We start from the raw sequence: 202,040 nt of genomic DNA on the forward strand, positions 1-202,040 counted from the left end.
AAATTCGTCCTCACTTTGTCCCTGTGATTAGGTCAAAGGCCCCACTCTGCCTTGGAAGTGCAGACGATCACTTCTGGGCTGCCTAACCCCTCACCCTCTACTATGTTTCCCTGTGTATCTTTCAAGCTGTCCCTCGGGCAGAAGAGGGTGAGACGTCTTTGCCGAGAGGTGGTCCCCCTTTACTGGGGAGAGTGAGGTGAGCTGTGTCCCCCCGGCCTACGGCCTCGGGCCTTGAGTCTGGAGAGCGCTCATGGCGGTCCCACAGGTGACGGTCGGAGGACATGGTACGTGCTGCCGGGCCCGCTGTGCAGGAGGGGCTCTGTGATTCTCTGTGATTCTAAGGTCAGATTCTACTTTCTTGTTGTTGGTAAGATGGAGGAGAAGATGCCAGAGAATTGATAAAAAGAAAATCCACACCAGTCCTGTGAATGACAGACACAGGGGATCCGTGTCCCACCTGCGTGTGGTGCCTGGCAGGCTCTGGAATAATTTTCACTTCCTCCCCGGACATTCCTCTATGGCTTAAGGAAGGGGAGAGGCATGTCGTGGCCATGATCTGTACTTGTCCTCACAGGGCCCTGTGATCTACATGCCCACACTACACTTCTGCTCCTTGGAGATGAGGTGTCAGGTTTAGGAAACTGGGCACTGCTGAGGGCATAGCTGCCAGAACCGTGCTACACCAAGGCTGGCTCCGTTCACCTCACCTGTCACCTCCTGTTGAGTCCTAAGGCGTCATTCAAGGTAGGTGCATCGGTGCAATGAAAGCAGGGACCTCCTTCACCCCCTGGACAGACTGGTGGGTGATCAGTGGAAGCCTGGAGCCCTGCCCCAGCCCCACGCCAGTGCCTCCTATTTTGTCATAGGAGGCACTGGTGACATTTTTGCTCAGCAACTGCTTGGCTCTGATTCTGCAGAGCCAACAGAGAATGCCAGCTTGTTTTTGCCTTTTGAAGTCTGCCCTTGGGATTTGGCGGAGTAGCTGGATGTGTGCTTAGCCCATAGTGGTTGACACTGTCACCATTGTTTACCCAGAACCTCGTGTACCAGGCATGGCTGCCGGCATCAAAATACAGCAGCGCATTAAACCTCCCTCCTGGTGGGTCTGTCTGTTCTGGTACCATAAGGGCTCAGCCAGCATCTGAACGTCAGTGAGATAACGTGGCCAATGAGCTCGGGTCAAGCACGTTCTCCTCCAGTGACTTTTACTCCATTGTTGCTTTTACTCTTACACAGTCATTAATTTTTTAAACAATGCTTTGGTTCAGGAGCAGAACCTAATTCTCCCCTGTTCCTCTTGGTGGGAGTGAGTAAAGTTGTCCAGCTTGAAATGCGACCACATTTTGTAGCTCAAAAGCTGTCTACACGCATCTAGGTGAAGTTTTGGTTTGGGGCGCTGACCACGTTGGGGTCCCCCGGCAGCATCGCTCCCCTCAGGCCCCTGCCTTCCCTGGATCAGGAGGTGAGGGTGGGTCTCACCGTCCCTGCGTCCCTGTCCTCATCACACTGACGTAATTTCTTGTAAATGCTGTCAAAGTCATTTTTGTTCTCGTGTGTTTCTAATTTTGGCTGTTCCTCTATTCCTTTTTCTATTTTCCTTTTTCCCTTATACCACCCCGTGAGCATGTTGTTGGGTCTGAAAATGTGGGCTGTGCACACCCTGCATTGGAATAGCCAGATCGCCCTCTGTGCCGTCTCCATCGCTATAAAAAGCAAAAACTTAACAGTTGCCATGATTCGTATATTATCCTAGTCATCTTATTTTCTACTTTTTTGGAATTTTTGCTATGTTAGCACATCACCCACTGGAGTTTGATATATGTTAAAGTCCTTGCTTTGAGGAACCTGTTAGTTCGTCCTTATATTTGGTAACAAATGCTCTCTTACTAATTTTGTTTATTTGTTTTGAAGAAGTGAGATGCGAATTGATTTAGGCGGCTGCTGAGGGATTTTTTTCATGGAGTATTTAAACTTGGAAAGTCAAATTCTGCAGCACCTTGCTTGATTCTGGCTTTTACACAAACGTGCTCGGCACGAGGTTCCTGGCTGTCGCTGTGTGACGTGCGTGACGGCGCTTCCTGGCCGGCGGTCACTGGTGAGGAAGTGGCCGGCTCGGGGGTGAGCAGCTGCAGGGGACGCTGTTGGAGGAAGCAGTCACCGGTTTTTTGTTTTTTGGTTTTTTTTTTGCATTCACCTTCCCAGTGCCATTTACTTTACTTTGCATTCAAAGAGGGGCAGGAGCGGGCCTAAAACCATGCCACTCTTTTGTTCCCTTTATGAGGCTGGTTTTTCTAAGTATCAGGAAAACATTGCCTTGTCCTAAGTAACTGGTTCACTTGGATCTGGTGGACACAGGGACCGCTAAAGGGGACCGTAGCTTCCTCTCTGCTTCAGCCAGTGGGCATTCAGAGCCAGGTCTGTGGTTTGCCTCAGCAGCCGTGCAGGCCTCCCTGCACCGGCCTTTACTTTTACCCCTTTTTGGCAGTAAATAGCTGACTCTGTGTCTGTTGCAGCTGATGTCCACCACTGACGGCCGTGTGGTTATTTTGCGGTAGTGAGTCTCCAACACCCCTGTCAGCCGTGAAGGGACCTTGCATTCTCACCCCGACCCTGGTTCATCTCACCCAGGGAAAGGGCTTGGCCACCACCGTCATGCTGGACATGAGGCCTTGTTTCTCCTTTCATGCTCTGGTCCAAATGTGGACACTTCATCCTTCACTGACTTGGTCTCGCTTGAGACAGTCCAGACTTTCTGAAAGAGTCCATCACATTCTGGGGGGGAACAGAACAGAAGTAAGAGTCGCAAGTAGGAGTCTAGGCTGTCTGGGTTGGCAAATGCAGGCTGGGATCTGTGATGGCCGGTCTGTGCCCTGGAAACTGGCCTTTCCCGTGGCTCCCGAGAGAAAAGGGGTCGGAGCGAGAACAGACTTGCCTGGGTTCCTACCATCCTCATCTGCTCACTGACAGGAGTGTCAGCTAACTAGGAGCTCCCCTAGACCTCGGGCCCTTCAAACCTCAGATCACGGGAGATCCTTGGGTCCTTTTTCTGGTCCTTCTTTGTGAGAATCCAGTGCCTTCTGAGGTGACTGGCAGCAGGAGATGCCTCCCCCTCCAGGGAAATCCCTTCGGAGGACTGTGACTCAGTGCACCTTGCTGTGAGCTTGTGGGTTTCCATCGTGCTCCCTGCAGAACCAGACTTGAGACTGGCTTAGCGACAGAAATAACAAGACTGATTCCAGGGCAGGGCCAGGTGGAGGGAACAGTGGAAATTGAATGTGACCTCAAACACCTAGGTGGGTGCTGGGGCTGTTACTAAAATGGGGAGCCTGGGAGGTACCTGCCAGGAATCGAAGTCTAGAGTAAATGGTGGACATAAGGCCTTTTTTTTTGACATATGGCATTTTTAAGATGCCATTTGTCATCCAAGTTAGGACTTCCAAGAGGCACTCGTGTCTATGAGCCTGGGGCTCAGGTGAAGGAGCCGGACTAGAGATACACATTGGGATTCGTCATTCTTAGCTGGTGTTCACAGCCGTGCAAGTGGATCAGCTCATCTCAAGAGGTGCAGACTGTGTCTGAGGGGGGGCAGGGCTGTGCCTGGTTTGGAGGAAAGCCCGGACCATGCAGCTTTGGTGTGTCAGTCAGCGGCGTTTGTGATTTTCAGAGCAATGGCATTTATCCTTAAGGTTCTGGGGGGTGGGCAGGGCCACCCAGGAAGAAATCTGAAGAGAGGGTTTTGGCCACGTGTGCGCGTCTTGGGACAATCCAGAAGCTGCAGGGTCCAGAAGGGGAAACTCCTCAGAAGCTGGAGTCGGAGTGGGGAGTTGGGAGAATGTAGTCACACTCTCCTGTGATGAAGGGAGGGAGGCCTAGGGAGTCCGCACCCTAGCGGACTCTCTTTCCCACGAACAAAAGGCAATCAGACAGAAGATTTGAGGTAAGAAGGGATGGGCGTTGGGAGAGGAGCCAACCTGGAGAACGGTGGTTGAACAATTCTTGAATAGTCTCCCTGAAACATAGAGTTAAAAAAACCCAGACTCTTAAGAATATTGATAGTGACTGGGGAGGAGGCAGTTGTTTTTCTGACCTCCTAAGGGTAAGGTATGTATCCGGGGATATACAGAAGAATCGGGCAGTCTGTTCCTGGGGCTTCACCCTTACCAGGGGGAACAGTGCAAGTTTAAAGGGGGAGAAGGGCAGCGGAGGGAAACTAGCCAGACCCCGTGTCACGTACCAGTCGGCCACCCTACTTGCGTGTTGCATTCACATCCATGCCTCCCAAGTGGGCGGTGGCAGCCCCGTTTTGAAGATTGGGAAGCCTCCTCAGAGGTTTAAGGAATTGGTTCATTTAGCAGCTAGTAAATGCTGTAGCAGGATTCCAGCAGGGCCTTGTCAGACTTCAAGGGCATGTTCTCTCTACTAATTCCGGTTGTACCTGAAATGGTGAAGTGAGTCAGTTTCGGAGCCTTTCAGAGAAAGTACGCTTTAAGTGCCTCAGGACTGTTGCACAAAGCTCAGTGTTCTTTCATGGTTCGGAACCACCGCAGTGCTTTTTGCCCCACAGATGTAAGGTCTTACTCCTTTGACGATGGCGTGGTTGTAAATGACATACAGGTGCAAAACCACACTTAGCAGCTTCTGAAGGGAAACTCTCCTGTTCTCCCTTGATCGGCTTTCTTCCACGGGATGTAACTGTGCTGCAGCTAAGGCCTGACCTTTCCGTATGGAGTGAGGGTTTGATATCCAAATTTAGCATAAAACAGTCAGATGGAGAAAATCGAAGATGACAATATATTTTGGGGTTTCATTAGACAAGACATACTATCTGTTAATGGCTCATAAAGCTAATGAAATTGAGTACAGAACATTGCATTTCTTACTTTCTACTGAGAGCTGTCTTCCAACATAAGGTTCTCTGCTTTGGAACTTCAGCTCAGCCACTAGGGCGCCTGTCATTGTGTTGGTGTGATTGCATTTACACAGTGCATGTAATCTGGGCTTCCTTAGCCCCAAACACTCCAGTGCAGAATCATAGGCTGTAGCCATCACTTAGTTATACAAATACTTCTAAAACTATATGATACCAAAAAAAATAAATAAATAAAAATAAAGAGAGAGAGGGAGATTGCCTTTATCAAAGTTCCTTTGGATTTTAACTGCAAAGTGTTGTTGAGCAGCTCTGGTTTCCTTTGGATATGAATATATACATTTCTTTGCATGTAACTTGGATTTCAGGCTTGAACACCAAGCTCTTGTTTTCCATGAGCCACAAAAATCATAGCCAAATGACACACGTATGAAACAGTTTATTCTTTTTATCTGAGACAGAATCCTTGAATTTGGGACTTGAGCTGCGACTTTCCTGTTTGCTCTTCCCACCCCTCTTGTCACCTCACTCCTTTTTCCCACGTGGCCTCCAAGAGGTCATGGTCCCATAGGAGCAGGTGGACAAATACCAGTTGGTCGCCAAGCAGTGCTGCTGTAGATGGAGCCAGCCAAGAGCTAAAGGACATCATCAGGGAGGACTTCCTGGAAGAAATTGGCTCTACATTCAGTTCTGAGGACAGAGTAAGAGTCAGCCAGGGGAAGGAATCAAGAGGGTGACTCAGGTGGCAGGAGCAGCCTGGGTAGAGGCCTGGAGGCTTGTGGGGTGAGGACTCGGGGAGACTGCCCTGTGTGGTCCAGGGTGGTGGGTGACCCTGCTTTGAAGGACACTGGAGAGGGCCTAGGGGTGGAGGGCTTTGGAGGAGCTTGGTTTTTACTAGAACTGACACAGAAGAGGCAGTGAAGGGTGTCAGCAGGAAGTGACCCTTAGGAGAGCAGCTCTGCCTGTCCTTTTGAGTCCCACCCCTTCATTCTTTTATTCACAAAACACGCAATTCTGAGTGTCTAGGGGAGAGGGGGTGGACCCACAGTAGTAAGCAAAATGTACTTGCTTCTTGAGAGCTTAGCAGTGTCAGAAGTTGACTTAGATTAAAATGTTTTATTAACACAGCAGGGCACCTAATCCAAAGTGCGGAGGTTGGAGGGAAGGAAGACTTCCTTGACAAACAGTTAAAATGAGCCTGGAGGCTAGTGGGAAGTAGCAGCAGGTCACGGGGCCCCTGAGGTCACTGGGGACCTGGTACTGAGGTGAGGATGGACAAGCAGGGTCGGGGGTGGGGCTAGAACTCTACCAGGGAGCCTCTGATGGGTTTGAAGTGGGGGAGATGTAATCAAATTTGTGCTTTGGGAAGGCTGCCTTGGCTGTGTGTGTGTGTGTGTGTGTGTGTAGCGGGGAAGAGGGGGAGGGTGTCACCAACTGGGAGGGTCATTAGAAGACCATTCACAGGCTCGGAGGCCACCAGTGGGAGAGGGGCGTCGGGACTGCTTGGGGACCGCAGGGGCAGAGTGGATGCCGGGTTTCCTTGTGTGGAGGGCTTGTTAGCGGGGTCGCTCTAGCGACACCTTGTGGCTGGAAGTAAACAGATGGAGGCCGCCAGGTGGACTTACCTGTTCTCTCCTTCCCTGCCTTGTGTGATGATCTTAGCTCTGCCAACATATGGAACAGAAGAGCTAAGTTCCAGAGTAGCCCAGGACTTTGCTGGGCTCGTTCAAGTGAGAGCAGATAGGATTTAGGCTTGTGTTGAGATCTGTAAGTTAACTTAGCTAGAAACGTCCTGTCTTTTGGATTTTCATAGGGGTAGTAATTCTTGATAAAGATTGCTGTCTTGGTGAGAGGAAATTTAATACAACTGATGTCTTTCTCAAAAAATATCTTATCTTTTAAGAAATTTAATATTCAAAATAATAGGAATATTTTAAAATGATAAACTAAGGCTTTCGTGTAGTTTCTTTGGTTTCTGAGTTGATGTGTAGGTAGACCCTTTGCATTACATAATAGCACATCTTTGACAGTATTTAAAGAGCTGTTAGTGAGCGCCCCCAATTTGAAAGCATCATTAAAGCTTGCTCTGAAATAGTGAAGTCATATAGGTCTTGTTTGCAGAAGCCAGATATTTGGTTTATAATCTGCAGCATAGCTCCCTTTATAAAATAATAATAGATTCAAAATTAACAAAGTGGAAAATAATTGATTTTTTTTAAAAAATGAAACATAAACTTTCTTGTGCTATTGTTGCAACTGGAAATTTTGAAAAGAAAAATCCTATTGTAATATCATCTAAGTGAAATACATATATGTCTGTCACATTTGAATAGTAACTGCACAGTGGTTTTTGAAGTCAGGATCATTCCAGCTCAGATACTGGCAGTGATGGTTGCTGGTTTTCAATGGAAGAGCCTAAATTTGCTTTCTTAGCTTTATTCTTTTCTTTTCTTATATTTTCTTTTCTTTTCTTTTCTTCTCTTTTCTTTTTTTTTCTCTCTCTCTCTTTTTTTTTGGGGGGGGGGTAGTGCGAGGGTTGAGTAGTGCTGTGCCAGCATGATTTGGGGGCAATTTGTGGGCAGATGTCGTGCAGCAGCAGTGAGATATTTCCATGCATTTTACTTTCCGGACATCACCAGGGAACATGTGTGGTTTGTGCCTGCAGGATGGGATGCTGCAGGACTCCCTGGTCCATCAATGTTATGTCTTGGAGCTGCTCCGGTCAGTGAATGATTTTCTGTGGCTTGGAGCTAATGTGGTCTGATGCAGATGATCAGATGTGTAACTAAAGTACTGTTACTTGAAATAAGAGAAAAGCTAGCAAAAATGTCTCTAAAATACAGGATGAGGGAGGAGAATTGGCTGAGCTGCTTGCAGTGGGGATATTCTTAGGTGACTCCCTCACTGTGTCTCCTGTCACTATCCCCCACAGCCCTGCATGGCAGTCCTACTGAAGCAACCATGCACTTTCTCAGAAACGCGCTGAATTTCCTTGTGCCTCTGATTGTTCACTTTTTTTTTTGAAAGCACATCTTGCCCTTTGCTTAAATGCCATCCCTGCTAGCCACCACTTACACTCATTCTTCTGGACCTCATCCATATATAGCTGCTGAATGAAAGAACAAAATGTAGTATCTCCATTTAGTGGAATATTATTCAGACATAAGAGTGAATAAAAAAGAAAAAATAAATAAAGGGGAATATGAAAAAAGCCATCTGCTCTGGGTAGTCCACCCTGACTGCTCAACCCGGCCTTTTCCCTTTGAAACCCCATCCCTTATACCCCACTCTACTATTTTTGATAGTATTTACCACCTTCTAATAAAGTTTAACATTTTCAAAAAAAAAGAGACATGCTGATACCACTTCAACATGGGAAAGCCTTGATAACAGCACGTTAACTGAAAGGAACCAGACACAAACAGCCACATATTGTTGATTTCAGTGATCTTAGAAATGCCCAGAATTGGCTCATGCAGTGGCAGAGAGCAGATGATGGTTGCAAGGGGCTGGGTGGAGGGGGGTTGTGGAGTGACTGCTAGTGACAGGGGTGTTCTATTGGGGTGATGAAGTGTTCTGGAAATAGATGGTGGTGAGGGCTGCACAACCGTGAGTGTGCAGAAGACTGCTGAGCGCTGTCTCTGGGTGTGCTTGTTGTTGGGGCGGCTTTATTTTGTTCTCATCCTGTAATGTGAAGGGTCATCTTGTGCTGAGACCATTCAACTCCTGTGAGTGGTAAGGCTAAGAGACTTTGCAGAGTCATGTTTCTTTTTTCCCCCTTGCTGAGTGTAGGCAAAAATGGTTTAAGCCTGAGAAAGTGCTCCATATGCAGAAATGTCTTTCAGTTTTGGCTGGTGTAAAAATCTTGTGAGCTTTTTAATCATTTAGGACAGTCTGTAGGGGGAAACAGCCTGTGAAGCCTGGGTGAGACTTGGAAGAGCCGCGCTACCCTCCCAGACACGGGTGGGGATTTCACCCCCATTCAGGCAGTGAAGGGCCAAGACCCGTGAGAGGAGTTGACAGTCATGAATATTTATGTGTATCCGCTGCTTCATCTTGGATATTAATTTCTAGCTGAGTCATTTTGTGGCGGCAGCCTCATCCTACATCAGGAATTTATAGTATCTGCTCTTTGAGGTGAAGAGCTGACAGACTTGATTATTTAACAGTCTATCTTGTATTGATATCTCAGATTCCTTTGTCAATCGCAAAACAGCAGAAATACAGACGTCCTTTAATGCCGATGTGACCTGGAGCAGGTTTAGTTTCTGTACCTCAGTGACCTTATCTGCGTGTGGGGAAGATGATAACAGTGCTTCCCTCAGAGGGGCTGGTGAGAGGAGACTGAGAAGCATAAATGGAAGACTTACACGAGATGCTCATGAATGACAAAATTTAGTGCTCTCAGCCTGGTGAGGCCTCAGGGGCAGAGATGTCAGAACAGAGCAGTCCTAGCCAGAGTTCGATCCGCATTGTCAGGTTTTATGATCACTATCACCACTGTGGGTTATCAGGTAGTTTTAAGACTTGGTAATATGAATTCATGAATAATGTTAAAGACTAGACAACTCAGATCCGGTTTACATAGTTCTCAAGATTTCCTGTGAGAAATGGATATTTTTTCCCCATCTTAAATCTGAGTGGATTCTCTAAAAAAATTCTGTAGTCCTCCATCTTTTTCCTTTAATTCTCCTTTTCTTTAAATAAAAGTTTTTAAATGGAGTTACTGGGGACTGAACTGAGGGCCTCATGCGTGCTGAGCACATACTCTCTCAACTGAGGTATACTCTCCCCCATAATTTTTTTAAACTTTACTTTCTTAGTATTCAGAGGTTAGAGGCCTCTAATTCTTTTTTTGGAGACTTGTCCATAAACCGGTAAATCTAAAATTAATGGACAAAATTTGGTTTATTAAAAAATCATTAGAACTTTTATCAATCCATTCAAAAGGAAATGCTTATTGAGTTAAAATGTTTCTCCTTTATGGTGATTTCTAATTTTTGGTCTAGCTTAACTTATTAAAAGTAATCCTCATCATCATAATGACCAAGCTTGCTGTGAGTGGACACCTACCAAAGGCTAAACTGTTTTTCTCATGTTTTACTTCAAAGCAGGTGTTTGACGGTAGGTATCAATGTCTCCTTTTTGCAGCTGAGGGATTGAGAGGTGGGCAGCTTGTCCCAAATCAAACGCAGCTGGCGGTGCCTAGCTCGGTGCTGGAACCCAGGCTGCACAGGATGCATTCTCAATTTCTCCTCTGATCAGCCTCCCGTTGAGTGGTTTCCCGAACTCCTGTGAGTCCATAAATGACCGATTTTGGCGATCTCAGCCTGATGAGGCCTTCAAAGGAGAGACACCAGTGAGAATGTGAGACAGAGTGGCATAAATTAAAATTGTACATTTTCACAAATGTTGCATTCTCAGGTAATGACTTAAATAGTTTATGTTTTCTTTATATTAGTGCTATGTAAGCACTAAAAACAAAACTTTAAAAATGATTATAGTGCAAAATAGGAGTGGGCTTTGAAAGTCCAATCATTGCTAATGATGTTGCTTGTTTTTCTCTAGTGGTGCTTATTGACAGAATAATTTACAATGACTGAATTTGTTTTATGTATGTAGTCTTAGTATGGAGGAAAAGTTTGTCAGTGCATATTGAAAGTAAACTCTTTACTCTTTTCTTTCCTGATGATAAATATGTACGTTGTTTCCATGGCTTAAGTATATTTCCTCATTTGTGAAATTTGAGTGATGCCGTTTACCATGTCTGACTGTGAGAGGTAGACGCCTTGTATACAAAGCATCCAAGAGCTGCTAAGTAAAAATGTGCTGTCACAATGACAGATAGTTTAGAAGGATCAACTGTGAATACTAAAGAGGGTGGCTTGTTTCTGATGCATATTCAATATGGATATATATGAATATGGCTTAAAGTAACAAGGATTCAGGGTTTTGTGTGTGTGTGTGCGTGCAGTATGAAGTTTTAATGAAATCTGTATCATTCTATTGAGACAGGGACTAGTTAAATTGACTTAAGCAGACGACCTTGAAGATTATTTACACAGAATGTGTATTGTTACAACTCAGTGTTCATGCTGCCGTGTAACTATACACTCAGACATTTAAATTCGTAGGACTCTGACCAGAAGCATTAAGTTTAGAAAAATCCACATTGATCATTTTCAGGGAATAAGCTTCTCTCTTTTGTGATTAAAGAAAATTTTGATTTATTTTTCTGCACTCTTAATAGGTTTTAAAATATCAAAACATTGATTTGACATGTCAGCTTTTTTAATAGAAAAAAGCTCATGCTGTTTTAATATGTAAATAAATGTTTTTGTATTTCAATACACTTCTATGATTTCCTGGCTCTTTGAGAAGTATTTTGCAAGATACTTAGATTACCTCCTGTTGGAAAAATACAGACATGACTTTTATGAATATAGGCCTAGTACAGGTCTGTTGGTTTTTGCTACAGTGCAAGACATGAAGACTAGGAGAGCAGTATGTACTATATAAGCTTTTAGTTATCTGATTCTTGTTTCTGATCCACAGGCAATTTTTGTGTTGCACCTTTCCAGGCAACCAGGAAGGCCTTTTAAGCCATAGGTGGCGCTGTTGCACCTTCTTACAGTCTTAACTTTCCTGTTTGTAAAGGAAGTCTTAAACGTTTTTTTTTTTTTTTTGATTCCTTTGCTTAATGCTTCAGGGTAGCACAATGTCCATTATGTCTGACTACCTGGAAATATTATTCTGCTTATGTCTTAGTTTTATTCTATCATCTCGCTGTGAACATTTCAGACTTCCTGTGCAAACAGTTGCAACATCGGACTTTTCTTGCAGTGTTAGAAACCAGTGAGCCGGGATTTTATAAAAGAGCTAGAAGCGGCCTCTGGAGCACCTTAAAGCTGAAAAGTGTACTGAGTTCCCTAAGTATTATCCCCACCGCTGTGTGTCAATGGGTGGTAGGAGATTTGGTACATATACAAAGGGGTGTGGTGTTTTGACTTGGGTTTGTGTGCACGCGCTGCCACTGAGCTACGTGATCCTGAGTCAGTTCGTTCTGAGTTTTTCCCTCGTCTGTGAGATGGGGACACTCATTTCTGCTTTGTAGAATTGTGAGAATTAGAAATTATGTAAAGTGTTTAGCACAGTGTGTATGACAAGAGGGCTCATAATCTTAACTGCTATTTGGTGTGAAGCCATCATTTGATAGTCTTTGGCAATTACTGAGAAACAGGAAAATAAGAAAAGCTGGTTTTATGATGAAAGATATTTGAGGAGGTTCCATAGTTCCTATACACATAATTTAGCATCAGCAGAGTCAGGACAGTTACACAGTCGCCCTGAACCAATGTTAAGCCACAGAATTTTTGTTACTTCATATATGTTGGGGCTTAAGGGGACCCAATACTTATACACATGTTGTGTCCAGCAGCCAACTGAGAGATGACAAAGAAGAACAGGCAGGCGATAAGTGTCTCCTTTATTACTGATGAAGCCACGTTCTCCATGAAATTCAGGGCTGTGGGAGAGTGAGTGTCATGACACTATGTCCCAGAATTAGAGACTTACGCAGTCCCAGGTAACTCTGGTCCACAGCGAGCATTCCCTTGAGAGATTCTGACCCATAATGCACAGGACTGTCTTGCCATGGAACTGAGCATCCCGGCTGCTTCCTAAGGGTGGCCAACACTGGAGGGGAAGGAAAGCTTTCATATGCCCTGCTTGTCTCCCCGGACTCACACCTCAATCTGTTAGTGTGAGGAGGGCTAGCCGTGGGCCAGTGGTCAGGAGTGTGAAGGGAGAAGCAGTCTCCCATGGACCAGAGGAGTGGGGAGGAGGGAATCCCCCCTCAGTTTAAACAGGTGGTGGCTTGAAACAGAAGGGTGCTCCTCAAGAGTTTATAAGAGGGGAAATAAGGATTTCCTTTGGGACTCAGAATAGTCATGAAACACAGAAGATGATTAGATGGGAGACTTGTAAATCACTTTCTTATTAAATTGAAATTTGTTGGGCACCAAAAATGTGCTACATTCTTTTCTGAGAGTTTTACAGAAATGAATCCTCCAATTTTCACAACAAGTGAGTAAGAAAGATTTGATTGTTATCCCAGGTTTACAGTGTGGAAATTGAGGCACACAGAGGGTAAGTAATTTGGCCAAGGTAACAGAGCTAGTAAGTGGCAGAGCTGGGATTTAAATCCTGGCTATCTGGTTTCCAGGCTCCCAGGGATGGGCTTTGGGTGTTTACAGGTATCTGCATCCCTGGATCTCTGTACCTCTGCATCAGTTAGACCAGAAAGGACAGGGAAAGTGGAGTTATACAGGTGCTCACAGTCGTGTCTCAGCCACTGTCCATGGAGTGTGCCCCGTGATTGGCATTAATTGTTTTCCAGGCAGTAGATCTGTTCTTATAACAGAAATTTAGTCCATTGAGTTAATCTAGAAACCCTTCCTGCTCTGCTTCTGTCCACGCTTGCCATGTGACTGCCTGCCCGAGATTGGGCCGTGGAGGAGAATCTGTACTCATGGTTGAACTCTGATATTTCAATCTGGTTTGTAGTTTCACATCTCCTGTTACATTAATAAATTAAATTTCTGGTTTTCTTGCATCAGTGTGTCATAAGTTTGCTTAATGTGAAACCAGTCCATGGGAGCCCAGGGGTGCTGACGGTATAATTTCTGAGCATGTGGCATTTCTACCCGTGCAGAAATGGCTGGAGGATGTCCACCTTCCTCACTGATTTCTCCCAGCAGCAGGGTCCTCTCCCACCCCCGGATGTGAGGATGGGATCTCTCTGAGTAGGCCATTCAGAGGCCGAGTCCACCAATCCGAAAATGATGAAGTACCTGGAAGTGGGTTTAATAGAAGACAAGGGCTTCCAGGTTGTCAGATGTGCTGTTCGAGTCCATTTGGTGAAAAGCTGTCCACTGTCTGTGGTTGAGCTGCTTCTTTGCTGTTTAAAAGTCTGTATTACATGAAGGGATTTTAAAAAGCAGAAAGGTGTGATTTCAGGTGGTACATCCGCACCGGTGAGTAGTGCTGGATGACCGCCTGTGTGAGGAATAGACAGAGTCTTACAAACTTCATAAAACAGCTTTTAAAGCTCTTCCATCTGAGTGCACTTCGTATGGGGTCCAGTTCATGACTGGTCGCGCTGAGAGGGCACGTAACTGATGATGGCAGAAAGGACACGGAGGCATCAAAAAGGTCCCAGACATGTTCTGTGTTTAGAGGATGGGGCACAGAGTAATATATTTGAGATGGTTTTTCATTGAACACTTTTGAGTATTTTCTAGGACTCCCCAATCCCCCATGGTTCCATGCAGCTGGGTGTCCCCTCAGTGCAGCTCTGTCAGCGCTTGCCCTGGGCTGATGCGGTGTCACGGGGAGCAGGACGGTCAGTGTCCCCGGCTCCTCCGAGCTCCGTCTCCTCATCCGCAGAGCCGGGTTTCTCATCCGTGTCTACTTAGTAGGATTGCTGAGAATCACACGTGATGGTTGTCAGGTGTGATTTGTGGTTGTCTCTGTGATTGGCGTATAGTCAATATTTGATAGAAACACTTGTTTTTTATTATAATTGTGGCTCCTAGATTGCAGTGGTTTTTAGTCTGCATTTATTTTTTTATATAAATTTATTCTTATTTTTAAGTAAGCACTTGTATTTATTTATTTTCATGAAGGTACTGGGGATTGAAGCCAGGAACATGTGCGTGCACAACAGGTGCTCTACAATGGAGTAATACCCACCCTCCTTGTCTGCACTTAAAAATAAATATTTCAATACACAAAATATTTCTTAAACACCATCATGGGTCCTATTTTCTGCATAGACAATTGAATACATATGCCATCTCAATAAGAATAAATGTCATAGGGACATACCTTTCTAAATCTGTTTACATGTTTTAAAACGATCATAGCTAGTGAAAAACACGAGTCTTGGATCCACTACTTCTTAGGGTCTGCTTTGCCATCATGGGGAATTACATTCTACAGAGAAGGCTAATTGGATCTCATTGATATTTGGATGATTTTGCAATGTTCAAGGCTTTCAAAAGCTGACCGTTTTGTATTTTAAACTAACTACAAAGTTATCTTCTAGAAGTTGTAAGTCCTTAGCTTGTGAAGTGCCCAGTAATTCAGTTTGTATATGTCTGTGTCTCTGTGAACGTGTATGTGTGTGATTTCAGGAATGTAGCAATAAGTTCCATATAGCCTTCTGAAATCTTTCTCCTCCAGTTCAAGGTGTAGGTATATATTTACACAAATAAATTGATACTCTTTTGTGATTTGGCATATTGGTGGGAATAAGAGGTTCTCATAATTGTTTCAGAAGGGTTGGGGAGCATGAGCTTAGAAAATGGGAGGAGATAGAGGCAGGGAGGTTCTTTAAACTTTGTGCAAGATGAGAAACAGTAGCTTTTCTTTTTTCTTCTAAAGCAAACTGGCACTGAATTGTAACATACTAATACTCAGAATTGCTTTTCTGATCAGAGACAAGTGCCTCAGATTTTTCAAGGCAACATGAATGATGAAATGTGTTTTAGCAGTTATCTTTAAAAGTAGTTTTATTTTTCAAGTATAAGTCTATAGACTGTTCTTTTTTTCCAGCTGTACAAGAATTTCTCATTGATCCAGGTACGTGATCAATGTGTTTAGTTTCTTTGGGTTATTTATTTTTTTTAAGTGCTTGATTCATTCTGGTGTGAATGAATGTTTAAAATTTCTGGATTTTGATCTTTAAAACTTGCTGATTTATCAGAACTGCAAAAAACCTGATGTTTGTTCCTTGTTTGGTGGGGCAACCTATTGATTTATGTTGTCTGTTATAGAGGGAAATTCTTCCTCTAGCCTGTAGATAATTAAGTGAATGGTTTGCAGTGTGCCTTAAAAATTATTTGAATGCATTGAGCATGTTTGTCCAGTGAATTTTGGATTGAGTCATAATAATGACTTTGCTTTGATTCTGTGGCTTTTGTCCTCTCCACAAGAATTTGAATTCTGTTGCATTTTGTATTCGTGTTCTTAACAGGGGAAGGAATTTTGCATTTTTTACAGAGGTGGGTTTTCCTATCCCCTCTGAATTCCTTCTGTAATTGATACAGCGAAAATCTGTTATTGCAGTGCTTAATTATTTCATAAAAAATTTTTTGGCTTAATCAGAAACAATGACAAAGAATGATAATAAAAAATACGAAAACCTTCCTTCCTTTGAAGAATAGAAATGAGGTGGTCAGGCTCACGCATGCTTTGTACCTGACACACTTACTCTCATGTCATTGTGTATCATGAGTCGGAGATGGAGTTGCTTCAGGTTTATAGATTTTTGTTTTAACATTTGTGTTGAATTCATTCTCTAGGCATGATGATTCCTGTTGCCTTTGTGGAAAGTGTAGATGAAGGGAAACAAATGCTTTGTTTTGTTTTCAGGAGGCCTGAGATGCTGATGAGAAAAGAGTAGAGGGTGGGCTGAGGAAAATAGTGATAGACCCTCACCTCCAGGCTGAAATTGATGAACAAAGAAATCAATTAAGTGTATTGCTATTTGACTAATAGAAGTCAGACAGCCCAGACTGTCTAGTTATGCCCAAAGGAAAGTACTGAATTCACCTGCAGAATTAGGTGCTTTACCATGTAGAAGCAGCTTAGAGCAATCAGAAAAATCAGTCTTATGATGAGATATAAAAAGAATATAATATCTTTTATTTCTGAAACTTTTCTTCATTAAGTTGTGTAGAGCTAAAATTAAGTTTCAAGCACCAGGAGTTAAGAGTTTAGGTGGTTCTGTGGGATCGTTATTCAGGGATGTGTCTAGACCCTGCTGGAGTGGCCGAAGCTGGCAGGAAAAGATCCAGAGCCAGGATTTGTCATCCTAGGATGTCCTCCATAATGGTTCCATGTGGGAGCCCATGATTGAGTTAACAAGTTGTAACACATCGCAGCCGCCTGTCAACTTTAAGAAAAAAAATGTGCTTATTAACTGCTTTAAAGCAAACACCTGTGCATCCTCACTCCTGTCTCCTTGCCATAAAAAGCAGAGACAATGCCTTGCTTGCATATTTGAGGTTATAGATAGCACACTGCTTATTGCACAGCAATGACCCAGGCCCTCAGCTATAAACGCCAGGCCTGCGTGGTGTTAGATAGTCTATTATCCCCAAAACAGGGACCAGGCTGGTCTGGTGGTCTGCTTTGTAATGAACATGTCTAAAAAATGTATCTTGTTCCCCTCAGCCCATGACTTCCCTAAAGGTAAACTAAGCCTTAGTACTCATGGTGGAGTCTACAATCTCTGTCTCATCCCTTCTTTCCCCAAGTTCCTGCCTACTATCTCACAACTGTTATTGACTTTTTACTTTGATTATACACAATAAATATGGGAGCATTTGAGAGACTCGTGGATTTGGCTCCCTAATCCCTCTCGCTTTCTTTCCTTTTTCCGCAGTCTTGAGAAATTCATTCCGTGTCGGTAAGACTTCCGCCAGCCAGAACCCACAGTTCCAGGTGAGAAGGATGCAGGCTTTATCCCTCCTACCCGAGGGAGAGAGAGGAGATAATTGAGATATGCTCCCCTGTGGTCCCTTCCTGCCCCAGGGCCACTCCAGTTCACCTGCAGCCTTCTGGCCTCTGCTCACAGGGCCTCTGTCCCAGGATTGACCGCAGCCTTTTATTCCCTTGTCAACATTCCCTGTGCCTTTCAGAGGTTGCTCTCTTCTCTGCAATTCAACCCTGGCACGTGTGATGGTGGTCAGCGTGCTGATGGGCAGTTACTTGGGGACTCCCAGGAGCCATGCTGATTCTCCTGAGTCATTCGGGGTTACAGAACTGTCAAGCACTGCAGGAAGCCCATTCACGTGAGTTCAACACAGCATTACATCACTTTCATTTTATTTTTGAATTTTCAGTGGAGAAATTATTTGTAGCACACTGTTCCAGATTTTAGGCCGCCTGCTTTCCTCACCACCATTTCCTTGTTGGCTCTGGTGCTTGTTTTAAGAACCAGGTTTCTTCTCTGGTCATTTGTAGCAGCTGGGCTTGCCGAATCCTTGATTTGCATTTGAAGCAGAATGCTTCTTCGTGATGTCAAACTGATTTTCCTTGTCATGTCTGAATATTTCTTGTACACTCAGCAACAGTTTCAAGTGAAATGCTCTTGTCCAATTTCGGTTAACTAATATTTGCTGATCTCCTGCTTTCATGCTGAGGGCAGTTTCTTCTTCCTGTAATAAATGTTAGCAATTTGCATTTACTATGGAAGGTACTAATCCGAGGTGCTTTTGTTCTTAACAGTTTTAATACAAATCACCCATTAAAATGTACAGCGGATTTTACTCTATGCCCAGAAATGTGCATCCCAGTCAATCTTAGAATATTTTCTTCCCCCCAAGAGGAAACCCAGTACGCATAAGCAGACATTATCAACTTCCCCATCCTCCCCAAGCCCCAGGGAGCCACTCTTCTGTCTCTGTGGATTTGCCTGTGCTGAACATTTCATGCAATTCGAGTCACTTCATGTAAGTGGAACCGTCTATTTTGACTGACTTCTTTCACACTGAGTAACGTTTTCAATGTTTGTCCATGTTGTGGCCTGAGTCAGTACTCTATGCTTTGCTATTGCTGAATAATATTTCACTGTATGGCTGGGCCCCTTTATTTACCCATTCATCACGTGATAGTCATTTGGGTTGTTTCTGTTTTTTGGCTCTGAAAATTAATGGCGAAAAGTAATGGTGAATATTCCTGTAGGAGTTTCTATGTTAACATTTGTTTTCAGTTCTCTTACTTGTGTGCCCAGGAAGCAGAATTGCTGGATCATTCAGAAGCCAAATGTTCAACTCTCTGAGGACGTGCCAGGATGTTTTCCAAAGTGGTCACGCTGTGTTACATCCTCACCAGCAATGGCTGCGGGCTCTGCTTCCTCTGTGTCCTCATTAGTGCTTGTTAATCTTTTTTTGATTTTAACCTATTGTAGTGAATGTGAAGCGGTTTCTCCTAGTTGTTTTGACTTGATTTCCTTTAGAGCTAATTTTATTGAACACCGTTTCATTGTGCTTATTGGCCATTTGTATATTTTCCTTGAAAAATATCTTTTCAGATTCTTTTTTCATTTTTTAATTGAGTTGCCTTTTTATTGTTGAGCTGTGGAATTTTTTTTTTGATACACAAATTCCTTATCAGATAAATGATTTGAAAAAATTTTCTCCTGAGTGTTGTTTTTTCACTTTCTGGATGGTGTCTTTTGAAGCAAAGTTTTAAAGTTTAATGAACTCCAATTTATCTCTGTTTTCATTTTTCCTTGTGCTTTTGGGGTAATATTTAATATCTGATGTATTTTATTAAAACTTGTATATATAAAATAACTAAATTCTTAGGACCGTTCTAGGAGATGGGTGCGGTTGTTGTCCCCAGTCTATGCATCGGAGACTGAGATGCAGAGAATTTGACTGACATATTAGTGTCAAAGCTACCCAGTGCTGTGGGAATTCAGACCCTCATGTTTTTCCCTAGCATCTGAGCTCAACACCACCATGCTCCAATCTTTCCAGGAAACGTTAATGAAACAATCTTTACTTTTTTGATTTCTTGTTAGATTTTTTTCTTATTGGGGACCTCAAATTCTCATTTTCTTTTCGGATATCAGTGTCGATTTATTTTAGGTCTCATGTAGGGAGAAGCATTGCTATCAGTTAACTTCTTTATTACTCACTCTCCAGTGATGATTGTTGCTAGTTGACCTAACCAAGTCATGCTTAAGTCTTTCCTGCTCATGACACTAACAGCAGAGTCATGACTTATAGAATGCTCAAAGAAGAAAGTACTTGATTGATTTTATTTTGCCAACCAATCAAACCAATCAGATAAAACCCTGGTGTTGACACAGACTATAAGCCCTCCAGAATAGGGTCACTGTCTTCATTGTGTTTCATTTGTTGGGTCACAGTGTCTGGATAGTGCCTTGCTGTCCAGCAGTTTTGTGAGGATACGGTGCTCGTGAATCATTGTAAGGACAGAATTTTGACAACAGACTGTGTTGTTCATTTCACGACGGGAAAGGTAATATAGAATTACTGTTCAGATCTGTTTTAAAATTAAGCTTTGAATTTTGAGAATAGTTCAAGAAGCCATACAAAGCTCTTTTTCACTAATTTTAGATCTATCTTAGACACATTATGTTTACATAGCAGAGTAACTTATCAAGTAGATTTGACAAAAGGAGTGTTATATTGATTATTTGTTTTAGTTGAAATATTCTACCAGGGATAAAGTCATAAGTGCCCATAAATGAACAAATATATTTGTATTTAAATGCAACATGGGAGCAGACTACATATGTTTCTATATAATATATATGACTGTGTGTTTTAATCTGTCTGTCAGTGTTTTTATAGTTTTTCAGCAATTTTGTAACTTTAGAATTCTTCTATGGAAATCACCCCCAATTCTAGTGCAGTTTGTACTGTGTATCCTGTCTTATGCATGGGATTCCACTGTCCCCTCAGTGAGGAATTTCCTCTCCTATTGTGTTAGGAGCAGAGTTAAAGGAACTGTGATTTCTAGGCCTTTGCTCTCCATGTGTTTGCAGTTGGCTCTCAGTCACGATTTTCCCTTTCCAGAGTTTTTATTGTTAAATTAGAATTTCTGAAAATAACTATTAATATGTTGCATTGGTCTCCCTAGAAACTTGACGTCTTTGTGCTTTTCAGTTTTCAATTTATGAAAAATGCAAATGCACTCTTGTTTTTAAGTTGTCCTTTTTCAATAGATATTTATCTCTTAATTGATAGAATAATTTTTTCCCAATGAATGAATCGGTGTGCATGTTTTAAAGGATAACTTACTTTTTATTTTTCTTATTGTAACAGTAATATTCATTGTAGAGAATTTAGTAAATAAGGATTAACACAGTAATAACTTCACAATGGCCTCTAATCTCACCTGGAGATACAGTTGTAAGGTTTGAAATTGAGAATTACAAGTCCTCTCAAATTTTTCTTTTTCAAGTACGTATTGGTTACTGAGATCCTCGAATTCCCATATGAATTGTAGCAGCAGATAGTCAGTTTCTGCAGAGGAGCCCGCTGGGATTGTGATCGAGACCACGTTGAATATACGGATCACTCTGGGGAGCACTGCCATTCCAAGAGCACTTTCTTTTGATAGGGGAATGTGTGTGGAGTGTCTGTCCTGGTATTTAGGTCTTCTTTAACTTTTTTTTTTCAACAATGCTTTGAGTTTACAGAGTATTATTTTACTTTAATTATCTTTGCCTTTATATTGAGGACAAGTGTGCAAGGTACCGGGATCAGAAGTGTATTTGAGCCCCGCAACTTGCTGCCACCATGGACGCTGCGCTCTTGCTTCACCCGCTGTACAATCTTGCACAGAATACGACCTCAGTAACTCTCTCTTGAATGAATGATTATATGATTGTTGGATGATGCTTGAGAGTCCTTGTGATGATTTTTTTCCCCAGCCTTTCCCCAGTTCTTAACTATGCCCTTTCTCTTCCTAAACTCCAGCCTGGGTTTCAGCCTGCCTGTGGCATTGATTTTCCTTGTCTGTGGACTCTTCCTTTCACTGGTTCCCGATAATGTTACATGTGGGCTGTGGAAACTTGCTAGATGTCAAGAAAGAGCTAATCCATTGTAGGCCAGTATTTTTAGAGTTTGTTATTGTTTTATTGATTGAAATTAAATGAGGCTGCCCCCTGAGCCCTCCCGTGAGCACTTTTGACCTTCCTACAGCTGATACTGCTCTAGTTGCTGCATGTGCCCTTTCCCCAGCCTTGATTTTGTAATTGAATAAGTCACCATCACTGGAGCCCTCTCTTTAAAAGATAAAGAGAACATTTGCTCCTTTTCCCTGTTTGGAGACTTCGATGAGATGAGATCCCAGATAAAGAATGGAGCCCCACCTCTTTCTGACCCCCGCTGTTTCCGTTCCTTTCTTCAGGGGAAAAGAGTACAATTCAACAGTATAAAGATTGATTGTGAGCTAATGAGATAGACAAGACAACCGATCATTTATTAAGTAACCTTTCATGATAGAAACAAATGTATTATACACACAAACAGCACACAAAGCACTGTAGTACCATGGTTACAATCGTGGGTCCGAGTTCGTGTCCTGCTCTGGAGAGACCAGTCCTGTGAGATGGAGAACTGGTAAGTCGGCTTAGCCTCTCCAGAACTGGTTTTCTGTCCTGCAGAGACGGGGCTCGCTAGGCGTCCCCCCCGTAGAGGTGCTGTGGGGTGTAAATGATGCGCATGGGCAGCCTGAGCACAGCTGCTCATTCCTCGTAAGTGCAGGGTAGCATAGCTTTTGCGGTGATGGCTTTATGACCGCCCCATGTAGACTGTCAGTGCTCTGAAGGGATGCCTTGTGGTTTGGAGATGGGATTCTCACTTCTGTAAATACCCAAGTGTAGTGTTATTGGGCCCTGCTGATTTCAGTCTATTCTTTAGAAAGTACATATTGTAGATATATTTTTCAAGCATGCGTGCTTTTTTTCTTTTACTATTTAAAGTTCTACCCTCTCATCTCTTGGTATTACTTTTCATGGAATCCAGGAAACAGTCCTAAGCTACCTGCCTCTTCACACTTTTCCGTGGTGGTTTCCTTCCCTGATTAGAAGAGGGTTTTGCATAGGAAATTTTATTTGTTCCCCTTTTCTTGGAGTCTCTCTCTCTGTCTGCCCATCTCTCACCTCTCAATCTGTCCATTTCTCAACCCACTGCTTCTTCTGACATGTTCCAAAACGCATTTCAGGTAGCTTACAGAAGAACAGATACCAAATAAACAGGTGAGAAAATGGGGCCCAGTTCAGACAGTGAGGCTAGGAGGCGAGCCTGTGTGAGGATTGCAGGCGTGAGACACATGTCTCTGCCATGTGACTTATAAGATCGACAGCAGCAGTGTGCTTCAAGCTCCCAGCAGACACAGGGAAGCAGGATTTGAGGGAGATGCTTACTGGCTGTGAAATAAATAAGTGACTTAGGAGAAGCCCAGCCTTTCCAGCTACTAAGGCTTAGGAGAATATTTTGAGTGTCTTCCAAAATCAGAGTATGGCATCTTTTCTTTTTCAGAGTTCTATGTATAGTTGGTTACATTCTATACCTGGAAATTTCTCCAAAACTGCTTCCCACGTGAGTCCCATGGCTCGGGGATTGGGTGGTTCTGCTCATTGATGGGGGTTGGCCAGAAACAGAAAATGAGAGCCTCAAAGGGGCCTGGGATTTGTCAGTTATGTTTTGTCAGTGCTGTAGGGTTCAAGAAATGCTTTCACCGTTTCTCTCCATCTGAGGCGGCAGCGTAATCTCTTACCAGCATCAGGAGCTCAGGGCCACGGGATGGTGGGGGCTGACTGCACTGCCGTCAAGACAGCTGAGCTAGTCACTGCAGGTGTGGTTCTTTTACATACTGCATTTCATGTTCTTTACTAGAATGTTTCAACAGGGAGTTAATTAACTGAGTTAATTAACATTTAATAAATATGATCTTTGTTGAAAAGACAGTTATAGGCAGAATATAAGCTGTGAAGTCTTTAAAAACGGTTTCATTACTGAAATTTCATTTGGGGAGATACACGGTTTATCTTATATATGGCTCTCTTTTAAAGTAACAAAGAAACAAGACAGAAAAGGCAGAGGATGATTTCTGTTCTTCCTCTCGGCTTGCAGGTGCCCTCACCCCCAGTAGCATCAATCAAGACACCAGCACTGACACTGGCCGTGCTCAGAACTGCCTCAGCCCTGAAGACACTGCTGACAAATAGAAGGGGGCCACGCCCTGTTACAGCAGGTGCTCTCACTTTGTGGGTCCTTATGTAACTGCGTGGTGTTAATCAGGATCGCCCGTCCTACATTGTGTGATGCTGCTGCTTTGTCTCCTAGTTACTTGTTTCTCTAAGTATTCTTGTATTATTCTCCAATGCATAGTACTACACTCCCAAAAATGCTTTTTTCAGATGAAAAAGAATGTGCATTTAAAATAATAACTCTGAAAAAGGGGGCAAAAGAGGCTATCCTTGTCCCGCTATTCAAAGATAATAATTAAGACGTTAACGTATATTTTCATCAGTGTGGATCACCTCTGTCATAAAAAACCAGAGAGCACTCTGTGACTGTTTACTGTGTGGACACCTCCATTTTCCATTTGGCTTTTTATATGTTTTTCTACAATATTCTATCTCCTCTGGCATGATTTTTGATGACCAGTATAGCATTCTGTCTTGTGGAGGCATTGTCCATTTTACTTCGGACTTAAATAAACTTTTAAATTCCAAGTATACTTAACTGAAATACTGAAAAGAGAACTGTGGTGGTACAGGAAGGCCCTACCTCCCTTCCCCTTATTTCCGAAGAGTAAAAACTGTTGAAAATTTGATATATATGTTTCATGACCTTTATGCCTATGACATACATATATACACACATATGAGAATTCCATGTATACGTGTGTGTATATATGCTTTATTTAAAAATGAGACCATACTATATGTTTTTCTGCAGCTCGCTTTAATCACTCAGGTGTATATCATAGACGTCCTCCCACTCCAGACTCACCCGGTCCTTTCAGATAGAGTGGAGGGGTCTCCTGATTTGCGGGTGTGGTCTCTTTCCCACGCACACCTTTGGTGAGAGAATGCTGTGGACAAGGCCCTGGACCACGGCGAAACGCTGGCTCCCTCATTGCTCGCAGCTCGTCGTGATTTACCGCATCATTGTCTTGATGGTGGACAGTTAAATTTTCTCCATTTTCCACTGTCAGAAAGGATATTTGACTGGCATCCTTCTTGTACAGACATTCCTGTGATCTTTTATGAGTATTCCCTTAGTTAAGGCTTCTGGAAATTTAGTCCCTGGATGTGACATTTACATTCATCACAGACTCCATTCAAGTAACTCTAGAAATTCCTTCCATAGGGGAATGAAAAGATGCACAATTACTTATGTAACCAATTCTCTATTGCTGGATATGATTTCACTTCAGTTTTTCTTCCCACCATTGTAAACAGTGCTGTGTAAATGCCCTGATGGGTACATCTTTTTGGACCTAATTTGTTTTTTCCTAAAGGAAACGATTCCTAGAAGTGGTGTTGAGTCATTGTGTACGTACGTTTTTCAGAGTTTACATATCCATTGACATGTCGTCCTCTGAAAATGTCGCTCATGGTTTCTTCTCCCACAGATGGACACTAGATAGAATATCTTTTAAAAATATTTGCCAATATGATGAGCAAAAGTGCTTTTTCATTGTTTTAGTTTGCATTTGATGACCAGTGAGGTATTGAGCATTTTTCACTCATTAGCCATTTGACTTTTTTAAAATGAATGATTCCTTTTATCCTTTGCACACATTTAAGTGGGGGAGCTTCTTGTTGGTTTGTGACAGCTCTTTGTATGTTATGAACATTAACTTCTTGTCTTCAACAACATGTATCACAGAGCTTTTTCTTGTCATTTCTTTCCTTTCATTTTGTTTAGGAGGATTTTTATTTTGGTAGTGTCTCAAAATATTCTTATGATAATAAATGTATTCCTTATGTGTTTTATCTTTGAAATTATTCTTAAAAATAATTTCTTATACTGGAATAAATCTCCTCTGTAGGTTTTTTTTAATCTCTAAGATGGAGATGATAATAGTACTTGTTAATGTAAGGGTAAGTTGAGTTAATAAGAGCAAAGTGTTGTATTTGCTGTTATTAGTACTTTTTTATATTTACATCACTGTCTGTAAATTATCTTGTGGTCCTTATGAGAGGAATAGTATTTATTCTTTCTAGGTGATTGTCTGATTGTCTCAGGACAATTACTGAAGACATACTTTTCTCTTTGATTTGAAATCCCACCTTTACAAAATACTTGTGTACACTAGAGTCTCTTTTTGAGCTCATGGTTCCCTTCTGTCAATCTGCCTTTCTTACTCCAGCACCATAACTTACATATTGTAAAAATTTATTTAATAATTGGCAGTCTGAATTTTTTTCATTCTTTTCTTCCATCCCAAATTTTCTTGTCTAGTATTATGATTTTATTATTCCTGAAGAATTCCAAAATATTTTGTTCAAGTTAAAAAAAATCAGATTGGAGTTGTCATGGGAGTTTTCAGTAAGTTTTGAATTATTCTGATGAGAACTTACATCTTTACAAAACTGCTTTCCTCCATGCAATTTGTTGATGTCTCTACATTCTCACCTCTTACTTTACCCCTCAGTACAGCCCTGAAGTTTCTCCATTTAGAACATGGGCATTATTTTTTAACTTATTCCAGATTATTGTTTATGTTTTTGTGAATTTTGTAAGTGAAAATTTTTTGCTATTATATTTTTAAACGCTTAAAACTGAAATTTAGAAAGGAAGATTCGGTTTGTAAATACTCACTTTGTATTTTGTCATTTAAAATTGTAAGTATTAAGTAGTTGTTCCAGAATCCTTTCTTTTTTGTTTTTAAAAATTTGTGTCGAAGATTCTCAAAATGTTTATAGCTAAGTAGTATAGGTGGGGAGACAGATGGAGAGAGGTAGTGTGGCTCATGTACAAACTGTGAGCAGTTTCATGGCTGCCTTTAGGCTGGAGAAACCACAGAAGAGCCCAGGTTAGACAAGGAATGGCTTTGTATGCACTTGAAAGCCAGCTTTCCTGCCTGTATGGTGAAGCCTGGTGGGCGTGGCAGGTAGATGATCAAGGTCTGATCAAGGTCATTTGCTGCACAGAGCGCTGTGTCTGTGAGAAATGGTGACCATTGCCATGGCAAATGCTTGGTGCCAGGAACAATGCAGGGGAGCTGGGGAGCCTGTGTTAAGGATTTTCCAGTCCTGGGAGTGGGAAGATCAGACTCTGCATTCAGGTCTGAGTTTGAATTAATCCTCTTTAGTTTACTGGACCTCTGACTTTTGTCAAGTTATGCATCCTGTTTGAACTCCTGCTTTGTTGTCTCTCAAAACAGAAGAATTACAGCCTGCTGCTAGAGTGTTTGATCAGGGTAAATGATTTGTGTCTATAAGATGCCACGTACAGTCTCAAGCTCAGTGAGCAATGAGCTGTCCCCTCTTCTCCTGCAAATCAGTGCTCTATAAGTCATCAGCAGAAAGCGAGTCCCTAATTTGTATGTGGTGCAAGGAAGAACAAAACTAACGTCTTGCCTTTCCCTGGCAGTATTCTTAGTTCTTTGCTTCATGTACCTCTTTCCTCCTTCACTCTCCCCTTTCACCTCCTCCACCAAGAGCCTGAGACTCTCTCAGAACACTAGATTCAAATTATTTAAATGGTGGCTCATTCCCATGAAATGACAGTGACTTAAAAAAACTGTACACATCCCAGAATTCATTGTATTTGATTTACACACACACACACACGTGCACACACACACACACACACATCAGGCTACCTCCCATTTGCTGAGGGAGAAGGGCCACTTTTTCTGAGTTTTCATTTACTCAGCGTGAGAGCAGTCTCTTAAGCAGAATTTCACCTGGCTTCGTGCATGGTTTTTTAAATTGGATTTCTGCTTTTTGTCCATAAAAATATTCTCCTATTAGAAGACAGGAAGTGGAGACATAGATATTCTGCTGAGATATTGGTGTTATCATATTTGAGTTTTAATGGACTTAAGGCGGCATAGAGTCATACATTATTATGGATGAGAATCCATGATGATGTAACTTAGACAAGAATCTGGGTCTCCTGCCATCGTGTCCACGCAGGTGAAGAGGCAACTGGGTGGGGGATGGCAGGGAACCTTCTTGCTTGAGTTCCAGGTTCTTGTTAGTTTTCATTGCCCAGCTGCCTTTAGTTTATGTCCATGAGGCCTCTCATGGGAAGGTCACTATGTCCTGAGAGACTGAGTTACTAATCAGCAGAAAGCTCTGGACCCACTCATATTTTCCAGAGTTTTTCTGCTGACCTGCTGACACTTTATATAAATGAGACCTAACAAACTACTGGATATAAAATCCTTATTGTTATCATTTGCCCTCGAGTTCCATAGGAATGGGGTGCTGTCTCAGGCTGTCTAAGGCTAGATCTGAACAAAGATAGGGTGATAGGCTCTGCTGCTGGACCCTCCCCAGTCAAATGGGATTTCCACCTTAGTTTTTAGAATCAGGCAGATGAGTTCAAATCTTGTCTTTACCAGTTATTAGCTTTGTGACCTTGGGGAAATAACTACTTTTTTGGTTCCAATTTTCTTTATCTGTAAATAAGTTCAGTATTTATTTTAGGGTTTTTGTTTTAGAATTGAATGTGCTAATTCCCTAATTTATTCCTAAAATACTGATCACATGGTTCTATGCTGGTGCCTTAGTAGTTGATTGCTAAGGGACTCAACAGTGAGAATGGGGGTGGAGCCCCCTGGATCATATAGCTTATATTCCAGGATATGCTTGTAAAAGACAAGATTGCAGTGGATTTTTAGTAAATGTCCATTCCTTTCCTAATCCCCATTGATTGTGTATATATCTTTATACTAATATATGAACAATTTTTTGCAGTTTAAATCTCTTTGTAGTATTTAAAGAATGTAGCTATAACAAAAATACGTGAAATAAAATGACTTGACTTTTATTTTCCTTTCAATAAGCAAAACAAAATAAAATAGAAAAGAAAAGAAAAAGTATTGAAGGAGTAGAAATAATTTTATTTCCGTGGAATCAACTCCCTATGTTAGGTTTTTCCATTGTGTTGTTCAACATCATATAAAATTGACAGGTTGTGACTTCAGTGTTGATAGCTAGGTGAGTATAGTTTCTTTTTGTGGTTGTCTTTGATGAATTATTTGCACTAGATCATAAATGATGTGCATGTTACTTATTGGAAATGAGGAAACATTGGAGACATACTACCTCCAATGCAGTCATTTTGTTACTGAGTCCAAACTCGTTCTGCTCGCCACATGACAGGCCAATAAACCGGGAGATGAGGTGTTGGAGCAAGGAATAGTGACTTCACTTGCAATGCTGGCAGACCCAGAAGACGGCAGACTGATGTCCTGGAGAACTATCTTCCCCAAGTAAGAATTCAGTCTCCTTTTATACTAAAAAGGGGCGGGGTTGTGGTTGGTTGTTGCATACTTCTTGCTTTATGAATTGTTTGTCCTTTGAATCCGCTGTTCTTGCAGCTGTCCATGTGGATCAAATCATGGTACCCCTGTAAAACCTCCAAAAAAACAAAGGCTATTCTCTATTATGCAACTTGCCATCTCTACAGAAGTGCAGATGAGCTAACATTTTTAAAGATCAGGGCCAGGAGAATAGGCTTTCCTGCAGATTTCAGGCTAAAGGCAACTTTCTTTTTCAAATGGTGCAGAGCTACCAAGTCTGAGCCTAGGAAACAGGGCACAGGTTTAAACTCAAAGGAACAGATTTAACATAGGGTAAAAACTGTACATTTTATTACAATTCCGTTTCCAGCTTCATAGATAATATTAGTAAGAAATACGAGCAATTTTGTATTTTTGCTTCTTAATAACCGATAAGTGTACCAACTATATTTTGTGAGCAGGGATGCTGTGCAGGCATTGGGGTGACAGCAAACTCTTGTAGGGGGTGGCCGACCCTGCAACATCTCTGATGCCCCGTGAGTGTTGGTGAGGGTCCCCGTAGCCAGGGGCTCTCTTCAGGAACCAGCATATGGGCATTGACTTCTGGAGACCTCTTTTTCGGCCGCAGGAAATTTTTTCAGATATTGAGATTGAAAAATCATTCCAGCTGGGAATAATTAGGGAAAAAAACAAAAGGAAAAGGGTTTGGAGTAGAGTAGAAGAGTAGGACATAAGATCACGGAGCCTGAGTGCTTGACAGCGGGGCCTTGGGAGAGAGGGGAGCAGAGGTGGGGAGGGGCCTGGCTCCAGAACCAGCTCCTGTAATTGCCCCCGCACGCAAGCCACATAGCTTTAAATTGGCCTGGGCCACCTCTCTGGGCTGGATATCACCCTGGGCAGAACCGTGGTATCTGTAAAGTAAAATGACTTCACAACTATTGCACAGAGCTGCAGGTGTAAGAGAGCCTAAGCCTGTCTCAGAGTGCAGGGGACAAGCGGAAAGGAATGGCAAAATTTCCACTGATAATTGAAATTTTGTTAAATAGACTGCTACAGTTGTTTGCATCACTTGAATGAATGCAGGCATATTTCTGTGGGCATTTATAGGTTCACTGAACCCTACCAGCCCCTCTTGCCCCCATCGGAGATGGGCTTTCTCAAGCACAGTGCCCCTCCTGCTTGGGTGGAAAACGCTGCTGGTCCTTGCCTGGGGCCGGGCTGCTGCAGGGCACTGAATCCCCGAGGCACGGCCTGTGAGACACGACAGGAATATCTCTGCTCTTGACTGGGTGCCTCCGTTTCCCCTGCAGTGTAAAAATGCCGATGACTGAGTTAGAAGCATGCTTCCAAGCTGTCCATGTCCTTGGCATCCAGAAGCGGAGCCTGGAAGCTTTCGAATTTATCCAGAATGCGGTTTACATTCACCTTCAGCAGGTGAGTGTATGTCCTTACACAAGTGGAGGAATTACTGCAGTTTTCCTGGAACTTTCTCACTACAAGTCCATTTGATTTTTCTGTGCTAGGATTCAGTATGGCCTGCTAAAAACTCTGGAGTGAGATCTTGAAACCCTGATGAAGAGCATTATTTATTTCATTTCTCTATATGATACTCTTTTACTTTTAAAATTCAGAATTTTTGGTTGTTTCAAAAATTTTTGGGGGGGTTGGAGAATCATGTTTGCTCTTACCATCTTTGCAACCTGTTGCTTTGTGCCTCTCACCTGTCTTCTGTCACTTGTGAGGCGGTTCCATTTGTGACCCTGTCCGGGTTGTTCATGTTATAAAACATAAAGCCTGTAAAAGTACAGTCCCTTTTCCTCCGAAGACATTCCACAAATACTCCTTTAACCTGGGTGTGGTTTTAAGAAGACAGAATCTTTAGAACATGTCCTTGCAGGTTGCTAGTGCAAAATCCCAAAATCAATAGTCTAGCTCAACATCTAAAATCTTTCTAATTTACCTTGGAATTGTATGGATAATTGAAGCAGTTTGCTAAGAACTCAGACCAGGTTTAGAATACAGGCTGGTGTAGCTCAGCAGGTCCTCCCAAGCTGATGCTCTGCCAGAGGGCGGGGCCGAGGGGAGAGGGCGGGTCCGAGGGGAGAGGGCGGGTCCTGCCCTCCCTGAGGTGACAATTTCATGGCAAAGACTTTCACCTGGTGAAGAACTTGGAGTTTCTTCTAAGAAGAGTGGGTCTGAAAAGAGTCCAAAAAGCGCGGGAGTGACAAAGTCCCATTTGTCTCAAGTAGGGGAGAGTGGCTGTGGGGCCACGTAGGAGACTCATGTGTCCAGGTGGGCAGTGTTGGTGGCTTCCACTTGAGCGGTGGGACGGTCAGTGTTTAAAAGCGAACATATTGAAGGCATGTTTAGATGGTAAAAAGGAAAGGATGAAGGCTGTCTGTGAATGTAGGATGGAGTAAGGCCCAGGTTTCTGGGTGGATTAATGAGGTAAATGATGGTCCTTCTGTGCTCTGAGGAGGGAAAGCTGCAGAGGGAGTTCTGCGGAAATCTGATGAGTTCAGCTGTGGGTAAAGTGAAAGGTTGTTAGATGTGTGGTCTGGGAGCTCAGGTGAGAGCCAGTAGTGAGTAGGGGGAGGTGAGAGGGACTTTCAAATAATTTTGTATTGTGAACATACAAATAAGTATGAGTAATGACACATTTAACACCTCTATATTCTGGATTTAAAGCCCAGTAACATTTTGCTATACTGACTGCAGAGGTTCTTAATATTTTTTAATAGAAATAAGTAGAAACAAAATAGTGGAGTTAGTGAGCATCTTAGAGTAGATGTGTGTCCTTGTATGTATTTTTATACCTCATCTGTTTATAACCATAATCTACAAAAAGTTATCTTGCTTAGCATAAGAGTTAAACACAGGGACGTGACACACATTGTTGGGGGTTGAAGCTGATCTTCTCGGGCAAATTACGGACCCTCTCTTTGCCTTAGTTGCATCGTCTGTGACTGCCCCAGGGCCCCTCATCACAGCTGATTTCCTAGAGTAGATGTTGGGAGGGAGGCTGCTGAAGGGAGTAAGAGGTGGCAACTGCTAGGGATATTGAAGAGAGACAAAAACAGATTAAAGCCGATAAACTGAGTACAAATACCCTCTAAATAGAAGGAATCCCGCAGTGTTTTGAGCCGCTTATCATAAGGGAAAGAAAATCACGTGGATCCAAAGCTCTTGAGCATATGAATATTGTGGGTGGGAGGGTGTCATTATAAAAGTGTTGAGAAAAGGCCTCTTTGTTTTCCTTGACATTACCAGTAAGGATGGGGAGCAGAAGCGAAACCCTCTGCTTCACAGTTGAAGGTGCTGTTTTGTGCGAAACTGACCAAAGTTTGGAAACCAGTCATCAGCGATGCTGGCAAATGAAGAGGCTTCTGGATTGGGTGGGGCACTTGCTGTGACTTCCAGGTGACCTTCTGGCTGGGGATTGTGTGGCGGGCAGTAGTTTTGCAGGGTAGCCCGGGCATAATCCCTGGCTCTGATGCTGCTGGTCTGATTAACAGACCTGGGCGCACACTGTCCTAATGCGGCAGCTCGGGATGTGGCCCTGCCGTGCTGAGAGCGAGAAGAGGGCTCCCCTGAGGAGGTGTCCCTGCGGAGAGTGGAAATGTACTCCTGCAGGGGAGAAAGAGCCTCTGAGCAGCGGGCCGGATGCACAGGCAAGACCAGCATGAGCACTGATGTTTCCGGGAGCCGGAAGTCATACAGTGGCCCAAACGGCCTTGTTCCTGAGAGACTGGAGGGAATAGATGCTGAAAAGGCAGGCTAGGGTCAGACCCTGTGGTGGGTTATGAGTGACAGGAGAGGATTGTTCAGGCAGGCATGAGACAACCCTGTGGGCGTCCCAGCTGGGGCGTCACGCCGAAGGGAAGAGCAGAGTTATAGACTTTGCCACTTATTAGCTGTGTGACTTTAAGCAATATCACCCCACCTCTCTCTATATATATCTTCATCTGTAAAGTGACACAGTGACAAGGTCGTGTCATCAGAAGTATTAGCTTAGCTCTGATCCTCTTTGTCGACTCCTGTCAGTGCTTCCCTGCAAGGTTCTGCAACGGCTGCTTTTACTCTGAGACAGGAGGGCGTAGAGGGACACTGTAATACCCGAGGGCAGGAAGGGGTTGCTTTAAAAGCAGACATGTAACAGCCTGCAGCTGCAGACCTGCAGGCAGTTTGGTTGACGGTCCTTGAGAGGACTTTGGAGGCCTTAGCGTCGTCTTAAGTCTTGTTTCCCCTTGGGGACCAGATTTGCCTTTGGGGATTGATGTTGAAGATTTGAGCTTCTGCAAAGCTGTTTTCAGAGATGGGTATATACGTAAAATATCATATAAAATAAAATGATTTATTTAACGAGTGCGAATTTGTAGCTGTTAGGAACAGCTCTGTTGGCCTGGTCTCCACGGGGGACACCAAGGGTCAGCAGAGCGTGCAGGAGGGCAGGCAGCCTGCAGTGCTTCTGCGGGGTGTTCTCCCCAGCAGGGCACTCTGCTGAGTTGAGTCTTCTACGAGTTTTGTTGCCAGAGGAGCAGACAGCAAATTAATGAGTTCTAGAGGGATTGTATAATGACAGGAAGAAATAGGAACCCGGAGATTTTCCGGACTAAAACACGCTTTGGTTCCTGATTCAGTGTGTTCCATTACAGAATTGATGAGTTGTGTCTATTCTGGAACGTCATTGAAATAAACGTTCAGCCTATATGTTAAGGGCTTTGTTTTATTTGGCTGGAGGACTCGAGCCGGGATGACAGCCTCTCAGATCACTCTGAGGGACTGCTCCCAAGAGGTAGGGGAGGAGCTAGGATATATAGAAGCTTACAACAAAGACCAGGTAATTGGAACAATAAAACATTGCTTGTTATCTAAAGAAAACCAGATATCTCAAGTTCAAGTATTTACTGCTTTTCTATGTATGGTGAGAAGCAAACATTTGGGTCATTGAATTCATTCCTTTGGCAAGCCCCTGGCTATCTAGGGCCAGTATCCTGTCCTTTCTTACTCTGAGTCTGCTCAGAGGGCACCACTGTGAGTGGCTGAGAGGCCGGGCTGTAGGCATGTACTCGCTGGGGGTTGGCAGCAGCCGCTGATGACTCGGATTCAGCATTCTTTGTTTACTGTCATGGTTGCAGTATTTTCATGCACATTGTAGTATTTTCATTCACAGTGCTCCCACTTGGTCCTAAATTCGACCAATATTTTGAGAGAAATTTCATGACCAATTTTGTCCCACGGTGCTAGGATGGCTCATTCCTAGTTCAGGTGAAGAATCTTCTGAGTTGCCATTCAAGGTGTTAGTTTTTTTTGTCAGGCCCTGTTGATACTAAAAGTTCTCTGGATCACCTGTCTTACTAGTCTATTATGATACAGAAAGTGTTTACCCATCTTTGCTCATTCCCATACCTAGAATCACACTATTATATTTATTTTATTCAGGGTTATAAATTTTATCTGTTTCTTCAAGATGTTTAGCCATCATCAATCTTGTGGGCCTAGTTACACATTGGGAATTGTAACAGACAACAATTTTATAAAATAGACAGGATATAAGTAATACAGCTAGTAACGTTAATAAAGTCACGAGTAAGAATTTAATAGTCGAGAAGTTGTATTTTTGGGTTAAAATTTTGCTTGTGTTTCTGAGTTTGATCCTATGAGAAAGTTCATATTTATGGTCAGGGTCAGAGCAGGTATTAATTGGCCAGTTGAAATCTCCCACCTTGTAAGATCAACAGTGGCCTAAACAGAACTATAAATTCTTTTTAGAATAACGTTTCTGAGGGCTATCTAGTTAGAGCCTTGGAGTAGGGAAACCCACCAAGGTAACACAGAAGTACTAGACATAGGTAATTTATCATAAACTTAACAAGTGGAGTAGTTCATAATCAAAGGTTGGAGAAATTATCAAAGTAATTGGTATACAGTCCTGGTCCGGTGTCTTGGGTCAGCAGTCTAGCTCAGATGTCGTCTTCTTCTCATCCTGGTCTGGTAGCTTTTTCTCCATTTGGGCATTGTTTTCAGGGGAGCAGCACTCGATAGGCCAGTGCAGTGCAGGGGATGTTTCAGATAGGAAATGAATCGGAGACTCCGTTTCCTTCAGCTTTGGTGTGTATGGTCTGGTAAAGAGTACCTGAAAAAGGGTCCTTCCATTCAGGTTGGAGACAGTTCTTTAAGTCATGCCTGTTGCAGTATGTATAACCCCTGGCTGCAGGTCATGGGGCATTGGAACTTTACCCAAGGATAGATTTCTGAGCTTCAGAAACAATCCTAGAGTATCTTTTTCATAATTCAATTAAACCGTACAGTAATGTGACATAACAGCAAGGAATGATCTGGGAAGTGTCTTAGTAAATATGGACCTCAATTAACAAAACTAGAATTTAATATCCACTAAAATATAATTTATTTTCTCTCTTAAGTTACCCTCAGTTTTCTCAAATATAGCCAAATCAAGATTAATTTTTTACAAGTTAAGTCTGATTATTTGATCATATAGGCTTTTTTAAATTGGCTGTGTTGGAAGTTTTAATACGGAGTCTCAGGGTAGAATGTTAAGGTTTGCTAAGGCCAAGAAAGCCACGTCAAGGCTTTTCATGGGTTTCTGCCTTACAGATTTAGATAAATTCTTTTCTCTTTAAAATCCTTAAAATATCTTTATACTTCTATATCTGTTAGGAGATGATCTCCCTAATTTGTTTGATAGAGCCACTGGGGACCTAAGTGTTTTTAGTCTCTTGAGGGATCAGATAGAGAGAAAAGATAAGTGTTCCAAGTGTGATTACATAGGTATAATTTATCAAATTGCTGTGAACCATAACTAGCTTAAGGAGAAGAGATTCTTTACGTCTGGGAAACAGGTTAAAAGCCAGTAGTATTTCAAACAATATCAAAAATTATAACCATATTCAACAGGTTAATCAGTCCCATGTAACTAATTCTTTTAATGAGAGTTTTCATTAGAACTTTGAAATTTCTTACCCAGTTTAGTTCAGTGCTGTAGTTTGAAATTTATTAGAAATCAGTAAATCTCCTTGAAGAGAAAGCATTTTGCAAAACCATCAGAAGAAAACAATTAACTGTCTATAAATGACAAAAGATTTAAAAGCATGGTTAAACACCGTTACACTATAATCAATAAAGAAACCTGTTCACTATACCCATAATTATCACTGGTAACATTTCAGATATGCCAGAATTTTAGGGAGTCCATGTAATTTCTACAATACCTATATTAATAATATTTCTCATTCAATATAACCTTAGAAGTTTTATGATTCATTTGACAATTCCATGTTATTTAAAATGCCAAATGAAACTTTATAGTTAAAAATCTCTCTTTGGGATGTTTCAGGGGCCTTCTGTAGCATCCCAAACTTAACTGGAGATTAAAAGAATTTTAATTAATTAAATTAATTTTTATTTAATTAATTAGAATTTTATATTTGGGGAGCTTTTTGAAAGATTTCAGAACACTTGATCAGATAAACATATAGATCACTGTAAAGTAGTACTAATTCATTAACAAGAAAATATGTCAAATGTAAAGGCAGAACAGATCAGCTAAGTGGTATAAGAAGTTTTACAATCTGTTACTGAAGGTGGATTAATATTTTAAGAAAATTTTTTCCTCTTAACAGAGAGAAAACCAAATCTAATCTTGTTCCAGCTAACTTCTAAGATTCATTTACGTTGCCCAATTTGATTCTAAACTTAGCCAATTCTGACCACGTACAAAACTTTCCTCAGGGTTCCTTTTCCACAAGCCTTCCACAGCTTTCTATACTTATATTAGTGTGTCCCTTATTTTGTCTTCCATTCAGAGGTAACCAGCTTCAGGAGAAAGTCACTATTTTTCATTAACAAAGTATTATTCCATTCTTACATCTTCCTTTACGCATTTATATTACTTTCCTAGGATACTGAGATCATTCCCTTACTAATAGAGACTATTTCAGTGTGGCACCAACCATTTATTAATATTTCTATATACCTTTAGTTTCACTGTAAGAGGAAGTCAAATGTTAAGTAATTCGTATTTCAATGTTATTTTATCTGAAAATGGCATAGCTATTTAATAAAATCTTGTCATTTAACTTAATTTAGCACACCACTAGAATTTAAAGATACCAAACACTTAGAGATTATCTTAAACATACATTTTAAAAATATATTTTAAATATTTACCCAAAGCTCTCATCTCATTTGCATTTAATTTAATTAAAATTTTACCACAGCACATTACTTTTATTTTTTTTTTGACAAATCTGCAACAGATATAACAGGATCTTATTTGACTTTCATTAAACCTAGGTACAGTAAAGGTATTATACATAATATTGATGACTTTAAAGATGTCTATATTAATTAGAACATACTTAAACTAAACAATATCAAATATTATCTTAATATTGAATATTTTCCATTTCACATGACGCTGAAAGTCAATTTGTTCAGTTGTTATTTTAAAAATACTTAATGTTTAAGCTCTTATATTTTTACGTCATTTAAGCAGAGCTCTATGACTTTGAATTTTTTTTCTTTAGCAGTAGAAATATCTCACTTCTATAATGTGTACACAGGCTTATAATCAGAAAAATGCTAGAGATCTCATAGCTTCACTTTAAAACTTACTTATAAGATAGGTATAATAATAGTTGGAGTAAGCTGAATTTGCTTGCTCAAATCACTAAGGCTTACTATTTATGAAACAGACAGTTAAAATTTCTTCACAAAGGCTGAAGGACCCTTCAGAGTTCTGAGTTCTAATATGCCAAAAATTTCTTGGCCTTAAGGTTTATTTCGTTGAGCTAATTAGACTCAGTCCTAGGTCACTGTTTGTTGTATTTATATTTCTGATGTGCAAGACAAAGACACTGTCTTCCAGGTCCCCAGAGAACTGCTCTCTCACCCATGCCGTATTTTATCTCCTTAAATGGCATTTTTGTATCAGTGAGAAGAGCTGTAAACAAAGAATTCCATGTTTTAAAACATTAAGGCTTACTTAAATATGTCTTCCAAAACTTGCATAAGGCATTTAGTAAGATCTCTTTTCCTTGTGTTATAAGTTAAACCCAGGGTAAACCTGTATTTTTTTATTAGCCACTCAAATTAGTTTTTAGTTTTACATTATATTGGACGGCTTATGTAACTATATTGGTTTATTTTAATTTGTTCAATTAATATTTTCAGAGGGACAGATATGTGCCTAGCCTTATAATACCAAGAAGGGGAAGTGTTTTTCCTCTTAAACATATGTATCCCACAACATAAGCAAAAGTTTTGTATAAAGACCATTTAAATATACCAATTTCACAAATTTTTATCTCAATTTTATTAAATCTTATACCTTTAATTTTTATATTTATTAAGTTTAATCAATAATTCTTATTTCTAGAAGGAGTGCCAGAAACCTTTTTTTGTGTGTGTGTGCATTGTATATAATTTTATAGTAGTCTCTAGGATGCCCAAGTTTCAGCCAAAGAGCTTAGGCACTTCTCAGTTTTTAATTTCATTAATTGGTCTGTTATCCCAATTATTGATCAAGTATTTCAGTCTATATATACATATATTTCAAACTGTGGTAAGTAAAATGGGCTTGTTTGAACTTTAGTCTTGGGGGGGAGTAGGTGAACTCTTTGGCCCTTTTTTTTTTAACTTTACGTTGTGTAGTATCAAAACCCTGTATGTAAATCCAAAAATGTCCATTTTATTTATTTGATTCAAAATAACCATATAAAAATATTTATCCTTTTGGGATAAGCCACTTAATTTTTTTTTCGACATTTTTACAATCATTTTTCCAGTTATTCAACCTAATTAACATTAATAATTTTAAGTTTTTATTAGCATATCTAGAAACATTTATTAGAAAGGAAAAACACAAACGTAGCTTTTCAAACCAGTTTTATTTTTTTAACTAAGTTCTTAGGTTAACCATTAGATATATTTTTCTACATTTAAACTTGATTTTAATAGAAACCATAAAACAACTGTTTATAATGAGATCTCTTTAAACTTTCACCAATTAAAAAGTTTTCCAAATTAAAAAATCCATCATATGGCCGTCAATTTATATACAAATATAATATATATATAGTGATTTTAAACCAATAAGATGAAGAGGCCCTTCCACATGAGAGTCGGGGTGTTGCCTAAATAAAATTCAAAGGTTTACTCTCCAAAAGCTAAAAGCCTTTGTGGTCCAGGCTGATGCAACAAAGTTTAAGATGGCAAAATATCTGAAAATTGGTACAATCAAAGAATTGCTTAGAATCCCAATTTATTTGCGTGGCCACCATATGTACACAATACTTGAAACTTTTGTATGGTGGAGTCCAAGGTTTCCTTTAAAAAATAAACTAAATATACATATACATACATACACACACTTAAAACACCCAGAGAAAGATAAAACATTTACATTTCAAGGACACAGGAAGAGAAATCCAAGTTACCCCTAAAGGGGATTTTGTTTTTATAAGTTCAGAATGCCAAAAAATGTTTTTATCAGGCTTGGTTAGTTATTTTCAGAGTGAGTTTTTTTTTTCTTATTCCCAATTAATGTTGTAAATTTTGTATGTACATAAACCTGGCTGGGGTAATAGTTGGAGACTGGCAATCTGTCATTTCTTTTTCTTTTCTTTTCTGTTCTTTATTTTTTTTTTGAAAGTTCTATTCCCCATTGTAAGGTCGGGTTCTCAGAATAAATCTGCTAGTAAGATTTCCCACAGGGACAACCCTGTGTCATGAAGTCTTTGTGTCTACCACTCCTGGAAGATTCTCTGTCACCCGAGAAAGCTGTTACCAGCCAGGAGGATGGTCCGAATTTTGGAGTTGAAAGTTTCCTCATAAGAGTTTTACTTTTATCCTGAAAAATTCAATGGAGGTAACCAAATTGAGGAAAATATTAGACCAGCCTCTTACCTAACCACTCAGTCCTGAACCCAGTGTCTTTCAACTTGGACTCACTCAGGATGTCTCCACTGGGTGAGTATTTTCCTCATATGTTTCCACCAGCCCCACTTTGGACATATCCTCAAGGTGGATATTTCCTGTTATCTTTCAACCAGGCCCCACCCAATATGTCTCCACTGGGTGGGTAATTCACCTCAGGTTCTTTCAACTGGAGGGCCACGTACCTGGATACACCGCCAGATAAACTTAGGATCATCAACCAATATGTGAGATCCGAGAACCAAGAGAGACTCACCCAAATTCATCTGGACTCCCCGAGGAGGTGGATGGGCACAAAGGGCCACTGCTGGTACCAAGGCTCCGGTTACTTGGAGAGTTCAGGTGGAGAGAAATCTGCTCTGGTGCTTCATGGTGTCCAAAACTGTTGACTGAAATACATGTGCAGCCTAAAAGTTAAGAGTTATGTTTCATTTGGCGGGAGGACTCGAGCCGGGATGACAGCCTGTCAGAACTCTCTGAGGGACTGCTCCCAAGAGGTTGAGGCAGAGCTAGGATATATTACAACAAAGACCAGGTTGTTGGAACAATAAAAGATTGCTTGTTATCTAAAGAAAGCCAGGTATCTCAAGTTCAAGAATTTAGTACTTTTGTATGTGTGAGAGGAAGCAAATATTTGGACTCACTGAATTCATTTTTTAGACAAGCACCTAGCTATCTCGGGCCAGTAGCCTGTCCTTTCTTATTCTGAGTCTGCTCAGACGACACCATTGTGAGTTGCTGTAGCAGCTGGGCTGCAGGCCTGTCCTAGCTGGGGGGTGGCGGCAGCCTTTAATGACTTGGTTTCAGTATTCTTTGTTTACTGACATGGTTGCAGTATTCTCATTCACATTGTAGTATTTTCGTTCACAGACTGATTATGGATAATCTGCAACCTTGGAAAGCAACCGAGATGGAATTACTGCAGGTACCTTCTGCTTTAATAAGCCGTGTGCAAACATAAACAGGGAGGAAGCATACACTTGGATTTGGAGGTGTAGGAATGGGATCCTGCCCATTGCAGGAGAACGCAATGCAGAATTCCTTAAGTCCACCTTTCTTTACTGTAGTGGTTTCTGAGAACAGTTTATGGTAATTAACCAACATTGACAAACTGCACAAATTGCATTTAAGAGCTGGCCGGCTGAAACTTGTGTATTGGAGAGGTGGAATTCAAAGGCAAGTGGTCAGGTGGATTGGAGAGAGATGGAGCCAAGGCCTGGGCCCAGATTCCGGTTTAAATTGCCATTTATTCACCATAGGGCCTTGAAATAGAATTCAAAATCTCTTAACCTGTTGGTGAATCTGTGAAATGGGCATAACATTCGTTTCACCCTGGGATTGTTGTAAGATCTAAAGAGTATTATAGCACACATGAAGCACTTAACCCACTGGCACTTAGCAGTGTTCACTGTGTGGGGCCGCCCCGCTTAGCATGTGTCAGAGCCGTAAAGGCAGCATTTGTCTGTTGAGGATGCACTTGTAGCCCCTTGGCTAGGTTATGAATTTGGTGATTTCCTATAATCCTTGTAATTCTATGTGCCATGGACAGTTATTTTCATGGACAGATGAGGAATCTCATGGTAAAAAGACTGTATAATTTGCCCAAAATCAGACCATAATTTTGGGTGCAGAGGCCTCGGTTCAGCATGGGCCCCTGGGCCTTCTGCCCTCTCTGTTCAGCACCAGAGCCAGATATGGAGTCGGCTGTTTCCCTGCCCAGAATATCCGGCAGGCCGCAAGACACATCTGGCCCTGTGCTGCTTGAGCAAAAACTCCGAAGGAGAGACAGTTACAAAAGGGATAAACATAAAAACAGACGACAGCAAATTGTGATCAGCTCTGAGAAGGAAAGGAACACGTCTCGCCGTGCAGAGCTGGGAGCTTTCCCGTCGAGGCTGCTCTGGGGGTGTTCATCTCAGCTAAACAATTTCTGCTGCTGCACCAAGGCAGGAAGGCAGGGCGCGTGTGGCCAGGTAGACAGGGCCTCGTTGATCGTACTCATTCCCCATTAAGCGGCAGCTTTCACGGGCACTTACCTAGTAAACAGATGTTGGCCATAATCATCACGCACTTTGCTTGGTAGTTTTCTTGGCCCCAGCATTGAGATGAGGTCATTGAAGTTGGGGAGTTTGCTGCATGCCCGTGATTACCTTGCAAATACCCCGACTGTTCTTTCAATCTAGACTGGTGTGGCTGTCATGTCCCAGCCCTGTGAATGGCATCGTGTAGCTTCTCCCAAGTGGCCCAAATGACTGACATTGATATGCTTAATTCGTTGGAAATAGTATGTGACAATAATAGAAAAAGGTAGTAAGAAATTGTTTGGAAAACTGGAAAAAACCTTTTCTTCCCCAGCTGGGGGAGCGTAACCCGTATCACTCACCCTACTCACTGCCTGTCACCTCCTCCCCGCCGACTCCGTGTTCATAAGCCACACTGAGCCTTGGGAGAACATTTTGCCTCATGACACTTTTGACTAGGACCTGCAACTTCTTTGTCCCTAGTTAACTCTCTCTTCAAAGCCATTCAACTTTTTGCAGGCTCCTCCACTCAGATGTAAGAATAGCCTCTTTAAACTTCTTGATACAGCTCCTTAATGAAGATCTTGTGATGGAAACCTAGCCAAAACTGGGATGTATGCATATAGTGACTGCAACCTCAGCACTTTGTTAGTTCAGAATCAGAGGGGTGAGTGACTCAGGAAATGCTTTTTTAAGGTAACAAGGGGAAAGTGAAAGGACGCAGGCTGTGTGAGAAAGAAACATCTCAATCACAGCCAGTAAGGCACCTGTGTTCAGGATGGGGTGTGGCGAGTGCAGAGTTCTCACAAAAAATAGTGGTGTGATGGGAGCGAGGACAGTTGGGTACTTTATTGGGGAGGAAAAAAAGTGGGCTGAACATTTCCTTGTTGAACAAGAGGATTGTGACATGATGTGCTTGTATTTTGGAGAGAAGGGTTTTGTGGGGACAAGCCTAGGAGTACGCTGTATGTCTGGGGAGTCAGCACAACAGAGAAACACAGAGAACCAGGCAGACCCCAAGACCCATGCTGGGGGAGAGACTGCCCACCAATTGGAGCCCTGGAGGCTGCTTCTGTCCCTTAGCTGTGGCCTCAGACCTCCCTTCACAGCCCAGTCCTGTTGATACAAGAATAAAAAACGTTGGGCATGAGAAGGGCTGTGTCCCAGGCTTTCATTGAGCCCCTGGGATGTGCCCCACCAGATTTTGTTCCTTAACTTCATGCAGTAAAGAATTCAAGAGCAAGCCAGTGTTGAGTAAAGGTAGATTTATTCAGAGAGATACATTGAAATGCAAGAGAAAAGTCACGAGGTGTGGGGGTTTGATGCTCATATTAGAAGTAGGTACACACTCCACAGATTGAGGGCCTTCCCCAAAGAGGGAGAGAGAGTGGTGACCGCGAGGTGGCACTGTGTTGCTTGTTTTCTTGGGCTTGGTGGTTTCATATGCTAATAAGTAGAAGGACCAGCCTTAGGGTAAGGCGCTGGGATTCCCAGGGAGTTGGCCATTTCCCACCCTTTGACCTTTTGTGGCTATCATTGGGACTGCCATGTTGCCTGGGGCATGTTATTGACCAAGTTACTAATACAATGGATGTTTACTGAAGCTCAAGATCTGCTAGAAGTTAAATCTCTTCATCCTGAGCCTCAAGGCCTATTGGGGGTTGAATCCTTTAACATTTTGATGTTAATTGCTGTGGCCTTCCTTGAATGGCTGTGCTCTTCCCCCTTCCATCCTGTCTCACTGTGATGACACAGAGACAGCAAAGGTCTGGCCCTACCTGTGCTCTTGCATTTAACTGCGGGAGGTGTGAGGTGGGCTTATGATGACCCTGAATGGTGAGAAAAATGTTTCAGATTTTCCTACGTGAGACATGGGGACCTGACAGCAACCTCCGCAGATTTATCTCACGGGCATTATCGCTTGTGTTGTTATAGAAACAACAGGCAAGCCAAGAAACAAGTATAACTCACAGGGTTGTAGTACTGAGATTTATTATGCTGGCACGCTCAGAGGGGCTTCTTTTCCAAAGCTCTGAGCACCTCCAAGACGTGCACATGAGGTTTTATAGGGTTAATTACAAGTATGGGGCTATTAGCCAATAAGGCTCAAACAACAAAAAGCAAGGAATCAGTACACTGAAGCTTATCAATTTGGAACAGATCCCGTTACTGACAACTGTTGACCTTGGATTTACGTGTTAGCTTATTAGCCCATTAAACTGACACTAAACTTCAGGTTTACCAAGTAGCTCAGCAAAACTTAGATCAGTAAACCGACATTATCACACTTAGATTTGTGACTTAGCTTGTTAGCCCAGCTGGGGTTTTCCTTCACAGTGTCACTTATCTTTTTTATTTTTCTTTTTATCTGTTTTTAAGTATTTAACCCAAATTTAATATCAGGGTTTTTTGGGAAAGAAATTTCTCTTTATCTTTTCTTTGGGGTTCTTTTGGTGGGAAGGTAATTAGATGTATTTATCTGTTAGTGGAGGCCCTGTGGCTTGAACCCAGGACCCCGTGCACGCTAAGCACATGCTCTACCACCCGCCCCTTCATCATTTTCTTTTTGCTTTAGCTGCCAAGAATCTTACAGCTGAATTTGTAGTCGGCCTTTAACACTTGCCCTGACTTCATGGAATCCATTTTTATGAGTTTATCTCCCCCTGGTTTCATTTAAGTATTGAATCTCCATTTTCTCTTCACTCTCCGTTTTGCCTTTTTGTTGTTATGGTTGTTAAGCTGTGTTTAAAAAAATTGTTTAAATTCTGTTTTAGCAAGAGGCTGAATGTAAATATGCAAACAAACAGCACAATTAAATGCTTTTATATATTCTAAGCTGTTTAGTATTTACTTAAAAACCGATTTGAATATTAAAGTGATAACATTTTAAAAATATTTTTTAATTTTTTATAGAGATATAGCTGATTTAAAATATGATATTAGTTTCAGGTGTACAATAGATGCTCCATTTATAGTTACTGTAAAACATTGTCTGTATTCCCTGTGTTGTAAGATACATCCCTCTAGCGTGTTTACATTACATGTTGCAGTTTGTATAAGAAAGTTGTGTAACGCAGAGTCTGGAACGTGGCTGTGTATGACTCAGGTTCACGCTCACCCTGCCTGTCAGAGCTCAGGCCTTCACTCCTTTCTGCAGGGGAGCGAGTGGAGGCAGCTCTCATCAGCGCTGGCACCACCCTCTGAGTGGCAGTGACAGCAGTGACTGTGTGTGGACGTGCAAATTGTTTTTCCAAGAGCTTTATATGCGTTTCTGCATTTAATAATCAAAGCCCTCCTGTGAGGAAGCGTTTTAAGTTTTTAATGCATAATACATTTTATTTTGATATTGATAGATTTCAAACCTCTGGAAAATTTACAGGAGTAGTACAATAAACGCTTAGATACAGTTCACCTTAAAGGGCACTATTTGGCTTTCTGTGTCTGGCTTATTTTAGCATAAAATTTCAAGGTTCTTCCATATTGTAGCCTGAATCAGTACTTTATTCTTTTTGTTTGATAATATCCTTTTCCATTTTTTTTGGTTTTAGTCTATTTAAAAATATTTTCATTGAAGTCTAGTCAGTTTATAATGTTGTGTCAGTTTCTTGTCTACAGCACAAGACTTCAGTTAAAAAGGAACATACCGGCATTCATTTTCATACTGTTTTTAAACATAAGTTACTATAAGATATTAAATATATTCTCCTGTGCTATACAGTATAAACTTGCTGTTTATTCTTTACATACTCAGTAACTGCAAATCTTGAACTCCCAATTTATTCCTTCCCACACCCTCCCCCCTCTGGTAACCACAGTTTGGTTCCTGTGACTCTGTCTGTTTCTGTTCTGTAGAGAAATTTATCTTTTTGTTTCTTTCTTTTTTTTTTTTTTTTGATTCCACATGTCAGCAATCTCATGTGGTATTTTCCTTTCTCTTTCTGGCTTACTTCACTTAGAATGACATTCTCCAGGTCCATTGATGTTGCTGCAAATGGCATTATTTTATTATTATTTTATGGCTGAATAGTAGTCTATTGGACAAATATGCTACAACCTCTTTATCCAGCCATCTGTCAGTGGACATTTCGGTTGTTTCCATGTCTTGCTATTGTAAATAGTGCTGCTGTGAACATTGGGGTGTAGGTGTCTTTTTTAATTAGGGTTCCTTCTGGATATATGCCCAGGAGTGGGATTGCTGGGTCATCTGGGAGGTCAAGGTTTTGTCTTTGATGAACCTCTATAATTTTTCCACAATGGCTCCACCAAACTGCATTCCCACCACAGTGTAGGAGGGTTCCCAATTCTCCGCAGCCTCTCCAGTATTTATTGTCTGTGAACTTCTGAATGATGGCTATTCTGACTGGTGAGAGGTGATATTTGATTGCAGTTTTGATTTGCATTTCTCTGATAATGATATTGAACATTTTTTCATGTGCCTACTGGCCATTTGTGCGTCTTCATTGGAGAAATGTTTCTTTAGGACTTCTGCCAATTTTTGAATTGAATTGTTTGTTTTTCTTTCTTATTAAGTGTAAAAGCTGTTTACATATTCTGGGAATTAAGCCCCTAGCAGTTTCATTTATTGCAAATATTTTCTCCCATTCCATAGGTTGGTTGTCTTTTTGTTTTGCTTACTGTTTCCATAGCTGTGCAAATGTTTGTAAGTTTAATTAGAGCCCTCTTGTATATTTTTGGTTGTTTTTCTATTGCTTGAGTAGACTGCTCTAGGAAAACATTGCTGAGATGTATGTCACATGTTTTGCCTATGGTTGCTTCTAAGAGGTTTATAGTGTCTTGTCTACATGTTTAATTCTTTAACACATTTTGAATTCATTTTTGTGTATGCTGTGAGGGAGTAGTCTAACTTCATTGATTTACATGCAGCTGTGCAGTTTTCCCTGCACCATTTGCTGAAGAGGCTGTCTTTACTCCATTGTATGTTCTCACCTCCTTTGTCAAAGTTTCAATGACCAAAAGTTTGTGGGCCTATTCTTGGTAAATGTGTTTATCCGTTCATTGATGGATGGATATTGTTAGTAACTTTTGGCTACTCTGAATGATACTGCTATGAATATTGATGTGAAATTTTTATGAGAATATGTTTTGATTCTGTTGGCTGTACAGTTGGCCCTCTATATCTGTAGTTTCCACTACATGGATCCAGATGGCTGATTGTAAAGGGACTCGAACATCCTTGGATTATGGTATCCAGGGTGTGGGGTTCCTGAAACCAACCACCCAAGGGTATTGAGGGATGACTCTACATATAGGAGTGGAATTGCTGAGCCATATAACTCTAAGCTTTTGAGGAAATACCAGACTTCTCCAAAGAAGTTGCACAATTGTCCCTTTCCCCTGGCCGCATATGAGGTTTCTCTGCCTCCTGAATGACATTTGTTATTGTCCATGATTTGGTAATAACCATCCTAGTGGGTGTAAAATGAGATCTCATTTTGATTTTGATTTGTCTAGTGATGTTGAGCATCTTTTCATATGCTTATTGGCCATTTGTATATGTATCTAAATTCGTGGTAAATTTAAAAATTGGGTCTGTTTTATTGTATTGTTCAGTTGTAAGAATTCGTTATATATCCTGGATGCTACTCTCTTATTAGATAAATGTTTTGCAAAATTGTTCTTCTATTCTACACATTGTCTTTCACTTTATTTTTTTTAAACATTAAAACAATTTCTTTACAGGGGAGGTAGTTAGATGTAATGATTTATTTTATTTTTCTTGCTAAGCACGCACTCTCTGACTTGAGATACCCATTTCCCCTGTCATTTCACTTTCTTGATGATGTCTTTTGTAAGAAAAGGGTTTTAATTTTGATGAAGTCCAGTTTATCTGCTTTTTTCTTCTATCACTTGTGCTCTTGGTATTGTATCCAGGAAACCAAAGCCTATCCTAGGACCACAAAGATTTATACTGTGTCTTCTTTTAGAAAGTTTATAGGTTTAATTTTTACATTTCTGTCTGTGATCTACTTTGTTTTAATTTTTATTTGTTATATAAAATATGGGTGTTCAGATTCCAGATTGATTCTTTTGCCTGCAGATACCCAGCTGTCCCTCCACAATTTGTTGAATAGACTATTCTTTCAATGGGGTGTTTTTGGCCCCGTAGTGGAAAACTGTCTGTAAATGTAAGTTTTTCCCCGTGGGTTTTTATTGTGTCTCATAGATTTATTTATCCAAACTTATGCCAGCATCATACTGACTTATTACTATAGCATTTTAGTACCTTTTAAAGTGAGTCCTCCAACTTTACTCTTCTTTTGCAAGGTTGTTTTGCCTATCCTGGGCCCCTTGCACGTCCATATTAATTTTGGGATCAGTTTTTCAATTTTTGCAAAGAAGTCAGCTGGAATTTTGATAGGGATTCCACTGTATATGTAGATCATTTTGAGGAGTCTTAATATTTTTAATAATACTGTCTATCATTCCATGGAAATGGGATGTCTTCCATATATGTAGATCTTTTAAAATTTATTTTGGTGATACTTCAAAAAGTTCAATGTACAAATCTTGTAAACTTTTGTTAAATGTATCCCTCATTTTATTTTTAATGCTGCTGTAATTGGACATGCTGAGTTTCTTATGGGTGGGACTATATATCAATCTTCTTATTTCTAGAATTCCTTAACAGCAATTACCCTAGTTATATATTTGCTACTTAAATCTATCCACAACTATTCCCCGCCCCGTGTTATAAGAAACCAAGACCCAAGTTAAGCTACCTGAACACCTATGTGGAAATGTGAAATGAGACCCTTGGGTGGGGCTTTGTGCAGATGATACTGGAGCTTATTCAGGATGGCTTCATCGTAATTTCTTTTAAACAAACCTTCCGGTGTATTTAGTCAGATACATTAAGAACATGCCCTTTTGATGTGCGGAGTAGCTAAGACTATGATTTTCAAATAATTTCTAGTGAGAGTGTTGTTCTTGAAACCTAATTTGCATCAATCTTTGAAGATTTATGTTTCAGGTGCTTTGACTAAAGAACCCCCACCTGTCTTTAATCAATAACGACAACTAAATGCTCAAGCAACATGTAAGAGCTTGAGCAAACTGCCCCCACCCCATAGTGCTGGGTGGCTGCAGCTGCAACTGGAGTCAGCGCTTACCTATCCCAGTACGCTTGTGCTGATCTGCTCAAAGTGGTTCGTCCAACAGTTTGTCAGTAGTCTGTTGGACAAAGTCATTAAAAATTGATTGAAGGTTGCTGGAATGCAATATATTCTTATTAATATTAATTAAGCACATATTGAGTGCTTATTGTATGATGGAATTGTCCCTCAGCCTCACATGAATATTATTTCTCATAAAACCTCACATATTTCCTTGTTAATCTCACTTTACAGATAAGGAGACTGACAATTAGGTCTTCTCTCTTTCGGGGGAGCTCATTATCAATGATGGGAAGTTATAAGGAAAAAGATATTTATTCATCATGAGAAAACATTTTTCTGAGGGTCAGCAAAGAAGAAGATGAACACTGAAGAAGGTGATCATTGTTCAAGTGAGACAAGCCCTGGGTTGTGCGGAGTCTGCATCCCTGTCCTAGAGAAGGCACGTGTAGAGCTGCGTACTGGGTGAGGCGGCGTGGCCGCGCAGGGAACGCGGATGCTGGGCCATTGGGCTGTGCTCAGGCCTGGTGGGGCTTTCTCCTAAGGGCAGCAGACCATCATTGACAGATTTTATGTTGGAGAGTGCGGTGCTCTCGTAGTTCACTTTTGTCTTGTAGAATGCTTGGAAACATTTAGAAGGCTTGGCAGGAGGTGATGTGATGAGTCAGAGTAGGGTGGCTGCGAGGTGTAGCAGTGTTCAATTTTCAAGTGGTTTTCAGGCCCAGGCTTGTGGCTCAGTAGCCGTGTCAGTTTGAATGACGCACTCAAGGAAGTGAAACAATTTATCTAATCAATTGAAGCAGCGATGTACCCAATTCCCAGGACTGTTGTGGAGATCCAGTGAGATAACGTTTGCAGTGTGCAGCATGGTCCCAGCACAGAGTCAGTGCTGAGTGAGTGCCAGTGAGTATCTGGTAGGTCAGGTGTGGGTGGTGGGACTCGGTGTCTGAGGATATCTGGGCCCTGAAGGAGGGGTCCATTCACATCTGTGAGTGATGGGTCTGAGTTGGGAGAGGCACGGAGAACTTAGCCCCGGACCAGAGGCCCTGGGCAGGACGGCTATTGGAGGAGCACCGTGAAGTCAGCTCTTTGCAGGTGGAGTTGGAGGTGCCCTTGTGACATCTAAGTGCAGTGTCACGAGCTGAAAGTTGAGGTCTGCGCCCAGGCTGTGCATTTTCGAATAATGTCAACTCCTGAGGACACCGAAGTATTGATCACTGAACGGAAGTCATACTTTAGAGGACAAATGAATAGTAGTATCACCTCTGTCATCAAAGCTCACGTCTATTTATTCATCACTCAGTTTGCTAATTGGGTACTTACAGAGCTCACTTCACCGTCCTCCCGTGGGCTCAGGCTCCACAGAAAAGAGCTGGTGTGTCTTCCTCTTTTCCAGAAGAAGACACATTTAGCTTGTAGCCTTCTGTACCTCGCCAGACTTAGGATATTAGTTTGTTGGTTTAATTGTATTTTCTGTTGGCCATGTCCTGACAGGAGAGAAATTTTACCTCATGGTCATGTTTCAATTAGCTGTTACTGAGAATTGCTGATCTGATACATAGTGTATGTATTATATTAACTTTGTAGGGTAGTTATCATTTTTCTGTCTTTGCCCTTTAATTTTGATTGCCCCTTCAGTGTTCTATCCTTTTTGGGGCCTTATTTTTTTTTAATTAAAAAATGTCTGTTAACAGTTAAGAAAACAAAAACAAAGAAAAAATGCACATGGGAGCTAAATTTAGAAAATGTCTAGTGTGTTTTCTATCTCGGCAATGGAGGGTTCTAGAAACTCGTGAAAACTTTCATTACACAAGTTCCTTAAAATGCTGATTAAGAAATAAAACCTTCCTTCCTCATCTTTCAAGCTGCACAACTAATTGTCAAGAAAGTGAGGGAAAATTCTCAGAAGCCAAGACAAATGAGAAAGCAGGGTTTCTGGGAGATATGCGAGCCTTAGAATCCCTGGGGTGCTGGTTTGATCCTGAACTGATTTTCAGTTGCCTTGACAGGAGGGCAGGATGTGAGCCCCAGGCCTCTGACACTAGGAGTTGGATGGGGGATCATATTATGGGCCAAGCCCATCCTGAGGATCTTGGTTTACTAAAGGGTGAAATAGGAAAAAAAAAATTCCTCAAGGCAAGAAATTAAGGAAAGTCAATTTTGTTGGAAGAGGGGAAAAATAACAAATCCAAAGTAAGGATATAATTTAAAGTTGTTCTGGCATTAGAGTGACCACAAACACCTGGCAGAAAAGCACAGATACTCCTTGATTGATAAGTTGTGTTTTGAATGAATCAGTGAACAGCCATTCTGAAAAAGGCCTCCAGAGTCTTGTGGATCAAGATACTGGACAGCAAACACCTCCCTTCCAAGGTCTCATTCAAATAACCAGAAAGGTTTTAAAGGAAAGAAGCCATAATCATAGATCTATTTATTAACAGTTCTATATGCTACGAATTCAGAGGTGACTATGTAGTTGTCTCCTCTATTATGGACCTTACTTTCTCTTTGGGGAGACAAAATGACATAGTTGGTAATCTTGGTGGAGGGAGGTGTTAGTCTGTTGCACTTAGCCAGGAGAGGAGATTAAGAAAACAGTGAAGGGTGGGTGAAATTTTTAGCTGAGGACAGTCTTGTTCACTTGGCTTTTAATTGCAGGCTCAATGAACTGTCACTGGAGGGAATAGATCTTACGGAGGATGGACATAGCTCAGGCCTCATTGGAATGGACAAATGAACCTGGAGAAAGACAGTCAAATCTGTGCAGACATTAAAGTTCACTTGAACGTGCTGCATCCCTGAGCCAAAGATAGGACAAATATGCAGCAATTCTTGAGGACAGAAGAGTGGTTTTTAAGGTTCTCCAAGAATGAATCCCATGGAACCGAGATGGCCAGTTGTCAAACTGAGACTTTGTTCTTTGGACGGTGTACCCAGCAAGGGTATTGGCCTTTTATATGTTTCCATTTGTCTTTAATACATGTCTGTTGATGAGGACGTGGGCACAAATGTTTGACACCTTGTCGAGGCGATTTTGGATACCTGCCTAGAAGCACGGGCACAGTTGCGGCTGCTTCATACATCTTGCAACCCATCCCTTTCCCCGGCTCCGTGATCACGGCAGAGTGGTTCCTTGTTGACCTGTCCGTTTCCTCTGTGACATCATAACCCATGAAAAGACCGGAGCATATTAACTTGGCTTTGTTAAAGTCAAAGAAACAGATCAAATGTGGAGTCAGATTTGTTCTTTCCTATTTCAGTAGTACCATGGAGATGGCAGTTTGGGCAGCTTTTTGTAGTGTCCTTGAGGCTTTCTCTCTCAGCTTCTTTGCGCCTCAATTGAAAACCCTTCATTGCTGTCTGGCCTGCTGGTAATGCACACTGCCTGTTTTGCCCTGAAGATGTGTTCTGTTTATAAACTCATCTCTACTCCTTGGAAAACAACACAAGAAAAACTCAGTTGGTTTTCCACCAGTCATGGACAGGGGTGAGGTATACCGTGTTATTATTTCATAAAATAATTGTAATAATAGTAATAGTAATAGTACTAGAAATAATAATAGTATAATAATAATAATAATAATAATAATAATTATTATTATTATTATTATTATTATAATAAAAGAAGTCTTAAAACAGGACTGAGCACATTGGAGAGAGTCAATAAATGCTTTCTGGCTTAAATCAAAAGTGATGACTTAGTGATTCCATGGCTGCTGTATTTGCTAAGCTAGTTACTCCTTTGCTCCATTACACATTATTTTAACTGAAAAAGAAATGCAAGCAAAAGGTTAAAAAAAAAAACTCAAACAGAGCACAAAAATACACAAGTGAAAGAAGTTTTCCCTCATCCTCTGTTCTTTCAGCCCTGTCTGGAGATGCCACTGTTTACTATCTTTTGGGTGCTTTTCCAGATATGCTTTGCACATTCCCACCTATGTATGTAAATTCCTTTAAAATTTTAGTTATTTTTAACTTAAAGAGATTTAAATCCTCAAGTGGCTTCTGCCCGGGTAATAGAACAGAACAAATCTGACTCCATATTAGATCTGTTCCTTTGAATTTAACCCTATGCTCTGTCTCCTAGGCTTCATCTTGCTTGTAAAAAATTGTTGCCTAGAGCCTGAAATACACAGGAGAGCTTATTCTGAAGCTCTGACCTTTAAGGATATTTAACATTTTTTCATTCATTAAAAGATAGCAAATTGCAGAATAGAAAATAACGTTTGTTTTGTTGGAGATTTACAGGGATCTGACCCACGCAGATAGCTGTAAGAACAAAGGATTCTAACAAGAAGGAATTCCTACACTAAGAAGTTTGCAACAACCAAGCGCGTAGGAAAGCAGCCTGAATTGTGACTTGGGGAGATGGTTTTCCAGAACATTAGTTTGCCAACTAGGTCTACAGAAACTTGCTATTCCAAGCCCCAACATCTGGTTTCCAAACTTATTGGCCTGTCCTGCACTGAGGAGAATGAATTTGGACTTGGTAACACTCCTATCTACCTAGAAAGCAGGGCACTGGAGCTGAGTGTTATGGAAACAGGCCAGCCAAGAAACAAGCACCAATCGGAGTGCTGGAGTACTCAGAATTATTATGCCGGCGGGCTCAGAGGGGCTTCTGCTCCGAATTTCTGAGCACCTCCAAGACGTGCACATGAGGTTTTAAAGACTTCAATACAAGTAAGGGGATATTAGCCAATAAGACTCAAAGAACAAAATGCAAGGAATCAGTACACTGGAGCTTATCAATTTGTAATAGTTCACATTACTGACACTTGTTGAGCTTGGAATTACGAGTTAGGTTGTTAGCCCAATAAACTGACACTAAACTTCAGATTTACGAGATAGCCCAGCAGAACTTAGATCAGTAAACCGACACTTATCACACTTAGATTTGTGACTTAGCTTGTTAGCCCAGCTGGACTTTTCCTTCACATGAGGACAGCTCTCCCACCCCCAGGAAACCACTGTGAGCCCTTGATGTTTCCACTAGGTTGGGGTATGGTTTACCCAGGAGGGATGGGGACTATGCACCAACACTCAGGCAGTCTGCTCTGTCTGGGGCTCTGATCTTGTACCACACCTCTCCCCGCCAGCCCAACACCTGGGACAGTGGAGCTAAGGCAGTGATCCTTCCTGCCTGTTTCCCAGCGTGTAAAAGGGGAATATGTACTCTTCCCAAGGAAGTTCTGAGCGACAACACCTGCGGGTGCTTGGTTCTCAGAGCAACAGAAAACCCAGCTCCGCATGGGGGCAACGGGTGTGATCCCCGTAGTGTTTCTGCAGAAGCATCTGATGGAGGGCTGGATCAGGGAGGTAAAACATGAGCTGCGGGACTTGAACGGTTACAGAAGGGTACAGAGGTAGGTCTGCCATCTCAGGGTGCCCTAGAGGTAAAGCTTTTTCTCTCCAACTCCGCTACGACACTCCCCTATCCAGACCCATCCCTTCTCTGCTCTTCCTGTCCATCTGTATCCCTCCACTTTTCCCCTCTTCTCCACCCGCTCCCATCTTCTCCCTCCCTCGCTGTCCCACCTTCTCTCGCAGAATCCAGAGAGGATCCATGTCCCTCCTGCGCATGCGCTGTCGGTGCCTGGTGGTCCCCTGGTTCGAAGCTCCATGTCCGAGCCGGGGATTGGCCCCAAATGCTTCTCAACTCTGTCGCCCGTTAGGCCTTTGGTTCCTGCCTGGGGCCGGGGCTTCTGGCTGTGGAAGTGCAAGGTGGGGGGCTCCAGGGAAAGGGTTCAGGCGGCTTCGGGAGGGTGATCCGCCTTTCACAGCCCCCAAGGGCGCCAGTCAGCCCGTGTTCAGCTGAATTTCTCTGGCCAGACCCTTCTGACAGCACCACCTGCCCCGGCGCCCCGGCCACAGCTGTCCAGGTCCAGGTGTGCGCCTGCCACCTCTCACGCAGCCGGGATCCCCTCAGTCCACGGCTGGCGTCCCCTTCCCCTCTCCCGCCCGCGAGTCCTCTCCTCCCGGGCTTCCTCTCCTCGGCCGCCTGCCCGTCCCCACCAATGGGCGGGCTGTTTCCCGGGTGGGCGTGGTCTGCGGACCTGGACGGGAGCGGGCGGCTTATGCTGGTGCTGGGGCTGGCCTCCGAGCGGGGCTGCAGCCCGCACCCCCCCTTTCCCTCCCCCCTAGGGCTGCCCTCCTTTCCCTTTCACCCTCCCTCAGGACCAGCTCAGTGGCGTGTGTGCTGCTCCCCGGACTGAGAGCCTCTGGCTGTAGCGCCCAGCTTCACCTGGTGGAGTCGGGAAAAGGGAGCATCAGTGCTGAGCAAGCTTCTGTCTCCTCCCTCAGTGTTTCTGCCGCAGGTAAGTATCTTGAACACTTTCAGGTGTTATGATGGCGGTGCTTGTTGATGTCACGTGTTTTTATAGTGAGAGGGATTAACAGTGGTGAAAGCAGGGCTTGGTTCTGTTAAAAATGAGCTGAAGGCATGAAGCTGTGATATCCTCCTTCCTTCCCTCTCCAAGGGTGAAACGTGTGACAGTCAATTTTAAAAAGATAGTTACAGTCCCTAGCTAGCCCAGCCCAGCTAGTGTGTGTTAACAGGAACAGCATCACCAGAGGCCTTGGAGACCCAGGGATATTGCAGTCCTAAAGAACTCCTGGCACAGTTTTGTTTGTATTGGTTTTTTTTTTTTCTTAAGCGCTTTTCTTCTGGTGGTCTTTATGTGGTTTGCACACGTGGTAATAGAGATCTTTATTTGGGAGAACTCCAGGTCTCGTGTAGTCCCTGGTACAGAATGCCCACTGAATTGATGATTGAACTGGGAAAAAAGCACAGTAAATGCTGGAATTTCCACTATGGTTGAGAATTCCAGGTTTCAATAACCTGTTTAGACAACCTTACTATTGGCTGCACCCATACTGGGTAATTTGGTGGAAATTCATGGTATGGTGGTGTAGAGACTGGACCTTATATTCTTCTTCTCTTTCTATTTTCTAACACTCATTTTCCTGGGCCTTCCAGATCCTCCCCCAGAAGTGCCCAGGGCTGGCTTAGTGCTGCGCTGAGGCAATATTTGTTAATAACGCCCTTTCCTCTTCTCCTCTGAGCCTCCGTTTCTTTCTGTGCACAATGAGCGCTTAGACTAGATAAATACTTTTCAGTTTCTTTTAAAGCCATGTTTCCTTTGAGAAACAGAAAATGCAAATATCTCCTCTCAACCCAACCCTTTAGATTTTGGTATGTCCTCCAAGGAGTGACATAGCTCTTTGTGAAAAATTGATGTGATTTTGATTGCAGGTGACACAGAAAAGACTCTTCAGAGATTTATTGCAGGGAGAGGGCAGGAAAGAGGCAGTATGTGACACTTTCTAGTGTGAGCAACGGAGCAGGGACTTGGATTTAAATACGGTGTCTGACGTGGCCTCTCTCTAATCTTGTAGAATGTGATAAACTTCTCTACCTCAGTTTCTTGATGTGTCAAGTTGGGGTGATAATATTTTAAGGCTTCTGTGAAACATTATACAAATAAGATATTTGTGTCTCGGTAGAAACAAGATCTGCTAGGGATTCAGGGATTTGTTTAAAAAAAATTCTTGTCCATAGCACTCTGTCTGTGTGTATTTAGAAGTTCCTGGAGGGTGAGGGTGAGTCTAAAGTCCATTGTGGGACAGGTGGCCCATATTTCTCCGTGTCCCAGTTTACCCCCTACTCCCCAGTCCTCTTCCTCAGTCCAGGATGAAGTTCCCTAGTAGATTTACACAGAGGTCTTGTGGAAATGGCTTTTCATTTTATTGTTTCACCAAGAAGGGCTGCCATCATGATCTCTGTGGTCAGGTTTTGAAGGGCTGCCATCATGATATCTGGTAAGAATTCTATGCAATTTGGAGTTCCAATTTAATGAAAAGAAAAAAATTACAAATAGAAAATTAGAACAAGGGTGGTGACAGGGGCTCTTTTAAGTGGACACCATTAGCTTTGTTAGCTTCAGGTGCTGTGGCCTGTTGCCACGAGGACCCATCCTCTTGCTCTGAAGTTGGAGGGACTAGTGGGCTCAGTGGGAATGTTAACTGAGTGTATCTCATGGGCTGGGCATTGTCCTATTTGTACTGTGTGTTCCTTATTTGAGACAGTGAGCTCACCTAACCTCGATAACCTCTTTAAAATATTAGACTTTTAATTTTGAGATGTAATGTAGATTCCCATGTGGTAGTAAGAGATTATATGGAGAGGGCCTATGGACCCTTTGCCCAGTTTTCTTAATGGTTCCATCATGCAGTGTTGGGGTACAATTCATTACTGACTCACTAACAATTTGAGGTTTGTGTTATTGCCCTTATTTCTATTCACGATTAAACTGGGGCTTCGTGAAGCACGCAGGCCTGTCCAGGTCACCCACATTGTTAATGCAGAGTCGGGTGAACGTGGGCTTGGGATTTCCAGGCAGTACCATTATGATGGTTTGTGGCAGGGAGCAGCATTCACTTTGCTTGTTTATTCATTCATTCAACAAACATTTATTGAGTAAACTCTGTGGGTCAGATGCTTTCATAGAGTTATCTGATTCTTCAGCAGTACTGAGAATCAGGTAATGTTTATATTTTTTAATCTGAGAAAATTAGCTCTGAGAGGTTATAACCTCCCCAAAGGAAGTATAACTCATAAAGGAGGGATAGAACATGTGTACAGTCACCTCCTTTTATGCAGGTGGTACCCTATGCATTTTACATTTTCAAACATCCGTAATCCAGATATATTCTTGTAAGGCAAGGCTTTTTTTTTAATTGAAGTATAGTCAAGTTTACAATGTTGTGTCAATTGCAAGGTGTTTTTTGACTTTTGAATTAAAAAATACTTTTTCAGGAGGGAAATTAGGTGTATTTATTTGTTTGATTTTTTAAAATGAGGTACTGGGGTTTGAACCCAGGACCTCGTACATGCTAAGCATGTGCTCCACCAATGAACAGTACCCTCTACCCCAAGGCAAGTTTTCTTATCCATTATTATGAAGCTTAGGAGTTCAAATAAATTGAATAGGAATCCAGATCTTTTGATCCTACTGTGGTCCTTCTCTTTATATTCTGCTGAAGGGGGTTGGGGAAGCATTTCCTTTGTTCATTTCTTTATTCAGCATTTTTGAGCAGTGACTTTGCATCAGGGCCTTGCTAGGTGCTTGGAAATAGAAAATAAGAAATGACCTTTCTCTGCAGAGGCAGGAAGCCTAGACCAAAAGCTGGGTAATGTGATCCGAGCTACAGTAGCCATATGCAGACTCTGAGGACAAACTGTACCCTTGGATTTGCTTTGGCTTCCCTTGTCTTCTGGCTGGTACACACCAGGTCACCGCAACCCAGATGGGCCCGTAGCACACAGCAGAGAATGTACCTCGATCTCCTCTCCCCTCTCGGCAGGGCCTGCAACATGAGCATCCCTGACTACGTGCAGTGTGCTGAGGACCACCAGACTCGTCCCGTTGTGGTCCAATCCATAGAGATCATCTCAGAGGAGAATTTCTTTTGCATCTATCAGCTACTCACCTCGGTTAGCCATATCAGCCCTTGTGGCTCCCAGTGGACACTCTGTATCCACTACAGGCACCGCTATGTGCCCGAGAATCGGTGGAGCGTCTTCCAGAAACACCCCAAGGTCGTGGGCCTTGTCACCATTACCGAATGTCTCTCTGCCAAGGCCTTCGAGAAGCTCCACATGCAGAGGAGCTGTATGGCGCATCGCTTAATGACTCTCAGCTTTTTGTCTTTGTGCAGCATGGGGAGGTAGCCGAGCAGACGCGCACCGACGTTGCCTTCAATCTAAGAGTACTGCAGGGTGGTGGAGAAGAGGATCGAGGACTTCACTGAGTCACTCTTCATCTTGCTCAAGTCCAAGTGGCTGGATGGTGGCCCCAAGAATTCTGGGGACAAGATCCCCCTCCCCTGCATCCCGTTTGAGAAGGAGGACTTCATGGGACTGGACACAGACAGCAGGTAAGTTTACCTGGAATCCAGTCCACCTTGGCTGTGTGCTGGATTGCTTCCCTACATCCAGAAAGGAATCAGCAAGGAAGAAGTCAATCTTGTAGCCAAGGGGGGAGGGAGGTGCAGCCCGCCGGTTTCCAGACATTTCAAAGTGAATCCGCCTTTATTTCAGAGAGATCCTTTTAGGGTTAGTGTGGACACTTACTCCCGCTTTACAGCCAGGAACATGGTGGGACCCCTGGAGTTGCTGTCCAATAAAGTAACCAAAGCCACTGATGCTAGGAGCACTGGGGAGGAGGCTGGACTCAGCTGAGATGTACTGTAGGTCAAATGCACATCAGACGCTGAGGCTTGTCTAGTAAAAGTACATAAACTATCTCTCTACTTCCTATATTGATTACATGTCAAAATAATAGTATTTTACATACAGTAGATTAAGTAAGATCTGTTCTTAAAATCACATTCTAGTATTTGTTTTTTGTTTGTTGGTTTGTTTCTTTGTTTCAAATTTGAAACGTGGCAACTGGGAAACTTTCTTTACATGGCTCTCATTTCATTTCTGTTGCGCAGCCTGTCCTGGTACATGCTCATCCCTTTGCTTATAGATGAGATGCTGAGCCCCGAGAGGCAGAACGAGGCGCTGGTTGAGCTGCGGCTGGAGCCGCTGTCACCTGCCTCCCAGGCCCAGCACCTTTTCAGCTCAGGCCGTCTCTTCCTGCCCGACAGCCACCATGCCAAGTTAGGACATCAGAAACACCGCCAGGGACTTCCGAATGAACTCCTTATGCAGGGAAAGGCGTATCACGGTGTATGGGACAGAGCAGGGAAATGTTCATTCCCACTTTGTCCCTGTGATTAAGTCAATGGCCCCACTTTGCCTCGGAAGTACAGATGAGCTCTTCTGGGCTGCCTACCCCCCACCTTCTGCTCTGTTTCCCCGTACATCTATCATGTTTTCCCTCGGGCTGAAGAGGGTGAGATGCCTTTGCCGAGACGTGGTCCCCCTTTGCTGGGGTGAGTGAGGGAAGCTGTGTCCCCCCGGCCTACGGCCTCGGTCCTTGAGTCTGGAGAGGGCTCATGGTGGTCCCACAGGTGGCGGTCAGAAGACCTGGCATGTGCTACCGGGCCCGCTTTGGAGGTGGTGCTCTGTGATTCTTGAACTTACCTAAGATCAGATCCTACTTTCTGGTTGTTGGTAAGTTGGAGGAGAAGATGCTAGGGAATTAATAAAAAGAATGTCTAGACCAGCCCTGTGAGTGAGAAGCACAGGGGACACTAGTCCCACCTGCGAGAGCCCACCTAGCAGGCTCTGGATGAATTTTCTGTTCCTCCCCGGAAATACCTCTATGGCTTAAGGAAGAGGAGAGGCATGTCGTGGCCATGATCTGTACTTGTCCTCACAGGGCCCTGTGATCTACATGCCCGCACTCCCCATCTGCTTCTTGGAGATGAGCTGGCATGTTTAGGAGCCTGGGCACTGCTGAGGGCATAGCTCCCAGCACCGTGCTACACAGAGTCTCGCTCCGTTCACCTCATCTGTCAACTCCTGCTGAGGCCCCAGACATTAGTCAAGTAGGTGCATCAGCGAAACCTAAGCAGGGACCACCTTCTCCCCCTGGACAGACTGGTGAGTGAGCAGTGGAAGCCTGGAGCCCTGCCCCAGCCCCCACGCCAGTGCCACTTCTTTTGTCATAGGAGGCACTGGTGACATTTTTGCTCAACAAATGCTTCTCTCTGAGTCTGCAGACCCACCAGAGAATGCCAGCTTGTTTTTGCCTTTTGAAGTCTGCCCTTGGGACTTGGCGGAGTAGCCGGATGTGTACTTAGCCCACAGTGGTTCAGCACATTAAACCTGCCTCCTTGTGGGTCTGTCTATTCTGGTACCATAAGGGCTCAGCCAGCATCTGAACGTCATTGAGATAACGCGGCCAGTGAGCTCGGGTCAAGCACATTCTCCTCCAGTCACTTTTACTCCATTGTTTCTTTTACTATTCCACAGTCATTAATTTTTTAAACAATGCTTTGGTGCAGGAGCAGAGCCTCATTCTCTCCTGCTACTCTTGGTGGAAGTGAGTAAAACGGTCCAGACTGAAATGCGACAATAATTTGTAGCTCAAAAGCTGCCTAGTCGCTTGTAGGTCGAATTTTGGTTAGGGGAGCTGAACACGTTGTGGTCCCCCGGCAGCGCCGCTCCCCTCAGGCCCCTGCTTTCCCTTGAGCAGGAGGTGAGGTTGGGCCTCACCATCCCCGCGTCCCTGGCCTCACACACTCACATAAATTCTTGTACATGCAGTCAAAATTATTTTTGTTCTTGTGTGATTCTAATTTTCTCTTGTTCCTCTTTTCCTTTTTCTTTACTCCTTTTTCACTTGTACTGCCCAGTGAGCATGTTGTTGCTTCTGAAAATGTGGGCTGTGCACACCCTGCATTTGAAATAGCCAGATTGCCCTCCGTACAGTCTCCATCGCTTTAAAAAGCAACAACTTAACAGCTGTTTTGATCCATCTATTATCTTAGTCATTTTTTATTTTCTAATTTTTTGGAATATTTGCTTTGTTAGCTCATCACCCACTGGTGTTTGATACCTGTTGAAATCCTTGCTTTTGAGGAACATGTTTGGTCCTCCTTTTATTTGGTGACAAATGCGCCCTTATTAAATTTGTTTGATTGTTTTGAAGAAGTAAGATGTGAATTGATTTAGTCGGCTGCTCAGGGATTCTTTTCATGGAGTATTTAAACTTGTAAGGTCAAACTCTGCAGCATTTTGCTCGATTCCTGCTTTTACACAAACGTGCTCAGCACGCGGTTCCTGGCTGTCGCTGTGTGACGTGCGTGACGTCGCTTCCTGGCCGGCGGTCACTGGTGAGGATGTGGCCGCCACGGAGGTGACAGCTGCAGGGGACGCTGTTGGAGGAAGCGGTCACCGTTTGATTCTTTAATTTTTTTTTTTGCATTCAACTTCCCCGTGCCATTTACTTTACTTTGCCTTCATAAATGGGCAGAATTGGGTCTAAAATCCATGCCACTATTTTTTCCCTTTACGAGGCTGGTTTTTCTGAGTATCAGGACAACATGGCCTTCTCCTAAGTAGCTGGCTTACCTGGATCTGTTGGGCAAAGGGACTGCTAAAAGGGCCGTAGCTTCCTCTCTGCTCCAGCCAGTGGGCATTCAGAGCTGGGTCTGTGGTTTGCCTCAGCAGCCGTGCAGACCTTCCTGCCTCGGCCTTTACTTTTAACCCATGTTGGCAGTAAAGAGCTGAATCCGTTTCTGTTGCAGCTGACGCCCACCACGTGGGCCCCCTAACGTGTCGTTAGTTTGTGGTAGTCAGTCCCCAACACCCCAGTCAACAATGAAGGAAGATGATTTGTCCAACCCAGGACCTTGGATTCTCAACCCTACCCTGGTTCATCTCACCTGGTGGAATTGTCTGGCCACCACCATCATGCTGACCATGAGGCCTTGTTTCTCCTTTCATGCTCTGGTCCAAATGTGGACACTTCATTTTTCATTGAATTTGTCTCGCTTGAGACAGGCCAGAATATCTGAATGAGTCCATCACATTCTGGGTGGGGAACAGAACAGAAGTAAGTGTCGCAAGTAGATGGAGTCTAGGCTGTCCGGGTTGGCAAATGCAGGCTGGGATCTGTGATGGCTGGGCTGTACACTGGACACAGGCCTTTCCCATGGCTCCTGAGAGCCCATGAGTTGAAGTGATAACAGCCTTGCGTGGGTTCCCCCATCCTCATCTGCTCATTGGCAAGTGTGTCTGCTAATTAGGAGCTCCCCCAGACCTCGGGCCCTTCAAAGCTCAGACCATGGGAGAACCTTGAGTCCCTTCTCCTGGGCCTCCTGTGTGAGAATCCACTGCCTTCTGAGGTGAACAGCGGCAGGAGATGCCTCCCCATCCAGGGAGCACCCTACGGAGGACTGTTAGTGCACCATGCTGTGAGCTTGTGTGTTTCCGGCCATGGTCCCTACAGAACTACACTTGAGATGGGCTTATTGATGGAGATAACAGGACTGATTCCAGGGCAGGGCCTGGGGGAGGGAACAGTGGAAATTGAATGTGACCTCAGACACCTCGGTGGGTGCTGGGGCTGTTACTAAAATGGGGAGTCTGGGAGATACCTGACAGGAATGGAATTCCAGAGTAAATGGTGGACATGAGGCATTTTTAAGATGCCATTTGTCATCCAAATTAGGACTTCAAAGAGGCACTCGGGTCGATGAGCCTGGGGCTCAGGTGAAGGAGCCGGACTAGAGATACACGTTGGGAGTCGTCATTCTTAGCTGGTGTTCACAGCCTTGCATGTGAATTAGATCATCTCGAGAGCTGCAGACTGAGACTGAGGGGGGCAGGGCTGTGTCTTGGTTGGAGGAAAGCCCAGACCATACAGCTCTGGTGTGTCAGTCAGTGGCGTTTGCCATTTTCAAAGCAATGCCAGTTATCCTTAAGGGGCCAGGGGCTGGGCAGGGCCAGCCAGGAAGAAATCTGAAGGGAGGGTCGTGGCCACGTGTGCGTCTTGGGAAGGTGCAGAGGCTGCAGGGTACGGGAGGGTAGACTCCTCAGAAGCTAGAGTTGCAGTGAGGAGTGGGGAGAAGTTAGTCACAATCACCTGTGAGGGAGGGAGGGAGGCCTAGGGAGCCCCACCTTACCGGACTCGCTTTCCCATGAACAGAAGGCAGTCAGACAGAGGATCTGAGGTGAGAAGGGATGGGCACTGGGAGGGGAGCCAACCTGGAGAATGGTGCTTGCAAAATTCTGGAATAGTCTCCCTGAAAAATAGAGTTAAAAATACCCAGACTCTTAAGAACATTGTTAGTGACTTGGGAGGAGGCAGTTGTTTTTCTGGCCTCCTAAGGGTAAGGCATGTATCCAGGGATACACAGAAGATACGGGCAGTCTGTTCCGGGGGCTTGATCGTTACCGGGGGATCAGTGCAAGTTTAAAGGGGGAGAAGGGCAGCGGAGGGAAACTAGCCAGGCCCCGTGTCAGGTACCAGTCGGCCGCCCCACTTGCGTGTTTCATTCACATCCATGCCTCCCAGGTGGGCGGTGGCAGCCCCCTTTAGGGGATTGGGAAGCCTTCTCAGAGGGGTTAAAGAATTGGTCCATTTAGCGACTAGTAAATGCTGTAGCAGGATTCAAGCAGAGCCTTGTCAGAATTCAAGGGCATGTTCTCTCTACTGTTTCCAGTACTTCCCTGTTATACCTGGAATGGTGAAGTGGGTCAGTTTTGGAGCCTTTCAGAAAAAGTATGATTTAAGCGCCTCTGGACTGTTTCACAAAGCTCAGCATTCTTTGATGGTTCTGAAGCACGCAGTGATTTTCGTCCCAGAGAGGTAACGTCTAACTCCTTTGATGATGACGTGGTTGCAAATGGTGTACAGGTGCAAAACCAGACTTTGCAGCTTCTGAAGGGAAACTCTCCAGTTCTCCCTTGGTCGGCTTTCTTCCACGGGATGTAACTGTGCTGCAGCGTAGGCCTGAGCTTTCCATATGGAGTGAGAGTTTAATATCCGATGTTAGCATAAAACGGTCAGATGAAGAAAATCGAAGTTGACAATTTATTTTTGGGTTTCATTAGTCAAGATATACTATCAGTTAATGGCCCATATAGCAAATGAAATTGAGTACAGGACATTGCATTTCTTACTTTCTATTTAGAGTTCTCTTACAGAATAATGTTGCCTGCTTTGGAACATCAGCTCCACCACTCACGGCACCTATCAGTGTGTTGGTGTGATTGCATTTACAGAGTGAATGTAATCTGGGCTTCCTCAGCCCCAAACACTTCAGTGCAGAATCACGGGCTGTAGCCGTCTGTTAGTCACGCAAATACTTCTAAAATTATATGATTCCAGAAAAGAAAGCAGAGAGAGAGAGAGATTGCCTTTATCAAATTTCCTTTCAGTTCTAAATGAAAACTGTTGTTGAGCAGCTCTGGTTTCCTTTGGATAAGAATATATACATTTCTTTGCATGTAACCTGGGTTTTGGGCTAGAACACCAAGTTCTTGCTGTCCACAAGCCACAAAAATAGTAGCCAAATGGCACACGTGTGAAATAGTTTATACTTTTTTCTGAGAAAGTATCCTTGAATTTGGGACTTGGGCTGTGATTTCTGCTTTTTGATTCCCCCACCTGTCTTGTAATCTCTCACTCCTTCCCACGTGGTTCCCAAGTGTTCGTGGTCTCAAAGGAGCGGGCAAACACCCAGTTGGTCACCATGTACTGCTGCTATAGATAGAGCCCAGACAAGACCTAAAGGACATTATCAGAGAGGACTTCCTGGAAGAAATGGGCTGTACATTCAGTTGTGAGGACAGAGTAAGAGTCAGCCAAGAGAAGGAGTCAAGAATGTGGCTCAGGTCGCAGGTGCAGCCCGGGCAGAGGCCTGGAGGCTTTTGGCGTGGGGACCCGGGGAGAGTGCCCTGTGCGGTCCAGGGTGGAGGGAGCCCCTGCTGGGGAGGACACTGGAGAGAGTCCGGGGTGTAGGGCTTTGGAAGAAGTTGAGTTTTACTAGAACTGACACAGTAGGCAGTGAAGGGTGTCAACAGAAGTGACCCTCAGGGAAGGTACTTCTGGTTTTGCTTCTGATATACTACAGACAAAAGGGTCGGGACGGGTGAGAGCAGGTATGTCTGTCCCTTTGAGATCCAACCCGTCATTCATTTATTCATAACACGTGCACTTCAGTGAGTCTAGGGGAGAGAGAGTGTAGCCACATAAATAAGCAAAATGTATTTGCTTCTTGAGAGCTTAGCGTTGTCAGTTAGCCTAGAATGTTCTAGGAAGAGAGGAACAAATTGTGGAGGTTGGAGGGAGGGAAGGCTTCCTTGGGAAACAGTCAAAATGAACCTGGAGGCAAGTGGGAAGTAGGAGCAGGTCAGGGGGCTCCTGAGGTCACTGGGGACCTATGTACTGAGATGAGGCTGGGCGAGCAGGGTCTGGGGTGGGGCTAGAACTCTACCAGGGAGCCTCTGAACTGTTTGAAGTGGGGTTGATGTAATCAAATTTGTGCTTTGGGAAGGCTGTCGTGGCTTTGTGTGTGTGTGTAGCGGGGAAGAGGTGGAGGGTGCCACCAACTGGGGGATCATTTGAAGACCATTCACAGGCTGGGATATGGGCTTCGGGGCTACTTGGGGACGGCAGGGGCAGTGTGGATGCCGGCTTTTCTTATGGGGGACTTGTTAGCGGGGCTGCCCTAGAGGCACCTTGTGGCTGGAAGAAAACTGATGGAGGCTGCCAGGTGGACATTCCTCTTCTCTCTTTCCATGCCTAGTGTGATTATCTTAGCTCAGCCAACATTTGGAACAAAAGAGCTAATCTCCAGGGTTGCCCAGGCCTTTGTAGAGCTCCTTCGAGTGAGATCTGATAGGATTTAGGTTTGTGTTCAGATCTGGATGTTCACTTAGCTAGAAACGTCCTGTCATTTCGATTTCCATAGGGGTTTTTATTCCTGATAAAGATTGCTTTCTTGGTGAGAGGAAAATTATTACAGCTGTTGTCTTTTTCAAAAAAAATCATATGTTTTAAGAGCTTTAATATTCAAAAGAATAGGAATATATAAAATATTTAAGGAAGTCTTTGGTGTGGTTTCTTTGCTTTCTGAGCTAATGTGGACTTAGAGCCTTTGTATTACTTAATAGCACATCCTTGTCAGTATTTAAAGAGCTGTTAGTGAGCACCCCAGGCCCCACCTCTCAAAGAATCGTTAAAGTTTGCTCTGAAATAGTGAGGTCATAAACGTCTTGTTTTCAGAAATCAAAAGGTTTTAAATACGCACCATAGCTCCATTTATAAAATAATAATAAGTTCAAAATTAAGAAAATGGAGGATAATTGACTTTTTTTAAAGCCTAAACATAAACTTTCTTGTGCTAATTTTGCAACTGGAAATTTTGAAAAGAAAAATCCTACTGCAATATCATCTACGTGGTATATATATATGAGTTTCACGTTTGAAAAGTAACTGCGCAGTGGTTTTCAAAGTCAGGAGCATTCCAGCTCAAATACTGGCAGTGGTGGCTGCTGGTTTTCAATGGAAGAGCCTAAATTTGCCTTCTTAGCTTTTTTTTTTTTTTGTACTGAGAAGGTTGAGTAGTGCTTTGCCAGCATGATTTTCGGGCAATTTGAGGGCAGATGTCGTGTTCCAGCAGTGAGATATTTCCATGCATTTTATTTTCTGGACATCACCAGGGCACATGTGGGGTTTGTGCCTGCAGGCTGGAATGCTGCAGGACTCCCTAATCCATCACCATTATGTCCTGGTGCTGCTCCGGTCAGTGAATGATTTTCTGTGACTTGGAGGTAATGTGGTCTGATGGTGATGATCAGACGTGCAGTTAAATGCTATTAATTGAAATAAGAGTAACCTAGAAACATTGCTCTAACAATACAGGATGAGGGAGGAGGATTGGCTGAGCTGCTTGCAGTGGGATGTCTTCTCAGGTGACTCCCTCACCGTGATTCCTGCCAATATCCGCCCCAGCCCTGCACGGTAGTCCTGCCGAAGCAAGCAAGCACTTTGCTCAGAAACGCACTGAATTTCCTTGCGCCTCTGTTTGTTGGCTTTTTTTTGAAAACACATTATGCCCTTTGCTTAAATGCCATCCATGCTAGTCACCCCTTACACTCATTCTTCCGGACCTCGTCCATACATAGCTGCTGAATGGATGAACAGAATGTAGTATCTCCATGTAGTGGAACATTATTCACACGTAAGAGTGAATAAAAAAGAAAAAAAAAAGAGGAAAATGAAAAATGCCACCTGTTTTGGGAAGTCCACCCTGACTGTTCAACCCACACTTTTCCCTTTGAAACACAATCACTTATGCTCCACTCTACTCTTTTTGATAGTACTTACCACCTTCTAATAATCTTTAACGTTTCCAAAAAAAATAAAAAATAAAGAGATGCTGATGCCACTTCAAAATATACAAGCCTTGCTAACAGCATGTTAATTGAAAGGAAGCAGACACAAACGGCCAGATATTGTTGATTTCAGTGATCTGAAAAGCCCAGAAAAGGCACATGCAGAGGCAGAGAGCAGGTGATGGTTGGAAGGGGCTGGGTGGAGGGGGATTACGGAGTGAATGCTAGTGATAGGGGGATTCTTTTGGGCTGATGAAGTGTTCTGGAAATAGAAGGTGTTGAGGGCTGCACAACTGTGATTGTGCAGAAGACTGCTGAGCGCTGTGTCTGGGAGTGCCTGTTGTTGGGGCATCTTTATTTTGTTCACATCCTGCAATGTGAAGGGCCATCTTCTGCTGTGGTCATTCTACTCCTGTGAGTGGTGAGGGTCAGGACTTTGTAGAGTCCTGTTTCTTTTCTCCCTCTGGCTGAGTGTAGGCAAAAAAATTTAAGCCTGAGAAAGTGCTCCATCTACAGAAATGTCTTTCAGTTTTGCCTGGTGTAAAAATCTTGAGAGCTTTTAACCGTTGAGGCTAGTCTGTGGGGGTAAATAGCCTATGAAGCCTGGGTGAGCCCGGGAAGAGCCGCGCTTCCCTCCCAGACACGGGTGGGGATTTCACCCCCTTTCAGGCAGTGAAGGGCCCAGACCCGTGGGCAGACTTGACAATCGTGAATATTTACGTGTATCCGCTGCTTCATCTTGGATATTAATTTCAAGCTGAGTCAGTTTGTGACGGCAGCCTCATCCTACATCAGGAATTTATAGTATCTGCTCTTTGAGGTGAAGACCTGACAGACTTGATTATTTAACAGTCTGCTTTGAATTGATATCTCAGATTCCTTTGTCAAAAGCAAAACAGCAGAAATACAGACGTCCTTTAATTCCAATGTGGCCTGGAACGGGTTTAGTGTCTGTGCCTCAGTGGCCTTATCTGCGGGTGGGGAAGATGATAACAGTGCTTCCCTCAGAGGAGCTGGTGAGGGGAGAGTGAGAAGCACAAATGGAGGACTTACACGAGATGCTCATAAATGACCGAATTTAGTGCTCTCCGCCTGGTGAGGCCTTAGGGGTAGAGATGTCAGAACAGAGCAGTCCTAGCCGGAGCTCGATACGTGATGGTAGCTGTTATGATCAGTATCACCACTGTGGGTTATCAGGTAGTTTTAAGACTTGGTAATATGATTTCATGAATAATGTTAAAAGACTAGACATCTCAGATCCAGTTTACATAGTCCTCAAGATTTCTTCTGAGAATTGGATGGTTTCTTCCCTATCTTAAATCTGAGATGAGTCTCTAAAAATTTCCGTATTCCTCCATCCTTTTGCTTTAATTCTCTATTTCTTAAAAAACAAAGTTTTTAGATGGAGTTACTGGGGACTGAATTGAGGGCCTCATGCATGCTAAGCACATACTCTCCCAAATGAGGTATAATCTCTTCCCTGATTTTTTTTTAAATTTACATCTTAATTTTCAGAGGTTAGAGGCCTCTAATTATTTTTCTGGAGACTTGTCCATGAACCTGTAAATCTACAATTAATGGACAAAATTTGGTTTATTAAAAAAAAATCTATAGAATATTCTACAGTCCACCCAAAAGGAAATACTCTACTCATGGACTTAAAATGTTTCTCCTTTAAGGTGATTTCTCCTGTTTGGTCGAGCTTAATTTGTTAACAGCCATCCTCATCATCATAATGACCAAACTCGCTGTGAGTGGACGCCTAACTGAGGCTAAAATGCTTTGCTCATATTTTACTTCATAGCAAGTGTTTGATTGTAGGTATCAGTGTCTCCTTTTTTGTAGCTGAGGGATTGAGAGATGGGTCAGCTTGCCCCAAATGACACGCAGCTGGCGGTGGCTAGCTCGATGCTGGAATCCAGGCTGCACAGGATGAATTCTCAATTGCTCCTCTAATCAGCTTCCCGTTGAGTGTTTTCCCGAACTCCTGTGAGCCCATAAATGACCGATTTTAGCTATCTCAGCCTGATGAGGTCTTCAAAGGAGAGACACCAGTGAGAATGAGAGGCAGAGTGGCATAAATTAAAATTGTACATTTTCACAAATGTTTTATTCTCAGGTAATGACTGTAAAGGAAATAGTTTTTTAATTTAGTGCTTTGTGAGAACTAAAAACAAAACATTTAAAATAACTATTGTGCAAGAGAGAAGTGGTCTTTGAAAGTCCAACTGTTGCTAATGATGTTACTTGTTTTTTCTAGTGGTGCTTATTTACTGAAAAATTTCCAAACACTGAATTTGTTTTATGTAGTCTTAGTATGAAAGAAAACTTTGTCAGTGAGTATTGTAAGTAAAATCCTTACTCTTTTCTTTCCTGATGATGAATATCTTAGTTGTTTACATGGCTTAAGTATATTTCGTCATTTGTGAAATTTGAGTAATATGGTTTACCTTGTCTGACTGTGAGAGCTGGACGCCTTGTATACAAAGCACCGTAGAGGTGCTTAATAAAAATGCGCTTTCACAGTGACTGATAGTTTAGAAGTATCAACTCTGAATACTAAAAAGGGTAGCTTATTTCTGATGCATATTCAATATGTGTATATATGATATACATTAATATGGCTTAAAGTAACTAGGATTGTTTTTTTTAAGTGCAGTATGAAGCTTTAATGAAATCTGTGTCATTCTAGTGAGACAGGGACTACTTAAATTGCCTTAAGCAGACGACCTTGAAGATTATTTACACAGAATGTAAGCTCAGAATTCATGTTGCCGTGTAACCATCCATCAGACATTTAATTTCTCGGGATTCTGACCAGAACCATTAAGTTTAGAAAAATCCACATTGATTATTATCAGGGAATAAGCTTCTCTCTTTTGTGACTAAAGAAAATTTTGATTTTTTTCTGCACTCTTTTCAGGTTTTAAAATTTCAAAATTTTGATTTGACATGTCACTTTTTTAATAGAGAGAATAAAGCTCATGCTGTTTTAATATGTAAATAAATGTTTTTGTATTTCAATACCCTTCTATGATTTCCTGGCTCTTTGAGAAGTATTTTGCAAGATACTTAGATTACCTACTGTTGGAAAAATACAGACGTGACTTTTATGAATATAGGCGTAGTACAGTTCTGTTGGTTTTTACTACAGTGCAAGACATGAGACCTAGGAGAGCTTTGCTGCTGATTGCCAGGAGGACAGATCTCAGGTCTCAGTCTCCCCTCGTGTAAAATGAAGTGGCTGGACTGGATTCTTTCCTCTTCTAAGATGAGCTTCCATGAGCCTATGTCTTTTGTTTATATTTAGGAGTATTAGCAATATCAGATTAAATACTGAATACCCCTCCATCCCCCCGAAGCAAAGTGCAGTATATGCTACATAAGCTTCTAGTTATCTGATTCTCGTTTCTCATCTTACAGTCAATTTTTGTGTTGCATGTTTCCCGGCAACCTGGAAGGTCTTTTTAGCCATAGGTGGCGCTGTTGCAACTTTTTACAGTCTTAATTTTTCTGTTTGTAAAATAAGGCTTAAACAATGTGATTTTATTTTGATTCCTTTGCTTAATGCTTCAGAATAGCACAACGTCCATTATGTCTTTCTACCTGGAAAATTTTTTCTGCTTATATCATAGTTTTATTCTTTTATCTCGCTGTGAACATTTCAGACTTGCTGTGCAAACAATGGCAAAATCGGGCTTTTCTTCTAGTGTTAGAAACCAGTGAGCCGGGATATTATAAAACAGCTAGAAGCTGCCTCTGGAGCACCATAAAGCTGAAAGGTGTGTTGAGTTCCCTGAGTATTGACCCCGCCGCTGTGTGTTAATTGGTGGGAGTTGATTTGGTACATATATGATGGGGTGTAGTTTCTTGACTTGGGTTTGCCTGCACGTGCTGACACTGAACCATGTGATCCTGAGTCAGCTCGTTCTGAGTTTTCCCCTCGTCTGTGAGAAGGGGACACTCATATCTGCTTTGTAGAATTGTGAGAATTAGTAATTATGTAACATGTTTACCACAGTGGGTATGTCAAGAGAGCTCATAAACTTTAGCTGCTGTTTTGTGTGCAGCCATCATTTTATAGTCTTTGGTAATTACAAAGAAACAAGAAAATAAGAAAAGCTGATTTTATGATGAAAGATATTTGAGGACGTTCCATAATTCCTACACCCATAATTTAGCATCAGCAGAGTCAGAACTGTTACACAGTCGCCCTGGACCAACGTTAAGCCACAGAAATTTTTGTTACTTCATATATGTTGGGGCCTAAGGGGAACCAATACTTATACACATGTTGTCTCCAGCAGCCAACTGAGAGATGACACAAAAGAGTAGGCAGGCGATAAATGTCTTCTTTGTTACTGATGAAGCCACGTTCTCCATGAACTTCAGGGCTGTGGATAAATGAGTGTCATGATACTGTGTCCCAGAAGTAGAGACTCACCCTGTCCCAGGTATCTCTGGGCCACAGCAAGCCTTCCCTTGAGAGAATGAGCCCCATCATGCACAGGGCTGTTCTGCAATGGAGCTGAGCATCCAGGGTGCTTCCCTAGGGTAGTCAACACTGGAGGGAAAGGAAGGGTTTCACATGCCCTGCTTGTCTCCCCGGAATCACAACTCAATCTGTTAATGTGAGGAGGGCTAGCTGTGGGCCAGGGGTCAGGGCTGTGAAGGGAGTAGCGCTCTGCATGGCCCAGAGGAGTGGGGAGGAGGTATCCCTTCCATCAGTTTAAACAGGTGGTGGGATGGAACAGAAGGGTTCATCCCATGAGTTTATAAAAGGAGAAATAAGAATTTCCTTTGGGTATTAGTCTAGCCAGGAAACACAGAAGATGATTAGGAAGGAGACTTGTAAACCACTGTAATATTAATTTGACATTTGTTGAGCACCCAAAATGTGCTACATTCTTTTCTGAGCGTTTTACAGAAATGAATCCTTCAATCTTCTCAACAAGCGAGTAAGGAAGGTTTGATTGTTATCCCAGTTTCACAGTGTGGAAATTGAGGCACACAGAGGGTAAGTTGACCAAGGTCACAGAACTAGTAAGTGGCAGAGCAAGTATTTTAACCCTGGCTGTATGGTATTGTGGTTCCCAGAATGGGCTTTGGGTGTTTAGATGTATCTGCATCCCTCGATTTCTGTACGTCTGTGCATCAATTAGCCCAGAAAGGACAGGGAAAGGAGAGTTACACAGGTGCTCACAGTCGTGTCTCGGCAACTGTCCACGAAGAGTGCACCGTGATTAGAATTAATTGTTTTCCAGGCAGCAGATCTGTTGGTATAACAGAAATTTAGTCCATTGAATTCATCTAGAAATCCTTCCTGCTCTGCTTCTGTCCACACTTGCCATGTGACTGCCTGCCCGTGTTTGGGCCGTGGAGGAGAACATATACTCATGGTTGAACTCTGATATTGCAGTCTGGTTCATAGTTTCACATCTTCTGTTACATTAATAAGTTAAATTTCTGGTTTTCTTGCATCAGTGTCTCATGAGTTTGGTTAATGTGAAACCAGTCCATGGGAGCCCAGGGGTTATGATGGTATAAATTTTTAGCACGTTGTGGCACTTCTAGCCATGCAGACATGACTGGGGGATGTACGCCTTTCTCACTGATTTCTCCCAACAGCAGGGTCCTCTCACGGATGTGAGGCTGGGAGCTCTCTGAGTAGCTCAGTCAGAGGCCAAGTCCACCAATCCGAAAATGATGAAGTACCTGGAAGTGGGTTTAATAAAAGTAAAGGGCTTCCAGGTAGTCCGATGGGCTGTTCAAGAAATTTGGTGAAAAGCTGTCCACTGTCTGTGGTTTAGCTGCTTCTTTGCTATTGAAAAGTCTGGAGTAGATGAAGGGATTTTAAAAAGCAGAAAGGAGTGATTTCAGGTGGTACATCCACACCGGTGAGAAGTGATGGATGACCGCCTGTGTGAGGCACAGACAGAGTCTTACAAACTTCATAAAACAGCTTCAAATGCTCTGCCATCTGAGTGCGCTTCATATGGGGTCCAGTTCATCACTGGTCACGCTGTGAGGGCAAGTAACTGACGATGGCAGAAAGGACACGGAGGCATCAAAAAGGTCTCACTCATGTTCCCTGTTTAAAGAATGTGGCACAGTGTATTATATTTGAGCTGGTTTTTCACTGAACAGTTTTTAGTGTTTTCTGGGACTCCCCAGTGCCCCAAGGTTCCATGCAGCTGGGTGTCCCCTCATTGCAGCTCCGTCAGCGCTTGCCCTGGGCTGATGTGGTGTCACGGGAAGCAGGACGGTCAGCGTCCCCGGCTCCTCTGAGCTCCGTCTCCTCACCTGCAGAGCCTGGTTTCCCATCCGTGTCTACTTAGTAGGGTTGCTGAGAATCACACGTGATGGTTGTCTCTGCGATTGGCAAATAGCCAATAATTGATAGAAACTCTTGTTTTTTTTTATTGTAATTGTGTCTCCTAGATTGCAGTGGTTTTTAGTCTGCATTTTTTTATAACTTTACTCATTTTTAAATATGCCCTTATTTTATTTATTTTTTTTTTGAGGTACTGGGGACTGAAGCCAGGACATTGTGCATGCTATGCAGGTGCTCTACAACTGAGTAATACCCACCCTCCTTTTCTGCACTTAAAAATAAATATTGCAATACACAAAATAGCTCTTAAACTCCATCATGGGACCTGGTCTCTGTATAGGCAAATGAACACGTATACTATTTCAATAAGAATAAATGCTGTTGAGACATAAGTTTCTGAATCTGTTAATGTGCTTAAAAACGATCATAGCTAGTGATAAACACGAGACTTAGATCCAGGACTTTTTAGGGTATGTTTTGCCATCATGGGAAATTACATTCTACCGAGAAGGCTAATTGGGTCTCTTTGATATTTGGATGGTTTAGCAGGTGATCAAGGCTTTCCAAAGCTGACAGTTTTGTATTTTAAACTAACTACAAAGTTATCTTCTAGAAGATGGAAATCCTAAGCTTGTGAATTTCCCAGTAATCCAGGGGGTATGTGTCTGTGTCTGTGTCTGTGTGAACGTTTGTGTGTGTGATTTCAGGAATGTAGAAATAAGTTCCATATAGACTTCTGATATCTTTCTCTTCCAGTTCAAGGTTTAAGCATATACTTACACAAATAAATTGATTTTCTTTTGTCATTTGGCATATTGGCGGGAATAAGAGGTTCTCATACTTGTTTCAGAAGGGTTGGGAAGCATGAGCTTAGAAAACGGGAGGAGAAAGAGGCAGGGAGACACTTCACACTTTGTGCAGTATATGAGAAACGGTAGCTTTTCTTTTCTCTTTTCTTCTAAAGCAAACTGGCTCTGAATTGTAACACACTATTACTCAGAATTGCTTTTCTAATCAGATACAAGTGCCTCAGATTTTTCAAGGCAACATGAATGATGAAATGTGTTTTAGCATTTATCTTTAAAAGTAGTTTTATTTCTCAAGTAAAAGACTATAGCCTGTTTCTTCCAGCGTCTCAAGAAATTCTCATTGATCTATGTACATGTTCTATGTGCTTATTTTCTTTTCTTTTTTTTTAAGTGCTTGTTTCATTGTGGTGTGAATCAATGTTTAAAATTTCTGGATTTTGATCTTTAGAAAATGCTGATATATCAGAACTGTTAAAAACCTGATTGTTCTTTGGTCCTTGTTTGGTGGGGCACCCCATTGATTACTCTTGTCTGTTAAAGAGAGAAATTCTTCCTCTAGCCTGCAGATCATTAAGTGTATGGTTTGCAGTATGCCTTTAAATTTCATTGAATGCATTGAACATGATTGTCCAGTGAATTTTGAGTTGACTCATAGTAATGACTTTGCTTTGATTCTGTGGCTTTTGCTCCTCTCCACAAGAGCTTGAATTCTCTGTTGCATTTTGTATACGTGTTCTTCACAGTGGAAGAAATTTTGCATTTTTTACAGAGGTGGTTTTTCCTAACACCTCTGAATGCCTTCTGTAATTGATACAACAAAAATCTGTTATTTCAATGCTTAATTATTTCATAAACTAGTTTTTGGCTTAATCAGAAACAATGACAGAGTGATAATAAAAAATAGGAAAACTTTCCTTCCTTTGAAGAATAGAAATCAGGTGGTCAGGCTCACCCATGCTTTGGGCCTGACACACTTAATCTCATGTCATTGTGTATCATGATTCGGAGATGGAGTTGCTTCAGGTTTATTGATTTTTGTTTTAACATTTGTGTTGAATTCTTTCTCCAGGCTTATGTATCCTGTTGGGTTTGTTGAAACTGTAGAAGGGAAACAAAAGCTTTTTTTGGTTTCCGGAGGCCTGAGTTGCTGATGATAAGGGTTGAGGGTGGGCTGAGGAACAGAGTGACACTCCCTCTGCTCCCAGCTGAAAGTGATGAACAATGAAATCAATTAAGTGTATCGGTATTTGACCAATAGAAGTTAGCGAGCCCAAACTGGCTAGTTATGCCCAAAGAAAGTACTGAATTCACCTGCAGAATTAGGTGCTTTACCAAGAAGAAGCAGCTTAGAGCAATCAGAAAAATCAGTCCTATGATGAGATATAAAGTAAATATAATATCTTTTATTTCTGAAACTTTTCTACGTTAAGTTGTGTAGAGCTAAAATTAAGTTTCAAGCACCAGGAGTTAACAGTGTGGGTGGTTCTGTATGATCATTATTCAGGAATGTGCCTAGACTCTGCTAGAGTGGCTGAAGCTGGCAGGAAAAGACCCAGAGCCAGGATTTGTCACCTTAGGGTGTCCTCCATAATGGTTCCATGTGGGAGCCCATGATTGGGTTAACAAATTGTAACAGACCCCAGCCGCCTGTCAAATTTAAGAAGAAAACGTATGCTTAGTAACTGCTTTGCAAGCAAGTGCCTGTGCATCCTCACTCCTGTCTCCTTGCCTTAAAAAGCAGAGATAATGCTTTGCTTGCGTAGATGATGTTTTAGATAGCACTCTGCTCATCGCAAAGCAATGACCCAGGCCCACAGCTATAAAGGCTGCGCTTGTGTGCAGTTAGATACTCTATTATCCCCCAAGCAAGGACCTAGCTGGTCTGGTGGTCTGCTTTGTAATTCACATGTCTAAAGAATGTATCTTATTCCCCTCACCCCATGACTTACCTAAAGATACACTAAGCCTTTGTACTCATGGTGGATTCTACAATCTCTGTCTCATCCTTCTTTCCCCAAGTTCCTGCTTACTATCACACAACTGTTAATGACGTTTTCCTTTGATTATACACAATAAATATGGGATCATTTGAGAGGCTCGTGGAGTTGGGTCCCTACGCCCTCTCTCTTTCGTGACTTTTTCCACAGAGTCTTGAGTATTCATTCCCTGTACGTAAGACTTCTGCCAGCCAGAACCCACAGTTCCAGGTGAGAAGGATGCAGGCTTTATCTCTCCTACCTCTAGGGAGAGAGAGTAGAAAATTGAGATCTGCTCTTCCGTGGTCCCTTCCTGCCCCAGGTCTGCTCCAGTTCACCTGCAGCCTTCTGGCCTCTGCTCACACTGCCTCTGTCCCAGGACTGACAGCAGCCTTTTCTTCCCTGGTAAACATTTCCTGTGCCTTTTAGAAGTTGGTCTCTTCTCTGCAATACAACCCTGGCAGATGTGATGGTGGTAAACGTGCTGGAGGGCAGTCACTTGGGGACTGCCAGGAGCCATGCTGATTCTCCTGAGTCTCTCATTCGGGGTTACAGAACTGTCGAGCAGCAGAGGAAGCCCTTTAACGTGAGGCCAGCTCAGCATTGCATCACTTTCATTTTATTTTTGAATTTTCAGTGGAGAAATTATTTGTAGCAAACTGTTCCAGATTTTTGGCTGCCTGCTTTCCTCACCACCATTTCCTTGTTGGCTCTGGTGCTTGTTGTAAGAACCAGGTTTCTTCTCTGGTTATTTCTAGCAGCTGGGCTTGCCGAATCCTTGATCTGCATTTGAAGCAGAATGCTTCTTCGTGATGTCAAGCTGATTTTCCTATTTCTGAATATTTCGTGTACACTCAGCAACTCTTTCAAGTGAAATGCTCTTGTCCAATTCTGTTAACCCATATTTGCCGATCTCCTGCTTTCATGCTGAGGGCAGTTTCTTCTTCCTGTAATAAAAGTTAGCAATTTGCATTTACTATTTGAAGGTTCTGGCCCTAGGTGCTTTTGTCCTTAACAGTTTTAATACAATTCACCCATTAAAATGTGCAGCGGTTTTTACTCAAAGCCCAGAATTGTGCATCGCAGTCAATCTTAGAATATTTTCATCCCCCAACAGGAAGCCCTGTATGCACAAGCAGTCATTCCCATCTTCCTCATCCTCCCCCAGCCCCAGGCAGCCATTGTTCTCTCTCTATGGATTTGCCTGTGCTGGACATTTCATGTAAAACAAGTTATTTCATGTAAATGGAACTGTCTATTGTGACTGACTTCTTTCACACTGAGTAACTTTTTCAATGTATTTCCAGGTTGTGGCCTGGGTCAGTACTCTATGCTTTGCTATTGCTGAATTATATTCTACTGTATATCTGGGCCCTACTGTTTACCCATTCATCAGGTGATAGTCGTTTGTGTTGTGTCTGCTTTTTGTTTGTGAAGAGTAATGGCGCCGTGAATACTCCTGTAGGAATTTTTATGTGGACATTTGTTTTCAGTTCTCTTACTTGTGTGACCAGAGAGCAGAAATGCTGGGTCATTCATAAACCAAATGTTCAACTCTCTGAGGACCTGCCAGGCTGTTTTCTAAAGTGGCCACCCTGTGTTACATCCTCAAAAGCAAGGGCTGCGCGCTCCGCTTCCTCTGTGTCTTCATTAGTGCTTGTTACACATTTTTTTTATTATAACCTATTGTAGTAAGTGTGAAGCGGTTTCTCCTAGTGGTTTTGACTTGATTTCTTTTACAGCTAATGATATTGAACATCGTTTGATTGTGCTTATTGGCCATTTGTATATTTTCTTTGAAAAATACATTTTCAGATACTTTATACACATTTTAATTGAGTTCTCTTTTTCTTGTTGAGTTGTAGGAGTTTTTTCTTTTATTTGAAGATACAAATACTTAATCAGATAAATAATTTGAAAAAATTTTCTCCTCTCTGATGTTTTTTCACCTTCTGGATGGTGTCCTTTGAAGCAAATTTTTAACATTTGATGAACTCCAATTTATCACTGTTTTCTTTGTTCCTTGAGCTTTTGGGGTAATATTTAAAATCTGAGGTATTTTATTTAAACTTTTATATAAAAAATAACTTAATTCTTAAGACTGTTCTAGGAGATGGGTGCTGTGGCTGTCCCCAGTCTATGGATAGGAGACTGAGGTGCAGAAAATTTCACTGAAATATCAGTGTCACAGCTACCCAGTGCTGTGGGATTTCAGACCCTCATGTTTGTCCCCAGCATTTGTGATCTTCACCACCATGCTCCACTACTGCCTGGAATCATTAATGAAAAAGTTTTCCTTTTTTGATTTCTTGATTGTTTGTTTTCTCATTGGGGAACTCACCTCTTCATTTTCCTTGCAGAGATCTGTGTAGGTTTATTTTAGATCTCATGTACTTATTTATTACACAGGCTCCAGCGATGATTGTGCCTAGTTGATCTAATCAATTCATACTCAAGTCTTTCCTGCTCATGACACTAAAAAGAGAGTCATGATTTACATAATGCTCAAAGAAGAATGTACTTGAGTGATTTTATTTTTCTAACCAATCAAACAAATCAAATAAAAACCCGGTGTTGGAACAGATTATAAGCCCTGCAGAATAGGGTCACTGTCTTCCTTGTGTTTCATTTGATTTGTCACAGTGTCTGGATAGTGCCTTGCTGTCCAGCAGTTTTGTGAGTATACGGTGCTCGTGAATCATTGTAAGGAAAGAATTTTGACAACAGACTGTGTTGTTCATTTCACAAGGGAAAAGATCATATAGAAATACTGCTCAGATTTATTTTAAAATTAAGCTTGGTGTTTTGAGAAGGGTTCAAGAAACCATACAAAAATCTTTTTCACTAATTTTAAATCTATCTTAGACACATTATGCATACATAGCAGAGTAACTTATCAACTAGTTTTGACAAGAGGAGTGTATTATTGATTATCTATTTTAGTTGAAATATTCTACCTGGGATAAAGTAATCAGTGCCCATAAATGAACAAATATGTTTGTATTTCTATGCAACATGGGGGCAGACTTCATATGTTTTTATATAATATATATGACTGTGTGTTTTAATCTGTCTGTCAGTGTTTTTATAGTTTTTCATCAATGTTGTAACTTTAGAATTCTTCTATGGAAATCACCCCCAATTCTAGTGCAGTTTGTACTGTGTATCCTGTCTTATGCATGGGATTCCACTGTCCCCTCACTGAGGAATTTCCTCTCCTATTGAGTTAGTAGCAGAGTTAAAGGAACTGTGATTTCTAGGCCTTTGCTCTCCATGTGTTTGCAGTTGGCTGTCAATCAAGATTTTCTCTTTCTTGAGTTTTCATTGTTCAATTAGAATTTTGGAAATAACAATTAATATGTTGCAACACTCTCCCTAGAAACTTGATGTGTTTGTGCTTTCCAGTTTCCAATTTACAAAAAATGTAAATGCACTCTTGTTTTTAAATAGTCCTTTTTCACTAGATATTTGTTTACTTCTTTATAGTCAAAATATTTTTTTCCCAATGAATGAATAGGTTTGCATGTTTTAAAAGATACCTTACTTTTTAAATTTCTTATTCTAACAGGTATATTCGTTGTACAGAATTTAGAAAATAAGGATAAACACAATTATAACTTAAAAATGGCCTCTAATCTCACCTGGAGATACAGTTGTAAGGTTTGAAATTGAGAATTACAAGTCCTCTCAAACTGTTCTTCTATTTCAAGTACGGTTTGGTTACTGAGATCCTCGAATTCCCATATGAATTGTAGCAGCAGATAGTCAGTTTCTGCAGAGGAACCCACTGGGATTGTGATCGAGTCCACGTTGAATATATGGATCGCTCTGGGGAGCACTGCCATCCCAAGAATGCTGTCATTTGATTCAGGAATGTGCGTGGTGTGTCTGTCCAGGTATTTAGGTATTCTTTAATTTTTTTCAGCATTGCATAGAGTTTACATTGGATTATTTTACTATATATTTTGCCTTTATACTGAGGACAAGTGTGCAAGGTACCGGGATCAGAAGTGTATTGGAGCTCCGCAGCTTGCTGCCACCATGGACGCTGTGCTCTTGCTTCGCCCACTGTACAATGTTGCACAAAATAGGACCTAAGTAACTCTCTCTTGAAAGAATGATTATATGATTGCTGGATGATGCTTGAGAGTCCTTGTGATGATGTCTTTTTCCCAGAATTTCCCCTCTTCTTTACTATGCCCTTTCCCTTCCTTTCCTCCAGCCTGTGTTTCAGCCTGCCTGTGGCATTGATTTTCCTTGTCTGTGGACTCTTCCTTTCACTAGTTCGTGATAATGTTACATGTGAGATGTGGAAACTTGCTAGATGTCAAGAAAGAGGAAATCCATTGCATTCTAGTTTTTTTAGAGTGTGCTATTGTATTATCGATTGAAATGAAATCAGGCTGACCCATTGAGCCATCCCCTGAGCTCTTTTTGCCTTCCTACAGGTGATACTGCTCTCGTTGCTGCATGTGCCCTTCCCCCAGACTTGGTTTTGGGGTTGAGTAAGTCACCGTCACTGGAGCCCTCTCTTTAAATGATGAAGAGAACATTTGCTCTTTCTCCCTGTTTGGGGACTTGGATGAGATGAGGCAACAGATAAAGAATGGAGCCCCACCTCATTCTGACCCCCGCTCTTTCCGTTCCTTTCTCCAGGGGAAGAGTACAATTCAAAAATATAAAGATTGTGAACTAATGAGATAGACAAGACAACCGATCATTTATTAAATACCCTTTCATGCCAGAAACAAATGTATTATACACACAAAAAGCACATAAAATACGGTAGTACTGTGGTTACAAACGTGGGTCCGAGTTCGAGTCCTGGTCTGGAGTGACAAGTCCTGTGAGATGGAGAATTGGTAGGTCGGCTTAGCCTCTCTTGGACTTGTTTTCTGTCCTGCAGAGATGGGGCTCGCTAGGCGTCCCTCCCCCGTAGAGGTGCTGAGGGGTGTAAAAGACACGTGTAGGCAGACCGAGCACAGCTGCTCTTTCCTCGTAAGTGCAGGATAGCATCGCTTTTGCGGTGATGGCTTTATGACTGCACCGTGTAGACTCTCAGTGCTCCAAAGGGATGCCTTGCAGATTGGAGATGGGATTCTCACTTCTGTATATACCCAAGGATTGTGTTATTGGGCCTTGCTAATTTGACTCTATTCTTTAGAAAGTACATAATGTAGATATATTTTTCAAACATGCATGATTTTTTCTTTTATTATTTATAGTTCTACCCTCTCATCTCTTGGTGTGACTTTTCATGGAATCCAGGAAACAGTCCTAAGCAACCTGCCTCTTCACACTTCTCCGTGGTGGTTTCCTTCCCTGACTAGAAGAGGGTTTTGCATAGGTAATTTTGATTGCTCCCCTTCTCTTGGAGACTCTCTGTTTTTCTGCCCATCTCTCACCTGTCCATCTGTCCATTTCTCTACCCACTCATTCTTCTGACTTGTTTCAATAAGCATTTCAGGCAGCTTACAGAAGAACAGGTACCAAATAAACAGGTGAGAAAATGGGGCCAAGTTCATACAGTGAGGCTAGGAGTTGAGCCTGTGTGAGAGTTGCCAGCGTGAGACACACGCCTCTGCCTTGTGACTTATAAGATAGACAACATCAATGTGCCTGAAGCTCCCAGCAGACACAGGGAAACAGGGTTTGTGGGAGATGCTCATTGGCTGTGAAATAAATAAGTGGCTCAGTAGAAGCCCAGCCTTTCCAAGTACTAAGGCTTAGGAGAATATTTTAGTGTCTTCCAAAATCAGATTATTGCATCTTTTCTTTTTCAGAGTTTTATGTATAGTTGGTTTACATTCTATACCTGGAAATTTCTCCAAAACTTCTGCCCACGTGAGTCCCATGACTCGGGAATGGGGTGGTTCTGCTCATTGACGGGTGTTGGCCAGAAACGGAAAATGACAGCCTCAAAGGAGCCTGGGATTTATCAGTTATGTTTTGTCAGTGCTGTAGATTTCAGAAAATGCTTTCACCTTTTCTTTCCATCTGAGGCAGCAGCGCGCTCTCTTACCAGCATCAGGAGCTCAGGGCCACGGGATGGTGGGGGCTGACTGCACTGCCGTCAAGACAGCTGAGCTAGTCACTGCAGGTGTGGTTCTTTTACATACTGCAGTTCATGCTCTTTACTAGAATGTTTCAACAGGGAGTTAATTAACTGAGTTAATTAACATTTTATAAATATGATGCTTTGTTGTAAAGACAGTCATAGGCAGAATATAAGTTGTGATCACTTTAAAAATGGTTTCATTACTGAAATTTCAGTAGGAAAGATCCAGTTTATCTTATTTCCGCCTCTCTTTAAAAGTAACAAGGAAACAAGACAGAAAAAGCAGAGGATGATTTCTGTTCTTCCTCTCGGCTTGCAGGTGCCCTCACCTCCAGTGGCATCCATCCAGACACCAGCACTGACACTGGCCGTGCTCAGAACTGCCTCAGCCCTGAAGACACATCTGACAAATGGAAGGGGGCCGCGCCCTGTTACAGCAGGTGCTCTCACTTTGTGGGTCCTTATGTAACTGCGCGGTGTTATTCAGGATCGCCCTTTCTACACTTTGTGACGCTGCTGCGGTGTCTCCTAGTTATTTGTTTCTGTAAGTACTCGTGTAATTTTCCAATGTGTGGTACTAGACATCTAAAAATGCATTTTTCAGATGAAAAATAGTGTGTATTTAATATAAATGTATGAAAAAAGGTTCAAATGGATCTATCCTGGTGCCAGTACTCAGAGATAATAATTAACACATTAACATCTATTTTCTGTTCTTTTCATCAGTGTGTATTACCTCTGTCATAAAAACCAGCGAGCAATGTGTGCCTGTATACTGTGTGGAGACCTCCATTTTCCATTCGGCTTATTACACATTTTTCTACAATATTCTATCTCCCCTGGCATGATTTTTAATGACTAGTATAGCATTCTGTCTTGTGGAGTCCTCGTCCATTTTACTTTGGACTTAAATAAACTTTTAAATTCCAAGTATACTTAACTGAAATTCTGAAAAGAGATCTGTTGTGGTACCGAAAGTCCCCTACATCCCTTCCCCTTTTTTCCTGAGAGTAAAAACTGCTGACAATGTGGAGTATATATTTCATGACCTTTATGCCTATGTCATATAAATAAACACATACATACACGTATATGAGAAATCTATGTCTATGTGTGTGTATATATGCTTTATTGAAAAATAAGGCCATACTATATGTTTTCTGCAGCTCGGTTTATTCACTCAGGTATATATCACAGACGTCCTCTCTCTCCAGACTCACCCGGTCCTTTCAGATAGAGTAGAGGGTTTTCCTGATATGCAGGTTTGGTCTCTTGTGTAAGGACACCTTTCGTGGGAGCGTACTGTGGACAAGGCCTTGGACCACGCCGAAACACCGGAACTTTAGTGCCCACAGCTCACCGTGATTTACCGCATCATTGTCTTGATGGTGGACACTTAAGTTTTCTCCATTTTCCACTGTCAGAAAGGGTGTTTGACTGGCATACTTCTTATACAAACATTCCTGTGATCTTGTATGAGTATTATTTTCGTTAAGTTTTCTGGAAATTTAGTCCTTGGATGTGACAACTACATAAATCACAGGCTCCTTTCAAGTGAATCAAGAAATTCCTTCTCCTGTGGGGCATGAAAAGATGTAGAATAACTTATGTAACCAATTCTCTATCGCTGGATATGATTTCACTTCAGCTTTTCTTCTCACCATTGTAAACAGTGCTGTGTAAATGCTCTGATAAGTACATCTTTTTGAACTGAATTTTTCTAAATGAAACGATTCCAAAATGTGGAGTTCAGCCTGTGTGTACACACGTTTTTCAGAGTTTACATATCCATTGACATGTCATCCTCCAAAAGATCGCTCACAGTTTGTTCTCTCAAAGATGGACACTAGCTAGAATATCTTTTAAAAATATGTGCCAATATGATGAGCAAAAGTACTTTTTCATTGTTTTAATTTGCACTTGATGACCAGTGAGGTATTGAGCATTTTTCACTCATTAGCCATCTGACTTTTAAAAAGTGAATGATCTCTTTTGTCCTTTGCACACATTTAAGTGAGGCAGCTTCTTGTTGCTTTGTGACAGCTCTATGTATATTATGAACATTAACCCCTTGTCTTCATCAACATGTATCAGAGAGCTTTTCCTTGTCATATTTTGCCTTTCATTTTGTTCAGTAGGTTCATTTTTGTTGTGGCCCAAAATAATCTTAAGATTGTAAATGTCTTCTTTTTGGGTTTAATTCCTGATATTATTCTTAGAAATACTTTCTTATAATGGTATAAATTTCTTCTGTAGGTTTTTTTAATCTCTAAGATGGAGATGATGATGGTACTTGTTATAGTGAAGAGAAGTTGAATTAATATGAGCAAAGAATTATATTCGCTGTTATTAGTACTTTCTAATATTCACATCACATTCTGTAATTTTTCTTGCGGTCATTATGACTGGAATAGAATTTGTTTTTTCCAGGGGATTCTCTGATTGTCCCAAGACAATTATTGAATTCCTACTTTGCTTTTTAACTTGAAATCCCACCTGTAAAGAATACTTATGTACACTAGAGTCTCTTTTTGAGCTCATGGTTTATTTTTATCAATCTTACTTTCTTACACTAGCACTATATCTTACATATTGTAAACATTTATTTAATATCTGACAGTGCGATTTTTTGATTCTCTTTTCGATCCCAAATTTTCTTGGTTAGTATTATGACTTTATTATTCCTGAAGAATTCTAATATAATTTTTCAAGTTAAAAAAAAAAAGAAGTGCTCTCGTGGGATTTTTTAGTACTTTTGAATTATCTTTAGGAGAACGTACATTTTTACAAAACTGCTTTCCTCCATACAAAGTGTTGATGTCTCTACTTTCACACCTCTTACTTTACCCCACAGTACAGTCCTGTACTTCCACCATGTACAACATGGGCATTATTTTTGAGTTTATTCCAGATTATTGTTGATGTTTTTGTTAATTATTTAAGTCAGAATTTTTTGCTATTGTATATTTTAACTGTTAAAACTGACACCTAGGAAGGCAGATTCGGTTTGTAAATACTCACTTTGTAACTTCTCATTTAAAATTGTAAGTATTAAGTACTTGTTACAGAATCCTTTCTTTTCTGTTTTTAAAAATTTGTTTCCAAGATTCTCAAAATGGTCATAGCAAAGTAGTATAGGTGGGGACAGAGATGGAGAGAGGTAGTGTGGCTCATGTACAAACTGTGAGCACTTTCATGGCTGTGTTTACGCTGGAAAAGCCGCTGAAGAGTCCAGGATAAAACAGGGGTGGCTTTGTATGCAGTTGAAAGCCAGCTTTCTTGCCTGGTGAAGCCTGGTGGGCGTGACAGGTAGATGATCAAGGTCGAATGGAGGTTATTGGCTGCACAGAGCGCTGTGTCTGAGAACTGGAGAATATCGCCATGGGAAATGCTTGGTGCCAGGAACAAAGCAGAGGAGCTGGGGACCCTGTGTGTTAAGGAATTTCCAGCCCTCGGAGTGGGAAGATCAGACTCTGCATTCAGATCTGAGTTTGAATTCATCCTCTTTAGTTTACTTGTCCTCTGACTTTGGTCAAGCTATATACCCTATTTCACTTCCTGTTTTCTTATCTCTCAAAATAGGAGAATTACAGCCTGCTGCCAGATTGTTTGATCAGGTTAAATAATTAGTGTCTATAAGATGCCACGTACAGTCACAAGCTCAGTGAGAAATGGGCTGTCACCTGTTCTTCTGCAACTCAGTGCTTGACAAGACATGTGGGAAAGCCAGTCCCTAATTTGTGTGTGATGCAAGTAGGAACAAAATTAATGTCTTGCCTTTCCCTAGCAGTATACTTACAGCTTTGCTTCATTTACTTCTTTCCTCCTTTCCTTTCCCCTTTCCCATCCTCCACCAAAAGATCCTGAGACTCTCTCAGAATAGTAGATTCAAATTACTTTAAAGGTTGGCTCATCCTCATGAAATGAGAGTAACATAAAAAAAATCTGTGCACATCCCAGAATACATTGTATTTGATTTACACACACACGTGTGCACACATACACACACACAATCAGGCTACCTTCCACTTGCAGAGGGATAAGGACCACTTTTTCTGAGTTTTCACTCACTGAGCTTGAGAACAATGTCTCTTACACAGACTTTCACCAGGCTTCGTGCATGGTGTTTTTAATTGAATTTCGGCTTTGTGGCCATAGATATAGTCTCCTAATAGAAGAGAGAAAGTGGAGACATAGACATTCCGCTGAGATATTGGTGTCATCATATTTTAGTTGGAAAGGACTTAAGACAGCATAGAGTCGTAATATTATATGGGTGAGAATCCATGATGTTGTAACTTGGACAAGAACATGGACCTTCTGCCGTCTTGTCCACAAAGGTGAAGAGGCAACTGGGCAGGGGATGGTAGGGATCCTTCTTGCTTGAGTTCCATGTTCTTGCTAGTTTTCATTGCTCAGTTGCCTTTAGTTTAGGTCCATGAGGCCTCTCATGGGAAGGTCACTCTGTCCTGATAGATTGAGTTTCTTATCAGCAAAAAGCTCTGGACCCACTCATATTTCCCAGAGTTTTCTGCTGACCTGCTGACACTTTATATAATTGAGACCTAAGAAACTACTGAATATAAAATCCTTATTGTTATTGTTTGCCCTCGAGTTCCATAGGAAGGGGTGCTGTCTCAGGCTGTCTAAAGCCAGATCTGAACAAAGATAGGGTGACAGGCTGTGCTGCTGGTCCTCCACAGTTGAAGGGGATTTCCAACTTAGCTTTATATTCAAGGCAGATGAGTTCAAATCTTGCCTTTACCAGTTATTATCTTTGTGAATTTGGGGAGAAACTGTACTTTTTTGTGTCCAAATTTGTTTATCTGTAAGTAAGTTCAGTATTTATTTTAAGGTTTCTGTTTTAGAATTGAATGAGCTAATACTCTCATTTATACCTAAAATAGTGATCTCATGGTTCTATGCTGGTGCCTTGGTAGTTGATTACTAAGGGACTCCACAGTGAGATTGGGGGTGGGGGACCCTGGATAATAGAGCTTATATTCCAGGATATGCTTGTAAAAGACTGGATGTGCAGTGGATTTTTAGTAAATATCTACTCCTTTCCTAATCTGCATTGATTGTGTATATATCTTTATACTAATATATGAACAATTTTTATTGCAATTTAAATATCTTTGTAGTATTTACAATATCTAGTTATAAAAATACGTGAAATAAAAAGATTTGAATTTATTTTCTTTTCAATAAGCAAAACAAAATAAAATAGAAAAGAAAAAAGTTTTGAAGGAGTAGAAATAATTTTATTTCTGTGGAATCAATTCCTTGTAATAGGTTTTTTGTTCATGTTGTTAAAAAGCATATAAAATTGATAGGTGGTGAAATACTGGAAATGAGGAAACAGTGGAGACATACTACCTCTAAGGCAGTCAATTTGTTACCAAGTCCAAACTCGTTCTGCTTGCTGCATGACAGGCCGATTAATCGGGAGATGAGATGTTGGAGTAAGGAAAAGAGACTTTATTTGTAAAGCTGGCAGACCCAGAAAATGGCATATTGTTATCCAGTAGAACTCTCTTCCCCAGGGCAGAATTCAGTCTCCTTTTATACTAAAAAGCGGCGGGGATGTGGCTGGTTGTTGCAAACTTCTTGCTGTATGAATTGTTTGTCCTTGAAATCCTTTGTTCCTGCAGCTGTCCATGTGGGTCAAATTATGGTGCCCCTGTAAAACCTCCAAAAAAAAAGAAAGGTTATTCACTATTTTACAACTTGCCATCTATACATAAGTGTAGAAGAGCAAATATCCTTAAAGATCAGAGCCCGGAGAATAGGCCCTCCTGGATATTTCAGGCTAAAGGCAACTTTCTTTTACAAAAGGTGCAGAGATAGCAAGTCTGAGCCTAGAAAACAAGGTACAGGATTAAAGCCAAATGAACACATCTAACATGGAGTGAAATTTGTTCGTTCTATTACAATTTCTTTTTCTCCCTCATAAATAATTTTAGTAAGAAACATGAGCAATTTTTTTATTTTTGCTTCTTAATAAAGGACTACAACTACAATTTAGTGAGCAGGGATGCTGTGCGTGCCTTGGTGTCACAGCAAACTCTTGTTGGTGGTGGTCGACCCTGCAACATGCCTGATGCCCTGTGAGTGTTGGTGAGGGTCCCCCTAACCAGGGGCTCTATTCAGGAACCACCATATGCGCGTTGACCTCTGGCACCTCTTTTTCAGCTGCAGGAAATTTTTTCAGATTCTATGATAGAAAAATCACTCCAGCTAGGGATAATCAGGGAGTAAAGGAAGAGGAAAAGGGCTTGAAGTAGAGTAGAAGAGAAAGACAGAAGCTCAGGGAGCCTGGGGGCTTGGCAGTGCTGCCTCGGGAGAGAGAGGAGCAGAGGTGTGGATGGGACCGGCTACAGAACCAGCTCCTGCAGCTTTCCCTGCACCCAAGCCACACAGCTTTTAATAGGGCCCAGGACTCTCTCCTGGCTGGATGTCACCCTGGGCAGAACCTTGAGAATCGAAGGTAAGGGGTGGGCAGCACTCACCTAGGGGGTCACTGAGGACTTTGGTCAAGTCCACATTGACTTTTCCAGTCATGTGCCTTCACCTGTTCTTTATCTCAGGATCTGAGAAGCAGGAGCAAGGAACTCAGGGAGAGATGCAGGAAGATATCTGACTGTGTTAAGAGACGACAGTCACAGTGACACTGGGAGCGAAGACACTTGCAGCAAAGTAAAATAACTTCACAACCATTGCATCAGAGCTGCATGTGTGAGAGAGCCTAAGCCTGTCTCAGAGTGCAGGGGACAAGCGGAATGGAATGGTAAAATTAACACTGACAATTGAAATTTTGTTAAATAGCCTGCTACTTTTAATTTTATCACTTCAATGTATGCAGGTGTATTTCTATGAGCATTTATAGGTTCACACAACCCCACCAGCCCCTCTTGCCCCCATGGGGGATGGGATTTCTCAAGCACAGTGCCCCTCCTGCTTGCTTGGGCCACGCTGCGGGTCCTCACCTGGGGCCGGACTGCTACAGTACACTGAGTCCCCGAGGCACGGCCTGGGATACATGACAGGAACAACTGTGCTCTTGGCTGAGGGCCTCCATTTCCCCCTGCAGTGTAAGAATGCCGGTGACTCAGTTAGAAGCATGCATCCAAGCCGTCCTTCCGTGTCATCACCATCTAGAAGCGGTGCCTGAATCTTCTGAATTTCTGCAGAATGTGGTTTACAATCACCTTGAACAAGTGAGTGTGTGTCCTCTTTCAAGTGGAGGAGTTACTGCCATTTTCCTGGAACTTACTCACCACTAGTCCATCTGATTTTTCTGTGCTAGGATTCAGTATGGCCTGCTAATAACTCTGCAGTCAGATCTAGAAACCCTGATGAAGAGGATTATTTATTTTCTTTCTTTATATGATAGTATTTTACTTTCAAATTTCTGAGTTTTCAGTTCTTGGAGGAATGTTTTGGGGGTTGGAGAAACAATTTTGCTCTTACCATCTTTGTGACCTGTTGCTATATGCGTCTCACCTGTCTTCTGTCACTTGTGAGGCGGTTCTATTTTTGACCCTGTCCGGGTTGTTCATATTTTAAAACATAAAATCTGTAAAAGTACAGTCCCTTTTACTCTGAAGACATTCCACAAATACTCCTTTAATCTGGGTATGGTTTTAAGAAGACACAATAATTGGAATATATACTTGCAGGTTGCCAGTGCAAAATCCCCAAATTAATAGTCGAGCTCAACATCTAAAATCTTTCTCATCTACCATGGATTTGTATGGATAAGTGAAGTAGTTTGCTAAGAACTCAATCCTCCCAAGCTGATGCTCTGCCAGATGGTGGAGCCGAGGGACGAGGGTGTGTCCTGCCCTTACTGAGCTGACAGTTTCATGGCAAGGACCTTCACCAGGTGAAGAAATTGAAGTTTCTTCTAAGAACAGTGGGTCTGAAATGAGTCCAAAAGCGTGGGAGAGACACAATCACATTTGTCTCAAGTAGGGGAGAGTGGCTGTGGGGCCACCTGGGAGACTCATGAGTCCAGGTGGGCAGTGTTGTTGGCTTCCAATTGAGCGGTGGGACGGTCAGTGGGTAAAACCGAACAGATTGAAGGCATGTTTAGATGGTAAAGAGGAAAGGATCAATGCTGTCTGTGAAGGTAGGATGGAGTAAGGCCCAGGTTTCTGGGTGGATTAATGAGTTAAATAATGGTCCTGCTGTGTTCTGAGGAGGGAAAGCAGCAGAGGGAGTTCTGGGGGAAAACTGATGAGTTCAGCTGTGGGTAAAGTGAAAGGCTGTTAGATGTGTGGTCTGGGAGCTCTGGTGAGAGCCAGTAGTGAGTAGGGGGCGGGGAGAGAGACTTTCAAATCATTTTGTCTTGTGAAAATACATACAAGAATGAGTAATGACACAACCCCTGTATATTCTGGATTTAAAACCCAGTAACATTTTGCTATATTGACTGCAGGGGTTCTTAATTTTTTAATAGAAATAAAATAAATAGAAACAAAATAGTGGAGTTAATGAATATCTTAGAGTTGATGTGTGTCCTTGTATGTATTTTCATACCTCATCTGTTTATAAACATAATCTACAAAAAGTTAACTTGCTTAGCATTAGAGTTAAACAGAGGGACGTGACACACTCTGTTGGTGGTTCAAGGTGATTTCTTGGGCAAATTATGTAGCCTCTCTGTGCCTTAGTTGCATCTTCTGTGACTGCCCCCGTGCCCCTCATCACAGCTGATTTCCTAGACTTGAAGTTGGGAGGGAGGCTGCTGAAGGGAGTAAGAGGTGGCAACTGCTAGGGTCACTGAAGAGAGAGACAAAAACAGATTAAAGCCGAGAAACTGAGTGCTAATAACCTCAAAGGAGAAAGAATCCCTTAGTTTTTTGAGCCACTTAGCCTAAGAGAACGAAAATCATGTGGATCCAAAGCTCTTGAGCATATGAGTATTGTGGGTGGGAGGGTTTCATCAGAAAAGGGTTGAGAAAAGGCCTTTTGGTTTCCTTTTACGTTTCCAGTAAGGATGAGGCGCAGAAGAAAAACCACCCGTTTCACTGTAGAAGGTGCTGTTTTGTGCGAAACTGTCCGAAGGTTGGAAACCATTCATCAGTGGTGCTGGCAAAAGAAGAGACTTCTGGATTGGGTGGGGCACTTGCTGTGACTTCCAGGTGACCTGCTGGCTGGGGGCTGTGAGGCGGGCAGTAGGTTTGCAGTGTGACCTGGGTATAATCCCTGGCAGTGAGGCTGCTGATCTGACTAGCAGAGCTGGGCAGACACCGTCCTAATGGGGCTGCTCGGGATGAGGCCTGGGACACCTGCCATGCTGAGGGTGAGAGGAGAGCTCCCCTGAGGTTGTGTCCCTGTGAAGATTAGAAACGTCCTCCTGCAGGGGAGGAAGAGCCTCTGAGCAGCGGGCCGGATGCACAGGCAAGACCAGCCTGAGCACGGAGATTTCAGGAAGCCGGAATTCATACAGGCCCGAACAGCCTTGTTCCTGAGAAACTGGAGGGAAAAGATGCTGCAAATGCAGGCTAAGTTCAGACACTATTGTGTGTCATGAGTGATAGGAAAAGACTGTTCAGGCAGCCACGAGAGAACCCTGTGGTTGTCCCAGTTGGGCGTCACACAGGAGGGAGGAGCAGAGTTATATACTTTGCCACTTATTAGCTGTGTGACTTTGAGCAATATCACCCCACTTCTCTCTCTATATATCTACATCTGTAAAGAGACACAGTGACAAGCTCGTGTCATCAGAATGCTTTGTTTAACTCTGATCCCCTTTGTCCAGTCCTGTCAGTGCTGCCCTGCAAGGTTCTGCAGCGGCTGCTCTTGCCCTGTGATGGGAGGGCATAAAAGGGCATTGTAGCACCCGAGGGCAGAAAGGGGTTGCTTTAAAAGCAGACATGTAGCCTCCTGCAGCTGCACACCTGCAGGCAGTTTGGTTCATGGTCGTGGAGAGGACTTTGGAGGCCTTAGCGTCGTCTTAAGACTTGTTTTCCCTTGGGGACCTGATTTGCCTTTGCAGATTAATGTTGAAGATTTGGGCTTCTGGCAAAGCTGTTTTCAGAGATGGGTATATACGTAAAATATCATATAAAATAAAATGATTTATTTAACGTGTGCGACTTTGCAGCTGTTGGGAAGAGCTGTGTTGGCCTGGTCTCCACGGGGGACACCAAGGGTCAGCAGAGCGTGCGGGAGGGAAGGCAGCCTGCAGTGCTTCTGCGGGGTGTTCTCCCCAGCAGGGCGCTCTGCTGAGTTGTCTCTTCTCTGAGTTTGGTTGCCAGAGGAGCAGACAGCAAAGTAATGAGTTCTGGAGGGATTGTATAATGACAGGAAGAAATAGGAACCTGGAGATTTTCTGGACTAAAACACGCTTTTGGTTCCTGATTCAGTGTGTTCCATTACAGAATTGATGAGTTGTGTCTATTCTGGAACGTCATTGAAATAAACGTTCAGCCTAAATGTTAAGGGCTTTGATTTATTTGGCTGGAGGACTCGAGCCGGGATGACAGCCTCTCAGATCACTCTGAGGGACTGCTCCCAAGAGGTAGTGGAGGAGCTAGGATAAATAGAATCTTTACAACAAATATCAGGTAATTGGAACAATAAAATATTGCTTGTTATCTAAAGAAAACCAGATATCTCAAGTTCAAGTATTTAGTGGTTTTCTATGTATGGTGGGAAGCAAACATTTGGGTCATTGAATTCATTCCTTTGGCAAGCACCTGGCTATCTAGGGCCAGTATCCTGTCCTTTCTTGCACTGAGTCTGCTCAGAGGGCACCACTGTGAGTGGCTGAGAGGCCGGGCTGTAGGCATGAACTCGCTGGGGGTTGGCAGCAGCCGCTGATGATTTGGATTCAGCATTCTTTGTTTACTGACATGGTTGCAGTATTTTCATGCACATTGTAGTATTTTCATTCACAGTGTTCCCCCTTGGTCCTAAATTCGACCAATATTTTGAGAGACATTTCATGACCAATTTTGTCCCACGGTGCTAGGATGGCTCATTCCTAGTTCAGGTGAAGAATCTTCTGAGTTGCCATTCAAGGTGTTAGTTTTTTTATCAGGCCCTGTTGATACTAAAAGTTCTCTGGATCACCTGTCTTACTACTCTATTATGATCCAGGAAGTGTTTACCCATCTTTGCTCATTCCCATACCTAGAATCACACTATTATATTTATTTTATTCAGGGTTATAAATTTTATCTGTTTCTTCAAGATGTTTAGCCATCATCCATCTTGTGGGCCTAGTTACACATTGGGAAATGTAACAGACAACAATTTTATAAAATAGACAGGATATAAGTAATACAGCTAGTAACGTTAATAAAGTCACGAGTAAGAATTTAATAGTCGAGAAGTTGTATTTTTGGGTTAAAATTTTGCTTGTGTTTCTGAGTTTGATCCTATGAGAAAGTTCATATTTATGGTCAGGGTCAGAGCAGGTATTAATTGGCCAGTTGAAATCTCCCACCTTGTAAGATCAACAGTGGCCTAAACAGAACTATAAATTCTTTTTAGAATAACGTTTCTGAGGGCTATCTAGTTAGAGCCTTGGAGTAGGGAAACCCACCAAGGTAACACAGAAGTACTAGACATAGGTAATTTATCATAAACTTAACAATTGGAGTAGTTCATAATCAAAGGTTGGAGAAATTATCAAAGTAATTGGTATACAGTCCTGGTCCGGTGTCTTGGGTCAGCAGTCTAGCTCAGATGTCGTCTTCTTCTCATCCTGGTATGGAAGCTTTTTCTCCATTTGGGCATTGTTTTAAGGTGAGCAGCGCTCTATAGGCCAGTGCACTGCAGGGGCTGTTTCAGATAGGAAATGAATCCGAGACTCCGTTTCCTTCAGCTTTGGTGTGTATGGTCTAGTTAAGAGTATCTGAAAAAGGGTCCTTCCATTCAGGTTGGAGACAGTTCTTTAAGTCATGCCTGTTGCAGTATGTATAATCCCCTGGCTGCAGGTCATGGGGCATTGGAATTTTACCCAAGGATAGATTACTGAGCTTCAGAATCAAACCTAGAGTATTCTTTTCATAATTCAATTAAACTGTAGAGCAGTGTGACATAACAGCAAGGAATGATCTGGGAAGTGTCTTAGTAAATATGGACCTCAATTAACAAAACTAGAATTTAATATCGACTAAAATATAATTTTTTTCTCTCTAAAGTTACCCTCAGTTTTCTCAAATATAGCCAAATCAAGATTAATTTCTTTACAAATTAAATCTGATTATTTGATCATATAGGCTTTTTAAATTGACTGTGTTGGAAGTTTTAATACGGAGTCTCAGGGTAGAATGTTAATAAGGTTTTCTAAGGCCAAGAAAGCCACGTCAAGGCTTTTCATGGATTTTTGCCTTACAGATTTAGGTAAATTCTTTTCTCTTTAAAATCCTTAAAATACCTTTATATAGGAGATGATCTCCCCAATTTGTCTGATAGAGCCACTGGGGACCTAAGTATTTTTAGTCTTTTGAGGGATCAGATAGAGAGAAAAGATAACTGTTCCAAGTCTGTATACATAGTTATAATTTATCAAATTGCTGTGAACCATAACTAGCTTAAGGAGAAGAGATTCTTTATGTCTGGGAAACAGGTTAAAAGGCAGTAGTATTTCAAACAATATCAAAAATTATAACCATATTCAGCTGGTTAATCAGTCCCATGTAACTAATTCTTTTAATGAGAGTTTTCATTAGAACTTTAAAATGTCTTACCCAGTTTAGTTCAGTGCTGTAGTTTGAAATTTATTAGAAATCAGTAAATCTCCTTGAAGAGAAAGCATTTTGCAAAACCATCAGAAGAAAACAATTAACTGTCTATAAATGACAAAAGATTTAAAAGCATGGTTAAACACCGTTACACTATAATCAATAAAGAAACCTGTTCACTATACCCATAATTATCACTGGTAACATTTCAGATAAACCAGAATTTTAGGGAGTCCATATAATTTCTACAATACCTATATTAATAATATTTCTCATTCAATATAACCTTAGAAGTTTTATGATTCATTTGACAATTCCATGTTATTTAAAATGCCAAATGAAACTTTATAGTTAAAAATCTCTCTTTGGGATGTTTCAGGGGCCTTCTGTAGCATCCCAAACTTAACTGGAGATTAAAAGAATTTTAATTAATTAAATTAATTTTTATTTAATTAATTAGAATTTTATATTTGGGGAGCTTTGTGAAAGATTTCAGAACACTTGATCAGATAAACATATAGATCACTGTAAAGTAGTACTAATTCATTAACAAGAGAATATGTCAAATGTAAAGGCAGAACAGATCAGCTAAGTGGTATAAGAAGTTTTACAATCTGTTACTGAAGGTGGATTAATATTTTAAGAAAATTTTTTCCTCTTAACAGAGAGAAAACCAAATCTAATCTTGTTCCAGCTAACTTCTAAGATTCATTTACGTTGCCCAATTTGATTCTAAACTTAGCCAATTCTGACCACGTACAAAACTTTCCTCAGGGTTCCTTTTCCACAAGCCTTCCACAGCTTTCTATACTTATATTAGTGTGTCCCTTATTTTGTCTTCCATTCAGAGGTAACCAGCTTCAGGAGAAAGTCACTATTTTTCATTAACAAAGTATTATTCCATTCTTACATCTTCCTTTACGCATTTATATTACTTTCCTAGGATACTGAGATCATTCCCTTACTAATAGAGACTATTTCTGTGTGACACCAACCATTTATTGATATTTCTAAACACCTTTAGTTTCACTGTAAGAGGAAGTTAAATGTTAAGTAATTCATATTTCAATCTTATTTTATCTGAAAATGGCATAGCTATTTAATAAAATCTTGTCATTTAACTTAATTTAGCACAACTCTAGAATTTAAAGATATCAAACATTTAGAGATTATTTTAAGCATACATTTTAAAAATATATTTTAAATATTTACCCAAAGCTCTCATCTTATTTGCATTTAATTTACTTAAAATTTTACCACAGCACATTAGTGTTATTTTTTTTTTTGACAAATCTGCAACAGATATAACAGGATCTTATTTGACTTTCATTAAACCTAGGTACAGTAAAGGTATTATAGTTAAGATGGATGATTTTAAAGATGTCTATATTTATTAGAACATACTTAAACTAAACAATATCAAATATTACCTTAATATTGAATATTTTCCAATTCACATGACACTGAAAGTCAATTTGTTAAGTTTTTATTTTAAAAATACTTAATTTTTAAGCTCTTATATTTTTACATCAATTAAGCAGAGCTCTTTGACTTCGAAATTTTTTTTTTTTAGCAGTAGAAATATCTCACTTCTATAATCTGTATGCAGGCTTATAAACAGACAAAAGCTAGAGATCTCATAGCTTCACTTTAAAACTTACTTATATTTATAATAATAGTTGGAGTAAGCTGAATTTGCTTGCTCAAATCACTAAGGCTTACTATTTATGAAACAGATAATTAAGATTTCCTCACAAAGTCTGAAGGACCCGTCAGAGTTCTGAGTTCTAAAATGCCAAAAATTTCATGGCCTCAAGTTTTATTTCGTTGAGCTAATTAGGCTCAGTCCTAGGTCACTGTTTGTTGTATTTATATTTCTGATCTGCAAGACAAAGACACTCTCTTCCAGGTCCCCAGATAAATGCTCTGTCACCCAGACCCAATTTTATCTCCTTAATTGGCATTTTTGTATCAGTGAGAAGAGCTGTAAACAAAGAATTCCATGTTTTAAAACTAAGGTTTTCTTTATTTTGTCTTCCAAAGCTTGCATAAGACATTTATTAAGGTCTCTTTTCCTTGAGTTATAAGTTAAACCCAGGGTAAACCTATATTTTTTTTTTTAGCTACTCAAATTACTTTTTAGATTTACGTTATATTGGACGTCTCAAGTAACTATATTGGTTTCCTTTAATTTGTTCAATTAATATTTTCAGAGGGATAGACATGTGCCCAGCCTTATAATACCAAGAAGGGGAAGCGTTTTTCCACTGAAACATATCTATCCCACAACATAAGCAAAAGGTTTATATAAAGACCATCTAAATATACCAATTTCACAAACTTTTATCTCAATTTTATTAAATCTTATACCTTTAATTTTTATATTTATTAAGTTTAATCAATAATTCTTATTTCTAGAAGGAGTGACAGAAACCTTTTTTTTGTGGGTGTACATTGTATATAATTTTATAGAAGTCTCTAGGTTGCCCAAGTTTCAGCCAAAGAGCTTAGGCCCTTCTCGATTTTTAATTTCATTAATTGGTCTGTTGTCCCAATCCTTGATCAAGTATTTCAGTCTACATATAAATATATTTTAAACTGTGGTAAATAAAACGGACTTGTTTGAACTTTAATGTTGGGATGGAGTAGGTGAACTCTTTGGCCCATTTTTTTTAACTTTACGTAGTGTAGTATCAAAACCCTGTATGTAAATCCAAAAATGTCCATTTTATTTATCTCATTCAAAATAACCATATAAAAATATTTATCCTTTTGGGATAAGCCACTTATCTGTTTTTTTGACATTTTTACAATCCTTTTTCCAGTTATTCAACCTAATTAACATTAATTATACTAAGTTTTTATTAGCATCTCTAAAACATTTATCAGAAAGGAAAAACAAAAATGTAGCTTTTCAAACCAGTTATATTTTTATATCTGAGTTCTTAGGTTAACCATTAGATATATTTTTCTGCATTTAAACTTTATTTTAATAGGTACCAATAAAACAGCCGTTTATAATGAGATCTCTTTAAACTTTCACCAATTAAAAAGTTTTTCCAAATTAAAAAATCCATCATATGGCCATCAATTTATATATATATAAATAAATATATATATATATATATATATATATATATATATATATATATATATATATATATATATAGTGATTTTAAACCAATAAGATGAAGAGGCCCTTCCACATGAGAGTCGGGGTGTTGCCTAAATAAAATTCAAAGGTTTACTCTCCAAAAGCTTAAAGCCTTCGTGGTCCAGGCTGATGCAACAAAGTTTAAGATGGCAAAATATCTGAAAATTGGTACAATCAAAGAATTGCTTAGAATCCCAATTTATTTGCGTGGCCACCGTATGTACACAATACTTGAACTTTTGTATGGCAGAGTCCAAGGTTTCCTTTAAAAACTAAACTAAACATATATATACTTACATGCACACACTTAAAACATCCAGAGAAAGATAAAACGTTTACATTTCAAGGACACAGGAAGAGAAATCCAAGTTCCCACTAAAGGGGATTTTGTTTTTATAAGTTCAGAATGCCAAAAAATGTTTTTATCAGGCCTGGTTATTTCCAGAGTGAGTTTTTTTTTTTCTTATTCCCGATTAATGTTGTAAGTTTTGTATGTACATAAATCTGGCTGGGGTTTTACTTGGAGACTGGCAATCTGTCATTTCTTTTTCTTTTCTTTTCTGTTCTTTATTTTTTTTTTGAAAGTTCTATTCCCCATTGTAAGGTCGGGTTCTCAGAATAAATTTGCTAGTAAGATTTCCCACAGGGACAACTCTGTGGCATGAAGTCTTTGTGTCTACCACTCCTGGAAGATTCCCTGTCACCCGAGAATGCTGTTACCAGCCAGGAGGATGGTCCAAAATTTGGAGTTGAAAGTTTCCTCATAAGAGTTTTACTTTTATCCTGAAAAATTCAATGGAGGTAACCAAATTGAGGAAAACATTAGACCAGCCTCTTACCTAACCACTCAGTCCTGAACCCAGTGTCTTTCAACTTGGACCCACTCGGGATGTCTCCACTGGGTGGGTAATTCACCTCAGTTTCTTTCAACTGGAGGGCCACGTACCTGGATACACCGCCAGATAAAACTTAGGATCATCAACCAATATGTGAGATCTGAGAACCAGGAGAGACTCAGCCAAATTCATCTGGACCCCCCGAGGAGGCGGATGAGCACAAAGGGCCACTGCTGGTACCAAGGCTCTGGTTACTTGGAGAGTTCAGGTGGAGAGAAATCTGCTGTGGTGCTTCATGGTGTCCAAAACTGTTGACTGAAATAAACGTGCAGCCTAAAAGTTAAGAGTTATGTTTCATTTGGCGGGAGGACTCGAGCCAGGATGACCGTCTCTCAGAACTCTCTGAGGGACTGCTCCCAAGAGGTTGAGGAAGAGCTAGGATATATAGGAGCTTTACAACAAAGACCAGGTTGTTGGAACAATAAAAGATTACTTGTTATCTAAAGAAAGCCAGGTATCTCAAGTTCAAGAATTTAGTGATTTTGTATGAATGGGAGGAAGCAAATATTAGGACTCACTGAATTCATTTTTTAGACAAGCACCTAGCTATCTCAGGCCAGTAGCCCGTCCTTTCTTATTCTGAGTCTGCTCAGAGGGCACCATTGTGAGTTGCTGCAGTGGCTGGGCTGCAGGCCTGTCCTCGCCGGGGAGTGGCGGAAGCCTTTAATGACTTGGTATCAGTATTCTTTGTTTACTGACATGGTTGCAGTATTCTCATTCACATTGTAGTATTTTCGTTCACAGACCGAATATGGATAATCTGCAAACTTGGAAAGCAACCGAGATGGAATTACTGCAGATACCTTCTGCTTTAATAAGCCGTGTGCAAACATAAACACGGAGGAAGCATACACTTAGATTTGGAGGTGTAGGAAAGGGATCCTGCACATTGCAGGAGAACGCAATGCAGAATTCCTTAAGTCCAACTTTCTTTACTGTAGTGGTTTCTGAGAACAGTTTATGGTAATTAAACAACATTGACAAACGGTGGCACACATTGCTTTTAAGAGATGGCCGGCTGCAAACTTTTATATTGGACAGGTGGAATTCATAGGCAAGTGGTCAGGTGGATGGGAGAGAGATGGAGCCAAGGCCTGGGCCCAGATTCCGGTTTAAATTGCCATTTCTTCACCATAGGGACTTGGAATAGAATGCATACTCTCAACCTGTTGGTGAATCTGTGAAATGGGCATAATAATATTCATTTCTTCCTGGGATTGTTGTAAGATCTAAAGAGTATTATAGCACACATGAAGCATTTAACACCCTGGCACTTAGCAGTGTTCACTGTGTGGGGCCGCCCCGCTTAGCGTGCGTCAGAGCCATAAAGGCAGCATTTGTCTGTTGAGGATGCACTTGTAGCCCCTTGGCTAGGTTGTGAATTTGTTGATTTCCTTTAATACTTGTAACTCTGTGTGACATGGGCAGTTATTTTCATGGACAGATGAGGAATCTCAGGGTAAAGAAGACTGTGTAATTTGCCCAAGGTCAGACCATAATTTTGGGTGCATGGGCCTCAGTTCAGCATGGGCCCCTGGGCCTTCTGCTCTCTCCGTTCAGCACCAGAGCCAGATATGGAGTTGGCTGTTTCCCTGCCCAGAATATCCGGCAGGACCCAAGACACACCTGGCCCTGTGCTGCTTGAGCAAAAACTCCGGAGGAGAGGGAGTTACAAAAGGGATAAACATAAAAACAGACGACAGCAAACTGTGATCAGCTCTGAGAAGGAAAGGAACACGTCTCGCCGTGCAGAGCTGGGAGCTTTCCCGTCTGGGCTGCTCTGGGGGTGTTCATCTCAGCTAAACAAGTTCTGCTGTTGCAGCAAGGCAGGAAGGCAGGGCGCATGTGGGCAGGTAGACAGGGCCTCATTGATCGTACTCATTCCCCATTAAGCGGCAGCTTTCACGGGCACTTACCTAGTAAACATTGGCCATAATCTTCACGCAATTTGCTTGGTAGTTTTATTGACCCCAGCTTTGAGATGAGGTCATTGAAGCTGGGGAGTTTGTTGCATGCCCGTGATTACCTTGCAAATACCCCCACTGGTCTTTCAACCTAGACTGGTGTGGCTGTCATGCCCCATCCCTGTGAATGGCATCGTGTAGCTTCTCCCAAGTGGCCCAAGTGACTGACATTGATATGCTTAATTCGTAGGAAATGGTATGTGGCAATAAGAGAAAAAGATAGTAAGAAATTGTTTGGAAAACAAGAAAAAAACCTATTCTTCCCCAGCTGGGGGAGCGTAACCTGTATCACCCACCCTAATCACTGCCTGTCACCTCCTCCCTGAGGATTCTGTGTTCAGAAGCCACTCTGAGCCTTGGGAGAACATTTTGCCTCATGACACTTTTGACTAGGACCCGTGACATCTCTGTCCCTGGTTAACACTCTCTTCAAAGCCATTTAAATTTTTTGCAGGTTCCTCCACTCTGATGTAAGAATACCCTGTATAACTTCTTTATGCAGCTCCTTAATGAAGATCTTGTGATGGAAACCTAGCCAAAACTGGGATGTATGCACATAGTGACTGCAACTTCAGCACATTGTGAGTTCATAATCAGAGGGGTGGGTGACTCAGGAAAGGCTTTTTTAAGGTAACAAGGGGAAAGTGAAAGGACGCTTGCTGTGTGAGAAAGAAACATCTCGGTCACAGCCAGCAAGACACCTGTGTTCATGATGGGGTGTGGCGAGTGCAGAGTTCTCACAAAGAAAGAAGTGATGTGATGGGAGGGAGGACAGTTGGGTAATTTATTGGGGAGGAAAAAAGTGGGCTGAACATTTCCTGGTTGAACAAGAGGATTGTGACATGACGTGCTTGTATTTTGGAGAGAAGGGTTTTGTGGGGACAGGCCTAGGAGTACGCTGTATGGCTGGGGAGTCAGCACAACAGAGAAACACAGAGAACCGGGCAGACCCCAAGGCCCAAGCTGGGGGAGAGGCTGCCCGCAAATTGGAACCCTGGAAGCTGGTTCTGTCCCTTAGCTGGGGCCTCAGACGTCACTTCACAGCCCAGTCCTGTTGATACAAGAATAAAAAACGTTGGGCATGAGAAGGGCTGTGTCCCAGGCTTTCGTTGAGCCCCTGGGATGTGCCCCACCAGATTTTGTTCTTTGACTTCATGCAGTAAAGAATTCAAGAGCAAGCCAGTGTTGAGTAAAGGTATATATATTCAGACAGATACATTGAAATGCAAGAGAAACGTCACGAGGTGTGGGGGTTTCATGCACAGATTAGAAGTAGGTACACACCCCACAGACAGAAGGTCTGTCTTCTCCAAAGAGGGACAGAGAGTGGTGACCGCGAGGTGGCGCTGTGTTGCTTGTTTTCTTGGGCTTGGTGGTTTCATATGCTAATAAGTAGAAGGACCAGCCTTAGGGCAAGGGGCTAGGATTCCCAGGGAGTTGGCCATTTCCCACCCTTTGACCTTTTGTGGCTATCATTGGGACTGCCATGGTGCCTGGGGCATGTTATTCACCAGGTTACTATTACAATGGATGTTTACTGAATCTCAAGATCTGCTAGAAGTTAAATCTCTTCATCCTGAGCCTCAAGGCCTATTGGGGGTTGAATCCTTCACCATTTTGATGTCAATTGCTGCGGCCTTCCTTGAATGGCTGTGCTCTTCCCCCTTCCATCCTGTATCACTGTGATGACACAAAGACAGCAAAGGCCGGGCCCTAACCGTGCTCCTGCATTTAACGGCAGGAGGTGTGGTGTGGGCTTATGATGACTCTGAGTGGTGAGAAGGATGTTTCAGATTTTCCCACGTGAGACATGGCGACTTACCAGCAGCCTCCCCAGATTTATCTCACGGGCATTATCGCTTGTGTTGTTATGGAAACAAAAGGCCAGCCAAGAAATAAGAATCACACAGAGGGTTGGAGTACTGAGATTTATTACGCTGGCGGGCTCAGAGGGGTTTCTTTTCCAAAGCTCTGAGCACCTCCAAGACGTGCACATGAGGTTTTATAGGGTTAATTACAAGTATGGGGCTATTAGCCAAAAAGGCTCAAACAACAAAAAGCAAGGAATCAGTACACTGAAGCTTATCAATTTGGAACAGATCACGTTACTGACAACTGTTGACCTTGGATTTTCGGGTTAGCTTATTAGCCCAGTAAACTGACACTAAACTTCAGATTTACCAGGTAGCCCAGCAAAACTTAGATCAGGAAACCGACACTTATCACACTTTGATTTGTGACTTAGCTTGTTAGGCCAGCTGTGGTTTTCCTTCAGTGTCACTTATCTTTTGAATTTTTCTTTTTTTCTTTTTTTAAATATTTAATCCAAATTTAATATCAGGGTTCTTTGGGAAAGAAATTTCTCTTTTTCTTTTCTTTGGTGATCTTTTAGGGGGGCAGTTAATTAGATGTATTTACCTGTTAGTGGAAGCCCTGGGGCTTCAACCCAGGACCCTGTGCACGCTAAGCACACGCTCTACCACCCGCCCCATCATCTTTTCTTTTTGGTTTCGCTGCCAAGAATCCTACAGCTGAATTTCTAGTCAGCCTTAACACTTGCCCTGACTTCATGGAATCCATTTTTATGAGTTTACTTCCCCCTGGTTTCATTTAAGTATTGAATCTCCATTTTCTCTTCACTCTCCGTTTTGCCTTTTGTTGTTATGGTTGTTAAGCTGTGTTTAACAGAATTGTTTAAATTCTCTTTTAGCAAGAGGCTGAATGTAAATAAATATGTAAGCAAACAGCACAATTAAATGCTTTTATACATTCTGAGCTGTTTAGTAGTAACTTAAAAACCGAATTGAATATTAAAGTGATAGCATTTTAAAAATATTTTTTAATTTTTCATAAAAATATAGCTGATTTAAAATATGATATTAGTTTCAGGTGTACAATAGATGCTCCATTTATAGTTACTGTAAAACATTGTCTGTATTCCCTGTGTTGTAAGATACATCCCTCTAGCGTGTTTACATTACATGTTGCAGTTTGTATAAGAAAGTTGGGTAACGCAGAGTCTGGAACGTGGCTGTGTATGACTCAGGTTCACGCTCACCCTGCCTGTCAGAGCTCAGGCCTTCACTCCTTTCTGCAGGGGAGCGAGTGGAGGCAGCTCTCATCAGCGCTGGCACCACCCTCTGAGTGGCAGTGACAGCAGTGACTGTGTGTGGACGTGCAAATTGTTTTTCCAAGAGCTTTATATGCGTTTCTGCATTTAATAATTAAAGCCCTCCTGTGAGGAAGCGTTTTAAGTTTTTAATGCATAATACATTTTATTTTGATATTGATAGATTTCAAACCTCTGGAAAATTTACAGGAGTAGTACAATAAACGCTTAGATACAGTTCACTTTAAAGGGCACTATTTGGCTTTCTGTGTCTGGCTTATTTTAGCATAAACTTTCAAGGTTCATCCATAATTGTAGCCTGAATCAGTACTTTATTCTTTTTGCTTGATAATATCCTTTTCCTTTGTTTTCGTTTTTGGTCTGTTTAAAAATATTTTCATTGAAGTCTTGTTAGTTTATAATTTTGTGTTAGTTTCTTGTGTACAGCACAACACTTCAGCTAAATAGGAACCTACCTGTATTCATTTTCATCCTCTTTTTAAACATAAGTTACTATAAGATATTAAATATATTCTCCTGTGCTATACAGTATAAACTTGCTGTTTATTCTTTACATACTCAGTATCTGCAAATCTTGAACTCCCAGTTTATTCCTTCCCACACCCTCTCCCCACTGGTAACCATAGTTTGGTTTCTATGTCTCTGTGTCTGTTTCTGTTCTGTAGATAAGTTTATTTTTTTGTTTCTTTCTATTTTTTTTTTTTTAGAGTCCACATGTGAGCAATCTCATGTGGTATTTTCCTTTCTCTTTCTGGCTTACTTCACTTAGAATGACATTCTCCAGGTCCATTGATGTTGCTGCCAATGTCATTATTTTATTATTATTTTATGGCTGAATAGTAGTCTATTGGACAAATATGCTACAACCTCTTTATCCAGTCATCTCTCAGTGGACATTTCGGTTGCTTCCATGTCTTGATATTGTAAATAGTGCTGCTGTGTACATTGGGGTGTAGGTGTCTTTTTCAATTAGGGTTCCTTCTGGATATATGCCCAGGAGTGGGATTGCTGGGTCATCTGGGAGGTCAATTTTATGTCTTTAGAGGAACATCTATACACTTTTCCACAATGGCTCCACCAAACTGTATCCCCACCACAGTGTAGGTGTGTTCCCAATTCTCCGCAGACTTTCCAGTATTTATTGTCAGTGAACTTCTGAATGATGGCTATTCTGACTGGTGAGAGGTGATACTTGATTGCAGTTTTGATTTGCATTTCTCTGATAATGATATTGAATATTTTTTTATGTGGCTACTGGCCATTTGTACGTCTTCATTGGAGAAATGTTTCTTTAGGACTTCTGCCAATTTTTGAATTGAATTGTTTGTTTTTCTTTCTTATTAAGTGTAAAAGCTGTTTACATATTCTGGGAATTAAGCCCCTAGCAGTTTCATTTATTGTAAATATTTTCTCCCATTCCATAGGTTGGTTGTCTTTTTGTTTTGCTTACTGTTTCCATAGCTGTGCAAAAGCTTGTAAGTTTAATTAGATCCCTCTTGTATATTTTTGGTTGTTTTTCTATTGCTTGAGTAGACTGCTCTAGGAAAACATTGCTGAGATGTATGTCAGATGTTTTGCCTATGGTTGCTTCTAAGAGGTTTATAGTGTCTTGTCTACATGTTTAAGTCTTTAACACATTTTGTATTCATTTTTGTATATTCTGTGAGGGAGTAGTCTAACTTCAATGATTTACATGCAGCTGTTAAGTTTTCCCTACACCATTTGCTGAAGAGGCTGTCTTTACTCCATTGTATGTTCTCACCTCCTTTGTCAAAGTTTCAATGACCAAAAGTTTGTGGGCCTATTCTTGGTAATTTTGTTTATCCGTTCATTGATGGATGGATATTGTTAGTAACTTTTGGCTACTCTGAATGATACTGCTATGAATATTGATGTGAAATTTTTTATGAGAATATGTTTTCATTCTGTTGGCTGTACATTTGCCCCGCCATATCTGTAGTTTCCACTACATGAATCCAGATGGTTGATTGTAAAGGGACTCGAACATCCTTGGATTATGGTATCCAGGGTGTGGGGTTCCTGAAACCAACCCCCCAAGGATATTGAGAGATGACTCTATATGTAGGAGTGGAATTGCTGAGACATATAACTCTAAGCTTTTGAGGAAATACCAGACTTCTCCAAAGAAGCTGCAACATTTTTCCTTTCCCCTGGCCGCATATGAGGTTTCTCTGCCTCCTGAACGACATTTGTTATTGTCCATGTTTTGGTTATAACCATCCTAGTGGGTGTAAAATGAGATCTCATTTTGTTTTTGACTTCCCTAGTGATGCTGAGCATCTTTTCATATGATTATTGGCCATTTGTATATCTATTTAAATTCGTGGTAAATTTAAAAATTGGGTGTATTTTTTTGTATTGTTCAGTTGTAAGCATTCGTTATATATCCTGGATACTACTCTCTTATTAGATACATGCTTTGCAAAATTTTTCTTCTATTCTGCACATTGTCCTTTAACTATATTTTTTTAAACATTAAAACAATTTCTTTACAAGGGAGGTAGTTTGATGTAAAGATTTATTTTATTTTTTTGCAAAGCACGCACTCTCTGACTTGAGATACCCTTTTCCCCTGTCATTTCACTTTCTTGATGATGTCCTTTGTAAGAAAAAGGTTTTAGTTTTGATGAAGTCCAGTTTATCTGCTTTTTCCTTCTATCACTTGTGCTCTTGGTTTTGTATCTAGGAAACCAAAGCCTATCCTAGGCCCACAAAGATTTATACTGTGTCTTCTTTTAGAAAGTTTATAGGTTTAATTTTTACATTTCTGTCTGTGATCTATTTTCAATTAATTTTATTTGTTATATAAAATATGGGTGTTCAGATTCCAGATTGATTCTTTTGCCTGCAGATACCCAGCTGTCCCTGAACCATTAGTTGAATAGACTATTCTTTCAATGGAGTGTTTTTGGCCCCCTAGTGGAAAAGTGTCTGTAAATGTAAGTTTTTCCCCGTGGGTTTTTATTGTGTCTCTTAGACTTATTTATCCAAACTTATGCCAGTATCATACTGACTTAGTACTATAGCATTTTAGTACACTTTAAAGTGAGTCCTCCAACTTTACTCTTCTTTTTCAAGGTTGTTTTTGCTGTCCTGGGCCCCTTGCAGGTCCATGTGAATTTTGGGATCAGTTTTTCAATTTTGCATAGAAGTCAGCTGGAATTTTGATAGGGATTCCACTGAATATATAGTTCACTTTGAGGATTCTTAACATTTTTAATAATATTGTCAATCATTCCATGAAAATGGGATGTCTTCCATATATGTAGATCTTTTAAAATTTATTCTGGTGATACTTCAAAAAGTTCAATGTACAAATCTTGTAAATTTTTGTTAAATGTATCTCTCACTTTATTTTTAATGCTGTTGTAAATGGAAAGGCTGAATTTCTTATGGGTGGGACTATGTATCAATCTTCTTATTTGTAGAATTCCTTCACAACAAATACCCTTGGTATATATTTGCTACATAAATCTATCCACAACTATTCCCCGCCCCGTGTTATAAGAAACCAAGACCCAAGGTAAGCTACTTGAAAACACCTATGTGGAAGTGAGAAATGAGACCCTTGGGTGGGTCTTTGTGCAGATGATACTGAGAGCTTATTCTGAATGGCTTCTTCTTAATTACTTTTAAACAACCCTTTCAGTGTATTTAGTCAGATACATTAAGATTATGCCCTTTTGATGTGCGGAGTAGCTAAGACTATAATTTTCAAATAAATTCTAGTGAGAGTGTTGTACTTGAAACCTAATTTGCATCAATCTTTGAAGATTTATGTTTCAGGAGCTTTGACTAAAGAACAACTGTCTTTATTCTATAATGAGAACTAAATGCTCAAGCAACATGTAAGAGTTTGAGCAAACTGCCCCCGCCCCGTAGTGCTGGGTGGCTGCAGCTGTAACTGGAGTCAGCACTTACCTCTCCCAGTATGCTTGTGCTGATCTGCTCAAAGTGGTTCGTCCAACAGTTTGTCAGTAGTCTGTTGGACAAAGTCATAAAACATTGATTGAAGGTTGCTAGAATGCAATATATTCTTATTAATATTAAGTAAGCACATATTGAATGCTTACTGTATGATGGAATTGTCCCTCAGCCTCACATGAATATTATTTCTCTTGAAACCTCACATATTTCCTTGTTATTCTCACTTTACAGATAAGGAGACTGAGAATTAGGTCTTCTCTCTTTGGGGGGAGCTCATTATTAATGATGGGCAGTTGTAAGGAAAAAGATATTGATTCATCATGAGAAAACATTTTTGTGAGAGTCAGCAATGAAGAAGATGAACACTGAAGAAGGTGATCATTGTTCGAGTGAGACAAGCCCTGGGTTGTGCGGAGTCAGCATCCCTGTCCTAGACACGGCACGTGTAGAGCTGCGTGGTGGGTGAGGCGGCGCGGCCGTGCAGGGAAAGCGGATGCTGGGGCCTTAGGCTGTGCTCAGGCCTGGTTGGGCTTTCTCCTAAGGGGAGTGAACCATCATTGACAGATTTTAAGTAGGAGAGTGGGGTGCTCTCATAGTTCATATTTGTCTTCTAGAATGTTTGGAAACATTTAGAAGGCTTGGCAGGAGATGATGTGATGAGTCAGAGTAGGGTGGCTGCGAGGTGTAGCAGTGTCCAATTTTCAAGTGGTTTTCAGGCCCAGGCTTGTGGCTTAGTAGCCGTGTCAGTTTGAAGGACGCACGCAAGGAAGTGAAACAATTTATCTAATCAATTGAAGCAGTGATGTACCCAATTCCCAGGACTGTTGTGGAGATCCAGTGAGATACACTGTGCAGTGTGCAGCGTGGTCTCCAGCAGAGAGTCAGTGCTGAGTGAGTGCCAGTGAGTATCTGGTAGGTCAGTTGAGGGTGGTGGGACTCGGTGTCTGAGGATATCTGGTCCCTGAAGGAGGGGTCCATTCACATCTGTGAGTGATGGGCCTGAGTTGGGAGACGCAGGGAGACCTTACCCTCCGACCAGGGGCCCTGGTAAGGACGGCTATGGGAGGAACACCGTGAAGTCAGCTCTTTGCATGTGGAGTTGGAGCTGCCTTTGAGACAACTAACTGCAGTGTCACGAGCTTAAAGAGGAGATCTGGGCCCAGGTTGTGCATTTTCCTAAAATCTCAACTCCTAAGGACGCCGAAGTATTGATCACTGAAAGTGAAGTCATACTTTAAAGGACAAACGAATAGTAGTATTATCTCTGTCATCAAAGCTCACGTCTATTTATTCATCACTCACTTTGCTAATTGGGTACTTACAGAGCTCACTTCACCGTCCTCCCGTGGGCTCAGGCTCCACAGAAAAGAGCTGGTGTGTCTTCCTCTTTTCTAGAATAAGACACATTTAGCTTGTAGCCTTCTGTACCTCGCCAGACTTAGGAAATTAGTTTGTTGGTTTAATTGTATTTTCTGTTGGCCATGTCCTGACAGGAGAGAAATTTTACCTCATGGTCATGTTTCAATTAGCTGTTACTGAGAATTGCTGATCTGATACATAGTGTATGTATTACATTAACTTTGTAGAGTAGTTATCATTTTTCTGCTTTGCCCTTTAATTTTGTTTGCCCCTTCAGTGTTCTATTCTTTTTGGGGCCTTATTTTTTTTAAATTAAAAAATGTCTGTTAGCAGTTAAGAAAAAAATAGGAAAGAAAAAATGCACATGAGAACTAAATTTAGAAAATGTCTAGTGTGTTTTCTGTCTCGGCAATGGAGGGTACTAAAACTCCTGAAAACCTTCATTACACAAGTTCCTTAAAATGCTGATTGAGAAATAAAACCTTCCTTCCTCATCTTTCAAGCTGCACAACTCATTGTCAAGAAAGTGAGGGAAAATTCTCAGAAGCCAAGACAAACGAGAAAGCAGGGTTTCTGAGAGATACGTGAGCGTTAGAAGCCGTGGTGTGCTGGTTGGCTCCTGAACTGATTTTCAGTTGCCTTGACAGGAGGGAAGGATGTGAGCCCCAGGCCTCTCACACTAGGAGTTGGATGGGTGATCATATAATGGGCCAAGCCCATCCTGAGAATCTTGCTTTACTAAAGGGTGGAATAGGAAAAAAAAAAATTCCTCAAGACAAGAAAATAAGAAAAGTCAATTTTGTTGGAAGAGGGGAAAAATAACAAATCCAAAGTAAGGATATAGTTTAAAGCTGTTCTGGCATGAGAGTGACCACAAACTCCTGGCAGAAAAGCACAGCTACTCCTTGATTGATAAGTTGTGTTTTGAATGAATCAGTGAACAGCTATTCCGAAAAAGGCCTCCAGAGTCTTGTGGATCAAGATACTGGACAGCAAACACCTCTCTTCCAAGGTCTCATTCAAATAACCAGAAAGGTTTTAAAGGAAACTAACAATAATCTGAGTTGTATTTATTGACATTACTATATGCTAAGAATTCAGAGGTGACTATGGAGTTGTCTCCTCTTTTATGGACCTTATTTTCTCTTTGGGGAGAAAAATGACATAGTTGGGTATCTTGGTGGAGGGAGGTGTTAGTCTGTTGCAATTAGCCAGGAGAGGAGATTAAGAAAACAGTGAAAGATGGGTGAACTTTTTAGCTGAGGACAGTCTTGTTCACTTGGCTTTTAATTGCAGGCTCAATGAGCTGTCACTGGAGGGACTAGATCTTACGGAGGATGGACTTAGCTCAGGCCTCTTTTGAATGGACAAGTGAAACTGGAAAAAGACAGTCAAATCTGTGCAGACATTAAAGTTCACTTGAACGTGCTGCATCCCTTAGCCAAAGATAGGACAAATATGCAGCAATTCTTGAGGACAGAAGAGTGGTTTTTAAGGTTCTCCAAGAATGAATCCCATGGAACCGAGATGGCCAGTTGTCAAACTGAGACTTTGTTCTTTGGACGGTGTACCCAGCAAGGGTATTGGCCTTTTATATGGTTCCATTTGTCTTTAATACATGTCTGTTGATGAGGACATGGGCACAAATGTTTGACACCTTGTCGAGGCGATTTTGGATACCTGCCTAGAAGCACGGGCACAGTTGTGGCTGCTTCATACATCTTGCAGCCCATCCCTTTCCCCGGCTCCGTGATCACGGCAGAGTGGTTCCTTGTTGACCTGTCCGTTTCCTCTGTGACATCATAACCCATGAAAAGACCGGAGCATATTAACTTGGCTTTGTTAAAGTCAAAGAAACAGATCAAATATGGAGTCAGATTTGTTCTTTCCTATTTCAGTAGTACCATGGAGATGGCAGTTTGGGCAGCTTTTTGTAGTGTCCTGGAGGCTTTCTCTCTCAGCTTCTGGGTGCCTCTATTGAAAACCCTTCATTGCTGTCTGGCCTGCTGGTAATGCACACTGCCTGTTTTGCCCTGAAGATGTGTTCTGTTTATAAACTCATCTCTACTCCTTGGAAAACAACTCAAGATAAACTCAGTTGGTTTTCCACCAGCCATGGGCAGGGGTGAGGTAAACCGTGTTATTATTTCATAAAATAATAGTAATAATAGTAATAGTCATAGTAGTAGTACTTGTAGTAATAGTAATAATAATAATAATAATAATAATAATAATAATAACAATAATAATAATAATAATAATAATATTAATAGAAGTCTTAAAACAGGACAGAGCACATTGGAGAGAGTCAAAAAATGCTTTCTGGCTTAAATCAAAAGTGATGACTAGTGATTCCATGGCTGCTGTATTTGCTAAGCTAATTACTCCTTTGCTCCATTACACATTTCTTTTATCTGAAAAAGAAATACAAGGAAATGGTTTAAAAAAAACTCAGAGAACAAAAATACACAAGTGAAAGAAGTTTTCCCTCATCCTCTGTTATTTCAGCCCTGTCTGGAGATGCCTCTGTTTACTATCCTTTGGGTGCTTTTCCAGATATGCTTTGCACATTCCCACCTATGTATGTAAATTCCTTTAAAATTTTAGTTATTTTTAACTTAAAGGGGTTTAAATCCTCAAGTGGCATCTGGCCGGGTAATATAACAGAACAAATCTGACTCCATATTAGATTTTTTCCTTTGAATTTAACCCTATGCTCTGTCACCTAGGCTTCATCTTGCTTGTAAAACAATGTTGCCTAGAGCCTGAAATAAACAGGAGACCCTATTCTGAAGGCTCTGACCTTTAAGGATATTTAACACTTTTTCATTCATTAAAAGATAGCAAATTGCAGAATAGAAAATTACGTTTCTTTTGTTGGAGGTTTACAGGGATCTGACCCACGCAGATAGCTGCAAGAAGAAAGGATTCTAACAAGAAGGAATTCCTACACTAAGAAGTTTGCACTAACCAAGCACATAGGAAAGGAGCCTGAATTGTGACTTGGGGAGATGGTTTTCCAGGACATTAGTTTGCCATCTAGGTCTACAGAAACTTGCTATTCCATGCCCCAACATCTGGTCTCCCAACTTATTGGCCTGTCCTGCACTGAGGAGAATTAATTTGGACTTGGTAACACTCCTATCTACCTAGAAAGCTGGGCACTGGAGCTGAGTGTTATGGAAACAGGCCAGCCAAGACAAAAGCACCAATCGGAGTGCTGGAGTACTCAGAATTATTATGCCGGTGGGCTCAGAGGGGCTTCGGCTCCGAAGTTTTGAGTACCTCCAAGACGTGCACATGAGGTTTTAAAGGCTTAGTTACAAGTAAGGGGGGATTAGCCAATAAGGCTCAAAGAACAAAAAGCAAGGAATAAGTACACTGGAGCTTATCAATTTGTAACAGATCACATTACTGACACTTGTTGAGCTTGGAATTACGAGTTAGGTTGTTAGGCCAATAAACTGACACTAAACTTCAGATTTACGAGATAGCCCAGCAGAATTTAGATCAGTAAACTGACACTTATCACACTTAGATTTGTGACTTAGCTTGTTAGCCCAGCTGGACTTTTCCTTCACATGAGGACAGCTCTCCCACACCCAGGGAACTACTGTGAGCCCTTGATGTTTCCACTAGGGTGGGGTATGGTTTACCCAGGAGGGATGGGGACTATGCACCAACACTCAGGCAGTCTGCTCTGTCTGGGGCTCTGATCTTGTACCATCCCGCTCCCCGCCAGCCCAACACCTGGGACAGTGGAGCTAAGGCAGAGATCCTGCCTGCCTGTTTCCCAGCGTGTAAAAGGGGAATATGTGCGCTTCCCAAGGTAGTTCTGAGCGACAACACCTGCGGGTGCTTGGTTCTCAGAGCAACAGAAAACCCAGCTCCGCGTGGGGGCAACGGGTGTGATCTCCCTAGGGTTTCTGCAGAAGCATCGGACGGAGGGTTGGATCACGGTGGTAAAATTGAGCTGCGGGGCTTGAAGGGTAACAGAAGGGTACAGAGGCAGGTCTGCCGCCTAGGGGTGCCCCAGAGGTAAAGCTTTTTTTCTCCAACTCCTCTAAGACCCTCCCTTCTCCAGATCCCTTCCTTCTCTCTGCTCATCCTGTCCATCTGTATCCCTCCAATTTTCCCGTCCTCTCCACCCGCTCCCATCTTCTCCCTCCCTCGCTGTCCCACCTTCTCTCACAGAACCCAGAGAGGATCGCTGGCCCTCCTGCGCATGCGCAGTCAGTGCCAAGTGGTCCGCTGGTTGGGAGCTCCATATCCGAGCCGGGGATCGGGCCCAAAGGCTTCTCAACTACGTCGCCCGGTAGGCCTTTGGTTCCTGCCTGGGGTCGGGGCCTCTGACTGTGGAAGTGCAAGGTGGGGGGCTCCTGGGAAAGGGGTCAGGCGGCTGCGGGAGGGCGGTCCGCCTGTCACAGACCCCAAGGGCGCTAGTCAGCCCGTGTTCAGATGAATTGCTCAGGCCAGACCCCTCTGCCAGCGCCACCTGCCCCGGCGTCCCGGCCACAGTGTCCAGGGCCTGGTGTGCACCTGCCATCTCTCACCCAGCCGGGATCCCCTCAGTCCGCGGCTGGCGTCCCCTTCCCCTCTCCCTCCCGCTAGTCCTCTCCTCCCGGGCTTCCTCTTCTCGTCCGGCGGCCCGTCCCCGCCCCTGGGCGGGCTGTGTCCCGGGCGGGCGGGGTCTGCGGACCCGGACGGGGGCGGGCGCCTGGGACTGTGGCTGGGGCTGTCCTCCGAGCGAGGCTGCAGCCCGCGTCCCCCTCCCCGCTTTCCCTGCCCCGCGACCCCGGGGCTGCCCTGCTCTCCCTTTCCCGCTCCCTGAGGACCAGCTCTGTGGCGTGGGCGCTGCTACCTGGGCTGAAAGCCTCCGGCTCTAACGCCCAGCTTCTCCTGGTGGAGTCGGGAAAAGGGAGCGTCACTGCTAAGCGAGGTTCTGTCTCCCCCCTCCATGTTTCTGCCTCAGGTAAGTACCTTGAACACTTACAGGTGTTATGATGGCGGTGCTTGTTGATGTCACGTGTTTTTATAGTGAGAGGGATTGCAGTGGTGAAAGCAGGGCTTGGTTCTGTTAAAAATGTGCTGAAGGCATGAGGCTGTGACATCCTCCTTCCTTCCCTCTCCCAGGGTGAAAGGAGTGATCCTCGATTTTCAAAAGATAGTTACAGTCCTAACTAGCCCAGCCCAGCTATTGTGTGTTAACAGGAACAGCACCACCAGAGGCCTTGGAGACCCAGGGATATTGCAGTCCTAAAGTGCTCCTGGCATAGTTTGGCTTGTTTAGGTTTTTTGTTTTTCTTAAATTGTGGGACAGACTAGTGTATAAACTGAAAAATAATTGTCAAGAAATAATTTTCATAGGACAGTTTTATTGTGATATAGTTCACAAACCATGAATTCCATCCATTTAAATGGTACAATTCAGCAGCTTTTTGCATATTCACAGTGGTGCATCCATTATTATTCCAGAACGTTTTCATCACTTCAGAAAGAGCAGTGGAAATGAATGACCTATCCACCCCTCCCAAGTGGTGGTTCTAAAGAAATTTCTTGGCTATTCCTGACCATAAATTAACTTGTTATATTCCAAGAAAAATCTGGTAGGAATTCTAACCAGAATTGAAATGAATCTGTCTATCAAAACAGGAAGAATTTATACCTTTATGGCATAAACTTCTTCTACCCATGAATATATCTGGGACCCTATCTTTTCATCTGACCAGAGCCTGGCCCATGTGAAGTCCTCACTACTTTTTGGGCTTGTGAATGATGAGATTCTATACATCGTTAGTTGCAACTGTAGCCTTTCACAGAAGAGAAAAGTAACCTCAGTGAAGCAAGTGACTCTCTGATGGTCAGAAAGAGTGACAGCCAGTGCTGGAGTGATCCAGTGGACTTGGTGTTTGCAGCTAGATTTCTCGACCACCTACAGTTAAGGGGATTAGAGAGTTCTTTTATTTTTTCTTAATGGCGTTGCATTTATTTTTACTTATTTTTTAAAATTATTTTTTATTTAAGTGTAGTCAATTTACAATGTTATTTTCAAGTGTGCAGCAGAGATTCAGTTATAAACATATGCATATGTATATATATATGTTTTAGATTGTTTTTAGTATAAATCACTACAAGAAATTGAATATAGTTCCCTGTGCTATATAGCAGGCCCTTGTCATTTATTTTATATTTACTAATTTGTATCTGTTAATCCCCCCTTTCCTGCCTGCTAAACACAGTTTGCATTCTATGTCCATGTGTCCATTACTAGGAGCACCGTTTTTCCTAGTAATATATGCTCTTTTGCTGCTTTCAGTTTCAGTAATTCCATCTTATCTGTGGGCGCTTTTCTTCTGGTGGCCTTAATGTGGTTTGCACACGTGGTAATAGAGATCTGTATTTGGGAGAACCCCAGGCCTCGTGTAGTCCCTGGTACAGAGTGCCCACTGAATTGATGCTTGAACTGGGAAAAAAGCACAGTAAATGTTGGAATTTCCACTATGGTTGAGAATTCTATAACCTCTTTTGACAAACTTAATATTGGCTGCACCCATTCTGGGTAATTTGGTGGAAATTCATGTTATGGTGGTGAAGAGACGGGGCCTTGTATGCTTCTTCTCTTTCTGTTTTCTAACACTCATTCTCCTGGGCCTTCCAGATCCTCCCCTAGAAGTGCCAGGTCTGGCTTGGTGCTGCACTGAGGCAATATTTGTTAATAAGGCCCTTTCCTCATCTCTTCTGGGCCTCCGGTTTTTTCTCTGCACAATGAGGGCTTAGACTAGATAACTACTTTTCAGTTTCTTTTAAAGCCATGTTTCCTTTGAGAAACAGAAAATGCAAATCTCTCCTCTCAAACCAACCCTTTAGATTTTGAAAAGTCCTCCAAGGAGTGACATAGCTCTTTGTGGAAAATGAATGTGATTGTGATTCCAGGTGACACAGAAAAGACTCTTCAGAGATTGATTGCAGGGAGAGGGCAGGAAAGGGGCAGTATGTCACACTTTCTAGTGTGAGCACTGGGGCAGGGGCTTGGATTTAAATATGGTGTCTGACGTGGCCTCTCTCTAATCTTGTAGAATGTGATAAACTTCTCTACCTCAGTTTCTTGATGTGTCAAGTTGGGGTGATAATATTTTAAGGCTTTTGTGAAACATTATGCACATAAGCCATTTGTGAATGGGTAGAAACAAGACCTGCTAGGGATTCAGGGATTTGTTTAAAAAAAAAAAATCTTGTCCATAGCACTCTGTCTGTGTGTATTTAGTAGTTCCTGAAGGGTGAGGGTGAGTCTAAAGTCCATCGTGGGACAGGTGGCCCATGGTTCTCTGTGCCCCTGAATGCCCCCTCCTCCCCAGTCCTCTTCCTCAGTCCAGGATGAAGTTCCCTAGTAGATTTACTCAGAGGTCTTGTGAAAATGGCTATTCATTTTATTGTTTCACCAAGAAGGGCTGCCATCATGACCTCAGCCCTCCCCGGCCGCCACACCAACCCGGATCCCACCCCGGTCCATGTCCACTGGCCCCGCCAACGGCGCTGCCGTACGTTTACCGTCTGTGAGACGCCGCCCCAGAAAGGATGTCGGCCGCCGACTGACGCGGCCAGAACTAGTGGCCCGGCCAAGCAAGCCGCCATCCCCAGCAGCAAACACCGCCATGGCCCCGGGCAGCTGCACACTTCCGGAGCCCGCTGCCTGCCCCAGAAGCGCACGCCAGCCCGCGAGGAGCGCGGCGTCTTTATCCATGGCAACGCCGCGGGGCCCTCCCCTAGCGCTTGCGTCTGCGTCCTCCCGAGGCTAGACGTGCAAGGGCAGAACTTTCGGAGCCAATGGGAGCAAGGGCGCGGCCAGGACGGGGGTGGGGGGAGGCTTATGGGGCAGCTGGGCGGGGCCGGGGCGGGCGGGGCTGCGCGGAGGTCCTCAGCTGCAGGTGGCACCGGCCGGAGGCTGGGGCAATGCTGCCAACAGTGGGCGCGGCGGCGGGGCAGCGGGGCGGGGGCACCCTCACCTGTCTGTGTGCGGGGCTCAGCCTGGGCTCCGCGGCCTCCGCTTGCACCGGAAGTGGACCCAGGCTACCGGTGGGCAAGATAGAGGACTGAGCCCAGGCAGGCACGGCTGGCCAGGTAGGGCACCTGAAGTGCAGATCCGCCAGGCCGGCTGCCGGCCTTGAATACACGCTGCTAGGCAGTTTCCAAGAAGACGGGATCTGTCCCAAGAGGGGAGGTAGGGCAGGGTGCCAGATGCCTGGTTGGGTGCGGTCTTACAGGAGAGCCACGTTGAGAGGGTGCAGAGCAGCCCCTGTGTTGGCGGGGCTAGGAATTTGGGGTATAGGGTGGGGATGATGTGTGCCATTCCCTGTGGTCTCCCAAAGAACTCGCACCCCCAAGCAAAGGACCCTGCTCCCTCCACCCTTCACTGCATCCCCTGCCTTCCCCAGCACCACCGCCCCTGCCCCCGGAGGGTCCCATGACCTCTCCCCACACCAGGCACCGTCCCTGTTACAGGTACTTATCTCCTGGTGGTTCCAGCGAAGGGTGGGGGCTGTATCTGACCAGTTAGGATGCCTGGAGCCTTTGTATGAAACCTCAGACTATAATGCAGGCGTGCACAGAGGCCCCTCAAACAGGATTCCCTGCATTCCCTCCCCACCACGCACCCACAGCGCAGCTGCCACACCAGGCCAAGCCTGCTGGAGGACCGCTGTTCCCTCTCCACCTGTCCCTGATCAAGAGTGCACCGCCCACACTGCTGGGTATTTAGTGGGCCTTAGAAGAGCAGCTGGTATTTTCATGGACAAATATTTGCTCTTTTGGGAAGAGTTGAGTGCAAAGGGATGTAGGGTATGCCTTTTCTGTTGTCCTGGAACTGGTGACTAGGATGCAAACTTAAGTCAAAGCAGTTTTTAGAGAGAGCCGCAATATATCTTACCCAAAGATCACTGTTCCCCTACAAAGGCAACACCACCTGGCGGGTGGGGTCCTGGTCCCTCTTTCTGGAGGTTGGGCTTTGCACCCTCCAGCTGGGACAGAGCCCGAAACAGCTCTGAACACGCTCCAACAGGCTTTCCCAGCACAAACTGCCTTTATTTTGAATCTGGCTGAAGGAAGCAGCTGAGAAATCTGGGTAAATCTTCCTGGGTGTAACCATGCCTTTTGTGCTGAATGAAAGAGCGGCTCTCCACATGCTAACAGCTTAGAACTGAATGTGTGTCGAAGCCTTCATGCATGTAGCATGTTGGGAACAGCGTTTCATGGTGAGGGGAACTCTATAACTTACATGTGTATGGGGAAGCCCTCACTCCAACAGGGTTTTCCTGCACAAACTGCCTTTATTTCGAAATTGGCTCTTGCTGAGAAATCTTGGTAAGTGTTCTTAAGTGTAGCCATGCCCATTATGCAGGATGAAAGAGCGGCTCTACACTTTTTCACATCTCAGAAATGAATGTGTGTTGAAGCTGTCATTCATGTAGCGTGTTGGGAACACAGAATTTAGTGGTGAGAACTATGTAAATTACATGTCTATGATGAAGCACTCTCTCGAGCCGGGTATTCCAGTGCATACTGCCTTTATTTCGAAACTGGCTTCTCAGAAGCCTGTGGTCTCCACTGCAGGTCTGTCTCCAAACCCAGGGCCAGCATGGTAACTCTGCTCCCCCTGTCTATTCTGGAAGTTCTAGGTGTCCTCCATGGCCCTTCCACCATTATGTTTTTGGAAAACCCTGCAGATGGAATGGGCCTGAGAACAGGAGAGCTGGATGCCAGAAGCCACTGCCCAGTGTGAGGCTCCTGGGAGGGGCATCTCCTCTCCGTGGGCTCTGATCTAACCTCCCCTCTCCCCCACCCCCACCCCTCTCCTCCTGCATTTCCTGATTGATCCCTGGATAATGGTCCATACCAGGAATGACCTGGGAGAGGTTTTATGAGTCTTTAAGTGGAAAAAAAAAAGAAATCTTTAGACAAGTTACTGAAAGTAACTTCCAGCTTTACCGGGAAAGACCTCATTCCAATGTTTAAGGCTAGTTGACAGGGTGTCAAATTGCTTAACCACTCACATCTGAGCAAGTGCTACCTCTCTCTCCAGCTCCCCGCAGCATCCACCTGTGGCAACTTGGCCAAAAGAAGGCAAGAAAGCTCTTTCCCCTCGCCAGCACCAGCGTGGCTTTGGAGTCAGTGGAGGCTGAGAGAAAGAGCCCCGCCCTGAGGTTTGAGGGGCCTCCAGCCACAGCCAGAGGAGCGGGGGTTTTCAGAGTGGCCCAGCAGGGAAACCAGGCAAGGCCACCTGGCCCAAGTCTTCCCTGCCCAGAGAGCCCCATGAACTGCTTTGGGCCACACTCCCCGTTTGGGCCCCCTGCAAAAAGTTACCACGGGAGCCACACCTGAGAATGCAGAAGGACAGCCCTTTAGCCTGGGGTCCCAGCAGGTGTGTCCTGTGAGACCTGTGGCCACATAAGTTACTTGTCTCTCCAGGTCACTGAAGGGACTGTGCTGGGCATCTTGGTGGTCAGGGACATGGGAACACCTCTAAACTCTGAAGAAAGACAGAGAGACTCTTCCTGGAAGCAAGGATTCCAGGGAGACACCTTGCCCAGAACTGGGGGACTGTGTCCTGAGTAGACCCCTGGGAGGCAATGTGGGGCTGTGGGGTCCTCTTCTGAGAAGGGAGCAGGTGAGTTTTCCGGGGGTGGGGTCCTGCTTTTTCCAGACATGTCCTTGTGTAAGACTCATTTACAAACACCTCCAAGTCCACCTAGGGGTGGCCCCAGAGGTGGGGGTAGAGGAGGAGAGTGAAGGGTGCAGACTTAGGGCCCCCTGAGCCACCCAGGGAGCCAAGGGTCAGTGGGAACATCTTGGGAGTCTAGTGCAGGGGTGGAGGACGAGCACTAAGAACATGCCAAGTCATGCAATAAAGTGACCCATGACCACGAGACACAGGTGGCCGTACACCAAAAGAGGCAGATAGAAATTTAGACCCAGGATCTGAGAACCTTGAGAGGGGCTGGAGGGTCCCAGGAACCCTCAGGAACAGCTCTTCTAGGGGCACAGACATCCCAATACACACATTTCTCATGGAAGCTTTTTGGGGTGCAGAGTGAGTTACCAGGATCCTGAACTTAGTATGGAATCACGGTTCCTGGCAATAAATTGCTGTCATTTGTCCCTGGACATGCACAGGGGAGCTGACTGCTGTGGGGGTCACTGCAGGACTAGAATCTTCTGGTGTCTGCTCTGTGACCACAGAAACCCAGGGGGATTTCTCAACAGGAGAACCTGGAGACCATGCCTGCAAGGACCACCCTCATGGGATGGCCAAGGAGCTCGTGGTACCCAGGTCACCAAGTGACGAAGTTGTGAGGTTGCCTGGGGAATCGTGGGGGCATGTAGATTTCTGAGGTCAGCACGTGGGCCCAGCACTGCTGGATGGTCTGCACAAAGAGGGGCCTGCCCTCCTGATGATGGCTCTTAACACCTGCAGGGAAACTGCTCCCAGGGCTCCTGGAGGTCCATATTGAGAGTGTCCTGCCAGCCTTGTGGGGTCACCTTCCCCTGATGCAGAAGCAGACCTCTCTCCCTTGAGGCCCAGGGGACACCTGGCTCAGGTGCCACCTGTGTGCCCTGGACACGCAGAGCCCCAGAGCTCTGGCACAGCCTGGGGTGTGGTGGTGTCCGGGCAAGAAAGGCCCTGGGAAGGGGGTCATTCAAGGGCAGAGGCCACTCTGCAGGGATGCTGGACCTGGCAGCAATGCACTGCTTCAGTACTCCCTTGGGTTGGTTCTCCAACCTGTGGGATGGAAGGGCCACTCCTTCCTGTGTTGCAGTCGGGGGAACTAGATCCATCGTCAAGGTCAGCCCTGAAAATGGAGGCTGCGCTACCTCCATTCCTGGAAAGAAAATCAGTCCCCTCCAGTCCAGGTGATTCAGAAAGTCATTCAGCAATGTTCGGGGCCCCCACTTTAGGCTTTGAATTAGAGCTGAGCGGCTTAGGAGGCCAGATCCCTGACCGTGGCTCCAGGAGCAGGTTTTCTGCTGGGGGACAGGATCCTCACAAACACCTGTGTCTTTGTGGGACACTCCCCTCTGACAAGCTGGGAGGCAGGGTGCAGTTGTGGGAAATCGTGTTTACATGAGCAGAGGGCCACCATGTGTTGGGGGCACAGGAGACTGTGAGAATGAGTCCCACAGCCTTTCTGGAATCAAAAAACTGGCAAATGTGAAAAAGTGCATAATTTGTTTTATTGAACAGGCTGCTTATGTACGTTTGGAGGACCAGGTTCAAGGACTCAGCATCCCTCCAGGACAATAGCCTCAAGAGAAGAACAGACAGAGCAGGAGGAGATCTGGGGTTTCTCCCAGGAATGAGGTGGAACAGGGATTTCTGCAGATTTGCAAGGAGTCCCCGACCACTGAGCATGGGGTTACAGCCCCACGAGACCCCTGTCATGTTTGGCTTGGGCTCTGGTTCTGGCCTGCTCATGTATTCTTCCAGCAGAGTTCCAGAAACTCAGAGGGTGGACTTAGAGGGGCTGCGTTTGGAACCTAGTGAGGAGTTGGAGGGTCCTTTATATTGAGTCCCTTCATCCTAATCACCGTAGCTGAAGCCCAACACCCCCCAGGCCCCCATGGTTGCCGTGGAGGGAGAACAAGCCTGGCAGGCGACCTAGGGGTCCCACTACTGTGTCCTTCCCTTGTCTTCGTTCCCTTTCACCCCGGAAGGTGTGATTGTCTCGTGTCATGGTGGCCTCCACAATGTCCCTCCCAGTAATCTCTCTTCTCCATCAGGTGGGGTTCCCAACCCCGCTCAGCCTTCTCTGCATGGATGCTGAAGGACCAGGCCCACCTGAAGTTCTGAGCTCGAGCAGTAAGGTGGAAACAAAGCAACCAATGGAAAAAAGAAGCAAGTGATTGTGGCAAAGCTCCCCACCACAGAGAAGCTGCCCTGAGTGGAAGGGAGAGTGTGGGCATGCCCGTTTGTTTCCTATCTCCCAGTGCTCTTAGCTTTCTTATTGCCTACCTGCATGGTTACAACAAAATGATCTGCAAAACTGAAAATATTTACTCTCTCGCTTTTACAGAAAAGGCTGGCCAGCCTCTGGTCCGGTACCAGGCAAGAGATTGGAGTTCCTTTCCAGTTTGGAAACATCTTGGCAGGCCCAGGTTTGCAAAGGTCTTTAAGAGTAGTTACGGAGTTTTGCTTTTAAACTTTTTACGGCTCTATATACTTGTGAGATGTGGTTGTGATGTATAATTCTGAGCCGGGATTTTCTCAAACTGTTTCTCACTTCTTATACCAGACATTCCTAAATTCCAAGTGGAACTGCATATTAAGGAAGCCATGGAATTTAGCAAAAGGATACAGATCTCATTTCCTTTTAAGCATCGGTGTACCTCCATCATGGCAGTATTTGTTATGTGTTATTGATAGGGGAACTAAGTAGTAAACAGATTAATAGAAAATAGGGGATTTTAGGTACACAGGTTCATCTTTTCAACATTGTTTGTAATATTTGCAGTTTAAGATGACCATTCCTGAGAAACAGGCAGCCTCTTAGAATGAAATAGCATTTCCTCTGAACCATAATTAATTTTTATTTTGTAGACAGCAGGAAGGGTAATAACACGTCACACATTTGGGGACGTCAAAGAGAAAATGTAACTTTCTGGGAGCGCACTCCCCCGCCTCCCCCTGCCCTTTTTACTGTCCCATTCTCCCTGGAAGGCTCTTTCTTATCTTCTGCTCATGGCTCCAGTAACTCTTTCTTCCTCCTTGTTCCTCAGCTGGTAAGGTTAGTTTTCTACTTTGAACAAGCAAACAAGCCAACAGAAGAGAAATTTCACAAGCAACTCCCAGCACATCCGCTCGCCTTCTGATGTCTGTGACCTCACTCTCGGTGCCCCACCGCTTATTAAAAGTGGCATCGAAAGCCAGTTCCTCCAAAAGTCCCCGAGGCCCCATCCCTCCCATCTTCTCTGGGTTGTCACTCCCAAAACCATCCTCTCTTTCACTGCCTCATCTATTTTGTTCTCCTGCTAGTTGGCACCATCAGTATATAAACGTCCATCCTCTTAAACCAACAGCACTCCTTGACCCTAATTCACCCCCACCAATTGCCACCCTGTGTCTTTGCAGCAAATCTTTAAGGAGTTGTTTAAACTCACTGTCTGCATCTTCTCTTGAGCCATCCCCTTTTACAACCATTCTGGCTTTTCGCCTGATCCCTCGCTCTATGGAAACTGCCCTGTCAAGGCCATCAGTGACCCCATGTTGCTAAATATAGTGGTCAATTTTGACTCCTCATCATGCTTGGCCCCTCGGCAGCATTTGACCCAGCTCTTCCATCCCTCCTACCCCGTGTTCCTGCTTCACTCAACCCCCAGCCCATCTCTCTGTCTGTTTCTGCTTTTGGCCTGCTGGCTGGTCCTTTGCCAATGTCTCCTGTTTTTTCCAAACATATACTGTGGGTGTTCCCCAGGGTGGGTTCCTGGGCCTCTCCTCTCTCTCTCTGCTATTCCTTTGGTGGAAGCAACCCAGCCTTGGAAATTGGCATGCCATCAATTTCTCAATTTCTCCAAAATTCCCTGATTTCCCCTTTCCATCTGAGCCTTTATCCCTGAGACTCACATCACATTCTTTTCCTTTCATTCATCTTGCTTTCACATTCATACATATGTTCTACTATGAAATTACTTTTCCAAATTTTGAATCAGTACATATATATCATGTAAAATGCTCAAATATGTATTATTTCCACTAAGATGCTAATTCTACCTTAGAACATTTCTGCACTTCTGTATTTATGTGAATAAAGCGAATAGTATTTCTACAAGCCTCATAGTTAAACACTGTTAGTTTGGGGCTATTATGTAACATGAAATAATGGTACATCAACATAGTCGTTTTTCATTTATTTTTATGTAACACCGAGATGAGGTTTTTGCCCTGAAGACTGGTTTTATTGAAATTTTACCTACGTTACGGACAGTCAGTTTATGTGAAAGCCCTCATTTCTCCCCTTTTTGATATATGCTCCATTTGGCTATATATAACATATAACTTGGCATGAAACAAAATTCCCAAATCATTCACATAATACAATTAATATGTTTAATTATATTTTTTAAATGTTAAAAAGAAAAAGAAAACAGATTCCTCTACCTATTAGGCACTTCTGTGGCAATATGTAACACACCCCTTAACCATGACATTGAAGAACTGAGCTGATACCAGCCCCTTTCCACCTGCTCAGCCCCACCTTTTCCCATCCCCTTTCCCATCCGGAGAGGACATCCCTCCCATTGTCCAGGCCCAGATGTTGGAACCATGTCCTTTCTCTCTCTTTCTTTTACACTCACAGACAGCAAATCCAGCTTGTTAGAAAATTCTGGATATTCTGTCTTAATTAAATACCTGCTCTCTGCTCCCCGCCCTCCTAAGAGCCACCTTCAGCCTTTCCTGGATACCAATAGCCTTCTGTTTCCATCTTTGCTTTCCTACAATCTCTCATCCACACAGAGTCAGAGGGAGCCTGTAAAAACATACATTGGGGGTGGTGGGTGTTGCTCAGTGGTAGGGCGCATGCTTAGCATGCTTGAGATCCTGGGTTCAATCACCAGCACATTTCATTAAAATAAATAAATTACTTCCCCCCAAAAAACACAAACACAAAAGCATAAGTTGGACTACATCACCCCTCCCCTCAAAACTCACTAAACGGGTCACCATGTCATTAGGAGCCAAAGTCGTCACAAAGGCCTCAGGACCCGGCGTGCTCTGCCTCTCTGCCCACACTCTCCCCCTCACTCTGGGGGCCTCTGGCTCCGGCTCTTCCTTCTTCCTCCGGATCTATTCTGCTTCAAGTTCATTACTCCGTGAGATCTGCCAGGATTGCCTTATTCTCTCCTGCCTGCCTCCCACCCCACCACCATCACCCGAGTTTGCTCATATCACTCTTTTTTAAAAATTTTTCCAAACTCTTGCTACCCCAACATGCTGCCTGTTTCCTCTGCTAAAATTCTGAGCCCCCATGATGGGGAGTCATGTCTATTTTGTTGACTGATAAAGCCCGAGAGCCTTGGGAACGGTCTAGTTAGGAGATTCCCGTATGTAGTAGGAGCTTATACACATTTGCTGAATGAATGTAGATGCCCTGGTCCAATCCGATGGAGCACTTCTGTGACGTGCTCAAAGAATAACTCTCCTTTCCACCTGAGAGGGGGTGACAACTTCCCTGCTGATTAAAGGCAAGAACTTTTTGCTTTATGCTGTTAACCTTAGGCGGGGAGACTGGGGGATCTTCATATATATTTTTAAATTTGGTTCACTCTGCAGTTGGTCTTTGGTCTCTGTATAATTTTGAGAAACTCTTTATAAGTGATCATTCTTTGATCAGATTGAACAGGTTCCAGGGGGAAGGACCAAGCCTGTCCCATCAGCCATCCTATGTGTCTTGTCCTGGGACCCAGTGGATGCTCAGCATGTAAGTGAACCGACAGGAGTGAGTGAAGAGATGGGAGCATCTCATTATTGTGGCGGATCTCTGTCCAATGCCTTGAGATTTGGGGAAGGGTTTACGAGTGCAGAAGGGAGAGCTCAGGTCCTCTGTGCTTTTCCTGAGTGCCCTGGCCTTACCCATTCCCCCAGCCCCCTCTGGGCAGCCAAGCCAAGGAGCTGGGCCACCAGGGGTTGTGCTGATCAATAATCCACCTTCACCCCAATTCCGGGGGTAGGTACACATGGTTGTAGACACTGGAGTCAGGTCCTTGGAGGAATTCCTCACCGAACTATGTTTTGGACCTTTTATTTTTCTCTAGAACCTCCAGCTGAAGATTGTCTTAGACACATGAAAGTTGAGGACACCTTCTGTCCCCTCGCAACCCAGGTGGGCCTGGGAGTCTGCTTTTTCTATAGCCGATGGGCTCGTGTTGATTTGGGCATCCCTGTGCCTGAATTCCTGCAGTACACTCGGTGGTAAGGATGGGGGTGCCTGGCAGGGAGGGAAGCGGGTTGGGAGACTGTACAGCTGGGCTGATGTTAACCTGGGGTGAGCGGGAGCTTGCTGATGCATGGCATCTCGGGGCAGGGAACTCTCCACACTCAAGAGGGGTTCCCACTCCCGCAGGGTCCCTTTGATCAGGGTGCTGGGCTGTCAGGGGACCACAGGGGTCCCAGTGAGGATTAGGGTGCCTTCAGGCAATGGGAAGTGTGGGGTCCAGTGGCAATTGAATTAACTGTGCACCCAAACCCAGCCCCCACCTCTTTCAGCCTGTTTCCTAATCTGCAAAACTGGAATGTTATTAAACATCTCGCGGGGTCATTGATGGGCTGGGACAGACTACACAGTCAGGAGCTGGAATTCTTCTGTCCCCTGATTGTTTGCCTTCTTTCTGACTATTTGCTCTCACAAGCTCAGTCTCTCTGTCTCTCGCTCTTTCACTTCTAAGTTTCTCTCATGCTCTGGTTTCATTTGATTTCCAACCACCGCCCCTCCCCTCCGCCAAACTCCAGATGAGTGAACTTGATTTCTATGTGTCAGTTCCAAATTCCCAGGAAAGATGCTCTGTCACCCTCTGGATCTTCTGTCCAACCCATGAGTTGTGGCCAGATGAGCGAGTCCCTCTGGGACCAGCAGAGGGTCTCTGCCCAGCCCCCAGCCACCACTGTGGGAGCACATAGCTCTCCGTGGAGGAAGTACTGGCTGTGACCTTGTGTCACTAAGTGTGAATTTATGTCTTCTCTTGAACCACCTTCATCCTCCTAAACAAAGATGAAAATTAAACACTCCCGGGATTTGTGTCATGGAACACTCAGGGTGGGGGCTAATGGGGCTGGAATTTCTGCTGTATTTAAGGGGCTACAGTGAATCCCCAACGAGAGCCTGCAAAGGGAACAGCACCAGCCCCACCCGGCACTTAGGGCGCTGAGTCTGCGTGACGTTGAGCCAGGCTTCTGACCACAGCTCAGGGGTCTGGTCTGACCAGTTAGCCTTTGAAACCAACCAGCTTTGGATTCCTCAATCCCACCCTGAGGTTTTACCTGAACCATCAGCTTCTGTATCTCTGAAGACAGATGCTGAGGACCCTTCACGTAAGCCGTTCGCACAGCCCTGTTCAGGCCTTTGTGCTGCACGGTCTGCCCGGCGAGCTGACCGAGGTTGGTATTTTACTGATGTTAGAAGTAGTCTGGTTTCCCGATGTACTGTTTCACTGAACAAGCAACAGAAGCCACTTCTCGCTGATAAAAGCAGAAAAGGAACATAATGAAAAGATACTGGGAGGGTGTGTGGAGTGGCCAGGACCGGAGCCAACCCAGGAGCTGTAGGAGGTGTTAGGGAGCCCCAGGCACCAGGCTGGGAGGGGTGCTACCGGGCCCCCTGCCACCCCAGAAGGGACCCCCCTCCACCCGACCCTCCACCTCACTCACTGCAGGTTCATGTCCCGGCAGGGCCAGGTCACACTGAAGCCACCAGCACACACCTCAGTTGGGGAGCTGGCCCCGTCTGAGCTGCGGGCGTGCCTGGTGTGGGGAGAGGCCCAGTTAGAGGAAGGCAGTTCCCCTACTGTTCCGAGTTAAGGTGCAAGTCAGTGCCCATCACTCAGGAGAGCCAGGCTGGACGGACCTCATTGTGGTGACTAGGCTGTCTGAGTTCACTTATTACTTTCTACGTTTGAAGGCCCTGGAGGGAGAAAAAGTGAAGGTTCTAGTACTTATTTTGTGTTTCCCACGTACCAGGTGTGGTAAGCAAGCCACTTCAGACAAGGCCCGGAGCAACCACGTAAATAGGCCACGGAGCAAGTCGTGCAGTCAGGCCTCTGTGGTCCCGAAACCCGTGTGCCCATCCGCTCCATAGTTACCAGTGGAAACTAGGGGGATTTATGGGACTGTGTGCTCCTGTGGGGGCTGGGATATGTGTGTTTAAGTCCACATCTTCAGAAACTCGGCTAGAACCACAGCCACTGATTGCACGGTGGCAGAGGAAGGGAGGATTCCAGCCTCTGGTCCAGCTCGTGTGGAGCTCAGAAGTTCTTCCTCCTGTCCTGAAAATAACACCAGATCTGAGGGAGCTGCAAACCCACTGCTCTTCTTAGATCCCAGAAGACTGAGAGGGAAAGCTGCTCCCAACTCAGAGAGGTTGCAAAGGGAACAGCGGGCAGGCTTGGAGAGTCACAGCTCCCAAGGCAGAACCTGCTTTTGTAAGAACCCTGGGGGCAGGCAGATTTAACAGGTCCCTGAGGCCAGCAGGAGGCTCAGTGTGGGGAAATCAGAGTGTGACAAGTCCAGGGGGCCAGTCAGAGGGGCCCCATGCTCTTTTTCATGTATTTTACATCCAGGACCGTGTCCTGTTCTCAGAATGAAGGTCAGAGGATAACTCCTCATGCTTCCTGCCTGGAGAGGAGAAAATAACTGTATTGAAATACACCCAGAACATTCTGTTTCATTGGGGGAAGTTGTTTTTTGTTTGTTTTTTTAATGAGAAATTATTTTACCAGAGCCTAACCAACCTGGGAGAAGGGAAATCCCTTCTGTGTCACCCAAATTGGGGTGGGGGGAAAGAGACACACTTGTGGAGGTCACAGCTCAGGGCACAGGCTCAATGAGAACTAATCACAGGACTGCAGATGCCCTGCTCTGTCCCGCTCCCCCAACACCTTACCTCCATGTCAGTAGGGCCCGTGTGTAATAACAGGAATAATACTAACAGAAGTAAATGTCTCAGGAGTGTCTAGGGAAAACCCAAAGACAGCGGGGAGATGAAAACAAGGACACACAGGCTGTTTTAGCCTCTCACACCAATAGCTGTAGCAAACTACACACAGCCCAGCCCCAGTAGATAAACAGACAACCTCACAGAAGAAATTATTTATTTTGGTTCTCTTACCCAGTGCATTCCATGGTGCATCCTCGCCTAGAATTGAGTGGAAGCAAGTCCATCTCAGAAGGGACATAACTGAAGAGGGATGGCTTCCCAGACTCTGAGGGGCAGAGAGAGCACCAGCCTGGGTTAGAGAAAGGTGAGGGGTGGGGTAGGGTGTGGGCTGCCTTCTTCCCCATATAAGGAACCTTCCTGAGGCCAGCACAGTAGGAGGGAGGGCCATGGGGTGGAAGCAGCCAGACTTCATCCTGAGAACTGTTGGGATGCCTCAAAGGGACCATTCAGGTGCCCAAACTGGGCCCTGATTGAGGGAGCCAGTCGGTCTGACTCAGAGCCCAGGACTGAGGTGGGCTCACAGCAGGCCGGTATTACTTGGCCGGATCCATTTCACTTCTCCGAAGCCCTGTGTAAAACATGAAGCGTGGACGGCCTGGTGAGCACAGCTCTGCCCTCAAGACCGGTTTCAACTCCTCTCTTCCCAGAGAACAGCATCTCTGAACCCGTCCTGGGTGACCTCACAGAGATCACCCTAGTGGCCCAGGCTAGTGACCGGGAACATGTACCTTCCTGCAGGCAACCCCTGACGTCCACTGATGCATCATATACTGGCAAAGAGTGAGTCACTGTGCATTGGTCTAACAGCAGAGACTCTGCCAAAGGCCCAAGAGGTGGTGTGTGGGACATGCAGGGGTGCAGGAGTGTAAGCAGTGCAAAAGTGTAACTGGTGACAGGGGTGCAGGGGCTGTGGAGGGCGCAGGCATTTCAGGGGATGTGGGGGTGGAGGGATGCAGAATTGCAGAGAGTAGCAGGGGTGCAGAGGTGCAGGGAGTGTAGGGATGCAGGGAGGTGCTCAGGGACCTGGCCAGGATAAGAAGGCAAGTGCACATCCTTGCAGTCAGCCTGACCCCGGTGGGCTATTGCAATGCTTTTGGGCGGCGGCGGCGGCGGTGGCGGTTGGGAGGCTGCCCGGGCAAGCCGATCGATTTCTTCTCTTCCCTGCAGCCTGGCCTGGGGTGGGGCTTGGCCGCCAGAGATTCGCCAGATGTTGCACTCCAGGTAAGCTTGCTCCTGGGAGGTGGGGCGGTTAGGTCAGAGGGCGGTGGCAGCGGCAGAGGGGCGGAGCGGGCCTACCCCTGGCGAACGGGTGGAATAGCTGCCTTGTCCCGGCTGCTGGGCCTGGGAGCGGCCTCTTCTTCCCCAGGTCGCAGGACACTCCTGTCCCACTCAGCTTGCTGAGTGCGGAGTGGGGGCGGGGCCGTTAAGGTGCGGGACCCACGGGGGGAGGGAGGCTGCCGCGGGGGAGCCGATCAATTCGCTCCGCTCTCCCCAGAGGCGGAGCCAGGGGCGGCTTCTGCTGCCCTAGAGGCGGGACGCGGGTCTCCAGATGAACTTGCTCCTGGGAGGCGGCGGCGGAGGCGGCAGGGGCAGGGGATGTGTTCCAGGGAGTTGCTCCATTTCTTCTCTCCCCCACGGCCTGGCTTGTGGGCGACGTCTGCCGCCGGAGATTTGCCTGAGGTCCGACTCCAGGTGAGCTTGCTCCTGGGAGATGGGTGCGGTGCGGTCAGGGGGCTGGTAAGGTGGTGGCTGCAGGCATAGGGAGGCTGCCCCGGAGGAGACTGTGGATTAGCTCCATGTCTGCACCGCGTGGCCTGAAGGCGGCCTCTGCTGCTCCAGGTCCCGGGACACCCCTGTCCCACTTTGCCTGCTGGGGGCGGGAGGCAGGGTAGTCAGGGTGCAGGGGTGGCGGTGGTCGGGGGCCTGCAGCGGGGGAGCGGACCATTTGCTCCCATCTTCCCCGCGTCTTGTCCTGGGGGCGGTCGCTGTTGCCCTGTGTTATGAGACGCGTGTATCCTAGTCGGCCTGACCCCGGGAGTTGGACTTGGTACTTTGGGGGTGGTGGCAGCAGCGGCAGGTTTTCCCATGGAACTTGTCCATTTGCTCCCACTTCCCCCCATGGTTTGCCCTGGGGGCGGTCCCTGTTGTCCCAAGTTCGTCGGACGTCCATCTCCAGGTCAGCCTGCTCCCTAGAGGAGGCCACTGTGAGGTCATGGGCAAGAGTGGTGGCTGCTGCGGGGGTAGGGGCTGCCTTGGGGAGCTGGTGGATTGGCTCCCGTCTCCCCGATGGCCTGGTGTGGGAGTGGCCTCTCCTGCCCCAGGTCACCAGACGCACCTGTCCCACTCAGCCTGCTGGGGGAGGGGCGCCCTGGGCGGTGCCTTTAAGGTGCGGGGGGTGGCGATGGCGGGGGTAGAAGACCTGCAGCGCGGAGCCTGTCAATTTGCTCTCCTCTTCCCCGTGACCAATCCTGGGGGCGTCCTCTGCTGCCCAAGAAGCCGGATGCCCGTCTCCAGGTCAGCTTGCTCCTGGGAGACGGGCCCGATGCGGTCAAGGGGCAGAGGCAGTTGCGACGGCCGGCTGCCCCGCCTAATGGGGCCACTTCTCCTCTCCCCTGACCTGGCCTGGGGACGTCCTCTCTGGCGCAAGATTCGCCTGACACCCCACACCTGGTCTGATTGCTCCTGGAAGGTGGGCGCGGTGAGATCAGGAGGTGGAGAGGACAGGGGCTGCCCCTGGAGAGCTGGAGGATAAGCTCCAATCTCTCTGCAGGCCTGACGTGGGGGCGGCCTCTGCTGCCCCTCGTTCCCAGGTCACACTTCTTCGGGTCATATTTCCCCGGGGTTGCGGTAGGGTGCGGGGGCGTCGGGGTGTTGGCGGGGGTATGGAGCCTGCCGCTCGGGAGCTGGGGGTTTAGCTCCCATCTTTTCCGCAGATTGGCCTGTGGGCAGCCTCTGTTGCTCCAGGTCGCAAAGCAATTTCTCTGACAGCTTAGCCACCGGAGGTGGGCAGGATGGGCTGAGAGGGCTGAGGCAGCCGCCAAGGCAGCGACGAAGGGGGCTGTCCCTGGCCAGCTGGTCAATTTGTTCCCATCTCAACCTTTGCTGCCCCAGTTTCGCAGAACGCCCTTCTCCAGTTTATTCTTCTCCAGGGAGGTGGGCGCAGTGCATGCAGCCCGAGGTCTGGGCTCTCCCTTGGGAGGGGCAGAACTCTCTTGTTCTCCTTTGTCTTTATTCTTCAGCGAAGTGGTTACTGGACGCAATTCTTAATTCTGAGAAAGTGTAGCCTGTGTTATGGAAGAGCTGCTGGACAGTGAGGTTTCTGGGTGGATTTTCACATCAGCTGATGCCCCAGGCAGGCAGGAAAGCTATTACTCAGAGCTTCTTAGTCTGGGGTTGGGGATGGCCCCGCCATCCTCACCATGCTTTTTAAAAATGTGTTACTCCCCTCTTTTTCCTAGGTGACATTTTAGGTTATTGGGTCTCAGATTGCTGACACACTCATCCCTGTTCTCAGACATCTTTTAAACTTGGGTGAAGTGATAAGTAGGGGAAGATGATTTACTGAAAGGTAAGAATACTTAAATTCGCATTAAAGCTACATTCTGTCAATCTTTCTAAAATGATTTTCCTCTGATTCTAAATCCACGACCTAGTGAATGTTGTACTCCTGTGTAAATTATTGATCTTCACATCACATTTGTTGAGTGGTCAACGAGATTTGTTAATTAGATTATTCCTGAAAGGAAAAGTTCAGGCTTTTCAGAATTCCTTGTCTGATGTCACCCAGGCAGTCACAGTAGAAGACAGAGCTGATATAAAAATCCCTCAGCTGCCTGAACTGCAAAGCTTCTGGGATTACTGATCCCTGAAATGCAGGTGACTCTTGATGATAATCTGGGGGATGGTTTAAATGATCAGATTCTTCCAGTCCTATAAATGGGTTCCGTGGCCCCAGCCCCGGGAGAACTGGACATAAGGGCCATATCGTGTGTGGTGGGATGGGAAGGCAAGGTGTAAGAGCTGGAATCACTGAGATTCCACACTCGCTAAACACAGTCTCCAGAGCCTAATTGTTGTCAGGTTCTGTTCTGGATTTGAGAGTGTGTTCATACATGATTCTTGCCCTTCTGGAGTCACTGCCTGGGTGGAAGTAACCTTTACATAGATCTGTGGAGGATGACATTTAAGTAGATGGACTGTTATGGTTCTCAATGTGCCCAGGCTTGCTCTTCCAGGCACTCGTGGGACTAACGCGAGTCATGTTATTCACTCATTCACTGATTTATTACCCTTGAATTGATCACTCGTCCCACAGTAAGTGAAACAAGGTAACAGGAAGCTGAGTTTTGTCCCCTCTCCTATCACTGATTGTTTTTCAGTCGGGCGCCCTGTGTATGCATTGTGAAACGGTGGTATTTCGTGCCCAATGGGGCAGCACTGTCAGTTCTGAGAATCAGGGGAGACACATGGGTAGGACAGCACCCTGACACACATGGCACCCCCCATCCCGTGAGACAGAATTGTCGATGCTCAGGTGACCCGATGTAGACTGCGGTGCTAAACCTGAGCATGTTTAGTTATCCTGGTGGCTATGAAAATACAGACTACCAGTCGCTACCTCTGGAGACTCTGAGGGTGTGCACCCCAGGATTCTGCATTTTAAGAAGCACTTTAACGAATCCTGATGAAGAGATCTGAGTGTCCCACGGAGAAACACTGGTGTGCGAGGCACCAATATTGAGGATTCTCAGGGAACGATGTCTTTTTAGGATGGTCCATGGGCCCTCACTTTAGACTTTTGCCTTGGGTTTAATTGTATGTGTTCAGAAGTGATGTCTTTCAATTCCAGTGCATGTCAGCATGCTCTGTGCAGGGATTTACTCTCAGTAGATGGCAAAAACTATGATTCTTCCGGTCACCGAGCTACACTGTGAACGATATTTTATTTTGGTTTTCTTTGTAGCAATGCAGAGTCTCCCTAGAAGAGATTTAGACTCAACAGCTTTGTGTCAGACTTTGGAAGACCGCTGCTGCCCAAGGTGTTCTCTGGCAGTGCAATGACGAATCTAGGTCCCTCTTTCACTGCTACATCAATGAAGTGGACCACTTGGACAAGGCCAAAGCTGGTATCCCTACCATAGCCCTTTACAGTGTTATTCGGCTCCAGGAAGCCATCAGATGCAGCAGGTGGCCAGAGGAGGAGCCGAACAGACTCATGAAATGTGACATCCCCAACTTTATCAACACGGACCAGAACTCTGCCTTTGTGGAAGATGATTTCCTGATTTTGTAACTACCGATTGTTCTAGAAAATAAGCCAGTTGCCCAGAACTCACACAAAGACTTGAATTGAGAAACGTGCTTTCTCAGGTATCTTTCTGAAGATGTGAAGTCTGTCTTTGTATGGAAGGAAGTCCCCTTTCACAAAACTGAATGTGTTTGTGTCTGAGAGAGGGAAATGGAGACAGAAAGACGAAGAAGCAGAAGAGAGCCCCCTCAGAAGAGATCTAGTTAAGGTGAGTTTTTGTGCCTTTAAAAAACATTTGGGGTTTTAGGGGGAACAAAGTATTTACACTGTCTTATTCTCCTCATTGGAAACCTTGGCCCCGTCGTCAGAGTCAGCGGCCTTGAACGGGGGTTGCACGCTGCGTTTCATCTGGCACTGCCACTTCCACGCTCTGCCTTTAGCACGTTGCTTTGCCTGTCAGGGTTGCCACCCTTTTAACTGTAAGGTGAGGAGTCTGGAGTAGATGACCCACCCCAGCTCTGCTGTTTTGCAAATTTCTGATTTCGTATTCGGATGAGTCTGGGATACACCCAGAGCAGTATAAACCAGGCCCTACCTCCTGCCTATTGCTGGGGCATCCCTCAGGTCTGTGCCTTCTACTCAACCCTTTACTGAGCCCAGCTTTTGTCAGGAGCCCAAGTGCCTACCGGGATGGCAGGGGACTTGTCTTTCGTGGTCACGGTGGCCAAGAATTCTATTGGTGTGCTGAAACAACTCTTCTGAGATCCTCCACCCACCCCTGCTCAAACCTAATGACAGCACTACGGTTCCTTTCCTAGGAGGAGAATCAATCCATGGTGCATTTTATGACAATCCTGTCCCCAGGGATGCACGGAAGTTTATCAGCTGAGTGAGGGGAGGTGCCTCTGTGTCCCTGTATCTCTGTCTGCTGACAGTTCGCTGCCACCGGCTACTGAACAAGAAAAGTGCTATTCACCATGTTGTGTGTTTTCCAAATGTGTAGGTGATGGTCTTGTGGCTCGTGCGTGGGCTTTGATTTGGGATGGTGAAGGGCTTATAAATACCTCATCAACATGTATTCGAGGTGGCCTGGTGCCACACAGATTTGATTCATGAAGGCATCAAGCCTGCACACTGGTTTGGAAACAACTTGGTTTTGATCATTCACACTGCGTGCATGACTCGCTGCTAATCTCTGGGTGGTTTTTTCATTTCAGATTTATTCACCCCATGTCTTGCTTAAGCTGAAAAATACATTTATTTCACCAGAATATTCTCTGATTCTTTGTTTACACACATCCAGTTTTTTTAATTCCTTTAAAAATGATTCTGTGTTTATAATGCCTCCTAATTTCTATCATCTCTATGTTGCCAGTGGCCTGAGACATGCACCAGATTTGATGCCGGAACAGTTCCACCAAAAGAAATCCCTTTGCCGTAATATCTTTTGAGGAAAATATTATTCTTTAAGGCTCTAACAGTAAATCGTAGAAGAAAGCATGGAACATTTCTTGTAGTTAATACATGTTCATGCAAAAAGAAATGATATTTTCATTAAACAATGTTGATTTTAATAACTTTTACAAATGTGAACATTATTATTCATAATTTAAGTAACCAGATAAAACCACAGTTATTTATTATGAAGATTGAAAACTATTGACATGGTCTCTTAATTAGAAGTAGCTTTATTAGAAGACTGAAGGGTATTTAAAAGATGGAAAAATACCCATGATGACACCATCATTTTTATTAACTAAATATCAAGAACTGTGCAGGGATAAGATTTAACCCTCTGCAAACTGCCAAGTTAGCATGAGGTAGTTTGTGGATGCTGCCAGAGGACAGGACACTCCCCCAGGATCAGAGACAAAGGACTTCCTGCCAGCACAGCAGGCAGCCTGTGGTTCAAGTTCATATTGGTTCCTGAGTTCCTTTCCTATTGCTGTTGTAACAAAGGACCACAGACTCAGTGGCTTAAAGCAATACACATTCATCTTCTCACTGTTCTAGGGTGCAGTAGTGCAAAGTCAATGTCAGTGGGCTAAAACCAAGGAGTGGCCAAGGCTAAGTTCCACACTGAGGCTCTTGGGAGGGATTCGTCATCCTACCTTTCCCAGCTTGCAGAGGTGCTCACACTCCTTGGCCCAGGGCCCTGTGTCACTGTGACCTCTGCTGCCACTTTACATCTCTGTCTCTGACTATATAGATATAGAGGAAGAGTCTTCTACATCTGGTATGGACCCTTTTTCCTACATGGACATTGTATCCTTATTTATGTGCAGATGAAAACCCCTTCCCTCCAGGGTGCGGTGGCATCAGCTCACAAGATGACCACTCTGGGCTTTAAGTGTCCTCTTTGTATTGTCATCAGGGAACTTCTCTTTCCATAGTTAGCTCTGTGTTACTTTGTTGTTATATTTTACCCAGAATTACTGAAAGTTTTACTTAAAAGGGATCCTAATTAGCTCTGTTTACCTGTTTCCAGAGCTGAAAGCTTCAGTTCTAGAGTATCAGTTTGATTTTTCCTAAAAATACATTCCAGTATATTTCTCTGGTGAAAGTCTCTACCCTGTTATCTATTCTCCCATCATTTCCTTATTTTCTTGAATATATTAAAAGTATTTTATAGCCTTTATTGGTAACTCTGATGCCTACATCACCTGGGGTTTGCATCCTTTGTCTAATGCTCCTTATTCTCATGTTATCTGTCATATAGTCTGGACATGTTGCATGTCTAGAAATTCTTTATTACATGGCAGACATTGCAAATGAAAAATCCATGTTATCTTCTGTGAGAGCTTTTCTACCTTCCCGTTAGGCAGACAGTGTGAGGGACTGATCATGTCACTCCAATCAGGCGCTGAGGTGGATCAGGACTAAAGTGCCTTTTTTCTTAAAACATCTTTGAGGTATACTTGGCAAAATAATTTTCACACGTTTAAAGTGTACAGCTTAATATGTTTTGACGTAAGAATATCCCCAAGGAACCATGACCACACTCAAGACAGTGAACATACCCATCACCCACAAAGCTTCTCTCCTGACTTTTTTTGTCCCTCCCTCCCTCCCCGTCTCTTCCCCTGGGAACCATTGATCTGCTTTCTATCACAACATATTGGTTTGCATTTTCAAGATCCTTATATGAATGGATTCATGCAGTATCTACTCTATGTTGTCTGACTTCTTTCATTCAGTGTAATTATTTTGAGAATCATCTGTGTTGCTGTATTAATAGCTTATTTGTCTTATAGTAGAGTATTGTTTAGTGCTGAGTTTTTACTGAAGAGTTTATTGTGAGCAGTGTTTGTATAGACCATCATTTCTTTCTGCATTTACTTCTTGATGGATGCATGGGTTATTTACAACTTGTGCTATTATAAATAAAATAGCAGTGAATATTTAGTTATAAGTCTTTGTATGGACATATGCTTTTCCTTTCTAAAGCACCAGATGAGGAATGTCTGGATTATATGGTACACAGGTGTTTACCTTTTTAAAAGAATCTGTTAAAGACTTTTCCAAAATGGTTGTACTATTGTAAATTCCTCGTGGTGTGTATCAGTTCTGGTTGCTCTACTTCCTTGCCAGCACCTTGTAAGGTCAGTCTTTCTAACTGTATTCATTCTAGTATGTATGTGAACTAGTATCTCACTGTGGTTTTTAAAAGTATTTCTCTAATCATTAATGACACCTTTAATCAGCATCTTTTCATATGCTTATTATCCATCTGGATATCTTTACTGAAGTGTGTTTTCTGGCCTCATTCATTCAGGTGTTTGAATTATTATTGAATTTTGAGACCTCTTTATTCTGGATCAGATACAAAGAGAGACCATTGTCAGATATATGATCTGCAAATAGCTTCTGTCTATGGCTTGTCTTTTCATTTGCTTAGCAGTGTTTAGAAGAGCATTGAAGAGTCTTCATGTTCATAAAGTTCACTCTATCAGTTTCTTTTTAAAATAGATGATACTTTTGGTGTCATAGCAAAGAAAAATTTGCCAAACCCAAGGCCATAAAGCTTAAGCCTATGCTTGTTCTCCTAGCTGTTTTATAGTTTTAGATTTCCTATTAAGATCTATGATCCATTTTGAGGTAAATTTTGTATATTTTGTGAGGTGTGAATCAAAGTTCATTTTTTTTTTGCGTATCACTATCTAATTGTTCCAGCACTACATGCTGAAAAGATCCTTTCTCCACAGCATCCTTTTTGAGAATCAATTGTCTGTATAAGTCTTGGTTTAGTTCTGAACATTCTATTGTGTTCCATTATTCTATTTTCCTGTTTTACACCAACACCATAATTTCTGATTACTGTAGCTTTATAAAAAAATTTTGAAAATCAGATAGTGCAAGTCTTCCAACATTGTTTTTCTTGTTCAAAGTTGTTTTGGATTTTTGGGATCCTTTGAATTTTTATATGAATTATAGAATAAGTTTTTAAATTCCTTACATCCTGTTCTGCCAAAATTCCACCCATGTCTTTGGCCATCTCCAGAGCCACATTTTCTGAAGAAGTCTCTCTAGATCCCAGGTGAAAGGAATTTCTCTTTCATCTGTGCTCAAATCACATTTGATATTATTTGATTCCATTTAATCATATTTGCCTGTATGTACTTGTCTGATCTTTCCAGCCATTTAGTAAATCTCAAAAGATTAGGAATCTTGACTTGGTTCCCTCTGTGTGCTGAGAAACTAGTTCTATGCTTTGCAGGAGTGAGCCCTGCAGTAAGAGGTATCTGCAGCACACATCTAGCTCATTGCTTGAATATTGTCAAGGAATTCTGCAGATTTAGAATTGTTTATTGATTGTTGTCTCCAAGACGGCTCAGTCTTTTTTATTTCTATTGCTACTGCTGCAGTTTCAAAGAACAATGGGCTAGTTATTTTGCAAATATCAAATCATACTCTAATTGTGTTGTCACGCAAATTATGTGCTGCTGTGTCTTAACAACCTGCTTAGTGTTCACAGGCTCCTTCACTCATGGAAAATTTGGGAGAATGTCATATCCTTAGAGATAGCAATGCTGTCTTTGGCGACCTGAGCAGCAGTATCTGAATTCACTCCTGCTATTTTTCCAGTGTCCCCTCTAGACCTCCTCCAGCCCTCCATGGGGGGCTCTGCAGTTCTGCCTTAGAAAAGCCTGTTGCTTCTCAGGAAGACTTCCCTATGAAACATAATCATGTCCTTCTTGTGGGGACATTCAGTCCAGAGACCTGAAAGCAGGGGAAAATGTTCAGCCTGCTTTTGGTAGAACCTAAATTCTTCCATACTTGTTAGAAGCAATTTCAATGAGGAAACTGTTTTGGCATCTAACAAATCAGCATAAATGACTGATGAGGAAGATCAGCTTCCCCATCCCACTCAGTCGTCATGTTGATGTGACACACACATTGGCAAACATTTTCCCCTGTGAGCAACGTAAAGTTCAAGACGTTATGAATGGCTTTTTGTTTTTATTTCTTAGTCTTTCCACATTCACTGTGTCTCGTGAGATTATATGAATCCTGCTTATTTTCAGCCCAGCACTAAACTTTTTAAAAGGATCACGTGTTTAAAAGGCTAGTGGACAATTTTTTAGAAGACAGAAATCCTTAGATTTTGGTCCCAGAGTTGAATCTTGGTTAGTGGTGAATGAAAATTCCCGTTAAAATTTTAAATTCAGTGATATAAAGTCTTAAAAATAGTTAAATATTAGTCAATTTCATTAAACACTATAAGAGTTATTTACCTTTAAGCCTGTTTCTGGGGCAATTTTGCAATGATTCCCTCCCTTTATCGATTCCCTCTTTATCAGAATCCTTGAGAGGCCCCTGTCATCATTGTCAGTATCATCATCATCATCATGGAACTGATTTTTCTGGAAGATTCTAGGAAAATAAAGAGATGGACGGGATTATGTGTAGGTCAGTGTGTGCATGTACAATAAGAACAGCTGTCAGGCATTAGATGCAAGATACCCATTTCATTTAGGGGAGAATGTGGTCATGAAATCCTGATGTGGTGAATGAAGGAAGCGGTGGGAACAGGATAGTCAATGCAAAGGAGGAGGAAGTGAGTGAGTTGGAGAGCATAGATCCTTGGTTAGTTGATCAGCACATTGGTAAGAATGAGGGGAGTGTGATGGCAGAATCATGTCCCTCCCCAGCCACAGGGTAGCCACCTGTGACAAGTTACTGTACATGGCAAAAGGGATGACAGATATTTTAGGATTAAAAATCTTAGAGGATTTCTGTCTCCTAAATTGTCTATTAGTTAGCCTTTAAACCCATGATACATTATTATAGATTAGTGCAGGGGCACAAATAAAAAGGATTCATATAATTTCACCAGACAAACTGAATGTAGATAGGATAAGGAAGAAAAACAAAAAGTCACTTATAAGTGCCTTGAACCATAAATTGCTCATGAGGAAATGTTACACAAGGTGAATGTCACAGCCACATACATACTGCCTGAGTGGGATGGGACAAGGGGATCCTGAGATGAGACAATAGGGTGAGTAGTCTGGATTGTCCAGGTGGGCTGAATGTAATCACAGGGGTCCTTAAAATGGAGGATATTTCCCAGCTGAGTTTAAAATCAGAGGGAGGTGTAGCGATGGAGCAATGTTCAGAAAGGCTGCTGACCATGAAAATGGAGGAAGTTGAGGGGCACAAGCTAAGGAAGGTGGGTGACCTCTGTAAACTGGAAAAAAAAAGGAAACATTCTCTTCTAGACCCTCTAGAAGGAAGGAACCCTGCTGGTATCTTGAATTTATCCCAATGAGAACTGTGTTGGATCTCTGACATCCACAGCCATAAGCTGATAAGTCTGTGCTGGTTTAAGCTATTAAGCTTAATGGAATTTGTTACAGTGGTAATAGGAAAATAACATAGTGAGCGGTAGTGTAAGGGATTAAAGGTCTAGGATGGGGTGTGGAGAGAATTCTGACATTTACACCTAAAAAACAACCAGGTGAAGTGGGAAGGTGTTTTAAGGAAGTCCTACCTGGCAGGGCTGTCAAGCAGACTGGAGTGAGCGAATCCTTGGAGTTAGAGGAATCAATTAAACCTCTACAAGTTAAATAAGAAATAAAATGTAGCAGGGCTTCAGTGTTAGTAGATGTAGGAATGGAAATGGGCAGAGAGATATAAACATTATTTTGAAATTAGCTACAGGTTTGATGACTGCATGTTTGGGAGAGTTAGCCGATGTGTGGACTGAATGCATCCCCTCAAAATCCATATGTCGAAACCTCATCTCCCAGGGTGATGATATAAGGATGCGGGGCCTTTGGGAGGTGATTAGTAGGATAAAATGAGGTCATGAGAGTATTGCCCTCATGAATGGTATTAGTGTTCTTATACAGGGCCCCAAAGTGCTTGCTTCTCTCTCCTCTCTGGGCCATGAAGATAGTGGGAAGACAGCCATCTTCGAGCTGGCAATCCTCTCCCAGATACATTGACCTTGAAAGCCTCAGCCTCCAAACCATAAGGAATATGCTGGTTGTTTAAGCCACCAGACACACGGTAATTTGTTACAGAATCCCAGGCTGACGAAGACAGTGGAGAATGACACTGCGTTTGGAACTGATTGCCTGGAGAATGCTGAAACCCAGGGAAGTGGGCAGCACAGACGTTTACTCATTTAATCCTGCCAACACTGTAGGGGATAGAGTCTACATTTTCCTCGCTATTTAAAAGGTAAGGAAAAAGAGGCACAAATAATAACAATGACAATGACAACAACAACAACAACAGCAGCAATAATTTGTCCAAGATTCACACAGAACTCCCTGGAGGGAGAGTGAGAATTAATACCTATGCAGGCTGGCCCCAGAGCCCCTGCTCATAACTACTAAGTCAGATCACCTTGCTTATTTAGATCAGTTTTTTTTCAACTGTGATATGAGTGTACTGTGTCCAGTAACTTATAATTTCAAAATACCTCACTGTAAGGGAAACATTAGTTGCAGGCATTACAACCCACAGAAAGCTAGACATACAAAAATAACTTGTTAGGGCAAGATAACCAATAATGTTTTTAAATATTATACCTGCTGACCCTTTGCAATAAAGTGTTTATTTATAATTCTGTCTGGCTACAGAATAACATCATAATCCTGCATGTGGCTGGTGGCTCCCGTGTTGGACAGCACGGGTCTAGAGAATTTAAATGACTTGCCCAGCCTTGCCCAGGAAGCTCGTGGTGGGATCAGAGCTATAGTCTGGGACTGTTCCTTCCTATCCAACAATTCCCTCATGGAAGTTTAGAAGCTTCTCCTTTGGTGCCCAGCTGTCTATCCGTACTTATGACATCTTGTCAGGTGCCCCGGCCTGCTCCTGAACATCAGCCAGAACCCACTTCTGCTCTTTTTTGGCCAGGTAATACCTTCTAGCAACTTCCATTGCCTTCTTGGCATCAGTTTTTACATGGAAGGGTAGTGGCTAGAGAAGGAAATGTGTCCACATGACAGGTTTTTCATAAATATAGTAGGAGTGGTCAAGAGAAGAAAACCTCAGGAATACGAGTGGAAGCAGGTCATTTAATATACCAAATGCGTACTTTCAATGTATGTTTGTGTTTCCGAGTCCACGCTTGTTCTACTCGTGCATTATAGGCCAACACATCAGGAGACAAGGATTTGGGGCAAGAAATAGCGGCTTTAATTTGTAAAGCCAGCGGAGAAGATGGTAGACCAATGTCCTGGAGAACCATCATCCCAAGTCAGAATTCAGGCTCTTCTTATATTAAAAAGGGGAAGCGGGAATGCTTGGTTGTTGCAAACTTGGTGTATGAATTCTTTGTTTTTAGAATCCTTTGTTCTTGCAGCTCTTCACCTGGGTCAGATCCGTGTAAACCTCCAACAAGCAAATGTTATTTTCTATTCTGTATCTTGTTATCTTTATACGAATGGAAAAGTGATAATATCCTTCAAAGTCAGAGCCTTGAGAATAGGGTCTCCTGTATATTTCAGGATCTAGGCAACATTGTTTCACAAAAGGTGCAGAAACAGCAAGACTAAGCCTAGGAAACAGGGCACATGTTTAAAGTCAAAGGAACAGATCTAATATGGAGTCAGATTTGTTCTTTCCTATTTCAGTAGTGCCATGGAGAAGGCACTGTGGGCAGCTTTCTGTAGGGTCCTGGAGGCTTTCTCTCTCAGCCTCTGTGCGCCTCTATTGAAAACCCGTCATCGCTATCTGGCCTGCTGGAAAACCAGTCCGCCTGTTTTGCCCTGAAGTTGTGTTCTGTTTATAACTCATCTCTACTCCTTGGAAAACAACTCAATAAAAACTCAGTTGGTTTCCCACCAGCCCTGAGCAGGGGTGAGGGATAGCATGTTATTATTTTATTAAAAAAATATATAAAAGAGTTTTAAAACAGCACTGGGCACATAGGAGAGAGACAATCAATGCTTCCTGGCTTAAATCGAAAATGATGACTCAGTGAGTCTATGGCTGCTGTATTTGCTGAGCTAGTTACTCCTTTGCTCCATTACACATTTATTTTAACTGAAAAAGAAATATATGCATATGGTTAAAAAAATTCAAACAGAGCAAAAAATACTCAAGTGAAAGAAGTTTTCCCTCATCCTCTGTTCTTACATGCCTCCCTGGAGATGCCAATGTTTACAATCCTTTGTGTGCTTTTCCAGATATGCTATGCAAGTTCCCACCAATGTATGTAAATTCCTTTAAAGTTTTACTTATTTTTAACTTTAAGGGATTTAAATCCTCAAGTGGCTTCTGCCACAGTAATAGAAAAGAAAAAATCTGACTCCATATTAGATCTGTTCCTTTGACTTTAACCCTGTGCTCTGTCTCCTAGGCTTCTTCTTGCTTGTAAAACAATGTTGCCTAGAGCCTAAAATATACAGGAGAGCCTATTCTGAAGGCTCTGACCTTTAAGGGTATTTAACACTTTTCCAATCATATAAAGATAACACGTTGCAGAATAGAAAATAACGTTTGTTTTGTTGGAGGTTTACAGGGATCTGACCCAGGGAGATAGCTGCAAGAACAAAGGATTCTAACAAGAAGGAATTCCTACACCAAGAAGTTTGCAAAAACCAAGCACATAGGAAAGCAGCCTGAATTCTGACTTGGGGAGATGGTTTTCCAGGACATTAGTTTGCCATCTAGGTCTACAGAAACTTGCTATTCCATGCCCCAACACTTGGTCTCCCAACTTACTGGCCTGTCCTGCACTGAGGAGAATGAATTTGGACTCAATAACACTTCTACCTACCTAGCAAGTTGGACACTGGGACTGAGGGCAGCTCTCCCACACACAGGGGCCTACGGTGAGCCCTTGATTATTCCCCGAGGTTGGGGTGTGGTTTACCCAGGAGGGATGGGGACTCTACACCAACACTCAGGCAGTCTGCTCCTTCTGGGGCTCTGACATTTTACCTCCCGCTCCCTGCCAGCCCAACATTTGGGACAGTGGTGCTAAGGCAGAGATCGTGCCTGCCTGTTTCCCAGCGTGTAAAAGGGGAATATGTACTCTTCCCAAGGTAGTTCTGAGAAACAACACCTGCAGGTGCTTGGTTCCCTGAGCAACAGTAAACCTAGCTCCTTGTGGGGGCAACGGGTATGATACCCGTAGGGTTTCTGCAGAGACCTTAGCTGGAGGGCTGGGCCAGGGACGTAAAATATGAGCTGTGGGCAATGACGGGTAAGAGAAGGGTGTATAGGCAGGACTGCTGCCTCCTTCGGGGTGCCACAAGAGGTAAAACGCTTTCTCCCCATCTCTGTTACTCCCCTCCCAATTCCAGATAACTGCCTTCCCTCTGCTCCTCCTGTCCATGTGTCTCCCTCCACTTTTCCCCGCCTCCCCTCCTCCTCCCCTATTCTCCCTCCCTCGGTTCCCCTTCTCTCTCAGGACCCAGAGCGGATCGCTGGCCCTCCTGCGCATGCGCAGTTGCTGCCAGCTGGACCGCGGGTTGGAAGCTCCAGCTCCGAGCCGGGGATCGGCCCCAATGGCTTCTCAGCTCTGTCGCCCTGTAGGCCTTTGGCTACTGCCTGGGGCCGGGGCCTCTGGCTGTGGAAGTGCAAGGTGAGGGGATATCGGGAAAGGGGTGAGGCGGCTGCGGGAGGGCGGTCGGCGTGTCACAGCCCCCCAGGGCGCCAGTCAGCGTGTGTTCAGCTGGATTGCTCGGGCCAGACCCCTCTGCCCGCGCCACCTGCCCCGGCGCCCCGGCCACAGCTGTCCAGGGCCAGGTGTGCCCCTGCGCCTCTTGGCCCAGCCGGGCTCCCCTCAGTCCGCGGCTGGCGTCCGCTTCCCCTCTCCCGCCCGCGAGTCCTCCCCTCCCGGGCTTCCTCTCCTAGGCCGCCGACCCGTCCCCACCACTGGGCGGGCTGTGTCCCGGGCGGGCGGGGTCTGCACACCCGGACGGGGCGGGCGGCTTGGGCTGGGGCTGGGGCTGGCCTCCGAGCGGGGCTGCAGCCCGCGTCCCCCACCCCGCTCTCCCTGCCCCGCGACCCCGGGGCTGCCTTCCTCTCCCTTTCCCGATCCCTGAGGTCCAGATTAGCGGCGTGGGCGCTGCTCCCCAGGCTGAGAGCCCGCGGCTGTAACTCCCAGCTTCTCCTGGTGGAGTCGGGAAAAGGGAGCGGCAGTGCTGAGGGAGCTTCTGTCTCCTTGATCAGGATTTCTGCCCCAGATAAGTACCTTGAACACTTTCAGGTGTTATGATGGCGGTGCTTGTTGATGTCACATGTTTTTATACTGAGAGGGATTACAGTGGTGAAAGCAGGGCTTGGTTCAGTTAAAAATGAGCTGAAGGCATGAGGCTGTCTCATCCTCCATCATTCACTCTCCCAGGGTGAAACGTGAGACCGTCGATCTTAAAAAGATACTTATAGTCCCTAACTAGTCCAGCCCAGCTACTGTGTGTTAACAGGAACAGCACAACCTGAGGCGTTGGAGACCCAGGGACATTGCACTCCTAAAGAGCTCCTGGCAAAATCTGGTTTGTTTTGTTTTTTTTTTGTTTGTTTGTTTTACTTAAATTGTGGGACAGACTAGTAGTATAGAGGGAAAAATAATTGGTAAGAAGGATTTTTTCATATAACAGCTTTATTGTGATATTGTTCACACACCATGAAGTCCACCCACTTGAATGTTACAATTCAGCAGCTTTTAGCATATTCACATTTGTGCAACCATTATTATTCCAGAACGTTTTCATCACATCAGAAAGACCAGTTGAAATACATGACCTATCCACCCCTTCCCAGTGGTGGTTCTAAAGAAGTTTCTTGGCTGTTCCTGACCATAAATTAACTTGTTACATTCCATGAAATATCTGGGAGGAATTCTAATCAGAATTGCAATGAATCTGTCTATCAAAGCAGGAAGAATTAATGTCTTTATGGCATAAACTTCTTCTACACATGAATATATCTGGGACCCTATCTTTTCATCTGTCCAGAGCCAGGCCTATGGGAAATCTTGGGTTTGTGAATGATGAGATTCAATACATCATTAGATGCAACTGTAGCCTTTCACTGAAGAGAAAAGTAACCTCGTAGAAGCCAAGTGATTCTCTGATGGTTAGAATGAGAGACCGCCAGTGCTGGAGTATTCGAGTGGACTTGGTGCTTGCAGAGTTCTCCACCACCTACAGCTAAGGGGATTACCGTGTTCTTTTACTTTTTTTTTTTATGGCGTTGCTTTTATTTTTACTTATTATATAAAATTATTTTTTATTGAAGTGTTGTAAATTTACCATGTTAGCTTCAGATGTACAGCAGAGATTCAGTTATAAGCTTATGCATATGTATATAAATGTTTTTCAGATTGTTTCTAGTACAACTCATTACAAGAAATTGAAAATAGTACCCTGTGCTATATAGTAGGTCCTTGTCATTTATTTTATATTTATTAATGTGTATCTGTTAATCCTCCCTTTCCTGCCTGCTAACAACAGTTTGCTTTCTATGTCCATGAGTCTATTTCTAGCAGCACCGTTTTTGCTAGCAATATATGCTGGTTGGCTCTTTTCTGTTTCAGTAGTTCCATCTTATGTGTGGGCGTTTTTCTTCTGGTGGGCCTGTGTGTGGTTTGCACACGTGATAATAGAGATCTGTATTTGGGAGAACTCCAGGCCTCGTGTAGTCCCTCGTATGGAGCGCCCACTGAACTGATGCTTGAACTTGGAAAAAAACAGTAAATGTTGGAATTTCCACTATGGTTGAGACTTCCAGGTTTCTATAACCTCTTTAGCCCACCTAAATTTTGGCTGCACCCAATACTGGATAATTTGGTGGAACTTCATGGTATGGTGGTGTAGAGACAGGGCCTTGTATGCTTCTTCTCTTTCCTTTTTCTAACAATCATTTTCCTGGGCCTTCCAGGTACTCCCCCAGAAGGGCCCAGGGCTGGCTTGGTGCTGCACTGAGGCAATATTTGTTAATAAGTCCCTTTCCTCATCTCTTCTGAGCCTCCATTTCCTTCTCTACACAATGAGGGCTTAGACTAGATAAGTGCTTTTCAGTTTCTTTTAAAGCCATGTTTCCTTTGAGAAACAGAAAATTCAAATCTCTCCTCCCATCACAACCCTTTAGATTTTGACACGTCCTCCAAGGAGTCACATAGCTCTTTGTGGTAAATTGACGTGATTGTGATTCCACGTGGCACAGAAAAGACTCTTCAGAGATTTATTGCAGGGAGAGGGCAGGAAAGGGGCAGTATGTCACACTTTCTTGTGTGAGCACTGGAGCAAAGGCTTGGGTTTAAATACAGTGTCTGATGTGGCATCTCTCTAATCTTGCACAATGTGATAAACCTCTATCCCTAGTTTCTTAATGTGTCAAGTTGGGGTGGTAATGTTTTAAGGCTTTTGTGAAACATTATACACATAAGCCATTTGTGTCTCGGTAGATACAAGACCTGCTAGAGAGTCGGAATTTCTTTAAAAATACATATATATTGTCCACATCACTCTGTCTGTGTGTATTTTGAAGTTCCTGGAGGGTGAGGGTTGAGTGTAATGTCCATCGTGGGACAGGTGGCCCATGGGTCTGTGTGCCTCAGATTGCCCCCTCCTCCCCAGTCCTCTTCCTCTCAGTCCAGGATGAAGTTCCCTAGTAGATTTACACACAGGTCTTGTGGAAATGGCTTTTCATTTTATTGTTTCACCAAGGAGGGTTGCCATCATGATCTCTGTGGTCAGGTTTTGGTGACCTGAAGGCTATGCAATTGGGGATTTCTATTTTATAAAAAGAAAAAAAATTACAAATACAAAATTAGACCTAGGTTGGTGGCAGGGGCTTTTGAAAGTGGGGACCATTAGCTTTTTTAGCTTCAGGTGCAGTGGCCTCTGGCCACGAGGACACATCCTCATGCTCTGAATTTGGAGGGACCAGTGGGTTCAGTGGGAATATTTACTGAGTGCATCTCATGGGCTGCGCATTCTCTTATTTGTACTGTGTGTTCCTTATTTGAGATGGTGAGCTGATTTAAACTCAATAGCCTCTTTAAAATAATAGACTTTTTATTTTTAGATGTAATGTAGATTCCCATGTAGTTGTAAGAGATAATATGGAGAGGGCCTATGGACTCTTTGCCCAATTTTCTTTAATAGTTCCATCTTGCAAAGTTGGGGTACTATTCATTCGTGACTCACTAACCCTTTTAGGTTTGTGTTATTGCCCTCATTTCTATTTATGAATAAACTGGTGTTGAGAGAAGCACACAGGTCTGCCCAGGTCACCCACGTGGTTAGTGAAGATTTGGGTGGAACGTGGGCTTGGCATTTCCAAGCAGTACCATTATGATGGTCTGTGGCAGGGAGCAGCATTCACTTTGCTTGTTTATTCATTAATTCAACAAACATTTATTGAATAAACTCTGTGGGTCAGATGCTTTCATAGGGTTATCTGATTCTTCAGCAGTATGGAGAATCAGGTAATGTTTTCTTTTTTTTTTTTTTTTAATATGAGAAAAATATCTCTGAGAGGTTATAATCTCCCCAAAGGAAAAATAGCTCATAAATGAGGGATAGTACATTTGTACAGTTCCTTCTTCTTATGCAAATGGTACCCTAGGCATTTTACATTTGCAAACTTCCATAATCCAGATATATTCTTGTAAGGCAAGAAGTTTTTTTTTAATTGAAGTATAGTCAAGTTTACAATGTTGTGTCAATTGCAAGGTGGTTTTTTTTGAATTTTGAATGGAGAAAATATTTTTTGAGGGGGTTAATTAAGTTTATTTATTTGTTTCATTTTTCTAAAATGAGGTACTGAGGATTGAGCCTAGGTCCTTGAACATGCTAAGCACGTGCTCTACCACTGAACTGTACCCTCCTCCCCAAAGCAAGTTTTCTTACCCATTATTCTGCACCTTAGGAGTTCAAATAAATTGGCGTTGAAATCCAGATATTTTGATCCTACTATGGTTCTTTGCATTATATCCTGCTGAGGGGTGGGGAAGCAGTTCCTTTATTCATTCATTTATTCAGCAGTTTTGAGCACCGACTTTGCATCAGGGCCTGCCTAGGTGCTTGGAAACAGAAAACAAGAAATGATCCTTTTCTGCAGGGGATGGAAGCCTAGACCAAAAGCTGGGTAATGTGATCTGAGCTTCAGTAGCCATGTGCAGACGCTGAGGACAAACTTATCCCCGATTTGCTTGGACTTCCCTTGCCTTCTGGCTGGTGCACACCAGGTCGCCGCATCCCAGTGAGGCCCGCAGCCCACAGCACAGTATGTACATCGATTTACCCTCCCTTCTCGGCAGGGCCTGCAACATGAACACCCCTGACTACGTGCAGTGCGCTGAGGACCACCAGACTCTCCCGATTGTGGTCCAACCTGTGGGGATCATCTTAGAGAATTTCTTTTGCATCTATAATGGAATCTCCTTGGTGAGCCAGATCAGACCGTGCGGCTCCCAGTGGGCACTCTGTATCTACTATAGGTATCTCTATGCGCCCGAGAATGGATGGAGTGACTTCCAGACCCACCGCAATGTCATGGGCCTTGTCACCATTACTGACTGCCTCTTGGCCAAGACCTTCTAGAAGCTCCACGCACAGAGGAGCTGTATGGCACCACGCTCTACGACTCTCAGCTCTTTGTCTTTATGCTGTATGGGGAGGTGGCCGAGCAGCCGCACACCGACGTGGCCTTCAATCTACGAGGACTGCAGGGTGGTGGAGAAGAGGATCGACGACTTCACTGAGTCACTCTTCATCTTGCCCAAGTCCAAGTGGCTGGATGGGGACCCCGAAAATTCTGGGGAGAAGACCCCCCTCCTCTACATCCTATTTGAGAAGGAGGACTTCGTGGGACTGGACACAGACAGCAGGCAAGTCAACCTGAAGGCCGGGCCACCCTGGCTGTGTGACAGATTGCTTCCCTGCATCCAGAATGGGATCATCAAGGAGGAGGGCTTTCTTGTAGCCAAGGCGGGAAGGAGGTGTAGCCCGCCGGTTTTCAGACGTTTAAAACTAAATCCGCCTTTGTTTCAGAGAGATCCTTTTAGGGTTAGTGTGGACACTTACTCCCCTCTTTCAGCCAGGACACTTGGGGGGACCCCTGGAGTTGCTGTCCAATAGAGTAGCCACAGCTACTGTTGTTAGTAGTGCTGGGGAGGAGGCCGGTCTGAGCTGAGATGTGCTGTAGGTCAAATGCACATCAGACGCTGAAACTTGTCTAGTAAAAAGAATATAAACTATCTTGTTACTTTCTATATTGATTACACGTCAAAATGATAGTATTTTACATACAGTAGAATAAGTAAGGTCTGTTCTTAAAATCAGTTACTTGGTTTTTTTTTTGTTGTTACATTTTAAACGTGGCAACTGAGAAACATTATTTACATGACTCTCATTTCATTCCTGTTGGACATCCTGTCCTGGGACAGTTTCATCCCTTTGCTTATAAATGAGACTCTGAATCCCGAGACGCAGAACGAGGTGCTGGTTGAGCTCAGGGTGGAGCCGATGTCTCCTGCCTCCCAGGCCCAGCACCAGCACGGCTCAGGCCCTCTCCCCTGCCTGACAGCCACCATGCCAAGTTAGGGCATCAGAAACACTGCCAGGGGCTTCCGAATTAGCTCCTTACGCAGGGAAAGGCATGTCACGGTGTATGGGACACAGCAGGGAAAAATTCGTCCTCACTTTGTCCCTGTGATTAGGTCAAAGACCCCACTCTGCCTTGGAAGTGCAGATGATCTCTTCTGGGCTACCTAACCCCTCACCCTCTACTATGTTTCCCTGTATATCTTTCAAGCTGTCCCACGGGCAGAAGAGGGTGAGACGTCTTTGCCGAGAGGTGGTCCCCCTTTACTGGGGAGAGTGAGGTGAGCTGTGTCCCCCCGGCCTACGGCCTCGGGCCTTGAGTCTGGAGAGCGCTCATGGCGGTCCCACAGGTGACGGTCGGAGGACATGGCACGTGCTGCCGGGCCCGCTGTGCAGGAGGGGCTCTGTGATTCTCTGTGATTCTAAGGTCAGATTCTACTTTCTTGTTGTTGGTAAGATGGAGGAGAAGATGCCAGAGAATTGATAAAAAGAAAATCCACACCAGTCCTGTGAATGACAGACTCAGGGGATCCGTGTCCCACCTGCGTGTGGTGCCTGGCAGGCTCTGGAATAATTTTCACTTCCTCCCCGGACATTCCTCTATGGCTTAAGGAAGGGGAGAGGCATGTCGTGGCCATGATCTGTACTTGTCCTCACAGGGCCCTGTGATCTACATGCCCACACTACACTTCTGCTCCTTGGAGATGAGGTGTCAGGTTTAGGAAACTGGGCACTGCTGAGGGCATAGCTGCCAGAACCGTGCTACACCAAGGCTGGCTCCGTTCACCTCACCTGTCACCTCCTGTTGAGTCCTAAGGCGTCATTCAAGGTAGGTGCATCGGTGCAATGAAAGCAGGGACCTCCTTCACCCCCTGGACAGACTGGTGGGTGATCAGTGGAAGCCTGGAGCCCTGCCCCAGCCCCACGCCAGTGCCTCCTATTTTGTCATAGGAGGCACTGGTGACATTTTTGCTCAGCAACTGCTTGGCTCTGATTCTGCAGAGCCAACAGAGAATGCCAGCTTGTTTTTGCCTTTTGAAGTCTGCCCTTGGGATTTGGCGGAGTAGCTAGATGTGTGCTTAGCCCATAGTGGTTGACACTGTCACCATTGTTTACCCAGAACCTCGTGTACCAGGCATGGCTGCCGGCATCAAAATACAGCAGCACATTAAACCTCCCTCCTGGTGGGTCTGTCTGTTCTGGTACCATAAGGGCTCAGCCAGCATCTGAACGTCAGTGAGATAACGTGGCCAGTGAGCTCGGGTCAAGCACGTTCTCCTCCAGTGACTTTTACTCCATTGTTGCTTTTACTATTACACAGTCATTAATTTTTTAAACAATGCTTTGGTTCAGGAGCAGAACCTAATTCTCCCCTGTTCCTCTTGGTGGGAGTGAGTAAAGTTGTCCAGCTTGAAATGCGACCACATTTTGTAGCTCAAAAGCTGTCTACACGCATCTAGGTGAAGTTTTGGTTTGGGGCGCTGACCACGTTGGGGTCCCCCGGCAGCATCGCTCCCCTCAGGCCCCTGCCTTCCCTGGATCAGGAGGTGAGGGTGGGTCTCACCGTCCCCGCGTCCCTGTCCTCATCACACTCACGTAATTTCTTGTAAATGCTGTCAAAGTCATTTTTGTTCTCGTGTGTTTCTAATTTTGGCTGTTCCTCTATTCCTTTTTCTATTTTCCTTTATCCCTTATACCACCCCGTGAGCATGTTGTTCGGTCTGAAAATGTGGGCTGTGCACACCCTGCATTGGAATAGCCAGATCGCCCTCTGTGCCGTCTCCATCGCTATAAAAAGCAAAAACTTAACAGTTGCCATGATTCGTATATTATCCTAGTCATCTTATTTTCTACTTTTTTGGAATTTTTGCTATGTTAGCACATCACCCACTGGAGTTTGATATATGTTAAAGTCCTTGCTTTGAGGAACCTATTAGTTCGTCCTTATATTTGGTAACAAATGCTCTCTTACTAATTTTGTTTATTTGTTTTGAAGAAGTGAGATGCGAATTGATTTAGGCGGCTGCTGAGGGATTTTTTTCATGGAGTATTTAAACTTGGAAAGTCAAATTCTGCAGCACCTTGCTTGATTCTGGCTTTTACACAAACGTGCTCGGCACACGGTTCCTGGCTGTCGCTGTGTGACGTGCGTGACGGCGCTTCCTGGCCGGCGGTCACTGGTGAGGAAGTGGCCGGCTCGGGGGTGAGCAGCTGCACGGGACGCTGTTGGAGGAAGCAGTCACTGGTTTTTTGTTTTTTGGTTTTTTTTTTTGCATTCACCTTCCCAGTGCCATTTACTTTACTTTGCATTCATAGAGGGGCAGGAGCGGGCCTAAAACCATGCCACTCTTTTGTTCCCTTTATGAGGCTGGTTTTTCTAAGTATCAGGAAAACATTGCATTGTCCTAAGGAGCTGGTTCACTTGGATCTGGTGGACACAGGGACCCCTAAATGGGACCATAGCTTCCTCTCTGCTTCAGCCAGTGGGCATTCAGAGCCGGGTCTGTGGTTTGCCTCAGCAGCCGTGCAGGCCTCCCTGCACCGGCCTTTACTTTTACCCCTTTTTGGCAGTAAATAGCTGACTCTGTGTCTGTTGCAGCTGATGTCCACCACTGACGGCCGTGTGGTTATTTTGCGGTAGTGAGTCTCCAACACCCCTGTCAGCCGTGAAGGGACCTTGCATTCTCACCCCGACCCTGGTTCATCTCACCCAGGGAAAGGGCTTGGCCACCACCGTCATGCTGGACATGAGGCCTTGTTTCTCCTTTCATGCTCTGGTCCAAATGTGGACACTTCATCCTTCACTGACTTGGTCTCGCTTGAGACAGTCCAGACTTTCTGAAAGAGTCCATCACATTCTGGGGGGGAACAGAACAGAAGTAAGAGTCGCAAGTAGGAGTCTAGGCTGTCTGGGTTGGCAAATGCAGGCTGGGATCTGTGATGGCCGGTCTGTGCCCTGGAAACTGGCCTTTCCCGTGGCTCCTGAGAGAAAAGGGGTCGGAGCGAGAACAGACTTGCCTGGGTTCCTACCATCCTCATCTGCTCACTGACAGGAGTGTCAGCTAACTAGGAGCTCCCCCAGACCTCGGGCCCTTCAAACCTCAGATCACGGGAGATCCTTGAGTCCCTTCTTCTGGTCCTTCTTTGTGAGAATCCAGTGCCTTCTGAGGTGACTGGCAGCAGGAGATGCCTCCCCCTCCAGGGAACTCCCTTCGGAGGACTGTGACTCAGTGCACCTTGCTGTGAGCTTGTGGGTTTCCATCGTGCTCCCTGCAGAACCAGACTTGAGACTGGCTTAGCGATAGAAATAACAAGACTGATTCCAGGGCAGGGCCAGGTGGAGGGAACAGTGGAAATTGAATGTGACCTCAAACACCTAGGTGGGTGCTGGGGCTGTTACTAAAATGGGGAGCCTGGGAGGTACCTGCCAGGAATCGAAGTCTAGAGTAAATGGTGGACATAAGGCCTTTTTTTTTTGATATATGGCATTTTTAAGATGCCATTTGTCATCCAAGTTAGGACTTCCAAGAGGCACTCGTGTCTATGAGCCTGGGGCTCAGGTGAAGGAGCTGGACTAGAGATACACATTGGGATTCGTCATTCTTAGCTGGTGTTCACAGCCGTGCAAGTGGATCAGCTCATCTCAAGAGGTGCAGACTGTGTCTGAGGGGGGGCAGGGCTGTGTCTGGTTTGGAGGAAAGCCCGGACCATGCAGCTTTGGTGTGTCAGACAGCGGCGTTTGTGATTTTCAGAGCAATGGCATTTATCCTTAAGGTTCTGGGGGGTGGGCAGGCCCACCCAGGAAGAAATCTGAAGAGAGGGTTTTGGCCACGTGTGCGCGTCTTGGGACGATCCAGAGGCTTCAGGGTCCAGAAGGGGAAACTCCTCAGAAGCTGGAGTCGGAGTGGGGAGTTGGGAGAATGTAGTCACACTCTCCTGTGATGAAGGGAGGGAGGCCTAGGGAGTCCGCACCCTAGCGGACTCTCTTTCCCACGAACAAAAGGCAATCAGACAGAAGATTTGAGGTAAGAAGGGATGGGCGTTGGGAGAGGAGCCAACCTGGAGAACGGTGGTTGAACAATTCTTGAATAGTCTCCCTGAAACATAGAGTTAAAAAAACCCAGACTCTTAAGAATATTGATAGTGACTGGGGAGGAGGCAGTTGTTTTTCTGACCTCCTAAGGGTAAGGTATGTATCCGGGGATATACAGAAGAATCGGGCAGTCTGTTCCTGGGGCTTCACCCTTACCAGGGGGAACAGTGCAAGTTTAAAGGGGGAGAAGGGCAGCGGAGGGAAACTAGCCAGACCCCGTGTCACGTACCAGTCGGCCACCCTACTTGCGTGTTGCATTCACATCCATGCCTCCCAAGTGGGCGGTGGCAGCCCCGTTTTGAAGATTGGGAAGCCTCCTCAGAGGTTTAAGGAATTGGTTCATTTAGCAGCTAGTAAATGCTGTAGCAGGATTCCAGCAGGGCCTTGTCAGACTTCAAGGGCATGTTCTCTCTACTAATTCCGGTTGTACCTGAAATGGTGAAGTGAGTCAGTTTCGGAGCCTTTCAGAGAAAGTACGCTTTAAGTGCCTCAGGACTGTTGCACAAAGCTCAGTGTTCTTTCATGGTTCGGAACCACCGCAGTGCTTTTTGCCCCACAGATGTAAGGTCTTACTCCTTTGACGATGGCGTGGTTGTAAATGACATACAGGTGCAAAACCACACTTAGCAGCTTCTGAAGGGAAACTCTCCTGTTCTCCCTTGATCGGCTTTCTTCCACGGGATGTAACTGTGCTGCAGCTAAGGCCTGAGCTTTCCGTATGGAGTGAGGGTTTGATATCCAAATTTAGCATAAAACAGTCAGATGGAGAAAATCGAAGATGACAATATATTTTGGGGTTTCATTAGACAAGACATACTATCTGTTAATGGCTCATAAAGCTAATGAGATTGAGTACAGAACATTTCATTTCTTACTTTCTACTGAGAGCTGTCTTCCAACATAAGGTTCTCTGCTTTGGAACTTCAGCTCAGCCACTAGGGCGCCTGTCATTGTGTTGGTGTGATTGCATTTACACAGTGCATGTAATCTGGGCTTCCTTAGCCCCAAACACTCCAGTGCAGAATCATAGGCTGTAGCCATCACTTAGTTATACAAATACTTCTAAAACTATATGATACCAAAAAAAATAAATAAATAAAAATAAAGAGAGAGAGGGAGATTGCCTTTATCAAAGTTCCTTTGGATTTTAACTGCAAAGTGTTGTTGAGCAGCTCTGGTTTCCTTTGGATATGAATATATACATTTCTTTGCATGTAACTTGGATTTCAGGCTTGAACACCAAGCTCTTGTTTTCCATGAGCCACAAAAATCATAGCCAAATGACACACGTATGAAACAGTTTATTCTTTTTATCTGAGACAGAATCCTTGAATTTGGGACTTGAGCTGCGACTTTCCTGTTTGCTCTTCCCACCCCTCTTGTCACCTCACTCCTTTTTCCCACGTGGCCTCCAAGAGGTCATGGTCCCATAGGAGCAGGTGGACAAATACCAGTTGGTCGCCAAGCAGTGCTGCTGTAGATGGAGCCAGCCAAGAGCTAAAGGACATCATCAGGGAGGACTTCCTGGAAGAAATTGGCTCTACATTCAGTTCTGAGGACAGAGTAAGAGTCAGCCAGGGGAAGGAATCAAGAGGGTGACTCAGGTGGCAGGAGCAGCCTGGGTAGAGGCCTGGAGGCTTGTGGGGTGAGGACTCGGGGAGACTGCCCTGTGTGGTCCAGGGTGGTGGGTGACCCTGCTTTGAAGGACACTGGAGAGGGCCTAGGGGTGGAGGGCTTTGGAGGAGCTTGGTTTTTACTAGAACTGACACAGAAGAGGCAGTGAAGGTTGTCAGCAGGAAGTGACCCTTAGGAGAGCAGCTCTGCCTGTCCTTTTGAGTCCCACCCCTTCATTCTTTTATTCACAAAACACGCAATTCTGAGTGTCTAGGGGAGAGGGGGTGGACCCACAGTAGTAAGCAAAATGTACTTGCTTCTTGAGAGCTTAGCAGTGTCAGAAGTTGACTTAGATTAAAATGTTTTATTAACACAGCAGGGCACCTAATCCAAAGTGCGGAGGTTGGAGGGAAGGAAGACTTCCTTGACAAACAGTTAAAATGAGCCTGGAGGCTAGTGGGAAGTAGCAGCAGGTCACGGGGCCCCTGAGGTCACTGGGGACCTGGTACTGAGGTGAGGATGGACAAGCAGGGTCGGGGGTGGGGCTAGAACTCTACCAGGGAGCCTCTGATGGGTTTGAAGTGGGGGAGATGTAATCAAATTTGTGCTTTGGGAAGGCTGCCTTGGCTGTGTGTGTGTGTGTGTGTGTGTGTGTGTGTGTAGCGGGGAAGAGGGGGAGGGTGTCACCAACTGGGAGGGTCATTAGAAGACCATTCACAGGCTCGGAGGCCACCAGTGGGAGAGGGGCGTCGGGACTGCTTGGGGACCGCAGGGGCAGAGTGGATGCCGGGTTTCCTTGTGTGGAGGGCTTGTTAGCGGGGTCGCTCTAGCGACACCTTGTGGCTGGAAGTAAACAGATGGAGGCCGCCAGGTGGACTTACCTCTTCTCTCCTTCCCTGCCTTGTGTGATGATCTTAGCTCTGCCAACATATGGAACAGAAGAGCTAAGTTCCAGAGTAGCCCAGGACTTTGCTGGGCTCGTTCAAGTGAGAGCAGATAGGATTTAGGCTTGTGTTGAGATCTGTAAGTTAACTTAGCTAGAAACGTCCTGTCTTTTGGATTTTCATAGGGGTAGTAATTCTTGATAAAGATTGCTTTCTTGGTGAGAGGAAATTTAATACAACTGATGTCTTTCTCAAAAAATATCTTATCTTTTAAGAAATTTAATATTCAAGATAATAGGAATATTTTAAAATGATAAACTAAGGCTTTCGTGTAGTTTCTTTGGTTTCTGAGTTGATGTGTAGGTAGACCCTTTGCATTACATAATAGCACATCTTTGACAGTATTTAAAGAGCTGTTAGTGAGCGCCCCCAATTTGAAAGCATCATTAAAGCTTGCTCTGAAATAGTGAAGTCATATAGGTCTTGTTTGCAGAAGCCAGATATTTGGTTTATAATCTGCAGCATAGCTCCCTTTATAAAATAATAATAGATTCAAAATTAACAAAGTGGAAAATAATTGATTTTTTTTAAAAAATGAAACATAAACTTTCTTGTGCTATTGTTGCAACTGGAAATTTTGAAAAGAAAAATCCTATTGTAATATCATCTAAGTGAAATACATATATGTCTGTCACATTTGAATAGTAACTGCACAGTGGTTTTTGAAGTCAGGATCATTCCAGCTCAGATACTGGCAGTGATGGTTGCTGGTTTTCAATGGAAGAGCCTAAATTTGCTTTCTTAGCTTTATTCTTTTCTTTTCTTATATTTTCTTTTCTTTTCTTTTCTTCTCTTTTCTTTTCTTTTCTCTCTCTCTCTTTTTTTTTTTGGGGGGGGTAGTGCGAGGGTTGAGTAGTGCTGTGCCAGCATGATTTGGGGGCAATTTGTGGGCAGATGTCGTGCAGCAGCAGTGAGATATTTCCATGCATTTTACTTTCCGGACATCACCAGGGAACATGTGTGGTTTGTGCCTGCAGGATGGGATGCTGCAGGACTCCCTGGTCCATCAATGTTATGTCTTGGAGCTGCTCCGGTCAGTGAATGATTTTCTGTGGCTTGGAGCTAATGTGGTCTGATGCAGATGATCAGATGTGTAACTAAAGTACTGTTACTTGAAATAAGAGAAAAGCTAGCAAAAATGTCTCTAAAATACAGGATGAGGGAGGAGAATTGGCTGAGCTGCTTGCAGTGGGGATATTCTTAGGTGACTCCCTCACTGTGTCTCCTGTCACTATCCCCCACAGCCCTGCATGGCAGTCCTACTGAAGCAACCATGCACTTTCTCAGAAACGCGCTGAATTTCCTTGTGCCTCTGATTGTTCACTTTTTTTTTTGAAAGCACATCTTGCCCTTTGCTTAAATGCCATCCCTGCTAGCCACCACTTACACTCATTCTTCTGGACCTCATCCATATATAGCTGCTGAATGAAAGAACAAAATGTAGTATCTCCATTTAGTGGAATATTATTCAGACATAAGAGTGAATAAAAAAGAAAAAATAAATAAAGGGGAATATGAAAAAAGCCATCTGCTCTGGGTAGTCCACCCTGACTGCTCAACCCGGCCTTTTCCCTTTGAAACCCCATCCCTTATACCCCACTCTACTATTTTTGATAGTATTTACCACCTTCTAATAAAGTTTAACATTTTCAAAAAAAAAGAGACATGCTGATACCACTTCAACATGGGAAAGCCTTGATAACAGCACGTTAACTGAAAGGAACCAGACACAAACAGCCACATATTGTTGATTTCAGTGATCTTAGAAATGCCCAGAATTGGCTCATGCAGTGGCAGAGAGCAGATGATGGTTGCAAGGGGCTGGGTGGAGGGGGGTTGTGGAGTGACTGCTAGTGACAGGGGTGTTCTCTTGGGGTGATGAAGTGTTCTGGAAATAGATGGTGGTGAGGGCTGCACAACCGTGAGTGTGCAGAAGACTGCTGAGCGCTGTCTCTGGGAGTGCTTGTTGTTGGGGCGGCTTTATTTTGTTCTCATCCTGTAATGTGAAGGGTCATCTTGTGCTGAGACCATTCAACTCCTGTGAGTGGTAAGGCTAAGAGACTTTGCAGAGTCATGTTTCTTTTTTCCCCCTTGCTGAGTGTAGGCAAAAATGGTTTAAGCCTGAGAAAGTGCTCCATATGCAGAAATGTCTTTCAGTTTTGGCTGGTGTAAAAATCTTGTGAGCTTTTTAATCATTTAGGACAGTCTGTAGGGGGAAACAGCCTGTGAAGCCTGGGTGAGACTTGGAACAGCCGCGCTACCCTCCCAGACACGGGTGGGGATTTCACCCCCATTCAGGCAGTGAAGGGCCAAGACCCGTGAGAGGAGTTGACAGTCATGAATATTTATGTGTATCCGCTGCTTCATCTTGGATATTAATTTCTAGCTGAGTCATTTTGTGGCGGCAGCCTCATCCTACATCAGGAATTTATAGTATCTGCTCTTTGAGGTGAAGAGCTGACAGACTTGATTATTTAACAGTCTATCTTGTATTGATATCTCAGATTCCTTTGTCAATCGCAAAACAGCAGAAATACAGACGTCCTTTAATGCCGATGTGACCTGGAGCAGGTTTAGTTTCTGTACCTCAGTGACCTTATCTGCGTGTGGGGAAGATGATAACAGTGCTTCCCTCAGAGGGGCTGGTGAGAGGAGACTGAGAAGCATAAATGGAAGACTTACACGAGATGCTCATGAATGACAAAATTTAGTGCTCTCAGCCTGGTGAGGCCTCAGGGGCAGAGATGTCAGAACAGAGCAGTCCTAGCCAGAGTTCGATCCGCATTGTCAGGTTTTATGATCACTATCACCACTGTGGGTTATCAGGTAGTTTTAAGACTTGGTAATATGAATTCATGAATAATGTTAAAGACTAGACAACTCAGATCCGGTTTACATAGTTCTCAAGATTTCCTGTGAGAAATGGATATTTTTTCCCCATCTTAAATCTGAGTGGATTCTCTAAAGAAATTCTGTAGTCCTCCATCTTTTTCCTTTAATTCTCCTTTTCTTTAAATAAAAGTTTTTAAATGGAGTTACTGGGGACTGAACTGAGGGCCTCATGCGTGCTGAGCACATACTCTCTCAACTGAGGTATACTCTCCCCCATAATTTTTTTAAACCTTACTTTCTTAGTATTCAGAGGTTAGAGGCCTCTAATTCTTTTTTTGGAGACTTGTCCATAAACCGGTAAATCTAAAATTAATGGACAAAATTTGGTTTATTAAAAAAATCATTAGAACTTTTATCAATCCATTCAAAAGGAAATGCTTATTGAGTTAAAATGTTTCTCCTTTATGGTGATTTCTAATTTTTGGTCTAGCTTAACTTATTAAAAGTAATCCTCATCATCATAATGACCAAGCTTGCTGTGAGTGGACACCTACCAAAGGCTAAACTGTTTTTCTCATGTTTTACTTCAAAGCAGGTGTTTGACGGTAGGTATCAATGTCTCCTTTTTGCAGCTGAGGGATTGAGAGGTGGGCAGCTTGTCCCAAATCAAACGCAGCTGGCGGTGCCTAGCTCGGTGCTGGAACCCAGGCTGCACAGGATGCATTCTCAATTTCTCCTCTGATCAGCCTCCCGTTGAGTGGTTTCCCGAACTCCTGTGAGTCCATAAATGACCGATTTTGGCGATCTCAGCCTGATGAGGCCTTCAAAGGAGAGACACCAGTGAGAATGTGAGACAGAGCGGCATAAATTAAAATTGTACATTTTCACAAATGTTGCATTCTCAGGTAATGACTTAAATAGTTTATGTTTTCTTTATATTAGTGCTATGTAAGCACTAAAAACAAAACATTAAAAATGATTATAGTGCAAAATAGGAGTGGGCTTTGAAAGTCCAATCATTGCTAATGATGTTGCTTGTTTTTCTCTAGTGGTGCTTATTGACAGAATAATTTACAATGACTGAATTTGTTTTATGTATGTAGTCTTAGTATGGAGGAAAAGTTTGTCAGTGCATATTGAAAGTAAACTCTTTACTCTTTTCTTTCCTGATGATAAATATGTACGTTGTTTCCATGGCTTAAGTATATTTCCTCATTTGTGAAATTTGAGTGATGCCGTTTACCATGTCTGACTGTGAGAGGTAGACGCCTTGTATACAAAGCATCCAAGAGCTGCTTAGTAAAAATGTGCTGTCACAATGACAGATAGTTTAGAAGGATCAACTGTGAATACTAAAGAGGGTGGCTTGTTTCTGATGCATATTCAATATGGATATATATGAATGTGGCTTAAAGTAACAAGGATTCAGGGTTTTGTGTGTGTGTGTGCGTGCAGTATGAAGTTTTAATGAAATCTGTATCATTCTATTGAGACAGGGACTAGTTAAATTGACTTAAGCAGACGACCTTGAAGATTATTTACACAGAATGTGTATTGTTACAACTCAGTGTTCATGCTGCCGTGTAACTATACACTCAGACATTTAAATTCGTAGGACTCTGACCAGAAGCATTAAGTTTAGAAAAATCCACATTGATCATTTTCAGGGAATAAGCTTCTCTCTTTTGTGATTAAAGAAAATTTTGATTTATTTTTCTGCACTCTTAATAGGTTTTAAAATATCAAAACATTGATTTGACATGTCAGCTTTTTTAATAGAAAAAAGCTCATGCTGTTTTAATATGTAAATAAATGTTTTTGTATTTCAATACACTTCTATGATTTCCTGGCTCTTTGAGAAGTATTTTGCAAGATACTTAGATTACCTCCTGTTGGAAAAATACAGACATGACTTTTATGAATATAGGCCTAGTACAGGTCTGTTGGTTTTTGCTACAGTGCAAGACATGAAGACTAGGAGAGCAGTATGTACTACATAAGCTTTTAGTTATCTGATTCTTGTTTCTGATCCACAGGCAATTTTTGTGTTGCACCTTTCCAGGCAACCAGGAAGGCCTTTTAAGCCATAGGTGGCGCTGTTGCACCTTCTTACAGTCTTAACTTTCCTGTTTGTAAAGGAAGTCTTAAACGTTTTTTTTTTTTTTTTGATTCCTTTGCTTAATGCTTCAGGGTAGCACAATGTCCATTATGTCTGACTACCTGGAACTATTATTCTGCTTATGTCTTAGTTTTATTCTATCATCTCGCTGTGAACATTTCAGACTTCCTGTGCAAACAGTTGCAACATCGGACTTTTCTTGCAGTGTTAGAAACCAGTGAGCCGGGATTTTATAAAAGAGCTAGAAGCGGCCTCTGGAGCACCTTAAAGCTGAAAAGTGTACTGAGTTCCCTAAGTATTATCCCCACCGCTGTGTGTCAATGGGTGGTAGGAGATTTGGTACATATACAAAGGGGTGTGGTGTTTTGACTTGGGTTTGTGTGCACGCGCTGCCACTGAGCTACGTGATCCTGAGTCAGTTTGTTCTGAGTTTTTCCCTCGTCTGTGAGATGGGGACACTCATTTCTGCTTTGTAGAATTGTGAGAATTAGAAATTATGTAAAGTGTTTAGCACAGTGTGTATGACAAGAGGGCTCATAATCTTAACTGCTGTTTGGTGTGAAGCCATCATTTGATAGTCTTTGGCAATTACTGAGAAACAGGAAAATAAGAAAAGCTGGTTTTATGATGAAAGATATTTGAGGAGGTTCCATAGTTCCTATACACATAATTTAGCATCAGCAGAGTCAGGACAGTTACACAGTCGCCCTGAACCAATGTTAAGCCACAGAATTTTTGTTACTTCATATATGTTGGGGCTTAAGGGGACCCAATACTTATACACATGTTGTGTCCAGCAGCCAACTGAGAGATGACAAAGAAGAACAGGCAGGCGATAAATGTCTCCTTTATTACTGATGAAGCCACGTTCTCCATGAAATTCAGGGCTGTGGGAGAGTGAGTGTCATGACACTATGTCCCAGAATTAGAGACTTACGCAGTCCCAGGTAACTCTGGTCCACAGCGAGCATTCCCTTGAGAGATTCTGACCCATAATGCACAGGACTGTCTTGCCATGGAACTGAGCATCCCGGCTGCTTCCTAAGGGTGGCCAACACTGGAGGGGAAGGAAAGCTTTCATATGCCCTGCTTGTCTCCCCGGACTCACACCTCAATCTGTTAGTGTGAGGAGGGCTAGCCGTGGGCCAGTGGTCAGGGGTGTGAAGGGAGAAGCAGTCTCCCATGGACCAGAGGAGTGGGGAGGAGGGAATCCCCCCTCAGATTAAACAGGTGGTGGCTTGAAACAGAAGGGTGCTCCTCAAGAGTTTATAAGAGGGGAAATAAGGATTTCCTTTGGGACTCAGAATAGTCATGAAACACAGAAGATGATTAGATGGGAGACTTGTAAATCACTTTCTTATTAAATTGAAATTTGTTGGGCACCAAAAATGTGCTACATTCTTTTCTGAGAGTTTTACAGAAATGAATCCTCCAATTTTCACAACAAGTGAGTAAGAAAGATTTGATTGTTATCCCAGGTTTACAGTGTGGAAATTGAGGCACACAGAGGGTAAGTAATTTGGCCAAGGTAACAGAGCTAGTAAGTGGCAGAGCTGGGATTTAAATCCTGGCTATCTGGTTTCCAGGCTCCCAGGGATGGGCTTTGGGTGTTTACAGGTATCTGCATCCCTGGATCTCTGTACCTCTGCATCAGTTAGACCAGAAAGGACAGGGAAAGTGGAGTTATACAGGTGCTCACAGTCGTGTCTCAGCCACTGTCCATGGAGTGTGCCCCGTGATTGGCATTAATTGTTTTCCAGGCAGTAGATCTGTTCTTATAACAGAAATTTAGTCCATTGAGTTAATCTAGAAACCCTTCCTGCTCTGCTTCTGTCCACGCTTGCCATGTGACTGCCTGCCCGAGATTGGGCCGTGGAGGAGAATCTGTACTCATGGTTGAACTCTGATATTTCAATCTGGTTTGTAGTTTCACATCTCCTGTTACATTAATAAATTAAATTTCTGGTTTTCTTGCATCAGTGTGTCATAAGTTTGCTTAATGTGAAACCAGTCCATGGGAGCCGAGGGGTGCTGACGGTATAATTTCTGAGCATGTGGCATTTCTACCCGTGCAGAAATGGCTGGAGGATGTCCACCTTCCTCACTGATTTCTCCCAGCAGCAGGGTCCTCTCCCACCCCCGGATGTGAGGATGGGATCTCTCTGAGTAGGCCATTCAGAGGCCGAGTCCACCAATCCGAAAATGATGAAGTACCTGGAAGTGGGTTTAATAGAAGACAAGGGCTTCCAGGTTGTCAGATGTGCTGTTCGAGTCCATTTGGTGAAAAGCTGTCCACTGTCTGTGGTTGAGCTGCTTCTTTGCTGTTTAAAAGTCTGTATTACATGAAGGGATTTTAAAAAGCAGAAAGGTGTGATTTCAGGTGGTACATCCGCACCGGTGAGTAGTGCTGGATGACCGCCTGTGTGAGGAATAGACAGAGTCTTACAAACTTCATAAAACAGCTTTTAAAGCTCTTCCATCTGAGTGCACTTCGTATGGGGTCCAGTTCATGACTGGTCGCGCTGAGAGGGCACGTAACTGATGATGGCAGAAAGGACACGGAGGCATCAAAAAGGTCCCAGACATGTTCTGTGTTTAGAGGATGGGGCACAGAGTAATATATTTGAGATGGTTTTTCATTGAACACTTTTGAGTATTTTCTAGGACTCCCCAATCCCCCATGGTTCCATGCAGCTGGGTGTCCCCTCAGTGCAGCTCTGTCAGCGCTTGCCCTGGGCTGATGCGGTGTCACAGGGAGCAGGACGGTCAGTGTCCCCGGCTCCTCCGAGCTCCGTCTCCTCATCCGCAGAGCCGGGTTTCTCATCCGTGTCTACTTAGTAGGATTGCTGAGAATCACACGTGATGGTTGTCAGGTGTGATTTGTGGTTGTCTCTGTGATTGGCGTATAGTCAATATTTGATAGAAACACTTGTTTTTTATTATAATTGTGGCTCCTAGATTGCAGTGGTTTTTAGTCTGCATTTATTTTTTTATATAAATTTATTCTTATTTTTAAGTAAGCACTTGTATTTATTTATTTTCATGAAGGTACTGGGGATTGAAGCCAGGAACATGTGCGTGCACAACAGGTGCTCTACAATGGAGTAATACCCACCCTCCTTGTCTGCACTTAAAAATAAATATTTCAATACACAAAATATTTCTTAAACACCATCATGGGTCCTATTTTCTGCATAGACAATTGAATACATATGCCATCTCAATAAGAATAAATGTCATAGGGACATACCTTTCTAAATCTGTTTACATGTTTTAAAACGATCATAGCTAGTGAAAAACACGAGTCTTGGATCCACTACTTCTTAGGGTCTGCTTTGCCATCATGGGGAATTACATTCTACAGAGAAGGCTAATTGGATCTCATTGATATTTGGATGATTTTGCAATGTTTAAGGCTTTCAAAAGCTGACCGTTTTGTATTTTAAACTAACTACAAAGTTATCTTCTAGAAGTTGTAAGTCCTTAGCTTGTGAAGTGCCCAGTAATTCAGTTTGTATATGTCTGTGTCTCTGTGAACGTGTATGTGTGTGATTTCAGGAATGTAGCAATAAGTTCCATATAGCCTTCTGAAATCTTTCTCCTCCAGTTCAAGGTGTAGGTATATATTTACACAAATAAATTGATACTCTTTTGTGATTTGGCATATTGGTGGGAATAAGAGGTTCTCATAATTGTTTCAGAAGGGTTGGGGAGCATGAGCTTAGAAAATGGGAGGAGATAGAGGCAGGGAGGTTCTTTAAACTTTGTGCAAGATGAGAAACAGTAGCTTTTCTTTTTTCTTCTAAAGCAAACTGGCACTGAATTGTAACATACTAATACTCAGAATTGCTTTTCTGATCAGAGACAAGTGCCTCAGATTTTTCAAGGCAACATGAATGATGAAATGTGTTTTAGCAGTTATCTTTAAAAGTAGTTTTAATTTTCAAGTATAAGTCTATAGACTGTTGTTTTTTTCCAGCTGTACAACAATTTCTCATTGATCCAGGTACGTGATCAATGTGTTTAGTTTCTTTGGGTTATTTATTTTTTTTAAGTGCTTGATTCATTCTGGTGTGAATGAATGTTTAAAATTTCTGGATTTTGATCTTTAAAACTTGCTGATTTATCAGAACTACAAAAAACCTGATGTTTGTTCCTTGTTTGGTGGGGCAACCTATTGATTTATGTTGTCTGTTATAGAGGGAAATTCTTCTTCTAGCCTGTAGATAATTAAGTGAATGGTTTGCAGTGTGCCTTAAAAATTATTTGAATGCATTGAGCATGTTTGTCCAGTGAATTTTGGATTGAGTCATAATAATGACTTTGCTTTGATTCTGTGGCTTTTGTCCTCTCCACAAGAATTTGAATTCTGTTGCATTTTGTATTCGTGTTCTTAACAGGGGAAGGAATTTTGCATTTTTTACAGAGGTGGGTTTTCCTATCCCCTCTGAATTCCTTCTGTAATTGATACAACGAAAATCTGTTATTGCAGTGCTTAATTATTTCATAAAAAATTTTTTGGCTTAATCAGAAACAATGACAAAGAATGATAATAAAAAATACGAAAACCTTCCTTCCTTTGAAGAATAGAAATGAGGTGGTCAGGCTCACGCATGCTTTGTACCTGACACACTTACTCTCATGTCATTGTGTATCATGAGTCGGAGATGGAGTTGCTTCAGGTTTATAGATTTTTGTTTTAACATTTGTGTTGAATTCATTCTCTAGGCATGATGATTCCTGTTGCCTTTGTGGAAAGTGTAGATGAAGGGAAACAAATGCTTTGTTTTGTTTTCAGGAGGCCTGAGATGCTGATGAGAAAAGAGTAGAGGGTGGGCTGAGGAAAATAGTGATAGACCCTCACCTCCAGGCTGAAATTGATGAACAAAGAAATCAATTAAGTGTATTGATATTTGACTAATAGAAGTCAGACAGCCCAGACTGTCTAGTTATACCCAAAGGAAAGTACTGAATTCACCTGCAGAATTAGGTGCTTTACCATGTAGAAGCAGCTTAGAGCAATCAGAAAAATCAGTCTTATGATGAGATATAAAAAGAATATAATATCTTTTATTTCTGAAACTTTTCTACATTAAGTTGTGTAGAGCTAAAATTAAGTTTCAAGCACCAGGAGTTAAGAGTTTAGGTGGTTCTGTGGGATCGTTATTCAGGGATGTGTCTAGACCCTGCTGGAGTGGCCGAAGCTGGCAGGAAAAGATCCAGAGCCAGGATTTGTCATCCTAGGATGTCCTCCATAATGGTTCCATGTGGGAGCCCATGATTGAGTTAACAAGTTGTAACACATTGCAGCCTCCTGTCAACTTTAAGAAAAAAAAATGTGCTTATTAACTGCTTTAAAGCAAACACCTGTGCATCCTCACTCCTGTCTCCTTGCCATAAAAAGCAGAGACAATGCCTTGCTTGCATATTTGAGGTTATAGGTAGCACACTGCTTATTGCACAGCAATGACCCAGGCCCTCAGCTATAAACGCCAGGCCTGCGTGGTGTTAGATAGTCTATTATCCCCAAAACAGGGACCAGGCTGGTCTGGTGGTCTGCTTTGTAATGAACATGTCTAAAAAATGTATCTTGTTCCCCTCAGCCCATGACTTCCCTAAAGGTAAACTAAGCCTTAGTACTCATGGTGGAGTCTACAATCTCTGTCTCATCCCTTCTTTCCCCAAGTTCCTGCCTACTATCTCACAACTGTTATTGACTTTTTACTTTGATTATACACAATAAATATGGGAGCATTTGAGAGACTCGTGGATTTGGCTCCCTAATCCCTCTCGCTTTCTTTCCTTTTTCCGCAGTCTTGAGAAATTCATTCCGTGTCGGTAAGACTTCCGCCAGCCAGAACCCACAGTTCCAGGTGAGAAGGATGCAGGCTTTATCCCTCCTACCCGAGGGAGAGAGAGGAGATAATTGAGATATGCTCCCCTGTGGTCCCTTCCTGCCCCAGGGCCACTCCAGTTCACCTGCAGCCTTCTGGCCTCTGCTCACTGGGCCTCTGTCCCAGGATTGACCGCAGCCTTTTATTCCCTTGTCAACATTCCCTGTGCCTTTCAGAGGTTGCTCTCTTCTCTGCAATTCAACCCTGGCAGATGTGATGGTGGTCAGCGTGCTGATGGGCAGTTACTTGGGGACTCCCAGGAGCCATGCTGATTCTCCTGAGTCATTCGGGGTTACAGAACTGTCAAGCACTGCAGGAAGCCCATTCACGTGAGTTCAAAACAGCATTACATCACTTTCATTTTATTTTTGAATTTTCAGTGGAGAAATTATTTGTAGCACACTGTTCCAGATTTTAGGCCGCCTGCTTTCCTCACCACCATTTCCTTGTTGGCTCTGGTGCTTGTTTTAAGAACCAGGTTTCTTCTCTGGTCATTTGTAGCAGCTGGGCTTGCCGAATCCTTGATTTGCATTTGAAGCAGAATGCTTCTTCGTGATGTCAAACTGATTTTCCTTGTCATGTCTGAATATTTCTTGTACACTCAGCAACAGTTTCAAGTGAAATGCTCTTGTCCAATTTCGGTTAACTAATATTTGCTGATCTCCTGCTTTCATGCTGAGGGCAGTTTCTTCTTCCTGTAATAAATGTTAGCAATTTGCATTTACTATGGAAGGTACTAATCCGAGGTGCTTTTGTTCTTAACAGTTTTAATACAAATCACCCATTAAAATGTACAGCGGATTTTACTCTATGCCAAGAAATGTGCATCCCAGTCAATCTTAGAATATTTTCTTCCCCCCAACAGGAAACCCAGTACGCATAAGCAGACATTATCAACTTCCCCATCCTCCCCAAGCCCCAGGGAGCCACTCTTCTGTCTCTGTGGATTTGCCTGTGCTGAACATTTCATGCAATTCGAGTCACTTCATGGAAGTGGAACCGTCTATTTTGACTGACTTCTTTCACACTGAGTAACGTTTTCAATGTTTGTCCATGTTGTGGCCTGAGTCAGTACTCTATGCTTTGCTATTGCTGAATAATATTTCACTGTATGGCTGGGCCCCTTTATTTACCCATTCATCACGTGATAGTCATTTGGGTTGTTTCTGTTTTTTGGCTCTGAAAATTAATGGCGAAAAGTAATGGTGAATATTCCTGTAGAAGTTTTTATGTTAACATTTGTTTTCAGTTCTCTTACTTGTGTGCCCAGGAAGCAGAATTGCTGGATCATTCAGAAGCCAAATGTTCAACTCTCTGAGGACGTGCCAGGATGTTTTCCAAAGTGGTCACGCTGTGTTACATCCTCACCAGCAATGGCTGCGGGCTCTGCTTCCTCTGTGTCCTCATTAGTGCTTGTTAATCTTTTTTTGATTTTAACCTATTGTAGTGAATGTGAAGCGGTTTCTCCTAGTTGTTTTGACTTGATTTCCTTTAGAGCTAATGTTATTGAACACCGTTTCATTGTGCTTATTGGCCATTTGTATATTTTCCTTGAAAAATATCTTTTCAGATTCTTTTTTCATTTTTTAATTGAGTTGCCTTTTTATTGTTGAGCTGTGGAATTTTTTTTTTGATACACAAATTCCTTATCAGATAAATGATTTGAAAAAATTTTCTCCTGAGTGTTGTTTTTTCACTTTCTGGATGGTGTCTTTTGAAGCAAAGTTTTAAAGTTTAATGAACTCCAATTTATCTCTGTTTTCATTTTTCCTTGTGCTTTTGGGGTAATATTTAATATCTGATGTATTTTATTAAAACTTGTATATATAAAATAACTTAATTCTTAGGACCGTTCTAGGAGATGGGTGCGGTTGTTGTCCCCAGTCTATGCATCGGAGACTGAGATGCAGAGAATTTGACTGACATATTAGTGTCAAAGCTACCCAGTGCTGTGGGAATTCAGACCCTCATGTTTTTCCCTAGCATCTGAGCTCAACACCACCATGCTCCAATCTTTCCAGGAAACGTTAATGAAACAATCTTTACTTTTTTGATTTCTTGTTAGATTTTTTTCTTATTGGGGACCTCAAATTCTCATTTTCTTTTCGGATATCAGTGTCGATTTATTTTAGGTCTCATGTAGGGAGAAGCATTGCTATCAGTTAACTTCTTTATTACTCACTCTCCAGTGATGATTGTTGCTAGTTGACCTAACCAAGTCATGCTTAAGTCTTTCCTGCTCATGACACTAACAGCAGAGTCATGACTTATAGAATGCTCAAAGAAGAAAGTACTTGATTGATTTTATTTTGCCAACCAATCAAACCAATCAGATAAAACCCTGGTGTTGACACAGACTATAAGCCCTCCAGAATAGGGTCACTGTCTTCATTGTGTTTCATTTGTTGGGTCACAGTGTCTGGATAGTGCCTTGCTGTCCAGCAGTTTTGTGAGGATACGGTGCTCGTGAATCATTGTAAGGACAGAATTTTGACAACAGACTGTGTTGTTCATTTCACGACGGGAAAGGTAATATAGAATTACTGTTCAGATCTGTTTTAAAATTAAGCTTTGAATTTTGAGAATAGTTCAAGAAGCCATACAAAGCTCTTTTTCACTAATTTTAGATCTATCTTAGACACATTATGTTTACATAGCAGAGTAACTTATCAAGTAGATTTGACAAAAGGAGTGTTATATTGATTATTTGTTTTAGTTGAAATATTCTACCAGGGATAAAGTCATAAGTGCCCATAAATGAACAAATATATTTGTATTTAAATGCAACATGGGAGCAGACTACATATGTTTCTATATAATATATATGACTGTGTGTTTTAATCTTTCTGTCAGTGTTTTAATAGTTTTTCAGCAATTTTGTAACTTTAGAATTCTTCTATGGAAATCACCCCCAATTCTAGTGCAGTTTGTACTGTGTATCCTGTCTTATGCATGGGATTCCACTGTCCCCTCAGTGAGGAATTTCCTCTCCTATTGTGTTAGGAGCAGAGTTAAAGGAACTGTGATTTCTAGGCCTTTGCTCTCCATGTGTTTGCAGTTGGCTCTCAGTCACGATTTTCCCTTTCCAGAGTTTTTATTGTTAAATTAGAATTTCTGAAAATAACTATTAATATGTTGCATTGGTCTCCCTAGAAACTTGACGTCTTTGTGCTTTTCAGTTTTCAATTTATGAAAAATGCAAATGCACTCTTGTTTTTAAGTTGTCCTTTTTCAATAGATATTTATCTCTTAATTGATAGAATAATTTTTTCCCAATGAATGAATCGGTGTGCATGTTTTAAAGGATAACTTACTTTTTATTTTTCTTATTGTAACAGTAATATTCATTGTAGAGAATTTAGTAAATAAGGATTAACACAGTAATAACTTCACAATGGCCTCTAATCTCACCTGGAGATACAGTTGTAAGGTTTGAAATTGAGAATTATAAGTCCTCTCAAATTTTTCTTTTTCAAGTACGTATTGGTTACTGAGATCCTCGAATTCCCATATGAATTGTAGCAGCAGATAGTCAGTTTCTGCAGAGGAGCCCGCTGGGATTGTGATCGAGACCACGTTGAATATACGGATCGCTCTGGGGAGCACTGCCATTCCAAGAGCACTTTCTTTTGATAGGGGAATATGTGTGGAGTGTCTGTCCTGGTATTTAGGTCTTCTTTAACTTTTTTTTTCAACAATGCTTTGAGTTTACAGAGTATTATTTTACTTTAATTATCTTTGCCTTTATATTGAGGACAAGTGTGCAAGGTACCGGGATCAGAAGTGTATTTGAGCCCCGCAACTTGCTGCCACCATGGACGCTGCGCTCTTGCTTCACCCGCTGTACAATCTTGCACAGAATACGACCTCAGTAACTCTCTCTTGAATGAATGATTATATGATTGTTGGATGATGCTTGAGAGTCCTTGTGATGATTTTTTTCCCCAGCCTTTCCCCAGTTCTTAACTATGCCCTTTCTCTTCCTAAACTCCAGCCTGGGTTTCAGCCTGCCTGTGGCATTGATTTTCCTTGTCTGTGGACTCTTCCTTTCACTGGTTCCCGATAATGTTACATGTGGGCTGTGGAAACTTGCTAGATGTCAAGAAAGAGCTAATCCATTGTAGGCCAGTATTTTTAGAGTTTGTTATTGTTTTATTGATTGAAATTAAATGAGGCTGCCCCCTGAGCCCTCCCGTGAGCACTTTTGACCTTCCTACAGCTGATACTGCTCTAGTTGCTGCATGTACCCTTTCCCCAGCCTTGATTTTGTAATTGAATAAGTCACCATCACTGGAGCCCTCTCTTTAAAAGATAAAGAGAACATTTGCTCCTTTTCCCTGTTTGGAGACTTTGATGAGATGAGATCCCAGATAAAGAATGGAGCCCCACCTCTTTCTGACCCCCACTGTTTCCGTTCCTTTCTTCAGGGGAAAAGAGTACAATTCAACAGTATAAAGATTGATTGTGAGCTAATGAGATAGACAAGACAACCGATCATTTATTAAGTAACCTTTCATGATAGAAACAAATGTATTATACACACAAACAGCACACAAAGCACTGTAGTACCATGGTTACAATCGTGGGTCCGAGTTCGTGTCCTGCTCTGGAGAGACCAGTCCTGTGAGATGGAGAACTGGTAAGTCGGCTTAGCCTCTCCAGAACTGGTTTTCTGTCCTGCAGAGACGGGGCTCGCTAGGCGTCCCCCCCGTAGAGGTGCTGTGGGGTGTAAATGATGCGCATGGGCAGCCTGAGCACAGCTGCTCATTCCTCGTAAGTGCAGGGTAGCATAGCTTTTGCGGTGATGGCTTTATGACCGCCCCATGTAGACTGTCAGTGCTCTGAAGGGATGCCTTGTGGTTTGGAGATGGGATTCTCACTTCTGTAAATACCCAAGTGTAGTGTTATTGGGCCCTGCTGATTTCAGTCTATTCTTTAGAAAGTACATATTGTAGATATATTTTTCAAGCATGCGTGCTTTTTTTCTTTTACTATTTAAAGTTCTACCCTCTCATCTCTTGGTATTACTTTTCATGGAATCCAGGAAACAGTCCTAAGCTACCTGCCTCTTCACACTTTTCCGTGGTGGTTTCCTTCCCTGATTAGAAGAGGGTTTTGCATAGGAAATTTTATTTGTTCCCCTTTTCTTGGAGTCTCTCTCTCTCTGTCTGCCCATCTCTCACCTCTCAATCTGTCCATTTCTCAACCCACTGCTTCTTCTGACATGTTCCAAAACGCATTTCAGGTAGCTTACAGAAGAACAGATACCAAATAAACAGGTGAGAAAATGGGGCCCAGTTCAGACAGTGAGGCTAGGAGGCGAGCCTGTGTGAGGATTGCAGGCGTGAGACACATGTCTCTGCCATGTGACTTATAAGATCGACAGCAGCAGTGTGCTTCAAGCTCCCAGCAGACACAGGGAAGCAGGATTTGAGGGAGATGCTTACTGGCTGTGAAATAAATAAGTGACTTAGGAGAAGCCCAGCCTTTCCAGCTACTAAGGCTTAGGAGAATATTTTGAGTGTCTTCCAAAATCAGAGTATGGCATCTTTTCTTTTTTCAGAGTTCTATGTATAGTTGGTTACATTCTATACCTGGAAATTTCTCCAAAACTGCTTCCCACGTGAGTCCCATGGCTCGGGGATTGGGTGGTTCTGCTCATTGATGGGGGTTGGTCAGAAACAGAAAATGAGAGCCTCAAAGGGGCCTGGGATTTGTCAGTTATGTTTTGTCAGTGCTGTAGGGTTCAAGAAATGCTTTCACCGTTTCTCTCCATCTGAGGCGGCAGCGTAATCTCTTACCAGCATCAGGAGCTCAGGGCCACGGGATGGTGGGGGCTGACTGCACTGCCGTCAAGACAGCTGAGCTAGTCACTGCAGGTGTGGTTCTTTTACATACTGCATTTCATGTTCTTTACTAGAATGTTTCAACAGGGAGTTAATTAACTGAGTTAATTAACATTTAATAAATATGATCTTTGTTGAAAAGACAGTTATAGGCAGAATATAAGCTGTGAAGTCTTTAAAAACGGTTTCATTACTGAAATTTCATTTGGGGAGATACACGGTTTATCTTAAATATGGCTCTCTTTTAAAGTAACAAAGAAACAAGACAGAAAAGGCAGAGGATGATTTCTGTTCTTCCTCTCGGCTTGCAGGTGCCCTCACCCCCAGTAGCATCAATCAAGACACCAGCACTGACAATGGCCGTGCTCAGAACTGCCTCAGCCCTGAAGACACTGCTGACAAATAGAAGGGGGCCACGCCCTGTTACAGCAGGTGCTCTCACTTTGTGGGTCCTTATGTAACTGCGTGGTGTTAATCAGGATCGCCCGTCCTACATTGTGTGATGCTGCTGCTTTGTCTCCTAGTTACTTGTTTCTCTAAGTATTCTTGTATTATTCTCCAATGCATAGTACTACACACCCAAAAATGCTTTTTTCAGATGAAAAAGAATGTGCATTTAAAATAATAACTCTGAAAAGGGGGGCAAAAGAGGCTATCCTTGTCCCGCTATTCAAAGATAATAATTAAGACGTTAACGTATATTTTCATCAGTGTGGATCACCTCTGTCATAAAAAACCAGAGAGCACTCTGTGACTGTTTACTGTGTGGAAACCTCCATTTTCCATTTGGCTTTTTATATGTTTTTCTACAATATTCTATCTCCTCTGGCATGATTTTTGATGACCAGTATAGCATTCTGTCTTGTGGAGGCATTGTCAATTTTACTTCGGACTTAAATAAACTTTTAAATTCCAAGTATACTTAACTGAAATACTGAAAAGAGAACTGTGGTGGTACAGGAAGGCCCTACCTCCCTTCCCCTTATTTCCGAAGAGTAAAAACTGTTGAAAATTTGATATATATATTTCATCACCTTTATGCCTATGACATACATATATACACACATATGAGAATTCCATGTATACGTGTGTGTATATATGCTTTATTTAAAAATGAGACCATACTATATGTTTTTCTGCAGCTCGCTTTAATCACTCAGGTGTATATCATAGACGTCCTCCCACTCCAGACTCACCCGGTCCTTTCAGATAGAGTAGAGGGGTCTCCTGATTTGCGGGTGTGGTCTCTTTCCCACGCACACCTTTGGTGAGAGAATGCTGTGGACAAGGCCCTGGACCACGGCGAAACGCTGGCTCCCTCATTGCTCGCAGCTCGTCGTGATTTACCGCATCATTGTCTTGATGGTGGACAGTTAAATTTTCTCCATTTTCCACTGTCAGAAAGGATATTTGACTGGCATCCTTCTTGTACAGACATTCCTGTGATCTTTTATGAGTATTCCCTTAGTTAAGGCTTCTGGAAATTTAGTCCCTGGATGTGACATTTACATTCATCACAGACTCCATTCAAGTAACTCTAGAAATTCCTTCCATAGGGGAATGAAAAGATGCACAATTACTTATGTAACCAATTCTCTATTGCTGGATATGATTTCACTTCAGTTTTTCTTCCCACCATTGTAAACAGTGCTGTGTAAATGCCCTGATGGGTACATCTTTTTGGACCTAATTTGTTTTTTCCTAAAGGAAACGATTCCTAGAAGTGGTGTTGAGTCATTGTGTACGTACTTTTTCAGAGTTTACGTATCCATTGACATGTCGTCCTCTGAAAATGTCGCTCATGGTTTCTTCTCCCACAGATGGACACTAGATAGAATATCTTTTAAAAATATTTGCCAATATGATGAGCAAAAGTGCTTTTTCATTGTTTTAGTTTGCATTTGATGACCAGTGAGGTATTGAGCATTTTTCACTCATTAGCCATTTGACTTTTTTAAAATGAATGATTCCTTTTATCCTTTGCACACATTTAAGTGGGGGAGCTTCTTGTTGCTTTGTGACAGCTCTTTGTATGTTATGAACATTAACTTCTTGTCTTCAACAACATGTATCACAGAGCTTTTTCTTGTCATTTCTTTCCTTTCATTTTGTTTAGGAGGATTTTAATTTTGGTAGTGTCTCAAAATATTCTTATGATAATAAATGTATTCCTTATGTGTTTTATCTTTGAAATTATTCTTAAAAATAATTTCTTATACTGGAATAAATCTCCTCTGTAGGTTTTTTTTAATCTCTAAGATGGAGATGATAATAGTACTTGTTAATGTAAGGGTAAGTTGAGTTAATAAGAGCAAAGTGTTGTATTTGCTGTTATTAGTACTTTTTTATATTTACATCACTGTCTGTAAATTATCTTGTGGTCCTTATGAGAGGAATAGTATTTATTCTTTCTAGGTGATTGTCTGATTGTCTCAGAACAATTACTGAAGTCATACTTTTCTCTTTGATTTGAAATCCCACCTTTACAAAATACTTGTGTACACTAGAGTCTCTTTTTGAGCTCATGGTTCCCTTCTGTCAATCTGCCTTTCTTACTCCAGCACCATAACTTACATATTGTAAAAATTTATTTAATAATTGGCAGTCTGAATTTTTTTCATTCTTTTCTTCCATCCCAAATTTTCTTGTCTAGTATTATGATTTTATTATTCCTGAAGAATTCCAAAATATTTTGTTCAAGTTAAAAAAAATCAGATTGGAGTTGTCATGGGAGTTTTCAGTAAGTTTTGAATTATTCTGATGAGAACTTACATCTTTACAAAACTGCTTTCCTCCATGCAATTTGTTGATGTCTCTACATTCTCACCTCTTACTTTACCCCTCAGTACAGCCCTGAAGTTTCTCCATTTAGAACATGGGCATTATTTTTTAACTTATTCCAGATTATTGTTTATGTTTTTGTCAATTTTGTAAGTGAAAATTTTTTGCTATTATATTTTTAAACGCTTAAAACTGAAATTTAGAAAGGAAGATTCGGTTTGTAAATACTCACTTTGTATTTTGTCATTTAAAATTGTAAGTATTAAGTAGTTGTTCCAGAATCCTTTCTTTTTTGTTTTTAAAAATTTGTGTCGAAGATTCTCAAAATGTTTATAGCTAAGTAGTATAGGTGGGGAGACAGATGGAGAGAGGTAGTGTGGCTCATGTACAAACTGTGAGCAGTTTCATGGCTGCCTTTAGGCTGGAGAAACCACAGAAGAGCCCAGATTAGACAAGGAATGGCTTTGTATGCACTTGAAAGCCAGCTTTCCTGCCTGTATGGTGAAGCCTGGTGGGCGTGGCAGGTAGATGATCAAGGTCTGATCAAGGTCATTTGCTGCACAGAGCGCTGTGTCTGTGAGAAATGGTGACCATTGCCATGGCAAATGCTTGGTGCCAGGAACAATGCAGGGGAGCTGGGGAGCCTGTGTTAAGGATTTTCCAGTCCTGGGAGTGGGAAGATCAGACTCTGCATTCAGATCTGAGTTTGAATTAATCCTCTTTAGTTTACTGGACCTCTGACTTTTGTCAAGTTATGCATCCTGTTTGAACTCCTGCTTTGTTGTCTCTCAAAACAGAAGAATTACAGCCTGCTGCTAGAGTGTTTGATCAGGGTAAATGATTTGTGTCTATAAGATGCCACGTACAGTCACAAGCTCAGTGAGCAATGAGCTGTCCCCTCTTCTCCTGCAAATCAGTGCTCTATAAGTCATCAGCAGAAAGCGAGTCCCTAATTTGTATGTGGTGCAAGGAAGAACAAAACTAACGTCTTGCCTTTCCCTGGCAGTATTCTTAGTTCTTTGCTTCATGTACCTCTTTCCTCCTTCACTCTCCCCTTTCACCTCCTCCACCAAGAGCCTGAGACTCTCTCAGAACACTAGATTCAAATTATTTAAATGGTGGCTCATTCCCATGAAATGACAGTGACTTAAAAAAACTGTACACATCCCAGAATTCATTGTATTTGATTTACACACACACACACGTGCACACACACACACACACACACATTAGGCTACCTCCCATTTGCTGAGGGAGAAGGGCCACTTTTTCTGAGTTTTCATTTACTCAGCGTGAGAGCAGTCTCTTAAGCAGAATTTCACCTGGCTTCGTGCATGGTTTTTTAAATTGGATTTCTGCTTTTTGTCCATAAAAATATTCTCCTATTAGAAGACAGGAAGTGGAGACATAGATATTCTGCTGAGATATTGGTGTTATCATATTTGAGTTTTAATGGACATAAGGCGGCATAGAGTCATACATTATTATGGATGAGAATCCATGATGATGTAACTTAGACAAGAATCTGGGTCTCCTGCCATCGTGTCCACGCAGGTGAAGAGGCAACTGGGTGGGGGATGGCAGGGAACCTTCTTGCTTGAGTTCCAGGTTCTTGTTAGTTTTCATTGCCCAGCTGCCTTTAGTTTATGTCCATGAGGCCTCTCATGGGAAGGTCACTATGTCCTGAGAGACTGAGTTACTAATCAGCAGAAAGCTCTGGACCCACTCATATTTTCCAGAGTTTTTCTGCTGACCTGCTGACACTTTATATAAATGAGACCTAACAAACTACTGGATATAAAATCCTTATTGTTATCATTTGCCCTCGAGTTCCATAGGAATGGGGTGCTGTCTCAGGCTGTCTAAGGCTAGATCTGAACAAAGATAGGGTGATAGGCTCTGCTGCTGGACCCTCCCCAGTCAAATGGGATTTCCACCTTAGTTTTTAGAATCAGGCAGATGAGTTCAAATCTTGTCTTTACCAGTTATTAGCTTTGTGACCTTGGGGAAATAACTACTGTTTTGGTTCCAATTTTCTTTATCTGTAAATAAGTTCAGTATTTTAGGGTTTTTGTTTTAGAATTGAATGTGCTAATTCCCTAATTTATTCCTAAAATACTGATCACATGGTTCTATGCTGGTGCCTTAGTAGTTGATTGCTAAGGGACTCAACAGTGAGAATGGGGGTGGAGCCCCCTGGATCATACAGCTTATATTCCAGGATATGCTTGTAAAAGACAAGATTGCAGTGGATTTTTAGTAAATGTCCATTCCTTTCCTAATCCCCATTGATTGTGTATATACCTTTATACTAATATATGAACAATTTTTTGCAGTTTAAATCTCTTTGTAGTATTTAAAGAATGTAGCTATAACAAAAATACGTGAAATAAAATGACTTGACTTTTATTTTCCTTTCAATAAGCAAAACAAAATAAAATAGAAAAGAAAAGAAAAAGTATTGAAGGAGTAGAAATAATTTTATTTCCGTGGAATCAACTCCCTATGTTAGGTTTTTCCATTGTGTTGTTCAACATCATATAAAATTGACAGGTTGTGACTTCAGTGTTGATAGCTAGGTGAGTATAGATTCTTTTTGTGGTTGTCTTTGATGAATTATTTGCACTAGATCATAGATGATGTGCATGTTACATGTTGGAAATGAGGAAACATTGGAGACATACTACCTCCAATGCAGTCATTTTGTTACTGAGTCCAAACTCGTTCTGCTCGCCACATGACAGGCCAATAAACCGGGAGATGAGGTGTTGGAGCAAGGAATAGTGACTTCACTTGCAATGCTGGCAGACCCAGAAGACGGCAGACTGATGTCCTGGAGAACTATCTTCCCCAAGTAAGAATTCAGTCTCCTTTTATACTAAAAAGGGGCGGGGTTGTGGTTGGTTGTTGCATACTTCTTGCTTTATGAATTGTTTGTCCTTTGAATCCGCTGTTCTTGCAGCTGTCCATGTGGATCAAATCATGGTACCCCTGTAAAACCTCCAAAAAAACAAAGGCTATTGTCTATTATGCAACTTGCCATCTCTACAGAAGTGCAGATGAGCTAACATTTTTAAAGATCAGGGCCAGGAGAATAGGCTTTCCTGCAGATTTCAGGCTAAAGGCAACTTTCTTTTTCAAATGGTGCAGAGCTACCAAGTCTGAGCCTAGGAAACAGGGCACAGGTTTAAACTCAAAGGAACAGATTTAACATAGGGTAAAAACTGTTACATTTTATTACAATTCCGTTTCCAGCTTCATAGATAATATTAGTAAGAAATACGAGCAATTTTGTATTTTTGCTTCTTAATAACCGATAAGTGTACCAACTATATTTTGTGAGCAGGGATGCTGTGCAGGCATTGGGGTGACAGCAAACTCTTGTAGGGGGTGGCCGACCCTGCAACATCTCTGATGCCCCGTGAGTGTTGGTGAGGGTCCCCGTAGCCAGGGGCTCTCTTCAGGAACCAGCATATGGGCATTGACCTCTGGAGACCTCTTTTTCGGCTGCAGGAATTTTTTTCAGATATTGAGATTGAAAAATCACTCCAGCTGGGAATAATTAGGGAAAAAAACAAAAGGAAAAGGGTTTGGAGTAGAGTAGAAGAGTAGGACATAAGATCACGGAGCCTGAGTGCTTGGCAGCGGGGCCTCGGGAGAGAGGGGAGCAGAGGTGGGGAGGGGCCTGGCTCCAGAACCAGCTCCTGTAATTGCCCCCGCACGCAAGCCACATAGCTTTAAATTGGCCTGGGCCACCTCTCTGGGCTGGATATCACCCTGGGCAGAACCGTGGTATCTGTAAAGTAAAATGACTTCACAACAATTGCACAGAGCTGCAGGTGTAAGAGAGCCTAAGCCTGTCTCAGAGTGCAGGGGACAAGCGGAAAGGAATGGCAAAATTTCCACTGACAATTGAAATTTTGTTAAATAGCCTGCTACAGTTGTTTGCATCACTTGAATGAATGCAGACATATTTCTGTGGGCATTTATAGGTTCACTGAACCCCACCAGCCCCTCTTGCCCCCATCGGAGATGGGCTTTCTCAAGCACAGTGCCCCTCCTGCTTGGGTGGAAAACGCTGCTGGTCCTTGCCTGGGGCCGGGCTGCTGCAGGGCACTGAATCCCCGAGGCACGGCCTGTGAGACACGACAGGAACATCTCTGCTCTTGACTGGGTGCCTCCGTTTCCCCTGCAGTGTAAAAATGCCGATGACTGAGTTAGAAGCATGCTTCCAAGCTGTCCATGTCCTTGGCATCCAGAAGCGGAGCCTGGAAGCTTTCGAATTTATCCAGAATGCGGTTTACATTCACCTTCAGCAGGTGAGTGTATGTCCTTACACAAGTGGAGGAATTACTGCAGTTTTCCTGGAACTTTCTCACTACAAGTCCATTTGATTTTTCTGTGCTAGGATTCAGTATGGCCTGCTAAAAACTCTGGAGTGAGATCTTGAAACCCTGATGAAGAGCATTATTTATTTCATTTCTCTATATGATACTCTCTTACTTTTAAAATTCAGAATTTTTGGTTGTTTCAAAAATTTTTTGGGGGGTTGGAGAATCATGTTTGCTCTTACCATCTTTGCAACCTGTTGCTTTGTGCCTCTCACCTGTCTTCTGTCACTTGTGAGGCGGTTCCATTTGTGACCCTGTCCGGGTTGTTCATGTTATAAAACATAAAGCCTGTAAAAGTACAGTCCCTTTTCCTCCGAAGACATTCCACAAATACTCCTTTAACCTGGGTGTGGTTTTAAGAAGACAGAATCTTTAGAACATGTCCTTGCAGGTTGCTAGTGCAAAATCCCAAAATCAATAGTCTAGCTCAACATCTAAAATCTTTCTAATTTACCTTGGAATTGTATGGATAATTGAAGCAGTTTGCTAAGAACTCAGACCAGGTTTAGAATACAGGCTGGTGTAGCTCAGCAGGTCCTCCCAAGCTGATGCTCTGCCAGAGGGCGGGGCCGAGGGGAGAGGGCGGGGCCGAGGGGAGAGGGCGGGTCCTGCCCTCCCTGAGGTGACAATTTCATGGCAAAGACTTTCACCTGGTGAAGAACTTGGAGTTTCTTCTAAGAAGAGTGGGTCTGAAAAGAGTCCAAAAAGCGCGGGAGTGACAAAGTCCCATTTGTCTCAAGTAGGGGAGAGTGGCTGTGGGGCCACGTAGGAGACTCGTGAGTCCAGGTGGGCAGTGTTGGTGGCTTCCACTTGAGCGGTGGGACGGTCAGTGTTTAAAAGCGAACATATTGAAGGCATGTTTAGATGGTAAAAAGGAAAGGATGAAGGCTGTCTGTGAATGTAGGATGGAGTAAGGCCCAGGTTTCTGGGTGGATTAATGAGGTAAATGATGGTCCTTCTGTGCTCTGAGGAGGGAAAGCTGCAGAGGGAGTTCTGCGGAAATCTGATGAGTTCAGCTGTGGGTAAAGTGAAAGGTTGTTAGATGTGTGGTCTGGGAGCTCAGGTGAGAGCCAGTAGTGAGTAGGGGGAGGTGAGAGGGACTTTCAAATAATTTTGTATTGTGAACATACAAATAAGTATGAGTAATGACACATTTAACACCTCTATATTCTGGATTTAAAGCCCAGTAACATTTTGCTATACTGACTGCAGAGGTTCTTAATATTTTTTAATAGAAATAAGTAGAAACAAAATAGTGGAGTTAGTGAGCATCTTAGAGTAGATGTGTGTCCTTGTATGTATTTTTATACCTCATCTGTTTATAACCATAATCTACAAAAAGTTATCTTGCTTAGCATAAGAGTTAAACACAGGGACGTGACACACATTGTTGGGGGTTGAAGCTGATCTTCTCGGGCAAATTATGGACCCTCTCTTTGCCTTAGTTGCATCGTCTGTGACTGCCCCAGGGCCCCTCATCACAGCTGATTTCCTAGAGTAGATGTTGGGAGGGAGGCTGCTGAAGGGAGTAAGAGGTGGCAACTGCTAGGGATATTGAAGAGAGACAAAAACAGATTAAAGCCGATAAACTGAGTACAAATACCCTCTAAATAGAAGGAATCCCGCAGTGTTTTGAGCCGCTTATCATAAGGGAAAGAAAATCACGTGGATCCAAAGCTCTTGAGCATATGAATATTGTGGGTGGGAGGGTGTCATTATAAAAGTGTTGAGAAAAGGCCTCTTTGTTTTCCTTGACATTACCAGTAAGGATGGGGAGCAGAAGCGAAACCCTCTGCTTCACAGTTGAAGGTGCTGTTTTGTGTGAAACTGACCAAAGTTTGGAAACCAGTCATCAGCGATGCTGGCAAATGAAGAGGCTTCTGGATTGGGTGGGGCACTTGCTGTGACTTCCAGGTGACCTGCTGGCTGGGGACTGTGTGGCGGGCAGTAGTTTTGCAGGGTAGCCCGGGCATAATCCCTGGCTCTGATGCTGCTGGTCTGATTAACAGACCTGGGCGCACACTGTCCTAATGGGGCAGCTCGGGATGTGGCCCTGCCGTGCTGAGAGCGAGAAGAGGGCTCCCCTGAGGAGGTGTCCCTGCGGAGAGTGGAAATGTACTCCTGCAGGGGAGGAAGAGCCTCTGAGCAGCGGGCCGGATGCACAGGCAAGACCAGCATGAGCACTGATGTTTCCGGGAGCCGGAAGTCATACAGTGGCCCAAACGGCCTTGTTCCTGAGAGACTGGAGGGAATAGATGCTGAAAAGGCAGGCTAGGGTCAGACCCTGTGGTGGGTTATGAGTGACAGGAGAGGATTGTTCAGGCAGGCATGAGACAACCCTGTGGGCGTCCCAGCTGGGGCGTCACGCCGAAGGGAAGAGCAGAGTTATAGACTTTGCCACTTATTAGCTGTGTGACTTTAAGCAATATCACCCCACCTCTCTCTAAATATATCTTCATCTGTAAAGTGACACAGTGACAAGGTCGTGTCATCAGAAGTATTAGCTTAGCTCTGATCCTCTTTGTCGACTCCTGTCAGTGCTTCCCTGCAAGGTTCTGCAATGGCTGCTTTTACTCTGAGACAGGAGGGCGTAGAGGGACACTGTAATACCCGAGGGCAGGAAGGGGTTGCTTTAAAAGCAGACATGTAACAGCCTGCAGCTGCAGACCTGCAGGCAGTTTGGTTGACGGTCCTTGAGAGGACTTTGGAGGCCTTAGCGTCGTCTTAAGTCCTGTTTCCCCTTGGGGACCGGATTTGCCTTTGGGGATTGATGTTGAAGATTTGAGCTTCTGCAAAGCTGTTTTCAGAGATGGGTATATACGTAAAATATCATATAAAATAAAATGATTTATTTAACGAGTGCGAATTTGTAGCTGTTAGGAACAGCTCTGTTGGCCTGGTCTCCACGGGGGACACCAAGTGTCAGCAGAGCGTGCAGGAGGGCAGGCAGCCTGCAGTGCTTCTGCGGGGTGTTCTCCCCAGCAGGGCGCTCTGCTGAGTTGAGTCTTCTACGAGTTTTGTTGCCAGAGGAGCAGACAGCAAATTAATGAGTTCTAGAGGGATTGTATAATGACAGGAAGAAATAGGAACCCGGAGATTTTCCGGACTAAAACACGCTTTGGTTCCTGATTCAGTGTGTTCCATTACAGAATTGATGAGTTGTGTCTATTCTGGAACGTCATTGAAATAAACGTTCAGCCTATATGTTAAGGGCTTTGTTTTATTTGGCTGGAGGACTCGAGCCGGGATGACAGCCTCTCAGATCACTCTGAGGGACTGCTCCCAAGAGGTAGTGGAGGAGCTAGGATAAATAGAATCTTTACAACAAATATCAGGTAATTGGAACAATAAAATATTGCTTGTTATCTAAAGAAAACCAGATATCTCAAGTTCAAGTATTTACTGCTTTTCTATGTATGGTGAGAAGCAAACATTTGGGTCATTGAATTCATTCCTTTGGCAATCCCCTGGCTATCTAGGGCCAGTATCCTGTCCTTTCTTACTCTGAGTCTGCTCAGAGGGCACCACTGTGAGTGGCTGAGAGGCCGGGCTGTAGGCATGTACTCGCTGGGGATTGGCAGCAGCCGCTGATGACTCGGATTCAGCATTCTTTGTTTACTGTCATGGTTGCAGTATTTTCATGCACGTTGTAGTATTTTCATTCACAGTGCTCCCACTTGGTCCTAAATTCGACCAATATTTTGAGAGAAATTTCATGACCAATTTTGTCCCACGGTGCTAGGATGGCTCATTCCTAGTTCAGGTGAAGAATCTTCTGAGTTGCCATTCAAGGTGTTAGTTTTTTTTGTCAGGCCCTGTTGATACTAAAAGTTCTCTGGATCACCTGTCTTACTAGTCTATTATGATACAGAAAGTGTTTACCCATCTTTGCTCATTCCCATACCTAGAATCACACTATTATATTTATTTTATTCAGGGTTATAAATTTTATCTGTTTCTTCAAGATGTTTAGCCATCATCAATCTTGTGGGCCTAGTTACACATTGGGAATTGTAACAGACAACAATTTTATAAAATAGACAGGATATAAGTAATACAGCTAGTAACGTTAATAAAGTCACGAGTAAGAATTTAATAGTCGAGAAGTTGTATTTTTGGGTTAAAATTTTGCTTGTGTTTCTGAGTTTGATCCTATGAGAAAGTTCATATTTATGGTCAGGGTCAGAGCAGGTATTAATTGGCCAGTTGAAATCTCCCACCTTGTAAGATCAACAGTGGCCTAAACAGAACTATAAATTCTTTTTAGAATAACGTTTCTGAGGGCTATCTAGTTAGAGCCTTGGAGTAGGGAAACCCACCAAGGTAACACAGAAGTACTAGACATAGGTAATTTATCATAAACTTAACAAGTGGAGTAGTTCATAATCAAAGGTTGGAGAAATTATCAAAGTAATTGGTATGCAGTCCTGGTCCGGTGTCTTGGGTCAGCTGTCTAGCTCAGATGTCATCTTCTTCTCATCCTGGTCTGGTAGCTTTTTCTCCATTTGGGCATTGTTTTCAGGGGAGCAGCACTCGATAGGCCAGTGCAGTGCAGGGGATGTTTCAGATAGGAAATGAATCGGAGACTCCGTTTCCTTCAGCTTTGGTGTGTATGGTCTGGTAAAGAGTACCTGAAAAAGGGTCCTTCCATTCAGGTTGGAGACAGTTCTTTAAGTCATGCCTGTTGCAGTATGTATAACCCCTGGCTGCAGGTCATGGGGCATTGGAACTTTACCCAAGGATAGATTTCTGAGCTTCAGAAACAAACCTAGAGTATCTTTTTCATAATTCAATTAAACCGTACAGTAATGTGACATAACAGCAAGGAATGATCTGGGAAGTGTCTTAGTAAATATGGACCTCAATTAACAAAACTAGAATTTAATATCCACTAAAATATAATTTATTTTCTCTCTTAAGTTACCCTCAGTTTTCTCAAATATAGCCAAATCAAGATTAATTTTTTACAACTTAAGTCTGATTATTTGATCAAATAGGCTTTTTTAAATTGGCTGTGTTGGAAGTTTTAATACGGAGTCTCAGGGTGGAATGTTAAGGTTTGCTAAGGCCAAGAAAGCCACGTCAAGGCTTTTCATGGGTTTCTGCCTTACAGATTTAGGTAAATTCTTTTCTCTTTAAAATCCTTAAAATATCTTTATACTCCTATATCTGTTAGGAGATGATCTCCCTAATTTGTTTGATAGAGCCACTGGGGACCTAAGTGTTTTTAGTCTCTTGAGGGATCAGATAGAGAGAAAAGATAAGTGTTCCAAGTGTGATTACATAGGTATAATTTATCAAATTGCTGTGAACCATAACTAGCTTAAGGAGAAGAGATTCTTTACGTCTGGGAAACAGGTTAAAAGCCAGTAGTATTTCAAACAATATCAAAAATTATAACCATATTCAGCTGGTTAATCAGTCCCATGTAACTAATTCTTTTAATGAGAGTTTTCATTAGAACTTTAAAATTTCTTACCCAGTTTAGTTCAGTGCTGTAGTTTGAAATTTATTAGAAATCAGTAAATCTCCTTGAAGAGAAAGCATTTTGCAAAACCATCAGAAGAAAACAATTAACTGTCTATAAATGACAAAAATTTAAAAGCATGGTTAAACACCGTTACACTATAATCAATAAAGAAACCTGTTCACTATACCCATAATTATCACTGGTAACATTTCAGATATGCCAGAATTTTAGGGAGTCCATGTAATTTCTACAATACCTATATTAATAATATTTCTCATTCAATATAACCTTAGAAGTTTTATGATTCATTTGACAATTCCATGTTATTTAAAATACCAAATGAAACTTTATAGTTAAAAATCTCTCTTTGGGATGTTTCAGGGGCCTTCTGTAGCATCCCAAACTTAACTGGAGATTAAAAGAATTTTAATTAATTAAATTAATTTTTATTTAATTAATTAGAATTTTATATTTGGGGAGCTTTGTGAAAGATTTCAGAACACTTGATCAGATAAACATATAGATCACTGTAAAGTAGTACTAATTCATTAACAAGAAAATATGTCAAATGTAAAGGCAGAACAGATCAGCTAAGTGGTATAAGAAGTTTTACAATCTGTTACTGAAGGTGGATTAATATTTTAAGAAAATTTTTTCCTCTTAACAGAGAGAAAACCAAATCTAATCTTGTTCCAGCTAACTTCTAAGATTCATTTACGTTGCCCAATTTGTTTCTAAACTTAGCCAATTCTGACCATGTACAAAACTCTTCCCTCAGGGTTCCTTTTCCACAAGCCTTCCACAGCTTTCTATACTTATATTAGTGTGTCCCTTATTTTGTCTTCCATTCAGAGGTAACCAGCTTCAGGAGAAAGTCACTATTTTTCATTAACAAAGTATTATTCCATTCTTACATCTTCCTTTACGTATTTATATTACTTTCCTAGGATACTGAGATCATTCCCTTACTAATAGAGACTATTTCAGTGTGGCACCAACCATTGATTAATATTTCTATATACCTTTAGTTTCACTGTAAGAGGAAGTCAAATGTTAAGTAATTCGTATTTCAATGTTATTTTATCTGAAAATGGCATAGCTATTTAATAAAATCTTGTCATTTAACTTAATTTAGCACACCACTAGAATTTAAAGATACCAAACACTTAGAGATTATCTTAAACATTCATTTTAAAAATATATTTTAAATATTTACCCAAAGCTCTCATCTCATTTGCATTTAATTTAATTAAAATTTTACCACAGCACATTACTTTTATTTTTTTTTTGACAAATCTGCAACAGATATAACAGGATCTTATTTGACTTTCATTAAACCTAGGTACAGTAAAGGTATTATACATAATATTGATGACTTTAAAGATGTCTATATTAATTAGAACATACTTAAACTAAACAATATCAAATATTATCTTAATATTGAATATTTTCCATTTCACATGACGCTGAAAGTCAATTTGTTCAGTTGTTATTTTAAAAATACTTAATGTTTAAGCTCTTATATTTTTACGTCAATTAAGCAGAGCTCTATGACTTTGAATTTTTTTTCTTTAGCAGTAGGAATATCTCACTTCTATAATGTGTACACAGGCTTATAATCAGAAAAAAGCTAGAGATCTCATAGCTTCACTTTAAAACTTACTTATAAGATAGGTATAATAATAGTTGGAGTAAGCTGAATTTGCTTGCTCAAATCACTAAGGCTTACTATTTATGAAACAGACAGTTAAAATTTCTTCACAAAGGCTGAAGGACCCTTCAGAGTTCTGAGTTCTAATATGCCAAAAATTTCTTGGCCTTAAGGATTATTTCGTTGAGCTAATTAGACTCAGTCCTAGGTCACTGTTTGTTGTATTTATATTTCTGATGTGCAAGACAAAGACACTGTCTTCCAGGTCCCCAGAGAACTGCTCTCTCACCCATGCCGTATTTTATCTCCTTAAATGGCATTTTTGTATCAGTGAGAAGAGCTGTAAACAAAGAATTCCATGTTTTAAAACATTAAGGCTTACTTAAATATGTCTTCCAAAACTTGCATAAGGCATTTAGTAAGATCTCTTTTCCTTGTGTTATAAGTTAAACCCAGGGTAAACCTGTATTTTTTTATTAGCCACTCAAATTAGTTTTTAGTATTACATTATATTGGATGGCTTATGTAACTATATTGGTTTATTTTAATTTGTTCAATTAATATTTTCAGAGGGACAGATATGTGCCTAGCCTTATAATACCAAGAAGGGGAAGTGTTTTTCCTCTTAAACATACGTATCCCACAACATAAGCAAAAGTTTTGTATAAAGACCATTTAAATATACCAATTTCACAAACTTTTATCTCAATTTTATTAAATCTTATACCTTTAATTTTTATATTTATTAAGTTTAATCAATAATTCTTATTTCTAGAAGGAGTGCCAGAAACCTTTTTTTGTGTGTGTGTGCATTGTATATAATTTTATAGAAGTCTCTAGGATGCCCAAGTTTCAGCCAAAGAGCTTAGGCACTTCTCAGTTTTTAATTTCATTAATTGGTCTGTTATCCCAATTATTGATCAAGTATTTCAGTCTATATATACATATATTTCAAACTGTGGTAAGTAAAATGGGCTTGTTTGAACTTTAGTCTTGGGGGGGAGTAGGTGAACTCTTTGGCCCTTTTTTTTTTAACTTTACATTGTGTAGTATCAAAACCCTGTATGTAAATCCAAAAATGTCCATTTTATGTATTTGATTCAAAATAACCATATAAAAATATTTATCCTTTTGGGATAAGCCACTTAATTTTTTTTTCGACATTTTTACAATCATTTTTCCAGTTATTCAACCTAATTAACATTAATAATTCTAAGTTTTTATTAGCATATCTAGAAACATTTATTAGAAAGGAAAAACAAAAACGTAGCTTTTCAAACCAGTTTTATTTTTTTAACTAAGTTCTTAGGTTAACCATTAGATATATTTTTCTACATTTAAACTTGGTTTTAATAGAAACCATAAAACAACTGTTTATAATGAGATCTCTTTAAACTTTCACCAATTAAAAAGTTTTCCAAATTAAAAAATCCATCATATGGCCGTCAATTTATATACAAATATAATATATATATAGTGATTTTAAACCAATAAGATGAAGAGGCCCTTCCACATGAGAGTCGGGGTGTTGCCTAAATAAAATTCAAAGGTTTACTCTCCAAAAGCTAAAAGCCTTTGTGGTCCAGGCTGATGCAGCAAAGTTTAAGATGGCAAAATATCTGAAAATTGGTACTATCAAAGAATTGCTTAGAATCCCAATTTATTTGCGTGGCCACCATATGTACACAATACTTGAAACTTTTGTATGGTGGAGTCCAAGGTTTCCTTTAAAAAATAAACTAAACATACATATACATACATACACACACTTAAAACACCCAGAGAAAGATAAAACATTTACATTTCAAGGACACAGGAAGAGAAATCCAAGTTACCCCTAAAGGGGATTTTGTTTTTATAAGTTCAGAATGCCAAAATTGTTTTTATCAGGCCTGGTTAGTTATTTTCAGAGTGAGTTTTTTTTTTCTTATTCCCAATTAATGTTGTAAATTTTGTATGTACATAAACCTGGCTGGGGTAATAGTTGGAGACTGGCAATCTGTCATTTCTTTTTCTTTTCTTTTCTGTTCTTTATTTTTTTTTTGAAAGTTCTATTCCCCATTGTAAGGTCGGGTTCTCAGAATAAATTTGCTAGTAAGATTTCCCACAGGGACAACTCTGTGTCATGAAGTCTTTGTGTCTACCACTCCTGGAAGATTCTCTGTCACCCGAGAAAGCTGTTACCAGCCAGGAGGATGGTCCGAATTTTGGAGTTGAAAGTTTCCTCATAAGAGTTTTACTTTTATCCTGAAAAATTCAATGTAGGTAACCAAATTGAGGAAAATATTAGACCAGACTCTTACCTAACCACTCAGTCCTGAACCCAGTGTCTTTCAACTTGGACTCACTCAGGATGTCTCCACTGGGTGAGTATTTTCCTCATATGTTTCCACCAGCCCCACTTTGGACATATCCTCAAGGTGGATATTTCCTGTTATCTTTCAACCAGGCCCCACCCAATATGTCTCCACTGGGTGGGTAATTCACCTCAGGTTCTTTCAACTGGAGGGCCACGTACCTGGATACACCGCCAGATAAACTTAGGATCATCAACCAATATGTGAGATCCGAGAACCAAGAGAGACTCACCCAAATTCATCTGGACTCCCTGAGGAGGTGGATGGGCACAAAGGGCCACTGCTGGTACCAAGGCTCCGGTTACTTGGAGAGTTCAGGTGGAGAGAAATCTGCTGTGGTGCTTCATGGTGTCCAAAACTGTTGACTGAAATACATGTGCAGCCTAAAAGTTAAGAGTTATGTTTCATTTGGCGGGAGGACTCGAGCCGGGATGACAGCCTGTCAGAACCCTCTGAGGGACTGCTCCCAAGAGGTTGAGGCAGAGCTAGGATATATAGGAGCTTTACAACAAAGACAAGGTTGTTGGAACAATAAAAGATTGCTTGTTATCTAAAGAAAGCCAGGTATCTCAAGTTCAGGAATTTAGTACTTTTGTATGTGTGAGAGGAAGCAAATATTTGGACTCACTGAATTCATTTTTTAGACAAGCACCTAGCTATCTCGGGCCAGTAGCCTGTCCTTTCTTATTCTGAGTCTGCTCAGACGACACCATTGTGAGTTGCTGTAGCAGCTGGGCTGCAGGCCTGTCCTAGCTGGGGGGTGGCGGCAGCCTTTAATGTCTTGGTTTCAGTATTCTTTGTTTACTGTCATGGTTGCAGTATTCTCATTCACATTGTAGTATTTTCGTTCACAGACTGATTATGGATAATCTGCAACCTTGGAAAGCAACCGAGATGGAATTACTGCAGGTACCTTCTGCTTTAATAAGCCGTGTGCAAACATAAACAGGGAGGAAGCATACACTTGGATTTGGAGGTGTAGGAAAGGGATCCTGCACATTGCAGGAGAACGCAATGCAGAATTCCTTAAGTCCACCTTTCTTTACTGTAGTGGTTTCTGAGAACAGTTTATGGTAATTAACCAACATTGACAAACTGCACAAATTGCATTTAAGAGCTGGCCGGCTGAAACTTGTGTATTGGAGAGGTGGAATTCAAAGGCAAGTGGTCAGGTGGATTGGAGAGAGATGGAGCCAAGGCCTGGGCCCAGATTCCGGTTTAAATTGCCATTTCTTCACCATAGGGCCTTGGAATAGAATTCAAAATCTCTTAACCTGTTGGTGAATCTGTGAAATGGGCATAACATTCGTTTCACCCTGGGATTGTTGTAAGATCTAAAGAGTATTATAGCACACATGAAGCACTTAACCCACTGGCACTTAGCAGTGTTCACTGTGTGGGGCCGCCCTGCTTAGCATGTGTCAGAGCCGTAAAGGCAGCATTTGTCTGTTGAGGATGCACTTGCAGCCCCTTGGCTAGGTTATGAATTTGGTGATTTCCTATAATCCTTGTAATTCTATGTGCCATGGACAGTTATTTTCATGGACAGATGAGGAATCTCATGGTAAAAAGACTGTATAATTTGCCCAAAATCAGACCATAATTTTGGGTGCAGAGGCCTCGGTTCAGCATGGCCCCCTGGGCCTTCTGCCCTCTCTGTTCAGCACCAGAGCCAGATATGGAGTCGGCTGTTTCCCTGCCCAGAATATCCGGCAGGCCGCAAGACACATCTGGCCCTGTGCTGCTTGAGCAAAAACTCCGAAGGAGAGACAGTTACAAAAGGGATAAACATAAAAACAGACGACAGCAAATTGTGATCAGCTCTGAGAAGGAAAGGAACACGTCTCGCCGTGCAGAGCTGGGAGCTTTCCCGTCGAGGCTGCTCTGGGGGTGTTCATCTCAGCTAAACAATTTCTGCTGCTGCACCAAGGCAGGAAGGCAGGGCGCGTGTGGCCAGGTAGACAGGGCCTCATTGATCGTACTCATTCCCCATTAAGCGGCAGCTTTCACGGGCACTTACCTAGTAAACACATGTTGGCCATAATCATCACGCACTTTGCTTGGTAGTTTTCTTGGCCCCAGCATTGAGATGAGGTCATTGAAGCTGGGGAGTTTGCTGCATGCCCGTGATTACCTTGCAAATACCCCGACTGTTCTTTCAATCTAGACTGGTGTGGCTGTCATGTCCCAGCCCTGTGAATGGCATCGTGTAGCTTCTCCCAAGTGGCCCAAATGACTGACATTGATATGCTTAATTCGTTGGAAATAGTATGTGACAATAATAGAAAAAGGTAGTAAGAAATTGTTTGGAAAACTGGAAAAAACCTTTTCTTCCCCAGCTGGGGGAGCGTAACCCGTATCACTCACCCTACTCACTGCCTGTCACCTCCTCCCTGCCGACTCCGTGTTCATAAGCCACACTGAGCCTTGGGAGAACATTTTGCCTCATGACACTTTTGACTAGGACCTGCAACTTCTTTGTCCCTAGTTAACTCTCTCTTCAAAGCCATTCAACTTTTTGCAGGCTCCTCCACTCAGATGTAAGAATAGCCTCTTTAAACTTCTTGATGCAGCTCCTTAATGAAGATCTTGTGATGGAAACCTAGCCAAAACTGGGATGTATGCATATAGTGACTGCAACCTCAGCACTTTGTTAGTTCAGAATCAGAGGGGTGAGTGACTCAGGAAATGCTTTTTTAAGGTAACAAGGGGAAAGTGAAAGGACGCAGGCTGTGTGAGAAAGAAACATCTCAGTCACAGCCAGTAAGGCACCTGTGTTCAGGATGGGGTGTGGCGAGTGCAGAGTTCTCACAAAAAATAGTGGTGTGATGGGAGCGAGTACAGTTGGGTACTTTATTGGGGAGGAAAAAAAGTGGGCTGAACATTTCCTTGTTGAACAAGAGGATTGTGACATGATGTGCTTGTATTTTGGAGAGAAGGGTTTTGTGGGGAGAAGCCTAGGAGTACGCTGTATGTCTGGGGAGTCAGCACAACAGAGAAACACAGAGAACCGGGCAGACCCCAAGACCCATGCTGGGGGAGAGACTGCCCACCAATTGGAGCCCTAGAGGCTGCTTCTGTCCCTTAGCTGTGGCCTCAGACCTCCCTTCACAGCCCAGTCCTGTTGATACAAGAATAAAAAACGTTGGGCATGAGAAGGGCTGTGTCCCAGGCTTTCATTGAGCCCCTGGGATGTGCCCCACCAGATTTTGTTCCTTAACTTCATGCAGTAAAGAATTCAAGAGCAAGCCAGTGTTGAGTAAAGGTAGATTTATTCAGAGAGATACATTGAAATGCAAGAGAAACGTCACGAGGTGTGGGGGTTTGATGCTCATATTAGAAGTAGGTACACACTCCACAGATTGAGGGCCTTCCCCAAAGAGGGAGAGAGAGTGGTGACCGCGAGGTGGCACTGTGTTGCTTGTTTTCTTGGGCTTGGTGGTTTCATATGCTAATAAGTAGAAGGACCAGCCTTAGGGTAAGGCGCTGGGATTCCCAGGGAGTTGGCCATTTCCCACCCTTTGACCTTTTGTGGCTATCATTGGGACTGCCATGTTGCCTGGGGCATGTTATTGACCAAGTTACTAATACAATGGATGTTTACTGAAGCTCAAGATCTGCTAGAAGTTAAATCTCTTCATCCTGAGCCTCAAGGCCTATTGGGGGTTGAATCCTTTAACATTTTGATGTTAATTGCTGTGGCCTTCCTTGAATGGCTGTGCTCTTCCCCCTTCCATCCTGTCTCACTGTGATGACACAGAGACAGCAAAGGTCTGGCCCTACCTGTGCTCTTGCATTTAACTGCGGGAGGTGTGAGGTGGGCTTATGATGAACCTGAATGGTGAGAAAAATGTTTCAGATTTTCCTACGTGAGACATGGGGACCTGACAGCAACCTCCGCAGATTTATCTCACGGGCATTATCGCTTGTGTTGTTATAGAAACAACAGGCAAGCCAAGAAACAAGTATAACTCACAGGGTTGTAGTACTGAGATTTATTATGCTGACACGCTCAGAGGGGCTTCTTTTCCAAAGCTCTGAGCACCTCCAAGACGTGCACATGAGGTTTTATAGGGTTAATTACAAGTATGGGGCTATTAGCCAATAAGGCTCAAACAACAAAAAGCAAGGAATCAGTACACTGAAGCTTATCAATTTGGAACAGATCCCGTTACTGACAATTGTTGTCCTTGGATTTACGTGTTAGCTTATTAGCCCATTAAACTGACACTAAACTTCAGGTTTACCAAGTAGCTCAGCAAAACTTAGATCAGTAAACCGACATTATCACACTTAGATTTGTGACTTAGCTTGTTAGCCCAGCTGGGGTTTTCCTTCACAGTGTCACTTATATTTTTTATTTTTCTTTTTATCTGTTTTTAAGTATTTAACCCAAATTTAATATCAGGGTTTTTTGTGAAAGAAATTTCTCTTTTTCTTTTCTTTGGGGTTCTTTTGGTGGGAAGGTAATTAGATGTATTTATCTGTTAGTGGAGGCCCTGGGGCTTGAACCCAGGACCCCGTGCACGCTAAGCACATGCTCTACCACCCGCCCCTTCATCATATTCTTTTTGCTTTAGCTGCCAAGAATCTTACAGCTGAATTTGTAGTCGGCCTTTAACACTTGCCCTGACTTCATGGAATCCATTTTTATGAGTTTATCTCCCCCTGGTTTCATTTAAGTATTGAATCTCCATTTTCTCTTCACTCTCCGTTTTGCCTTTTTGTTGTTATGGTTGTTAAGCTGTGTTTAAAAAAATTGTTTAAATTCTCTTTTAGCAAGAGGCTGAATGTAATTATGGAAACAAACAGCACAATTAAATGCTTTTATATATTCTAAGCTGTTTAGTATTTACTTAAAAACCGATTTGAATATTAAAGTGATAACATTTTAAAAATATTTTTTAATTTTTTATAGAGATATAGCTGATTTAAAATATGATATTAGTTTCAGGTGTACAATAGATGCTCCATTTATAGTTACTGTAAAACATTGTCTGTATTCCCTGTGTTGTAAGATACATCCCTCTAGCGTGTTTACATTACATGTTGCAGTTTGTATAAGAAAGTTGGGTAACGCAGAGTCTGGAACGTGGCTGTGTATGACTCAGGTTCACGCTCACCCTGCATGGCAGAGCTCAGGCCTTCACTCCTTTCTGCAGGGGAGCGAGTGGAGGCAGCTCTCATCAGCGCTGGCACCACCCTCTGAGTGGCAGTGACAGCAGTGACTGTGTGTGGACGTGCAAATTGTTTTTCCAAGAGCTTTATATGCGTTTCTGCATTTAATAATCAAAGCCCTCCTGTGAGGAAGCGTTTTAAGTTTTTAATGCATAATACATTTTATTTTGATATTGATAGATTTCAAACCTCTGGAAAATTTACAGGAGTAGTACAATAAACGCTTAGATACAGTTCACCTTAAAGGGCACTATTTGGCTTTCTGTGTCTGGCTTATTTTAGCATAAAATTTCAAGGTTCTTCCATATTGTAGCCTGAATCAGTACTTTATTCTTTTTGTTTGATAATATCCTTTTCCATTTTTTTTGGTTTTAGTCTATTTAAAAATATTTTCATTGAAGTCTAGTCAGTTTATAATGTTGTGTCAGTTTCTTGTCTACAGCACAAGACTTCAGTTAAAAAGGAACATACCGGCATTCATTTTCATACTGTTTTTAAACATAAGTTACTATAAGATATTAAATATATTCTCCTGTGCTATACAGTATAAACTTGCTGTTTATTCTTTACATACTCAGTAACTGCAAATCTTGAACTCCCAATTTATTCCTTCCCACACCCTCCCCCCTCTGGTAACCACAGTTTGGTTCCTGTGACTTTGTCTGTTTCTGTTCTGTAGAGAAATTTATCTTTTTGTTTCTTTCTTTTTTTTTTTTTTGATTCCACATGTCAGCAATCTCATGTGGTATTTTCCTTTCTCTTTCTGGCTTACTTCACTTAGAATGACATTCTCCAGGTCCATTGATGTTGCTGCAAATGGCATTATTTTATTATTATTTTATGGCTGAATAGTAGTCTATTGGATAAATATGCTACAACCTCTTTATCCAGCCATCTGTCAGTGGACATTTCGGTTGTTTCCATGTCTTGCTATTGTAAATAGTGCTGCTGTGAACATTGGGGTGTAGGTGTCTTTTTTAATTAGGGTTCCTTCTGGATATATGCCCAGGAGTGGGATTGCTGGGTCATCTGGGAGGTCAAGGTTTTGTCTTTGATGAACCTCTATAATTTTTCCACAATGGCTCCACCAAACTGCATTCCCACCACAGTGTAGGAGGGTTCCCAATTCTCCGCAGCCTCTCCAGTATTTATTGTCTGTGAACTTCTGAATGATGGCTATTCTGACTGGTGAGAGGTGATATTTGATTGCAGTTTTGATTTGCATTTCTCTGATAATGATATTGAACATTTTTTCATGTGCCTACTGGCCATTTGTGCGTCTTCATTGGAGAAATGTTTCTTTAGGACTTCTGCCAATTTTTGAATTGAATTGTTTGTTTTTCTTTCTTATTAAGTGTAAAAGCTGTTTACATATTCTGGGAATTAAGCCCCTAGCAGTTTCATTTATTGCAAATATTTTCTCCCATTCCATAGGTTGGTTGTCTTTTTGTTTTGCTTACTGTTTCCATAGCTGTGCAAATGTTTGTAAGTTTAATTAGAGCCCTCTTGTATATTTTTGGTTGTTTTTCTATTGCTTGAGTAGACTGCTCTAGGAAAACATTGCTGAGATGTATGTCACATGTTTTGCCTATGGTTGCTTCTAAGAGGTTTATAGTGTCTTGTCTACATGTTTAATTCTTTAACACATTTTGAATTCATTTTTGTGTATGCTGTGAGGGAGTAGTCTAACTTCATTGATTTACATGCAGCTGTGCAGTTTTCCCTGCACCATTTGCTGAAGAGGCTGTCTTTACTCCATTGTATGTTCTCACCTCCTTTGTCAAAGTTTCAATGACCAAAAGTTTGTGGGCCTATTCTTGGTAAATGTGTTTATCCGTTCATTGATGGATGGATATTGTTAGTAACTTTTGGCTACTCTGAATGATACTGCTATGAATATTGATGTGAAATTTTTATGAGAATATGTTTTGATTCTGTTGGCTGTACAGTTGGCCCTCTATATCTGTAGTTTCCACTACATGGATCCAGATGGCTGATTGTAAAGGGACTCGAACATCCTTGGATTATGGTATCCAGGGTGTGGGGTTCCTGAAACCAACCACCCAAGGGTATTGAGGGATGACTCTACATATAGGAGTGGAATTGCTGAGCCATATAACTCTAAGCTTTTGAGGAAATACCAGACTTCTCCAAAGAAGTTGCACAATTGTCCCTTTCCCCTGGCCGCATATGAGGTTTCTCTGCCTCCTGAATGACATTTGTTATTGTCCATGATTTGGTAATAACCATTCTAGTGGATGTAAAATGAGATCTCATTTTGATTTTGATTTGTCTAGTGATGTTGAGCATCTTTTCATATGCTTATTGGCCATTTGTATATGTATCTAAATTTGTGGTAAATTTAAAAATTGGGTCTGTTTTATTGTATTGTTCAGTTGTAAGAATTCGTTATATATCCTGGATGCTACTCTCTTATTAGATAAATGTTTTGCAAAATTGTTCTTCTATTCTACACATTGTCTTTCACTTTATTTTTTTTAAACATTAAAACAATTTCTTTACAGGGGAGGTAGTTAGATGTAATGATTTATTTTATTTTTCTTGCTAAGCACGCACTCTCTGACTTGAGATACCCATTTCCCCTGTCATTTCACTTTCTTGATGATGTCTTTTGTAAGAAAAGGGTTTTAATTTTGATGAAGTCCAGTTTATCTGCTTTTTTCTTCTATCACTTGTGCTCTTGGTATTGTATCCAGGAAACCAAAGCCTATCCTAGGACCACAAAGATTTATACTGTGTCTTCTTTTAGAAAGTTTATAGGTTTAATTTTTACATTTCTGTCTGTGATCTACTTTGTTTTAATTTTTATTTGTTATATAAAATATGGGTGTTCAGATTCCAGATTGATTCTTTTGCCTGCAGATACCCAGCTGTCCCTGCACAATTTGTTGAATAGACTATTCTTTCAATGGGGTGTTTTTGGCCCCGTAGTGGAAAACTGTCTGTAAATGTAAGTTTTTCCCCGTGGGTTTTTATTGTGTCTCATAGATTTATTTATCCAAACTTATGCCAGCATCATACTGACTTATTACTATAGCATTTTAGTACCTTTTAAAGTGAGTCCTCCAACTTTACTCTTCTTTTGCAAGGTTGTTTTGCCTATCCTGGGCCCCTTGCACGTCCATATTAATTTTGGGATCAGTTTTTCAATTTTTGCAAAGAAGTCAGCTGGAATTTTGATAGGGATTCCACTGTATATGTAGATCATTTTGAGGAGTCTTAATATTTTTAATAATACTGTCTATCATTCCATGGAAATGGGATGTCTTCCATATATGTAGATCTTTTAAAATTTATTTTGGTGATACTTCAAAAAGTTCAATGTACAAATCTTGTAAACTTTTGTTAAATGTATCCCTCATTTTATTTTTAATGCTGCTGTAATTGGACATGCTGAGTTTCTTATGGGTGGGACTATATATCAATCTTCTTATTTCTAGAATTCCTTAACAGCAATTACCCTAGTTATATATTTGCTACTTAAATCTATCCACAACTATTCCCCGCCCCGTGTTATAAGAAACCAAGACCCAAGTTAAGCTACCTGAACACCTATGTGGAAATGTGAAATGAGACCCTTGGGTGGGGCTTTGTGCAGATGATACTGGAGCTTATTCAGGATGGCTTCATCGTAATTTCTTTTAAACAACCCTTCCGGTGTATTTAGTTAGATACATTAAGAACATGCCCTTTTGATGTGCGGAGTAGCTAAGACTATGATTTTCAAATAATTTCTAGTGAGAGTGTTGTTCTTGAAACCTAATTTGCATCAATCTTTGAAGATTTATGTTTCAGGTGCTTTGACTAAAGAACCCCCACCTGTCTTTAATCAATAACGACAACTAAATGCTCAAGCAACATGTAAGAGCTTGAGCAAACTGCCCCCACCCCGTAGTGCTGGGTGGCTGCAGCTGCAACTGGAGTCAGCGCTTACCTATCCCAGTACGCTTGTGCTGATCTGCTCAAAGTGGTTCGTCCAACAGTTTGTCAGTAGTCTGTTGGACAAAGTCATTAAAAATTGATTGAAGGTTGCTGGAATGCAATATATTCTTATTAATATTAATTAAGCACATATTGAGAGCTTATTGTATGATGGAATTGTCCCTCAGCCTCACATGAATATTATTTCTCATAAAACCTCACATATTTCCTTGTTAATCTCACTTTACAGATAAGGAGACTGACAATTAGGTCTTCTCTCTTTCGGGGGAGCTCATTATCAATGATGGGAAGTTATAAGGAAAAAGATATTTATTCATCATGAGAAAACATTTTTCTGAGGGTCAGCAAAGAAGAAGATGAACACTGAAGAAGGTGATCATTGTTCAAGTGAGACAAGCCCTGGGTTGTGCGGAGTCTGCATCCCTGTCCTAGAGAAGGCACGTGTAGAGCTGCGTACTGGGTGAGGCGGCGTGGCCGCGCAGGGAACGCGGAAGCTGGGCCGTTGGGCTGTGCTCAGGCCTGGTGGGGCTTTCTCCTAAGGGCAGCGGACCATCATTGACAGATTTTATGTTGGAGAGTGGGGTGCTCTCGTAGTTCACTTTTGTCTTGTAGAATGCTTGGAAACATTTAGAAGGCTTGGCAGGAGGTGATGTGATGAGTCAGAGTAGGGTGGCTGCGAGGTGTAGCAGTGTTCAATTTTCAAGTGGTTTTCAGGCCCAGGCTTGTGGCTCAGTAGCCGTGTCAGTTTGAATGACGCACTCAAGGAAGTGAAACAATTTATCTAA

The 202,040-nt window shown here is 42.9% G+C and overlaps 1 protein-coding gene and 1 long non-coding RNA gene across 10 annotated transcripts; both read left to right on the plus strand.

Moving 5' to 3' along the window:
• Positions 1-54,001: 54,001 nt before the first annotated feature.
• Positions 54,002-170,541, plus strand: LOC140693334 (uncharacterized). Of its 7 annotated transcripts, XM_072957268.1 has the most exons (8): positions 54,002-54,391; positions 55,203-55,342; positions 58,746-58,964; positions 83,327-83,551; positions 120,238-120,425; positions 120,624-120,822; positions 122,398-122,514; positions 122,934-123,143. In XM_072957268.1, exons 1-6 carry the CDS (start codon positions 54,276-54,278, stop codon positions 120,768-120,770), a joined length of 1,035 nt encoding a protein of 344 aa, XP_072813369.1. In that variant the 5' UTR covers positions 54,002-54,275; the 3' UTR covers positions 120,771-120,822; positions 122,398-122,514; positions 122,934-123,143. The 7 variants fall into 7 exon arrangements, 1 of the variants encoding a protein (XP_072813369.1); XR_012069061.1 differs by lacking the exons at positions 54,002-54,391; positions 55,203-55,342; positions 58,746-58,964; ... (3 more) ...; positions 122,398-122,514; positions 122,934-123,143 and adding exons at positions 135,102-135,372; positions 169,539-169,597; positions 169,795-169,947; positions 170,484-170,541; XR_012069058.1 differs by lacking the exons at positions 54,002-54,391; positions 55,203-55,342; positions 58,746-58,964; ... (3 more) ...; positions 122,398-122,514; positions 122,934-123,143 and adding exons at positions 145,882-146,151; positions 169,539-169,597; positions 169,795-169,947; positions 170,484-170,541.
• Positions 122,874-131,548, plus strand: LOC140693344 (uncharacterized). 3 transcript variants are annotated; one of them, XR_012069095.1, is made up of 8 exons: positions 122,874-123,108; positions 123,227-123,318; positions 126,542-126,628; positions 126,963-127,119; positions 130,032-130,160; positions 130,504-130,636; positions 131,024-131,077; positions 131,352-131,548. It is a non-coding gene; the product is annotated as an uncharacterized lncRNA (long non-coding RNA). The 3 variants fall into 3 exon arrangements; XR_012069096.1 differs by lacking the exons at positions 122,874-123,108; positions 123,227-123,318; positions 126,542-126,628 and adding an exon at positions 128,214-128,301 and having other exon boundaries at positions 126,977-127,119; XR_012069094.1 differs by lacking the exons at positions 122,874-123,108; positions 123,227-123,318; positions 126,542-126,628; positions 126,963-127,119 and adding an exon at positions 128,030-128,301.
• Positions 170,542-202,040: the final 31,499 nt, after the last annotated feature.

This window comes from Vicugna pacos, unplaced genomic scaffold, assembly GCF_048564905.1.
Source record: "Vicugna pacos unplaced genomic scaffold, VicPac4 scaffold_19, whole genome shotgun sequence".
In the NCBI taxonomy this organism is placed as follows: domain Eukaryota; kingdom Metazoa; phylum Chordata; class Mammalia; order Artiodactyla; family Camelidae; genus Vicugna; species Vicugna pacos.

Coding starts and splice junctions, on each gene's coding strand:
- LOC140693334 (XM_072957268.1), top strand. CDS start 54,276: ATGGGGGCAACGGGTGTGATCCCCGTAGTGTTTCTGCAGAAGCATCTG. Junction 55,343..58,745: donor CCTCAGTGTTTCTGCCGCAG/GTAAGTATCTTG, acceptor GTCTTTGTGCAG/CATGGGGAGGTAGCCGAGCA. Junction 58,965..83,326: donor GGACTGGACACAGACAGCAG/GTAAGTTTACCT, acceptor CTCGGCTTGCAG/GTGCCCTCACCTCCAGTGGC.